A 279,236-nucleotide genomic window follows, 5' to 3' on the forward strand; every position below is an offset into this window, starting at 1 on the left:
AGTTCTAGTTCAGTTCTAGTTCAGTTCTAGTTCAGTTCTAGTTCAGTTCTAGTTCAGTTCTAGTTCAGTTCTAGTTCAGTTCTAGTTCAGTTCTAGTTCAGTTGTAGAACTTTTTTGATCAGCCTATTCGAACTTTTTTATTTTGTGTACAAAAATATAAACAGACAGTGGATGTCTTTAAGAATATATGATTACATGGTTCGTGAGGATAAAAATTTCGAACAAAAAGTATTATTGAATATACTAGTTCCATGAGCATCCGTAAAACGATTAGTAACGAAAAATACCTTCATAAAACCAATTTCAAGGTGACAAAATTAAAAATTTCCTAAAGGATAGAAATATGCAAAAAAAAATTGTTAAAACAAATCCAACACTCTACCCTATACGCATGTCAAAATTCGACAGTTAATAGTTCCATATACAAAGTTAAGAGAAGGAAGTAATTAATTTTCATTAACATTGTAATTCATACATAATTATCAGCTAAATTGAATAAACACAATAAAGAAATTATAACCTTGTTTACACTTTAAAAACAGCTTTTTAGTTAAAAATTTATTGATTTTTTTTACTTTTATTTGAAAGATAGACTAAAGGCACACGCACGCACACATACAAATGAATAGATAGACTTTAGTAAGTAGCAAGATCGTTGCGGTAGTTAAAAATGTAACAGTAACCCAAATAAAGAGAATTTCTTGGACGATCGCTGTAGATGATTTGGAGAAGAAGAAAAAAAGACCGGTATAACAAGAAACAGTTAACTAAAGATTACAACAATATTTAAACATAATGTTTAAGCTAGATGATAATGATGTAGCTAGTTGGTTGCTGGTTGCCCGGTTTATAGTTGCAGCCCACCATACAACAAAAACAATCAATCATTTTCACTACTACTATAAAAATGTTTCACCAACTTAAAGTTTTTATTACCACAAGTATTTATTTATGAATTAAATGTTTGTTTTGAGCTTTAATGTTTAGTTTTAAAGTGTATTTACTTTTTTTCTTTACAATTTCTTTATGTAACAAGCAACTGGTTGGACAAATTAGACCATCAATTCTGAGAAATTGGTTTATTGATTTGGCTTATCTTAAAAAGATATTAAAAATTTAGTTTTGTGTTTAATAAGTTGGAGTTGGAGTTGTAGATATTTGTTATTTTATGATAACAAGAGAATTTCAAGATTTATTTTAAACTAAATTTGGATGTTTAAATGTTGGATAGAATTGATCTTGAAATGTAGTGAAACGTTAGAATATCATTCTGTGAGTCAAATAAGCCAGATCCGTCTTTCCATGTAAAACTTGTAGTCAAACTATAGGCAGCCATTTGCCATTGATCTGTTGCTATTGGCTGATATCGATCCATTTCTCACCTATACATAACTCCTATACAATTTGGCCCGAGATGATAACATAAAATACACTACAATCTCAACAAAATTCGGGTCAACTACGCATATATTTGGCAAAATTCGCCGATCTCCTGAAAATCGATCTACATTTAACCAAAGCCCGCAATGAAATTCCATAAACACAAATCCATCCACCTAATTAAGGAAACTGGGGATTTTTTACGCTTAATGAAAGGCACATGGCTTTTTCTTTTACATGAGCGAAATTGTTGCACCGATTTACGCAAATAGTGGTCGTCATTAAGACAAAATTTGACGACCACTTGTTTCTAAATAATTGCGTCTGAACGTTATCAATATGGAACATTGCGCGTTTATGCCTGATCTTATTTGCTGGCTGTTTTTTCGGCTTCAAACACATTAGTTGCCTTCGGAAGAGGTTCGGTGTGATGATTTGATTAGATTTCAGCATCTCATATTAGATTGCACTCATCAAAAGTAGAGTATTAACTCAGAAGTAATAATTCATGCAACATTTTTTGGCGTTTATACCCAACAAAAAAAGAACTTCCAAAGAAGCAAAAAAGAAATAGAATTTGCTGCATGGAAGTACTGAAAAAGTTATTGTTTTAACCACGTCTTGTCATAGGAGGGATGTACTTTTTATTTAATTCCAAATTCACTACATCTGAAATCATTCTTAGGAAGTAATTTTTATGTTCTTTTTTGGAAGTTATTAATAAGTGAAATTGTAATATGTATTACAGAATAAAAGAAAATGTGTTTAATTCAAAAAAATTTCAGCAAAAAATAATATTCCTCCAATTTTAACAAAATTAGATTCTTTTCGCTTCTATGGAAGTCAATAAACATCACTTCCAAAGAAGGTAAAAAAAATTCACTAAGTGCTACTTTTGAAGTGGTGATGAATGCTATTTTTTGGAGATACTTCGTTTTATGTTTGCTAGGTATCGTTCAAATGTCATTTTGGACATGTAAAATAGGCGTCCAAAGCTCTTGGCTTTAAGGTCCAAGTTTTCTGATTTTGAATGGATCCTACTACTTCTAAGCTTTATATTGATATTGAAAATGCCAATGATTTGCCAAATTTTTGTTGAGTTTTCATATATTTTTGATCTTCCTAAGCGATTTTTATCTTCTGGATTAAAATAACCACTTCTAAACTTCACAAATCTTTGCCCGACCGTTTAAACTGATGGAACAAATTTACCCTAAGCTTCAGTGTGTTTATGGCTCTAGGAAATCTATAATGAACACCCGTAACGTCTTAGGAAATGTTCAAGAACAAGTTCGAATTCTTGATTGAGCCAATTTTGAAAAAAAGAGATATTGCGTTTGTTCCAAAAGGGAAACATTTGATATTTACTTTGGATCCATTATGGAGTATGGTTTCGAAACTAGTGTTCTATTCGATATTTATTGTTCGATATCGAAACTTCATCGAAACTTACAAAAAACTTTCTATGAAAGCTTTAAAGAACAAACACAAATTCTAAGGAACCGCTCAAGAACTAGTTTTTTATTATAGTGTGTTTTTATTTAAAATTTCGAAGATTTTTATGTTCCAGAGAATGTCTAATTCCAAAGTTATTTCTCAAGAATCTATAAGTGCATTGTGTGGACCCATTCTATAAAAAGTTATGAAAATTAATAACATTAGGCCCTTGAAATTTCTAACTACGAAGTTGTAAAATCTATATAATTTCTAAGACCTTTATTTACTTAAACAATTTTTCTTATTATATCAATTACTATACTTTAACAAATATTTACTCTTACAAAAGGTTTAATATTTGCAATTATTTAGTTGTTAAACAAATAGCTTTTATTTTTTCAACTATTGTACCAATTATTTACATTTTACTTTATTTGTTATTATTTCTCTGAATACATATTTTTTTTTCAATTTTGGTTTAACCCAATTGGCATTGGGTTTATAAGTATTAAAAAAAAATAGCAAAAAAAAGTGTTAGGCAGAATAAAATATCTAACTAATTTAATAAATATTGATGCATATAAAAGTAAACTAAATATGTTGTTGCCAGTTGTTGCATGCAACAAACAAAGTACACTACAATCATGGCAATGATGATGCATTTACGTTTAAATGAACTGGAAATTAGTTAAAGTAACAATAAAGTTTGCAATTTTCATTGAGTCAGTAGTTTGTTGTTTTCTTTCCTTCTATTCTTTTCTTTTGTCTGAACTTCTAATGTATGCAAAAGTTAAGAGAAGCGAAACAGAAAAAAAATTAGCTTTCCAAATCGAAGAAAAAGAGAAACATAAGTAAAAAGTGGTAATTTACTTAATACAAAAGTGATTTACGAAAATTGTTCCTATATGGGGACTTAGTCCAATTTTAGCTAAATTTCATTAGTCTCTCAAAATGTATACATCAACAATTTCAAGAACTTCTGCTTCCTTAAATTGAATTTGCAAATAGGTTCTCATATAGAGTCGATGTTAATAGAACGTTTCTCATTAAATCATAGAACGAAGGTCTAGATCGTCTAAGAATCTAATAAGCATCATGTTGGGTCCTTATTAGAACTTTTTGGATGCTGGGTATAAAAGCAAAAATTGAATAAGAAAGGGGGGAAATCATTATTGTATTAGTTCCAGAAATAGGTGACGAACCAAGAAGTTTTAATTTCAACATAGAACTAGTTCTTTATTCGATATTTTTTTAGAAATATCATAATCGGAACTGTATCTAGGGAATCAGTAAAAAACAATCACAACTTATTAAGAAATCCTCAAGAACTTGTCTGCTTCCTTAAATTGAAAGTCACTTTATATGAAATCATAGAACGAGATAGATATTTAAAATTGAATTTGGATCATGTGACCTTTTCTGCTGCTGAATATAAAAACAACAATTCAATAAGAAAGTTGGAAAAGTTTTATTGTGTTAGTTCCACAAATGGGTGTAGAACCAATACATCTCAATATGATATTTTTTAGCTTTAGTACTAACTCTATTGGAATGTTAGAGTCGAGATTGCTAACATAGAACTATTTCTTTATTCGATGTTTTTCTTTAGAATTATTATTATATTTTAATCGGCAGTAGTTCTAGGGAATGAACTAGTTTATTTCTTTCAGAGAAAAAAATATCGAATTAATGATTGAACTAGTTTTGAGAAAGTGAAATTTTATCATTGGCTCTAGTATTTTGCTTCCAAAAACAGGTCTAGATCAGGAGCGAATCCACGGGGGAAAAAAGGGAAATTTCTGAAAAATTTATAAAAATTTGGAAAAAGAAGAAAAAGGATATAAGTATAAACAAACCCCCCTCCCACACAAACTCTGCAGCTGGATCCCCGCCTGGTCTTGATCATATACATTTGATATTCATACCATAGAACGAGTATGAAACTAGTTCTTTAATCGATGTCTCTTTGTCGATATCGAAACACTTAAAACTTAAAAATAGCTTTCTATGGAAGCTTTAAATAACAACCACAAAGAATCGCTTAAGAACTAGTTCCTTATGGAAGTTGTTTTTGTTTGATATTTTAAAAATTAAGCACTATTTTGAGAAGAAGTTAATTTGCTTCATTTATGGATCTACAAATAATATCTTCAGTTTCGATTCTTTCTAGAACAATTTATTCAAGAACAAATTTTGTTTTTTCTTAGTTTGTTTCAAATGACCAAAAATTAAATTTCACTAAATATTTTAATAAAAATTCGTTTTTTCTTAAAAATTCAGTATTTTACTAAAATTCGATATTTTACTAAAATTAATTAATGAAATAAATCGGGTTTTCACAAATAATTTAAATTTTCACAAAAAAATATTATATTTTACCGAAAATAAGATTATTTATTAAAAATTCAATATTAAATTTTTACTAAAAATTCACTTTTTATTTAAAATTTTCTTGTTAGATAAAACTTTTCTTTTTCACTAAAAATTCGCCTTTTCACTAAAATTTTCATTTTTCACTAAAATTTCAAATCTTTCACCTAAAATTCACTTTATGACTAAAAATTTACTTTTTCACTAAAAATTCGACTTTTTACTAAAAATTCACTTTTTCACCAAAAATTCGCTTTTTACTTAAAATTAACTTTTTCACTAAAATTTCACGTTTTCACTAAAATTTCACTTTTTCACTAAAAATTCACTTTTTCACTAAAAATTCAAATTTTTCACTTAAAATTAATTTTTTCACTAAAAAATAGATTTCTAACTAAAAATACACTGAAATTTGACTTTTTATTAAAAATTCGAAAAATTTGCATTTTTAAAAAAAAATTTAATTTTTTATGATTTTTACTAAAAATTTAAATTTTTATTAATGAGTTATTTATAAATATTATTCAGTCTCGAGTTTGATAATCACGCCAGCAAAAATAAAACGAAGTAATTCCATAAAGAGAATATTACACTAAGTAAATTTTTTTACCTTCTATGGAAGTGATGTTTATTGACTTTCAAAGTAGCGTAAATAATCAAATTTTTTTTAAATTAAAATTTTTTTGTACCGAAATTTTTTGAATTTTAATTTGCAGTTAATTGATAAATGCGTATAATCTATTTATTTATGTTAATACTATTTGAGCCAAATTCGATGTATTCTATACAATAATTTCACTTCCTAATAACTTCCAAAAGAAGAACATGAAAATTACTTTCTGAGAATGACTTAAGATGTAGTGAATTTGGAATAAAATAAAAAGAACATCCTTCCTATGACAAGCCTGTGTTAAAAATATTACTTCTTTAGGTCTATTTCAGTATTTCCATGGAGTAAATACTACTTCTTTTTCGCTTCTTTGGAAGTTATTTTTTTGCTAAGACTTAGGGCATTTTTTGTTAAAATCTAAATATTATTCTTGAGTTTGATCCCTATGTATTAGATATTCTATTTAAACATTTCTTTGTCATTATTATTTAAATGCCAGCCAAAACGTTTTCACTATTTAGAGAAATCTTTTAAAAAATGCAAAAAATAAGTATTAAACTATTTGAAATTGGAATTGTTTTCAAAAGCATGACAAACACCTGTCAAAAAGCATAAACTGACTAGAAACAATTAGTTTTCTCTCTAAATTGAAAAATTCCAAAAAAAAATATATTAGACAATTACTAATTCCAACTAACTAACAGAATAACAAATTTTGAGAAATCTCTTCTCAAACTCAATTTTTTTTTCACAAAACCAAAGGTGAAGATTTAAGTTAAAAATTCACGAAAAGTATTTTAGAATATAAAAAATGTCGGTAACGTAAATAACATAAAATAATAAAATAAATACTTTCGTTTTTCAATAAAAACACAAAACTATAACGAAAATTCGATCGATAGAAAGAGTTCAAAACTTCATTTCGAAAACAAAACATGTGCGTTAAGGGACTTAGCATTACCCCGTGCGCTTGATTTAAAGCGATAAGATGTGAATGACAAATGTTTACAATGAGTTTACGGTAAATTTTTAACGAAAAAAAATATAGAAAAGCAAATGTAAAAATAAAAAAGAATTTTTATAAAGTAATACCTTAACCACAATATTGTTGGCATCATCAACATGACTAACAGCAGCAACATATTAACAACTGGCCAACAATAACACCAGCTACACCAACACCAGCAACACTAGCAACAACAATAGTATAAAATAAAAGAAGTCATTAACATGACATTGCCATCATTAACATCATCTTTTTGTTGTTGTTTTTTTTTTAACCAGTGTCACCCATGGATGAAAAACCGCAAATGTTTAGTTTTTTTCTTATTTTTTTTTCCAATTCAAGTACAATAAATAAATAAAATACAAAAAAAAAACATATTTTAAAGAAAGTGAAACCATTCGGAAAACAAATGAGAAATTATGTAAATGAGAACTTTCATTTTTTGTTGTTGTTGCTGGTTGATTGAAAAAATACAACAAAAATTCCATAAAACAAAAAACCAAACACAACATGACAGTTTTGGAATTTCAAATAAGGCAGTTTTTAATGTGATTGTATTAAACATTTTTTTCTTCTTTATCATCATTATAATTTTTTTTTTCATTTTGATAAGCAAGTCCATAAAAATTTATTTACATTTTTATTTTTGTTAAACTTACACAATCTTGTTTTGTTTCTACTAAATTTTATAGTTTTGCAAAATTTTGCAAAATAAAAGAATTGATTTAATTATGACATTTTTTGTTAAAATTAAATTAATCTTCAAAATCAAATTTAATTAAAAATATTTGAAAATTTATTCAATGTGTCAGTTGAAGCTATAACTATTTTACAAATTCTTTAAAAAGTGGAAAGACTTTATGATGTGCTAATGACTAAATTAACAGCAAATTCTTAGTTTTGTTTTAATTTTTAATGTTTAAATTGAATATTAATTAGTGAAGAACAATACAGATTTTAAAATAACAGTTGTTTTCACATCTGATTAGATTTAACTATAACCCAGCAAAAACTAGGTTTGCTAGAATTAAATATTAATTAATGATGTGGAAGAACAATTTAGGTTTTGTAATAACAGTTATTTTCAAATTTGAAAAGATTTAACTATAACCCAGCAAAAACTAGGTAATGACTTATACTTACACAATAACTCTCAACGGACTAACGTCTCGACATAAAACAAAATAACTTGTTAACTACCTATTTGTAATTACTTATATAAGTACTTATTTGGAGGCAAAAGTATCCATTGTCATCACCGTGTTAAAATGCAAATGAAGAAGTAGTGAAGAATTGTTTAATGGCTGTTTTCTTACTACAGTCATGAAGTCGAAATGTTTAACGTGAGTTCCTGGCATGTTGCCCTATCTCACGATGGTCCTTTTCTAACCACTGGGTGAGTAAAATGTAAACAACTCACCACTGCCCCTTTGTGTAACTTACACGCAGATTGCAATTTTTATACATGCACATACCGGTCCATGTACAAGCACAGGGACACACTGTGGTAATTCTGATATTAACAGAGTTTACTCTGAACATATCTGGACAGGGAAGGAAAATTCAATGGTATCATTTATATATGATACCTTTCATCCATTATCAGACTACCCAGCACACTTCCCATTTATCCGCCACATTCATAAGAGAAAAACATACAACACATTCATTATAGGTATACGGGTGGGGTGAGGTCCGCATATCCCACATTCATCCCGTATCATATACCATTAATAACAACTCATTTCCAACGCTTAATCCCACAGTCACTCCCCTGTGGGGTATCTGTTGTTTCGGCAGCAGCACCGAAATTATCCCGAAATATTGACTTTTCCATACAACCGCAACTCACTCTTGCCGCGAATTTGGGTTTTTTACCACAGTGGACCCCGAAGGAACATCAACCAACTGACCAGCAAAGACATAATCCTGCGGGCAACTGCCCACCCATAGTACCAGATTATGAGGTTCTCCGGTTAGACCTCTTCTATCTATGCAAGGTATAAGCCAGGCAGTAGACTGTAAACATCAAATTTATATATCCCGGCCTACTAGAGGTATTGGTAACATCTATCAACCCCCGGATTGCAATACACCAAGATGGGATCTGTCATCAAGGATAATATGCCTGGGAGCGGCAATCCTTTCCTTACTACAGTCAGTAGTTCATAGATATATCTACAGGATAGAATAGCATGTGGACCAGGTCATAGTCTAGTCTTTAGAAAATCAATAGCTTTTTCAAGAGCCAATTCCTAAAATAGTGCATATATTAGTCGACAAGTTCTTAGACTAACCATAGTCTAGTACATAGACTCCATAGATTGTTCAGTCAATAGAGAAAAAGCATTGAAAAGTAACTTAGTACTTAATCCATAAAAAGTACTCTGTTTGAGGAAAGTCGGCAGCAAGAGCAGAAAGTTATAGAATTCTAAAAGAACCTCTGATTGGTTGGATATTTACCTAGCACCCAATAAACAGTTTTTATTGCCAGGAATCCGGAAGATACCAATAAACATCAACGCAATTGTTAATAGAGCAGCGCTGGAGGTTCTGTTCTGGCAATTCCATTATTTCCATAGTACTCACTATACCCAAACTAACCAATGTTTATGGAGTAGCTTTAAGCCCTCTCGTATCCATATAATCTTGATTTCAAAAATCGCTCCACTGCAAGCAAAGGTCCATTATATATGTAGTTTTATAGGAATAATGTGAATTATAATGTGCCGTTCTTCTGAAGGATAAGATCGAAGTTATTCTCTAAACTATATACATATGTATATGTAGATAGTCCCTCATATATTGCTCTAAGTTAACGTCCTTAACATACATTCCTTTTATTAAGTGCCCATTTCAAATGGCTTACGTTATGTAAGCCTTTCCCAGATAATAACAATTCCAGTATGATCCCTAGATATTAAAAATTCTTTAGTAAGAAAATTTCGTAGTTCTTTTACAGTGGCAGGTTGAAGTTTCCAAAAAGTTATCACAGGTTTTAATCCTTTTTTCTCCTCTAGCTTCTAGTTTAGCAAGAAAAATTACTTTTCACTCGAAAATAGAATTTCCATTGCAACTAATAGTTATTACAGATTTTAATAATATTTGTAAATCGTTATGTCTTGATGTGGCCCAGTTATTGAGTAACATCAAAGCATTGCACATAAAGTAATCAATCCCGTCCTAGTATAACAACATAGCCCGATTAAGCAACAACTGCATAAACAATTTTACAAATACCTCTAAACTTTCTTAACAAGTTACGAGTCCTTACAGCGAAACAGATTTAGCATAACTATTTTAAGGAGTTTAATAAATTGAATTTACAAATTCAAGTTTCGCAAGCAGTCTAATCAAAAGCTTTAACAAGTTGTATCACTTGTAACAAGTACAAAATGTTCAATATCATTTTTCATAAAAATTAATGAAAACATGACCCATTTTTTTACATTTAAACTTAAATATTAACTACCATCAGTCAGATTGGTATAAACTGAATCTGTTACAATGTCCGTCCATACCTCTGTCTTTCTGCTAAAAAAGAAGTACGCACTTTCATGTTGATCTTTATATATTCCAAAGACATTACATGAAATTGTTACAGCAAAAACAAACCAGATCAGTTGAGAGTTTAAAAATGTTGTATGAATTTTTGATTTAGTACTAAATATTTTAGTCAATTTCGATTTTAACAACAAATTCAACTTATATAGATGTTCTAATTTTCTTATTTATTTTGGTTAAATTACTACTACCAATAATGAAAAAAAACTGGCACACTTGTTTATTAAACGTGTTAATAAAGGGGGCCAAATAAAGTGTGTTTAACATAAATGTGAAATAAACTCTCAAAAGCACATTGAAAGTAAAATGTCACTAAAACTAACATTACTCTTTTTTATTTAACCAGTTCAAAGAAAAACTGGTTATTAATTTAAAGCAATAACTAAAGCCATGGGAAACAACTAACAAGACCCACATATTTCTTATGATTTCCTACAGGTGTGAGAAATCTTTTCATACCAATGACTTTAACATTCATTCTAACTTTACAACATTTACTGCCCTTTTTCGTACTCACTACTAATTTGTTCTTCTTTTTCTTGGATTCTTTACAGAAAGTCGCAAACTATTTGGTGGTTATCGCATAACACCCAAACATTGTCGAGCCACCAAAACACTGCCCAGTTCAGATCCTAGAGCCAATGGTCCTACGATATGTATGTTTAATCATGAGTGTGCTCAGCGTAATGGTGAGGTAGTTGGGGCCTGTATGGATGGTTTTCTTTTCGGAGCCTGTTGTCAAGTGCCCAATAATCAACAGCCGGAAAATACTCTTATAAATGATGCCCAAAATTCCTACTACCATCAATATCAAAATCAGAAATTACAACAGCAAGAATCGGAAACTAATAAAATTGTTTCGCAGGCCTATGAAACATTTGCGGAGAACTCGGCTCAACAACAATCCTTAGAGAATAGTCAGTCTCAAGATTCTGGTTATGGTGGTGTGTTAAGTAATCTCTATAATGTTGATCGTGTTGATCCACAACCTCAAGATACTTCAGAACAGATTAATACTAGTAGCAGTACGTATGGATCTACAGAAAGTGTTGTTTCTAGTTCGAGTGTAGAATATGATGCTATTACTCAAGCAAGTACTGAGTCACAAACAAATTCACCGCGTGAACCTCCTAAGACCAATACAAGTAAACCGAAGGACTCCGTTAAGGTATCACCAACCGCCCAATCACCACAAAATGATGATTTTGTTTTACAACTTTTGAATACTCCACCACCAAATGAGGATGAAAATATTATAAGTTTTACCACTGAAATACCCACCAGGATTAATAGTGTTCTAAATGAACAAAGTAGTTCTGAATCTAATTCATTTGAGGAGGAGCCAGCAGCTGCTACAACTAAACCTTTAGTTAAAAAACCTGAAAATCAACAACATCAAACACAAACTGCCCAACAGAGCTCAGTTCAACAGCAATCTGTACAGCAGCAGCAACATAGTGAATCGGTTCAAAATCAGCATTCGGACTCCGATATACAACAGGCAGAATCTGTTTTGCATTCCCACCATACAGAAGCTGTACAACATGATCACGATCAACTGTTTGGTGGTGTTACCTTTACTCACAGTGACATTACTCACCCCGGAGCAGATGCTGATCTTATAGAAGATGATTTACAATTTTCTACCGGTTATGGTCCACAACCAGTATTTGTGCCAGCTCCACCAAAACCCATTCAAACATATGATCAAGAAGCTGATAAACACACATCCAATTTATTCGATGCCACTACATCCTCCTCATCCATAACCACACATGTAGATTCCATAGAAACCATTATACAGCAATTGAATAATAACAACAACAACAATCCCGGACCCACCTACAATGTCATCAATCATGATGAACAACAGCAACATCATCAGTCTTCTTCGTATGGTAATGGTCTAGTGACTGCTACTAAGAGACCCGTTTCATATGATGAACAGGATAATACCAAACATACCTCTTTACCTTCTTTATCTTATAATGAAATAGAGCATAATGATAAGCAAACACCTGCTAATCTCTATGATCAAATCTCTTCTTCAACTTCGCTCTCCACATCATCAACGGCTGGTGAATCCACAACCTCGAATACTGGATATGCTGATGAGTTTGTTTTGGAAGATCATACCATGCCTGAAATTAACTACAATGATTATCAAGCTTCCAAGCATCCCACATCCGATTTCAATAAAATGCCCGCCATAGGTATTGCTTATCCAGTAGATATGTCTTACATGGAGGAAGGAGGCAATTTTGAAACTGATGAGTCTTCCTATACCAACAACGATAATAAGCATAAGCAACCGGTACAACAGGTTCAAACTTCTTATGTGGATACTAAGCAACAACAACAACAGCAAAATACTCAAACTTCATACTTAAATACTGTGCAACATAGTAAACCTCAAAAGCAACAACAACAACAGCAAAATGTCCAGAATTCATATTTCAATCAGCAACATCAACAACAACAACAACTAAATATCCAAGCTTCATATTCCTCTCAAAATGATGCTGATAAACTTAATGAACCTCAAACTGTACAAAACTATGTTGCCGAAACTCATCAAAGACCGATAGCTACTTATGCAGGAGTAGTTACCTCTCAAAGCTATAGTCCCGATCCATTACCACATGAAGTAGTCGTGTCTTCTTACACCACCAAAGTAGAGGAAAACGCTGAAGTTTCCACAGAATATAAACCCATTATTACAACTAATCAGATAACCACTACTTCTTATAAAACTACCACTAAACCGGTAAAACACACCGTGAGTTCAACTTCTTACACCAATCGACCAACTCTAGTAACCAAGAGACCAACGAACAAAAAACCCACAAAGGCTAGCAGTCAGCGTCCCACAACTCATTCTCATGCCACCACAAATAGTATTATAACTCAACAACATTTCTCCACTACTCCTTTGGAAACTAAAACACCCTCACCCATTGAACCTTTATACTCTAAGCCTACCGCGTCCTATAATCAGGGCATACAACAAGATTATATTATTAGCTCTGGTTCCACACCCAAACCAATTGTTACTCGTAAACCTACCAAAAAGCAAACATCGAAACCTGCCTCAACTAGTTATATAACAGCACCTACCACTCCTAGACCAGTAGTTACTCCACAATTCCAATACGATCAGGAAGTACCCGTCATACAAGCCGATGATAAATTGGACTCCTTTGTCCACAGTACAGCCGAAAGTTTGGCTTCAGCCACTCCCACACAAGAGACTTTGTCCTATGATCCACCCATATTTGTAAGTGCCGGTTCGCAAGTTCATAGTCAAAGACCTCAATACAACACACACAAGAAACCCACTTTCGTCAAGGTACAACCCACTCAAAGACCAACTACGGTGCTTATAACTGGTAAACCTTCAAGTTTGCAAACTACAGCCACCACTTTTGCCACTGGACAACATACTACTCCTTTGACTGGTTATGGCAGCACTTCCTTTGTTTACAATTCTTTGGTAACCAGAAGACCAGATTTTGCTGATAGCACTGCTGCTGGTGATTATATGGGCATTAGTACGGTTAATTCCAATGATTTCGATGATCCAGGTTACTATGGTTCTGCCGCCCATCCTAAGCCCGCTAATCAAGCTTACCCCGTCGGTACCACAGAAGCTGTTTATCCTGCGCCCACAGACGATAAGCCAGCCTTCCCTGGTTACTATGGCCCTACACCTACTTATCCTGCTTTCCCAGTGCCTGGAGAAAAATTAGACTCTCCCATCGAAGAAGAAATCTTTACGGCTCCTAGCAATGATTTCATTAACTTCCCACCTGTGCGTAACCCAAATCTTAATATGTCGGCCACTTCAAGCGCTGTCACCAGTGATTTAGAACTTTCGACACCAGCATTTGTGGAAGACAGTGTATTGAAAAATAAAATGAATACTTTGGTACACAAGATTGTAGAATCGTTACAAGGAAACTTTGAGGCTTTGGCAGATATGATAGATGATAATAACACCTTGGCTGTACAAACCTATCAGGCGGTTCCCGTAGGCTCTACAGTGGTAACCAAGAAACCCACACGCAAGCCGGTAACTAGAATCACTACAGTTAAACCTAAAGTCACTACCAAGAAGCCCATAACTAGAGTTTCAACTAAGGCTCCGACCAAAAAACCTATTACCACAAGAAAACCTGAAATAACCACCAAACGTCCGGTGGTAAGACGTACCACCACCACCACCCGGAGACCAGCTACCAAGAAACCAACACGTAAACCAAGTACTACCACAAAAGCCCCCTTAGAGGATGAAATTGTCGATGAAGAAGATGAGGAAGATGTTAACCCCAGTGACAATGAAATCGTGGAAGAAGAGGGCTATGGCGCTAGTGCAAGCGGTCGTAAAATACGTAAGTTTTTAATGTGAAATTTATTCAAAAAATAAGAGTGAACAAGATGGTTAGATTGGCATATTGGAAATTTCTTTTCTTCTTAAATCATTCAATTCAAAACTAACACTAAAACAAAACACTTTTAACGCACTGTTTTCCTCACTTCTATCGCTATCACTTCATGTCTGTCATTTTCACTCGATCTACTCCTTTAACTTTGTATAACTTCTACTACTAATAGTACAACTGCTTAGTCATCTAGTAGCCATACTGTAGTTTAAAACTCTCCCTCTCCCCCTCCGAATGTCCTAACTCTAGTCCTCTGTTCTGTTCTTTCCTATCACTTTCCACTTCCTCTTCCTTTACACTTTTAAAATCACATCTTTGTTCTTACTGTACTACTTTCCCTTTCTCCTAACCTAAACATTTCACTCCACATCAACAGAATGCGGTATGAGACCTCACGTCAAGTCGGGACGTATTGTTGGTGGCAAAGGAGCCACATTCGGCGCTTATCCCTGGCAAGTATTAGTACGAGAATCCACCTGGTTGGGTCTATTTACAAAGAACAAATGTGGTGGTGTTCTAATAACAAGTCGTTATGTCATAACAGCTGCTCATTGTCAACCAGGGTAAGTTTAAAGTTTGAACAATTTGGGCACTTGTTTTAACTGCGTTTCTTATTTAGATTTTTGGCTTCTTTGGTTGCGGTTATGGGTGAATTTGATATATCGGGCGATTTGGAAAGTAAACGTGCTGTCACTAAAAATGTTAAACGTGTAATTGTTCATCGTCAATATGACCCAGCTACTTTTGAAAATGATATTGCTTTATTGGAACTCGAAAGCCCGGTTACATTTGATACACATATTGGTAAGACGATCGAAATTTATTAAGATTTTATAATATTAAATTATTTGTTTGTTTTAGTACCCATTTGTATGCCTTCGGATGTTGCTGACTTTACCGGACGCATGGCCACCGTTACTGGTTGGGGTCGTTTGAAATATGGTGGTGGTGTACCATCTGTATTGCAAGAAGTACAGGTATGTTGAAGAAAAGTATGGGGGAGTATATTGCACCAGTCAATAGATCAGTCGATAGACTTGTATAGAGATAACTCTATAGATCAGACTATAGACCAGGTTATAAATCAGTCTACAGACCAGTAAATAGACAATTCTATTGTCTATGGACTGGTCTATTGTCTATGGACTGGTCTAAATCTAAGATATGAATTTATTATCAAAATAAATTTCCTAGTCTATTATCTATAGGCTGGTCCATAAACTAATCTATAGGCTGATCTATAAACTAGTCTATAGATTGATCTAAATACTTGTCTATAGATTGATCTATAAACAAGTCTATACACTAAACTATAGACTAGTCTTGGACTGTCTATAGAATGATCTATAGACTGATCTATACAATGATCTATAGGCTGATCTATAGACTGGCCTATAAACTGGTCTATAGACTAATCTATACACTGATCTATAGACTGGTCTATGAACTGATCTATAGACTAATCTATACACTGATCTATAGACTGGTCTATGAACTGATCTATAGACCGGTCTATGAACTGATCTATAGACTAGTCTATGAACTGATCTATAGACTGATCTATAGACTGGTCTATGAACTGATCTATAGACTGATTTATAGACTGGTCTATAGACTGCTCTATAGACTGGTCTACAGACTGATCTATAGACTGGTCTATAGACTGCTTTATAAACTGGTCTATAGACTAATCTATACACTGATCTATAGACTGATCTATACACTGGTCTATAGACTGGTCTATGAACTGATATATAGACTGGTCTATGAATTGATCTATAGACCGGTCTATGAACTGATCTATAGACTGGTCTATGAACTGATTTATAGACTGGTCCATGAACTGATCTATAGACTGGTCTATGAACTGATCTATAGACTGGTCTATAAACTGATCTATAGACTTGTCTTTGAACTGATCTATGAACTGATCTATGAACTGATCTATGAACTGATCTATGAACTGATCTATGAACTGATTTATGAACTGATCTATAGACTGATCTATAGACTGGTCTATAGACTGATCTATAGACTGGTCTATAGACTGATCTATTGACTGGTCTATAGACTGATCTATAGACTGGTCTATAGACTGATCTATAGACTGGTCTATAGACTGATCTATAAACTGGTCTATAGACTGATCTATAGACTGGTCTATAGACTGATCTAAAAACTGGTCTATAGACTAATCTATACACTGATCTATAGACTGATCTATACACTGGTCTATAGACTGATCTATAAACTGGTCTATAGACTAATCTATACACTGATCTATAGACTGGTCTATAGACTGATCTATACACTGGTCTATAGACTGGTCTATGAACTGATCTATAGACTGGTCTATAGACTGGACCTTTAACTGGTTTATTGGCTGGTATATAGGTTGATTTTAAAAGAGACATTTTGTAACCTAAATTTTATTATATTTACTAATTACTAATTACTTCTTTACATTTTTTAGGTTCCCGTCATCGAAAATAGTGTGTGCCAAGAAATGTTCCATACAGCAGGACATAATAAGAAAATTTTGAATTCCTTCCTGTGCGCTGGCTATGCCAATGGTCAAAAGGATTCATGTGAAGTAAATACCAAATTTCGAAAATGCTCATCTCTTAACAAAAACTAAAATCTTAAAAACTTTTTTTAAATTTTTCTAACAGGGTGACAGTGGTGGTCCTTTAGTTTTGCAGCGTGCCGATGGTCGCTACGAATTAGCCGGTACAGTATCGCATGGTATCAAGTGTGCGGCTCCCTACTTACCCGGTGTCTATATGCGCACTACCTTCTATAAACCCTGGTTAAGAAGTATAACAGGAGTGAAATAATTTAAACAAATCATTAAATCCATCCTCCCCCATAAACCAACTTTCAACGAATGAAATTTATTTATTACAACTACAACCTGCACACAACGAATTAACACACACAAACAAAAAACGAAGAAATATTTAAAAACATAAATAAATATATTAAGGTGTTTGGTTTAGCAAATTAATTAAAAAATATACAAAAAATATTTAAAAAATGGGGCCTCTACTACATAAATATTTCAAACATATTTATGAAATTTAGTTAATTAGTTTTTATAAGTAGTTTAAATATTTCTTGGAAATTTTTTGCTTATAAGCAAATCCATTTATTTATTTTAATTTATTTATTTATTGAATTTAATTTATTTATTAAATTATTAATTTATTTATTATTTATTAAATTATTAATTTATTTATTTATTATATTTTAGTTAATTCTTATTATTGTTTATATTTAGTTAATTTATTAAGCATTTAGTAAAATTATTATTGAACAAAAATTAATTGCCTTTTTAAGGAAAGAAAGAAATAATTAAAGAAAAAACTTACCTGACATTATTTAAAAAAAAATCTGTCAAATATTAACGAATTGATTGTAGTATTTGTTTCTAATTAAGAAATTGTTGCTGCAAAAGAAAATAATAAAACATAAATAAAAACGAATTGTAAATTAAAGAGAATTGTATTTAAATTTTATGGAAAATAATTATTGATCAGTTAATAAAAATCTAAAATACCAATTTCTTAACAAAATAAATTTTCTAGTCTATGATCTGGTTCATAAACTGATCTATAGACAGATTTATAGACTAGTATATAGACTGATCTATAACTTATTTTATAGACTCATCTATAGACTGGTCTTTAGACTAATCTATACTCTAGTCTATAAACTGATATATAGACTGGCCTATAGTACGATATTCAGTATAGACTAGTCTATAGACTGATCAATAGACTGACATTTGAATGACACATAGTCTGGTCTATATAGACTGAGCTATAGACTTATCTGTAGACTGATCTATAGGCTGGACTAAAGACTGTCCTATAGACAGATCTATAGACCGATCTATAGACGGGTCAATAGATTAATCTACAGAGTGGTCTTAAAACTAATCTATGGACTATTCTATAGACTGATATATAGACTAGTCTATGAACGGTTATATAGAATAGTTTAAAGAATGATCTATAGACTGGTATATAGACTGATTTATAGACTGATCTGTAGACTGGTCTATAGACTGATCTACAGACCAGCCTATTTCCTACTCTATGATCTATAGGCTGGTCCATAAACTGATCTTTAGACAGATCACTAGTCTATAGACTGATCTATAACCTATTTTATAGACTGATCATAGACTGTAGACTAATCTTTAGACTGGTCTATAAACTGATCTATAGACTGATTTATAAAGTAATCTATAGACAGATCTGTAGACTGGTCAATAGACTGGTCTATAGACTGATCTATAGTCTGATATATAGACTGTTCTATAGACTGGTCTATAGACTGATCTATAGACTGGTCTATAGACTGATCTATAGACTGGTCTATAGACTGATCTATAGACTGGTCTATAGACTGAGCTATAGACTGGTCTATAGACTGATCTATAGACTGGCCTTTAGACTAATCTATAGACTGGCCTTTAGACTAATCTATACTCTAGTCTTTGATTGATCTACAGACTGGTCTTGGATTGATCTATAGATTGGTCTTTGATTGAACTATAGACTGATTTATAGACTAGTCTATAGACTGGTCTATAGACTAGCCTATAGACTGTTATATTGAGTAGTTTATAGACTGATCTATATACTGATCTATAGACTAATATATAGACTGGTCTATAGACTGATCTACAGACCGGTCTATTCTGATCTATAGGCCGGTATATTCTATAGATTGATCTAGCTTAGAATTATGGTACTGGTTTTGGTTCCCACCTTATCCCAACAAGAATGAATTAAAGAGTTGTCGTCAGCTTAGCTATAACAGGACTGAGGTACAAAGAATAAAGTTGATGAATACCCAAAAGATCATAGTGGATCAATACCATGAAACTGTAAAGTAGACGTTAGATTCTCTTTTATTTTTGTTTTTTATTTAAAACTTAGTTTTTTATTAAAAACTAAATTTTTCATCAAAATTTAAAAAAAAAAAACAAAAAAATTTTACAAAAAAATGCATTTTTCACTAAAAAATTGCACTTTTTACTAAAAATTTACCTGTCAATAAAACAACAATTTTTCAAAACTTTTTGTTTTTAATGTACAAATTAAAAATTTTATTTCTTCACTAAACAAAACAATACAGGTTTTTTCTATTTTGCAAATATAATAATTAATATAAAATATTTAATAAACTCAAAAGTAATTAAAACAAATAGAGAAGAAATTCAAAAGACATATTGATTGTGATAAAGATGGTTTTCGTTTATTTTTTATTGTATGTTTTTGTATACTTTTGGTTAAATGTCAAAAACAGAAATGTAAAATCTAAATGAAAACTTAGTTTATGGCAGTCTTGTATGTTTCCAAACGGTGAAAATTAAAAAAAAAACGAATTAACAAAATAAAAACATTAGAATAAAGGAATAAAAATTCTTGTATTTTTTTGTTTTTGTTGTAAAATGCATAAAGAAAGAAATAAGGATGTTAATATAAAAACTATAATTATATTTAGAAAATGTATACAATATGTATGTTGTTTTTGTGTTTTGTTTGTGGTAGGAAGGTGTATATAATATACAGATTTTTTTTGTTTTTATATTTTACAGGCAAAAAAAAAAATTAAAAATAAAAAACAAAAACTAAAAATATAAATTTGCCACTTAAAAGAAACAAAAAAAAAGAGTCTTAAACGTTAAACTTATACTAAATACATACGTATAATAATAGTAAAGTATATATAGTAAATCTTGTTTTTTGTTACATATTTAATTTGTATTATAAATATTATAAAATTTATGTATATACAACAGGGGGAGGTTTTACACAATCAGGTGTTTGGTTTAATTTCAGTTGGTTTTATTAATTTTTCACATATTTTCTTTTTTTTTTTTGTTTTTTTTTTTATAAAAGAACAATGGTAAGATTCAAAGAAAAATTTTTGGTTCACAGATTTAAAAGCTGTTGTGTATATTTGTTTTGTTTTTTTTATTTAATAATAAATCCAAAAATTGTTCTGATATGATACTTTCCATCATATACTTATAGTTAGCATTTTTATACTTTCAAAATCTTATTTACAATTAGCAACTTATTTTAAGTTTTAATTCAAAAATATTATTTCTAATAATAAATTTAGTTTATTAATAATTAGTTACACCTACAAAATAAGTTAAAACTTATGTTTATAATTTCTTTGTAGGTTTACTTAACTGTTTAATTTTAATGCCTTTTATAATCTTGAAGATTTTTTTTGTTTTTTCTTTTCAATAATAATTTTGTAAAATTTTTACATAAAATCTTAAATTTAGCTGCCTTATTAAATAGTATAGTACACACATACATACATATATTTTTGAATATAAATTAAACATTTAAATTGTTATACATACATACTAAACAAATAAAACAAAAAATCAAAGTAACTTATCAATTCTTATGAAAAAGGAAACATTTTCTTTATACAAGGATTGTTACATTTGTATTGTAACATCAATACATACATGTTAAATCTAATGGAATTAATCAATAATTATTATTTAAAGCTCAACAGAAAGAAGAAAAAAATAAAAACAAATTTCTTAATATGTATACACATACACACAAATATATAAAAATATTCAGTTGTTTGGGTTGGTGCAGGTAAGTAAGTAAGTGAATGAGTGCGAGAGATGAGGGGTAATTAATGTTATGAAGAAAGGAATGCTGATGTTTGCTATTGTTGTAATGATAATTATAATAAGCTAATAGGATGATGATGTATTTGTACGGGAAATGTTGTGGGTGAAATAATCGGTTTTAATGAATTTATGGTCACTAGATTGTTTATTGACAATCAGTTTTTAACTTTATCTTCTACACTTATATTAGATAATGTCTTTTTTATTCTAAGAGCAGTCAAACGTGCCACTGGATTTGGATACCAGCATTCTTTCATCACTTTCGCCATACTGTGTAGTACTTCGGAAGCATGCCAACGATTAGGAATGTTCGGACGCATTTTATCAATGCAGACGACCTGTAAATATTACAACAAAATTTGTTGTTTAAATTTGTTACAAAATATAATTTTAGTTCAGTTCTAGTTCAGTTCTAGTTCAGTTCTAGTTCAGTTCTAGTTCAGTTCTAGTTCAGTTCTAGTTCAGTTCTAGTTCAGTTCTAGTTCAGTTCTAGTTCAGTTCTAGTTCAGTTCTAGTTCAGTTCTAGTTCAGTTCTAGTTCAGTTCTAGTTCAGTTCTAGTTCAGATCTAGTTCAGTTCTAGTTCAGTTCTAGTTCAGTTCTAGTTCAGTTCTAGTTCAGTTCTAGTTCAGTTCTAGTTCAGTTCTAGTTCAGTTCTAGTTCAGTTCTAGTTCAGTTCTAGTTCAGTTCTAGTTCAGTTCTAGTTCAGTTCTAGTTCAGTTCTAGTTCAGTTCTAGTTCAGTTCTAGTTCAGTTCTAGTTCAGTTCTAGTTCAGTTCTAGTTCAGTTCTAGTTCAGTTCTAGTTCAGTTCTAGTTCAGTTCTAGTTCAGTTCTAGTTCAGTTCTAGTTCAGTTCTAGTTCAGTTCTAGTTCAGTTCTAGTTCAGTTCTAGTTCAGTTCTAGTTCAGTTCTAGTTCAGTTCTAGTTTAGTTCTAGTTCAGTTCTAGTTCAGTTCTTGTTCAGTTCTAGTTGAGTTCTTGTTTAGTCTCATACAAACTTTTTAATAAAATTCCCTGCATACCTTTTTCATTTCCTCTATACTAGGATCCGGCTGCACTACATCATAGTATGGCAATTGATATTCATCATATATCATACCCATATTACAGCGTCTCGCTATCTCCCACAAAATCAAACCGAATGCATAAACATCGGCTCTCTTGTAAGCATCGAAATGTTGGGCATTCATAGTTTCATCCAAAACTTCGGGAGCCATATAGCGTTTTGTACCCACCCTATGTGTAGAGGGTATATCTACAGAATCATTTTTCTCCACATGCCTCACGGCTAAACCCAAATCACCAATGGCACAAGTGAGATTGGTTTTAACCAATATATTCTTAGATTTCAAATCACGATGTGCAATTGCAGGTTTACCGCGTGTGCCCACAATATCCATGTGTAGATGAGCCAAACCAGTGGCTATAGATAGAGCCATGCTAAGCATGGTTTTGGTATCAACCGTATGGGAGGTTAAATAATCAAATAGAGAACCATTTTCATGGTAATCGGTAACCAGCCAGAGTTGAGTCCAAGTGCCATTATCTGAAGAGAATGGTATAGAGATTCTTGGTTTTTTCACTTTTTTGAAATAAAGATAAAACGACATACCTTTATTATCGGCTGCTATGAAACCTAAAATATTTTCATGTCTCAACATGACAGTCTGATAAATTTCGGCCTCTCGAAACCAAGAGCACTCTTCACGACTGGAAAATATTTTCACAGCCACATTTTCGCCACGCCAGCGACCGCGCCAGACTTCGCCAAAACGACCTTTGCCTATAACATGACACAATTGTATCTGTCTGGCAATAGAGCGCTGTACGAGTAAAGGCAGACCCGCTAAGAAACAAGAGCACAAGGATAGTAATGAAATTCTTGTTAAATATTGAAACAGATATAGGTATATATCTTGTTTTAGCAAACCTGATCCAGAACCCGATGTTGTCATTTCTATTATATCCTGTAAAGTGTTGCCATTCAGTATGGGATCATATACCGAATCTTCAGGAGCAAATGGTCGAGCTCGACTGCCCTGTTTGCGTTTTTGCCAGTAGCACCATGATAAGAACACCGAAAGACAGGCAGCTAATGTTGCTCCAAATATAATGGCGACCAGCACCCAAGTGTTTATACTCTCCTCCGGTAAATAATCTATATATTTTTGAGTTTATTTTAATAACTTTTTTTCATTTGCTTTGATTCTTTTTTTTAAGGATTTTGATGTTTTTTTTTAAGCCACCACAATACTTTTTTTGAAGCCATAAACACATGCAATAACTTGAACTTTATTAATGAATATTGTGTAAAACAATAAAATGCAAATAAATTATAAGCCAAAAAGAAAACAAAAAGTAATAAATTAACGTGCGCATGTGCAATTGAATGGTTAGTAACAGTGGATTTGGTTAGTTTCCATTTTGGGAAAACATGAATAATTAAATAAAGCCAAAACAAAGTTTATTAAAAAGCCAATATTAAATAAAGTTTAAACAATGAATAAATGCATTTATGTGTGATATATACTCGTTTTAAATATAAAACAAATACTTAAGAAAATAGAATGCAGAACATTAGAATATGTATAGACAACAAAAATATGTATTTATGTACATTTGCGCTCACTCTCACATTATTACGCTACACGCAATCTCATTCATACTTTTCTCATACTACATACAGTACGTTTTAATTTAATTTTTTACCTAATTCTTATTGTATTTCGAGTAGAAAAGCCTGCATTAACCTTATAAATCGACAAAGCAATTCTTTCAAGTTTTTTAAGCTTAAAACCTAATAATTATTAAGAAATTTGGAAATGGAAAGATTTAGAAAACAAATTTTGTATGAAAGTTTGATTTAAAAACCTTTCATAAAATTTGAGACTAATGATACTTAATTGTAACTTTCCGAACTAGTTATAAGTTTTAAATTTTTTGACATTTTTTAACCTATTGTTTCGGAACTAGTAGGAGTTTCATTTAACTAGCAATGTAAGGAGTGAGAAAAAAAAAATTCTTAACATACATATATGTTTATAAAAAAGAAACCACTAAACTTACAGCTTTATTTTTTTTTTTTTTTTTGATTCAAATTATTATTACAATTTACAAAAAAAAATATTTTTATAGTTTTAATCACTAGTGATGAAATTTTGAACCCTTTTCGGAAACCCTTCCATTAACGTTTTTATAGTGCTTTCTGTCACTTTGCTCGAACATGTAGTCCATCTCCGTTTAAAATCTACCACACTTTTGGACACCTTTTTTGTACTCTTCAATTCTCTTTTAACAAGAGCCCAATATCTCTCCACTGGCCTTAGCTCCGGGCAGTTTGGAGGATTTCCCTCTCTTGGTACAAATACCACATTATTGTTCTTGTACCACTCAAGGGCTTGTTTACCATAGTGACAGGATGCCAAGTCAGGCCAAAAATAAGTGGACACATTATGAAGTCTTATGAATGGAAGCAGCCTTTTTTGTAAACATTCCATGATGTAAATTTCGGTATTTATAGAGCCCGTTGTAACAAATGATTGGCTTCTTTTGCCGCAACTGCATATTGCTTGTCATACCAAGAACTTTCTGGGAAATTTTGTCTGCTTTTGGGTCCTAAACTTTTCTTCAACATTTCCTCGAGCATCAGCAACATAAAACTTTTGACCTGGAAGTTGCGAAAAATCTGCCAGAACATACGTTTCGTCATCCATTATGCAGCAAGAATATTTTTTTATAAAACTTGACTTCAATTTCCGTGCTCTGTTTTTGGCCTCTATGTTTTTAAACCTGCATTAGCTTTAACTTTTCGTACCAAATAGTCCGAGCACTGAGCTAACCGAGCTGCTTTCCTACCGGATGTGTTGGGAGCTCTTTTGAAAATGCGTTCTATTTTTTTGGCTTTAGAAACATCATGTGGACCATTCCTTCTATCTGAACCAGGTTTTCTATCAACTGACAAGTTCTCCCGGTACTGTTTAATAACATTGGAAACAGTTTGACGGCAGACCTTTGTATGCTTGGCCAACTTTTTGTAAGACCAAGTTGGGTTTAGTTGAAAATATTTAATAATTTTAGTACGCACTTTTTTCTGGTCACTCATTTTAATCAGATTAACAAAAAAATTAATATAATTGATATTACACATAATAACTGACATGTTTTTCAAAGGTAACTTGATCAAAAAAAAAATCAAATAATACTTTGGTTGAAAAATGTAATGAAAAACGTGTGTTAAGAATTTTTCAATCTCACTCCTTATAACTAGTTTCAAAAAACTAGTTTTTGAAGACTATTAAAAAGTTTTAAAAAACCACAACAATGTTCCAAGGAACGCGTTTCAAATGTAATGGTAACACCACCAGTTCCAAGTTGTTCTTGTAACAGATTGGCTGTGACTGGATGTTCTTCCCTGGAAAAAAAAAACTTTTGGTTGACCGATTGGGAATCGGGTTGTTCCGGAGCGAAGATCAAATTGTCGTGGAAATGCTGAATCTGAAGTGGTTATGTTTGTATTCGCTCTAGAACTAGTTGATTTTAGAACAAGTTTTAAAATTGTCCCTGGAAACAGTTTTTATAATTTCTAACTTAAATTCGAATTAAATTTTCAATCTTCAAACATATCCTAAATTAAAGAAATTTTCAAACTTAAAAATTTTAACTGCCTGTTCCTCTAAATGTGAACGAACATTTCTTTCTCATTTTATATTGAAAACAATAACAATTTTTTCGAATTTATTTGTTGTTTTCAATATAAAATTAGAAAATACTTGTTCGTTCGCTTTTAGAGAAACAGGCCCTAAATAATTTGCCTCAAGGAAAAATTTGAATAAGTTTAAAAAAAAATGTTAATTTCGAAACCGATAAATTTTAAATTATTTGCTTTAAATAAGACTAAAATTAAATTTTTATAAATCCTAATGATTTTGTGACAAATTTAATAGTTTTAAAATTTGTTCGAACATAAGTTCGAAATTTAATATTTTCAAGAATTTCAGCAAAAGTTATATTTTACAACTTATATTTCAATTTCATTGAAAATAATTTAAAATTTATGAATATTTTTAAAAAATTTTCAAATGTTTAAAAGCTCAAATTTGTAAAATTTATAAAATATTACTTTAAATTAAATTTTATACATAATTTACTGAGTTCCCATGATTTAATTTACTGAGTTCCCATGATTTAGTTTAAAAGGTTTACACATAATTTTGATAGCTTTCAAAATTTTACGAACATGAACCGAAATTTTTTAAATATCTTAATGAAATGAATTTTTTTAATTCGAAATTAGTAAAAATGAAATATTTATTTTTATAAAACATTTGTAAAGCTTCAAATCGTTTGAATTATTTCGAAATTTTAAATTTAATTTCAAGTTTCCGAAATTATTTAAAAAAAAAATCATGTGACTTTCGGTACGTTAGTGCTGAATGTTATAGCCCTCTAGAGCAGACGTAGTGAGTTCGATTCCCACTTGAAGCAATAACTAAATAACTTGCGAACTAACTAAGTAACTAAATAAGTAACTAAGTAACTAATTAAGTAACTAACTAAAATACAAACTAACTAACATACTAACCAACTATCTAACCAACCATCTAAATAAATATATATCTTTCTATCTTTCTATCTATCTATCTATCTATCTATCTATCTATCTATCTATCTATCTATCTATCTATCTATCTATCTATCTATCTCTCTATCTATCTATCTATCTATCTATCTATCTATCTATCTATCTATCTATCTATCTATATATCTATCTATTCAAATTTAACTACAAGTTTCCGAAATTATTTTAAAAAACGCATGTGACTTTCGGTATGTTAGAGCTGAGTCTTCTAGCCCGCTAGAGCAGAGGTGGTGAGTTCGATTCCCACTTAAAGTAATAACTAAATAACTAACTAAGTAACTAACTAAGTAACTAAAAACAAATTAACTTACTAACTAAATATCTATCTATCTATCTATCTATCTATCTATCTATCTATCTATCTATCTATCTATCTATCTATCTATCTATCTATCTGTCTATCTATCTAAAAAATTTTTTGAAATTGTCTTAAAATAAAAAAAAAATATAAAATAAAATGTTTAATATAACAATGATTCGAACATATTTTTGAAATTTCTTGAAAGTTCTTTCTGACGTACTTAAACAGATTTTATAACATTCCGGTCTTATTCGGTCTATTTTTAACAAAAGTAATAATTTTTCTGATATTGTTAGCATTGAATTTGAAGTAAAATCCATCTTTTAACCTCGCTAAAAAGAAGGCTTTCGATTTCGTTGAGATTTTTTTATAATTTACAATTTAACTTATATACTACTTATAGTTTATTTAAAACGTACTGCTTTATTTTATATACTTCCATATATACAAATAAACATTATTATTTGAAAGAAATTTCCATATAAATTTAACTCTATAACCATAAATTTCCAAATCTGAATATCTCCATTCAGAGAAAAAAAGACAATAACAAAACTATTATACTTAATTCTTAATAATAATTCCGATATAAATATATATGAAAAAAAAACTTTTCAAAATACATACTTGCATTATTTAATAATATTTCTGTAAATATTTCCCATTCAAATTAACTTTTAACATCTGTGATATGTATTCCATAAACAAACAATGATTACAATTCCATATAAAACATATACGTCGCAAAACATTAAAAATATTCAAGCCAATTTTGGGTGAAAGAAAACCTTTAATAAAAACAATTAACAAATAAACGAAGTTGTACAAAAGGGGGAAGCAGTATAACGATACACTTCCCAGCCCATTCCTTTAAAAAAAATAACATTCATGACAATAAATGATATATATATATATAAAAAAATAAATAAAACAACACACAGTGGTATAGGAAAAAAAAAAAGAGGGAAATAATTCGGTAACTTCTAAACGGTTAATCCGATTTTAATGAAATTTGGTATGCACAAAGAGGAGGTGTTGTCGAGTTTAGGTTTTGAATTTGGACCTTATAGGCCAACCAGGGGCCCGGCGGGGGGTCCTCAAATTAGGACACCTCGGCTATGTTAAATTTTTAAAACGATCCTATTTCTTCATTTGAGTTCCGATTTAAAAAAAATTTCGTATATAGAATCTCCTCATCGAGCACTATAAAAAATGTCGTCATAGCAGTAAATTATCTCTTATAGTTTAGGAGATATTCGCATTTGAAAATTAAAATTTTAAAATTTTTAACCGTCTTACGGTCTTCATACCTAGTTCGCTTGACTCAAGTTCTTACTTTAGTTTTTTGATAATAGCGGGTCCAAATATTCCCGATTTTCGCCTGACTGAGTCCAAAGTTATAGGCATTTTAATTTAAAAAATTAAAAAAAGGCGATTTTTTGCCATTTTTTTGGGAAAAAAGTATCTTTTTCTTTTTAAGTTATCTAAAAAGTTTCTAAGAAGATGTATATAGAATTTATACTTTTTGAAAAGCTGACTTTACATAAAATACGATAAATGAAACAAAACCTAAAAATTTTTGATACCGAGGGGACCAGGTCCATCCAAAAAACCCTATTTTTTATATAAAATTCAATTTTGAGCAAAAATTCTCAAATCGCATAGTCGATATCAAATTATAGTGACCTGTTTTATATGACCCAATATGTTCTTAATCATTTTGTAACGGGTTTCGATAACCCCGCCCCTGGTATGGATATAATAGGCAAAAAACCAAAAAATCCCATTTTTGGGATTTTTAAAACTTTTTTGGGAATTCCGGGATTTCTAATAAGAAAATTCGAACTTTTTATTTAATTTTAGATTTTGAGTAAAAAAATCTACCTAACTGTAAAATTTCATCAAAAAATATTCATAAATAAAATTTTTATTGCAATTTGAAAAATTTGTATCTTCGCAAAAACTGAATAAAAAACATTTTTTAATTTTTTAAAAAAAAGTATTCCGCGAATTTTTTAATTTTCAAAAATTATATACAGTTTTGAAAAATAGACAAAATTACCTTTCCATTGATATATAACATGCCTACCTAATGTTTTTTAAGTGACAAATTAATTAGGGAAAACTCAACATCTTTTAGAGAATTTACCTAGTACTATTATTTTCATCCATACATTTGTTAGGCATGTTTTACTACCTAAATTTTTATGAATTTTTACAGCCACTTTTTACGATTAATCTTTTATTCTTTATCCCTAAAAAAAAATTAACAAGTATTTATTTTATATAAAAATAGTCTTTATTTATTTTTTTTTTATAAATTAATATAATTTGTAAAATAATCGGTATCACAGTAGTCCATATCTAAAAGATAAAGTAAATCTTTAAATTCATGAATATTTTCAAATGCTAACGTTTTGTAGCAAATCCAACGTTTCCTTATAGTAGATAAAACAGGATCAGAAGATAGAATCAGATTATTAAAAATATCTTCATTTTGAGACTGCCTAGAACACTTCCTTAAGCTAAACTGATGAATATGCTTAAAGTCTCTATTCCTCGATTCTTGGGGTTCTTCTGTAAGCTCTCCTAAAGGCAGAATATTATGTTCTATGATGACCTTTCCATGACATAATATCTTGTGAACTGTAGGTGTCATTTCTTTCCAGGGATATAATTCCAAAAGTAATTTAGAAACTTTTGTAGAATACTCCAGAAATCGTATGCGAGCATGTAGGGGGGATATTCCAAATTGTAATGTTTCCTCATTTATTGATCTTTGCTTGGAAATATTCGAAAATTCTGATTTTTTATCACCACATATGTAGCAGTACCAAGTAGATGATGTTCCTGTAATGGCATTTCCAACTTTCCCATCAATCATTGTAAGTTTTAAATCATAGGACATGTTAAACGAATAATTTTCTATTTCGATTGTTATAGGTTTCAAGTTTTTAATTTCTGCTTCAATACGATTTATCAAATCTTGCGTTGTTGTTTTGGATTCTTTTATATACTCAAAGCTTATTGGCCTACAAAAAGCTTTGGATCCTGGAGTCGAATTCTTCCAAATATCATCGAAACTGGTTGATGGAGAATCGCTGTCAGCATACTTTCGAATTCTTAATGGAACTAGCGATGCCATAAATACACTTTTATACTCGGAAGATGATTCACTTGTGTTGATTTGTTTATATTCCGAGAGTGCTGATAATCCATCACATCCCCACTTACAAATGAGTTGAAGATCACAAGAATTTATTTTTTTAGTTGGTCTGAAGAAAAGTCAGAAGCAATCCTTAAAGCAGTATTTTCGAGTAGAGCGCCGAGTCCAATAACAGCCTTCCGATCAGTTATTTCAATAGGAGGTGGTATAATGCTTTTCTTCTTTTCATTTATTTTGTCATATGATGGTAAAACATCCACTCCTTTTTCAGATAGCGCCTTTCTTAACGTTATGTAGTTATCACGACTTAATCCCAGCTGCAACATAAGCGCAATAGCTTCTTCCTCAGTGAACGTTGTATCAGATGATGGTGTGGGTATACTCTTTACAATTCTTTTCAGTCGTCTTGGTGATGCGGTTGGAAGAATATTTGCAATTTTTATGGCATCCAAAGGCTGTTTTTCTTTTCTTAACATTGCTTTAAAAGTGTCCGAAACTTCTTCGTTAGATAAGGTTTCTAGTGAAGTTGATAACCTTTTCCTCTTAGATTTTGAGCTCAAATCCTCATACTGCTTACAGGGAGCACCAACAGTTGATACGCAAATAGCAACTTCTACACATTCATCCAGCCAATCAGAAAATTTCGATCGAAATTTAGCAATGGAATACCGAACACTCTTCAGTTTTATATCAACTGATTTTATAAAATTTTCAATTTTACATATATCAGTTTTATCCACTTTATTTTTATGTGCAGTTTCAATATATTTCAATAAGAAGTTCACTTTATCTTGAAAAGGAGCTGAAGAGTGTTCAAATAAAATGGAGCACAAATCATTTTTTTTTAGTACGATCGCCATGGTTAGAAAATTACAAATAATTACAAACAGATATAAACCTGTCTTATATATTAATTACAGGTACTTAAATTAAATTATTTTTTAAAGGGTTATGATATTCTACCTAATATGTCTAACGTATCCTTATGTAATGAATTTTTCCTCAATAGGTCACTTTAATAAGCTACCTATTAAAGTGACCTATAGGGGTAAAAATCATTACAGTTTAAAAAATAATACCTGAAAATTTTTTAATATATGTAACAAATTTAAGAGTTAACGTTATGGATGAAAATAATAGTGCTAGGTAAATTTTCTAAAAGATGTTGAGTTTTCCCTAATTAATTTGTCACTTAAAAAACATTAGGTAGGCATGTTATATATCAATGGAAAGGTAATTTTGTCTATTTTTCAAAACTGTATATAATTTTTGAAAATTAAAAAATTCGCGGAATACTTTTTTTTTAAAAAATTAAAAATGTTTTTTATTCAGTTTTTGCGAAGATACAAATTTTTCAAATTGCAATAAAAATTTTATTTATGAATATTTTTTGATGAAATTTTACAGTTAGGTAGATTTTTTTACTCAAAATCTAAAATTAAATAAAAAGTTCGAATTTTCTTATTAGAAATCCCGGAATTCCCAAAAAGTTTTAAAAAATCCCAAAAATGGGATTTTTTGGTTTTTTGCCTATTATATCCATACCAGGGGCGGGGTTATCGAAACCCGTTACAAAATGATTAAGAACATATTGGGTCATATAAAACAGGTCACTATAATTTGATATCGACTATGCGATTTGAGAATTTTTGCTCAAAATTGAATTTTCTATAAAAAAATAGGGTTTTTTGGATGGACCTGGTCCCCTCGGTATCAAAAATTTTTAGGTTTTGTTTCATTTATCGTATTTTATGTAAAGTCAGCTTTTCAAAAAGTATAAATTCTATATACATCTTCTTAGAAACTTTTTAGATAACTTAAAAAGAAAAAGATACTTTTTTCCAAAAAAATGGCAAAAAATCGCCTTTTTTTAATTTTTTAAATTAAAATGCCTATAACTTTGGACTCAGTCATGATTTTTACATAATTCTTTCACTGCTTGATATATAAACTTGTTGTTAAGCGAATAACAAAAAGAAATGGCGAAAATCGGGAATATTTGGACCCGCTATTATCAAAAAACTAAAGTAAGGACGGTAAAAATTTTAAAATTTTAATTTTCAAATGCGAATATCTCCTAAACTATAAGAGATAATTTACTGCTACGACGACATTTTTTATAGTGCTCGATGAGAAGATTCTATATACGAAATTTTTTTTAATCGGAACTCAAACGAAGAAATAAGATCGTTTTAAAAATTTAACATAGCCGAGGTGTCCTAATTTGAGGACCCCCCGCCGGGCCCCTAGTTGGCCTATAAGGTCCAAATTCAAAACCTAAACTCGACAACACCTCCTTTTTGTGCATACCAAATTTCATTAAAATCGGATTAACCGTTTAGAAGTTACCGAATTATTTCCCTCTTTTTTTTTCCTATACCACTGTGCAACATAAGACATCTTTAAAACAAACAATTAAAAATAATAAAATATATATAAAATTATATAAAACCTGCCGACACTTTACGTTCCAAAAAAAACTACAAAAATAATTTTGAAAATGAATAATATTCAAGCGTTTTCCATATAAACTTTACCCCGTAGTATTGCCAATGAGTTTTTAAATATAGTAGTGAAACTTATGATAAACAAATTTTTGAGGCGATTTATCTTTTTTTGGTTATAAATTTCTTTCATTAAATAGATGGACAATAAAAAAAAATTGTTTGATATATTTATTTATATATAAAATGTGAATTTGAGATGAGTGCTAACAGCTAAACTTTGAATTCCTTATATCATTGATGTATAATATATTTAACTGATTTGTTTGAATTTAGTTTTTTGATTTTGAATTGAAATTTAAATTTGTAGTAGCATTTATTTAAAAAAAAAAACAGAAGTTTTTTTTTTTTTTTTTTTTTTTGATGTTGTTGTTTGTTAGTCTCACCTGGCAGGTTACCCGCATAATTATCTCTTGTATTACAAAAATCTTCTTGGCAACATTGTACAGAGGATTCTGAGGTACTTTCGTGACACCAGGCAGGATCATCTGGTGGTATGTGGTTTTCTACAGACATGCATCTAATTAAAGTTGCAAATACACATAAATAACGTAATACACATATTTTAAAGTTTCGAGTAAAGAAAAAAAAAAGTTTTTTATGCAAAAAAAAAAAAGATGTAGCCCATTAAAGAAAATATTATTGAAATAGTTAATAAATATTAGAAAAAAAAAATATTTTAACACTAGCGCAATAGTAGATATAATAAAATACCAGAAACCAATTAATGTTATAGCTTAAATTGTTAAATAATTAAGTAAAACATAATTTAAAACATAAGAAATCAGCCCTAGAGAAGAAAAACTATTTTTTATAAAATTAATTAAATTTTTTTTGTAGTTACTAAACGGCAGTTATTGTTAGAGATTTGAATTTCCCAATTGTTTGTATCGTAGCAAAAGTAACATTAGGAAAGTCTTGTTTCTATTACAAGTTCTAAAAAGTATGTTTTATAATCATGTGTTGTTTGGTATTATATTTTTATTTGTCCAAAACTTTAAGTCCTCATTTTGTAAAAAGAAATAAATTTTGTATTACAATTTCTGTTTAAATAAGTTTCATTTTACAAAGTGAGGGCCATTATTCCCCTACCCATCTTATTCCCTTAATTTGATCTTTACTACTACAGAAACATTTTTTAAATTCATAAAATTCCCGAAGTCAATGAAAAATTTCTCTATAAAAGTAAAACAAAATTAAAAAAAATTTCTATCATAAGTTCGAATTTTAGAAAATATGTTAAAATGTTTATATTCTCAAACTACATTGAAAATATTTTGAAATTTATAAAAAAAATTTCAATTATTTGCAAAAATTATCTAGTTCGAAAGTACAAAATTTTAAGAAATTGCTCTCAAATCAAAATAAAATTAAATTTTTATGAATCTTCATGATTTCGAGCTTTAACATTTTTTCGAACATAACTTCGAATCGTCGAAAATTTCTTAAAATGTTTATATTCCCAAACTACATTGAAAATATTTTAAAATTTATGAAAAATTTGAAAATTTTATGAAATTGCTTGATTTGAATCCTCATGATTTGAAGATCATTTTAGCAGGTTTAAAATTTTTTCGAACATAAGTTCAAATTTTCGTAAATGTCTTAAAATGTTTATAATCTCAAACTACATTTAAAATAATTTAAATTTTATGAAAATTTTTCAATTATTTGCAAAATTATCTAGTTCGAATGTATAAATTTTAGAGATATTGCCTTTAAATAAAACTAAAATCAAATTTTTATGAATCCTCATGATTTGGAGATCATTTCAACCGGTTTAAAATTTTTTCGAACATAAGTTCGAATTTTCGAAAATGTCTTAAAATGTTTATAATCTCAAACTACATTTAAAATAATTAAAATTTTATGAAAATTTTTCAATTATTTGCAAAATTATCTAGTTCGAAACGGCAAAAGTTTTAGAAATTGCTCTCAAATTGAAATAAAATCAAATTTTTATGAATCCTCATGATTTGGAGATCATTTTTACAGGTTTAAAATTTTTTCGAACGTAAGTTCGAATTTTCGAAAATGTCTTAAAATGTTTATATTCTAAAACTACATTAAAAATATTTTAAAACGTAAAAAAAAATGTCAAATATTTGCAAAAATATCAAGTTCGAAACGGCAAAAGTTTAAGAAATTGCTCTCAAATTAAAATAAAATCAAATTTTTATGAATCCTTAACATTTGGAGATCATTTTGGCATATTTATATTTTTTTTTCGAATATAAGTTCGAATTTTCGAAAATATGCTTAAAATTTTTCAATTATTTGCAAAATTATCAAGCTCGAAACGGCAAAAGTTTATGAAACTTTTCTCAAATAAATAAGTATGAATCCTCATCATTTGAAGATTATGTTGGCATCTTTAAAAATTTTTCGAATATAAGTTGGAAATTTTATAAATGTCGTAAGGTTTTAAAATTTTAAATTCTGAAGCAACATTGAAAATTTTGAAATTATTTTCATAAATTTTAAATTCGAATCTTAGGCCATCTTAGGTAAGGATATGATTCAAATAAGAAACTAGAAAGTTGATATATGAATGAAAGTAATCAGTGAGAGATCACAAAAGAATGGATTTAAATGTTCATTATGGTCTTTAACCAAAAAAAATTAATCCTAATAAATTACATCTAAATATTTCCTAGTCATTTTTTCCTAAGACCCTGAACTCTAGGACAATTTCTCCAGATCTTTCCATGGCATACAGAAGTTCTTTATACAAAAGTTCTGTATAGTCATGTCCCATTTGCTTACAAAGGACCTAATAGAAGAATGTCGCAGTACAATAAGTACGTTGGTTACCTTTGCATTAAACTTTGGCCATAAGACCTTGGATATTCTATAATATGAAATCGTCGTGGAATTGTAAAGAAGAAAGTCCCATTAAAAGGCCTATCAGCTCCTTGCACTACACTTATCCTGCACAATAAGAACGTTGGTTACCTTTACATTAAACTTTGGCCAAAGGCCTTTGATATTCTACAAAAAGGAATTGAAGTGGAATCTTCATTATTCCAAGCCAATTTTCCCTCACACTAGACTTATAGCTCATACTAAGCCCAATTCCTTCTTGCACCTCGCACGCTCGCATATTCTACAGAAATTCCATTTGCTAATAAAGGCGCTAATAGAGCAATGCCCCATAAAGTTTTGTTTATAAGGGTTGTAAATCCACTCGGAGACCCAAGTGGATCCATTGTTGTTTCCTTTAAGAAGAAACATAAAGAATATAAAAAAACAGAGAGAAAGTTTGTTTTTAGTATTGGAAAGATATTCTACGAGGTCTGACGTCTAAAAAGCGAATCCAATTCCCTGACAAAACATAGAATGCCACTTATACTACACCTAGCTACATCTTACCCTCACACATTGTGTTTTAAAGACCCAATTATCCAAAAATACTTCTATTGCGGATAGTTATCACGCCCACAAGAATGCTAATAGTTTTTCTATACTGGTTTGTATTGAATTTCAGCCATATGGCTTGCTTAAATGAGTTCCTGAACTTATCGGAGTTTAATCTACAGTAGTTTGTGATATGAAGTTTCACCGACCTCACTGTACAATTATTATTATTTTCCAGATTTGGCCCTTGTCTGGCCAATTTGTCTGCAATCTCATTACCTTGTTTATTGCAGTGTCCTGATGCACAATACAACTTAATTGTATACAACCCAGATAGCTGAAGAATAATATCAGAAAATATCATTATAATTTTAAAAATAACGTATCCCCAAGTGGGACTCAAACTGGAGTCTAAAGAATATTTAATTAATAATAAAAATCAAGATGAAAATTCCAACAATATGATTCCTTCAAGCTTTGGTAATAAGGTCCTTGATACCTTACAATACAATTTATGGCTTCATGTCGTAAAGATATATACATAAATTTTAAAATAATCGATTTGGCGTTTTAAAAGTTATATTAAAACTTTCGGACAAATATAAAACTTTACACAAAAACTTCTCATGATTCTTGAAATATAAATAAAAAAAACTATCAGGTTATCGATTACGATTAAACATTAATATTTATACCGTACACCACTTTAGTGGGGAGGGTATATCGGGTTTGTGCTGATGTTTGTAACGCACAATAATATGGGTCCTATACCAACCTTAAAGTATACCAATTGGCTCAGAGTCGATTTAGCTATGTCCGTACGTCCGTCTGTCTGTTTGTCTTTCCATGTAAACCTTGTAATCAAACTTAAAGTCGTAATTTTGAATATAATTCAATGAAATTTGGTACATGATATTGTATTGCCCCAGGTACGAAGCCTACAGGTCGCAAGTTTGGAGATAATTCAATGACATTTGGTACATGATCTTCTAGTGTACCTTAAACGAAGCCTAAGGTCCTTTATTTCACCTAGGCCCCATATAGCTGAACCCGCCAAATAGGGCTTTTAAGTTCATAATTATGTTTAATATACTCGTATCTAGACAAAAAGTTGCAAAAACAAGTTCTATACTAGTTTTGATGACCCTAATGAACTTTAGAATTATAGGGTCTCATTTGACCCCTTAACCCCTTATAAAAGTTCCCATCAAAATTTTACTTAAATATCCACAGTTTTATTAAACAATAAATGGCTTAAGTATATCAGAGGCAAGGTACAATTTAACTATGTGATTAATTATGAAAACAAAATCATATATTATTCGTATACTGGTGTAGGGTCGGCATCGCACGACTATAACCTCTCACTTGTTTTTTTTTTATTTAGAAGATAATTGATTTTATAAAAGCTTTAAAAGTGCTATGGTTTTAAAACAAAAATCTTATATCTAGCTTCTCTGACACAAAATTTGCTGCATAAAATATCTCTTTTAAACAAATTTTATCCAATTCAACTAAAAAATAAAAGTATTTAATTGTGATAAAAAATCATAAAAATTGTTTTAAATCATAAAAATTTATCAAATATTAAAATATGAAACTCACATATCGATAAGAATTGAAAAAGAAAACATTTTTGCGTAATCATAAAACGGAACATTATAAAAAATCAAAAAAAAAAAATATTACAAATAATTTATAGTTAAATAAAGTAAATTTGTTAAAGACCAATTAAAAACAATTTAGGGCGAGTTTTTCTGATAAAGATAATCTTCATTCTTTGGTTAAACCTGGTTTAATATATGTTTCGTGTTTTTCAGTTATCAGTAAAGTTACTTATTATCTTAGTTTAACTGAGTGTAATTGTCCAATTAAACTCAAGTTATAAGTGAGAAAACACAATTAACAAAAACAATAAAAAAAAAGATTTCGGAAGAACAAAAACTTAATATTTTAAGTAAATTGCAATTTTTTTATTTATTTTGTTTTATTTATTATTGTTTTAAATGTTTATTTAATATTTTTGCAAAATTTTTACATTTTACAAAAGTAATGTTTGTAAAAAAACAGCTGTTTATTGTTTATGTTTTTAAGTGAAAAGTTGGCAATACTAACAAAGTTAACTAAGCTTAAATCTAAAACTGAAAACACACAATTATCGGTTAAAGTTTGCCTAAATTTGTTTCGAGTTTAATCTAACAGCAAGTTAAGCCTAGTTTAACTGAGGAGTAAGAAACCCGCCCTTAAAAGAAAAGAAAATTTTAGAAACTATAAACAGTTTTAATAAAATATTCTATTAAAATCTCTTAAATTATGCTAAAAAGAATCATTCATACTTTAACACTGCTAAGGGCGGGTTTCTTACTCCTCAGTTAAACTAGGCTTAACTTCCTGTTAGATTAAACTCGAAACAAATTTAGGCGGACTTTAACCGATGATTGTGTTTTTCAGTTTTAGATTTAAGCTCAGTTAACTTTGTTAGTATTGCCAACTTTTCACTTAAAAACATAAACAATGAACAGCTGTTTTTTGCAAACATTACTTTTGTAAAATGGAAAATTTTGGAAAAATGTTAAATAAACATTTAAAACAATAACAAATAAAACAAAACAAATAAGAAAATTGCAATTTACATAAAATATTAAGTTTTTGTTCTTCCGAAATCATTGTTTTATTGTTTTTGTTAATTGTGTTTTCTTACTTTTAACTTGAGTTTAATTGGTCAATTACACTCAGTTAAACTAAGATAATAAGTAACTTTACTGTTTACTGAAAAACACAAAACATATATTAAACTAGGTTTAACTAAAGAATGAAGATTATCTTTATCTGAAAAACCCGCCCTAAGTGAGTATTAATGTTTGTGATTTATTGATAATTTCTTTGTTTGCATGCATCAGATAGATAATTCATTTTAGCTAATTAAGATAATTTATTAAAACAAAGTAAAATTAAGTAAATATACTACAATATAAAGAGTAATTCGTTTTTTTACCAAAATATTAAATATTTCAAATATTCAAAACTAGAGCAGTGCAAATGTTCAAAAAAAAAGCAAAAATATAATAATAACAAAAAAATGTATATATAAAGTAGATAGTAGTCAAACTGAAGGAATAATGATGGCGCTTTGGATAAGGGGTAGTATATAATAAATAGTAACTAAATATAACAAACATTTCCAAACAAATTAGTCAATTGAGTTAGAAATTAGCAGAGGCTTGTTTGTCAGAAACCAATGTGCAAGTATACAAAAGTGTGTTTAAAAAAAAGTGTAGATGTGTAGATTATAATAATCATAATTATAAGACAGAAAGATTTGTAAACAAATTGTTTGATAATTAGGAAAAACCGAAAAAAATTATTGTATTATAAAAAAATATATATATGAAGCATCAGTAAAACAATGCTGTAGTATTGATAAGAATTTCTTGAAAATAATTATAACAGGATTAATAGGCGTAAATGTTAAACAATAGCATAGCAAAAAAATACCCTTTTAAAAGCTTGTAAAAAAACTCATTTTTGTTTTCTTTTAAATATTTAATAGACAAACGTAATAAAAGTAAATTTTGTAATAAAATTTGGCTCCAAATTTTGTAAAATAGAAAATTTTCAAAATTTTATAAAACACATGGACAGACAGACTCTTTAGTTTTAACTTTTTTTTTAAGTTTTGCTTTTAAACCTGTTATAAATATTTCAATTTTGTTTTCTTTAAAATACAACAAGTAATAAAAAAAAAACAAATTATGTATTTAATAAAAACTAAACTAATTAATGCTTTGTTTTGTTGTCTAATAATAGCAGTAGTAGATTTGATTAAAAAGAATATTGTGTTTGATACTTTGTTAATTTGTTTGAATTGGTTTTTTGTTTGATTGATTGTTTTTTTTTTTTTGTATAACGCAAAATACCTTCGGAAAAACTGAGTTTTAAAAGTTCATTTTTATTGCAGAAGTCCTCATGACAACATTGAACATTATAAATATTCTGTTTTTGTTTGGTCGTCAAACATTCAAGCGGCTCTCGTTGGAGATCGTACTTTTTATCAAGGCACCTAACAAAACAAAATATGGAGCATTCAAGAAATTAAGTGGGTATTTAGGTGAATTGATTAGATAGTTAACAAACATGTTAGAATAAACAAAAAAAAATTATGTATATTTAAAAAAAAAGAACATTTTAAAGCTCTTCTAATGAAGAGGCCTAGAAATATATTATTTATTAAGGTTAGTATTTTGAGGTAAATTAAAAAAAAGGAAAAAAAAACTAAAAAAATATATACAAAATGTTTTGGTTTTTTTTTTAATTATAAAATAACAATTTATCCTTTTTAAATAACATTCAACTTGGTCCATACAAAACGCAAAAGCTGTTGGTTAGTTTTATTGAAATGTTTTTTTATTTTTTGGTTTGGTTGAAACAAACATAATTAATTTTGTTGCTGTTTAGTTTTTTTGCTTTATTATCATCAACATTATATTGTTATTATTGTAACGAACGTACTCAATATGAAAAATTAAATGTTTAAACATTTTTCAGGACATACTTGCATTGTCCCTTTTATTTTAAGGAAAATTAACAAGAGGGAGCAGTGAATAAGAAAATAACAAAAAAAAAATAGTATAAAACAAACTTTAAAGCGGTTGGCTTTTGTATTAGCAGCCCACCTTTTGTTGAATCATTTAGCTGTAGCCCATTATGGGAATCGTAATAACGAATTATTGGTTTTAAATTTAAATTGCATAAATCATAGTTTTTGCAACAAGCATGACCACCATGTTTAGCAGCTGGTCTGGCTGTTGGACCACCATTACGACCGTCGTTGCACCATATAAAACGACCGGGTGGAAAACTTTGTGACATATTTAGACATCTAATTTTGCGATATAAGAAGAAGTTTAAATATTAATTTCAATAACTCTTCAATCATATTGTTTTATTTAGTAGTCGTTCATTCGTAGTTTCATTGGTTGTTTGCAGAAAAAATGTTGTTTGATATAAAGATAATTTTATTTTTAAATAAATTTTTAATAAAAATAAAATAAATACGAATCAAAAAAAAGTATTTAACTGTTGTTTATATATTTATATTGTTATTAAACTCTTATAAAGTTGTAATTGAAGGAAAATTATAAAAACATTAACTTACCTGTAACTAAATATTAATGCTCCTGATGTTTCTTTTTGTACTGAGGTGAAACAGTAGCCATCTGTTTCACATATATAATTGTTGTCTTTACAAATGTCACAATGACATTTTAATGGACCTAAAGGGAACGAGTAAAGTGGAGTTAGTAACAAGTATTTAAGATTTTTTATATAAAAATGCAAAAATCTAAAATGAACAATATCTAATAAGGTTTGTAAGGGTTATAACTTCAATTGGATACTGATTTATTATATTACCTTCAGCAGGATTAAAAGTATACTTAATTAAGAGTAAGTGTAAGATTTATTATATTACCTTCAGCAGGATTAAAAGTATACTTAATTAAGAGTAAGTGTAAGATTTGTAACAAGACTATAAATTCAAATCTCGAATAGAAATATGAAAGGAAATAAACAACTCAATTTAAGCTCTAATCGATAACAAATTTGCAATGAAGGCTTTATAAAGAACTGAGCTGTATAAAATCCTGCCAACATAACCGGAATTTTTTAAATTTTTTATTTATTGTTTGTATTTTTATAGAACGGGTTTTTCAGATAAAGATAATCTACATTCTTTGCTTAAACCTAGTTTAATATATGTTTTGTGTTTTTCAGTAAACAGTAAAGTTACTTATTATCTTAGGGCGGGTTTTACAGATAAAGATAATCTACATTCTTTGTTTAAACCTAATATATGTTTCGTGTTTTTTAGTTATCAGTAAAGTTACTTATTATCTTAGTTTAACTGAGTGTAATTGGCCAATTAAACTCAAGTTATAAGTGAAAAAACTAAATTAACAAAAACGATAAAAGAATGATTTCGGAAGAACAAAAACATAATATTGTAAGTAAATTACAATATTCTGATTTGTTTTGTTTCATTAATTATTGTTTTAAATGTTTATTTAACATTTTTTTTAAAAAATTTTCATTTTACAAAAGTGTTATTTGCAAAAAACAGCTGTTCATTGTTTATGTTTTTGAGTGAAAACTTGGCAATACTAACAAAGTTAACTGTGCTTAAATCTAAAACTGAAAAACACAATCATCGGTTAAAGTCCGCCTTAATTTGTTCGAAGTTTAATCTAACAGCAAGTTAAGCCTAGTTTAACTGATGAGTAAGAAACTCGCCCTAAGTGTAATTGGCCAACTGTTAATTGTTTATGTTTTTAACTGAAAAGTTGGCAATACTAACAAAGTTAACTGATCCTAGATTCATAACTGAAAAACACATTTACCGGTTAAAGTCCGCCTAAATTTGTTCCGAGTTTAATCTAAGAGCAAGTTAAGCCTAGTTTAACTCAGTTGAAAGAATCTCGTCCTTTTGATTTTTGTGAGAGAAAGACAAAGAAATATCAACCATCTTTTTCTCTCACACACAAAATTAAAAGTTTCCCATTGTGAACTAGGTCTTATTGACCAATTAAACCTAAGTTATAAGTGAGTAAATATTATCAACAAAAACAAAAAAATAAAGAATTTGGAAAAGCTAAATATTTTTTGAAAATAGTAAATTTCTGACTTGAATTATAAATATTATTATTGTTGTTAATGTTTATTTTTTTATTTGCAATAAACAGCTGTTCATTGTTTATGTTTTTGAGGGAAAAGTTGGCAATACTAACAAAGTTTATTGATCTTAAATTTATAAGACCTGGTTCACACTAGGAAACTTTTTTGGGAAACTTTTGATTTTTGTGTGTGAGAGAAAAAGAAAGAAATTTTGTGTGTGAGAGAAAAAGATGGTCAACAAAAGTTTCTTAGTGTGAACCAGGTCTAACTGAAAACATAATCATTGGTTAAAGTCCGCCTAAACTAGTTCCAAGTTATCATTTAACAGCAATTTAAGCCTTGTTTAACTGAGTATTAAAAACCTGCCCTAAGGGCGGGTTTCTTACTCCTCAGTTAAACTAGGCTTAACTTGCTGTTAGATTAAACTCGGAACAAATTTAGGCGAACTTTAACCGATGATTGTGTTTTTCAGTTTTAGATTTAAGCTCAGTTAACTTTGTTAGTATTGCCAACTTTTCACTCAAAAACATAAACAAAGAACAGCTGTTTTTTGCAAACAATACTTTTGTAAAATGGAAAATTTTGAAAAAATATAAAATAAACATTTAAAACATAAATAAATAAAACAAAACAAATCAGAAAATTGTAATTTACCTAAAATATTAAGTTTTTGTTCTTCCGAAATCATTGTTAATATTGTTATTAGGTTTTACCAAAGAATGAAGATTATCTTTATCAGAAAAACTCGCCCTAAGTGCCAAAAAACTAAACCTTGTAAAAGAACATTCAGGACGGGTTTCTTACTCCTCAGTTAAACTAGGCTTAACTTGCTGTTAGATTAAACTCGGAACAAATTTAGGCGGACTTTAACCGATAATTGTGTTTTTCAGTTTTAGATTTAAGCTCAGTTAACTTTGTTAGTAATGCCAAGTTTTCACTCAAAAACATAAACAATGAACAGCTGTTTTTTGCAAACAATAATTTAGTAAAATGAAAAATTTTGGTAAAATTTTATATAAACATTTAAAACAATAATAAATAAAACAAAACAATTCAGAAAAATGCAATTTACTTAAAATATTAAGTTTTTGTTCTTCCGAAATCATTGTTTTATTGTTTTTGTTAATTGTGTTTTCTCACTTATAACTTGAGTTTAATTGGCCAATTACACTCAGTTAAACTAAGATAATAAGTAACTTTACTGATAACTGAAAAACACGAAACATATATTAAACCAGGTTTAACCAAAGAATGAAGATTATCTTTATCGATAAAACTCGCCCTCAGTGAAATAAATATAAAAAATTTAACCGACTTACGATCACGAATCTTTGTTTTTGGTTTATTTTGTGTGGTGACTGGTGTAACCTGGGAGACCAGCATCATAGGTAAAGAATCATTTAAAATACCATACGGTTTTGTAGTTGTTGTAGTTGTTGTTGCTGCTGCAGCTATAGAACTATCTCTATTTGTGTGATCATATTCTGATGACATGCTATTATAATTAGCAACAGTTGTATTATCCCGCAATGAAATATTTGTGGTTAATGGTACAGCTGTATTATAATAAAGATATTTTTTTTTGAATTATTAAAAATTTCACTAATTTATTATACTTATCACTTACCCTGTACTAAGTTTACTCCTTTCATACACAGTGTAAGATAAAGTAACACTGACATTTGAAGAATAAACAATGATTTAGCAAAAGTTCGCATATTTTGAAAAATGTAAACATTTTTAATAAACAAATTATTTTTCAATAGAGTATACATATTTTTGGTTTTTAATTTTGTTTAGTTTACTTGCAAATTAATATTTGTAATTTATTTTTAATAATTTATAGTATTAAATTTAAATGTAAACATTGATAAAAGCAGGCATTTTAACATCATCAAAAGGATAATCTTTTAAACATGTTTGGCAGTAATAACCACTAATAGAAAAAGAAACATCGCGCCACAATGCCAAATTTTAAAAATAGTATTTTTTTTATTATAGGTAATTTTTGTTGTTCTTAATGTTGTTTAATAATAAAAATTATTATATTTGTAGGTAACAAAATATCTTTGTCGTAAATGATTGAATGATGATTACGAAGTTGTTATTATTTTTGATATTGTTAGGAGGCAGCCGTAGCAATTGCTCTTGTTTTTGTTGTACCGTTTTTATTGACGATATCTTTGCTGTCGTTGTTGTTGCTGCTGCTGCTTTTGTTGTTCGTTTAATAATAGTAGTTGTTGTAGTTGTGGTAGTAGTTAAGGGTGAAGGGTCGGTTGGATTACATTCAACCATTGTTGTTACTTTATCATTATCATTAATTTTTCCATACACAAATCAATTTAGTTCAGAAAGAACAAAAAAAAGCACACATACACAACACAAACACCTATTTGCATTTCTTGCTACTTTTAAGCATATTTAATTTCTTTGTAAATATTTCTTTTTTTATTTTTATACTTTTTTTATTATTATTATTGTCCATGCTCCACCATTTTTTTAGATTTTAAGTTTTTTTAACTTGTGGTGGGTCCAAAAAAAAAATTTTTCACCGTTTTTTGCAATTTTTTCATCAATTTTATCACGTGATTTTAGGCTTGAAATCCTTTTAAACTCTTGAAATTTTTAGAAATATTTTGAATGCACATATTTAACTATTAGTTTTTGTAAAAATATTCAATTTTTGTATTGTTAATTTATAAGAAAAATACAAAAGTTTTAATACACTATCGCGAAACATTGGAGCAAGAGGTCGTGAAAAAAATCGCCATTTTTTGCTTTTGACGTACTGACAGTGTTGCCAGTTGTTATCTAATTGTACTGTCATATTAGAAATTGACACTTCTACATCACCAACAATAATTATGAAGTTTAATACATAATTATTTACAAAGATAAAAAAATAAAAAATATACATTTTTTCAAGATATTTTCCATATTGCATATACATATATTTATTAACTGAAAAGTTCTGCAACTCCAAAACCAAGAAGACTTAAATTAGAAATCATAGAATTAAAAGTTGCATTAGTGGTGGACATGTTTCAAGAGTTATACGCATCTTATATTAATTCCAATTTTAACTCTTAAATGTTCATGTTATATAACAAACCTAAACAGTTAAAACGAAATCGATTTTGGAATGTCCATGTCTATGTTAAAATCAGTTTTCAGATGACCAAATATCTGCCAGATCCAAATCTTAAAGTATTATATCAAATTCTCCTGTATTTGTTTTAGTTCGGCCCAAATATGGTCACAGCTCCCATGTGAAATCCACATCCGAAAAACTTTACAGAGACAAAATTTTAGCTATTGGTAAAAGGTATGTATTTAAGATTCGCTAAAGTCAAATTTCTTTAAGTTTGACACACTTGTGCCTTGGTTTCATAATTGTTTTTTTGAAATTTCTTAGTCACCCTGTTAAATATCCAAATCATTCTGTTAAAAAGACAACAACTCTGCTACAATTGTTTATGTTTTTTTTATCAGATGTTTTCTTTTTGTTTGTTGAAAAAAATTCATTGTTGTGAATGCGTTTTGTGTTTTTGAGTAATTAAACAAATATAACAAAAACAAATGTTAACAAAAATTACATTATAACTCTGTTCAAAAGTAAAATTCTTGATAATTTTGTGTATATAATTAATTGTATTTTATCAATAAAATGTGATAGACCTTTGAAGGGAGATAACGATTTGACCTGTGTAATTTATCATCTATAAAAAATGAACAGCGACCACCAAATAATAAGCTCAGCCACCACTAATAGTAATAATAATAGTGATGAAGCGTTTTTTATATTTTTTAATGGATCACGAGTTACGGTTGCCTGGCAAAATGAGACGCCACCATTCTCGCCCATACTGCGTTTGTGTTCCATAAGCCCAACAATTTTCTTATTGTTAAATCAAGACAAATATTTGTATGAAGCTAAATTTGACCATGAAAATTTAGTCATACAAATGAAATGCATACAACGTAATGTTATTGATGTACAGTATTGTCGTATCTCGAAAGAAGTGTTTTTAGTGTTGGGGGAGGGATCAGTTGTAAAACAATGTATTATAGATTACATGAAGCCTTTAGAAGATAATCTATGGCTGCCAGTGATATTTGATCCATTGGAACTTTCCGAAGATGGTGTACGCATTAAACGTATTTGCAGTTCTTCGGAGGCCACCATTTTTCTCTCCAATATGGGTGATATTTATGCCCTGGGCAATTGTGGTGTGCATTTTTCTGTGGAGTGTGAGCAGCCTAAACTATTGCGTTTATTTAAAAAGAGTCTGGATATAATAGACATTGCAGCAGGCGAACAATTCTTTATTTTTCTAACAAGGAAACAATGGCTGTTTGAGACAAATCAAACAACAGCTGTACAGAATTATGGTAAGTAAACATGATTTAGAAAGTAAATGTTCATTTTATAAAAGGTCGTTATTTTTAGGCGAATTACCCGATCTTTTACGCTCAGAGCAGTGTAATAAAAACACCTCAAGTTCAATGCATTCCTCTACAATTTCTACCGGCCTTGATTTGGAGACAAGTATACAAAGTCTGCTGCAACAAGGTTACTCTCTTCTGCATACGCAAATCTTTAGTATGGGTTCCAACAATAAGGGTTTACTTGGCACCGGAGATCACATAAAACGAGATTCTTTGTATAATGTGCAAAAACTTAAAGAAGTGGGAGTTTGCAGTTTAGCAACTGGCAAAAATCACACAGTTGTACGTACCATAGACGGACGTCTGTATCATTGGGGTTTTAATGACAAAAAACAACTAACAAATAATGAACAAATCTACGAAATCAGTAGTCCAACAGAGTTAAGTTTTGATTCCTCCGATTTGGATGTGCCGCGTGTACACATTTTGGAGGCCTGCTGTGGTGATTATCGCACAGTTCTCTTGAATACTCAAGGTGAGATCTTTGAAAAGAATAAACAGACTTACAGTCAAGAGAAAGATTTTCTAACGATACAAATGAAAGACATCAGCCAACAATCATATCCTCTACTTTTGGCCAGCCACCAACTGACCCTTTATAATCGCCGTTATTTTAAGCGACAATACCACACTTTGCATCATCATATTCAAAATCAATTGAAACAAATGATGAATTTTCGTAAGAAATTTCTGCAACTCAATCAATTAGTGGAAAAAGTACTAAAAGATCTGCATGAAGTGTGTCATCATTGGGAAAATGTATTGTATATAGTCATAACTATATTGCATTCATTGGAACAGTTCTATCGTGGGGATTATGATCAGTCGACGGAGCTGGTGGTTATTAAGTATTATCGTGAATGTATACAAATTTTTGAGTTGTATACGAAAGCCTACTGTGATACATATTCTATTGATGGTTTCAATGAAGCCTATCAACTGTTTAATCATTCGTATCCGCCCACCACTTCAGCGGGCTACAAAAATCAAGATCTTTTAAAAATGTTTCAACAACCATTTTTGATATTTCCATATGTTATACAATTGTTAGAGCATATCCAGAAACACGAAAACATTTGCAGAGAAGAACTTCTAGCATGGAATGAATTTTCCCGTCGCAATCGCATTGATTTGGAACTAGCAGATAACACGCGCGATTTTTGGCGCTCTAACTTTAAAAATACCAAAGTGTTACAATTTAAAACCAAGGAGAGAAGAGTTATTCTAAGCTCGACTGCAGTACCTATAAAAATTTCACACGTTGGCTTTGGTGCAACCATATTTATATTATTCTCTGATTTCCTATGTCAACATAGTAGTCAGATAACGGCTTTGCCTTTGAATGCCATGTGGCTGAAAAAAGAAGAGACTGGCATACGGATTATAACTCCTGAAAAGAATTTTGTACTGACCTCAAAAAATAAACACGACATAGAATTGTGGTATGATCAACTAGAGATTACCATTAAAACTGTACTTATGCTAAGCGAAAAATCAAAAATTCCCGAAGTTCGTATGATTGACTATAACTTTGCACCGAATCATGCCATCTACGGAGGTGTATATGTTAAGGGAAACTTTTCTAATGGTGTCATGCATGGCAAATGCCGCTTAGAATATCCAAATGGGAAAATGTATTCAGGCGATGTCATTCACGGCGTCATAGAAGGTTACGGTCGAATGTTTATACCGAAAGTTGGCCTTTATAAGGGCAATTTAAAAAATGGTAAATTCTGGGGCCACGGTACATTAATCATCAACGAAAAAGAGTTGTACGAGGGTAATTTTCGTAATGGACTCTTTAATGGTCACGGTCATAAGCAGCACAGTGATTACGTTTATATTGGTGAATTTGTGGACAATCAAAGATGTGGCTATGGTGTACTTGATCGCATTGCGACGGGTGAAAAATATTTAGGCTTATTTGCCGATAACAAACGTATTGGTAATGGTGTTTGTATCTCATCAACGGGCGATTACTTTGAAGGTTCTTTTGCCAATGATGAATTGACGGGACGTTGTATTGCGATATTTCCCAATGGTTTTTATTATGAAGGTGAATCTACTTTAAATGGTCCCAGTGGTTTGGGAAAATACTATATGCCTGTGGGCTACAATAAACAGGATGAAGATGTAAGTTTTTTTTCATAATAAATAAAATAAAAATAATTTTATTACATTACAATTTTAGAATATTGATATGACACTTAATTCCGAAATGATGGGCAATATATTGAGTGGCCAATTGACTGGAACCTGGGAAAATGTACGCATTAATGCTGGAACCATGGAAATCAATCGTAAATTTACAAAATATCCTAGGTGAGCTATTCAAAATCTAAACTAATATTTACTAGATAGTAATGTATTGTATTTTCTTTAGCACCTTTGGTTCAAATATTATTGATAATTCTCGAAAATGGTGTTCTCTGTTCGATGATTTCGAAAATGAACTTTTTGGAGATTTAGCAAATGCCACACCCAACACCAAACCTTTAATATTTGCTCTGTGGAATCGAGTTATCGCTTTCATAAGCAAACAACAAGAATTGGAAAATGAAAAGTTAATACCCCGCGAACTAGATATAACCAATATTTCGACTGCAAATGTTAGTAGTCACAACAACAATAAAAAAGGTTTTCTACCTTTGCACAATATTTCTAAAGATTTCGACAAGTTGAGCTTAAATTCGTCATTGTTAAATTTTGAAAAACCTGAATTAAGTCGCAATCACTCACATTCCGAAGACACACTAAACGGTTTGGATTTCTCTAGTTTTGATCTGCTTAGTACATTCAATAAATTGACAAACCTTAGCTCGGATGATAGCGGCGGTAGTCATACGTATTCGACATTAATGGATGTAATGGAAAATTGTAATAACATAACATTGGATTCATTCAACGATAGTGCTTTAAGTAACAGTGTACCGAACGATGATTGGTAAGTATTTTTATAACCTTCACCTTCGTGAGAAGAATATATATAAGTTTGTCATTCCGTTTGTAATTTCTATAATATAATATTCCGATCCTATAAAGTATATATATTATGGATCTTTATAGATAGCGGAGTCGATTAAGCCATGTCCGTCTGTATGTAGGTTTGTTGAAATTAGTTTTTAGAGAACCGCAGATATCGGCGCGGTCCGAATCTTTAATAATTCTAATAGACATGCTTTCGGGAAGATCGCTGTTTAAAAGCAGCAAAATCGGTCTATATATAACGGAGATATGAGCAAAAATCCGAAACAACCCCTGAAAATTTAATCAAAAATTAAGATTTTTTAATCATGCTCAAAACAAAAATTGCAAAATACAAAAACAAAATACATAAACATACGGTAAATTTTGTTATTGCACTCTTGTTTATAATAACAAGGCAGAGCGAGAGCAGCAGAGCAAGAGTAGCAGAGCGAGAGCAGCACTAGTGTGTTGTTATTGGCTAGAAACATGAAATTAAGTATGTAGAGCCTGGCTTAAGTTAGAAGCAATAAAAGGGAACTTTTTGGTACTTTTTCGTTTTAAAAAAATTGCAAAAAACAAAATACTTAATCATACGGTAAATTTTGTTATTGCACTCTTGTTTATAAAAAACAAGGCAGAGCGAGAGCAGCACTAGTGTGTTATTATAGGCTAGAGACATGAAATTAAGTATGTGGAGTCTGGCTTACGTAGAAGCCATAAAAGGGAACTTTTTGGTACTTTTTCGTTTTAAAAAATGGTACTTTTTGAATTTTCTATAATACTTAACCTTGAAATTAAGTATGTAGAGTCTGAATTAGGTAAGAACCCATAAAAGAGAACTTTTTGTTGCTTTTTCGTTTTTCAAAAGGTACTTTTTGAGTTTTCTATTATAATGAACTTCGAAACATAAAATTGAGTATGTAGTGTCCGGATTAGACGAGAACACATCAAAATCATTCGTCCTACAAAAGGTACTTTTTGAATTTTCTATAATATTGAAACTAGAAACATGAAATTAAGTATGTAGAGTCGGAATTAGGTGAGAACCGGAAAAAGTGAACTTTTTGGTACTTTTTTTCCTTTTAAATGGTACTTTTTGAATTATCTATAATATTGAACCTAGAAATATGAAATTTAGAATTTAGAGTGTGAATTAGGTGAGAACCCATAAAAGGGTTCTTTGGGGTACATTTTCGTCAAAAGGTACTCTTTTTAATGTTCCATAATATTGTAAGTAAGTTATGTAAAAGAAGAATTTTTGGTATTGACTGTTTTTTTTAACACACCGTGATGAAGGCTATATAAGATTCGGCACAGCCGAATATAGAACTCTTACTTGTTTTAAATTCCAACTTATATATTGTTAACCTAAACTTATTTTACAGCATATCCTTACAAACGGAAATGGATTTAATACCACAATTTGGAATGAGTGATTTAAATGATCAGGAATTGATTGCCATTAAAGAGTACCTGCGTGATGCTTTTCGTTATCGTTATCATCCCTTTAAACACTTGAATGAGCGCATTACACACTGCTTCTATCGTTCATATGGTTGTTGGAAAATTAAACCAACTCCCTTATTGGCTCAACAGGCCATGCGTGAATGGGAGTCTATATCTCAAAGAGTTTATAAATTCATACGCCGTCTGTTTCCCGCTTTGCCAGAGGAATACTCTGTAGTGGGAGAAAATCGTGAAGTTGTCTCACACATAACACTTCTCTATCCCATATTATTATCAGAAGGTATATATTCCACACTATTTGTGTTGTATGCCAATAAATACAGTCATAAAGATGAAATTTATCGTCAGAATCTATTGCAAGCGGAAAAACTAAGTGATAATGATTTAATGCAATATTTAGAATTTGATAGGTAAAATGGACTTTTTGGTTCTATATATTAGGACAATAAATTTATATTTTTTTTTTATTCTTTAGTAACATCCTGTTGGTGGTAAATACTGATACGTTTTTAGAAGCCATTAAAATGCTTAAGGAACTTAAAGAAAAATACACACCAATGGCCATGTTGACTGTGATAGAAAATTGCATGGAAAAAATAACTCTAGCATATCAGACTATATCCAGTGGTAAGTGAAATATTTAAATTAGAATTTTTTAACAAAATAATTCTATAAAATCTTCTTTTATTTAAAGCAACTAAAATCAGTTTAAATGCTGATCTCATAATGCCTTTATCATTAATATTATTGCTGCGTGCAGCAATACCACATCTTGGTGCTGAGCTGGCTTTATTAGATGACTTGACCGATTGTAAAAATTTTCAATTTGAAATGAATGGTATTCGTGGTTATTGTTATACCACTTTAAAAGTAATTTATTATTATTACTCATTAAATTTTCTTTAATTAATGGTTTTTTATCCATATTTCTAGGCTTCATATGAACACATTGCTACCAAAACCCTATTCGAAAAGAAGTAGTTAAATATTGTTTGCTCAATTTTTAAGTTTTAGTTAATGATCAAGTGTAAAGTGTGCGGATAGTATGAAAGTATTTCAAGAGTTATGTATATGTAAATCTGTATTTATCTATAAGTAATTATTATTGTAATTTATTATAATAAAAATCTGTATTACAGTTGATGTTGTTATTCCAAAGAAATAGTTTACAAATACATTTTTGATGATAATTTCTTATGGTCAGGGAAACCAAAAATAAGCTTTTAACAAATATGAATGTATAGCCAACCATATGATACCCTACACCAGTCAGTATGTTAAAAATGGGGATAATTATTTGATTTTTAACTTTATTCCGAAATATTTTTACTTATTTTGGCAAAAAAAGAGAGTTTTTACAAGAGGGCTCAAAGGGGATTATGGGAAAATATGGCCATAACCTTATAAATGTTGGTAGGGGAAGTTAAAATTACTTCAAAGTTATTTATGTAGAATTTAAAAGTGTTATTAGTGTTTGTAGGTGAATTTTGACCTGTAAGTAAATTACTGAAAGGAAGTTTGTATGTGGGCTAGGGTCAAATGAAGCCCGATCATTAATTTTGTCGACTTTTGATGACATAATAGAACATTAAACCGATTTATTAGCCCATAGGCCCTATTTTAGGGTACGCTTGTATGGGGGCTAGCCGAAATAATGGACTGATTTTAACCATTTTCAATAGGCTTGGGACAAAAGAAGCTTTTGTGCCAAATTTCATCCAATTATCTTGAAAATTGCGACCTGTACCTTGCGCACAGGGTTTACATGGACAGCTAGTCAGACGGACGGATGGACTGGCATACCTTAAGGGCAGGTTTCTTACTCCTCAGTTAAACTAGGCTTAACTTGCTGTTCGATTAAACACGGAACAAATTTAGGCGGACTTTAACCGATGATTGTGTTTTTCAGTTTTAGATTTAAGCTCAGTTAACTTTGTTAGTATTGCCAACTTTTCACTCAAAAACATAAACAATGAACAGCTGTTTTTCGCAAAAAATACTTTTGTAAAATGGAAAATTTTGGAAAAATGTCAAATAAACAACACAAATCAGAAAATTGCAATTTACTTAAAATATTATGTTTTTGTTCTTCCGAAATCATTGTTTTATTGTTTTTGTTAATTGTGTTTTCTCACTTATAACTTGAGTTTAATTGGCCAATTACACTCAGTTAAACTAAGATAATAAGTAACATTACTGATAACTGAAAAACACAAAACATATTATATTAAACCAGGTTTAACCAAAGAATAAAGATTATCTTTATCAGAAAAACGCCCTAAGCCGATTGGTATACTTTAAGGTGGGTATATGACGAATATTTTTGTATGTTTTGAACATCAGCACAAACCCAATATACCCTCCATGGTAAAGTGGTGTAGGGTATAAAAATGTGTTTCATACTCATTAAATAACTAGTAAAAATAAATAATTTTAAAAATACGTTTACACATCATCCAAATTCTATTCGCTTCGCGCTTTACTTTACTATTAACAAAAATGAATAGCGTTGCCAACTTATACAATCATATGACAAATGCCTGTCAACAACTATAGTTGTTGACAGGCATTTGTCTAAGTGACACACATTTGTTATTGTTTAATTTTTGTTGTGATGACATCAAACTAAGAAAAATTTTATTTATTTTTAAAATTAATTTAATTAAATCCAAGAAAAAAAACCTAAAAAATGTTAGAATTTTGCCAGAAAAAACACATGTTACTTGGTCTGGGCCTGCTGGTTACCACAACAATTGTTGTGTTAATACTGGAATCCCGATTGGCCACCACCGGACCGATGCGTCGCGGAAAATCCCAACAATTTGTTATAGAAAACAATTCAACCTGCTGGAAACGTGAAGAATATACAGTGATACAGGAATGTCATAAATGTTCAGACTTTGATATTGTCAGTCGAAGTTTAGGTGTATGCATACACACTAAATACAAGGAGGTACTGAGATGCAAAAGCGGTGAAATTGTTACCAAAAGTTGTGACCGAGTGGCCTTGATCGATCAAAGACATTTCATACAATTCGAGGTGTGGTGTTTTGTTATTGGCATTATTAGCTATTTAATATCTTATGCTCGAGATCGTGTACTATCGAGAAGGACGCATCAGAAGCTCGAACGACAATTAAATCGTGTAACGTAAATAACGACGCATTACTAAAGACGATATTTAGATTAAATTGTAGTTTTAAAATAAACTTTATTTTAATCAAATTTTGATTTATGTTGTAATTTTAATATTTAGGAATATAGTGGGAGTCTAAATGCAGCTTCAGATTATGAACGAAATATGTAAAACTTATATTTTCTATTCCACTTGCACTTTCTATATCTAATGAAACTTTTGTAACTAAATTGCTAATGAAAACAAGTCCACAATTAAATTATATTTAAATAAACATTTTATTCGATATGAACTATAATAATTAAGAGATTCATTGTTTATATATCCAACACTTTCATTCCAGTATTGCTACTAAACATGATATTGCTTCATAAATAGACATTATTTGTATTTTAAGTAAAACATTCGTTATATTTAATGCAGTCAATAAACAAATGAAATCTCTTAAAGATAATATTTTAATATAAGTATAATTTATAATAAACTTTAGTAATGATAAAAATTAATAATCATAATAATTGGTTAAAAACTACAAACTACTTGGAATAGGTTGTGATTAAATTGGCAAAATTGAATCAAAAAGAATTTTTTTTTTAAAGAACTAAAGGCACTTCTCTATTATTTAATGTTTGTTGTTTTGTTATGATGTTCCTTGATACCATAGTCAAGTAAAACACAAACAATCGCGATTTTCACATTAATCCCTCAAAAAATTTTGTAATTATACTCTAGAATTGTATAATGCAAAAAATGAACACATAAAAATTGACAATATTCTTTTTGATTCGTAATTTTTAACCTATTTTTATTACTTTTTTTGTAAAGGATATGGAATGTTTGGTAGTTTTAGGTTTTCTTGTTGTTAATTAAGTACTCCAGCTTAAGTATTTCTTGCTATGTGTTTATATACAACTTGATATTCATTCGATATAAATTACTTTCGCCAATTGGAAATTAAATCGGGTTCAGAGCTATCCATTGTGTTAGTTGAAGGTGGTAAACTTTTAAATTCACCTACTTTGCTTGCTGTGTTTGTAGTGGTGTTATCTTCATGATCAAGTTCGCTGTCAATTTGACTGGTATTTGCAGAGTTGGTTTTAAGTGATGTATCTGTCATTGGCAGGGGTTTAGCTACACCTATACGTACTACGCCCTTGGCAGCACCTTTTAGAGCCTGTACCGCCTGATCCAACGTAGCATTTTCCAAGTTAATATTATTAACAAATAACAAACGATCTCCTGGTATTAAACGTCCATCCAATTGTGCTACACCGCCCGGCACTAAAGATCGTATAACAATTAAACAGTCATTGGAATCCATGGGATCTTGATAGTCCAAAATGGAAAAGCCCAAACCACGATCACCCTTAATTAGCTCAATTATTTGAGGCTCTGATGACCACATGGCCAAACCTGTGAGAGGTTCTAACGATCTAGATTTAAGTTTAAACGAATCCTCATTAGTTGGCGATGTAGTTGCTAAATTGCCATCCGATTTAGCTTTAACTAAACGATCTGAGGCTGGCACTAGATTTTCAAAATTGTTGCTTAATTTCTGCAGTGTATCGTCAGAGAAGGACATCAATTCAGTTTTGCTGCGACCACAAACCATGCGTACATCCTGTGGTAATTCTTTCAAAATAGCCACAACTTCTAAATGATTCATGCCGAAGAGACGTTGGCCGTTTACTTCCAGTAGTTCATCACCAGCTCTTAATTTTCCATTAACACCCACAGGGCCATCAGCCAATATCGAACGTATATAATGATGAGGCCTAACTTCACGTCCGCCTTCTACATCTACAGTGCCCTCTAGTGATATACCTAAACCACCAACAGGGAATTTTTTAATTTGAGCCACTATAACATCAACATCGGGGCCTACATTTTTCTTCCATTTACGTATGATTTCTTGTTCAACATCGGCTGTAAGTTCAGGATCTGTGTAATACTTTTGGCGTGTAAGGAGTATGTTATTTTTGGCATGCAAGGGTTCCTGCAAAAAAAAAAATAGTATAAGAGTAATCGAACAGGTTTGTTTATTTAGAATATTTCTTTTCCACTTACCATTAAGTCATGTTGTTCGGATTCTGGTGCAGACAAAATATCGGATGTAATAATTTTGGTTGGTTGATCATCGTGCAATGAAATAATATTCTTATCAACTCCAAAAGTAGACAGATTTGTAGTAGTTGTAATTGTGCTACTGGTATTACCCGAAGTCAAAGTAAAGCTCTCCGGTTCAGTGGCAAAAATATTTACTTCATTCGAAGGTAAAGTTTCACGTCCCGATAGGAAAGACAAATCTGTAGTTGCTGTGGAAGAGCGCATTGGAGTTATAGAACTAGAAGGTAAATGTGCTGTTGTACTGCGCGAAGGTGTAGAGGGAACCGATGGAATTTTATCATTGGCTGCTATAGCCTGTTGTAACTGCTCATATTTGGGTCCTCGAAGATAACGCTCTAAGCGTAAATTTACCACCTGACCTGATTGCTTAAGAAGTTCAACTGCTTGATGATTTGAAAAACCTTGCAATGACTGACCATCTACTTCAATAATGCGATCATTGACGCGAATACGTCCATTAAGATCAGCAGCTGAACCAGGAGAAACACTTTTTACAAAAATACCAGACAATTCTTCTTTTTCGCACACATAGCCAGCAATGGTTATACCCAAACCATTGGCATCTTTAGTCAATTCAACCTGCAGCTTTTCGGTTTCTGGCAATTCCAGCAAATCAATAATGGGTTGTTTGCCACGATAAACAAAACGCTCATCTTCCGTTGTCGTCTGGGGAGTGGAAGCATTTGAGCTTTCACCAAATATTTCTGGATAACCAGTGGATATTAAATAACGCTCAAGTTCTGCTCTGTCTACAAGGACACGGGCTGGTACTACAGCACTACCGGGATCTAAGCTAAGTCCAATAGGTGATGGATGTTCAATAGCACGTCCCACTACCAAGCGCACATGGGTACCAGATTGTCTTAGAACAGTAGCCACTTGCTCGGACACCATTTCTTGTAGATTAACATCACCAATTTGTAATATATGATCTCCAGAACGCAAACGACCATCTCTGTCAGCAACTCCACCAGGCAATATTGTTTTAACAATTACACCCGAAGTCCTAGCACCAATAATACCAAATCCCAAGCCAGTGCCGTCATTAACCAATTCAATGGCCTGTATTTGAACATAATCTGTGGGAAATAGTTCCACTCCAGATAAAGAAGGCATTTTGGTATGCTGTACTAACGTAGGATCAACAGCATCGGCTGCTGCTTTGCTGCTACCTGGACTGTTAGGTCCCGAGGCACTGTTCAAAGGCGTAGAAAGACGCTCATCAAACTCATACATAACATCGCCTCCATTAACACTCAAAACCAAGTTACCAGCCATATCAATGTCGAAATCATTGGGCAGCATAGATGGGTGCTGTGTCAATTGAGCATTTAGTTCCGATAACGAATCTTGAACATGTACTATTGTTCTAAACACTGGATCCTGCAGCAGATCCAATATAGTCTTAAGACTATCTCCCGTTTGAGAATGCAACTTTGGGTCGTCAATTTCATCAATGCCCCTTTTGACAGCTTCAATTTGCTGTAAAGCACTAGATATATCGGCACTTAGATGCATCTCGGCTTTTCTTTTTTTTCTTTCGAAATTATTCAGGCGTGACACAAATAATTTTCACTTTTATTAATTGGATTATCGAATACCAAAAAAAACTTTTCTTTCAACGACACCACCCACTTTTTTCTTTTGTTTACCAGAATTCCTCGTCAAAAAATAACATTTACTTGCAATAGTTTTTGTTTGCTTGTTTAGAATTTAACATTTTTCTTTTACTTGCGTTAGGAATATTATCCTGTTTTAGTTTGCTAATGTTATGGAATGTCTAATGTATTTTTTATTGCTAATTAATGACTTTTTTTGCAATGGAATATTTGTGTCAAGTAAATATTTTTAATATACCTGTATTCACCACTGTTGCCAACCCACTTTTTAAAAACATCGCTAAAGTCACTTGAAAAATAACTAATTCTGCAGTTACACGTTCATGTTATTCACATTAAGCACTTAATAAAATTTATTTAAAATCAAATCCCTCAACAATCAAATAAAACTTTTATGCGACATTTGTGTGACCACAAAGTATATAGAGAGACAATTTTGTCATTCAAAAAGGTCTAAAAATATTAAAATAGGTTTGTGAGAAGGTTTCCGTCCTTTATTTCAGTGTAGAATAGGGTTCTATAGTTGAAACGAAAAGTCGACTTTAAATATTTTATAAATAGTCGACTTTTCGACTTTTTCCGACTTTTCGACTATTTGTTGCAATTTTTTGACTTTTTCCGACTTTTTACGACTTTTTTCGACTATTTTCGACATTTTCCGAAGCCAGAAGCGTAAATTTATAATTTTGCCATTTAACATTATATTATTATTATTATTATTATTATTATTATTATTATTATTATTTTTATTATTAATAAAAAAACATTATTTATATTTTTTCTATTTGTTGCAATTTTTTGAGTTTTTTCGACTTCTTTCTATTTTCGAATTTTTTCGAATATTTTCGACTTTTTCCGACTATTTTCGACTTTTTCCGATTTTTCGATTTTTTTCGACTTTTTCCGACTTTTATTGACTTTTTTCGACTCTTTCCGACTTTTCGACTTTTTTCGACTCTTTCCGACTTTTATTTACAAAGTCGACTTTTCGACATTTTTCATAGACGATAGTCGAGTTATCGACTTTTTTGGAACAAAATAGTCGACTTCAACTTTTCGACTTTTTTCGACAAAAAGTCGATTGTTCGATTAGGTTTTATAGAACCCTAGTGTAGAATACGTTATTTATGTTAACAACCGCAAAATTTTAAAATCGCTGGATTTTACTGGAAAATAGCTAATTTGACAACCTGTATTGGAAGAACAAAAATAAATGTTACCAAGTTTTTGTGAAGTGACATGACCGCAGCGTGGCCAGATTAGGGGATTTATTATAGCTTTGGGGAAACGATTTTTTACGGATTTTAGAATGATTTAAGAATCTTTTAAGACACTTCTTAGTATTCCTTGCCTTGAGGTTTATTTCTTTTTTAGGTTTCCACCAGTTTAATTCAGCATAACCTCAAACGAGGAAAGTAAAACGAAAGCATGCGATTACGACTGTCCAAGCATTCTGTGCAAAATAGTTTTTGAAAAAGTTTTTGTAAACGGATAATTTTTTGAGAAAACAAAAGTTTTGTAATTAAAATTAGAACTTGTTTTTTAAGGTTCTTTTTTTAACTTAATATCCGTTCTTGAGAATGATTTTATTTATTTATCAAATTTATTTTACAACATATATTTGAGAAATTTTTTTAACATGAATATTTCCGAATTGGATTACTATTCTGTTTTAAATGTACCGAGAGATGCCAGTAAAGAAGAAATTACTTTGGCATATAGAAAATTGGCAGTTCGTCTCTGTCCATTTCGTGACCTAAAGCATCAAAGAGATTTTGTGCCATTATCACAGGAATCCCAAATTAATCATTTGTCTCCACTGTCTTTAAATCGTCAATGGAATTATATTAATATGGCCTTTGATATTTTAGGTAAATTCAATGGCAGATTTAAGATTGACTTTAAAAAAAACGTCTCCCTTTGCTAGGTAATGATCTATATCGAACAATATATGATCGCTACGGTGACGCTGGTCTATTTCAAGGTATTCTCTTGCCCAATGGTTATTTTCCACCCTACCAATACCACGGCAATCATATGAAGGTTTATCATAGCGTTTTTGCTTCCTATTCTCCATATGCCAATATAATTGATGCCTTAACCACACCACCACCTTTGTGTTCGAATGGGAGCACTGAAGGTATTGGTGTGCGAACCAAAGACAAAGCTGTAGAAAGGCTGGTGGAATTAACTTTGGAAGAGGTGTACAATGGATGTGTAAAAATAATGCAAGTATGGCGTCAGGAATTTGTTGATAAAGAAGAAACACACACGGAGAAAAGAAAAAAGTTATTGAAACTTAACATAGAACCAGGTGTAACTGCCGGTACACGGTATTGCTTTAAAGAAGAAGGTGATCGCTCGCCCACTACCATACCGGCTGATATAATATTTATCGTAACAGACAAGCCTCACAAAACATTTCGAAGAGAGAATTTACACGATCTTGTGTATACCCTGGAAATAGATTTATGTCAAGCTCTTATAGGATTTCAATTCGTTGTTGCTGGCTTAGATAAGCGACAACTAAAAGTATCTATTAATGATGTAGTAAAGCCTGGATATGTTAAAGTTTTGCCTTGTGAGGGTTTGCCTAAATGTAAAAGCACAGATCCAGCATTGGCTTTAAAACCTCAAGAATTTCAAAAAAATGAATTTGGAAATCTTATTATAGAATTTAAAAGTATTTTAAAGTTATTTAGTTTTTTTCAAAAGAAATTATAATTATTATTTTAATTAAAGCTAAATTCCCGGACTATTTAAATAAGGAAATGAAAAAATGTGTTCGAAACTTTTTTACTGAGTTGCAAGATCTACAAAAGAAAGAGATGGAAAAGAAATCCCAGCCAAACTGAGATAAATATTGTGTAAATTTATTGAGTGCAAAAATTAATTGGCATTTAAAGCGGAATTTATTTAATTTCAATGAACTTTGTAGAAAATATATAAATTTAGAGCTGAAATTAAAGAGTTATTGATTAAAATAATTTGTTATTTGCGATTTTGAATACTTCTTAACTTAATATACAGTAAGTAATCCATCAGTTTAAACCGTGTAACATAATACATTTAAATATCGAAGAAGTTATATGTTTTTGTGTGTTTGTTTAACATGACACTTATGTATGTATGTATTTAAGTTACTGTAATAGGGAGGGACCACTATGCTTGTTTTTTTATTATATTAACCAAAAATTAATAATAATAATGTGAATGTTAGTGTTTTTTTGAATTTGTCTAGAGGGAATAATGTGTAAAAATAATAACCATAATTTTTTTTGTCAATTTTCAATTTCATTGAAAATGCAATAGTATTAAAAAAGTAACTGAACTTATTCCGTAATACCCATTAATGTATCGATATACCCGCAAATGAAACCTCTAAGCCCACATCATTCGATTCCATGCGACTTTTTATATGGGCCAAAGTATTCTTATAATGCATTTCAATTTGTTTTGTTTCTTCGCTGGTTTCCAAATTAGGTAGTTCCTCATTGATTTTAGCAATTAGCTAAAAGACATAACAAGAACAAGTTCAATATAGATTTAAATTAAGGAAGTATACAAATAAACTTACCTGATTGAGCATGGCAACTGTTATTAAAGAATTGCCACGTTCAAAATAGAACAAATAATGATTAAGTAGCTCCACGTACAGTTGCACTTGAACACCTATGTCTAAGCACTGTGAAGCAATACGTGCTCCTTTCTTCAAACAATCCAAAGTTTTCTTTTCGTCACGCATTTCTTCGCCATTTTTTCTTTACATGAAAAACAAAATTTAATAGTAAGAAATTGTTAAAAATTATTTTTATTATTGTCACATACTTGCCACTCCAGAAGAGGGCAGCGCACGCCACTACACCTCTACATTGATCGGGTTTTTTGAGCAATTTTGAAGCAGCTAAAGCACAGTTAGTTCTTAATGGATCGGCATTTTCCTCGCCAAAGCAGGACATTTGTTCGAAAGTAGACATTATTAAAGTAATAGCCGCCAATTGGGCTTTAGAATCTGAGATTTCATCTTCGTAGAGGGAAAATGCTTGTGTCATAAACTCATAGGCTACGGTCTCATGATTTGTATAACCAATTTCACCAATGACCAAAGCGCCTTGAAGATACAGTCTTAAAGCTAATTCCGCTAAATCGGCCTTAGCCAAAGCCGATATAGTGCTGTGACAATATTGTATAATCTTTTGACATTTCTTATCCCAATTCTCATCTTCCTCGGCCTTGGCTTTATATTTATATGCCAACTGATAGGCTGAGAACACTAGAGGTGGTAGAACATGTTTAATACGTTGTGCTCCACCAGCGCCCAAGTGTTTGCGTGCTGATTGCAAGATCTTATATTGCATATCGGGATCCTCAGATCTAAGCAGGTGTATAAAACGTGCCACAATACCTTGTTCTTCAGCAAATTCATCGGGATCAACCGATGGTTCCTGTCCATTTTTAGTCACAATAGTTTCATCATCTTTAATTAGAGGAGTTATTATATTTAAAACAGCATCAGCCTGTTCTGCTGTTGGTATTAATGTCTCATATTCCAACACATTCATGAGTAAATATAAAGCCAGTGTTTTACGTGAAGTGTAATCGAATTTCTCCAGTAAAGGACAGAAATTGTTTAATTGTATAACAGTCAAAACATTATTGTAAAAGTCAATGCAAATGCGCAAGAGACGGGACAGCTCCTGATTAACAGATAACAAATGAGAAATACTACAAAAAAAGCGAGAAAGTAACGATAAAACAAATGTGATTGATTGAAGGAAAAATCGTACTTGTTCATTTCGAGACATTCCAAAATCTTGGTCGTTGTGCCTAATACTTTATCCACATAATCAACACGATCTGGATAGACTTTTTGTGCAAGACTTAATAAAGCAACTTGCAATGATATGGTATCTTCCAAAGGCATGTCAGAGCGAGTCTGGGGAAATGAATATAACGGAGATTAAGATAACGTTTATGTAGTAAAGGCAACAACTTACCTGTACAATATTGGCAACTTGCACGCTAAATACTTCAAAGAGTTCTACTTCTGGTGGTATAATAGATTCAATATCAGTTCCATTGTTCTGAAGTTAAAGAGGGAAGATTAACTACATATATATCTACAAATTAAAATATTTATTTTTCATATTACCTTTCCACTTCTTTGATTGTAGGTGGCCAAGCGATCAATTAAACATATTATTATGTTCTTAACATTTACTCCGGTCTGCAGTTGGGCACAAGACTTTAGAAAAGGATCTAAAGTTTGCAAATGAAATTCATCTGGAAATACTTGTATAATACATTCCATCAAGTATTCCTGGGCTATGGCATCACGACAGCTCACCACTTGTTCTAAAATGCCGGGCAATATTAAACGTTGATAGATCTCCAGAGATGCAGATTCCAATTGCGATAAACGTACCAAATTGGTACCAACCAAAATTTTCAATTCTTCACGTTCTTTTTCACGACGAGTCTTTTCACTCGAATGACCCTGATGTTGCATACGTACCCATAATTTATTCATTTCGGCAAAATTGGTCAAAACAAAGTCGATGGCATCATAAACATTGCCCTCATGTTCATTGTCGGCCACTAAAACATCGGGTAAAATATTACGTGTACATTGCAACAGATAATTGCGTAAAAATAAGCCGCGCAAAGGATGTTGTACACCACGACACATTTCCACCAGATCCTTGAGTATACTGCGCTTCAGGGAACGATCATTCTTAATGTACACAATACCGACAGTAATAAGCAAATACAAACGGGGCACTATAGTGTGCGAATACTGAACCAGCTCGTAAAGATCCGTTTCCTTTGAAGCCTTCTCACTCAAGTACAACTCCAAATGACACAATTCATCGGTTATCACCATATCTGCAAGATATTTATATAGAAATTGATCATTTTAAACGTAATTTCATAATGATGATACTTACACAATTCATAGTAGCTTTTCGGTGACAACATGGATGTACGTAATTCACTTAACATGGCGCTGGCACATTTCAATGCATCCAGCATACGTTCCTTGTCCAAAAAATGATTCATTTGAAATGCCTGCTTGCGAGCAGAACTAATGGCTTCGGCCAATAGTTTCTCCTGATCGTCAATGCTATTCGGCATAGTCTGCAAAAAAAAAAAAGAAAACAAAAGTTAATAATTATTATGCAAAATAAATTTGTTAAGCCATACGTATGATAGAATGTTTGTTGATGATGATGTATAATATCAATAACGTTGGTTGATATGTTTGTATATATTATATTAAAAATAATACTAATATTTAGCAAATGTGCTTATGTGTGTTTTTAATGCATATAGTGGCTATTATCGAAAACAGCACTAGTTTGATATGAGTGTACACATAAAAAAGGAAAACAAGTATGAGAGTATATTTTGACATATTCGACCATATGATACCCTACAACAGTTATTGTTAGATTTAAAGATTTGTGCTTAGTATTATTGATTCCTCATATTTTGTTATTTGTATCGAACTTGTTAGATTTGAATTTGAACCGGAGTCTGTTAAGTTTAGAAGAGAAATATGTGATGACATTTTTTATTTGAGCGTTATACTTTTATCTGGACGTAGAGTGACTAAGAGACTAGCTAGCACAAACGCATAATACAATAGTCTTGTAGGGTATAATAAATGCATTGTTATTGTGTGTATGATTGTAAATGATGCCAATGGGTGGTGTATGTTGCCTTACAAGAGTGAAAATAGACATAAGATTGTAGTGTATATTAACCAAAACCGCAATAGTATTAAAGTTGAAAATAAGCCTTAGAAGTTAATAAGTAAAAGAAAGCCTAAAGTTCTAAATAGAAAGAATTACCATTGTACCAACACCACCTGCTACCGGTGAATAATTTGCGGAACTCCAAGGATACATTTTGCCGCTAAGTTAAAAGTATCTTAAGATTTCTTTTTTACTATCAATGTACGGCTAAAAAATGCAGTAAATTCCTTTCCGAAGTGGCTGCAGTGTTCCAATTCGTTTTTTTCTTTGGATGTTAAACAACAAATGTCGGTATGTTGGTTTCGTGCGAGTTTTTCTTTTTTTTCTATTGTATCTTGTGATTGTTTTAATTCCCTTGATTTATTTTAAACTTACCATATTAGGAATGAATTTGTTTTGTAAGATTTATTTAAATATTGCAAGTCAATTCCAATTTATTTTCAATAAAAAATTAAGGCGTTAATTGGGATTTTTTCTATCTTCTTATCGGTTTTACAAATTCTTTTGTGATGCTTCTTCGTTTTGTCAAACTGTTTGTCAAAATGATGACATGTACTATTGAGGGTTTCTATAAATGAAAAAATCTACTATTAGACTTTCTTGAATTTGTGAAAAGTCAACTGTTCGTAACAATTTAAAAAAATATTTTAGATTAGTCGTTCAGCTAGTCAGAAATAAGAATTTTGCATTTTTTCCACCTCGATAACACAAAACTTTCAGAAATTTGTTTAAATTTGATTTATTTTAGTTAATGGTTATCTATAAAGGATAAGAAAATCTGTCATTTTTATTACGTTGGTATTAGGGTTCTATAAATCGACTTTCGAATAATTGAACAATCGACTTTTTGTCGAAAAAAGTCGAAATGTCGAAGTCGAATGTTTTGTTCCAAAAAATTCGATAACTCGACTATCGTCTGTGAAAAAAGTCGAAAAGTCGACTTTGTGAATAAAAGTCGAGAAAAGCCGAAAAGTCTGAAAGTGGAAAAAAGTCAAAAAGTCGGAAAAGGTCGAAAAAAGTTGGAAAAAGTCGAAAAGTCGGAAAAAGTCGAAAATTGTAGAAACAAGTCAAAATTTTTAAAAAAAGTGGAAAAAAAGTCAAAAACTCTAAAATAGTCGGAAAAACTCGAAAAAAGTCAAAAAATAGTCGGAAAAATGTAGAAAAAAGTCGAAAATAGTCAAAAAGTCGAAAAGTCTACTATTTATAAAATACTTATAGTCGAAAAGTCGACTTTTATTTAAATGAAAAAAGTCGAAAAGTTGAATAATCGACTTTTCATAAAATGCAAGAAGTCGAAAAGTCGACTTTTAACTAAATGAAAAAAGTAGAAAAATCGACTTTTCCTTTCAACTATAGAACCCTAATTATAAATAAAATAGAAATCGGTTAGTTTTTGTTGAAATGAGAGTTTCAAGCACAAGAATCTTCGTACCGCAAGAGATACTATTGATATTTCTTTATCTCACCCACAAAATCAGAAATTTTTCTGTGTGTACATCTTAAGTGAGAACTCATTCCACTGTAAATGGGAATTAATTTTTGATATGGCAGCATTAATTTATTGTTTACATTGAGCCGCAAATATGGCAATACTTTATTGTTTACATATAAAAAATAAATAAATAAAAATCTTTTAAATGTTAAAGTTATTTATTATAAAACAATGGATTTAAATACCAAAATTATTGAAGGTGTTAAACAATTTCCCACGTTATATGATGACAAAGGAAATTTGGATGAAAGAAATCAAGCATGGATGCAATTGGCCGATAAATTAAAAATGCACGGTACGATAAGAAAATTGTATACATTAAAAAAGTAAAATACAATTTCCTTTATTTTTTAGAAGTTTATTTAAAAATTCGTTGGCATAGTTTAATGCAAGCATATCAACGTAATATGAATTTTAAATATGCCAATAACATGGATTTCGTACCACGTATTAAGGAGACACATAATAAAGGAGAAAATTGGCCGGAATTCATAATAACAGAAGAAGATTTAAAGGAAGACAGAAGCGTTCAAGAACAAGAAGAATTTGTATTCTTAGAAATAGACGAAGAAGATGCAAAAGTTAAAGAAATGCCAAAAGCAACTGTTAAGGAAAAGACAGTAGAAAATGTAAAACAGTTAGAGGAAGCATCCAATGTTGTGTTAAAAAACAAAAACTTGGAACAAAATGTTTATAAAATCCAAAATATTGAAAAATTGAATGATTTAAAAGCAACACAAAATGTTGAAGTTAAAGAAAACATTGAGGATAAACCAAAGGAGTGTGACAAAAGCACGACCACAACTAGCAAAGTGGAAGAAAAAATGCCAGCAGTTGATGTAAATAAGAAAGAAAATGATCAAGTTATTAAGGAAACTAAAGAAGTGGCCATAGAGAAATCTCACATAAAAAATGAACGCTGTGAAGATGCTATCTTTGGAGAACTTGTATCAGCCACATTAAAGCGTATGGATGAAGAAAAGAAACGAAATATTAAAAAAGAAATAATGAATCTTTTATTTTCCTAAACAAAAACTTTTCAAGAATAAATACGAACATATTTTAATCCAATTTTCGATTTTTATTATTTTTAACATATATAATTTACAAGATTGTTCAGTTAATTGTCTCAAAAGTTCGATTGTTTGAATGTTTGTATGTATATTTAAATAGTGTTATTGTTGTGCATCACTGCAAAAATATGCACAATATTGCATCACTTGGCAGCACTGATTATTGTTTACAAATAAATGGCATAACTGCCATATTTTTTTGTAAAACGACATTTTAGTTTGTGATGCATTTTTGAAGTAATGATGTGCATGATTTTAAAATGGAAAGGTAGTGATCATAAAACATTAATTGTTAGACAACAAATGAAAATTATTTATATTTTTAGTTCCGACGAAGATATTGCATTTAGCACTACACAAGAATTAATAATAAGAACGAGGCTGGAAATGGAACCAGATTTCCAGGAAGGAAGAAAAAATAGAACAATTTTATGGGAAAATGTGCTGTCAAAAATTAAAGAAACCCAACCGGACTTTAAAATGACAAAGGATCAAATAAGCCGAAAATTTTTAAATTTAATGACAACTTATAGACGGATAAAAGATCGTAGTAGTAAGACAGGTCGTAATGCTACTTCCTGGGAATTTTTTAAAATGTTTGATGAAGTTTATGGTAAACGATACTGTGAAAAACCACCACCCTTAAGAAGTTTGCGCAAAATTTATGATCCTTATTATATTAAGGAAACCAAAGAAGTAGCCGTTGAAAAACCTCAGTCACGTATACTACAACCTAGTGAGCGCTGCGAAGATGTCATCTTTGGTGAACTTGTATCAGCCATGTTAAAGCGTATGGATGAGAATAGGAAAAAGCATGCGAAAAAAGAAATAATGAATATTTTGTGCTCATAAGTATTTATTGATATCATAAAAATTTTGATATCAAAAAAATTTTATTATTTTAAAGTTCTTGTTTGTATTTTAAAGTTTTTTTTTAACCGATCTAATTTATAATCAAATCCAAATAATGCAAATTCTAATTATTTATGGAGTTAAATTAAGTTTGTTTATTTTTTTTAATATTTAATTGTTCAATTCACAATCGATGTTGTATCGTTGTATGTCATAAAAAGAAATCATTAATAAGACAAAATAATACAAACTACGATACAACCGCACAACACCAATTGTGAATTGCGCAAATAATTTAAAAATTTTTTATTCTAAAGTATTTAAATAAATCGATTTAAGTTTTTTTTTTATAAAAACCAACTAAATTAAATTTTTCAACAAAAATTCTGTTTTAAATAGATTTTTTCTAAGAAACTGAAACCTAGAATACGGAAATTTTATTTTTTTTATATAAAATTTATTTTTCTTGTTAGTTTATTTGTTCTCTAGACCTTTTGGTTGTTCTCAGAAATGTTGGGTTTGTTCGGCTTGAGGTCTTTTCATTAAATAAATATTAAAAAATTAAAAACTCTTTTTTGTTCTTAGTTTAATTAATATTTATTGTGGTTTCCAATATTTCGACCAACTTCGTTGGTCATCTTCAGGGAAAGTTCTACAAATAATACATAAAGTACAATAACAAATAATAACAAAACAAATATAATATAAACAATAACAAATAATTTCTTTACATTTAATTTTAATGCAGTGTCGTCTGTTGTTTATGTTTTGATCTTCTATGACTGACTGTTTGGATTTTATTCTTTTGTTTATTGTTTCTGTATTTATTTATTGTATGTCGATAAATGTGAGCGCAGTTGTCAGTATCTGTTTTGTAATTTATTCTCTTTTCTGTTGGTGTATTTATAATGTGGAGCATCTCTTGTAAGTAACGTTTTGTGTGATTGTTCTCTCCAGCTAATATTCTCACTTTTTCAAAGTCTGGTTGGTGTCCAGTTATTGTACAGTGGGCAGCGAGGGCTGTTTTTTGATTTAATGGTTTGTCAAGTGTTCTTAAATCTGATTTGTGCGATGATAATCTTGTCCTCAGTTTTGTTTTCGTTGTACCAACATATACCTTTTGGCATATGTTGGTTTCGTCACCATTACATTTAATTCCATACACTAGATTGGATTTATCTAGTTTATCTAATTTGGACTTCATGTTATTAAATAATTTATATGTTGTATTATTCGTCTTCACTTTTTTCTTATAAAAAGTTTTCGGAAAAAAATATCTTTTTTTCTAGAAAATTAGATTTTTTCTAGAAAATTACATTAGATTTTTTATGGAAATTTTTTATAGAAAATTTCACTTATAGGAAGTTTTCGGAAAAAATTATCTTTTTTTGTAGAACTTGTTCGTAATATTTTTTTTAAAATTTCTCTTTTAAGAGAAATTTAGATTTTTCATGGAAAATTTTTCCTTTTTAGAGAATTTTTTTTTTTATAGAAAGTTTTTGAAAATTTTTCTTTTTTTTAGAAGATTATGGAAATTTTCTCTTTTTGGTAGAAAATTTTCCCAAAATTTCTCTTTTTATAGAAAGTTTTTTTAAAATTAATCTTTTTAAAAGAAAATATAACTTTTTATTAAAACTATCGGAAAATATCCTTTTTATAGAATTTTTTTTTTTTAAATTGGACCAGCACTCAGGGGATGACTCCTACTTATGCAAAGCATTGTGTTGGAACTAGGATAATAGGTTGTGGGAAGGAGGATAGACGGAGTAGTGTTTGTGGACATTTGATTTAAATCTTCTTATATCGAAAGTGGCAGGGAGTACCTCTGCAGGAAGTTTATTCCATATACGAACAGTGCGGCTGAAGAATTAATTTTCCCTGTAATGTGCTGTGCGGTCCACTGGCCAATCAAGAACAAATGGGTGTGTTCTTGAAGAAAGACGTGTGTTACGCAAGAATATACAGGTATTGGGAACAAGTTCCCTAATTACAAAAGGAACACATTCCATTGTAGTATCGATAGAACAGTGAAATACATCCCACTTTGTGACGGTGTTCAATAGAGTTGGATACCCTACTGTCACCGATAAGTACCTTCGCCCTCTCTTGCACGCGGTCGAGTAGCTCCAAAATAGACTTCGAAGCTCCGGCCCATACATGAGAGATGTAATCAATTTTCGGTCCGATATAAGTGTTGTAAATAGTAAGAAGATCAGATGGAGTGTAGTATGTCTTAAACCGTTTCAAAAAACCGAGACACTTGAATGCTTCTTTCGAAACTTGAAAAATGTGTTTAGTCCAGCGGACATCGCGCTGAATTTTCATACCCAGAACATTAAGAGGGTGTGATTCCTTAATGTTGTTAACATGACCCCATACAGAGATTTTTATCAAGTCGTGATTAAGCGATTCATTCATATTGAGCCTCATTGTCCCAATCTCTAGAGGGCTTGGCCTATGATTGAATGAATAAGAATGGCAGATACTGCTGTCATCCGCAAAAGAGTAGATAGAATTGGAAGTTTGACATAGATGGTCATTTATAAAGATAAGAAAAAAGGTAGGAGAAAGAACGGAGGTACCCCTGAAATAATCTCTAACTCGTTTTATGAGATCCCTTATATAACAACTCATATAGTGCGATCTCTAAAAATATATAAAATTTTCGGAATTTTCTCTTAAAAAAAATAGAAAAAAATTATATTTTTAATAAAAAAATACAGAAAAAATAATAATCTTACCTTTTTTGCACAAGTTAATTTAAAAAGCATTATTTTAATTTAAATATGTAAATAAATTTTTGTGTATATTTATGACTACAAGTATCCAAAAAATGTTTTTTCTTTTTTGTTTAACGATAATTACATTTATAATAAATATAATAATAATTAATAATAATCATGAAAATACTGGACTCTAATTAAGGAAAAAACATTTTAATCCTACGAAAAATTCATTTAATTGCAATTATTTTATTAATTATACTTAAAAAACATTTGGAAAAAAATAACAATTTGTTTATATGCTTCATTTTGTTGTTGTTGTTTTTTTTGTTTAACTATAATTATATTTAATTCGGATTTATTTTTTGTTTAAATTTTGTTTTCATATTAAAGGTATTACAAATATTTTTTAAGGTTTTAACATTATTATTTAATTTTTATTTTAAATAATTTATTAAGGTGTTAATTAAATATTTAATTTAATTTTTTTTTATTATTATTAAATATGAAATTCCATTGTGCAGCATGTTGTATTTAAATTGTGTTTAATATTTAAATATGTATAAATTTAAAACGACATTTACACGTAAAGTTTTTATTTTTTTTTTATTTAAACACATGAAAGGAATTTTCATGTTTTTTTTTTTAATATATGTAAATATTTATGCTGAAAAATACATGAAAAAATTTTGCATTTTATATTGTTTTGCTTATAAATCCGTTTCATTTATTTTAAAAAAATTATGTAATTATTTCTTTTGTTATATATTTAATAAAATTATCTATATATTTCATATATTTACGTTACGAATTTGTTTTGTATAAAAAAAATAATAAAATAAAAATTTAAAATAAAAAAAAAACACATCTTATCAAACTCTTCATTTATGTTTTAACCGACTTGAACTAAGTATTATAAACTTGTTTTAAAATATAAATATGTTCTTTATATTTACTATCTAATAACTGGACCAACAAAGTACTACTAAGTGTTGGATTTTTCAGTTTATGTTTAAATTTTTTGGTGTTAAACATTTTTTAACTTTTGATCATTAGTGTCAATTTTTTTTATTATTATTAATGTTTCTAATGGTCCCTTCATCTAAGATTTCTTTTTGTTTTTTGCTTTGAAAAAGTAAAAAAAATTTTAACAATAAATAATTAACAAACTGCCAATTCTATATAAAAAAAGCGTTACTGCAATTCAAAATGTAAATATATGTATATTTTAAACATCACTTTTATATACCGTCTTATAACCATCTTATTTTATTATAAAAACTTTAATAACAAACATACAGTGTCTAACATAAGTTTTACAAAAATTTACATATAATCATAATAATTTTGTAGTTTTGAAAGTCGTGTATTTAGTTTACATTTATAAGAATTTCAAAATTGCTTTCAATACCTTTCAGTTAGAAATTGCTTTTAAATATAACAGAAAAACATATTTTTATGATTTGTTTAGAATTTTCAAAACTAATGTTGGAACAAGTATGAATTTATAGTCGGACATTGCCGACCATATGATACCCTACACCAGTCAGTATGTTAAAATTTGATTTTTTTTAAATTAAGCATTTAATTTGTTTTATTGTGGAATATTTTTACTTATTGTTGACAAAAAAGAGAGATTTTCTAAAAGAGGGCTCATAGGGGAGAATGGGTAAATATGGGCCTATCCTTATAAATTTTGGTAGATGAATTTACGTCTACTACAAAGTCATTTATGTAGATTTTAATCGTTTTATAAGAAATTATAAGTAAATTTTGACCTTCAAGTCATTTTCTGAAGGGGAGTCTGTAGGGGGGCTAGGGTCAAATGAGGCCCGATCACAATAAAAATTAGTATCGTCAATTATTGTTCTATAAAACTAAGTTTTGCTGATTTTCGTTGACATTATAAACATTTAACGTATTTATGTGCCTAAAGGCCCAAGAAATAATGGACCGATTTCAACCATTTTTAATAGCGATCGTCCTTGAACCAAAAAAAGAGTATGTGCCAAATTTCATCAAATTATCTTCAAAATTGCGACCTGTAGCGTGCGCACAAGGTTTACATGGACACCCAGACAGACAGACGGACGGACGGACATAGCTAAATCGACTCAGAAAGCGATTCTGAGGCGATTGGTATACTTTAAGGTGGGTCTAGGACCAATATTTTTGGGTGTTACAAACTTCAGCACAAACGTATAATACCCTCCCCACTATAGTGGTGTAGGGTATAAATATCGTAATTTTCTTTTTATACCCTGCTTGCATGAACAGCTGATTTTGATAAATACTCGATAGAAGAAGTAGGAAAGTATAATCGGGCATGGCCGATACCATATAATACCCTACACCATGAGAATATTTTTAAAATTTTTATTTTTTATAAAGAAACTTTTATGTTGATTATTTTATAGGTCAAATATGGGCCGATCCTCGGTAAATTTGGAAAAAGGATATATTTTTAAATAACAGTTAGTTTTGTTGAGTTTCATTGCGATACAAATGGGTACAAGTCAATTTTAGACGTTTAAGACATTTTTTGAAGGGGGGTTTGTATGAGGGCTAGAGTCAAATAAGGGCCGATCCCTACGAAAATTTGTAGTGTCATTTATACTTATACAAAACTTATTTGTGCCAATTTTTAGAGAGATAATAGAATATTTGACGTAATTATGGAATAAAAAGTTCAAATCGGGAGGTACGGTTGTATGGGGGCTATGTGAAATAATGGATCGATTTCAACCATTTTCAATAGGCTTCGTCCCTGTGCCAAAAAACATGCTTGGTCCGAATTTCATCAAATTATGTACCTTGCGCACAAGGTTTACATGGACAGTCAGCCAGCCGGATAGACGGACATGTCTTAATCGACTCAAAAAATGATTCTGAAAACTTTCCCATAATTAGTTTGATTGATTCTACAGAATCAGTTTGATTATTATCCCATAACAGACTTTCGAATCTGACAAATTCCTTATGGGTTATGTAGTTTTTACTAACAGATCTAATATGAACCCAAGCCCTGTTGAGGGTGTGTATCATATGTACACGAAATGGTTTTCATTCTACCCGAAGTATGTACGGCTAGTAACGGAGTAATCTGAAAATTAACGGAACTTATACCTGATCATATACTAATCAAAAGTCTTAAGTGACAATAACTTTCGATAGAAAAACTACACTCAGAGTATTGATATTTCTATATGCAATATGGATGCTATGGATATCAGAATATTAAAGAGAAATGTGGTAGAGAAAGCACTTGATCTAAATAGAAGGGACATAAGTGATAAGCCACACATCTGTTACAATTATAATATGATCTCTAAAAGATTTTGCAATATTTTTAACCAAATCTGAAACTAGAATGAAATTGTACTGGGTAGATGTAGCGTAAGATTCAGAAAGATATGTTAACAGAACATTGTTCAATTAGGACTATTATTAATACTATATGAAACATCTGAAAGTTATGCGATGATATTGAGGAGAAACGATTGAGCAAATTATTTGGTTTTGCCCTAAAACACTAAGTCTTTAACAAAAATTACTATATGATTCAATGACAAACTTTGAAATCATGCAACGCATACAATCTATTAGTCTTCTTTCGATTGGATCTTATTCTTCCTAAATTCGCAAGCCAGACCAAGTCTCTCAGTCTAGCTCTAAACTTTTCTATTCTCATTGTTTTTATACTAAAGCCCTACATATTTATATTCTTTTAGGAAGGAATCACAGAAAAGAGAAGTCAGACATCTGTTACAATTATAAAATAATCTCTGAAAGATTTTGAAATATTTTCAACTAATCCTGGAACAGTGAAAAAGATTGAAAATGTTCGGTTTATATGTTGTGTAAGAAATTCGAACGAATCGTTAACAAAGCATTGTTCAATAAGGACTTTTTTTAGTAAATGGGATAATACTATATGAAACATCAGCAGGTTATGCGATGATATTGAGGAGCAAGAAACGATTGAGCAAATAATTTGCCATTAAAACACTAACTGCCTTACTTGGAGAATATACTTATATACCTTCTTTAGAATGGTACTAAAACTAGTTATTTCTTTAAGCAATTAATGTTCGTTATTGTAAAGATTAAAACCATAGTTTCAGAAACTGAAGAAGTTTTAACAAAATCGATTTAAATTGGAATAATACCAATAGAAATATGTAACAAGTCTGTTACATTTAATTAATATAATTCGTAAATCATAAGCTTCAATAAATGATCTATGCTCATATTTAGGGCCAACTTTCGAACTTTAACTGAGTGTAATTGGCCAATTAAACTCAAGTTATAAGTGAGTAAACACAAAAACATAATATTTTAAGTAAATTGCAATTTTCTGATTTGTTTTGTTTTATTAATTATTGTTTTAAATGTTTATATAACATTTTTCCAAAATTTTCCATTTTACAAAAGTATTAGCAAAAACGAGCTGTTCATTGTTTATGTTTTTGAGTGAAACAAAGTTAACTGAGCTTAAATCTAAACCGGAAAAACACAATCATCGGTTAAAGTCCGCCTAAATTTGTTCGGAGTTTAATCTAACAGCAAGTTAAGCCTAGTTTAACTGAGGAGTAAGAAATCCGCCCTTAATGTTTAAATTCATAAATATTGTATATTTTTTTTTGCACTAGCTGTTAACATTTTTGCATTTCTTGTGCAAGTTTAAATCACTTCCATTTGGGCGCTTAAACTAGCAAACAAAATTAACTAATTGAGTACTCAAAAACAACTTTCGAGGATTAATTTTAATCCCTAAATCTTTACCTACAGATTGGCCCTAAGAAGTTAAACGTAAATTTGTAATAAATTTAAAACTGCACTGTATGTAAGAAAAATGTGGACATTTAAGTTCATTTTTTTTAAAAAACACATTTTATAGAAAGAATTTTAAGTTTTATATAAGTATATTTATATGTACTATATATAAAACAGATTTTACACTATATTTTAAATGAGCAATAATTAAATTTAAAAAATAATAAAAAAAACATAATAATAAAATTTTAAATGCATATTTAATGTGCGATATTTTATTAAATAAAATAGACTTATAAATAAATTATTAATAAATATATTTATAATTTATAGTTATTTAATAGTGTAATTTCTGTTAAATATACAATTAAACATTAAAAAAAAACAATTGTTTCTTAAATTTGTTTTGTGTTATAATTACTTTTTGTTTACAACAATTAAATTGGAATAAATTTATTTTAAATATTGCTTATTTTGAATTTTTTTAAAAATGCACGCGTTTTAGAACTCGTGACTTGTTTTTGACTTATTTTTCTATAAAATTCTTATATTTATTAAATAACAAATATTTTGTAAATATTTGCTTAATTATGTCTTTTATATATAATTTAATATTCAAAAGGAGGAAAAATTGAAGGGGAATTTTAAAAAAATTTTCACATTGACAACATTTAGATAGATTTGAAAATACATTAAAAAAAAGTAATAATACATTCATATGTATGTTAGTTAGTTGTGTTTTCTTTAAATGGAATTTTCTTGTTTTTAACAAACTTTTTTTTTCTTTTCAAACATTTAATTATTATAAAAAAATGTAATGTATATACGAGATTTTTTAATTATACAATATTTTAGCCTATTCATTCTAAAGTGGACCCATTTTCAAAAAAAAAAAAAAAATTATATATATCTAGCTGTTGAAGTTTCTTTTAATAGTGGCAAACCATAATTAATAGTTTAAATTTTACTCTAGTAAAACTTGCTATTAGCTTAACTTAAAGTTAAAATAATTAACTTAAGCCTTTAGACTAAATTATAGACTAGAAACTTTTTTCCTTTGTAAAAATAAAATATTGTAAATAATACTTATTATCTTTGGGTTAAAATGTCCCCTAAAAATAAAGAATAAATAAGTTTATAACGCGCATTTACAAAACATGTAAATTTTCACAGCTTTTTGATTTTGAATCTCGAGCCCAGACACGACCCAATAAACCTTTAACTTTTAGACTGGTAGATGTACGGGAACCACGATATTTACGGGGACTGAAAGTATATTTAATATACAAAAATAAAATCATATTTGGAATATAAATTTTTCAATATGATAACACCTACCTGCTGTGAGCACTGCCGGGTGGTGTATTGACATCTGTTATTATATTATTGGTGGGACCCATAGGTGTATTTGGGTTAGTGCCACCGGTTAAACAAGCTCCACTTAATGGTGAACAAGCTCTTCTCTTGGATTTTCTAATAGAACGTTTTCTAAACATATCCCTAGTTTATTTAAAACAAAAAAAACATAAAATCCTTTAGTATTTTTATTATAATTTTAAACAATTATTTATATAATTACCTAGATTTTTCAGGATTTTCCAATTTTAAACGTATTTGTGATAACAAACCCACCAATAATTCATCTACATTATGATTAATACCCACTGAAGTTTCTATAAATTTACAATCATATGCGGTTGCCATAGCTTTGCCCTCTATAAATAAATATATAATTTTCATTAGTTAAGTATATAGTCATGTAGTAGTTTAGGGATACTAACCTTCTGCACTCACTAAACGACTGCGTGCCAAATCGGCTTTATTTGCCACTAAAATTACCGCCTTTTGGGCAATATTTTGATTTGTCCATAATACTTGTAATATATGTTCGGCCACACTGAAACTACTACGATCGGAGGCAGAATAGATAACACAATAACCATGTGGATCATAACTACTTAGGCAATCATCGGGCTAAGAGGAAAAAAGAGAAAAAAGATTAAAAATGTCTCTTCCAGTTCACTTCTAGTTCAGTTCTAGTTCAGTTCTAGTTCAGTTCTAGTTCAGTTCTAGTTCAGTTCTAGTTCAGTTCTAGTTCAGTTCTAGTTCAGTTTCAATTCAGTTTTAATTCAGTTTTAGTTCAGTTCTAGTTCAGTTCTAGTTCAGTTCTAGTTCAGTTTTAATTCAATTTTAATTCAGTTTTAGTTCAGTTTTAGTTCAGTTCTAGTTATTTCTAGTTTAGTTCTAGTTCGGTTCTAGTTCAGTTTTAGTTCAGTTCCAGTTCAGTTCTAGTTCTGTTTTAATTCAGTTTTAGTTCAGTTCTAGTTCAGTTCTAGTTCAGTTCTAGTTCAGTTCTAGTTCAGTTCTAGTTCAGTTCTAGTTCAGTTCTAGTTCAGTTCTAGTTCAGTTCTAGTTCAGTTCTAGTTCAGTTCTAGTTCAGTTCTAGTTCAGTTCTAGTTCAGTTCTAGTTCAGTTCTAGTTCAGTTCTAGTTCAGTTCTAGTTCAGTTCTAGTTCAGTTCTAGTTCAGTTCTAGTTCAGTTCTAGTTCAGTTCTAGTTCAGTTCTAGTTCAGTTCTAGTTCAGTTCTAGTTCAATTCTAGTTGAGTTCTACTTCTTTTCTAGTTCATTTCTTACTCACCGTCATTTCGGCATATGGATGATCAATAAATATTAATTCCGATTCTTCACCACTCAACAATACTGAAACAGATTTTTCACCCGAGTCATCATCTAAACATTAAAATCCAAAAGAAAACAAAATAAATATAATTAACTTAAATTTGAAATAAGCAAATAATTAACGTAGTAAAAACTTTATCAAGTGGAAAATTTGAAAAAAATCAAATGAGAGAGAACAAAATAAAATAAACTGAGTGAATGTACGTGCAGTAACAAATTTCGAATTAATCGTTTAATAATAAAAATCTCTAAAGGAATATTTTATTATATAAATAAAGAAAATTGTGTTTATTAGTAGTACATATGTATGTGTGTATTTAAATATATAATTTTATATAACATAGTGTATGTATGTATGTGTGTGTGTGTTCAATGGAAAGTTTATATAAATGTGTGCATTTGAATATCTTTTGTCTGTCTGATTGATTAATAGATTGACTGATATATTTATATTTTTATTATGGATTGTATGTATGTACGTATGTTAATGTTTTTCTGTGTACGTTTGTATGTATTTGATTTTTATTATAAACAAAGGATATTATTAAATTTGTTCATATTACTTTTTTTATTTATTCATAAATAACGATGCCAGACATAAATATCACATACATTTTGTTGCTGTTGTTTTGATTTTATTCGTTTTCAAAATTTAACGGTCGAAATAAAACCAAAATATGTACTTTTATTTTAACAACAAAATATTAGAGGGTAATAATAATGATGTTTGTGGTGAGAAGGATGTTAACAAGAAGATGCTGTGAAGAGTGTAAGAGGCAAGTGTAAAATGTATTTTAAGTTGTAGGATTTCAATTAAAACTTTTCGAAATAACAAATTATTTCTTTTTGTCTTTGGTAAGTTTTTATTTATTGCAAAAAAGTAGAGAGGATTTGCTTCCAGGATTTATTTACAACATTCAATTTACAAGAATTCAGCAGAATCCAAAAAAAGTTTAAATACTACTTCTATTGGTATATACTTTCGCCATAGAATTGCACTCTGACCGAAAGTGATATTAATTCGTTCTTCAGAATATGTAAACAAACAACTTGTTTGGAATGTAAGATCAGTTCAATTCTAGTTCAGTTCTAGTTCAGTTCTAGTTCAGTTCTAGTTCAGTTCTAGTTCAGTTCTAGTTCAATTCTAGTTCAGTTCTAGTTCAGTTCTAGTTCAGTTCTAGTTCAGTTCTAGTTCAGTTCTGGTTCAGTTCCAGTTCAGTTCTAGTTCAGATCTAGTTCAGTTCTAGTTCAGTTCTAGTTGAGTTCTTGTTCAGTTCTAGTTCAGTTCTAGTTCAGTTCTAGTTCAGTTCTAGTTCAGTTCTAGTTCAGTTCTAGTTCAGTTCTAGTTCAGTTCTAGTTCTGTTCTAGTTCTGTTCTAGTTCTGTTCTAGTTCAGTTCTAGTTCAGTTCTAGTTCAGTTCTAGTTCAGTTCTAGTTCAGTTCTAGTTCAGTTCTAGTTCAGTTCTAGTTCAGTTCTAGTTCAGTTCTAGTTCAATTCTAGTTCAGTTCTAGTTCAGTTCTAGTTCAGTTCTAGTTCAGTTCTAGTTCAGTTCTAGTTCAGTTCTAGTTCAGTTCTAGTTCAGTTCTAGTTCAGTTCTAGTTCAGTTCTATTTCAGTTCTAGTTCAGTTCTAGCAAAGTTCTAGATCTGAGTATTACAAATTCATGGAATTCTATTTACAAAATAAATTATTCAAAACTTAATTCTTGTTCTGAAGTCACTAAATTTGTGCATTGGAATCACACGGGGACTGTGTTTCTATTACAAATACAAAATAGTAAATATTATAATCATGGGTAATAACTACAATGTATCCCTCTAAGGATTAAACAATTATTACAGATACCTGTTTCACAGTATTGTGCACATTTCTGCTGGCACAACCTTGGTGAAAGTTTATAGGTTTTCTGAGATTGTTTCGGATAATTAACACTTAATTTTGAAATAAATGATGACTTTTTTTGTCCTAAGCAAAAGAAATACATTTTATTAACTCTAATTGTTATAAAATTTTTAAGGTCAAAAGGAAGGTAATTTAAAATTAAAAAAAAAAATTGATTTTAACTGCATGCATTTATAACCTTTAAGAAAAAAAAATCATATAAAATTGAGGGACAGATAGATAATCAGAGAAATGAGAAAAAATACTAAATAAAAGACCTGAATATGGACGTGAATCAAACCAATTAAAAATGTGTCAAGTTCATTGCGTTTTTCCATTTTTTTCGTTCTGAAATAAATGGAAGTGCTTTCCTTTTTTTTGCTTTGGATTTTTCCCTGAATCATTGGCTGGTTGAAACATTGTAATTGTGTTTGGTCGATTGGGTCAAGTCTATTATGAAAATGAAAAAAAAAAAAAATTCGATATAATGTAAATGCCAATGTGTGTGTGTATGTCGGTATGTGACGGCTTGTTGTAAGGGGGTTTGATAAATGAACCAAATATCAAATTATATTCAAAAAAAAAAAAAGTTGAAAGGATTTGTTTTGAAATTGTAAGGTGTGGGTTGCAAGAAGTAGAAAGTATTGAATATTGTATGCGTGTTACAATAAGTATGTTTGTTGTATGTTGGCTTTTATAAGTTCCATAAATGACTGAAATAAATGATCGATAAATGATGGGTTTGTAATGAATATGTGCATTTTAAGCTGGTTTTTTGTATTTGCTATTTATATTCTTATTGTTGTGAATTGACGTATTCTATAGTTTGCAATTATGAAAATATAAAATTAATATATTTATGTATTTACTTTTTTATTTTAGTTGATTTGATTTAATAAGTAACAAAAAGCTATTTTCAATATTATTTAAATACATATATGTATAGTAAATGTGATTTAAAACAGAGCAACAAGAAAGCAAAGTAGAAACTATATAAAACCAAATGAATTTGAATTTTAAAAAAATATTTGAACATTTTAGAATATTTTGTTTGGTTTATAAACTAATGGTTTAATTTGATTATTTATGCAATATTTATTATTTATTTGTGTTTTTTTTTTTGTTTACCGTCAGCGGGTTTTTCGATATGTATACGAATGTTACAATTATTGCCTGCAAGTCCATCGTATTAAATAAATTGTTTGTTTGTATTAAATTGGATTAAAATAGATTGCAGGTTATTATTAAACAATTTTAAAACAAAATTTTATTTTTTGTATTTCATAAGAATTTGTTAAAAATATTTTTACAGTTTAAATGAAATAATAAATTTAATTAAAATAAAACAGAAGATTTTAAATAAAAAAATTTACTAAAAATTTTGGAAAAGTGCAAAGTAAATAGCAAATAAAAATATGGTTTATAATTCCTTTTTAAAACTCTTTTAATTGTTTTAATTTCTGCTAAAAGTAAATATTATGTTTATGACTATTGATTTGATTTTACTTTTCTTTTTAACTATTTGTTTGTTGTTAGTTTTTAAACTAGATTAGTAACGTTTTTAATGGATTCGTATTTATGCCATACAAAGAAAATGTAATTAAAAGATAGATAGAACAAAGTAAAATGAAAAAAAAGTACAAGGATAAATAACTATTATTATTGCGTGCAAAGGACATGTGAGCTCATGGTTGTTTTTTTTTTGTTAACTGCGAAAACTTTCAGTTTTATAAATATACACATTTTTAGATTTAGCCCAATGTTATTGAATATTTAGATTTTAACAGATTGTTATATGAAAGTAGAAATTGAACAAAGTATAAAAATTTTATTAAAAACTTTTTTTCAATTTAATTAAGAATTTTAGTATTTGTTTTGAAATAATGAGTTGTAAATCGGTTGTAAATAGAAACTATTGGAATAACCCAAAGATAAGTGGATACACTAATACATAAATAAACAAACTAGTTCATAGACTATTCCTTGTCGATAAAGTTTATACACGAAACCATAGACTAGTTCATAGACTAGTCAACATATTAGTAAATTGATTTGTCCATAGACCAGCATAGGCCAGTCAATAGAATAGTCAGTCAACAGGAAGAATTTTCGTATTTGTTTTGTAGCAATAAGTTCTAGATCGTTTGGTTAAACCTTGTTTAATATATGTTTCGTGTTTTTCAGTTATCAGTAAAGTTACTTATTATCTTAGTTTAACTTAGTGTAATTGGCCAATTAAACTCAAGTTATAAGTGAGAAAACACAATTAACAAAAACAATAAAACAATGATTTCGGAAGAGCAAAAACTTAATATTTTAAGTAAATTGCAATTTTCTGATTTGTTTTGTTTTATTTATTATTTTTTTTTAATGTTCATTTAACATTTTTCGAAAATTTTACAAATTTTACCAAAGTATTGTTTGCAAAAAACAGCTGTTCATTGTTTATGTTTTTGAGTGAAAAGATGACAATACTAACAAAGTTAACTGAGCTTAAATCTAAACTGGAAAAACACAATCATTGGTTAAATCTAACAGCAAGTTAAGCCAAGTTTAACTGAGGAGTAAGAAACCCGCCCTAACAGTTAAAAAAAAAAACTAGATCAAAATGACGCGTAGTGTGTAACTTGCAGCATGTAAAGCGCGTGTTGTGTACTTTCACCTTTATAGATTAGTCAACTGAATAGTAAATGGATTTGTCCATAGACCAGTAGACCAGAATAGTTAGTCGACAGCATCAAGTACTTCTCCAAAGACTAGTCAATAAACTAGTTAATAGACTAGTCCACATATTAGTCAACAGACTTGCTAATAGACTAGTCTAAAGACTTGCCAATACACTAGTCAACAGAATCACTCATAACCTAATTCAAAGCTTAGTTTATACATTAGCCAATAGACTAATCAACAGATTAGTAAATATATTCGTTTATAGACTGGTATAAAGACTATTAGTCAGTCAATTAGCCAATAAACCATAAGTCCATAGTGCAGTTTATTGACTAGCAAATATATTAGACACTAGACCAGTTAATTAACTTGCCCATATACTAGTTTAAAAACTAGTTAATAGATTAGTCAATAGACATGTCAATAAACTTGTATGCAGTCTAGTCAGTCGACAACTTCGTGTACTAGTCAATTGGCGGTCAACGGAATAGATCCCAGCAAAAATAAAACAAACTACTTCCAAAAGAATAACATTTATCACCACATCAAAAATAGCACTAAGTGAATTTGTTTACCTTCTGTGAAAGTAACGTTTGTTGACTTCAAAAGAAGCGAAAAGAATCCAATATTATTTAAAATTTAAGAAATATTTTTTTAATTAAAACCATTTTATTTTGGAATTAATTAATAAATGCATGTAATTTATTTATGTTAATATTGTTTAAGTCAAAATAGTTGTATTCTATAATACTACAATTTCACTTCCTAATAACTTCAAAAAAAAAAGGCATAAAATTTACTTTCTGAGAATGACTTCAGATGTAGTGAATTTGAAATCAAATAAAAATAACATCCCTCCTATGACAAACCTGTGTTAAAATCATCACTTCTTTGGTTTTTTTAGTACTTCCATTGAGTAAATTCTACTTCTTTTTCGCTTCTATGGATGTTAGTTTTTGCTGGGATTAGTCAAACGACTTCTAAACTATTTTAAAAACTACACCAAAGACTTATCAACCGGCTAACATATGTACTAGTTAATTTTCCATTATATTTTGAAGAAAAACTTAAAAAACAAATAGACATTCTTTGGATTTATTCTTATATCGGGCAACATAATTTTAATAACTTTCTACTAATATTTCAGAATAAAGCTAAAGTTTTACTAAACTATTAAAAAAACAACTTCAACAAAATTTAAAAAGAAACAAAGGAAAGCTTATAATTTGCTTAATTTGAATAGCTCACATATGCTCTTAAATTTTTGAAAAACATTTGAAAACTTTTAAAGATTAATATGAAAAAATGTCACTAAAACACAAACAGCTTAAATTATAATAAAATAATTAAGTTTTGTCTTATTATAAAGAGATTAATTAACGAAAAAAAGTTTAAAAGCTTCTAAGCGTAAATGATTTTAAACAAAAGAAAAATAATCTACTAAAAATAAAAATGGTTTTGGATGAATAAATAAATTTTGAAAGATATTTAAAATTAAAATCTTAACAAAAACTTACCAATACTAGTATCGTAAGCATGTAAATATTCAGAGGTCATAAACTGAGAGACCAAAGAACTTTTTCCCACAGCAGTGCCGCCCAGCATAAGGACTCTAAAATGAAACACAAAAAAAAAAATGAAATAAAAATTTGTTATGGACAAAAAACATAAATGCTTAAGATAATATTTGTTATTTAAAGAAGTACTAATTACCTGTAAGGACCACTGCCCGGATTTGATGTGCTACTTTCACGACTTGAAGCTAAACTGCAAGTAGCTGAGTTTCGAGCAGAGTGGACTTGAGTAGGTTGTAGTTGTGTAGTTAAATGTTCATTGCTATAATTGGAATAAATAAATATTTTCAAACATATGTTTTATATTAAATAAGAATCAGTGAAAAACTAAAGAACTTGAGATTACCTAAGTTTAATTAAAAATGTCTTACCTTGAATTTGAACTTGCCACACTGTTATTTGATTTACTGCGTCTACTTTTTAAGGAATCACCACGATTTATCACGCCCTTGCCGGTTATGGAGAAATGTCTTAATCTATAATACTCTTCTTCCACACCTGTGTTAGGCATAGAGGCCACTCTGTTTTTGTTTTAAGAAAAATTAAATAAAAGTTTTCTATTAACAACTACAAACTATTTTCAACAATAAAACCATTACCTTGATCTTTGCTGTGGTAAACATAATTGATTGGGACGACCTGAAGCTCTGCTACCCGGTGTTTTAACTGACTGTGAACGACTGTGATGTGGGGAACCATAACTGTAGAAAATTATTATTTTAGCTCTATTTTTTAAACTATTTAGCATTTCACTTACCGCATTTCAAAATCTCTTAATTCCTCGAATGTCAAAGTATTTGTTACATCCAATAATTGTCGCATATTTTCATCACGTTTTTGTTGCTGCTGCTGTTGATAATTTTGATGTTGAGTTCCTGCTGTATTGGGTGCTTGATGGAATTGCTGCGAATGACGTTTACGTGCAGATAATGTTATTATATTCTGTGGATCCTTGTCCTGTTCAACACTTATGAAATCATTTTCATTTTTAATTAATAATGTTTCAATGGTATTATCTAAACTAAGGGACGGCTGAAATGGCAAATGGATACAAATCATTTATAAAATGTAATAAAAGAAAAAAAAATTATAGTTTAAGGTTATTTTTAAATTTATATAAGAACCGAGTTCATATAGACTAGACTATACACTAGATTATAGACTAGACTATAGACTAGACTATAGGCTAGACTATAGACTAGATTATAGACTGGACTATAGACTAGACTATAGACTAGACTATATACTAGACTATAGACTAGACTATAGACTAGACTATATACTAGACTATAGACTAGACTATAGACTAGACTATAGACTAGACTATAGACTAGACTATAGACTAGACTATAGACTAGACTATAGACTAGACTATAGACTAGACTATGGGCTAAACTATAGGCTAAACTATAGACTATACTATAGTCTAGACTATAGACTAGACTATAGCTAGTCTATAGACTAGATAGTCTAGACTATAAACTAGACTAGACTATACAACAAATCAATACAATTAACACGTAGTTTCTGAAGCCAAAGTTTCTATGTGTGGACATTAAGGAAAATTAAAAAAAAAATAAGAAACAGTTTTTCAACAAAAGTTTCTTAGTGTAGACCAGGTCTTATAACCAAGATTCTGAAAGTCGACATTGAAGTAATCGACTTTTAAGAGAAAAAGTGTCAGTCGACTATTTTTTAATGGAAGAGTAAACAAAATCATTTTGTAAATAAAATTTGTAATTATATTAAAGGATGTTTCAAAAGACGACAATTTTAAAATTGTAAAAGGTCAGAATTTCGACATTTCACAATTTGTAAAAAAATTGGACTATTTATTTACACTATAGTAAAAGCATTTTCCTTAAAATATAATTCTTATTTTTTGTTAAACATTTTAAATAAGTATTAAAATGTCATAATAATTAATAATTCGACTCATGTACAACATGACATTTAACAGATAATTTAATGCATTATTAAATATGAAAAAATTAAAAAAAAAAATGAATGACAGTTTAAAGTACGTAATTTAAATTACTGTAAAGTATCAAACCATAAAAAACAAATCAAAATTGACTGACAATATTTTGAAACAAAATAGGCTAAATTTTTTTTTAAAGTTATGTCCAAAAATTTTAACTCGTAGTGACATTGAAAGTTTGTTATTATAAACAAAAAAACTTACCCTAATACCCTTTTTTGAAAATCTTCTACAAATCCGTTTATATAAAGGATCCATAATTTTGAATTTAATCCAAATATTTGCGTTATTATAGTTTTCAATACGAAGCACTAAATTTCTCTTTTCAATATTTGTTTATTACACTTTAATGTTTAAGCGTTTTGCCACTTAAATAAATAATAGTTGTTTTGTTTATATATTTATTATTTTGAATTTTGTTAATTACACATATATTGTTTGGTTTTATTGTTTTCAAAGCGCTCAGAGTCCATTAATTTAAAAAAAGTGTTTTTAAATAAAACAAACGTAAAAGAAAATCTTTCTTTTACTAAATAATTTTTTATAAATTTAAATTATAATATTGTTTTCAATTTTTTTTTTAATTTTCAATTTTATATTGTGCACTGAAAGGCGTATCGTAAACAAATAATAAGTGATCTTAACAATACAATGGTTTTTATAAACTAAATCAGACAAGATATGCTCAAGAAGAAGCAGAAGAAGAAAAAGAAAATTGTGTGAAAATTCACACGTAGAGATGAGAAGAGATTTTCTTAGCGGCTTGACAAGACAAGAGACATACACCACAACTCACTCACACTGGAGAGAAAGAAAATTCTGAAAACAAAAAATTAAAAATACAATATTTTTTTCGTGGAAAACATGAGATGTTCACCAAAAATAATCTCTATGTATGAGAAATGTTCTGAAATTATTATGAAGGGGCATTTTGTAGAAACATTTAAAACAAGATCACGTCAATTGTTTATTTGCACCTGTTATTATAATGGGGCACAGCAGGAGGCCGGGGATTTATGAATGTAAATAAAAAGCAAAAAATGTATTTGATCATATAGTGATCGCTTTGAATTTAAGTGTATAGTATTTTGATTTGGGCATTGAACTAAGCGTAATGGAATATCAAAAATGTACTAATTAATGTTTTGATCTTAAAAATCAATGTTGACTTTGACATACAACATTGACTTTGACATACAAATCATAGATATTGAAAGGACTCAATTTTAAACTGAGAATGTATGTATATGGTCGACTTTATGTCACATTAACATTTATATTATATTTTATAATATTTATACAATTTCCAATGTATATAGTGTAATCTAGTCTATAGGCAATAGTACAGTCTATAGTGTAGTCTATTATGTAGTCTATAGTCTAGTCTATAGTCTAGTCTATAGTCTAGTCTATAGTCTAGTCTATAGTCTAGTCTATAGTCTAGTCTATAGTCTAGTCTATAGTCTAGTCTATAGTCTAGTCTATAGTCTAGTCTATAGTCTAGTCTATAGTCTAGTCTATAGTCTAGTCTAGACTATAGTCTAGTCTATAGACTAGTCTACAGTCTAATCTATAGTCTAGTCTATGGTCTAGTCTAGTCTATGGTCTAGTCTAGTCTATAGTCTAGTCTATACTCTAGTCTATAGTCTAGTTTATAATCTATTATATAGGTTAGTATACATTATTTTGATTTGAAATTTCTAAACAATTCGATCATTAAATCTTATATACTTACAGTTATTTAGGAAGTAGGGTACCAACAACTAAAATGATTTGGTTGAAAATTTAATTTTTAAATTTACACATACAAATTAACAAATCTTTATGGTTATCTTCCGGAAAAAGGTAAAATACTGCAGATGACCATTAACGCAACAACAACTGAACAATAAACATTAACATTTTACATTAAAAACAAAAACAATCAAATGCAGAAATAAGTCAAGAGATGAGCAAAATTGACAAGTGAATACAACAACATTCAACCACTGACATTAATTGACAAGCAAATTAAAAGAGGAAATAAACAAACAAATTTGCTGATAAACTCATTAGAATCCCTTTTTATTAAAATGTAAGCAGAAAATATATACATAAATACATATGTATGTATGTAAGATTGGGAGAAATTATTTAATGCATTTTTATATATAAATTTAAATTTTTACTTATAAATTTTATTTTTAAATGTTTGTTTGTTTATTTGATGATGCTTTATAAAATTTTTAATTTTGCCTTAAAATCTAGGAAGGTGGCAGTGACATTTTGCTTTGAATTGTGATGTTATGCCTCTTTTTATTTAAAATTGTTGACTCATGTTTAACATATAAAAAAGCGAATATTATATCATATTTAGGTTTAAAAAAATTATTCATATATTTCGTTGTTTTTGCGATTCTTGGCAATTTTTTTTTAAATTATATACATTATCATGTTTTAAGGTGAAAAAAATCAATACTGATTTTTTAGCATTTTTATTGCCAAGATTTGTAGAAATTTAGATAATAGGCGTATTGCCTTGAAAATATTACATTTATTTATGATTATAAATTAAAGCCATTATTTAAAATTAAACTTTATGTTAAGGGGTTTTTTACATGTTACAATTTTGAATGGGCCTAACTTTTTATAGAGACAAGATTACTGTTTTCCGTTTATTCAGAAAAACAGCAAATATTTAAATAAGTTTGACCCACCGACCTCTTTATCTTTAAAACTAAATTGTCCATGGACGAAGACTATTGAAAATGGTTAACATCGGACCATTATTTCACCTAGCCCTCATACAACTGAACCCGCTGAATAGTTCATAATTATGTTAAATTAAAAAACCAAGTTCTATACTAGACTTGATGATCCTCACGAATTCTATAACTATAGGACCTTATATGACCCTAGCCCCTATGAAAACCCCTATAAAAATTTCACTTAAATGTCCACAATTGTATTCAACAATAAAGGGCTTAAGTATGTATATCTGAGGTAAGGTAGAATTCAACTTAAATGCTTTATTATGACAAATAAATTACATTTTATTTTTGTAAAAGGTGTAGGGTATTATATGGTAGTCCACGCCCGACTATAATTTCTTACTTGTTTTTATATCTAATAATTTAGCTTATTCGGATTCTACATGCGAGGTGACCACCTTTTCGCACCTATCATGCAAAATTTTGTTACGTTATCTGCAAACGTTTTCGAGATACCGAATTATTTGGAAATAACTACTTTCTAAACTACTGTGCAGTGTTTCCCTGTAAATGATGAAATTTATACGGCCGATTTCTTTGCAAATTTCCTCTTGATATAAAATTCCCGTGATAAAGGTTTTATAAATAAACCAAAAATCATTATTATTTATATTTACATTAACATTTCGGGGAAACAAAATTGCACCTCTGAAAACAATAAGTTTATTGTTCTAGTAACCCCTTACTGGGGTCGAATGTAGTGCATTTCCCCACAGCAATATGCGTGAGGCAATCTACCCGCCCACGTATGTAAGTAATTCACAATCAATTAAAGTCATTTTAATTCAAATGTGTTTTTTGTCTGTTTATTGTTGTCTTTTAGGTGTAAATATGAACGGTCTTTAATTGACTCACTTTTGTTAAAAGTTTTAAAAGCCCTTTGTGCTTTTTTGCTTAATAAATAAATAGAGCGAATTAATCTGTTGATGATGCCGGAGATATTTTTTTGTTATATTTAAACATTAATAAATTCTTCCGTATAATGACTTTACAGTTTTCATCGAATTTAAAAGTGTAATTGAAAGTTAAACTTACTTGTTGGACGACAATTGTTGCTCTTGGTTGTGTACAGACAGCGGCTACCTCCATTGGATTGGCTGTTACGTTAATAGGGCCACCTGAATTAATGACAACATTAGCCGCTGCTAAAACATTGCTACTACCTACTACATATTGGCAGTCACCCAAAAAGTCGTGTGCTGTATTTGCTGTTGTGATCGTATCCACTTCCTCGATGGCTGAGGCGGTTTTCGGTTTATTTTTAAATGATTTTTTGCGCGATTGTGTTGATTTTTCCATAAAAAAGTCTACACGTAAATTGGGCAGCGGTGGTGTGGTGCTACGTGAGTTAGTAGGACTACTAGCATTTGATGATATGCTCTCAATATTGTTGTTGCTCATGTAGCTGTTGTTGTTTTTCAAATTCGATATTTGACTGCAGCTGGACAAAGGGCTAGTGGTTTTTGTGGCTAGACTGACAATCGAACCATGTTTTGGTGGCATTTGATCAAATTTCGAGGCAATATCCTCGAATTTATTTAATTCTATTTGCGAGTTGGGCGAATGATGGGCATTGTGGGTGGGAGAGCTGGTTTTTGATTTAGGGCTAAATGCATCCGATTTGGGTATATATTTTTGTGCTAAAGAATCGGAACGTAAGCGTTTAGAATTTTTACGAGATGATGTTTGTGAATGTTGTTGCTGCTGTTCCTTTTGCGAGAGTAAGCTGTATTGCTTATAGAATTCAGTGGTTTTGGGTGAAATTGTAGCCTTCGATCTTTCATAAACCGAGCAGGGTTCTGGTTCATCTGAATCGCTAGTGGTGGTTGAGGAACTGGAATGTTCCTTTAATGCAAAACATTCACGCTGTATGCGTTCATAGTCGATAGCCTCACGATCGAAGGGAAATAGTATGCCGTCTTTATAACGCTCACTGCCACCGGATGAAGAACTGGAGGAATATTTACGTTGACCTGAGCTCTGCGAGGTAGGCGAGAGTTGTTTATTATTGAGTCTGGTCGGTGAAGAGTTGCTACCGAAAAAGTTGCTATCCTTCATTGTGGGCGGAGCTGAATTGACTTTGGACGTTGATGATGAAGGTGAACGTCGACGCTCACGTTTTGGACTAGTTTTGTGTGTTGCAGTGCCTGCCATGGAATAACGATTTCGTTCAGCTGTTTCGTTTCGAGACTTTTTACTGCTATTGAAATGTGTTACGTCAGCGTTAGTAACTCCAGTTGTATTGTTGCTCTTTTGCGAGGGATAGGTGCGTGTTGGTAATCTTTCATTCGAGGAATTACATTTGTCATATGTTAGTCCTTCATCCATATATTTTGACAAACATTGTTGTTGCTGATGCTGCTGCTGTTGTTGCTGTTTTTGATGCTGCTGCTTAATATAGTTTCTCTGTTCGGCTTCATCTTTAAATGTAAAACAAGTACGTGACTTATCACTACAACGTGCGGATTTCGGGGATTGTGGTTTGTCAAATGTAAAGTGCTTACCGCCACTAGTTGGGGCGGGAGCCGTATTAGGCACACGTTCGCGTTCACGCTCTTTGTCACCATAACCAGTACTTATAGGCGAATGTTTTCGGTGTGATGACAATAGCGGTGTAGTCGAAGATGGCTCACCCGTTAAGATGGATAGACAGGACTCTTGACTCTAAATGTTGATGATGATGATGGGAATATAAATACAATAATAACATACACATTAAATCAATCAGTTGTTGTATTAAACGTATAAAATAGGCAAACAAAAAGATAGATCTATTTTGTTAAGTAAACAATACAATTAGAAGAAATTTTTAAAAATACATTCTGAGAACGATAAAGTACTAAGTAAATAAATTAAGGAAATGATATTGCTTTCAGTTATATAAATAAAAAACTTTGTAAGTTAGTAGTATTTGCTTTAAGTTATCTTTTGTTCGTTTTGGATTTTAAAATCTAAAATATATTTTGCAAATAAGAAAGAGATATGAAATGTAAAGGGAAAGAAGCTATGTATGAATCACTGCTATTCAATAAATGTAATATTTATTTCCATCTATCTATCTATCTATCTATCTATCTATCTATCTATCTATCTATCTATCTATCTATCTATCTATCTATCTATCTATCTATCTATCTATCTATCTATCTATCTATCTATCTATCTATCTATCTATCTATCTATCTATCTATCTATCTATCTATCTATCTATCTATCTATCTATCTATCTATCTATCTATCTATCTATCTATCTATCTATCTATCTATTGCATTTAAAATTTCTATATAAAACTTACCTCAGTACTTTCCTGTAAATTCATATCGGGTCGTGAATATGATGAGCAACTGGTCAATTCGATTTCAGTACCTTCTTGTTCGGAATCAACTTGTATGGCGGTTAGTAAAGGCTCTTCCAAGGAACTAAATAATGGCTCACTTTGACCCGAATTATCACCTGAAACACATTCAACTAGGTTTTTAAAGAGAAAACATTTTGTTTCCAATGAATTATTAATAATTTTGCAAAGAAGAAAAACATTTATCAGAGAATAAAGAAATATTTTTAAACAGATTAAAAAGAAATTATATTTTTCAGAATATTTGCCGTTAAATATTAAAATTTATTAAAAAAAATTAACAAAATTCCAAGAAATTCGCAGCTTGTTAGTGAAAGAAAATTACATTTTCAAATTTCATTTTTTTCCAGAAACTTATTAGAATTGCTTACAACAAACAGTTACAGTGTAAAAGAGAGAAAAATAATTAATTATAAAAATTACTATAAAAAAACAATATCTGGCAAATAATTTGTTTAAAAGTTTTCCTTTATTCTCAGAACAAAATTGCATTTAAATAACAATAAATCATGCAATAAAAATTAAATTTTAATATAAACACTTAAAGGATTGTGTACAGTTACAGTTGTAATTACAACTCTATTGTAATATGTATGTACAAAATTAAATTTGAAAAGAAAATTACCTAAATCTAAAGAATCGCAGGTCTCTGATGTATCGGTATGGGTAACATTCGTAATCATAGTCGATGCTGAGTCTGTGGATGTATTAATAATTGTATCGCTCGCCGAAGCAGTGGAAGAACCCATTACAACAACCTTGAGTGATTTAAGAGGAACAAACATAGAGATATAGAAAAAGAACAATTTTTTTTACCTTGTGTGTGAAATATGGACTGACCTTGGGAACACTTTTACTAGTGGATGTATTACCAGCGACGCCTAGGGTACCTTCCACCGAAGAATGATACAGCACTGCCGCTGTACAAATGGCATTTTTCGTTATTTGGGTCATAGACATGGAAGATTTATTCGTATTGGCTTTCGTTTTAGTGCTACGACCACTTTTAAAATACAAACGCCTTAAAGCGGTGGCCGATGAGGAAGAAGAAGTATTTACACCATCGTTGTCGGAACTACTCGAACCACCTGAATACAAATCTCCAATACCATTTGGACGTTCATTTAAAATCTTTGATTTGATTTGTTGAGCCGGTGAGCGGTTAATATGTTGACGAGATGTTGTTGCCGTGCTTGTGGGAGACATTGACGTTGTAGTCGTAAACGTGGATTCGGCCGAGTGGTTAACAGCATCGGCAGTTCGATAGTTACGTGAATTCTTGTGTGTTGTCTGTGGACTGGGAGGTGTTTGACTGCGTAAGGCCAAAGCCATGACTGCTGCGGAACGTGTACTAGTACAATAGGTAGCAGGTAGGGTTTTGGGCGAAGATGTTTTTTTATTTGTAACTATAGTTCTAGATTGTTGTTGTTGTTGTTTTTGTGGTTGGGCATTGGTTAAAGCCTGGAAGTGGGTAGGGGAGGTATTGTCGGAAAGGCCTGCATCTGCAAAATGGAATAGTTTTCATAGAGATCAGAGGCATGCAAAATTAGTGTATTTATATTGTATATTTGTATGTATTTGTTGTATTACAATATCTACAAATGTTTGTATGTATGTATGTATGTTTGCATAAACAATCTAAAACCAACTACTTTAGACATTAGTTCAACTAAGTATGTATGTATATAGGAGATTATGTTTTGTTTATATTTATATTTATTATAGTGGGAAAAATACCTTGTTTATACACACCTTTTCCAGCCTGCCTGGTTGTTGTTGTTGTTGCTGTAGTGGATGATGTCGGTATTTGTGTTATCGGTACCTTGTGGCATTCATCGCCCAAAGCTGTTGTTGATGTAGTTGCAATTTTATCAATCTGAAAATGAAATAAAAAAAAATCATATTCTTACAAAGAATGATAATAATGATAAATAAAATAGATAAGATATGTATAAATATATAAATATTTATAGTGAGTACCTATAAGTAAATGTATATTTGGCTATAACTAGCACCCAAGATGTCGGGGCATTTGTTTTTTTCTTTGTTTGTATATTTTTTTCTCTTTTTATACCCTACACCACTATAGTTGGAAGGGTATTATACGTTTGTGCTGATGTTTGTAACATACAAAAATATTGGTCCAATATCCACCTTTAAGTATACCGATCGATTCAGAATCATTTTTTGAGTCGATTAAGACATGTCCGTCTGTCCGTCCGTCTGTCGGTCCGTCTGTCCGGATGGCTGGCTGGCTGTCCATGTAAACCTTGTGCGCAAGGTACAGGCCGCAATTTTCAAGATAATTTGATGAATTTTGGACCAAGCGTGTTTTTATGGCACAGGGACGAAGCCTATTGAAAATGGTTGAAATCGGTCCATTATTTCACCTAGCCCCCATACAACCGTACCTCCCGATTTGAACTTGTTATGCCATAATTACGTCAAATATTCTATTATCTCTTTAAAAATTGGCACAAATAAGTTTTACATAAGTATAAATGACACTGCAGATTTTCGTAAGGATCGGCCCTTATTTGACCCTAGCCCCCATACAAACCCTTCTTCAAAAAATGTTTCTTTATAAAAAGTAAAAATTTTAAAAATATACTCATGGTGTAGGGTATTATATGGTCGGCCATGCCTGACTATACTTTCCTACTTGTTTTTAATGCACGAGTGAAAACATTTTTATAATGGAAACAAAACTGTGACTTATTGTTTCTTTCAGTTCAGTCGTCAGTCATTTAGTTTTGTGTGTTCCAACAAAACATCAATTAATAATATATAAATTATTAAATTTAAAATAAAAAAGAAAGCAAAAATAATTTCATTATAATGCCATCGTTGCCATCTCTTGAAAAGTCTTTATTAGTTTTCTTTGTTCTTGTTGTCTCAATGCTGTACATATCAGATGGTAAATAAATTCTTAATTAAATTGAAGTGCTATAATTGACAATTAAAGAAGCGTTAGTTAGACATAACAATCAAATTGAGTTTATTTTATAAATATTAAGATGTAAATACATGCAGAATATAAAAAGGGGGAATTAAATAGCTAAATGTTTTCCACAAGAAATTGGTGTTAAATTTTCCATTTAAAGAGGCTTTTTATCGAGACGTATGAGTAATTTAATTTATTAGATTTCTTTTTAAATTTCAACTTGTACAAACATACATTTTAATTACTTAAGTATTGAGTCAAAACTTAAAAGTCGAATTTTATATTCACACCAAATTGACGTTCTTGGAAATTCTTTTAAAACCTTGATTACACACACCAACAAAATTTGAAAAAAGTCGAAATCCAGACCCCTATGCGCTTAATTCCAAACTTCCACTACATAAGATCTTCGAAAAATCGCATTTTTAAAACTGAAGATCCTTATTTTAAGTTCTCACAAAAACGGGAACAAATTTTTAATAAAAAAAGTAAGCAGTTATAGTCGGGCGAGGCCGACAATATAATACCCTACACCATTATACGAATAAAATGTTTCACAATAAATCACATAGTTGAATTGTACCTTCCCTTAGATATATATAAGCCATTTATTGTTTAATAAAACTGTGGATATTTAAGTAAAATTTTGATGGGGGCTTTTTATAGGGAACCTAATAAGGCCCTATAATTATAGAGTTCATGAGGGTCATCAAGGCTAGTATAGAACTTGGTTTTGCAGCTTTTTGTCGAGATACGATACATATAAACTTAGCCATATTTGGTGGGTTCGGTTGTAAGGGGGCCTAGGTGAAATAATGGACCGATGTTAACTATTTTCAATAGGCTTTGTGTTCGGAACCATAAAAGATCATGTGCCAAATTTCATTGAATTATCTCCAAAATTGCGAGCTGTAGTTTGATTAAAAGGTTTACAAGCCCTATTTGGGGATTCACTTGTATGGGGGCTAGGTGAAATAATGGACCGATGTTAACCATTTTCAATAGGCTTCGTCTACGGTACCATAGAAGATTATGTGCCAAATTTCATTGAATTATCTCCAAAAGCGCGACCTGTAGTTTGATTACAACGTTTACAAGCCCTATTCGGGGGTACAGTCGTATGGGGGCCAAGTGAAATAATGAACCGATCTTAACCATTTTCAATAGGCTTCGTCCCTGGGACCATAGAAGATCAAATTTCATTAAATTATCTTCAAAATTGCGACCATTAGTTTGATTACAAGGTTTATATGGACGGATAGACAGACATATCTAAATCGACTCAGAAAATGATTTTGAGCCGCTAAGTACACTTTAAGGTGGGTATAGGACCAATATTATTGTGTGTTACAAACATCAGCACAAATCCAATATACCCTCCTTTTCTAAAGGATTTAGCAGCGCTTAATTCGAATCTTCCACTTCATTAGGTCTTTGAAAGATCGCATCCTTAAAACTGAAACCCTTAATTTTGAGTTCTCACACAAAAGCGGGAACACAATTTTAATAAAAATAAAATTAGTTATGTCGTCTAAAAGTTCATGCTGCATATCTTCAGCATTTTTAAAGATATCTTAACTAAAATCTTCAAACAACTCTAAACTTTATGGCAAAAATTTGATCGAACGATATAAGAGATTTCTCAAAGAAGTATGTGGATATGATGAATACTAAACCTTTATTTTTAAGTCGACAGATTGGATTACATAACAGATTTTTTTTCAGCAAAGACGTCTACGCGCTGTTTTTCAGTTTTTAAGACATGAAATCTCAAAAATTTGATTCGATTAAAAGAAATTCTGATATTCAATGATTCCCAATTCTTTAGCAAATTATATGTCTTTGCTTAAACATTTGTCGGGGTGTATTTGATTAATCGACTTATATGACAATAACTTTTTCTAGAAGGGATTATTTGGAAGATCGCGTCAATAATAGATCAATTCTTATGATATTTGGTGGAGAGGTTCCAGTTTATAATAAACTTGTTTATGTTACATTTCCTCACTAATGAGACCTTATATGGCGGCTAGGGTCTAATGTGGATTAGGTTTTATAAACCTAAGAAGTTCAAACATATAAAAAATATATAATATTATAGAATCGCTCTTTGTATACTGATGTACAGTCATTAGGGCTCTATAACTAGGGCTCGAAAATGTGAGAATTTTTTTATTTGAACCAGTCCTTAGGCGTTGACCCCTACTTATGCGAAGCATTATGTTGGAACTAGGAAAAAAGGTTGTGAGAAGGAGTATAGAGAAAGTAGTGTTTGTGGACATTTGATTTTAATCTTCTTATATCGAAAGTGGCACGGAATACCTCTGTAGGAAGTTTATTCCACATACGAACGGTGCGGATGAAGAATGAATTTTTCCTGTAATGTGTTGTGCGGTCCACTGGCCAATGTACCACAAATGGGTGTGTTCTTGAAGAAAGACGTGTATTACGCATGAATATACGGTTATCGGGAACAAATTCCCTAATTTCAAAGGAACACAATGGAATATAGAATCGATAGAATTGTGCAATACACCCCACGTTGCGACGGTGCTCCAGTGAATCGATAGAGTTGGATATCCTACTGTCACCGATAAGTACCTTCGCCCTCTTCTGTATGTGGTCGAGTAGCTTCAAAATAGACTTCGAAGCTCCGGCCCATACATGAGAGTTGTATTCCATTTTCGATCGGATATAAGTTTGGTAAATGGGAAGAAGATCAGATGGATTGAAGTATGTCTTACAACGTTTCAAAAAACCGAGACACTTGAATTCTTCTTTCGACACTTGAAAAATGTGTTTAGTCCAGTACACATCGCACTGAATTTTCATGCCCAGAACGTCATGAGTTTCTGATTCCTTAATATTTACACCACCCATATATATATATAGATGGAACAACAGCGTTTATGTGTTTAAAAACAACATTTTTTAAAATATTAAGAAATTTTTAAGTGCATGGAGGTCATTAAGTTTCAAATTTCAAAATTTTGTTCTGTTCCACTTTAAAAAAAAAATAAATGACAATGACAACAGGTTAAATATGGCATGTTAAACATTTATCATATGTCATCTTAACGAACATGGACTAAATTGACCATATTAAAGATCTAGCAAAAAGACGGCTACAGTGGGCGTTTTGTCAAAATAAAATAAACTTAAGATAAAACGGGCAAATGGTTGTTATGTATATATATTATTTTAATCTTAATTTAAATGTTTAATTTAAAATGTCACTTAATTAGCAAAAACTTAACAAAAGATGATTCTTTGGAAATACTTGTTAAGGGCTATATTTAACCTTTACAAAAATTTTTATTTCGAAATATTTTTTTAATTATATTTAGGTGAGTTTTAACCTTTAACCACATTGTTTTTAATATACAATTGATAATATTGATTTCTAAAATCTAAAAATTTTCAATTAAAATTCACATTTGCATGTTAGCAAATGAATCATATTGATTTACAATATTTCATTTAAAAATTTTTAATTAGTTGCTTTTATAAATTTATAAAAGTGATTCATTTTGGTTGTAAACTTTTTTTTAGTTAAAAGTTTATTATGATTATTATGTATATATACAATTATATGAAACCATATGACGAAATTTTTATTTAGTTTTATTTTTTTTTTAACATTTAGTTCTTGCACAATGGTATGAAATACGAAATAAGTGGTCAAATTTACATATGGTTATAACTTGGAAAAAACTACGACTCTTAAGCCGTACAATGATTGTTCCCTTAAAACTAGTCACAGAATAAGTTCTGTGTCAGGTACCTTTTCAGCAAAGAAAAAGAACTTCCAAAGAAGTGAAAAAAGGTAGAATTTACAAAATGGAAGTACTGAAATAGATCTGAAGAAGTGATGATTTTAACACAGGCTTGTAATAAAAGGAATCTCCTTTTTATTTGATTTAAAATTCACTACATCTGAAGTCATTACCAGAGAGTACTTATAGAAAACAACTAATTTAACTTAAATAATATTAAAATTGGATTTTTTCACTTCTTTGGAAGTCAAAAAACATCACTACCATAGAAGGTAAAAAAATTCACTTTTTTGTGAAGCACTTTGTTTTATTTTTGCTGGATTATAATGGAATGAAAGAATCCTCTATCGTTAGTTTTTGTTGTATAGTGTTTAAAGCAGTAAAATATACAAAATTAGACAGAAAACAACTAGTATCGATAGTTCTTATGTAGGGTGTAACCGATTAATTACATATGTGATAATTTGTTAAAATTTTTCAATAATTTTTTGGAAGCAAAAAAAAAATCCTTGTGTCAAATATATTACAGTTTCTTAGAATTGTATTCATTATCATTTACACACAAACAATATAAAATTGAACATCATTAATATTTTAAAAATTGTTTTAATTTTCTTAGAAATTTACAAAGTTCTAAAAATCAAAGCATTTCATATTTAAAGGTCAAGTACCTTATTTAACACATTTAACGTATTGACCACAAACAAATCTATTGAGATACATTTAATAATTTTCAAATATTAAAGAATGAGCCAAATATTAATATGACACTGTGGTGTGCTCTTGAAAATCGGCCATCATTTATTTTATGACAATCATAAAACTGTTTTATATTCAAACTTAAAGAAATTTCTAGGAATTTTAAATTCAACTAAATGCTTTACATTGAATCTAACAATTTAATATTAAATCAATTATACTCTTATTAAATATAATTTAATTTGAATTTCTCTAGTACCTGTTTTTGTTTCTGTGAATATTTGACACGTTCATATTTCGTCTGAATTTGTCGTCCATGTAATGTGATGAAAATTCATTGTAAATCTTTTAATAAATATATTAAAATTTATTTTTTTTATATTTAATAGTGACTGTACGCTGCGATATTTTATTTTACCGCCAACCAATAGCACAGCAGCAGCAGCAGCAGTAGCTCGCTTGAAAAGATTAATTTGTTTTGTTTTTGTTGTTCTTCGATTCTATGAAAATCAACAATAAATGGCGTATTGCCAAGGGGATTTTTTTTTTGCACCAATTTCAAATTTATTTTCTTAAGACTTGTTATTTAGTAGGTGAATATATTTTGTCTGTCTTTCAGTCTGTTCCTCTGTCTCCTATAATTTGTATGAATGAAATTGAGTGTTTGTTTTGAAAACAAACAAACGCACGAAAGAAAAGTGAATTTATTAAGTGAAAAAATACACACTATTTTTATACATTTATTGTAATTATTAATAATATTAAATGTACAATAAATACAATCTTAGGGAGTACAGTGTCGGACAAAACAAACTGAACACGAATTGGTAGAAAGTAAATATATAGAAAGATAAATAAATAGATAGATAGATAAATAGATAAATAGATAGATAGATAGATAGATAGATAGATAGATAGATAGATAGATAGATAGATAGATAGATAGATAGATAGATAGATAGATAGATAGATAGATAGATAGATAGGTAGATAGATAGATAGATAGATAGATAGATAGATAGATAGATAGATAGATAGATGAATGTAGGTTAATTAACCTGACAATTTTTTTAGTTTGTTTTCATCGACACTGTAATGGTGCAAGCACTGAATATTTTTATTTGTTATTTTTTAATAAAAATGAATAAAGTAAACAAAACGGAATGTGGAATGATATAGGAGTAATATAACACTATCTGAAGGTTTATTAAATAAATTCCTGTATTTTACTTAAGCACTTATGTCAGGACAGAATGGCAAAGAATGTGTTCTTATTATAAACTGAAATGAAATAAGAAATAAATTTCTCCAAATTGCAGTTTCAATTATTCCAAAAGGAGCAAATTATTTTAAATATCGTCATTTTATGATGTCAAAGAAAGACCAGAGAATTTTTAAGTCTTTTCTTTTTAAAGTTAAAAGAAATTTTTTTCGGAGACCTCTCGCAGAATCCCGAACAGAATCCTTTCGTATTTAAAGTAAAAAAGTATAACTTTTACAGCCAACTTAAATATATACAAATGGGTTAATTGACAGCCCTGCTTTTTTGTTTTATATTCCAATAGTCTTAACACTGCGTGAGCTAAATAAATAATTGCGAGAGAGAACAAAAATGACGTGTATCGCTTTTAAATTAATACAATTAACATCGAAATTTAACACTATTTAATTTGAATTTGTTGTCCAAGTGCCACAATCATTTGCTGAGTTATCTATCGTCTTGTACTAGAGAAATACCTATTCTACTATCCCTTTCCACTTTTAATTGTTTTATTTTTGTTTTACTTTAACTTTATTTATATGTGTGTATGTATTAATGTATTTTAGCATTACGCTGCTATGCTTGCAGCTATACAGCCAATAGTGGAGCTAATGATTCCTGTGTTTACGAACCCAAGAAGACTATAACTTGTTCCAAGAAATATTGTACAATAATACGTCAAGATTTAGTGGTGAGTATATGTTTGTTATATGATAAATTAAGTTGAATGGTCAATATTGGTTTTTATATTGTATCTTTAGCATCCTGTTGGATCAATTGTTTCTTTTTCAAGAAGTTGTGAGGATAAACCATTGGTAAGTACTACGAATATTAATTTTGTTTATTTAATTTTAATATTAGTTAATCGTTTTTATTGTAATCGAGTGATGAAGTTAGTGATTAATAAAGGAAAAGACGGTAAATATCTGAACAGTAATAGGAAATTATAGGATTCCTATTTAGAGAAAATATTCGTTTTCATGAAGAAATCGGGACTCTAATTCTTCTAGAATATAATGGCTTTCTTTGCAAAAGTTATTTTTATTCCAAAACTAGACTTTTTGATTTTGCTCGAAATGATCGACTTGAAAATATTTTTTCTCTAAACATTATAAAGTAGATCCACGCCTGACTTATATAATGGATCCTGATGGAGTGAAAATTAAACTGATGGAGCGAACATTAAACTCATTTGCTGATACTTTTTGAATCTAATTATAAAATTAAATCTAGAAACTTAGAATTAAACAAGCAGCGTTCTGTTTCAATAAAAATCTATTAAATAGACATTCTACTACTTTTTGGATTTCCTAGTGGTACTGATCTTTTAATAAACTTTCTTTTGTTTTAATTTTTAGTATTTGAATGCGGTGAAAACGGATACAACCTATAAAATGTATTTTCGTTCCTGTGTTTCAGACCTTTGCAACGATTCTGATGGCAAACGTTCGGCAACAAATTCTGATCCAAATTTTGGAGCTTCAGAAAATATGGTCATAAAGGGAAGAGATGAAATAAGAAGCAGATAAAACCTCTGATCATTAAATAATGTTAAAAAAATCTAATAATTTTTTATTTCCATTTTTACTTCTTTCGTACTGTATAATCACTGTAATATAAAATATGCGCCTAAAATTATGCAATACCTATTGAATAAATTTCGTTAAATACAATTACAATCAAACCCCTTTATAACGAACTTCGTCGATCAATTATGTATTTTTATATTTATTAAGTTAAAGCCGTGATACACGGTTATCAGATCTTACAACGTTCTCAGATAAATGTTCAGAAAATGTTTAATAATAGTCTAAACTTATAAAATTTTCTTTTGCAACGTTGTCAGAAAAAGCATTACCTAAAATATTGCATGACAAAATATGTAAGTTGACAGTATTATTAGATATTTTCTGCACATTTTACTGCCAACGTTATCAGACCTAACAACCGTCTATACATATGGCATATACACGTCAGATCATATAACATTGGCAGATCTTTCAATGCGTTGACAATGTATTAGAAATTAAGTATTGTAAGCAATTGGTAAATTGTTTGTTGATACCATTGTAAAAAAATCTTACAATTTCATTACCAGACATTTGTCAGACTATAAATTTATCTGTCAACAAAATCTTGTCAGATTGTTGTATGGCAAAGCTAGCCAGATCTTATTTTTGCTGCATTGTGTTCTTTTAATGTACCGTGTTGCCAATAGAAAACATTTATCTGACAATGATTCCATTGCCAGATGCATAAAATTCGCACATCATAAAAATTGTCAGACAATTGTCTGACTGTGAAAGACTGTGTCAGACTATTATCTGTGTCTGACAATTTTCACGATTGTAAGATGTCCGACAATATTATTGTTTTACAATATACTGGCAATGCAGTTTCTGACTACGTTGCAGTTGTTAGAGATTTTCTCAACATTATTCTACGAACGTTGTAAGATCTGACGGTTGTCAGTTTCAATATATTTCCTTATAATTTCAATACAAAATTTTTGAAGTTTATTATAGAAAAAAAAAAGAAAAACCTATGAAATTATACTTGAAGGACTGAAAAAGTATCTAGATTTATTCAAGTATTCATTATAGACGGGTTTGGCTGTAAGAATAGAAAATTGTATTGAATTGATGTAGTGGTTTTTGCAAAAGCTCTTTTTTCCCATCTAATTCGAATTGGCAAACAACAACAACAATAACAACAGCAAATAAGATAAGTTAAAAAATAAATTAACATTTTGTATGCAATAAACATAATGAAAAATAAACCAATAGTACTTTAAAGATAAAACGATAGATAATAACAGCAGCAATAGCAGCAACAACATTTCTTGGAAATTATAACAAAACAAAAGATGTTTCTCTGCACTTAAATTTACATAATTTTCTTATTAAATTTTTTTCATTTCTTTTGAAAAAGCATTAGAATTTATTTTAAAATTTGTCTGAGTGCATTTTTAAAAAAATACTGTTTATTGGAAAATGGAAATCAGCTGTTTATTTGACATTATCTTAAAAAAAAAAACTCTAGAGAAAAATTTATTTTAAATTTGAATCATTGATTACTTTGTCAATTATTTTTTTTTCTTGTAGAATATTTTTCAACAATTCAAATCAGTTGAAAATTTTTTAAGCCAGAAGTCGCATGTAATAAAAATTTAAATTTCTTTTTTATTTTCTTAAACTCCTCCTCAAAAAAAAAAAAAGAACTCCTGCCAAGTTTCTTCTTATTTTCGTGAAAAAAAAACATACTAAGCAGATTAAATTTATTTATAAAATATAACGGATATCAAATTTAAAAATTAAAATATGAACACTGAAAATCAAGATAATAATGCTGTGTCTAAAGAACAAACGGAAGAGAAACAAAAAGCACAAGCAGAACCGCAAAAAGTTATACCTCTTCCGGTGTCCAGTATTAATGCTTTTAATACCGATGATTTTCTAGCGCGTGTCAATATGAATGAGAAAATTAACTATTTGCTGAGGTCACCCACTAAAACACCAAATGGCACTCGTCAACGTTCGGTATTTACCTCAATAACAGCTGTAAGTTTTTGTTAACAGTAAATTAATGAAAACACGAAAAGAGAGCAACACTGTAGAAATGTCATCTTCAAAGGAAAATTTTCTATGTAAAAGTTGTTCCAATCCAAGCAATATTTTCTTGAGAAAATATTTCCCAATCAGATGTGTTGTCCCTTTTTATAGAAAAGTAATCTGAATCAGAACAACTTTTACCAAAGAAAGTTGTCCGAATCAGACCAACCTTTTCTATAGAAAAGTTATCGGAATTATAGAAACTTTTTCTGGAGAAAAAATGTCAGAATCAGAGCAACTAAAAGATATCCGAACCACATTACCTTCGTTCTATAGAAAAGTTATCTGACTTACTTTTTCTATAGAAAAGTTATCTGAATCAGACTTACTTTTTCTATAGAAAAGTTGTCTGAATCAGACTTACTTTTTCTATAGAAAAGTTGTCTGAATCAGACTTACTTTTTCTATAGAAAAGTTGTCTGAATCAGACTTACTTTTTCTATAGAAAAGTTGTCTGAATCAGACTTACTTTTTCTATAGAAAAGTTGTCTGAATCAGACTTACTTTTTCTATAGAAAAGTTGTCTGAATCAGACTTACTTTTTCTATAGAAAAGTTGTCTGAATCAGACTTACTTTTTCTATAGAAAAGTTGTCTGAATCAGACTTACTTTTTCTATAGAAAAGTTGTCTGAATCAGACTTACTTTTTCTATAGAAAAGTTGTCTGAATCAGACTTACTTTTTCTATAGAAAAGTTGTCTGAATCAGACTTACTTTTTCTATAGAAAAGTTGTCTGAATCAGACTTACTTTTTCAATAGAAAAGTTGTCTGAATCGGACTTACTTTTTCAATAGAAAAGTTGTCTGAATCAGACTAACTTTTTCAATAGAAAAGTTGTCTGAATCAGACTTACTTTTTCAATAGAAAAGTTGTCTGAATCAGACTTACTTTTTCAATAGAAAAGTTGTCTGAATCAGACTTACTTTTTCAATAGAAAAGTTGTCTGAATCAGACTTACTTTTTCAATAGAAAAGTTGTCTGAATCAGACTTACTTTTTCAATAGAAAAGTTGTCTGAATCAGACTTACTTTTTCAATAGAAAAGAAGTTGTCTGAATCAGACTTACTTTTTCAATAGAAAAGTTGTCTGAATCAGACTTACTTTTTCAATAGAAAAGTTGTCTGAATCAGACTTACTTTTTCAATAGAAAAGTTGTCTGAATCAGACTTACTTTTTTCAATAGAAAAGTTGTCTGAATCAGACTTACTTTTTCAATAGAAAAGTTGTCTGAATCAGACTTACTTTTTCAATAGAAAAGTTGTCTGAATCAGACTTACTTTTTCAATAGAAAAGTTGTTTGAATCAGACTTACTATTTCAATAGAAAAGTTGTCTGAATCAGACTTACTTTTTTCTATAGAAAAGTTGTCTGAATCAGACTTACTTTTTCTATAGAAAAGTTGTCTGAATCAGACTTACTTTTTCTATAGAAAAGTTGTCTGAATCAGACTTACTTTTTCAATAGAAAAGTTGTCTGAATCGGACTTACTTTTTCAATAGAAAAGTTGTCTGAATCAGACTAACTTTTTCAATAGAAAAGTTGTCTGAATCAGACTTACTTTTTCAATAGAAAAGTTGTCTGAATCAGACTTACTTTTTCAATAGAAAAGTTGTCTGAATCAGACTTACTTTTTCAATAGAAAAGTTGTCTGAATCAGACTTACTTTTTCAATAGAAAAGTTGTCTGAATCAGACTTACTTTTTCAATAGAAAAGTTGTCTGAATCAGACTTACTTTTTCAATAGAAAAGTTGTCTGAATCAGACTTACTTTTTCAATAGAAAAGTTGTCTGAATCAGACTTACTTTTTCAATAGAAAAGTTGTTTGAATCAGACTTACTATTTCAATAGAAAAGTTGTCTGAATCAGACTTACTTTTTCTATAGAAAAGTTGTCTGAATCAGACTAACTTTTTCTATAGAAAAATTGTCTGAATCAGACTTACTTTTTCAATAGAAAAGTTGTCTGAATCAGACTTACTTTTTCAATAGAAAAGTTGTCTGAATCAGACTTACTTTTTCAATAGAAAAGTTGTCTGAATCAGACTTACTTTTTCAATAGAAAAGTTGTCTGAATCAGACTTACTTTTTCAATAGAAAAGTTGTCTGAATCAGACTTACTTTTTCAATAGAAAAGTTGTCTGAATCAGACTTACTTTTTCAATAGAAAAGTTGTTTGAATCAGACTTACTTTTTAAATAGAAAAGTTGTCTGAATCAGACTAACTTTTTCTATAGAAAAGTTGTCTGAATCAGACTAACTTTTTCTATAGAAAAGTTGTCTGAATCAGACTAACTTTTTCTATAGAAAAATTGTCTGAATCAGACTAACTTTTTCTATAGAAAAGTTGTCTGAATTAGACTGACTTTTTCTATAGAAAAGTTGTCTGAATTAGACTTACTTTTTCTATAGAAAAGTTGTCTGAATTAGACTTACTTTTTCTATAGAAAAGTTGTCTGAATTAGACTTACTTTTTCTATAGAAAAGTCTGAATTAGACTTACTTTTTCCAAAGAAAAGTTGTCTGAATCAGACTTACTTTTTCCAAAGAAAAGTTGTCTGAATCAGACTTACTTTTTCCAAAGAAAAGTTGTCTGAATCAGACTTACTTTTTCTAAAGAAAAGTTGTTTGAATCAGACTTACTTTTCCTATAGAAAAGTTGTCTGAATCAGACTTACTTTTTCTATAGAAAAGTTGTCTGAATCAGTTCAACTTTTTCTATGGAAAAGTTGATTTAGAAAATTTGTTGATGATTTGTCGTATTTAAAATGATATTTTCTATCAAAGATTTGTCTAACTTAGAGCAGCCCTCATACACAAACAGAATCCATATCAGATCTGATCTACAGAAAAGTTTTTCTAAACATTAATCATTTTAGCCATCCCGTTTTAATGCGAGTGCAGCTCCATTTGTCTCACAACAACAACGCATTTCTGGATCAAGTGCAATGACACCCAAAGACACAGCAACACCATCCAGCTCAATGCCAACAAGACAAATGCCGATACCAGTGCATATGAGCGCTGCGTCACCTCATCACTACGGTGGTTATGAGTCGCCCATTACCGGTCGTAGTGGTGGTATGACACGCGGTGTTTTTAATACCCGTTATCCAGTGGCACCACCACCTTCCCCCATTTATGGTTTTGAAAATGATATCTGTAGGATGGTAAGTGGAAGTTATGTAAAATTTAACATTAAAACAATTTAAAACTTTACAGTCGACCACCCTATCACCTTCGCCTCATGCTCAACAGTTTCCCCAGCCTATGCCGCCGCCACCTTTTGCTGTTGGTCGTTTGAGTGCCAGTCATCGTGGAGGCGTTGAATATAAGAATCCTACACCACCACCCTGTCCAGGTGCTGGACCAATAGCCATGACTAATGGTACAATACAGTTGCGTTTACGTGATGGCATTCGGTAAATAAAATATTTGTTATTCAGATGAGAAGTAATTTAATGATAAATATTATTTTGTTTTGGAAATCAGCATCGACATGACATTAGATAAAGCTGTAAGAGTTTTGAATCAACGCAGTATGGTGGCCATTGCTTTGTCTCGAAATTGTAGCAATACGGCTTTGATTCATCCCAATGGACGTATTTTACAAAGTGGTTCAAAAGTTGAGATTGTCACATATGATGGCATGAAAACTAATAATTATGTGTAAGTTTTTTGTTAATATGTATTAAAAATTATTTGCGGAAAAAATACAATTTTCATTAAACAGTCGTTATGCCAAGATGTGGTACAAAGGTGTTAGTTTTACTAGTGAGTCGTGTGCTTTGATTTATTTAGTGGATACAGCCGGTACTCGCACCACTACCGATACTTTTACAGATTTAACCAAAGACTATACACTAACTGTATTCTATGAGTAAGTTTCAAAGTTGGAAGAAACAATTTTCATTAAAAATTAATTTCATTATTCTTTAGTGACTCCCGTCATGGTCCTTCATATGTTCAAGATGCTAACGAAGTAATTCAAAATTCTTCTTATACCTGTACCGATGAGGGTACTGAAATATATGACATCAATGGTTTTCGCATTACTCAAGCTGCTGATGGTCTTGTCAAGTAAGAATAATTTTAAAAATTTCTTTCTAAAATGGAAATGTTTTTATGGGAAAATAATGATACATTTTCAGATTAACTCGTATCCATAGCAAATGTCTTATACGTACTAGTCCCGGTAATGGTTCCGCTACTTTGACTACACCTGGTATTCACTGTACCGCCTCGTTGGGCAAAACATCACATTTATTTGTCAGGTAATTTAAGTTCTTTTTAAAACAATCAGAATAACATATCACAGTTGCTCAATCACGATAGAACAACTTTTCCATTGGAAACGTTGTCATGATCAGAGCAAGTTTTTCTATAGAAAAGTTGTCTGAATCTGAGCAAGTTTTTTTATAGAAAAGTTGTCTGAATCAGAGCAAGTTTTTCTATAGAAAAGTTGTCTGAATCAGAGCAAGTTTTTCTATAAAAAAGTTGTCTGAATCAGAGCAAGTTTTTCTATAGAAAAGTTGTCTGAATCAGAGCAAGTTTTTCTATAGAAAAGTTGTCTGAATCAGAGCAAGTTTTTCTATAGAAAAGTTGTCTGAATCAGAGCAAGTTTTTCTATAGAAAAGTTGTCTGAATCAGAGCAAGTTTTTCTATAGAAAAGTTGTCTGAATCAGAGCAAGTCTTTCTATAGAAAAGTTGTCTGAATCAGAGCAAGTCTTTCTATAGAAAAGTTGTCTGAATCAGAGCAAGTCTCTATAGAAAAGTTGTCTGAATCAGAGCAAGTCTTTCTATAGAAAAGTTGTCTGAATCAGAACATGTTTTGCTATAGAAAAATTGTCTGAATTAGAGCAGGTTTTTCTAAAGAATAGTTGTCGGAAGCAGAACAAGTTTTTCTATAGAAAAGTTGTCTGAAGCATAGCAAGTTTTTCTATAGAAGTTGTCTGAAGCAGAGCAAGTTTTTCTATAGAAAAGTTGTCTGAAGCAGAGCAAGTTTTTCTATAGAAAAGTTGTCTAAAGCAGAGCAAGTTTTTCTATAGAAGAGTTGTCTGAAGCAGAGCAAGTTTTTCTATAAAAGAGTTGTCTCAATCAGAGCAAGTTCAGAAAAGCTGATTGATTTGATTGTTGCAACTTTTCTATATAAAAATTGTTGCAATCACGGAACATCTTTCAATAGAAAAGATGTATGAAGTTGTCACAACCAGAGTAACTTTTTCTATAAAAAAGTTGTAGCAATCAGTGTTCTTTTTTGTGGAAAAGTTGTCTGAATTAAATAAACTTTTTCTTAATCAGAGAAACACTCCTTAAGAAATGTTGTTTTAATCAGAGCATTTTTTAATAGAAAAATCGGAGCATCTTTTTCTATAGAAAATTTTTTTATAGAAAATTTGACTTAATTAGATAAATATTTCTATAGAAAAAGTTGATCTGATTGCTTTGATTTATGTATATAACTTTTCCATAAAAAAATTGTCGCAATCAAGGTTACTTTTTCTATAGAAAAGTTGGCTTAATCAATGTAACTTTTTCTATAGAAAAGTTGTCGCAATTAAGGTAACTTGCTTTATAAAAAAGTTGTTGTAGTAATGTTTTAGCAACTTTTAAATTAGTTTATTTAGTATTTTTTTCTTATGTAATATTTTTTAGGCGCAATGAAAAACGTATGCACTTTGATGGTTCCTGTTTCATTGTTCGAAATGCTGGACATTCTGCTGGTTTTAATGAAAATAATTTGCTAATTGTATACTAAATAGATACAAAGAAAATCTATTTATGAAAATCCATCAAATATTGCAAAAAAAAAAGAAAAGAAGTCTGAGGATGCTAAACAAAATTAATTATTGTTCTGATACTAAAAAACTAATTAAATACGAAAAACAGAAAGAAATTAATTCAATTTCTTGTCGTCATAATTTTCAAATGTTTTCCCATAAAAAAAAAACAAAAACAAATTAAGTTTTCGAAAGTGTGTTATCAAAATTACCTGTAATATTAAGTTTTCCATTTAAGCAATTCCCCCGCATAAACTCCCTAAACTATAAAACTAAATACAAAGTAGTGCAAGTAAAAGAATACAATGTTAATGATATAATGAGTTGGAAAAAAGTTCTTAAAGCTGTTGTATTGAAAACGGAGCCAATCACAAAGAAAATATCAAAAAAAGCAAACCTAACCGACCCTTCTACACACCTCAAAACCCAACAAAATTAAACAATCTACAAACTATGAGGGTAGAAAGGCAAAATAGAAATTCCAAAAAAAAAAACAAGTAAACTTAACTTGCATAAAAAAGTGAAGTGAAGGATAACTTGCCCATAAATGGTTTCTGTTCTGTGTTGTTGTTCCATAAGCTTCATGCGTTAGTAGTGTGCAGAGCAAAGTTATCCCGTATAAAAAGAAAGTTTCTGTGCCAGAGTACCAGTATGGCTTGGTAAAAACTAAAATAAAGTTAAAGAATAAAACCAATCATAGGAAATCAAACAATGTCGCCCAACCTTAATGGTACCGCTGATAGTAAAATTCACATAATGTAACCATCCCTTATAGCAGGAGTTTGACATATTTCGTCCTAACGTATCCTTAAATGTTTATGTATTTTTGTTTGTTATTAATGAGTTTTTTTTGTAAATGTCTTAAGATTTTTTTAATAGTAATTTGTTAGAATAGTAATTGTTGTTATCTAGTAAACATCAATTCAATAATTTGTAATTCAAACATTAGCATTATATAGCAATGTTATGTTTGTTAGATTATTTTTGTATTGTCTTTAAATATGTAGTTATTGTAATTACGATATTTTGGCTTTAATGTAACAAAAATTTTTTAAATAAATGAAAAAATTTATTGTATTATGAAATATAGAAAAGTTTCGATTCTATTTTCTAAATCTTTAGATAAATTAAGACTAATACAGGAAACTTTTCAAAGGAAAATTATGATTGAGTCAACTTTTCTATAGAAAAAGTCAGTCTGATTCAGACAATTTTTCTATAGAAAAAGTCAGTCTGATTCAGACAATTTTTCTATAGAAAAAGTCAGTCTGATTCAGACAATTTTTCTATAGAAAAAGTCAGTCTGATTCAGACAATTTTTCTATAGAAAAAGTCAGTCTGATTCAGACAATTTTTCTATAGAAAAAGTCAGTCTGATTCAGACAATTTTTCTATAGAAAAAGTCAGTCTGATTCAGACAATTTTTCTATAGAAAAAGTCAGTCTGATTCAGACAATTTTTCTATAGAAAAAGTCAGTCTGATTCAGACAATTTTTCTATAGAAAAAGTCAGTCTGATTCAGACAATTTTTCTATAGAAAAAGTCAGTCTGATTCAGACAATTTTTCTATAGAAAAAGTCAGTCTGATTCAGACAATTTTTCTATAGAAAAAGTCAGTCTGATTCAGACAATTTTTCTATAGAAAAAGTCAGTCTCATTCAGACAATTTTTCTATAGAAAAAGTAAGTCTGATTCAGACAACTATTCTATAGAAAAAGTAAGTCTGATTCAGACAACTATTCTATAGAAAAAGTAAGTCTGATTCAGACAACTATTCTATAGAAAAAGTAAGTCTGATTCAGACAATTATTCTATAGAAAAAGTAAGTCTGATTAAGACAACTTTTCTATAGAAAAAGTAAGTCTGATTCAGACAACTTTTCTATAGAGAAAAGGATTAGACACCTTTAATCTATTTCTGAACTTTTATATATAAAACCTGTTTCATACAACTTTTCTATAGAAACTGCTTATATAACTTTAACAACTTTATATAGAAAAATTTGCTGTGGTTCAAAAAATTTTCCTGTAAAAATGACTAACAAGCTCACTAATAAAGAAAACAAAATGTCAAAATGGTTAAATTTGATTCATGTTCACGTAGATAAGGTTAAAAAAAAGTAATGAATCATGCATTAAGAACAAACCTCAAACATTTAGTGATTACCGCGTAATACGAATCGATAAAAAAGAAGCTTTACGAAAGTAAAACAAACAATACTTTCGTATGCAATTACAAGTAGTTAACACCAACTCCCACCTTTTGTATAACAAGTTGCTAGTGTGTGCTTTTTCCAGTATTTAGTGGCATTATGGTATCAATTACCACTAATTACATAAAATAATAAAGTAAAATAATTTTCCAAAAAAGATTACTATAATTGTGTTCAACGTCATGTCTTAGAAGAGCGAAAAAAATTAGATAGGATTTTTTTTATGATTTTTTTTAATTATATTTGCTGGTCATGTTTGAAAGAAGTTTTTAAAGTTAAGAACTTTTGTTTTAAAAAAAGTGAGTTATATGAGAAGAGGAAAATTAAAACTGTTCATATTAAGAAAAATAAAGAAACTGCAAAGTAAACAATTAGTAAAAACAAATAAACAATTTTTTTAAAATAAAAAAAGTTTAAATAATGTTTGATTTTGCTTGTTTATTTAGGCGTGTGTGTGTGTGAGTGTGGAGTTAATATCTTTAAGTTTGGGGGAGTGACGGTATCAAACTATTTAGTTTATCTAGCTGGAAGTGAGACTATGACCACCACACTTCACTTAGACTTAAAGTAGACAATTGACTTTGAAGTTTTTAAAGGCATATTGAAAATAAGATTGACTACTTTCTAGATTACTTAGGGATACTTAAGTGGCATTTAATTTTATAACAAAGACTTTGTATGTAACTAATTAATAATAAAGTTTAAGTCTTTTGGACAAAGCTGGACATTTGGGAAACATTAAGGAAAAAGGAAACTTTGATTCTTAGTAAAACTGCCGGATATTTATTTACTTAATTGTGTGTGTGTATGTGAAATGGATGTATTGCGCATTTGACAATTCCTTAAAGGCTTTTTTTTTTGCTTTATTTAAACTTTTTTTTATTATAGCCATCACATGAGGGATTTCAACCATTCATACAAAATGTTTTGTGTTTCAAGGAAAACCTTTTACATTTGTATGTTTTTGTAGTTTATGAGTATAATTTCCTTTTTTTGTTCTACTATTTTAATGGGGCCAGTAAATCTAATTTTAATTAGCACTTTAAACAAACAACTTAATGGTTTCAAATTTGTTTCTAGTTCTCGAATGGAATAGCAATTCCATGGAGTACATTTACTTTATAAAGTGAAATGAATTTTAGAATTTTATGTTAAAATATTTATAAATAAATAACGTCAATAGAAAGTAGTGAATGTACTTGGTTATTATTCGTCTCTGTGTTTTTGCCTAAAGGAAATGTTATTAAATTTTAATAATCAAATATTTTAAAAGGAACGGATGTACTAAGAGATTTGTTTTTTTATATTTTAAGAATAATGATGTTAGAAATACTTAGACAATGTTCCTCATAAATTTTAAAGACAAATATTTTTTTCATGTTAAAATATTTAAATTATTTAATTATGAACAGTTAGAGAGTAGGGTGTTATTTGCATGACTATGGCTTTATATTATGTTTAAAGTGCTTAGTTTGTTTTATTCCATTTACTCCCCAAAATCTATTTAATTATTTTATTTTTGAAAACACGTTTCTTTTCTTAATTCTCTCTTTAATCCTTTTAAATGGTCATGACGTTTTCCTTTTATTCTTTTGTTTCAAAATTTTTATGAAAATACAATTTACAATATTTATTGTTATTTGTTGTAATTTCTGTCACTTGATGAGATTAAACGATAAAAAGTTTTCACACTTAATTATTGATTTTTTTTTCAAATTTATTTTTGTTTTTTTTAAGAATACAAAGAGTTTTGGTAAGGGATCTCATAAAAAAAGTTCTTTGAATACCTTTTCTTATTTAATTTGTATTCTAAAAGAGAAAATAAGATATAAAAGAAAATTATTTACACTAAATCGGCAGGGAATCTTGAAAGTCCTTTAAGATTTAAACTTAAAACACCTCTGGTGTGAAGGGTATTATGGGTTTGTTATAATGTTTGTAATTCTCTATTATATAGAGTTATTATCGTTTAACGTTTTTTTGCTCGTCTATATGTTGATAACAGTTGGTTAAGATATCTTTCAACTGAAACCTCCAATTTGGGGGGGTTTGGTTCGCAGTTCTGAACTAGTTATTTAACTAACCACTAAGGTTGCCTGTAGACACTGACTACCCAGTTGACTAGCAATTTTACCAAGACCTTGTTCGAGGACCTAAGAGAAAGTTAATCATTACTAAATAGATTACAAAGGGACAGTCGTAGAGCTAGTACACAGCGGTCAATGCATGGCAATGAAATGTCTACTCTCTAGTTTACTTGAGAATAAATGAATGTTAAAGTGTTTTACGTGAACTCATGCCGTGTTAATATACTTCATGATGGTCTTTTTCAACCACTGGTTAAGCTTCTTTGCGACTCGATTGTGTATTTTACACGCAGGTGACAATGGAATTTTCGGTCCCGTATACCTGAACCTTGCTTAAGTAATCAAGCTATTTAATCTATTGCCGTAGTAGCCACCGTTTGGAAATGACAGGTGTCATGAGTCAAGTTCAATCTAACCCCGACAAAGGAGAAAGCAATCACCGGTTAGTGCTGATAGGAGGAGAGGACCCAATATCAGGTGAAAATACCCTATAGATGCTATGCGGAATGCCATGTCCCTATAAACATTCTCATCATCTAAACAGTAAATTCCAAACAATCAACCGTGAAGGAAAATCACCGATAAATTAAAGATTATGGTATAACAACTCCACAACGTCTCAACCAGCTCCACAGACATTTTAAACATTACTCCTTCCATCCTTCAAAAACCTTCACAAATATAACTCAACATCAGAGATATAAGCCGAGAAGGCTCAAATCGGCGGCGTCTGGCCGCCGGTAATATTTTGCAAGCCGAGCCGCCGTCGACTTCTAAACGTAACCGCTGATAAAGATTGGGATTGGGAACGTAGTAGCCACTATTTAAAATTCTTATGGCAAATTAAAAAAAAATTGCCACGCAATATTGTGATAATATTTAAATGGTGAAAACTACTATAAATGTCCATATTCTGCAGAAAAAACTTATATAGAGATAGGTTTCTATCTATTATACATTATAAGGTCGATTTATGAAGAAAATGTTAAAAAATTGAGCCGACAATTTAGCCGCCGCCGTTATTTTCTATAAGTCGCCTCCGATAATTTTGCTTTGGCGTGTATCTCTGCACAGAATCCCTCTCGTTCATCAGATACAAGTATCAGCTCAATTCCAAAAAAAAAAAACAAATAAAATTACGTCAATAAAAGGCAATTTCTTGTTAACCACTTTTAAATAGAATGTAACATTTTCTGGGCGATATCGGATACAAAATGGACTAAATTGTTTTAAAATATATAAAAGAAAGTCTGATTAATGTTCATGCCCTGGAACTAATGTTATTTTTATTTTAATCTCTCAAAATGTAAAATACCACAACTTCCTGAAATACATATGTATCTTGTATGTATGTTTGCAGATTAAGGTGGTACGAATAAAAATATTGATTATATATCCAACATGAAATGAACAATCTAAAAGTACGTTAGGACAAACAATATACATTTTAATTTGTGTCCACCCTAATGAACATATTTAAAATATTGAAACATGTAATACTAAACATAAACCCAAATAAAAAAAAATATATATATAATCACCATCGGCATCATCAACTTTGTCATTATTTTTTGTCATTTACAAAATATGTTTGTACATACAAATACATATGAACATATTATAATTAATTCATTGGTTTTAAGTATTTGTTCTCTCATTCATAAAACTTTCTTTCTTTCTCCATCTTTAACATTTAAAAAAGTTTGATCTGTAACTGTTTTTAATGGTTGACACAAATGACATCCACACAAACTTAACTCCCAAACGATGGCACTAGCTCTTTGGTTTGTTTCCCAAGTAATTAGAAGAAATTGCAAACGTTTTGTTGTTGTATCCCATATTCAGAAAAAAAAGACATTAAACGAATTTTGCACTTAATTGGGTATAAAATTAAATTAAAACTTTTTACACACACTTGAGTGCCACCAAAGTACAAAAAAGAAGAAAAATGACACAGTCACACTGTGTTATAAACTCTTAAATGTATATGATACATACCCTAATACATACATATACACATACTTATTAATATATAAAATGAGACGTCACACTTATATATTTATATACACAAATATGATTATATACATATATAAATATTATATACTCATTATTGTTATTTACCAAAAGAAGGATTTTATAACGTTTTAAAAATAAATACAAGTATTTGTATGTATGTATTAAAATGTTGTCATATGTATGTGTTTATACATAAGTAGATCTGTAACACAGTAGTTTCACAGTGGTTCAATGTAACCATTTATAGAATGTATTTTCAAGATTTTCAACTTTGTAGTCGTCTCAAGCGGAGCAACTTCTTCTATAGCAAAGTTGTCTGAATCTGACTGACTTTTTCTATAGAAAAGTTGTCTGAATCAGACTGACTTTTTCAATAGAAAAGTTGTCTGAATCTGACTGACTTATTCTATAGAAAAGTTGTCTGAATCTGACTGACTTTTTCTATAGAAATGTTGTTTGAATCAGATTGACTTTTTCTATCAAAATAACTTTTTGTATAAAAAAGTTGTCTAAATCGAAGCTATTTTTTCTAACGAATGTTGTTTTCATTTTCAATAGAAAAGTTATCTAAATCGGAGCAACATTTTCTATAGACAAGTTGTCTAAATCGGAACCACTTTTTTATAGAAAAGATGTTTGATTCAGATTAACTTTTTCTATAGAAAAGTTTTTTTAAATCAGAGCAACCAACATGTCATCCTGAAACTACAGGGTAATGCCTTGACAAGTTGACAACTATCTTGGTCCAAAAAATATTTACATGTGTGATAAAAATTCAAAATTAAACGTTGTGTTTTTTACCAAGAGTATCTAAATGAGTACATTTAGTATGTATGTGAATTTTTAATGAAATATATAAATTTTAATGAAAATGTGGGGTTATATATAATATTCTAATCTATGTTTATTTATTCAAACGTAACCAAACGACCCACGCTCCGTACACAATAAACATTTATACATTTGGACAAAAGACTTTGGTTGACCGAATTCGTTCTGGGAGTTCAAGAGGCTGATGCTGCTGCTACTTCTGCTGTTGTCAGTTTGATCAAAAGCAATGTTATGTATATTGCTTTTGTCATATTGACATAAAGGATAAACATTTGAACACTTAATTTTAGATTTTAAATAAATATATATGTGTGTATGTTTGTATCAATAACAATTCAATTTTTGTATAACCTTCAATATGTTTTATATACAGGGTTATATCTGAAGAAAAACCTCAACAAATTGTTGTTTAAATTTATCATCATTTGGATTATGTCCAAGTGAGAAAATTTCATAATGAACTGCATAAAATATGTTGTTAAGTAAACGGCCATTTTATTGATATTAAGATATGTCCATGCTATTTTTAAGGTTAGTTTGTGGTTTAGTTTCATTTGTATGTTTTTATACAAGGATTAAAAAAACATAATTTTAATTATAAATATATTATAAAACTATTTTAAAGTATGCTAGTCAATCAGATTGAGGGGTTATGGTATCGATTTCCCTTCTTTTTTACTACAACTTTGTTAAAGTTGATTGTATTAGACTTACTTTTTCTATAGAAAAGTTGTGTGAATCAGACATACTTTTTCTGTAGAAAGGTTGTGTAAATCAGACGTACTTTTTCTATAGAAAAGTTGTCTGAATCAGACTTACTTTTTCTATGGAAAGTTGTCTGAATCAGACTTGCTTTTTCTACAGAAAAGTTTTCTGAATCAAACTGACTTGTTCTATAGAAAATCAGACTTGCTTTTTCTATAGAAAAGTTGTCTGAATAAGACTTGCTTTTTCTATAGAAAAGTTGTCTGAATAAGACTTGCTTTTTCTATAGAAAAGTTGTCTGAATCAGACTTGCTTTTCTATAGAAAAGTTGTCTGAATCAGACTTACTTTTCTATAGAAAAGTTGTCTGAATCAGACTTGCTTTCTATAGAAAAGTTGTCTGAATCAGACTTGCTTTTCTACAGAAAAGTTGTCTGAATCAGACTTGCTTTTCTATAGAAAAGTTGTCTGAATCAGACTTGCTTTTCTATAGAAAAGTTGTCTGAATCAGACTTGCTTTTCTATAGAAAAGTTGTCTGAATCAGACTTGCTTTTCTATAGAAAAGTTGTCTGAATCAGACTTGCTTTTCTATAGAAAAGTTGTCTGAATCAGACTTGCTTTTCTATAGAAAAGTTGTCTGAATCAGACTTGCTTTTCTATAGAAAAGTTGTCTGAATCAGACTTGCTTTTCTATAGAAAAGTTGTCTGAATCAGACTTGCTTTTCTATAGAAAAGTTGTCTGAATCAGACTTGCTTTTCTATAGAAAAGTTGTCTGAATCAGACTTGCTTTTCTATAGAAAAGTTGTCTGAATCAGACTTGCTTTTCTATAGAAAAGTTGTCTGAATCAGACTTGCTTTTCTATAGAAAAGTTGTCTGAATCAGACTTGCTTTTCTATAGAAAAGTTGTCTGAATCAGACTTGCTTTTCTATAGAAAAGTTGTCTGAATCAGACTTACTTTTTCTATAGAAAAGTTGTCTGAATCAGACTTACGTTTTCTATAGAAAAGTTGTCTGAATCAGACTTGCTTTTCTATAGAAAAGTTGTCTGAATCAGACTTGCTTTTCTATAGAAAAGTTGTCTGAATCAGACTTACTTTTTCTATAGAAAAGTTGTCTGAATCAGACTTACGTTTTCTATAGAAAAGTTGTCTGAATCAGACTTACTTTTTCTATAGAAAAGTTGTCTGAATCAGACTTACTTTTTCTATAGAAAAGTTGTCTGAATCAGATTTGCTTTTTCTATAGAAAAGTTGTCTCAATCAGACTTGCTTTTTCTATAGAAAAGTTGTCTCAATCAGACTTGCTTTTTCTATAGAAAAGTTGCCTGAATCAGACTTACTTTTTCTATAGAAAAGTTGTCTGAATCAGACTTACTTTTTCTATAGAAAAGTTGTCTGAATCAGACTTACTTTTTCTATAGAAAAGTTGTCTGAATCAGACTTACTTTTTCTATAGAAAAGTTGTCTGAATCAGACTTACTTTTTCTATAGAAAAGTTGTCTGAATCAGACTTACTTTTTCTATAGAAAAGTTGTCTGAATCAGACTTACTTTTTCTATAGAAAAGTTGTCTGAATCAGACTTACTTTTTCTATAGAAAAGTTGTCTGAATCAGACTTACTTTTTCTATAGAAAAGTTGTCTGAATCAGACTTACTTTTTCTATAGAAAAGTTGTCTGAATCAGACTTACTTTTTCTATAGAAAAGTTGTCTGAATCAGACTTACTTTTTCTATAGAAAAGTTGTCTGAATCAGACTTACTTTTTCTATAGAAAAGTTGTCTGAATCAGACTTACTTTTTCTATAGAAAAGTTGTCTGAATCAGACTTACTTTTTCTATAGAAAAGTTGTCTGAATCAGACTTACTTTTTCTATAGAAAAGTTGTCTGAATCAGACTTACTTTTCCTATAGAAAAGTTGTCTGAATCAGACTTACTTTTTCTATAGAAAAGTTGTCTGAATCAGACTTACTTTTTCTATAGAAAAGTTGTCTGAATCAGACTTACTTTTTCTATAGAAAAGTTGTCTGAATCAGACTTACTTTTTCTATAGAAAAGTTGTCTGAATCAGACTTACTTTTTCTATAGAAAAGTTGTCTGAATCAGACTTACTTTTTCTATAGAAAAGTTGTCTGAATCAGACTTACTTTTTCTATAGAAAAGTTGTCTGAATCAGACTTACTTTTTCTATAGAAAAGTTGTCTGAATCAGACTTACTTTTTCTATAGAAAAGTTGTCTGAATCAGACTTACTTTTTCTATAGAAAAGTTGTCTGAATCAGACTTACTTTTTCTATAGAAAAGTTGTCTGAATCAGACTTACTTTTTCTATAGAAAAGTTGTCTGAATCAGACTTACTTTTTCTATAGAAAAGTTGTCTGAATCAGACTTACTTTTTCTATAGAAAAGTTGTCTGAATCAGACTTACTTTTTCTATAGAAAAGTTGTCTGAATCAGACTTACTTTTTCTATAGAAAAGTTGTCTGAATCAGACTTACTTTTTCTATAGAAAAGTTGTCTGAATCAGACTTACTTTTTCTATAGAAAAGTTGTCTGAATCAGACTTACTTTTTCTATAGAAAAGTTGTCTGAATCAGACTTACTTTTTCTATAGAAAAGTTGTCTGAATCAGACTTACTTTTTCTATAGAAAAGTTGTCTGAATCAGACTTACTGATTCAGACTTACTTTTTCTATAGAAAAGTTGTCTGATTCAGACTTACTTTTTCTATAGAAAAGTTCCTTAAAATTGTTTTAAGAAAATTTTCTGATTCAGATTTATTTTTTTTAAACTATTTTTTTTTTAATTTTGACCTATTGACCTAATTATTGAAACACCCTGTTTTCCTAGACACAATGTTGCAACAAAACTTATTCAATAATTATGTATCGAGTTGTAACAAAAAGGAAAAAAAAAAATATTGCTGATGATGTTTTCAAAAGAGCGTTCGTTTTAAAGTGTATATTGTTTGTATAGAAATACACAAGTTTAGTACAAAATGGTCTTGACAACTTTTGAATGAACTTTAGTTAAGAACAAAACTTAATTTTGACAATGAATTTTCTAACGAGCAAACTTTTTGCAGTTAAGTAAAATAAAGACACTTGTCTCGTTTTCTTATTTGTAGGGCAACATGGGAGGGGGTAAGTTGGAGTGTGAGAGATGAGGTGTGGATGGGTTGTCGTTCACATATTCATGAAATTGTTGTGCAAAGACATTATGAGATTGTTTTGAAAACTATTAAGTCAAAAGCTCTAGAGAATATTGTACTTGTCTTGTCTGGATAATATTTAATACAATAAAATGTTTATGATATGAGCATTAAATAAAATATGTAAGCAGAAAAACAAGCAAATGTCTATGAGTATTACACTATTTACAGTGGTATATTTTCAATTTTAAAAATTTCAAATAAAATTCTTAAATATGTGAAATATTTCAAATAATTTTCCAGAATTAGAAATTTTTAAATATAAAATGCCAATTTTAGAAATATTATTAGAAAATTACAGTTAGAAATGGTGTTTTATAACGCAAGTTCTCTCTTTCTTTTCACTCTCTGTGTGTGTAATTATGTATATAATGTAATGAGTACAGACATATGCACTTATGCATATGCAAAGTAAGGATATACATATATGTGTAAATGGCCACTTTAACGGTAGACACTGCTGTGGTCAAGGGTCAATTACAAGGATTTTTTGTTTTACAAATTCTACAATAAGAAAATCTTTATGTTTTAGATTACAAAAAGATTATTATAGAAATTAAAAAATGTTGACAAGAATTGTTTTGCTTGTCCTTAAAATAACATTTTCGACATTATTTGTTATGTTTGTTTTATTTTTTCCTGTTTGAAATCAGACCACCCATGATGAGATTTTCTATTGGTAATAAGAGGAAAATTTAATTATTGATGTATAAATAGATACTTAAAGTAGGATGTAACCGCATTTTATATTAAAAAATAAACACAATAAGAAAAATAACATAAAAAAACAACAACATCAACATTTCATAAAGTAGAACAAGCAATACCATCATCATTATGAGATATATATATTTTTTTTATATACTGAACCATGTTTACATAGATGGTTGGATATGGATAGATATGTAACAAGATTACAGTTACATATAACAACATACATGAACATATATTGTTTATGTACTCAATATATAATGTATTGCAATATACATACATATATTTATTAATGTACGTGGGAAAACTGAAATGTCCTTTTAATGTTTGTAAAGTTGGCTCTTTAGATCAAAGGACGATTTTATTGAGGTTATTAAAAAGTTCTATTTAAAAGACATTTAAAATGATGTGGCATCAGCAATTGTACATTTTAATGATTGAGTTTAAACTACGTTGTAAATTTGCTACATACAACAACATTTTCAAATGTTATGACCAATTTTGTCAGGGGTAAGAATGCCTGTTTTTAAAAACGATTATATGTCTAATGTCTGTGGATACTATAATACATTTGAATGGACATTAGACATTATGACACTAAAAGTACCGATAGAATACTTTAATAAAAAACTCTTATATGGAGGGACGGTTATAATGAAAGGAGAAATAATGAAACAATTTCATTCGTTTTAGGTTTCGTCAAATGAAGAGTATTTGTCAAATTTTATTTAATTATATTGAAAATTACGACCTGTAGCAAAGTTTACTTTACATGAACATACAAACATACAGAAGGGCGAACATTGTTTAGTCGACTCAGAAACGCTTAATAACCTTCAGCACTCTCGTAATGTAGTTTAAATAAGTACCAGTTTAGAAACGAAAAAATACCAGAAAATATGCTTTTATAGATTTCAATTCAAGCAGTAACCTAAAGTTTAAGTTTAGTCAGGACTCTGCATGTTTAACTTCATGATTATTATAAGAAACTCAAAATATTCGCAGCAACATAGGAACTTTTGTTGATATTCAAGCGTCACTTCTCGTACTAAACTCTTATACTATTACTTCCCTTTTAGTTAGGCAATGATAGACAAGCAGGCTGGCTGGTCTATCTGACATTACATCCCCCGTGGCATGATTCATGACAAATGACCCACATTTTGGTGTATTACAATCCCGGGGTTAAGAGGTGCTACCAGTACCCGTACCTTGACGTACCCTAGGTGATGTTGACGAAACAACTGCAGCAAACTTAGTAGTGTGGTTGGGCGACATATAAGATCCAGGAAATTCTTGGCAGTAATGCTCTGGGATGAGTCTTTAGATAATGAGAATATTTGTAGGGACAACGACATCAAGAAGGTGTTTTCTTCTGATGTTTGGCTCCGCTCCTTCTATCAGCTCTAATCGGTGATTGCGTCTCCTTTTTTGTCGGCTTTAAATTGAGCTTGTCTCATGACACCTGTTATTCCCCAACGGTGCTACGATGGAAAAAGATTAAATAGCTCGAATAAATGATTTGATAGCTCGAAAAAGCACAATGAGTTGGTGGTAAGCCGTAAAGAAGCTTATCCATTGGCTGAAAAAGACCACTTTGAAATAGAACCACACGGTCTGAAATTACCCTTGCGTGGGTCGAGCTTGCCACAACGGGGTATGCTCTTGATATCTCTAACGCCCTTTACGTAGCAATGCCGTTAGGTTTTATCAAGAACAATTTCCCCAGATTCTTTTTTTAAAAGGCTGGAAATAGATTTAATAACATGGACACATACAAGTTATTATAACCCCCTTTAATGAGAAATGCACAAATAGGCAGACAGGCAAGTCCTCTTTGGCTTTCCTTCAATGAATACTATCGCTGTAGCAAAAACAGGAAAAAAACGGTTTTCCATCTTTTCTGTGAAAACCTTGCTTTAGCTAGAAAAGTTCGAGGTTGATGAGATTCCGAATGACTATAGACTGGATCTAATACTTATACTACTACGTCAAAACGGGGTCTCTGCGACTCTACTTGATTGCTTTCGCGTAATATACTACTACGTTAACCAGGTCCTTTTATACAGAGATTTTCATTTATTCTGTTCCCTTCATTCCTTTCATTTTATGCTTTTAGGTTTAATATCATAGAAAACTCTTTAAATACCAATTGATGAACTAAAAACTACCAAATTCTTAAAACATTTTGGTAATAAATTCCCTAAAATTGGTCCATAATACCCTAATTCCATATATGTATAGTGTTACCTTACGAAATACACTTTATACTTTGATGGTGGTGATGATGGTGGTACTTACAGGCCCAAATGCTTTGTATGCTTAAACTTAACGTTTAATAATCGAGAGGTATTTGGAGTATTTTATTATTTATTTTTATATTTCTAAATAATTCAATCATGTTTCTCCAAGTGTTTTAATCTATATATTTTGTTAAAAACAACTTTTTCGCCTGCTATCATAATCGCTTAAGTCTCTGCAAGCTGTGACATTGTAAAAGTATTTTTGTATGTGGTTGTGTGTCTAAATTAATGGAAAACACATGCATAAATATTGATATATGTAAATGTATACGAGCAAATACTTGCATATGTGTTGTATTTTAATAAATAAAATTAAATAAAATAGCAAAAAAAAAAAAGAAATGTTATAATAAATTTATAGATACTCAAATCATGTGAAGTATTTGTAAGAGTTTGTGTGTATTGTATATAGTATGTATATGCATGTAAGCATGTAACAATATAAGTACTTACATTTTGATTGGATCCATTATTGGTGTTGTTGGTTGTGTAGGTAGTGGTGGTGGTAGTAGTCGTTTCACGACAGCTGGCTGCTGAGGGATGAGGTGAGGTAGGTGGAGATGGTTGTGGAATTGAGGGGCCCGTTCTATTGCGTAGACGGGCTAAAGCACTCCTTAGGCCTTCCGTATTTGTGTTGTCGGGCCCCTTTCCAAACAAAATGCATCCACAAAACACTTTGAATGTTTTGGATTGGAGTTTATTAAATATATTTTGACTGTTTTTTTTTTTCTTTTTTTAGGTTTGGTTTTGTTTTGTACGTTTTATTTTTTATTTTTTAATTTTTAGTTTTTTAACTTTTTATTTCACCTAAGCGTCAAGTGTACCAAAGAAACATACTTTAAAATATATACTTTTTTAACAAAAGCAGACAAATTCAATTATATATTTCATAAAAGGATTTCATAGGGAAATTGCTTTTGAAAGCCTAACTTTAACAAAAAAAAAAAAATACACACTTTCATCTTGAAGCAAACAAACTTTGTAGCACACACACACATACACTTGAAATTTTTATTTATTTAGTCTATAGGTTGTAAAAAAACCATTAACTTTGATATTCTATCTTAGCAATAGATTTAGCCTTTTTTGAACACTTCACACCGAGCGAGCAAGTGTGTATGTTAAGTTTAACCTTTTTGGTTGTTGTTGTTGTTTTGCCCCCAAAATGCAACATATGGTAAAAATTTTATCGCTCTAAGAGATTAGGAACATTAGATAGATGGTTGGTTAAACACTTTTATATGATAAATAAATATGTATAAAAAAAGTGTAAAAGGCACAAAATAAATAACAAAATAAGAAGATGGATTTACTTTTTTTATTAACTCTAAATCCAGTTGGTGTTAAATAAAAAAAATATATTTTGATTTTTTTCTGTAGTAATAAAGTTTATAGCAATATTCATACATTCTACATGAAATTGTTATTTAATTTAATAAAATAATTAACATACTTGTATTAGGGATTTATGGTTTTAATTACATATATGTTATGGAAAAACTTTTTTATGTAATTATTATTAATATAATGATGAATAATAAATTTCATTTATATGATGATATGTTATAAACTTGAATATTAATTTATTTTGTTTATTAATTTTCTTTGATGAAAATATGACTTAATGTCATTATTTTTCAATTTATTTGAATATTAAGTTTTTGCTCAAGGGATGTAGACAGCAACATTTGGAAGATTTATACGAACAAAGATAATTAATTTTAATTTGATGTTAAGCTCAAATTGACAGCATTTATTTAAAAATCATTTTAGCAACAAAACCTTTCACATATGTTGTAAGTATAAGTGATATTCAATTCAACATTAATTACATATTACTCATACGTAACTGTAAAACATTTGCTACAGCGAAAATTTTTGTAATTTTCTTAAATTTCCTTTGAATTTAATTATTATAAAATTCTTATTAAAATTTTTACCTTTTTTCCCATAATTCAATTTCTAACACCAATTAATTAATTGTCAGCATAAAGTTTTCCAACTATTAAATAAATTATAATTAATTAGCGACAAGTAAAATAAATACATTGACAAAAATACCATTTAATAGGTCTGTAATTAATCACAATACCTAATATATTGCATTTAGTTAATGTGCCTTTTGAAGGTGAACTAAATAAGACCTAAATTTAATATATTCAAAAAGTTGTATTGTTGCCTGTAATCAAAATCATTTCAAAAACATAATAAATTTAACGTCGCACATAGAAGTCAGAGAACAGTGTTATATTTATTGTAGTAAGTACTTGCAAAATTTTCTATGAATAAAATATGTATTATATGTATACGTACACTTGTATACTATTAACACATAGGTATCTATGTGTTAATATATGCATGTTTGTGTTCGATAAACATGTATGTAAACAAACAGTATTGTTTAAAACTTAAACAACTTTACTGACTATCCTACGAAATGGTTTGTTGATTAGGCTATTAACAAAGTTGTGTGCTGGTCTTTTGATTAGTTTATAAATTAGTCTATGTCTAGTGTACTGACCGATCTATGGGTTACTTTCTCATCCAGTCCGTGGATTACTAGCAACTAATGTATTGACCAGCTTAAGGATTATTCTACTCACTTGTTTATTGACTATTCCATTAACTGTTATAATCATTAATCTATAAACTAGTCTAGGAGCCAAGCTGTGGACTGTTCTACGAACCAGTCTGTGGGCAAGTCTGTTGACTAGTCTAATCAGTATTCTATGGACTGGTCCATTGTCTAGTCTACTGATTAGTCTATAGATTGGTTTATTAACTAGTCTATGGACTGGGCTATTGACAAGTCTGCGTACCGACTAGATTATTGACAAACTTATTGACTACATAGTCTATTGATTAGTCTATAGAATGCTATATCAACTAGTATATGGCTTTGTCTATTGACTAGTCTTCTAATTAGTCAATAGATTGATCTATTAACTAGTCAATTTAGTAGTCTATGGCTTATTGACTAGTCTGTGTACCTACTAGATTATTGACAAGCGTATTGACTAATCTATTGATTAGTCTATTAAATGCTCTATTAACTAGTCTATTGACTTGTCTATTATGTAGTCTATGAACTAGTATATTGACTAGTCTATGGACTAGTATATTGACTAGTCTCTGAACTAGTATATTGACTAGTATATTGACTAGTCTATGGAGTAGTATATTGACTAGTCTGTTGACTTGTCTATGGATTAGTTTGTTGATTAGTCTATAGACTGGTCTATTAACTGGTCTCTTGATTATTTTATAGACTTGTTAATAGACCTGGTATAGTAATGTAAACGGATAAGAATGTGAACAAGTTTATAGACTAGTCTATAGACTATTCTATTAGCTAGTCAAATATTCTACGGACTGGTCTATTGATTAGTCTATTTACTACTAGTCCATGGACCAGACTATTAATCAATTTATCTACTAGTCTATTGAATAGTCTATGGATTTGTGAATTGGCTAGTCTTAAGACATGTATGAGCACTGGCTAGTCGCCATTGACTAGTCTATAGACTTGTCTATGGAATAAGTAGACTATGAAAAATTGTGTTGAGCAGTCTAATCGCTATTTTTTCTGATTAGACTATTAACTAGTCTATGAACTAGTACAATGACAAGTCTATGGATTATACATTAGCTGCACAGGTTTCGAACAATACTGTAAATAATAAATACATGTAGGAATATATGAATATATACATGTTTAAAACGGAAATGACTAAAGGTGTTAGTTTTCAGGCTTTCTTTCCTCGTTCCTTGAATAATGTTTAAAACACACTTTATTTCTTATATATTTTGCAACTACACAACGACAACACTGTGCACTATTATGCTCGTATAAGCATTTTTCGTTGTTGCTGTTGTTAATATTGCTGTTGCTGCTGTTGTTGATAGTATATATTCTTACTGACCTAGTTATATCAATGGAAATTCCAATGCATACAACATATATTCATGCCTACAACAACAATAAACAATAACAATAATAATAACAAATATAAAAACAACAACAACAATAAGAGGCGTATAGAAAATAAGTCAAAAAGAAATTGAGAAAAAAAATCACAATTCACTATTATGAGTGAGCAATGGAAAAAAAACAAACACACACATAATCAAGGCTTTTTCTTTTACTTAGAAATTGTGTGCGAAAATGTGTTTTTTTTGTTAAATATTCTAAACTTAGATCAAAATAGAGGAAAAAACAACAACAACGACTATTACAAAATGATTTACTATTATAAGTGAATGACTAACAAGCGTAAGTAACGGTTTCTTTTTTTTCGTTTTGTAGCCGTGTAACATTTTATTTTTCAACTAGTAAAAAAAATAAAAATCAATAATGAACTCATAAAAAAAATCAAACAATGTACTGGGAGTATGTTTGTATGTAAACAGGGCTGCCAGCTTTAACCGATTAAATTAGAAGCAAGCGAAAGCAATAAATAAATGTTAGAAATAGATAAATCTTGTTTTCCTGTTCTATATACTTGTAATTGTTACTTCACCTCAGGCTAAGCAGTAACATTTAAGTAATGACAATTTGGCGTTTTGTTAAAGAGGATAAAACGTTATTCCTGAAAAGTTGTTAGCGGTTAGAGGTTGATAATAGAAATTTTTCCTTCGATTTAAATGAACATTTCAGGGGAATAGACATTACACTTTTATTGAAAATAAAGGTTTATTATGAATAAATACCACATACAACGATACAACTCTACGACTACGATTGTGAATTGGTCTATTATATAAAAACATGTTTAATTTAATTTTATTGGTTTTTAAAGCTTAAACTTTCTCTTTATTCCCGTTGTAAAGAGAAGCAATCAGTAGGAACTATGGACCTAGGAACTATGGACCAATGTTGCTACTTTCTAACTTTAGTAATTGGCAAGTTATATTAATGGGCCATAGTATTTAATAAGGATCCAGCATTTTATGTGTTCTAATTTTTAGCTTTAACTAGAATATATATGTTTGTATGTATGAACTTTGAAAACTAAATGTTCCTCTAAGAATCTTGGACCCAAATCTGGATACCAACGTATACTCTAAAAAAGTCAAATATGAAAAGTAATAACATCAAAGTTACGATAAAAGCATTAATAACCCAGTACCGGCGGCAAGTGTTGATCTGTTCGTGAAGAGTCATGTGAAGTCGTCATGCTGCAATAGTGAGCAAAAGTCTACTAACGCGGTGAGTATCTTGGCCTCTTTGCGAACATTCAAGTCAGAGTACTTTACGTGAGTATCTGGTCTTTTTCATCCACTGGATGACAAAAACTAAGCAACCACTGCCCCTTTGTTAATCTTAACCTGTTACCATAACGAGAGAGTTATGGTGTCATGAACAAGCTCAATCTTAGAGGGACGTAATTGGTAGTTGAGCATGTTTTAGAGCATGTTTTATAGTAAACTCCAACACACTCAACTAAGTTGAAAAATCGCTGATAAGTTAAAGAAAGGGCAGTGACGACCTTGCACCACGTCCCTTAACCATCCCTCCTTTTTAGACCATAGTCTGACACATCCATCAATTACTCTATTCTCTTTATAAAATCAGAGTAGAAATCAGAAAACTCCACCTGGTATACCCAAACTTTACATTATCAGCATAAATCCAACATTTTATTAGTCCACATTAATGCGCTAATAATTTGTAGTAATTTGTACCGCTCCTAGCATCAAGGAACGATAACAGAAATGTATCTTTAAAAGTATATTTCCCCGTCTATCTGCTCTTCAATCAAGAACCCTCTTACCTCGAATTTGGGTTTAAACCACAGCCCGAAGGAACCTCATCCAACTGATCAGCCATGACATAGTCTGGTAGGCAACTGGCCACCCATAGTACCATATTATGTGGTGCTTTGGTAAGACCGCTTTTTAATAATACTCAGATGATAATAACATACCAAATCCCAAAAAGTATAGAGTACTAAGAGCAGTGAAACGCCATAAGCTCTCAAATAAGCCACCTTGTACTTGTTCTTTCCCACGTACGTTCACACATTTATAAAAAGATACAAAACCAGTTAGAGAACCCTTGTTTTACTCTCTGCCTTTCATTGACTTAGAGCAAATGGTGATGGAGGTAAGGAGGTATAGTATTTAAGGAGAATTAAGTTGAATAAAATGCTTCAGGAAATCATTCATGCCAATTGTGAACAATAATTTCACTGGAGTTTATTCCCTTTTGCACGTTTTATGTATAGGAGAGAAATTAAACTCCCATAGAGTTTGTTATTCAGAATAGGCCTGATTGTGAGTCAATAAAAGAAAAATAATATTCTCTTTTAAGGCCGAAGGTAAAGATGGTCAGATCTATCGAGGAACTGTCAACTTAAAATAAAGCTAAGAATAAAAAAGAAGCTCCTTATACAGTCCCTACTTAAAAGAAGCTTCCTACTTAAAAGTTTCCGTCTTTTAATGTGCATACATATATACTCATAGGTATCTCATATCAGAATTCTTCGAGTAAAGGTTACACTGCAAAGCAAGATATTTTAAAGACGTCGACAAAATCAATCTCAAAGGTAAGGGTATTTCAAAAGAAAGCCCCGAAAAACATATATTGTGAGTCCTTATTGTTTGTGATGTCCTTTTGTCAGTCCCTCTGTATGTATGTTGAAGTAAATATTTTGAATCTTTGGAATCGAAATCTTGAATAATTTCACACATATCTTTATCGTTTATGCATAGCGTTTGGAGGTAAAGGATATACATATGTACACATAAGATGAAAAATAACAAATTTAGAGATTTTACTTCTAAACTACTAGAGATGATTGCTTTTGCTTCTAAAGATTGAACAATTAAACAATGCACAAATACTTTTAGGAGTATGTTGAACAGTTAATATTATAGACGGCTGCTTTTGCTTGAAGATATAATACTCATATACAGCACAGCATTTAAAGGTGAAGGATATACATATAAGAAGAATATTAAAAAAAATTAAAGATGATTGCTTTTGCTTCTAAAGGTTGAGTAATTAATGCTCAAATACACTTAGGAATATGTGAATAATTACAGTTATACACGGCTGCTTTTGCTTTTAAAGCCTGGGCATATAATGCTCAGATACAGCGGAGCGTTTAAAAGTGAAGGATATACATACATATAAGTAGAAAATATAGAATTTAAGCCTTTGCTTCTAAAGCTTGACCAATGAATATTTAATAACACTTAGACATATGTCGAAAAATTTCAGTTACAGATGGCATGCCAATTTTATGACTTATTTAGTGTAATTACAGATTTCCCTTGTCTGCGAGTACTTTTATAAAGAAATTATTTTTATTTATTTAAAAAAATTTCAATAAAATTTAAAGAACGGGAAGTAAATTCAAATTGTCAACACTTTATGCCGCAAGGTGAAGAAAAAAAAATGTTTTTTTTTTCAAAATGTTCATACAATTTATGATAAAAAAACGAGAGATAGATATTTATGAATTATAATTTAATGTTTTTTTAATAGGACTCTAGACGACATGCTACCTCCATGTTGTACATTTTAAATTCCAACCACTTGAGTTTTTACGTCTGTATGTTTGCCTGTATGTTAGTGTACTTTAGGTTAAAACCAGTAATATTATTTAAAGAGATTTAAAAATACATTATAAATTTATATAAACATACATATACATATAAAAAAAAATAAAATAAAGCCTTCTTAACAGTTAAGTAGATGAGATAGAAAGAAGATAATGACGATGATGTTGTTGGTGGTGATGCCGTTGCTTCTGATGGTGGTAGAAGTATTAAGTAAAATTTAACATTTCCGGAAATTGAAAAATAAGACATCCATGTCCCTAGACTATATACAAATATAAATCCATGGTATTAAATAAGCCAAACAGAAAAATAACATAAAGTACCGAAAAAAACAAAAGAAGGAGGGATCATAAAAATAAAATAAAGAACAGAAGTAGTAGTGGTAGTAGCATGTCATAATATTCTTAATAATAGGAACAGACAAATATTTTCGTAAAATAACTATATATGGCCAAATGAAAGCTATGTAAGTGTTACGCATACATAGCGTGTAGTTCTAGCTGTCTATATGTTTTTTGTTTTTGTTATTATTGTTTAAACTACAAACGATTTTAGCAACGAATGAGTGCATCTAAACAATAAAATTCAAAACAATTGTAATAACGGCCATAGAAAAATGTGGCCCTTTCCCTTCTTTTTTCCCACTTCTAATTCTGCTTAGCTACTTATACTACTACTACTATTTTGCTTCCTTCCGTTCTTCCTTTTGTTTAAGGCTTAGTTAAATACACATAATATTTACGTCGTGGTTTTAAGAGAAAGAGAGGAAGCGAGTGTGTGTGTGTATGCCTGTTTACGAGTGTTTGTAAATACATACACATACATGTATGTATGTCTTTATAATTCTGTATATTTTTATGTGTCAAAATATTTTTCTTTTTTAAGCAAGTCTTACTTAATTTTGTATACAATTAAACAATTTATTCAAAGTTATTTAAAATTTATTTTTTTAACACATTTTTAGCTAAAATCTTTTATATTTTTTCTACTTTAATTTTAAAAAATTTTCAGCTATTCTTTTCTATTTAAAAACACTTTTCATTTTCCATTTTTTTTCTATTAAACTTAACATTTACCGTTCGTTATTCTTCGCACAATTTTACCAACCGTTCACGACAAAACCCTGCAACTAACTGAAACTTTGATTAGAATTATGCACGACATGCTCTTATGAAAAATGACACTTGTATTTTGTAACAAAAAAGGATTGACAATACAATAAACAATAATATACCATTGTGTACTCTCTTTTTTGTTTGTGTATCTCTCTGTCTATTCCTTTATTAACATTTTACTAAGAGAACGCGCACATTTGTGGAATATTGCCAGATTGATGTTAAATACGCATCTACAAATGTAAACAATATTATGGGTGTTAACTTTTTTTGTTAAGTTGTAAATCTAATAACGAAATGCCCTAGAGCCTTCCGTTTAGCCAGAAAATGAACTTTTATGTTTTCACCCAAAAATTGAATTTTGGTAGGAAATAGAAGTGATCACAGATTTTAATCCTTTTTGCCCTAGGGCCTTCCGTTTAGCCAGAAAATGGACTTTTATGTTTTCACCAAAAAATTGCATTGTTGTAGGAAATAGAAGTGATCACAGATTTTAATCCTGTTTGCCCTAGGGCCTTCCGTTTAGCCAGAAAATGCACTTTTACGTTTTCACCAAAAAATTGAATTTTGGTAGGAAATAGAAGTGATCACAGATTTTAATCCTTTTTGCCCTAGAGCCTTCCGTTTAGCCAGAAAATAAACTTTTATGTTTTCACCCAAAAATTGAATTTTGGTACGAAATAGAAGTGATCACAAATTTTAATCCTTTTTGCCCTAGGGCCTTCCGTTTAGACAGAAAATGGACTTTTATGTTTTCACCTAAATATTGAATTCTGGTGGAAAATAGAAGTGATCACAGATTTTAATCCTTTTTGCCCTAGAGCCTTCCGTTTAGCCAAAAAATGAAATTTTATGTTTTCACCCAAAAATTGAACTTTGGTAGGAAATAGAACTGATCACAGATTTTAACCCTATTTGCCCTAGGGCCTTCCGTTTAGCCAGAAAATGAAATTTTATGTTTTCACCCAAAAATTGAATTTTGGTACGAAATAGAAGTGATCACAGATTTTAATCCTTTTTGCCCTAGGGCCTTCCGTTTAGCCAGAAAATGAAATTTTATGTTTTCACCCAAAAATTGAACTTTGGTAGGAAATAGAAGTGATCACAGATTTTAATCCTTTTTGCCCTAGAGCCTTCCGTTTAGCCAGAAAATGAACTTTTATGTTTTCACCCAAAAATTTAATTTTGGTACGAAATAGAAGTGATCACAGATTTTAATCCTTTTTGCCCTAGGGCCTTCCGTTTAGACAGAAAATGGACTTTTATGTTTTCACCTAAATATTGAATTCTGGTGGAAAATAGAAGTAATCACAGACTTTAATCCTTTTTGCCCTAGGGCCTTTCATTTAGCCAGAAAATGGACTTTAATGTTTTCACCAAAAAATTGAATTTTGGTAGGAAATAGAAATGATCACAGATTTTAATCCTATTTGCCCTAGGGCCTTCCGTTTAGCCAGAAAATGCACTTTTATGTTTTCATCCAAAAACTGAACTTTGGTAGGAAATAGAAGAGATCACAGATTTTAATCCTTTTCGCCCTAGAGCCTTCCGTTTAGCCAGAAAATGGAATTTTATGTTTTCACCAAAAAATTGCATTTTGGTAGGAAATGGAAGTGATTTTAATCCTTTTTGCCCTAGGGCCTTCCGTTTACCCAGAAAATGGACTTTTATGTTTTCATCAAAAAATTGAATTTTGGTACAAAATTAAAGTGATCACAGATTTTAATCCTTTTTGCCCTAGGGCCTTCCGTTTAGCCAGAAAATGAACTTTTATGTTTTCACTCAAAAATTGAATTTTGGTACGAAATAGAAGTGATCACAGATTTTAATCCTTTTTGCCCTAGAGCCTTCCGTTTAGCCAGAAAATGAACTTTTATGTTTTCACCAAAAAATTGAATCCTTTTTGCCCTAGGGCCTTCTGTTTAGCCAGAAAATGGACTTTTATGTTTCACCCAAAAATTGAATTTTGGTAGGAAATAGAAGTAATCACAGATTTTAATCCTTTTTGCCCTTGGGCTTTCCGTTAAGCCAGAAAATGGACTTTTATGTTTTCACCCAAAAATTGAATTCTGGTGGGAAATAAAAGTGATCACAGATTTTAATCCTTTTTGCCCTAGGGAATTCCGTTTAGCCAGAAAATTAACTTTTATGTTTTCACCCAAAAATTGAATTTTGGTAGGAAATAGAAGTGATCACAGATTTTAATCCTTTTTGCCCTAGGGCCTTCCGTTTAGCCAGAAAATGAAATTTTATGTTTCACCCAAAAATTGAATTTTGGTAGGAAATAGAAGTAATCACAGATTTTAATCCTTTTTGCCCTTGGGCTTTCCGTTAAGCCAGAAAATTAACTTTTATGTTTTCACCCAAAAATTGAATTTTGGTAGGAAATAGAAGTGATCACAGATTTTAATCCTTTTCGCCCTAGGGCCTTCCGTTTAGCCAGAAAATGGACTTTTATGTTTTCACCAAAAAATTGCATTTTGGTAGGAAATAGAAGTGATCACAGATTTAAATCCTTTTTGCCCTAGGGCCTTCCGTTTAGCCAGAAAATGAACTTTTATGTTTTTACCCAAAAATTTAATTCTGGTGGAATTAAAGGTGATCACAGATTTTAATCCTTTTTGCCCTAGGGCATCCCGTTTTGCCTGTGATCACTTTTATTAAACACCAAAAATCGATTTGGATTGTTACGTTTTTAGAAATAAAATAAATAAAATAATTTTTACGGATATGGCAGCATTGTGATTTAATATTATTACTACATCAAGCAGCTCAGGCACAAACCAACTCTTTAGCGGAATTGTTGCCAACAGTAAACAATTGAAAACATATGATCGTAGCTCAACCATATGATCATTAAAAGCATTTTTTAAGAGGAGAAACTTACATATTTTATGTAGTTAGCTCTAAGAGAGACAGTAGATTTCATTTGTTGATCAATGATCATTGTAAAAAGTGACAGTTTTTAAAAATATATATTTTTTTAACTACACAGTTAGTTTTGAGTTTAATTACTGATGTCTTTATGAAGTATGAGTATTATGAGTTGATCTGCAAAGTGTTTGTAACCAAAGTTGTGATCCCACCGAATATTGAAAAATTTGTATATTTATTCGGCATTTAAACTATTCGGTACACGCATGACATACACTTTTACTAAGTGAGTAATATTTGTTTGTTTCTCACATTAATTCGTTTGATTATCGGCAACAAATAGACGACAAAAAAAAAACACCTTTAAACATACACATGTATGTATGTTTGTATTAAAGTTTGTGTATTTTTATTTGATATTTCTACTATAAAAAAAGAAACAACACAAAACCGGCATCTGACAGATAAGATACGCAATTTCATTTCACTTTGTTTATCGCTTCGATATGTTGTTTGTCTAACTAAAAAACAGTCCACAAAATGTTTTCTACCAACTAAATAGGTTCTTTTTGGATTTGATTTGAAAAATAGTAGGTATTTGAAAATTTTTTTGAATGGTCATTTAGTATTTAAGAAGTTGCTACCGTTATAAGACGTTCTAAAAGTGCAGTGGAAAAAGGGTGATTGTTTAATGCATTGAAAAGAAATGTCTACCAATACTAATATAAGAAGACGCGTTTTACCGTCTCCCGATCCCAGAGCAGCGGATCCTCTATTACAACGTACCCAATCAACCGATGAGGTAAGCGAAATTTTCAATTGAACTTTGTATGAGTAGCGAGTAGATATTATTAATAGAATAGAAATGTTAATCTATGGAATATTTAAGCGAGAAATATTTGGAGAAAACATATTGACAGTTTAGAAAACATACACTTACCAACCTAAATTTTTGTGAATAGACACACGAGATAAGATAAGACAATTTAGATAGATTATGAAAAGAGTTTTATTATTTTGATTTATTAAGGTAGCTATGGGAAATTAGTCGGGGTAACAGGTTATTATTTCAATATTTTTTCTGGAAATTTTTTGAAAAAAAATTTAACAGTTTAAAGGTTAACAAAAGAATATATATTTAGAATTGATTCCAAATTTATTAGATTTAAGTCAGGGTCCAAGTCTATTATATATAGTAGCATGTACTGGTTCCAGTTTGCCATTAAATATACAAATTTATGTTCAAAATTTTTAGCTTATAGTTTTTTTTTTGAGGAAACATTCATTCTTTTGAATGGTTCTAGAACCACTACTTTTGTCAGTGATTTTAGTCGAAATGGTCGCACTGGGACCTAGTTTTAATATAAATATAGAAACGGTTCTAGAATTAATTATTTTGCAGATTTTCTGTCATATTACTTAAGAAAAATTGTATTAGTTCCATAACTACTTCCACAACCCATGCTAGTTTTAGTTTGTAAGTGATTCTAATGAAATTAATTCAAACTTATCACTTTTGTAACTGGTTCTATTAAAGCCCTGACATTTTTTCTATAAACTTCTTCTAGAAACAGTTCTTCTATCAATGTGTTTTTGTCATCCCAGAACTAATTCTTTTTTCATCGATTTTTTTTTGAAATTAAGAAAGATTGAAAAATTTTGATATATAGAGTATTTTAGCTTTTTAATCTTTAGAAAACTTTTTGATATCTTGATATTACAGTGGACGTCCACTAGTACGAATTATATAGTGTCAGGCCCTTTCGTAGTTCCGAAAAATTCCTATTATTGAACAACACATTTTGTATGTTTAAATTTAACAAAATATAATAAATATGTATTATTTCAAATTTCTTGTACATAAACAGGCATAAAAGGGACATATTTACGTATACGAATTGTTAATGAATGTATCGTGAGTCCAATGGTTGAAATGAGATAGTAAAGGTTATAAATTTTAATGTTTTTAAAAATATGTGTGCCAAAGACAATTTGCATGTACATATCTGTTCTAAAATGTATAAAACATGTTCAGATTACATAAAACTTTAATTAGAAACTTCAATGGAATATACCACTTTCAAAAACAATTCTATAATTTAAAATTTTCTCTTAAAAACTTGGAATATTTAAAGGATCACATATAGTAATGCTTAATGCCATTGGAATGTGGAGTCATAGTACTTTCAAAATTGACAGTTCATAGATATATAAATAATATTTTACTTATTAGAAAATCCATAATTTAGCATTGATGTTTATTACTTTGTAAAATGATTCCTACGACCTTTTCAATAACAGCGCTTTTGAAGCTTCAATATTGTTCTCATTGGCGATATCATTAAAGTTAATTTCTTCTCTTTGGTCATCGAAATTACAAGAAAATAAATTAATTACACTAAATAATTGTTGATTTGTAAATATACACAAAACATTTGTAATAAATGCAAAAAAACTTCAAAATTACTGAGCTAAAGGTGAATAAAAACTTCATTCATATACAATAATCTCAAATAGGTCTTTTTGCACTCGTTTTAAAACTAGTTAATTTAGAACAAATTCTTAAATGTTTCGAGGATATAAAGAGTTTTTTCATTTATCGAAAGTATTGAAAACTTCGATTCTTATATCTGCCATTATTTTCTTAAAATCTAACTTTAATACAAAACTTTCACCCATGCTAATGTTAAAGATCTGGGGGGGGGGTTACTCCGTATTTCGATTCGAAAGAAAAAGTTTTCGAAACTCAATGTATTTAACATACAAATTCGAAATGTTTTCATTCGAATTGAGTTACAGAGTAACCTCCCAGTTCCCTACAAGACCCATTACAAGTACTTTAGAATCTCAAGTCATTCTAAAGATCGCACTCACATTCTTTTCAAGTTATATATAAAATTAAATCTCTTAACGGATTTCCTGGTTTAAAATTTGTTAAAGAACTTTAAACAGTTGCCATCACACTTTAATATTTAAACATTTTTTTTAACTGATTAACAGCTTAAAATTTTCCTAATCTTGAGTGCATGATCAGTAAAGTCTAATTGCACTTTCGTTTATCACCGATATTTCTTTCAAAAACTGATAAGATTTATTGAACCAAAACATCTAACGATTATATTTCTTTTCATGCGTCTCTAATTGCAGAGTAAAGGTTTTCAACGTTTCTTTGTAAGACACAATAAAATCCAATGGTATTGGGCTCCTGTTTTCCTATCATTCTGGATATTATTATACTATAGCATTGCCATACCGGCATTTCATCGTTTACCCAAACCATTAAACATTAAAGATGAGGCTAAATATCCCGATTCGTTTATAGCTGAACGTGCAGAAATTAATCTACAGAAATTGGTGGATTTGGGTCCACGTGTTGTGGGTAGCAGTGCCAATGAACAGGGAGCCATTAAGTACTTTATGAGTTATGTACAAAAGCTAAAATCGGAAGCTAAAGATCTGTATGATATCGAAGCTGATGTACAAATTGCTTCGGGTAGTTATTGTCACTGGTCAATGGTGAATATGTATCAGAGTATACAGAACTTTTTGATCAAAATTGGTCCTAAAGGTTATAATGGCACTTCGTATTTGCTGGTGAATAGTCATTATGATACTGTACCTTTTGGACCGGGTGCTGGTGATGATGGTGCTATGGTGGCTATTATGTTGGAGACCATAAGAGTTCTATCACAATCGAATAATCCTTTAAAGAATCCAGTGGTGTTTTTATTTAATGGTGCCGAAGAGAATCCTTTACAGGCTTCGCATGCTTTTATTACCCAACATAAATGGGCGAAGAATTGCAAGTAAGTGGTAGAGTTTTAGTTCCAAATTCATATTGTATTTATTTAAGTTTATGTTTTCCTAAAGGGCTTTAATCAATTTGGATTCGGCTGGTAATGGTGGTCGGGAAATTTTGTTCCAATCTGGCCCTAATCATCCCTGGCTTATGAGACATTATCGCCGTGCTGTTGTTCATCCTTATGCCTCTACTGTGGCTGAGGAAATGTTCCAACGTCATTTTATACCTTCTGATACTGATTTTCGTATTTTCCGTGATCATGGCAAAGTTCCTGGTCTCGATATGGCTCATCAATATAACGGTTATGTTTATCATACTCGTTTCGATCGTCCCGAAGTTTTACCCCGTGGTACTTTACAAAATACCGGTGACAATGTTTTAGCTTTGGTGCGTGAACTGGCCAATGCTCCAGAATTGGAAGATAGTTCGGTGAGTTTTTTAAAGCTTTTAAATTTTCTTTATATATTGATTGTGTTTTTTTCTTTAGAAATATGCCGAAGGTCATACCATTTTCTTTGATGTTATGGGTTCGTTCTTGGTTTTCTATTCCGAAACTGAGGGTATTATTTTGAATGTTGTGGTCTCATTGGCTGCCTTGGCCGCTTGTGCTTATTCCTTTAAAATGATGGCCAATAATGTGGGCGTAAAATTGGTAACGGTTTTGAAACGTTCCATGTATACATTTTTGGTGCAAGTTATAGCTGTTTTAGCTGCTGCCACATTATGCTTCTTAATGGGCATATTTATGGACTTGATACATTTGCCCATGTCTTGGTTTTCCAATTCCTGGTTGATTTTGGGTCTTTACTTCTGTCCTCTGTTCTTTGGTTTTGCCATAGTTCCCGCGATTTATTTCCATTACACACAAGATGTAAGTTAAATTACGAAGTGTTTGGGGGAAAAAGGTTTTAATTTATATCTCTTACAGGATCGTTTCCCCATTGGTCATCGTGTACAGCTTTTGCTACATTGTCATTGCATTTTCTTGGCCCTGTTGACTCTGGTATTAACGATTTGCAAAATCCGTTCGGCCTTTATGTTTATGATTACTTTGTTGTTCTATACCTTGGGATTGATTGTTAATTTGGCCACCAAACTGCATAATAAAGGTAAGTTTTGAATTATGATTTGTTGTTATAATTTCATCTTAAATATATTTCCTCTTATAGCAACTCCTTGGTTGATTCCTCACATCATTTTTGGTATACCTCCCTTCTTATTCTATGCCTATGTTTGTCATGGTTTCTTTGTTACCTTTATACCCATGACTGGTCGCTTTGGCGCTGGTGTTAATCCCGATTTGATTATTTGTGCCTTCACTGTTGGTGTGGGCGTTTTAACTGGAGGTTTCATGGTGGGTTCACTTCTTTTTTTTAACATGTTCATAAAGTTTTATATTAATTCTTTCTTTTAGATTCCAGCTCTTAACATGTTCCATAGATCAAAGACTATAATCTGTTCTTTGTTGGCTATAACTTTGGTTTGTTTGATTGTGGCTGCTACTCCATTGGGATTCCCCTATAGACCCGAAACTAATGTACAAAGATTCTCTATTATTCATGCTCGTCGTACTTTCCGTGATATGAATAATGAAGTTCGTCGTGTGGAAACCGGTTATTTCATATTGCCTCAAGATAGACGCATATATACCGTTAAAAGTAAGGACTATATGTCAAAATAAAAAAAAACGCCATAGAATTCTCTTTGTTCCATCATATTTTAAAATATTTTAACGATTATTCTTCTCTTCACTGTTTATAGATCATGTTACCAATATGACTTTGGCCCAGTCCATTGTGGAAGATTGTGAGAATGAAATGTATTGTGGTTTACCCTTGTACAATCATAGATGGGTTAAAGCTAGGTGGGTTTATATTTACTAATAAGTAAACTATTTCTCCAACATTCATTATATCATAAATTTTTTTCCTTTAATAGAGCTTCTAGCGTCTGGATTCCTGCGCCCAGTCCTACATTCGATTTAATACCCTCGGTAAAGGTATTGGCAAAAAATCAAATTAGTAAAACCAAATTACGCTATGACATGGAATTAACAGGTCCCGATCATATGGGCCTATTTTTGAGACCGGTAGGTGATGGTAAAATAACAAATTGGTCATTCCATTGGACACCTTTGCGTATGGGCTGGCAACCACCATACTTTATATATTTCTCTTATGGTGTTAACGGAGATCCCTTGAAATTCTGGCTAGAGATTGAGGTAAGTTTTGAAAATCATCATTTTTAGGTTTATAGATGTTTTTGGAAGTATTTGTTTCTTATTTTAGCGTAAATCTGGCGACTGGAGTACTCCTGCTTTTGAAATTGGTCTTACTGGTCATTGGAATCATGACGAAAGTAAACAAACTGCTGATTTTAAGAAATTCTTAGCCAGTTTCCCTGAATATGTGGATCCTATAGCTTGGCCTGCTTCCTATGATACCTGGTATTATTAGGTTATCGGAAGTGGGTTTTACTTAATCCTGAGAGAAATATTTTTCATTTATTATAGATAAAAATTTAATAAATAAAGTTTTTGTATTTGCACAATGTGCCTTTAATAACAATAATAATATTAGAATTGAATTTTTAATATAATAGATAAAGATCAGGAATTAAACAAGATGTAAACTTGACATTCTGTTGTCTTAGAGATAGGAAACTATTTAAGTCTGTTTCTGAACATCTTTTATATCTGTTTCTGAACATCTTTTATATCTTCTGATTCTAAATCTTGAATAATCTATATATCCGTTTAAATGTTTCATGAAATCATGTTCAAGAACTCCTCAGACATATTCAGATCCAAAATCTTTAATAGTTCCATCAAAAAGGCTTTGAAGAAGATTTCTATTTAAAATCAGCAAAATCGGTCCATACATAATGAAAAATATGAGCAAAATTCCAGAAAAAACTAAAGATTATTCAGAATATTGAACATATTTAAAATGTTACTATCTGTCGATATACATACATAGGCAAATGACGGGGGAAATTTTGAAAAAATATATATATTTTTATATATTTAAAATCTTGATTTCTACATTTATTATCTACATTTCCGAAGTGCACGTTTATTGCAATTTTCTTGACTTTTAAACTATAAAAAAAAAAAAAATAGTTTCAGTCCAACATAATGAAACATATGTACCTATTAGTGTCCTAATTAATCCCCGTAAACAACAAACATATTTTTATAACAATCATTAACATTTTAGATTATAACAATACATATGTATGTACATACCCTACTATTGGGTTAATCTTTTGTTCATTTTTAATCAAATAACCTTTTTTTATTGTTATAAATGTATTAAATATAAACTTCGTTATTTTAATAAGTTTAATCATATTTCTGATACTGTATGGTTAACTGATAAGATCATATTCGTAATGTTTTGTATTCTTGTCGAGGGTTTAATTATACTTTTAACGTTTTTTGTTAAATTAGTAGCAAACATATAGAACTTCAGAACAGAAGTTCTAAATAGAAAACATATTAAAAATGACCAGTAAATCGTTTGAATTAAATCCGAATCCCGCTCAAATAAAAAAACATAAAAAATTTCCATGGTATTGTGCTCCGATATTTTGTGTGGCCTGGTATTTACTCTTCTATGTGGCTGCCATACCGAGTTTTTATTCTTATCCCAAAACAATTTTAATACGCGATGAATCTCGCCACCCCGATGAGTTTGTGGGTGAAAGAGCACAAATCCAGCTGTTGGGTTTATCGTCGATTGGTGTTAAACTTACCGGTACTGTGGAAAATGAAGTACATGCTGTTAATTTTTTACTTAAAGAAATTGAGAAAATTAAAGCTGCTTCCCGTAAAGATCTTTACGATATAGAGGTTGATGTACAACACTCTTCGGGCTCATTTATGCTGTGGGGTATGGCTACCAGTTATCATAATGTCTCAAATGTTATTGTTAAGATATCAGCGAAAAATTCTCCAAGTGATTCATATTTATTGGTTAATTCACATTTTGATTCGGAAGTTGGTTCACCGGCGGCAGCCGATGCTGGCGTTATGATTGTGGTAATGTTAGAAACTTTAAGGGTTATATCGATTTCGGAAAAGGAACTTAAAAATCCTGTGGTTTTTCTCTTAAATGGTGCTGAAGAGAGTAATTTGTTAGCAGCTCATGGTTTTATAACACAACATAAATGGGCGCCATATTGCAAGTAAGTAAAACATACTACATATTTGTGAAATTTGTGTTAGATAGAAAATATATGTCAATCGTGGGAAGAGATTAATTTGATTAGACTTTAATAATCATCAATATGTTGATATCCATATGTCTTTAACGATAAAAACTTTTCGGTGTTAAAATTAACCGAATCGGAAGATTAGATTTTAAATAAAATTTGCAAACGTAAAAAGCTGTTTTAGTTTTTGAATAAAATGATATTAATGCAAAAATCACAAATTTAATGCAATAACTCAAATTTTAGAATTAAAAAAAAAAAACTAGTGCAAACCGAATATTTTTTAATAGCATCCATGGTTCGAGTGATTTCGCCATTACTTATAGAACATGTCAAATAAAAATCATTGGATCTTGAATGAGTGTAAACAGAACCACAATGCATCATTGGATCCAATGATTTCGCCATTACTTAAATGAGGGCGGGTTTCTTACTACTCAGTTAAACTAGGCTTAACTTGCTGTTAGATTAAACTCCGAACAAATTTAGGCGGACTTTAACCGATGATTGTGTTTTTTAGTTTTTGATTTAAGCTCAGTTAACTTTGTTAGTATTGCCAAGTTTTCACTCAAAAACATAAGCAATGAACAGCTGTTTTTTGCAAACAATACTTTTGTAAAAATTTTGGAGAAATGTTAAATAAACATTTAAAACAATAATAAATAAAACAAAACAAATCAGAAAATTGCAATTTATTTAAAATATTAAGTTTTTGTTCTTCCGAAATCATTGTTTTATTGTTTTTGTTAATTGTGTTTTCTAACTTATAACTTGAGTTTAATTGGCCACATACACTCAGTTAAACTAAGATAATAAGTAACTTTACTGATAACTGAAAAACACGAAACATATATTAAACTAGGTTTAAACAAAAAATGTAGATTAAATTTATCTGTAAAACCCGCCCTAACTCGTCAAACAAAAATCTTGTTTTTTTTTCATATTCCAGGACTTGTTAGAACGAATCTTAACATAATGGAACTGGCAGTGTGTTTATTATTAAAATTTTTTATCTTTTTAGAGCTTTAATCAATTTGGATTCCACTGGAGGTGGCGGTAGAGAAGTACTTTTTCAAACTGGTCCCAACCATCCCTGGTTAGTAAAGGTATGTATTTAAATTAAAAATTTCTTAGAAAAACTTACCAAAAACAAATTTATATGTATGTTACATTCATTTGATTAACAATTTAAGTTATTGAAAATGTCTTCTCTTATATTTAAACAAATTATCCCGGAAAATTTTATTTCCTGCTTTTTATATTAAAAAAACACTTTCCAACACTTTTTTCTGCATTCACAAATAAAAACAATTGTTTTTGCATCAATAAGGCAAACACAACAATAACAACAATTAAAAATACTTGTTAATGAACAACAACAAAGAATAGCTAACAAATTTTACATGAAAAAATCTTTATTTCTTTTGCAATTTATTTTTGTTTTTTTTGACATTTATAAACAAAAACAATTGTTTTACTTCACTAGAGCTCAACAAAACAATAACAACAACACAAAAAATACTTGGAAAAACACAATAACAATACTATGGCCAGCAAAGTTTTCAGCATAAAAAAACACAAATTACTTTTGCAATTTATTTGAGATTTTTACAGATATTTTTTAATATAACACATTAATTTTATTAATTTAGCATTTATTAATAGGTTTATAATGTTTTTGTTTAAATTAAAACACTTTTTCTATTGTTAATTTATTAATTTTGACAAACAACCACGCTATGCACGCACGAAAAGTAGTAACCGGCTAATAACTAATAAACGAAAACAAATAATAAACAAAACAACAGAGAGAGAGTGACAGATTAGAGTACCGTTACTATTTAGCAAACTAGCAATAGGAAGTGTTGCCAGATGTGGTTATTTTAGACAAATAGGAATATCAATCGTTTTATATGGAAAATTTATAATATTAACGAAAATAACTAGGTTAAACGTGATTTTAATGGAATTAAATACATGTTTAATTAGTAATTGAACTAAAAATAGTTTGTTTTAGGAAATTTTTATATTTTAACTTAGATTTTTAATAATATTTTTTTTATATTTTTCTAGTATTATCAAAATGCTGCCAAACATCCTTATGCCACCACCATAGCAGAGGAATTATTTCAAAATAATTTTGTGCCCTCGGATACGGATTTTCGCATCTTTAGAGATTATGGTGGAGTGCCCGGTCTAGATATGGCTCATGCTTATAATGGTTATATATATCACACCAAATATGATAATTTTCAAAATCTACAAAGAGGCACTTATCAAACAACTGGAGACAATGTTTTAGCTCTAACCTGGGCTCTAGCCAATGCTGAGGAGTTAAGAAATCCTGAGCAACATGCTGAGGGTCATGCTGTGTATTATGATTTTTTGGGTTGGTTTTTGATTAGCTATACCGAACCTACTGGTATTGCTATAAACAGTGTAGTTTGCTGTTGTGCCTTAATATTTATGGGCATTTCGGTATACTTAATGGCCAGAGTGGAGAAAAAAGTTGGTGATGGTGATTGTAAATCGGTTTTTGTAAAATTTCTGCAAATATTTTGTGTACAAGTTGTAACATGTTTTGTTGCCATTGGTTTGACTTTACTCATTGCGGTGATAATGGATGCTTTGGGTTTAACACAAACCTGGTATTCGGAGGAATGGTTAATATTTGGTCTATACTTTTGTCCTATGTTCTTTGCTATGACAATAATACCAGGTATTTTTATACAATGGTCTAAGGAAACGGTAAGTCGTAATTAAAATTGATAAATTATTATTTCCTTTAATAAAACATTAACTATTTTTTCAGTCCCCTTTGGGTATTAATGATACTATAACCTGTTTTATGCATGCTCACTGCATTTTATTGGTTATTATTTGTATAATTATGACTAGTATGGGCATTAGATCTTCATTCTTCCCTATGATAGCTATATTTTTCTATACCAGTTCGGTTTTGTTAAATATGTTAATATCCAGATTTACCACTAGTAAGTTATTAACATTTTACATTATTTATTTTGTTTAATCATGTTTCAATATTTTTAGAATGCTATTATATAGCCTTGCATTTGGTGTGTCAAGTTATGCCTTTTTGGTTTTATACCTATTTGGCCTTTGTATTTCTGAACACCTTTATACCCATGCAGGGTCGTGATGGTCCTGAAAATAAACCCGAAATTTTAATCTCCTTATTTGTGGCGATATTCACCATACATTTTGCTGGTTTTATAGTAAGTTTTATTTAACTTTTTTTTACAAAATTTGAGTTGAATTCAAAACTTTCTTTTCAGCTGCCAATTTTACATAAATTCCATAAATCAAAATCTTTAATTTCTATATTTGGTGTTTTAACTATAATATTTATTATTATTGCTGCCACACCCGCCGGATTTCCCTATAAGAAAGATGTGGCTCCTCAAAGATTTTATGTTTTGGTTGGTTATATATATTTTAACATTTTTAGATTTAATTTAAAAAAATTTTAAATATTTTAGCATACCGAACGTGTTATTCACGACTATGATGGTAGGGTGATTAAAAATGATACGGGCTTTTATATTCAACCGGTAGATACTAGACCAAATAGTTTAGACGATACTACTTTCCAAAATGCCTTACCCAGCTCTTGGATAAAAGCTGAGTGTGAGCAGGAAGTATTTTGTGGTTTGCCATTGTACAGTTCTAGATGGATGGATTGGAAGTGAGTATAAAGGATCTAGTTCCTTAGATTTATTATTAACAGGTCTATCACAGAATTCTATTTGGAATAGAAATGGAATTATATTGAGTATTTGTATTTCTTAGGGCGGGTTTTTCTGATAAAGATAATCTTCATTCTTTGGTTTAACCTGTGCCTCGTTTCTGTAACTCTCGCATCGAGAAACTTCTCGATGCGAGAGTTACAGATGCTCGATGCTAAAAACAGCTGTTCATTGTTTATGTTTTTGACTGAAAAGTTGGCAATGCTAACTGATCTTAAATCCATAACTGAAAAACAGAATCATCGGTTAAAGTTCGCCTAAATTTGCTCCGAGTTTAATTTAATAGCAATTTAAACCTAGTTTAACTGAGTAGTAAGAAACCTGCCTTAATCAGAACTTTGGGGAATGAGAAGCCCATAGTTGTTTTAACACGAAACAACAAGACTCTAGTTACTAGTTAAGTATATGTACTAGTAACTAGATTTGGCCATAGACTAGTTACTGAACAAATTCAGAGAGTATTCAATAGATTAAGGATAAGTCAATTGGCTTGTCAGAAAACTGCAGATTAATCCATTAAACTAGTTAATTGCTAAACCGAAAAGTAGTTAAGAGCCCTTATATCGAAAAACTGATGTGTTAGGGAAATTCTGAGATTGGATTTAGTGAATCTTCATACTTTGGTTTAAAAATTTGTTGGCCTGGGTAATATTGAATAAAATTTCCTTAATTTTCCCTACTTTTCAGAAATTCAACAATGTGGATACCAGCTGCACGTCCCAATCTAGTCATTCCCACCGAACTGAAACTTACAGGCAAAGTCTATAAGCCAAACAATAAAATACGTTATGATTTTAGCTTAAAAGCTGCCGATAGAATTGTCATCTATGTGGATCCTTTGGCCAGTGTTAATGTAACAAATTGGTCATTTGATAGAACACCTTTAAATGAGAACTATAAAACACCCTATTTTATCTATCATGTTTATTCTATGGATGATACGCCCCTAAAGTTTTGGCTTGAAATAGAGGTTAGTTAAGAGTTTTAACAAAAAAGCTTAATAAACTTAAACAATTTTTTATGATGTATTTTTAGCATTCGTCTACACAAGTAGAAGGTCCCTATTTACGTTTGGCTGTGGGTGCTCATTTTCTTTATCATACTCACACTTATACTAAAGAATATCGAGAGTTTCTGGAAACATTTCCAGAATGGACATATCCCACTAATTGGGCGGCCTCCTATGAAAGTTGGCAATTTTAATAATGATGAAACTATTATAATTTATTTTAATTTAAAATAAAAAAAATTTATTATATTTTAATTTAAAATGTTGTTTTTTTTAATCAATTCGTTGTGTAGGTTTTTTTTAGGTAAATTATATTAAAAACTAATTAAATGAGCTTTCTTAAGGACTACATACATAAATACGTTCATATACATACATATTTTTTTGTTTTTCTTTTTTTATTACAATTAAAAGGTGTAAAGGACAATGTTGCTGTAAGAGTAAATCTCTGTTTTGTTTTTCGTTCGTTCATTGTTCTAAACACTTTGTTCATTTTCAGTGGCAACAGATAAATCACTAAATAAATATATAACTAAAGCTAAGTGGGAGTTGTTTTACTTTAAACTTAACTTATTTAAGTTTATAATCTCCAACTTTCGAAAGAACTCGTCCAAGAGCTTACATAAGCCCAGGCGGGGAAAGAGGCTAAGAATGATCTAAAATCTTGAGTATTATAGATTTCATCATGAATCTTATGGCCTATAATGGCAATATCGAATGTGGCACCCGACCAGTCGGCACTTTCACGCTGTGAATATAAAAAATACACACACACACACATTACATTAAATTGTTCTTTTTTTTAAATTTCGGAAACATACCTCAAATTCTAAATTAAATCTCAAGGGAGTGGGATCTAAAGCATAAGAGAAATAAACAAAATAAGGTGGCTCAAATTTCTCATCTATAGGAATTTTGGTAAATGACCAGTCCACCAATCTGGTATCTTTTAAAGGTTCTATAAACATGCTCATATGATCGGGTCCCGAGATTTCCAAGGTAAATAAAACATTTCTTGAGGTAGTCTGCCTCTTCGATATTATTTGCATTCTAGGCCAACCACCTGGAGCGGGAGCTGGGGCCGGTATAAAGAAACTTTGTTCTCTGTAAAAGATACATTGCTCTTAAGTAAGTGTTTAGATAATACATCAATGGTTTACTTACTTCCAACCCAACCATCTGCTACTGTAAATAGGATAGCCACACATTAATTCGGTATCACAATCGGCTTTGCCAGATTTTTCGAGATTTTGATTTTTAAACATGAAATCTATAGTATGTGGTCGACGATCAACGGGTACAACATAATAGCCAGAATCATTACGACGTACTGTCATGGCTGGATCTCCCTCATGGAAAGTGCGTGTAGTGTGCTAAAAGTAGGTACTTTACAATGTAGCTTCAAAATATAAGCATTTTCGTTTAAATACTTACCACTGCATAAAATCTTTGTGGAGCATCTTTTTCGGCATAGGGAAAACCAACCGGAGTAGCCGCCAAAATAATGAATATCAGGCAAATTGCAGCGAATAGAGAAATAATAGTTTTTGATTTGCGGAACAGGCACAGCAAGGGAACCTATATTAAGAAAAAACAACAACAAATCAAACTAGCATCTAAACATTGAACTCAAAACTTTTTAAAACTTACCAAGAAGGGTGCAAATAACAAACAAATTAACATAGTAAAACCACCAATTAATAGTTCAGGATTCGAATTGGCACCATCACGACCCTGCATGGGTATGAAAATCACATAGAAAGCATAACAGAAATAGGTATACAAAAGGAATGGAAAGATCTGGCAAATACAATGAGGTATAAGCCAAAGGAAATCTATAAACAGAGAAAACCCACAAGTTATTTTACTATAAAAACAAATAACAATTTTAAAACACTTACTTTTCTTATGGAAACAAGTAGCAATATTCAAGATCACTGATAACGTATAGAAGCCAATGCTCAACGTTATCAAAAACGCTGAACGTATACCGAATGAGATCATGATCACGGCTATTATGGTCAATATTAAACAATGGGCATGCATCAGCAGTTGCAAAGCATAGGCCAAGGGCAAGCCATGTTCTTTGGTGTAACCCAAATAAATGGCTGGCAAAATGCCCAAAATAAAGAATATGGGACAAAAATATAAACCGAAAACAATCCATGTTTGTTTAAACCATGTCATCGATAAGCCAATAGCATCCAAAAACCAAGCTATGAATATGCTAACCAAAATGGTAAGCACTACGGCCGATAGCTGGATAGCAAATAGTATGCCAAATTTAGTAAATATACGACGTCTAAACATGCCCGTGTGATGAGCCATATTCCATATATAGGCCAATAAAGTAATAATAAACAAAACACACAATACAATATTGATAATAAGACCAGTCTGCTCGGAATAGTAAACAATAAACCAGCCCAGTACATCATAGAAAACCATATGACCCTCTGCATGTTTCTGTTTTGTAATAAAACAAAATAAAAACGGAACATTAAAACTTTTTTGTTTCATCAATTTAATAATTCCAATACTTACTGCAGGATCCTCTAACTCAGGAGCATTTGCCAAAGCTTTCACCAAAGCCAAAACATTATCACCAGTCGATTGATAGGTTTTTCTAGGTATAGCATTAAAACGATCATATTTTGTGTGATAGACAAAACCATTGTATGTATGTGCCATATCTAAGCCGGGTATATTGCCGAAATCACGGAAAATTCTATAATCTGTTTCGGAGGGTACAAAACCATTTTGAAATAATTCTTCACCTATAGTTGAGGCATAAGGGTGTACAATATTGGCGCCATAATACTGATAGAATAAATAAGGGGAAATTTATTAAATTGAAAATTTTACTTTATAAGTAATGTTTAGTTACCTTCATAAGCCAAGGATGATCGGGACCAGATTGAAATAGAATTTCCCGACCACCAGAGCCAGCTGAATCTAAATTAATAACAGCTCTGGCAAATAAACAATATTGAATTATGTTAGAAGCAGTTTATAAACTTTTATGAAAAGCCTATAGTCTAGTCTATAGTCTTGTCTATAATCTAGTCTATAGTTTAGTCTATACTATAGTCCATAGTCTAGTCTTTACTATAGTCCATAGTCTAGTCTTTACTATAGTCCATAGTCTAGTCTATACTATAGTCCATAGTCTAGTCTATAGTCCAGTCTATAGTCTAGTCTATAGTCTAGTCTATAGTCTAGTCTATAGTCTAGTCTATAGTCTAGTCTATAGTCTAGTCTATAGTCTAGTCTATAGTCTAGTCTATAGTCTAGTCTATAGTCTAGTCTATAGTCTAGTCTATAGTCTAGTCTATAGTCTAGTCTATAGTCTAGTCTATAGTCTAGTCTATAGTCTAGTCTATAGTCTAGTCTATAGACAAATCTATAGTCTAGTCTATAGTCTAGTCTATAGACTAGTCTATAGTCTAGTCTATAGACTAGTCTATAGTCTAGTCTATAGACAAATCTATAGTCTAGTCTATAGTCTAGTCTGTCTCTAGTCTTTATCTAACCTAATCTATAGGCTATAGTTAATTTTATAGTCCAGTCTATATTGTAGTCTATAATCTACTCTATAGTCTAATCTAGTCTAGTATATAATCTATTCTATAGTCTTGTCTATATATTCTAGTCTATAATCTATTCTATAGACTAATCAATAGTCTAGTCTATAGTCTATTCTGTAGTCTTGTCTACAGTTTAGCATAAAGTCTAGTCTATAGTCTAGTCCATAGTCTTTTTCTCTTTATAATTTCGTGTCAGTCTAATGTAAATTTAATGCATTTAATGCAATGAGTACAAATACAAAATAATTTAACACAAAAACATAAATAAACAATGTACACAACAGCATAAATATGTATGCATATGTATATGTATGTAGGTTGCATATCTTAGTTGTTTCCCAAGTCATTCATCCAAACCATAAACATTGATATTCCGTCACTCATTCACTCACTCACGGAAATGGTTCTTTATAGAGGAGTAATATATTTTTCTGGTTGTTGTGGTGACTGTTGCCTTGTGGAAAAGACATAAAAAATACAATGAACTGATTATGCATGTTGTTTGTTGTTGTTGTTATTATATTTTGATATTAGCCAGAGGGAAAATTAAATGTTTTCTTTTTTTTTTTGTTATTAAGTTTTTTGTTGTGCTCTTTGTTGTGTTAGGTCTTCGTTTTTTGATTCAATATCGTTGACAAAATTGAAATGAATTTAATTCATTTAATTATATGATTTTATATTTTTTATATAAGAGCTATAGAAGCAAAAGTAGTAAACTCTATTTCTTGTTTTTTAACTCCTATGGAGAGTGAATGAATTTCTTATTCAATATTTTAAGATATTCAAATTTTTATTATTTGAAAAGCTAAGTGAAGTGGAGATTGCTGCTTCTGCTTCTATACCTTTTGTTTATTTATGTTTGTATGGAATTTAGACAATTTCAACATGAAAGTGGAATGTATAAAATGATGGCGTTAAATTTTCATTTCATCTCTTTATTCTTTTGTTTTGTTCTTTTTTTTATATCTCAGTTGTTTTTTGTTGTGGTGTTTGAATCATAAAATTGTATAAAAGATATGATTTTAAATTTATTTATTTATGAATAATGATGGTCTTTAGTTGAGTATGTTTTGTGGTTGTCTTTAATATTAACGTTTTGACTTTTCTTCTTTTGATTCTTTTTTTGTTAGCTTTGTATTATTAACGGATCCAATATTTACCATATTGATTTATTTCTATTGTCATGTTGGTTTTCTTTTCTTTTTTTGTTTGTTGTGATTAATAATAGAGAAATACTTTCCATTTCATTTGATGACGAAAGAGTGGTCATCTATTGTGATATTTATGTGTATGTTCTAAGTTGTTTGAACGTGACAATGAATGTTTTATGGCAATGAACAGAATGCAAACTACAAGCGAAAAACTACTAATAAGATAAATAGATAGATAGATATATAGATAGATAGATAGATAGATAGATAGATAGATAGATAGATAGATAGATAGATAGATAGATAGTCTATAGTCTAGTCTATAGTCTAGTCTATAGTCTAGTCTATAGTCTAGTCTATAGTCTAGTCTATAGTCTAGTCTATAGTCTAGTCTATAGTCTAGTCTATAGTCTAGTCTATAGTCTAGTCTATAGTCTAGTCTATAGTCTAGTCTATAGTCTATAGTCTATAGTCTAGTCTATAGTCTAGTCTATAGTCTAGTCTATAGTCTAGTCTATAGTCTAGTCTATAGTCTAGTCTATAGTCTAGTCTATAGTCTAGTCTATAGTCTAGTCTATAGTCTAGTCTATAGTCTAGTCTATAGTCTAGTCTATAGTCTAGTCTATAGTCTAGTCTATAGTCTATAGTCTAGTCTATAGTCTAGTCTATAGTCTAGTCTATAGTCTAGTCTATAGTCTAGTCTATAGTCTAGTCTATAGTCTAGTCTATAGTCTAGTCTATAGTCTAGTCTATAGTCTAGTCTATAGTCTAGTCTATAGTCTAGTCTACATTGTCTAGTCTATAGTCTAGTCTATAGTCTAGTCTATAGTCTAGTCTATAGTCTAGTCTATAGTCTAGTCTATAGTCTAGTCTATAGTCTAGTCTATAGTCTAGTCTATAGTCTAGTCTATAGTCTAGTCTTGTCTATAATCTAGTATATAGTCTAGTCTAGTGTATAGTCTTGTCCATAGTCTAGTCTATAATTTATATACTTTAGTTTGAAATCACAACAAACTTACTTAACATTTTGCGCCCAATCATGTTGTGTAATAAAGGCATGGGAACCCTGCAAAGGATTCTCTTCGGCTCCATTGAACAGAAAAACAACAGGATGCATTAATTCAGTCTCATATTTGGTAATAGCTCTTATAGTTTCCAACATAATAACAATCATCATACCAGCATCACCAGCACCCGAACTACCGGGAACCGTATCATAATGACTATTAATCAGTAAAGCAAAGTGCTGTTCGACTTCTTTGGTGTAATCTTTACCACAACATTTTGAATGCTCTGATAACAATTGACCATTTTCCAGAGAACATAATTGCCCGAAGCTATTTGAACGTCCTCCTCAATATCGAACAAATCCAAACGAGCTTCATTGCGTATTTGAGATATTTCTCCTAGTAAAAAGGCCACCACTGACTGTTCATTGGCGGGACTACCCACAACTTTGGGACCGATTTTCGTTAGTCTAAGTAAAGTATTTTCCGCACGTTCTCCTATAAAACGTCCTGGGTTATTTGGCTCTTCGGCTATTAGAAGGCTATCGGGCATATAGTGAAAACTGGGTATGACAGTCAGATAGAAGAGCAGAAACCAAAATGCTATAAACACCGGTGCCCAATACCAACCAAATTTACTGCGGTTGTATATAATTTTCATATTCTCATACTTGGATTTCATCATTGGAAGAAAGTGACGAGTTTAGCTGTAAATAGAATAAGAAATTAATGCAATTAATTTTAATTTCAAAAGAAATGTTAAGGGGGGATTATAATTCTTAATTTAGTTTATAAACAAAGTTCTTTTTGTATAAAACCGCTGCAAAGTTATTAGCAATAAAATTATTAATATAATTGTATAGTTAATTAATTTAGTGTTTGATAAGAAGCCAATTTTATGATGAGGTATCTAAAAATATAGCCACACCTACCTCTCTGTATTGACACCCTCGAAGTGTTTGCTATGGGTCGTCAAGTGTTTATTGGGGTATTTTTTTATACCCCACGAGGTTAGAAACAACTTAAATCTTTTAGTAAGTAAAAATTCAGAAATGGGACCTTTTTTAATGTTTAACGATTTTAAAGATTATTTTTTGTTTGGTGCAATAGAGTCTTTTTTTTGATTGCAATGTTTGATTGATTTGATTAAAATTCGACTTTAGTCTTATATTAATTGCGATTAAATAATTTAATCTAATTGAAGTCATAAACATAGTATATTGCGATTATATGGTTATGAATAACAAATTACTTTTATTAGGAAAATTGGAAATAAATATAAAGTTTTTGAAATTTAACAAAAACATTTTTCAAAGTAATAAATTCTTTTTAATAAAATTTGAATAATTTTAAAGATAAGTCTTTGGAAAGTTTTTTTTTCAAAATTGAAAAGTTTATAATGACCTTTTACATTAAAGGTCTTTTTCTTAATAATTTATCAAAAATTTATTTTATAAACTTTTTATAAATGTTTCTAAAAAAATAAGACCCTTAAAATAGGTTGTAAATAAAAACAAAGTCAATTTATTTCCTTCGAATACTCTTTTCAGGGACATCGAAGTCATTAAACGATTTGTTGAAAAAAGAAACATTCTAAAGGGGATTTACGATTTTTAACTGTCAAATAGTTATGTGATGGCCTTTGGTAGACTTTTGTTTGGATTTTTATTTATTATTTAACAAAATACTTTAGCAATCGATTAAGATTAGATTTGAAAAAAATTTCTCTTGAACCAGACAATATATATAAAAAAATAAATAAAATATCATTATGATTAATCTTTGTTCATATTAATCTAATTTGAGATTAATTGTGCAACCAGGGGACTAACTGCCACTTTTTTTTTTATAAGAATTTAACTCTAGATAAGATTTGCAGTGAAATTTTTAATCGAATGTTAGATTTAACAATTTTGAAATGTGTGTTAGTTTACCAATTTGTCTGGAGAAATAAACGTGCATTATTTATAACTATTAACTATTTAAAATAAACGTTTTTTAATAAAAAATATTAACATGTTATAAAGTAAAAAATAACACATTTGTATAAATCAATTTATAAACAGGATATTGAAGCACTTAATTAGTAATATAATTCTAAAGAAAATATCAGAAATGAAATTATCTGAGTTAAACAATACTTGAGACATATTTAAGAGGTCCAATCGTACATTGAGCTTATTCAAACTAGTTATACCGATAAAGGTTTGTTTTGGCGAATCTAATCATAAATTAAATTTTTAATTCATATTAAATATACAAATTATAAAATAAACAAAAAAAAAATAATAAATAATAATAATAATAATAAAAATTAAAAAAGCTTATATTCTAAAAGTCAAGTTTCGAGAGTATCAGTTCTCTAACAGATAGACTGTTTATCTGTATATCTATATATCTATATATATATATATCTATCTATCTATCTATCTATCTATCTATCTATCTATCTATCTATCTATCTATCTATCTATCTATCTATCTATCTATCTATCTATCTATCTATCTATCTATCTATCTATCTATCTATGTATCTATCTATCTATCTATCTATCTATCTATCTATCTATCTATCTATCTATCTATCTATCTATCTATCTATCTATCTATCTATCTATCTATCTATGTATCTATCTATCTATCTATCTATCTATCTATCTATCTATCTATCTATCTATCTATATATCTATCTATCTATCTATCTATCTATCTATCTATCTATCTATCTATCTATCTATCTATTTATCTGTCTATCAATCTATCTATCTATCTATCTATCTATCTATCTATCTATCTATCTATCTATCTATCTATCTATCTATCTATCTATCTATCTATCTATCTATCTATCTATCTATCTATCTATCTATCTATCTATCTATCTATCTATCTATCTATCTATCTATCTATCTATCTATCTATCTATCTATCTATCTATTTATTCTATCTATCTATCTATCTATCTATCTATCTATCTATCTATCTATCTATCTATCTATCTATCTATCTATCTATCTATCTATCTATCTATCTATCTATCTATCTATCTATCTATCTATCTATCTATCTATATATCTATCTATTTATCTGTCTATCTATCTATCTATCTATCTATCTATCTATCTATCTATCTATCTATCTATCTATCTATCTATCTATCTATCTATCTATCTATCTATCTATCTATCTATCTATCTATATATCTATCTATCTATTTATCTTATTAGTAGTTTTTCGCTTGTAGTCTATCTATCTATCTATCTATCTATCTATCTATCTATCTATCTATCTATCTATCTATCTATCTATCTATCTATCTATCTATCTATCTATCTATCTATTTATCTGTCTATCAATCTATCTATCTATCTATCTATCTATCTATCTATCTATCTATCTATCTATCTATCTATCTATCTATCTATCTATCTATCTATCTATCTATCTATCTATCTATCTATCTATTTATCTATCTATCTATCTATCTATCTATCTATCTATCTATCTATCTATCTATCTATCTATCTATCTATCTTTTTATCTATCTATCTATCTATCTATCTATCTATCTATCTATCTATCTATCTATCTATCTATCTATCTATCTATCTATCTATCTATCTATCTATCTATCTATCTATCTATCTGTCTATCTATCTATCTATCTATCTATCTATCTATCTATCTATCTATCTATCTATCTATCTATCTATCTATCTATCTATCTATCTATCTGTCTATCTATCTATCTATCTATCTATCTATCTATCTATCTATCTATCTATCTATCTATCTATCTATCTATCTATCTATCTATCTATCTATCTATCTATCTATCTATATATCTATCTATCTATTTATCTTATTAGTAGTTTTTCGCTTGTAGTTTGCATTCTGTTCATTGCCATAAAACATTCATTGTCACGTTCAAACAACTTAGAACATACACATAAATATCACAATAGATGACCACTCTTTCGTCATCAAATGAAATGGAAAGTATTTCTCTATTATTAATCACAACAAACAAAAAAAGAAAAGAAAACCAACATGACAATAGAAATAAATCAATATGGTAAATATTGGATCCGTTAATAATACAAAGCTAACAAAAAAAGAATCAAAAGAAGAAAAGTCAAAACGTTAATATTAAAGACAACCACAAAACATACTCAACTAAAGACCATCATTATTCATAAATAAATAAATTTAAAATCATATCTTTTATACAATTTTATGATTCAAACACCACAACAAAAAACAACTGAGATATAAAAAAAAGAACAAAACAAAAGAATAAAGAGATGAAATGAAAATTTAACGCCATCATTTTATACATTCCACTTTCATGTTGAAATTGTCTAAATTCCATACAAACATAAATAAACAAAAGGTATAGAAGCAGAAGCAGCAATCTCCACTTCACTTAGCTTTTCAAATAATAAAAATTTGAATATCTTAAAATATTGAATAAGAAATTCATTCACTCTCCATAGGAGTTAAAAAACAAGAAATAGAGTTTACTACTTTTGCTTCTATAGCTCTTATATAAAAAATATAAATCATATAATTAAATGAATTAAATTCATTTCAATTTTGTCAACGATATTGAATCAAAAAACGAAGACCTAACACAACAAAGAGCACAACAAAAAACTTAATAACAAAAAAAAAAAGAAAACATTTAATTTTCCCTCTGGCTAATATCAAAATATAATAACAACAACAACAAACAACATGCATAATCAGTTCATTGTATTTTTTATGTCTTTCCACAAGGCAACAGTCACCACAACAACCAGAAAAATATATTACTCCTCTATAAAGAACCATTTCCGTGAGTGAGTGAATGAGTGACGGAATATCAATGTTTATGGTTTGGATGAATGACTTGGGAAACAACTAAGATATGCAACCTACATACATATACATATGCATACATATTTATGCTGTTGTGTACATTGTTTATTTATGTTTTTGTGTTAAATTATTTTGTATTTGTACTCATTGCATTAAATGCATTAAATTTACATTAGACTGACACGAAATTATAAAGAGAAAAAGACTATGGACTAGACTATAGACTAGACTTTATGCTAAACTGTAGACAAGACTACAGAATAGACTATAGACTAGACTATTGATTAGTCTATAGAATAGATTATAGACTAGAATATATAGACAAGACTATAGAATAGATTATATACTAGACTAGATTAGACTATAGAGTAGATTATAGACTACAATATAGACTGGACTATAAAATTAACTATAGCCTATAGATTAGGTTAGATAAAGACTAGAGACAGACTAGACTATAGACTAGACTATAGATTTGTCTATAGACTAGACTATAGACTAGTCTATAGACTAGACTATAGACTAGTCTATAGACTAGACTATAGACTAGACTATAGATTTGTCTATAGACTAGACTATAGACTAGACTATAGACTAGACTATAGACTAGACTATAGACTAGACTATAGACTAGACTATAGACTAGACTATAGACTAGACTATAGACTAGACTATAGACTAGACTATAGACTAGACTATAGACTAGACTATAGACTAGACTATAGACTAGACTATAGACTAGACTATAGACTAGACTATAGACTAGACTATAGACTAGACTATAGACTAGACTATAGACTAGACTATAGACTAGACTATAGACTGGACTATAGACTAGACTATAGACTGGACTATAGACTAGACTATAGACTAGACTATAGACTAGACTATAGACTAGACTATAGACTAGATTATAGACTAGACTATAGACTAGACTATACACTAGACTATACACTAGACTATAGACTAGACTATAGACTAGACTATAGACTAGACTATAGACTAGACTATAGACTAGACTATAGACTAGACTATAGACTAGACTATAGACTAGACTATAGACTAGACTATAGACTAGACTATAGACTAGACTATAGACTAGACTATAGACTAGACTATAGACTAGACTATAGACTAGACTATAGACTAGACTATAGACTAGACTATAGACTAGACTATAGACTAGACTATAGACTAGACTATAGACTAGACTATAGACTAGACTATAGACTAGACTATAGACTAGACTATAGACTAGACTATAGACTAGACTAGACTATAGACTAGACTATAGACTAGACTATAGACTAGACTATAGACTAGACTATAGACTAGACTATAGACTAGACTATAGACTAGACTATAGACTAGACTATAGACTAGACTATAGACTAGACTATAGACTAGACTATAGACTAGACTATAGACTAGACTATAGACTAGACTATAGACTAGACTATAGACTAGACTATAGACTAGACTATAGACTAGACTATAGACTAGACTATAGACTAGACTATAGACTAGACTATAGACTAGACTATAGACTAGACTATAGACTAGACTATAGACTAGACTATAGACTAGACTATAGACTAGACTATAGACTAGACTATAGACTAGACTATAGACTAGACTATAGACTAGACTATAGACTAGACTATAGACTAGACTATAGACTAGACTATAGACTAGACTATAGACTAGACTATAGACTAGACTATAGACTAGACTATAGACTAGACTATAGACTAGACTATAGACTAGACTATAGACTAAGACTATAGACTAGACTATAGACTAGACTATAGACTAGACTATAGACTAGACTATAGACTAGACTATAGACTAGACTATAGACTAGACTATAGACTAGACTATAGACTAGACTATAGACTAGACTATAGACTAGACTATAGACTAGACTATAGACTAGACTATAGACTAGACCATAGACTAGACTATAGACTATAGACTAGACTATAGACTAGACTATAGACTAGACTATAGACTAGACTATAGACTAGACTATAGACTAGACTATAGACTAGACTATAGACTAGACTATAGACTAGACTATAGACTAGACTATAGACTAGACTATAGACTAGACTATAGACTAGACTATAGACTAGACTATAGACTAGACTATAGACTTGACTATAGGCTAGGCGATAGACTTGACTTTAGGCTAGGCGATAGACTTGACTTTAGGCTAGGCGATAGACTTGACTTTAGGCTAGGCGATAGACTAGACTATAGACTAGACTATAGACTTAACTATAGGCTAGGCGATAGACTAGACTACACAACGTAGATTTATAAAATTCTTAGCGTTGACTTTGTTTCCGAACCCTAATGATTTCAGCTTCATAGAAATTGTCTTCATTTAATATTCTAGTTGCATTCTATAATAATATTCACTTAATTTTCATTTGAAGATATTATAGGAAACAAATATAAAAAGAATTAAACAAAAAAAAATACAGATTATTAATTGTACACTTAAAAAAAAGTAATATATTAACGCAAATAGCATGTTTTAAACATTAAAAATAAAATCAAAGTAAACTTTAAGTCTCATTCTAATGAGTATTACTTTAAGATCATTAATATTTATGTCCATTTTCAAAATAATTGAACAAACACTGCTAGACAAACAAATTAGATAAATTAGTTCATTTCTAATTATAATGGTCTAGAGACAAAAAGTGAAATTTAATTGTTTTTTAAACAAATATTTACTCTCTATTTTAAACAAATTTTTTTAAAACAATAATTTAGTTTCTATTACTTTTCACTAAATATTTTTTTAAGTGTAGTTATGAATAAATAAACAATTAATGATAAAACAAATTGCATATTTTTCATGCGGGTGACAACTTCTTTCAGCCGATATCTTATTATGTATATTAATAGCTCTTTTTTATTATATTTATAAGAGAATTTTAAGAAAAGAGAAAGAGTAAAAAATACTAGTTTCGTCTTATACACAGAAGAAAGCGGAGGAGTTGAAAATATAAGTGGGCAGTGAAGTGTGTTGTGTGTGACTTTTTAACCTGCAACAAAAGTGAGATTGTGAAACCATTAAAGTGTGTCAATTTTATAAACATTTTCCTTGATTTTCAGAAAAATAAGACAAAAAAAAACATTGATGATTATAAATACATGAGTTTATTTTATAGTTCACCTTCCAATTTAAAAATTTATCAGTTATAAATATTTGTTGTATATATGTGATCATTATAATTGACAAGATTAATTAATAAATGAGTGTTTATTATGAGTGTTCTCTGATCAGTGACAGTGATCGCATAAATATGCAATGAGTTTAATGAATATTTTTGTTTGTTTTTCTGGGAGGGTGGTAGTGTTGTTGCTGTTATTAAATATTATTTTTAAATTTTTTTATGAAAAAAAGAAATTGTTGAATAATTGAGATCAGTATTCATTAAGTGTAGTTATGCTAGAAAAATATTTAAACATATTTAAATTAAATCACAAAAACAGAGTCGTATTTTTTTAGGGAGTTTGTAAAGGGTTGCATTTTACTGCAAACATATGTTGTAAAATGAGAATATTTGAGTTTTTTAGTTATGAAAATATGTTTTCAAATTTTCATAATTCTACCCATAGTGTTTTAGTAAACACATTAAAAAAGTCTTTAAAAATTTTCTAAATATTTTTTTAAATTGTGTTTTTATTGCATTTATTGGAATAAAAGCATAAATAAGAATTTTATTATTACTGATCTGAACTGATCGATAAATGTTACACAAATATTTCCTACGCTTTTCAAATTGTATCGAATGGTTTCTTGTATATTTTGACAAAACTGTCCGACATTTTGCCCATAAAAATAAGGCAAAAAGAAAAAAACACACACAAACAAAAAAAAAATAACAATAATTTAGCTCACAAATGTTTAAACAAATTGAAAATAGCACATGTGTGTTGTTTTATGTACAAACTCATATACAAATGTATATTTTTGTCAAAATAAAGTATTTTTAAATAAAAAGCAATAATAATTTTTTGCATTTAAAAAAAAGTATTAAAAGAAAAACCCCTTGCATGACATTTTCTTCTTTAAAAAGTCACTCATAATTACAGACATATTAAACATTTTTCTTTTTTTTATAAAATAGAAAATAAGCTAAAAGTAAAAATAAAAATTAACATCACTTTAAGCGACTAGAGAGGGAGACTAAACTAAAATTAATACATGAAAATTAAATTGCAACACATTTTATAAAAAAAAACAAAAGTATTTTTAGTACAACTTGGGATAAGAGTTGTGCTAAAAAAGCAAAAACTATTTGTGCGATCAATAGGCTGGTGCAACAAAATATTAGCCATAAACCTTCATGTTTTTGTTTCTCATTCTTTAAACAGTTTTTCTCTAAGATTTTTAAAATCTGCTCGTTCATTTACTGCAAAACTCAAACAAGTTGTTGTGGACTTTGCACTTCCCCAATCTCGGGGAACATTAATTATCTTTTGAAGACGTAGAATTAAAGGAATTAAAAACTTTTGGTAAATTAAACTGAGGATCGGATCAGCTTTCTTCGATTCTCTTACATTTTTTTTACAAAATTAGTTTTTTTTACTCTAGGAACTACTTTACCATGTTTTAGTTTCTCACTGTTCAAAAATCTTCTCTCAAAAGAAGATCTCGTCCATTTATTGCTAAACTAAAACAAGTTTTATTCGATTTTGTACTGGCCCAATATTGGTTGAAAAATAAGTCAAGCAAATTTGTTTGGATACACGATTTAAATTTTCTTTTCTTTGAAGACGTAGAATAAAAGAAATTAAACAGGGGATCGGATCAGCCTAATCCTAAACAGCCCTAGGAGCCACTACACCATGTACTTTTTTCTCATGGTTTAAATAATTTTTCTCTCAGAGTTGTAAAATCTTCTGGTGCATTTATTGTAAAACTTAAACAAGTTTAAGACGACTTTGTAGATCTCCAATATCGGTTGAAAAATAAGTCAAAGAAATTTACTTTTCTTTTGATGTCATGGATAAGAAAGTTTTGAAAACTTTCAGTAAATTAAACTAAGGATTGGATCAGCTTTCTCCAACTATCCTCAATTCTTTACAAATCAAGTTCTTACAGCCCTAGGAACTAGTCTAAACATTTACTATTATATTACCTTATATCTATCTTAATATACTTCTAGCTATAGATGACATGAAAAACAATTTTTTAAACTTTCAATATAATTAATTTCTGAAAGATCAAAAGGTGAAGCTGTGTAGTACATAAATGTAGCAAAAATTGTTTACTAAAGTATATTGCACTAGCATCATAAACTTAAGTAATTTAGGATTTAAAATGTAAAATTTTATTTAAATTCTTGATAATCGTTTCAATTGGATATTTCTTGAACTGCAGTGGATGATTTTATAATAAATAAAAATTCAAAGAAATTATTGAACAAATATACATAATATATTTTCAAACCACAATTTCTTTATTATAAATGAAGGGGCTTTATACCGTGATATGATTCGAGAATAAATATGTAAAAAGCTTAAAAACAAGGGATCTATTTTCTATGAACTTTGGGATACAATTTACTTATTTAAAGGATTCGTGCAAAATCATATTTCAATATTAATATGAGCATTTGGGGTTTTAGGAAGAGGCTCTTGCGTCTGTTATGAACCGATCTCTTCAGATTTAAAAAAAAGTTATGTTGTAGTTTTTCACCACGAATCGTTTTTTGTCGAGTTTTATCTTAATAAGTTTATAAGGACGATTGTCGAAGAAGAAGAATTTGAAAAAGGCTTGAATATGGATTGGTCGCTATAGAAATTCTAGAAGTTATGAATTTTTTAAAACCTGTTATTTTAAAAGAATCTTAGCCGATATAGATGACGTTTTTGTAGAGTGATTTTGGTTTATATTAAACTTCATTAAGTAGAATTTCATCGCTATATTACTGAAAGTAGTTTTTTGAATAGGACTTATCATTAGGGCTATGGTTAAATATGTCGTAAGGTTCAGCATCCTTTATGGTATAAATACAGGTTACATATCAAAATTGTTGCTTTATATAAAAAATGTTCATTGTTTAAACTGTATTTCGGGAATCAGTTGTTGAAATCAGGTCCCGATATTGCTTATTTTCAATACCAAACAAATCTTAACAGTAGAACTTTCCAACTCAATCACTTTTAGACTCTACCGTGCTTAGATAGACGACAGGCCATGTCTCGAAGGCTCTAGATTGTTATAAGGTCCCAAAATATTTGTGAGCCAATGGCCAATGTTTTGTTATAACAAACGAAATAGTTTCATTCCGAAAAAATCTTTATCACCGATTGGAACTAACATTGAAACATTCGTAGTTATTTTAGATTTAAGTTAATTTCACTTCAATCGGTTCGGGGTCGAATTAGCGGATATCTGATCGAGTAAAACTAATCGTAATTTTCCTTTGTCAGATGATGACATACGGTATCGAAGAAGAAATTTAGTTCGATATGAGAGCTTATTTGATCATGTACTAGGTACACCGATAGGTTAGGTTGATAGAGTCCGAAGAAATACATGTCTTAAGGACCCATAATATTTGTGAGTTAGCCATTTTTTTTAGTATAACAAACTAAATAGTTTCATTCCGAAAAAGTTTTCATTTCTATTCATTGATTGGAACAAACAATAATATTTGGTTTAGAAAATTCTTTAATATTGAAATATAAAATGCGAATTATTTACTTCCATTAAATTACGTACAAATTGGTACAAAGAAAAACCTATTTTCGAGAGAATTATAATTCAGAAAGTAGATAAAAAGCGGGATATCGATGAGGCTATTAAACAGAAGTTTTCGAATAGTCCGATAAAAATGTTTTAGATTTTATAAATTCCAGATTTGCGAACCTCTTACTGTACACATACTTTTCGTTTAGACTGTTTTAATTGAATTGCATTACAACAGATGTTTTGAACCGCAAACAAAGAGCGTTCAAAGGTTATTAAAAAAAAAACAGCATAAAAACTTATACGAGAATTTTGCACTTTAATCAAAGCAAATCATAATTATGCAAATTTAATAGTTTAATTTAAATAAAATACTAACGTTTCTTTTTTTGAAATTCAAATACTGGTTCTTTTAGCTGCAAACGAGACTAATTGGTCGTTTGTTATAATTTTCCTTTTTTTGAATTTTTTTTTCTTAAATTTTAAATTATTACAAAAATAATTTATTTCTTTTAGATTTTCTTGCATTAAGAAAACATGACTAATTTTCCGACACCGACACAACAAGCTGAGGCAAAAACAGCAATTAAATGTTTGGCACAAACACACACACACACTTTCGGTACAAATAATACACCGACACCGAAATAAATATGAGACCAGAAATTGACCGCAAAAAATTCGTCAAACGAAACACTAAAATCTTGTTTTTTTTAAATATTTTTTCAAAACTTTTTTTTCTTTTTGAATATTTTATTTTGAAAATTTATGATTATAAAAATAAACAGCGGTAAATACTAACAATTTGCTGTAAATAACGCGCTACGTTAAGATCACGATCTTGCCGGTTTGATGTTTAAAATACTTCTGCTTTTGCTGCTGCTGCTAGTGCTAATGATGTGAGATGTGTTGTTGATGGCTTATGTGCAACCAACAATCGTTGAGATACTTTCTCAACATATAATAAATACACTCTTTTTGTTTATATTTCTTTTGTTAGTTTCTTTTTTAAACATACATTTCTTTAAATGTTTATAATTTACAGAGAATATTAAAAAAAAAAAACAAATTCTCTTAAATTTGAGTTTTTTAAATAGAAATGCACTTAAGAGTTTCCTTGTAATATTAATGCCGATCCTGTTTTTTTTACTTTCGTTTTAATTTAAATAAATATATTTTGAAAACAAAACTTCGAGTTGTATGTTATTGATTAAATTGCCGACCGCCACCGTTGTGGTTTAAATTTGCTACTGAACTTTTTGCTACTGAAGTAGTAGCATTTTATAAACTTTTTTTAAATTGTTTTTGTTATACTTTTATCATTTAATTGCTTTTAATATTATTATTTTTTTATTTATTTACAACTCAACAATACTTAATACTGATTCGAAATGTTCGCTCGCTTCGTTTTGTTTCGTTCATTCACTTCACTTTTATTTGTGGCGGCTTTTTGTCCCCTCACGATCATAAATAAATTTTGCTGCTAATCTACACCCCCCAAAAAAGTGTGTGTGTGTGTGTTTTTATTCGGCTAATAAAATTCGGCTTTTACGAGTGTGGAACGTATTTTGGTATTAAAGATATTTTTATGTTTTTTAAGTACATATGTATTGGTGATAAAAACAATTACACTAAATGACAAAATTTTAATGAAATTTAAAATTTTTAATTAAAATTCCATATTTTTGTAAAAAATTTGAAATTTTTTGAAAATTCCAAAAATTTGTTTTTAAATTTATATAAAATTTCGAATTTTTAGTTTAAAAAATTCAAATTTTTTGTGAAAATCGGCAGATTGATATTATGTCGCTGATTGATATTATGTTCATAAAACTGGAAAATTTCAGTGATACGTAAAACTTTTAGCTAAATATAAAATTTGTTATTCCGAATAACGATTTTTTAATAGATTTTTTTAGTGAAATCTCTAACATGAACAAAGTTTTCTCTGAACATACCTGGACAAGAAAAATTCAATGTTATCACTTGTATAAGATACCTTTCATTCATTATCATTCAACCCAACATACTTCTAATTCATCCGACACACTAACTCTAGGTGTAGGGGCTAACAAGACCCGTATAGCCCTACATTCATTCTGCATCATTCTCATTTAACACCAACACATTTCTAACGCTAAGTCCCACAGTCACTCCCCTGTAGCGTAACAGTTGTCATTCGGCAACAGCACCGAACTTATCCCGTAATAAAGACTTCACAGTGCATCAGTCTTTTAACTACAACTCATTAAAAACACAGCTACTAAGTTAAGGTGGGTTAAGGTTCCTTAACCCACTGATAAGCCAGGACAAGTCCTACGGGCAATTGGCCACCCGTACTACCACATTATGTTGTTTTCTGGGTTTGACCCTATGTCAAATCATTCCAAGAAATATCCGAGGAGTGAATTGACATCATTAACTTATAGCCCCTATAGACTAGAGGTACTGGTAGCACCTCTTTACCCTAGAATTACAATACACCAAGATGTGAGCCTTTAATTCAGAAAACATGCCCCGGGGGGATAATTTTAATGAAAAATGACATGCGTAAGGTTGTAGTATTGTCGAGTTTAAGATTTTAATTAGGACCTCATGGGTCTAACGTAGAGATGGCCAGAGGTCATGTAGGACACAAAAATTTTGATTTTTTTTAAACTTTTGTAAAATAAGAGAAATAAGGTTAACCTCAAAACTCTAACTTTTAATCACGAATAGTCCAGGAATACCGGACATCCTTAAATAGAATGGCTTGACATTCTAACATCGTACTCGTATGGGTACGAGGACACGCAATTACGGGTTCGCAGTTGCTCGACTCGGACATAAACCATTACTCTAAAAGAGTATGCAAAAGACTCTCTCTCAGAGAAGATAGACTAATAGCCAACTTGTATAAGAAAAGAATAAGATAAGAAGCACACCAACCATTTCTTAGATATAGACGATCCCAACTCAGCAAAACTAAAGCTGTCATCACAGGGCACTATAAAATTGGTAACCACACAATAAGACTAGGCTTACAGCGACTATTGTAGAAGCTGTCGAGTTGAAGAAGTGGAATCAATGTCACTGTCCTGCATTAGGAGTCATCCGACTGCGATATCTAGAATGATCGATTTCTTGATGACACCTCAGAGATACCATGAATTAGAATAGATGTTTAAGTTATCTATCCTTTATCAGACATTGCTATTGGTTTGATGTAACAAACTCGAGTCCAAGACTCCCTCTTCTAAGGTTTTCATATCTATCTGTCTCTGTCTTTAATGTCTCTCTACTGTTGTCTCTTAAAACAACTTTCAATTTCCTTTTCTTTTCTTCTTTCCTTTAATCACAAACGGACCAAACGGGCCCAAGTATGCATCTATTGCAGCCTAAACAACCAAAACCCTAATTTATGTTTTATATCAAAATACTACTTGTCACTACAATATTTTACTTTTTCTATAATATTTCCGATAAAAATGTATAAATTATTACATCAAAAGAATGTAAATAAGACTTCATTAGTAATTGTATTTTTCATAAAGTTTAATAAACATAATTAAATGGTAATAATATTAATAAACGATTAGATAAACATTTAATAATAAATAATTTCTTATAACGATAATCACTTCTTATAGAACTTAAGTATGACATATTCATATTCTATAAAAAGACCGAGTGACTGACTGAGTGATTGAATGTCTAATAATGTCATGTCCAAAAAAAAACGAAGAAAACTAATCGAATACATAATTAGTAGGTAAATAAATAATCGATTAAGAGATTAAAATAAAGTGTTAAATACGATTAAAGCACGTTCTTTGTAACAAACGTGCATGTTTTTAAATAGGAATAGTATTATGTATATGTTGCCATTTAAAAGTGTGTGATACACTGAAAGAAAAACACTTGAGGAATAATACAAAAGTAGTTTAGAGAAGATAACAAAATGTTTGAATATTTAGCAGGTGTTTTTTTTTGTGCGATTAAATAAGAAATTAGATTAATTTAAATTGAATTTAACAAAAATACTTAACCTTTGACGAATCAAACTTAAAGTATTTTTTCAAAGAATTAATGAAAAATTCAAAGTGTTTTTTTATAAACAATATTTTTAATATTTCTATTAAAGTCCAACACATGTTGGCTTTTGATTTATAATAAATTATAACTCAATATTTGTCTTACTATTTGATTTATCATATTTCACCTAAAAGTAGCTATAAAAATATTAAAATTTCTTTGAAATGTCTAGCAGATTACACATTTTTAAAAACATTATCATTTGTTGCAATTTAGTTTTTAAAGTTGTTGTTGTTTTTTTAACTTCTATTTAATGATTTTCTAATTTCTAACTAATGATAACGATTACTCACTCAGCGCCCTATCGCATACTTCTATTTTGTTTCAAGAATTGGGGGTTTAGCAAAAGTTATCGTTATCATTAAATCTAAGAGAAATACATAGTACCTACTTGTATGTATTTTATTTGAATATTATTTAGTATTATGTAGTCTGGAGATAGCGTTATAGATGTCATTTAGATCAATTTTACGATTATAGAAATTGATTATGATTAGTTATATTTTTGATTTTTAATTAAGTAATAAATTCTTGAAATACTTTTATAATGTATTTTAAGAATTTATTACTTAATTAATGTCAATCATAGAGAATGACCTAGAGTAGAAACTCAACTGTCATCTATGAATTATTAGATTGTTTAATGAATATACAGATTTTATAAATCTGTGGACTAGTGTAGGGACTAAATTTCGTATAGTGTATGTGACTTTGTTTTAGGAATAGCCTTTGGGCTAGTTTCATGACTGTGATTTTTAACTTAAACTGTATTCTAAGCACAGGAAAGCGTAATAAAAATACTCCGAAATTCTCTACAAAAGTAAGACTATTTCTACGTTCCCACGACAATTGGATCTCCACTTTGGAACGACCCGATTCTCAATCGGTCAAAGATTGTCAACTCGGAATTTTTTCCCCAGGGAAGAGCATCCAGTTACAGCCAACCTGTTACAACAACAAAATTAAGAATAAAGATCCAAGGTATCATCTCTATATGAACCTCAAAAGATACTCAAAATCTATGGTAATGAAGAAGATATTTCATAAGGGCACTTTACACTAAGACACTTTACGTACGTAAGGTCTAATGAAAAAGTTAAATAGAATTCCATCCGTATAACAAAAAAAGAGAATGAAAGTCGTGTGATTTATATTTTTTTAGTTTACACGATTGGTATAAAATAATAACAAAGTAAGATGGAAACAGCTGTTTCACATTTTTGAATGTGTTTACATAAAAATACAACCCTGATCTAATGCGACTTGCTTGATTTTTAAATCATTTCAAAAAAATAACACCCCATCCATATTTTCTTTCAATGAGTGATGGTTTCATTACATTTTGTATTTAGACGATCCTATCCGTACTCTTCTTTACAAAATTTTGACAGATGTGCTTAGTGGACATAAGGTATTATCAAAAGGATCCTGTCTATGTTTCCCTCAGAAAAGGCTCCAATGTAAATGATAGGAAGAATTCTTACAAAAGTACAAATATGTTATCGCTTTTCAATCTTCTGAAATAGCAAAGAGTTTAGATTGTTACAGAACTCAAAAAGAATCTAGGGTTCTATAACGGAATAAGTGAGCTAGAGTGATCTTTGATTGATAAATCCAGAAAAGTATGAGGGAAATTTTTACATCACATGTGGCGATGTGTTTAGATATTAATATTAATATTAATATTGAAACATTCCATTGTTACTCAGGTCCACCAGTGTTTCAACAAGAACAGATCTTCAGAATTTAGGGACCTACTAATGCTGAACATCTTATAAACCATTTTAGGATATTCTGCAATCCACAATTCTCTCCAATACGAAGATTCAATAGCTTTTAATAAAGTGATCTAGTGTGTAGTATGTATTTAGTTATTCCGATTCTGGAACCAGAAAAAGTATGACAGACAAGCCTTCTGTTAACAAAATTTACAAATATTGAAACATTTCATTGTCACTGTGGTTGCACAGTGTTTCAAGAAGAACAGGCCTTTGGAGACTTAATAGTGCTGAACATCTAATAAGCCTTTCAGGATATTGTGTAATCTACAACTACCAACAATAAGAAGAGCACTGTAATTTTTGATTCTGTAACGAAGAAAGGTATGAAGGACATTTCTCTATGTCTTCTGTTTCATGTCGCGAAACCTCTATCACGCCACCGCATAAATTTCTCAAAATTTAACTATTTCGAGAAATTTGATTAACACTCAGAGTCCTTGTAAAAGTACGATTCTATTTGCGCTAGACTTGTCGAAAGTCTTTCAGGATATTCTTAGTGGTTCGTAGAGTTAAGTAATAATTTTCAGAGGACGTTTCCCACGCCTCGTATAATTGTATCTCTCTATCTTCCAAGCACATCTATGAAACCGACTTCTTTCTATTCAAAGGGTCGTAACGTTGGTAATGAAGTACATATGTGTGAAAAATACACAGATTCTGCACTGTACAAAGTCTACAGTTATCTTTCGCAAGATCGTTAACACCCTCTGCACTGTAACCAATGTTAACGACGTAGTGAATAAGCCTTGTCAACAGAAATCATGCACGAAAACGGATAAAGAATTGATTTAGATCATGCAGCAATGCAGGATCTATTGGATCGAAGATCAGTGCAAGATCCAACTGATCAAAGCTTATTTATCGAAACTTTGAAATTTAGCGCATTAGTGAAGGTTGCAAAATATACATATGTAATAATGTTGATAGTGATCACTGAGTTCCATTTCGATACTTTTTTAGATTTCTACTATTTTAGTTACATTTCCAAACTTTTATAACTTCATCACTTGAGTCACAGAAACAGTGATACATTTCGAATTTTATACCTTAATTGTACATGTTCTCTTTGTGTCGATCAATGATTTATTCTTAATGTTTCGCTTGAATGCAAATTTATGGTAAATTTCATAAACATTTATGATAAAAAATAATTATTTTAAAAATAAAATCGATGTTTTAAATATTTTTTCTAGATAAAAGCTTTTCTAAAAACTTTCATAGGTAAAAAAACTCATTTTTAAATAAATAATTCAAAGTTCACATTAAACAAATAGTAATAGATTTTTTCGCACATTTATGTTATTTCTAAAAATCATCTTGTTTTTTATGATTAAAACATGACAAAGTAATAATAGTACATTGCTCTAGGTCGGCTAAAAGCCAACTAACTGACTAACAAATATCAGTAACTCACTCACGTTTTTTTCACAGAATCATAAAATATTAGGCCAATACTTTTTGTTAATATTACTTTTTTCTTTTGACAGATAACCTAACCAATAAGATTTTAGTTTAACATAACTATATATGTAGTAAGTATTATATCTTTAGCAACAAATCAACGTATGTTAAACATCAAACATGAAAAAGTTTATCAATACCTTATTGATAACTACAAGCTCATTACAATCAATCGAGTGAGTTCGCGCTTGAGTGTGTTCGCGTCCCGCCACCCCCAATCATCCATTCATATAACACTAATAATAGTTAGAATAAACTTATTTTTACGCCAATATTGTTTAGACGCACACACTCACTAACTAGTATTCAATTGCGTTTAATTGCTTTTATCATTTACGATATCGTAGCTTTTCGATAACATGAACCTTTACATTTACATATAAAAAATTAAAAATTTCAACTTTTTCCATATTTGAGAGAAATAAATTCTGTGAAAAGCGTCATTTGGATATGAAACTCGTGGCCTTAAAGACGTTTTGTTTTTTTTTTTTTTTTTGGGGAATTTAAGTGAAAATTCAAATTAAACGTTTAGAAAAATAGTGTAATTAAGAAAATATATACGAAAAATAAAAAATCCTTAAAGGATTTAAAACTCTAGACTAAACTAAACGTTTTGTCTGGGTGGAGTTAAAAAAGTCGGTAGCGGATTTTATGCAATTTTTTCACGCGTTATATTCCGATTTAAAGGATAATTATAGTGATTTGTGACAGCAATAATGGGTGTATGTATTAAAGAATTAATGAAAGTGAAAATAAATGGAAAAAATTCATTAAAAAACAACAAAGATTTACAAATTTATAAAAATTTAAAAATTTTAAAATTTACAAACTTTTTGGAAAATAATTTTATATTATTTATATAAAATTGAAAAAAAAAAAAAAAAAAAAATACCTTAAAGAACAACCTTGTGGTTTATTTGTTAAAACTATTAATATAGATTTAAATTAAATCAAAGCTTTTTTAAATAAAATATTTTTGACAAATACTAAACATTTAGGCATATCACAAAATTTTCTAACACATTGTAACACTAAATTTTAACATTAAACTAAAAAAATTATACAAATTGTTTAAAAACTATTATTTGCAATATGATTTCCTAAGGAAATAAACTAAAGCTAAAGTTGTTAAATCTTACAATGTTGTCAGAGAAGTGTTTAGAAAATGTCTAACAACTTACAATTTTTGTCTTGCAACATGGTCCGAAATACTTTTTCTGACAACGTTTCCAAAATATGTTCATACGATTGTTAGATATTTTTTGAACATTTTTCTGCCAACATTGTAAGATTTGACAACTGTGTGTCAGTCACAGCTTTAACGAATCGTTTGTAATTTCGCAAACAGTAAAAGATTATAAAACTTCAAAAAATTTGAATGTCTTTCTGTAATATTTTTTTTAATCTATTAAATGTTTATTTTAAACAGACTATTATTAGTCAATTTCGAAAACAATGGAAAGACAATATTAACAAAGTCATTTTGGAATTGTATCAGACCATTAATTAATTTGCAAAAAAAAAAAATAATAATTAAATTTTATTAATCATTTTTTTTTACAATGCGCAATTTACAATGAAATTTAATTAATTATAATGATTATCTATTAATTTTAAAACAAATATTTTCTCGTCAATAATAAACCGCTTGATTTGGACCTTGTATGTAAGATCAATATCCCTTCCTCGATTTAAACGTTAATACTGTTAAACGAACTATACATAATTTCAATCTCTATTTATACGATTCCATTTGGAAGTTAACAGGACCAGCAAAATAATTATAAGAAGTTTCTAAAAATGTAAAATTCTATTTTTTCGTTATTTGGAACATACAATTTCTATCCGTTCACGTTTTTAAAGATAAGCAAAAGTGATATTTGAAAAATAGAAATGATATAAGTATCTATTTTCCTAAAAAATAGCCGAAATTTCCTAATGTAATATTTACGTGTTTCACCTCAAGATCTTTAAAATCCTGTCAATGCGGGTCATATTGTTAGTTACATGTACTCAAATCGACTATATCATGAAAAGGTTAATAGATTTTTTGTGAATAACCCCACTAAAGGGCTGATCGTTATGTAAGGTAAAGTAGATTGGAGGTGATATTCTTAATTGAAGAATTTGGGATAATAATCTTTAACTTAGTGATGATTATGACACACCTTAAGCTGAAATATTAACGATCGATAGTGCGGAATGTCAGAATTATTGCCGATCGTCAGACTACTATTAAATCATTGACTAGTCTGTTTCACCACTTCAAAACTAGTTAATGAATGTCGGACGTCTTTAAAAAATAACATATTCAAGAATTTATATAAACTTCTTATTAAGGGCACCTGTAGTCATCCTTTAGATTAAGGGCACCTTTGGCAATATCATTGATGATAGGGCAACATCACATGTTATAAAAGAGCTCTGGATTGACGCATACATGAGCATACTTGCACGATCACTAGGTCCCTAAAATGAATGCTATCATTCATTTCCCCACATCAAAACTCATCCATGATTGTCGAACGTCTGTAAAAACGATAAGGTATTTAGCTTAAAATGAATGCAAATAGATCATCCTAACTGTTAAATCTTTAAAGATCTGTTATCATGCATTTTCCCACATCAAAACTAGTCCATGGATATCGGACGGTTTTAAAAATAATATATCGTTTAAATATATAAAATTTGTATAGATTAAGTCCAACTTTACCAATAGCATTGCCTAAGAAAGAGCTCAGGAGTTATGGTTACATGAGCATATTTGTACGATCACTTTGACCTAGAATGAATGCTAATAGATCAACCTAACAATTAGATCTTTAAAGAACACAGGCACTGAGTTAATCCGAATGGCGTCCGCCATTACTGGTCATTGTAGATTAGGTAACCATCCAGAAAAAAATTTCTAATAAGGTTAGGGAGGAAACTAAAAAACCATTTTTTATGCAACTTTGAAAACTACAAGACTCCATGCACTAAGGGCGTGTTTTTCTGATAAAGATAATCTTCTTTGGTTAAACCTGGTTTAATATAGGCTTTGTGTTTTTCAGTAAAGTTACCTATTATTTTAGTTTAACTGAGTGTTATTGGTTAATTAAACCTAAGTTATAAGTGAGAAAACACAATCAACAAAACAATTCGGAAGAAGAAAAACTTAATATTTTAAGTAAATAGTAATTTTCAGATTTCGTTTATTAATATTATTATTATTGTTTAAAATGTTTATTTATATTTTTCTAAAATTTTACATTTTACAAAAATGATATTTGCAAAAAACAGCTGTTTATTGTTTATACTTTTGACTAAACTAACTAAGTTAACTGATCCTAGATCCATAGCTGAAAAACACAATAATCGATGAAAGTACGCTGAAATTTGTCGCAAGTTTAAGCTAACAGCAAGTTAAGTCTACTTTAACTAAATAGTAAGAAATTCGCCCTAAAATATCTTCTTACAGACGATCTAAATATAGCAGAATTATAAAAACAAAATAAAACTACATTTTGGTAAACATTATTAAGTATTTTCCCGAATTACACGTTTTTGATAATTTTATAACAGAATATAAAACCACTGCTTCCTTATAAAAAAAGATCAAACGATTTTTTTTAAATTTACTTTTTTATAACAAAATAAAATTTCTGCTATTTATTATTGTACCACCATATAATAAACAAATTATGATAAAGCATTTTGCGGGACTTTTTATTTTTGTAATAAAATTTCTTTAGACTCTTTCACTATACCGATGTCATGGTTATAGTGAGTTTACTGGACACTAATTAGTTAGTGTGATTTCATAAAAACATAAAATATCTATTATAACTAATCAGTTATAGGTTAACTAAAAGGAGTCAATTGTTTTTACTTTTGTTTAACCTTGAGAGCTCACTACTCTTTTTTATCTACATTTTGTTTATATTCTTGCTATTTCTTAGGAAATTATGGAAGCTAAAGTTTTTATGTATATTTTAAAATATTTCTTATGGTTAATTGCTTTATAATGCCCTATTAAACGTAAAATAAAGTAAAAATAATCATGAATTTAAAAAATTATAAAAAGAAATAGAAAACAAAAAAAAAAACGATTAGATGTGGGTTGGTTAGATATAGTAATTTCCAAGTTTTGCTGTGTAATGAACAATTTCCTTCTGCTGGTCTTATCAATTTAAATGAAATTGTAATAAAACAAATTTTAGATATAAATCCGTGGGGGTATAAATTGGTAAAAAAAACATTTTAACCAATTTAGATATAACTACCAGGGGGTATAAGATAAATATTATTTTCATATTATTTAAAGGATCATAAAAATTTTGCAAACAACAAAAGATAAAAAAAGCGGTAAATTTTTATTGGAAAACAATTCGATTTTATAAACAAAAATTTCAAAATAATTGAAATTATAGTAAGTTCTGTTATAAATACTATGGGTCTTATTATTTAAATAAAACTGTTGATATAGAAAAAGATATCGATAAAGCGATATCTTTAACTGATATGTGCTGAAAATAGAACAACTTGAAATCGATCGATTATGATCATTACCTGCCATGAAAAATTTTATTAGTTCCACGACTAATTTTAGAACGCCTGATTGTTATTCAAAATGTTTAGCTTAGAACCTGGTTTTGTAGAAACGTTATTGAGTCTTCGCTCACTCTATGGAATGCTACTAGGGGTAGTTTTTTTTATCAATGATTTTTGTTCGAATTTAAGAATAGTTATAGAGAAACTTTAGTACAATTTTGGAATTAGTTCGTTGAAACGATTTTTGTTTAAAGTTTCGGAAAGAGTTGCAGAATTCACTTTTTACAACAGATGGTAAAACTGAAGCGAGCATTTGTGGCCATAACTTTCATAACGTAATCACCATCATCTCCCTTAATCTACGCTATTTTTAAAAGTTTTTGATGGTCAAGGAACACTCCAGCTTTAGGTTATGTATCAAGGGCATCTGCTTCAAAAGTTGTTCAATTGGGTCTATTTAAGTTGGTCCCGTTGTTTTACCCCAGTATTCGCATGAGTGTGTTCTAATATCACAACTTAACCTACCGGTTTCGTTTATGAAGCATAGGATATTCTTCAGACCTATACAGAAAGCTCCTCTCTGCTTGACAAAAAGTTCCATGCTTTCAGTCAACGCAGGGTAATACCAAAGTATATGCAATATTATCTCAACATCTTTCTCATTATGACAACTTTTGTAGTAGTCATTATATAAAAGGCCTAGTCTCCTCGTTAGTGCCTAGGATACAGTGTCCTATAACTACTGATACAATCGTTCTTATCTGCTCTCTTCGAAAGACTATGAGCAGTATTGTTACGAGAGCATTATGTAGAGGCTAAATAGACCTCGAGATCTGACAAGTGGTTTCACTAAACCACCTGATTGGAATTTCCCATACAGTTCAAAAAACAGTTTCTTACAGTTTGTGAGAGAGATACCAGTAAAGGCGTCGGCTTGTCGGATGAGGAAGTAATCCTCATACAACACCGCATCATTTATGGCTAATTCATAAGCTATACAGTTATTCTGACGTTTTTCGTTACCCATATTAGCGTTATCCTAGAATGTTACGCTATCCCATTTAGAGATAACCGTCATTCTTTGTTGAACTTAGATGGCTTTAATGTCGTATGAAGTTAGGTCAGTCAATATCTGAAAATGAACTTTCACCCATTTTGAAGACCCTGAATATTTCTACGATACTCAATAAGAATATGCTAGGAAATGATTCGACTCATGAATCCTTGCCTTATCATTTCCACTGGGAAAATGTAACAGGGCTTAGACAAAGTGATCTTTGAATACTATCAATTCATCCTGTGAAATACTATAACAAATCAATGTGGTTTCGTGATTAAACTTAATCTGTTACGGTGAACCAGCGGTCTGTTTAAAATAACTAAAATATAAACGGAAAATATGATCCCGAAAGTTGCTGTCGATCAATAAAAGTGACCTTAGAATACTAACTGAATTACTTGCTGAAAACGGCTGTTTCAGATACTACCAATCCCTACCGGGAAATATTATAACGAATCTTTGCTGTTTCTGTGGCATTCAAGAAGATCTAAAAGGAACTGTGTTTTCAGATAGCTTCAAGTAATTATGGGAAATATTATGAAGAATCTGAGGCTTTTAGGAAGAAACCCCCGAACATTGTCCATTACTGGGGCGTTGCAGAGTAGGATATTCAACAATGCCGGTGTAGTAATAATGTAAAACTAGAGTCAAAGAACTATTTCCTTAAAAATCCCGAAAGTTTTAAGTTTTGCTGTTTAAGAATTTGAATTAATTAATCATTCCTCTAAATCTTAGGTATTAAGTAAGAGATTTATAAACCCATTATTTATGCATTTTAATTTCGAGATATTACCTTCAATATTTCTTCCACATTTAATTTAAAAGATAAGGCAAGGAAATAAAAACCTGAAATACTACTGTTTCCTATATGCAAAAAAAACTGTCTCGAAAATTTATTATAGAAATCATAAAAGTTTTCTAGACATCTATGTTTGTTCTACTTTTAAAGAACTTTGACCGTAATTTGCACAAAATACGCATTTTATAAGTCTATTTTTTCAACAGTTACTAATTGGTTACTAAATTAAAATCAATAGTTTTAAAAAAAGTACTCAAGTAAAGTAATTTTTATACTATAATTAAACCAACAATTTCTTTTAATCAATGACATTTTGCTTTCAATATCTAGTCATAAAATTTCACCACTAATTGCAACTAATTATCAAATTTTTAATAATAAATATGTGAAAATGAAGCCCATAAAAAATGGCACATAAAAAACTTAAGCAATAGCTTTCATTATTTAAAAAAAATGCAATAAAATAACAACTAAAAGCGTGCAAACTTTTTACAATTATAAAAACAAAATAATGATCATAAATTTTATATGAATTTTACTTACCTACCCATAAATTCCATTTCCTTTCAGTTCAAATCAAAATATCATATAGATGTTGACTTTGAAGTGCCGAAAAAGATCAATTGGTATTATGCCCCCATATTTGGAGCATTTTGGTTTATACTTTATCTCTCGGTGGTGGTCTCACAAATCGATCATTTACCCACTGCTTTAAATCGCAAGGATGAGGAAAAGCATACGGATAGATTTATAGCTGAACGTGCTGAATTGGTGTTGATAGGTTTAGCGCGTATCGGTCCCAAAGTGGTGGGCAGTGTGGCCAATGAAGTCACAGCAGTGGAGTTTTTATTAAATGAAATTGCCAAAATACAACAACAGGCTAGTGATTATTTTGAATTTGAAGTTGATGTACAGGAAGCCACTGGCAACTATATGCATTGGTCCATGGTCAATATGTATCAGTCTATACAAAATGTGGTGGTTAAAATGAGTGCCAAAAATTCGACTAGTAATCATTATCTATTGATTAACAGTCATTATGATAGTGTACCTGGTAGTTCGGGTGCTGGTGATGATGGTTCTATGGTGGCTGTTATGTTGGAAGTTATGAGGGTTCTTGCAAAGTCTCAGGGCCCTTTAAAACATCCTATAGTGTTTTTGTTTAATGGTGCGGAAGAAAATCCTTTACAGGCCTCTCATGCTTTTATAACACAACATAAATGGGCCGATAATTGCAAGTAGGTGTTTATAAAGTATTTATAAATAGTTTAAAATATATAGCTAATGATTTTCTTTAAAGAGCTTTGGTGAATTTGGATGCTGCTGGCAATGGTGGCCGTGAAATTTTGTTTCAATCTGGTCCTGAAAATCCCTGGTTAATGAGATATTATCGTAATGTTCCCCATCCTTTTGCTACAACATTGGGCGAGGAAATGTTTCAGGCTGGTTTTATACCTTCCGATACCGACTTTCGTATATTCCGTGATTTTGGCTCTGTTCCTGGTAAATAGTTATTTTTTTAATTATTTGTATAGATTTTGTGAAAATATTTGTTTGGTTTGATCAGATGATCAAATTTAAAAAATTTTTTTGAAGACCTATGATATTTTCGGGAACCATATCTTGGATCATCTATTAGACATGGTTTAAAAAATTACTGAATGGTTATTAATATTGAGATCTAAATCTTGGACAATAGACCTTTCATTTGATATAAATACATAGTTTCTGAGATATATTCAAAATGTTTGTTTTATGGGATTGTTTTGAAAACAGTTCTACGAAGTCCCCAGATATCTTCAAGAACCAAATTTTGTTTTATTATTAATATATCTAGACCGATATGTTCTATAGATAGGCAATATATATCAAAAGACGGAAATTTCATTGACCTCTGTTTTAATAGAAATTGTATATAGATTATGAACTATTCTTATACAAACTTTTGTTGTTTTTAGGTCTCGATATGGCTTACATGTTTAATGGTTATGTATATCATACCGAATACGATCGTGTTAACATTGTGCCCAAAGAATCTTTGCAAAATACTGGTGATAACGTTTTAGTTCTAGCCAAGGGCATAGCAAATGCCCCAGAAATGGATGATCCTGAAAATCCGGTAAGTAGCAAACACATAAAGAACTTTTAAATAGACCTTTTAAACGAGAAAATATCTTTAAATACATTTCCTAAAGGACAATACCGAAGGACATGTTGTATTCTACGATTTCATGGGTTGGTTCATAGTATTTTATACCGAAAGCACGGGTGTTATTATCAATGTGGTAGTGTGTGTCATAGCAGTGGCTGCTATAGGCGTTTCCCTATTCTTTATGTCCGCCAGATCGGGTCTGTCATGGCTGGCTGTTTTAAAACGTTATGCTATTGCCTTTGCCATACAAATGGTTTCATTGTGTTTGGCAGCAGGTTTAACTGCTTTAATAGCTTTCTTTCTGGATGGTGTAGGACGTTCTATGACTTGGTATTCGGAATATTGGTTGCTAATTGGTTTATTCTATTGTCCCATGTTCTTCGGTATGGCCATATTGCCAGCATGCTATTTGGAAAAGACTAAAAGGGTAATTTTAGGAAAATTATAAAAAAAACAAAAAAACTTACTTTCTTTCGTCTCATTCTTTAGGATACCCTCAGTTTGGGTTTTCGCATCCAGTTGTTTATGCACTCCCATTGTTTGTTTTTGATTATCCTAACTATAGTTCTCACCAGTATGGGCATACGCTCCTCGTTTATGTGCATGATGGCGGTTCTATTCGATATTGCTGCTTTAATTATTAATTTAATTACTAAATGGCATCGTAAAGCCTATTGGTTTGCTATAGCTGCTATGATTTGCCAGATCTTACCTTTCCTTTACTATACGTCGATAGCTTATGCTTTATATATAACCTTCATACCCATGACTGGTCGCCAGGGTTCTGAGTCTATTCCCGATTTGTTTATGGCTGGTATAGCGGTGTTCATGACTGTGCAATTTGCCGGTGTTATCGTAAGTATTGTTCAGTTAAATCACGAAAGCTAACTTTTAGCTCTAAGCTTAAGACCGAAATTAAATGGTCGCTGTTGCGATAAAAAATTTCGGTTTCAGGATTACAAGCCACAGAAATTGAATAATTTAATTTTAACTTTGAAATTTTCCTAAACATTACAGATGCCTCTCTTTTTGTTCTTCCGTAAGACTCGCACAATCATTTGCACATTCCTGCTGATAACAATAGTGACCATAATTATTGCTGTTACACCAGCCGGCTTTCCCTATAAACCAAAAACTGCTGCCCAAAGATTTCAATTACTGGTAAGTACTTACTCAGTAATTTCAATCTTATCTTTCTTATTTTACAAAATTCTTTTGTATTCAAAATCCAGCATGCTTCACGTACTCTGCATGATGCCAATGGCAATGTGAGACTTAATCAAGCGGGAGTATATGTTTATCCTCAAGATCGTCGTATAGATAGTGTAGATGGTAAATAATTAAAACTTACAACTTTGTTAATTCTACAAATCATGTTATTAAATCTTAAACTTTTAGAGTACATTAAGGATATCGGTGAAAAACATAAAGTAAGCGAATATTGTGAAGCGGACATGTTTTGCGGTATGCCCCTATACAATCACAGATGGCATAAAGCTAGGTAAAGTTGAAATATTAATACCCCTCAACTAGAAGTTATTATTTTATATATATATTTTTTTTACTTTAACAGAGAAAACAGTTTCTGGATACCTATCGATGAATTTCCCATACTACCGGGCTCTAAACCCCAACTGACCTTAAAATCTCTCACTGATTCAGACACGCCCAGCCAAAAACGTTTTGAGTTTGAATTACAAGGACCAGATCATATGACCATTTTTATAGATGTAAAAGATGAAGCAAATATAATCAATTGGTCCTTTAATGAAACCATGATTAAAGAAAAATGGCAACCACCTTATTTTATTTACTTTTCCTATGGCAAAGACAGTCGAGCCTTAGTCTTTACAATAGATGTAGAGGTAAATTACATAGATAATATTAAGCTCTACAAGCTATGATTAATACTTATTTTTATTTCTTTCCATTTTAGAAATCATCTGAAAACTTTAATACTCCTACTTTAGAAATAGGCATTGGTGGCCATTGGATACATCACGATACTCAGCGTACGGAAAAATATCAAAAACTTATTGATGGTTTTCCAGAACATACCACTATTAGCGATTGGGTAGCCTCCTACGAAAGTTGGTTGTTCTAAATGTTTCTGAGACGTAAAACCTACTCGAAAATTTTATCATAATTTTTATTTATAAGTTTTCTTATTAATTGTATATAAACGATTTTAAATAAAATTTAAGAAAAATTTAATTAGCAATTAGTTTTAAGTGATATTGTAATGAACATTTTTAATGTTAATAGAGAATAAATTATTTTAAATAACTTTTCAACTAAAGGTTTTGTTATTGTAAATTTATTTAAGAAATCATTTGGTTTAAAGTCTGGACTACAAATTTGAACCCGAGAAATATAGTAGGAACTTAGACTAGACTATAGACTAGACTATAAACTAGACTATAGACTAGCCTAAAGACTAGACTATAGACTAGACTACAGACTAGACTACAGACTAGACTATAGACTAGCCTAAAGACTAGACTATAGACTAGACTATAGACTAGACTATAGACTAAACTATAGACTAGACTATAGACTAGACTATAGACTAGACTATAGACTAGACTATAGACTAGACTATAGACTAGATTATAGACTAGACTTCAGACTAGCCTATAGACTAGACTAGACTATAGACTAGACTTTAGACTAGACTAGACTATAGACTAGACTAGACTTTAGACTAGACTATAGACTAGTCTACAGAAGAGACTGTAGACTAGACTACAGACTAGACTATAGACTAGACTATAGACTAGACTATAGACTAGACTATAGACTAGACTATAGACTAGACTATAGACTAGACTATAGACTAGACTATAGACTAGACTATAGACTAGACTTTAGACTAGACTATAGACTAGACTACAGAATAGACTATAGACTAGACTACAGACTAGACTATAGACTAGACTATAGACTAGACTATAGACTAGACAGACTATAGACTAGTCTATAGATTAGACTATAGACTAGACTATAAACTAGACTATAGTTTAGACCATTACATTTAAATCGTTCCATTTTCAAAACTACAAGTTAGCCCATCCCTTTGGGTATGAAAACCAAACAAAAAAAAAAAAACAATTAAAATACCTCAATTAATTTCCCTAAATCCTATTAAACTTTCAATTAAAATAACAATAACATTTAACAAAAAATATTCCATATTCCATTTAAAAACCAAGTGTCGTGTGTCACTCTCTGTAAACTAATCACCTAATAAGCAATAATTTCCTCTGAGACCTCTTGAGCAGTTATTTTAAAATGACATTTAATATCGAAAATATCACACCTTAACACTAACACAAACATGTATTTAAGTCGTTGTGGAAAAAAATAAAAATGTAAAAAATCTCAACTTCAACATCGAATCACTGGGAAGGCAAACAGTAATAATCGTTCATACTGAGTACCCATGGTGCGAATAGTACAATTGAAAATCCCCTCATCATACAAGTGTTTTTCGTAATAGCAATTTTTATTATTATTTGATTATGATTGTATGTATGTAGTATTTAGTTGTATGTATGCAAAATCCGTTCTGGTTGACTACGCTACAAATACCAGCAACATTTACACATGACACTAAATACAAGTATTGCAGATGTTTTAAAGAATTAAAAGGTTAAATAACGAGAACGTTTTTTTCCTATGTTAATTTAATATCGTAATGAACATCGAGTATCTTGTTCGTTTCAAAACTTTTGATATGAATTATATTCACAATATTAATAATTATAATTTACCCTGCAATATACTTCTAAATCTTATGTCTTAAGACTATAAACTAGACTATAGACTAGATTCGAGAATAGACTAAAGAAGAGACGATAAACCAGACAACAGACTAGGCTAAAGACAAGACAATGAACTAAACAATAGACTAGACTATAAGGTCTTTTCCATATAAGGTCTTGTTCAGAGATTCACCTAAGCGTCCTTGTACTAAATCACACAGTCTTCCGATCCAAGACTATAAACTAGACTAATCAATATCCCCAGTGTCCTGGAGATATTGAATAGGTGATGTTGCAGTTTACCTCAACACGTATTCGATGAAACCCAGCTGTCTATCTATCTATCTATCTATCTATCTATCTATCTATCTATCTATCTATCTATCTATCTATCTATCTATCTATCTATCTATCTATCTGACTATCTATCTGACTATCTATCTGACTATCTATCTATCTATCTATCTATCTATCTATCTATCTATCTATCTATCTATCTATCTAACTCTTTAGCTAAAATTAAAATAAAGATTTCGTTCTTTTAAATCTTTTAAAATCTGCTTCAACATACTACATGCATACGATGTAGAAATATGAATTAAAAGGCGAGCACTTTTTTCTTGTTTATTTTGAGTAAATTAATTTGTTTCAAAATATCTATACTATTTGGTTATTTTATAGTTAGTCTCTCACTATCTTCGAGCGATTTGTTTAGTCTCTATATTTTGTTTTCTAGTAAATGCAGAAATACACACGCTGATTACGCATTTGAGATTTCACAAAAAAGAAACACAAAGAGCCGGTTAGACATATTTTTGGGAACCTCTATGATAAGAATTGATGCTGGCAAGAATTAGTTTTAAATTACGACTGTGAAGACTAGACGTAAAATTTTAAGAAGGAAAAAAACAAACGAATGTGCTACAATTTTGATAAATTAAACGCTAAAGGAAATAACAATCAACGTAATCTTTTTTTGAATAAATAATAAATCAAGGTATGTTTGCAGTAATAAGATATATAAGACAAAGTTTGTGATTTTTTTTAACAAAATAACTTATGCAATAAAAACAGTTAATTTACATAATACTCGTAGTATTAGCTAAAAATTATTGTAACATATTAATTTTTTAAATAAATATATGTATTAGAAATATGTAAATTCGTATTTATAGCAACAACCAATTTTGTTTACATATTAGTTGTGATGCTCAAACATTTGTGTTTGATCGATAATGACAAGATCACTTGTCAGAAATTCAAAATGTTTAAGTTAAATTTTTTGTTGCGTTTTTATACAAATTTAAGTAATTTTTTTAACTTAAATTAGTATGTGAAGTTAATGATGTTGTTGTATTAATAGTTTTTTATTGTGATCGGAATTTCACGCTAATTTCGAATTTCTCGCCGATGTCTTTAGGACCCTACAAAACTGATTTGGATTACATACTTATGCATTGCAATATAGTGTTTTCCTGATAAAGAGTAGGAGGTTGTGGCCAATTTATGAAAAATTCTCATGAACTATGACATATTTTGGATCTTATAAAACTTTTATATGTCGCATTTCATCGCTACAGTTACAGTTTTCTTTTGCCAGTTATATAAGAACTAGGATCCAAAATGGCACTACTAACTTATGCGAAATTTTGATCACTACCCAGGAGTTCGAGGGGACAGTCCCGAACTGACCACTTAACCTACCACTTGTGGTGGCCCCTAGCCACCTGACTACCCAGGTGACCAACCATTTTCACATGGGCTTGTCCTACAAGGAAGTCAATCGTCACTCTACATCCTACAAAGATGCAGTAAAAGGACGATTGCCTCCGCTTTCGCTTACAAATGGGGCACTAAAGTGACGACTGTCTTTATTCACGTTTACAAAGAGTTTATTTGTGACAAAAGACCAAAAACATACGAATTGGAGTCAGCCAGGTGTTAAGATTTTAGTGTCTACTCTCTAGAATACTATGGAACATTAATGTGACGATTGACCAGAAAGATATAAATTTGAGTCAACAAGATGGTGGCATATCAGTAGAAAGTAATAATCATTTCTCCAAAAGATGGGTTAAATAAATACTTTCGGAAATACAACAAAAAAACTACTTTTAAGAGTATAATCTCTTGGTTACTTGAGGACAGTAAAGAGACGACTGTCTCCGCTCCCGCTTACAAAGAGGACACTAAAGTGACGACTGTCTTCATTCTCGTTTACAAAGGGTATATTCGTGACGAATGACCCAAAACATACGTATTACGATCATCCAGGTGGTTAACTATTAGTGGAAATTACTGTCTTTTTCGTATGTATTGACTCTTTGTCGAACTGCTGGGATATTGTTGAATAATCCATATTTACATGGGGTCTAAGTGAAATCATGGATCAATATTTCAATACGAAAAAATATTGTAAATGAATAAAACAGCTTTAGGGAAAAAAATCCGCACTCATAGCCTCCGACGTTTGATCTAGAAAATACGACCAATATTAAGTAAATTGTCTGACTCATAATAAAAAATTTGTTATTTGAAAAAATCGCTTTAGTTCTCATTGTGTTTTTGGCAAATGAACTATTAAAAAAGACACAGCAATTTGACTAGTTATGTTCAATAAACCTATACCAACCAATATTTAGGCTATAAAATTATTTTATAGATACAATGTACATATGTATGTTTATAACCCTTATGGATAAAACATTAAACAAATCAAATTTTGATAACAATCTAAAGTTACAAAGATTTTCTTTGAAACAAAATTTGATTTAGTCGGCCGCGGTAAGAGTTACGGCAAAGAACAGATTTTTTGTTAAATAGAAATATGGCGGAAAAAGCGGAAATTGTTAGTGATTTAAAAACTTAAGGATTAAAAGGGAATTTTTATTTAAAAAAAATATATATATTTTTTTCTAGTTATCAGATAAATTAAAACTTGCTGAAATTGTGCCAGAGCAAGCAGAAGAAGAAAATATGGCCTTGGCTAAGGACAAAAGCCGTAGAGTAGGCTGGTATTATGCTCCTGCTTTTCTACTCTTTTGGTTTGTTTTATTCTTTGCCATCGTACTGCCAGTATTCTATCATTTACCCAAAGGTCTAACAGTGGATAATGAACATCAACATCAGGGCAAATTTATAGCAGAAAGAGCTGAACGTATTTTATTTGATTTTGATATGATTGGACCCAAAGTAACGGGTAGTTTTGCCAATGAAAATCGTACAGTACAGCTATTACATGATGAGGTGGAAAAAATACGCAGTGTTATGCATAATGATTTATATGAAATGGAAGTGGATGTACAGGTGGTATCTGGAGCTTATATGCATTGGTCCATGATAAACATGTATAGGTCTTTGCAAAATTTTGTAGTGAAATTGAGTTGTAAAAATTCAACTTCAAATAATTATCTTTTGATAAATAGTCACTTCGATTCGAAACCAGGAAGTCCAGGTAAGTGGAATTTTTTAGGATTTGCATTTGAGTGAAGTTATTAATTATCCCTATTCTGCATTTCGATTACGTTTACGCATTCAGTTACGCCACGACTGAAAAAGGTATTCCAACTAAAAACTGAATCGTAAGAAAAAGAAGAAGTAATTCCATTTTGTTTCAATGCTTTACGAACGAGTGTATGACCACACTAGGAAACTTTTGTTAAGAAACTTTTTCTTAATTCTCTTTTCAAGTTTCCTTAATGTTCACACATAGATTTGTTGTGGTACCGCGAGAGAGATGAATGATATTTTTCCTTTTTTCTCTTACACAAAATCAAAAGTTTCCCAAAAAAAAGTTTCCTAGTGTGGACCGGCACTATTCTGCGTTACGATCGTACCTACGTTTTTGTAAGTTGTTGTTTATGTGGCGAAGAGTCTTATCGAAATGCAGAATACAAAAGTTGCCAAACGGAGAAAATTTCGATTCGAATTGAAATGCAGAATAGGGGCCAATATTTCAAGGACAATGTAAATTAACATCGAGTCAATGTACAAGTTCGTTAAGTTAAAAAATTAATTTGAACGTGTACATTGATTTAATGTAAATTTACATTGACTCAATGTTTACCCTAAGTAGAATCTTAATCAAGAAGACATATTTTGAATGTGTACATTGATTTAATGTAAATTTTCATTGACTCAATGTTAAACTTCTTAATCAAGAAGACATATTTTCATAGATCCAAGTTAGAAACAGTTATTTGAAACATAATTACTTTGATTAAAGGTTAACGTTACATTGATTCAATGTTCAATGTACATTGTCTTAACGTAAAATCTAAAATATTTTATTATTTTTGATTGAATATTAACGTTACATTGGTTCAATGTACATTGTTTTAACGTAAACTCTAAAATATTTCATTATTTTAGGTTCTGGTGATGATGGTGCTATGGTTGTGGTTATGCTAGAGATTTTACGTGTTATAGCCACTAATCGGGAAACTTTTCAACATCCCATTGTATTTCTATTCAATGGTGCTGAAGAAAATCCTTTACAAGCCTCTCATGGTTTTATAACACAACATAAATGGGCCAAAAATTGCAGGTAAATGGAAAATTTAAGCTCTCCCTTTCCAAAAACATAAATTTTATGTCTTTTTTTTAAGAGCCTTAATCAATTTAGATTCAGCGGGCAGTGGTCATAGAGAAATTCTATTTCAATCTGGTCCCAATCATCCCTGGCTAATGAAGGTTAGTTACTATTTTTTTTATTTTTTGTTTGAACTTTGTTCGTAAAATCTGTTATAGTTTTATCTTGAACCCCAAGATTTTTTTCAATATTAATTGGCTCATTTCCTATTGGTCAGATAACTAGTTGTTAAATTGTTTTTCTTTTTTTCTTTGTGTTATTCAAGTGCCCATTTAATTATGTATTAATTGATTTTTAATTATTATGAGTATAAATTATTAAAGTCCTCCACTTATCGTGTGTAGGTTGTTAAAAACAACAACAACAACATAACATTGTCATAAAATAATCAAATAAAGTTGAAAGTATTCGAAACCGTGTCCAGATATTACCGAAAAAAAACACGATAAACGCATAATTGCTGTTGAGTATTTATGAATATTTCAAAAAAGAATTTATCTATATTTTAAGGTTATTAAAAGATAAGATTAGAACGATATGCATCTATGTTATCTACAGCTATTTTGGTTTTAACAATTTAACTTAAGCTTATTTTTGTTTTGATTTATAAATACAAATATTTTTTTGTTGTTTTAAATGAACTCTTTTATGGGAAAAAGCAAACAAGCCCATTTTTTCTGACAACTAAATCCGGTAGTAATTGCGTTTCTTTTTGTTTCGCTTTTATAGTACTACAACAAACATGCTGTTAAACCCTATGCCACCTCGGTGGGTGAAGAACTATTTGAGGCCAAAGTTATACCCTCCGATACTGATTTTAGAATATTTCGAGATTTTGGTCATGTGCCTGGTAAGTAGTCAATTGTTTTAGTATTTCAAATAGAAATTTAATAAATTGAGAATACTTTAAAATTTTTAATTTGTTCTTTATTTTTTTTTACAAGGTTTGGATTTTGCTCATTTCTATAATGGTTATGTTTATCATACGAAATTCGATAAATATGATGTTATACCTCGGGGAACTTTACAAAATACTGGCAACAATATTTTAAGTCTTGCCAAAGCTTTGGCTAATGCTCCCGAAATGGAAGATACTAAGGTAATTAAATCATTTTTATACCAGAATATTTGACAAGTCTATGGACTATTCTTTTGACTAGTCAAAGGAATATTATATTGACTAGGTTTGTGGACTAAGGGTTACTTACTAGTCTATCGATTATTGACTATGTTTATGGTTGTTGGATTATCCTATTAACTAGTCTATGGTCTAGTCTATTAATCAGTCTATGGACTAGCATTTTGACTAGTCTATCGACTAATATATGGACTAATCTATATACTAATCTATTGACAGATCTATTGACTAGTCTATTAATTAGTCTTTTGTCTAGTCTATGGCCTATTCTATTGACTAGTCTTTTGATTAGTAGTCTATTATTTGGTCTACGAACTACTGTATTGATTATACTACTGACTATTCCATTGACTAGTCTACTGATTAGTCTATTCATTAGTCGATTGATTAGTCTATTGATTATGTGGTTATGCTAGAGATTTGATTATGTGGTTATGCTAGAGATTTGATTAGTCTATTGATTAGTCTATTGATAAGTCTATTGATTAGTCTATTGACCAGTCTTTTGACTATTCTATTGTATTTCTACTACTGATTATTCTACTGACTATTCTATTGATTATTCTACAGACTAATCTATTGATTAGTTAATTGACTAGTTTATATACATGTCTTTTAACTAGTCTATGGTCTAGACTAGTTGACTAGTCTACTGACAATTTCCTTTGCTACTTTATTACCTAGCCTATGGACTTGTCTATTAACTAGTATACGAACTAGTATATTGACTGGTCAATGGGCTAATCTTTGGAATAGTCTATGAACTGGTCTAATGGCAAGTTTAAGGACTTGAGACTAATCTTTTAAAAAGTCTACCTACTAGTCTACGAGTAGGTTCCTTTACTACTATATTGGTTAACCTATGGATTAGTCTACTGACTAATCGATGGACTTGTCTTTTGGTAAGTTTTTGGACTATTATTTTTACTAATTCATGTACTAGTCTATTGATTTATATATGACTATTATTGTCAAACCTTTGACTAGATCAGACTATAGACGTGGTTATAAATCAGTCTACAGAAAATAAAATAGACCAGTTACTAAACCATTCTATTGCCTATGGACTGTTCTAAAGACTTGTTCCATTGACTGGTCTGAAGATTGATAACAAAAATCTAAAATGTGAATTTCCTAACAAAAGAAATGTCCTAGTATATGATCTATAGGCTGGTCCATAAACTGATCTAAAGGCTAATCTATAGACGAGTCTATAGACTAATACTAGTCTATAGACTGTTCTATAAACTGATCTATATACTGGTCCATAGACTGGTCTATAGACTGATCTATATACTGATCTATAGACTGATCTATATACTGGTCTATAGACTTATCTATATACTGATCTATAGACTGATCTATATACAGGTCTATAGACTGATCTATATACTGATCTATAGACTGATCTATATACTGGTCTATAGACTGATCTATATACTGGACTGTGGACTGATCTATATACTGGCCTATAGATCAGTGAACTAATTTATCAACTAGACTTTTGTCTTATTATTAAACTCTAAATTACATAAATCCTTTCTCCTTTTTCCAGCAACATGCCGAAGGACATTCCGTATTTTATGATTTCCTGGGTCTATTCTTTGTCTACTATACCGAGACTCAGGGTAAAATTATAAATACTTGTATTTCTGTAATAGTTTTGATAGCCGTGGGTGTGTCTCTATGGTTTATGGCTGCTATTTCTTACATATCCATTGGCAAGTTATTAAGAACTTATGCTTTAATATTGGTTTTACATATAGTGGGCCTAGGGTTGGCTATGGGTTTACCCCTTTTAATGGCGGTAATGTTTGATAGTGGAGATCGTTCTATGACTTGGTTTACCAGTAAATGGCTGGTATTTGGTTTATATGTTTGTCCTGCTTTGGTTGGTTTGGCTTTACCAAGTTTATTGTATTTAAGTTTTTCCAGAAATGTAAGTTTTTCTTTTTGTTTTTTTAAGTTTTAAGGATTTTTATTAATTTGTTTCTTTGTTTTAGGATAAATTGCGTAAAAATTTTAAAATTCAATTAATCCAGCATGCTCATGCCTTGTTAATGTCAGTTATATGTATAGTGGCGACTTTTATGGGTTTACGCAGCTCTTATATGTTTATGATTCCTTTGTTTTTCTATGGTTTAACTTTAATTTTGAATCTCATTACAACTTTACATAGACGTGGTAAGTGGATTTTCAAAATTTAGTTTTTCTAACCTTTTTTATTAATATTTTTTTCTTTCATATTTTCAGGCAACTTTTGGTGTATTTTAATAATTTTAGGTCAAATTTTACCTTTTCTTTATGCTGCCTATATTTTCTTGATTTTAAATAGCACTTTAATGCCTATGATGGGTCGTTCTGGTTCCGGTTATAATCCAGATTTATTAATTAGTGCCATCTGCGGTATGGGCACAATACTGTGCATGGGTTTTGTGGTTTGTATTAAGATAATTTCTTAATTTTATTTTATTTTGATAAAATGAATTGAAATGTTTATTCTTTAGATGCCTATGTGGAATATGTTCCGTCGTTCTAAAGTTTTACTTTTATGTGTTTTGTTGATAACATTTATTTTTGCCATGATTGCTATATCGCCCATCGGTTTCCCCTACAGACCCAAAACAAATGTTGGAAGAGTGAATTTTATGGTAAGTTTCAAACTTGGCCAGTACATAGACTAGGTTATAGAGACTAGTCTAAAACAAAGACTAGTTAATGGACTAGTCAATAGTTTAGTTCATGGATTACACAATAGTCCATAGAACTCTACATAAACTAGGTAATTGACTACTCAATGGACAAGTTCGTAAACTTGTCTATAGGATAGTTCACAGAATAGTCTATAGACTTAGTCAATAGTCTTGTCAATAGGCTGGTTAATAGAATTGTTCATAGACAAGTCATTTTCTTTCAATTTCAGAACGTACGTCGTGTATTTTACGAATATGACGGTTCGGTAAGCCGCAATGAGTCCGGCTACTACTTTGATTTCCAAGACAGACGCATGCATCATCCCATCGAAGAAACAATAGATCTTAGTGACATGGAATCTGTAGCAGAAGATTGTGAAGACTATATGATGTGTGGTTTTCCACTATTCAATCATCGCATGGTTAAGGCACGCAATACAGGAAGATGGTTACCAACCAAAGAACCAGCTGAATTACCGGCTACTCCCACACTTAAATTATTAAATAAAACTTTTAATGCCGCTAATAATACTGCTAGGTTTGAGTTCGAATTAAGTGGACCACCCCACATGAGCATATTTGTATTGCCCGTAGAAGGTGTGACAATTGTAGATTGGTCTTTTCTTAAAGAATTATTAGACGATTATCAAGCACCTTATCATATATATCTAACCTATGGTAAATTACACACACCATTAAAATTCTATTTTGATTTAAAGGTAAGTAATCAATAGCAATAAAAACTTAAACAAAAAAAAACCTCTATAAAATTTGTTATTTCTACTTGCAGTTAAACAATAAACCATTAGATAAACCTTTATTCGAATTGGGTATATCCGGCCATTATGTTAGCTTTGAATATCCACGCGGTAAACATGCTCAAGAATTTATTAAACAATTTCCCGATTATATATTCGTTATGGAATGGCCCAGTTCTTATGAACGTTATGTATATTAGTTTTAAGAAAACCAAAAAAAAAACTTGCCTTTAATTTTATATTAAATTTAATACTTAAATTTATTTTACGATTTTATGTTTAAATTTTTTATAAGCAAACAAAAACTTTACGCTAATAAAATGTTTATTTTAAGATTTTTTTTAATTAAAATTTTCTTTAAATACTACCACTCATAAGTTTTTGTATAGAACGATCGAATTTTCTGCAAAAGAAAAGTTTGGTTTTATTTTTTTTAATTGTGTATTTAAAAAAAATTCTTTAAAGGACTCACTTGGAGTTGAGCGGTTCACCGGGTAAGTAAAATGGATTACAAACAGCATCAGTGTAAAGCATATGAAGATTACGAAACATCTGTGTGAATTTTTGTTGTAAATTAAAAAAAAATTAATTACAATCATGAAATTCATGTTCAATACTGATGAGTTTATGAAATGATGTAAATGAGTTTTATAGAAAAAATGTTTAAAAAAAGGAAAATTTTAATAATAAAAAGGAAGGCCAATATCTGTGAATATTTTAGTAAAATTTTGATGTAGGCTTTTTATACAGGATAGGGTCAAATGAGGCCCTATAATTAAAATCTTCATGAGGGTCATCAAGGCCAAATACGATTATATTAAACATAATTATGAACTCAAAAGACCTATTTGGCGGGTTCAGTTGTATGGGACCAAGGTGAAATAATGGACCGATCAATAGGCTTCGTCCCTGGGACAATAGAAAATCATGTACCAAATTTCATTGAATTATCTTCAAAATTGCGACCTGTAGTTTGATTAAAGGATTTACAAGCCCTATTCGGGGTTACAGTTGTATGGGGGCCAGGTGAAATAATGGACTGATCTTAAGCATTTTCAATAGGCTTCGTCCCTGGGACAATATAAAATCGTATAACAAATTTCATAGAATTATCTTCAAAATTGCGACCTGTAGTTTGATTAAAAGGTTTACATGGACGGAAGGACAGACGGACTTTAAGGTGGGTATAGGAACAATATTATTGTGCACTAAAGTGGTGTAGGGTATAAAAAGGATTTTTGTTTGTTAAAGAGCTAAATTTTCAGTGTCAAATTGGAAATTTTAAATAAATTCAAATTTTTAACAAGAAAATCTAAAGTGAAAAATTATAATTTTCTTTAATTATATAAATTTTATAAAAAAAATTAATTTTTAGCAAAAAATTGTCCAAAATCTAATTTTTGCAAAATTTATAAATTTTTTACAAAAGTATAATTTTAAATGACATTAGACCTGTAGAGGATTTCTTGCGATCTATTAAAAGTTTAGTTTAAACTGATTTTCAGTTTTTCTTTATTTACTTTCAGCTAATTAGGAATGTCTTTTTATAGCCTTTCCGGTGGAAAAACATTTGAACATGTTTAAATAAAAATTCGATAAAGACCTTAATACAGATACAAATATATTTGGATTGCATGATTTAGTCCTATCTAGGATGCACTTATCTCATCATGGTCGTATCTATACTAGAATTTCAATGTACTATTTTCTTTTTTTAATCACTTCTATTTCTGAATAAAACCTACAAAACTGAGGGATACTTGAACAGTAAAGTAAATTATTTGTTCCAGCACTAGTTACATACTTTATACGGACAGATTCAATTAACCATAATGTAAATGTAAAAATTTAATGACTAAAACCGAAAAACTGCCAATAACTTTAATACACTTACCGCTCTAACTTCATTTTCTCTTAAGGCGATATTTCCCGAATCTATAACCAGTATAAATTTAATTTTACTATTTGTCACATAACCATAACTGAAAATAGACAACAAAAAATGAATTCCCGGCAGATTAACAAAACTGAGACAACATAGTAACTCCATCAACTTACATTTTGTGTGTCTCCGTCGAATATAATTGTCCCAAATAAACTTCCTTACTTTCCGGTGTGCCCTTAGCAACCGGTTGACATTTCTCTTCAATAACATCGAGAGCAGCATGTACACGATACTGCAACTCCAATTCCTTGTCCATATCCGTGGTGGACAAGTAAAGAGGGGCGTTCTTGAAAATACAATTTAGCTTTTAAAATATAAATAAAATAAGTTTAAATTGTTAAATTAACTTACATCCTTGCCAATTATTGAAATGCAAACAGCCATAATTGTTTTTTTAATAAAATTATATATTTTCAATGATTTTACCAAAGAAAGTTATATTTTTTACGATTTTATTTATATGCTTCTTCTTATTCTTCGTTTGTTTACATTTGACTAAAAAAGTGTTGCCAATAGAAAAAACATAAAACAGTTGCATTGTGTAATTTAACGGTTTTTTGTTTATTTTTGTTTCAAACTTATGGAATTAAACAAAACAGACATTGTAATTCAGCTCTGGGTGGAGGAAGACCATTCTGCATCGTTGCCATTATCGCTTAAGGGTAATCAGGCCGCCCTTTTTGCTCTGCCTTCGAGAGTTTTACGTTTCGAATCCTATTGGTCAATGTGCTACTTCAGATAATTACAGTTACAGTTTTTTCTTGAGGTGCATGTTGACCATATGCAATGGTGTTAACTTAACCTAAGTTCAAAGTAAATTAATAATAATTTATTTTGCCTAATATTTTATTTTTTATTATGGTGGAGAACCAAAGAAAACTAAAATTTGTATTTAGGTCTGTCGTTCTGGAAAAATTAGAGTTGGCGTGGTAAATCTTCGACTCGGAGTAGCTACGCAAATTTAAAATACAAACAATAAACAAAACAGAGAATATATGATAACATCTTGAATAAGAGACTTTAATGGAAAAATATCCCTGGACTTAGTATCCTGCTAATATATCACCCACATACAAGAACAACTGTTAGATTAACAAAAGTACAATTCCTCAACGTCCTTTAGTGCTCTAGTTATGTGATAAGAATAATGGTTAAAGTATACCATTGACATTTAAGTCCTTTAAGCGATAGCCATTCTGAAACTAGGCTACAGCTCGAAATCGAAATGTGTAAGAGAACTTTTATTTTACTATGAACAAAGCTCACTAAAGCTAAAAGCCTATAACTGGTCTAGGAAAGTTACTTAAGTACAGCACAATTCCAGCGATGAGTGAGAAAAATTAGTAGAATATCCAATTTTAGCGAAAAACCAATAAATTTTATATTAGCTTGTCATTGAATGGATGTTGGACTTTTTAAAAATGTTTAATATTAATAGCCAGTAAAAAATAATTGATGTCATACTTTACAAACGACATCTTAATCACATCTAAAAATGCAAAAACATATTTTCACTCTTATAAACAAAACATTTCCTTACAAATGAAAACCCAGTTAAAAGTGAGGAAAGAGATGTAGTCACTACAAATAACATATTAGAAGTTCACCAAACTTTGGTGAAAAACCAATGAAATTAACATAAGGATGTCATTGAACGAATTCGGTTTATTTTTGACATCCAAATATCGGATTTTTACTGCATCTATGAATAAGATTAGATGTAGTTCATAGTTGTCAAAAATGAACAACTTCCCTCCAATGACATGATAATGTAAAATTCATAGGTTTTTCACCAAAATTAGAAGTACTTCAAGTATGTTATTTGTGGTGAAAATTCTACTTCCTTTCCTCGCTTTTTTTGCTGGGTACTAGCGATTGTAACAAAGTTTGCAATGAATTGATTTTGTTTGGCAATCTTCAGCACTGTTACACATATTTTATAGGCCAGACACTATCGTTTTGTAAATGTTAATGAAAATTTCATTACAAATTACATTTTTTTGCTTGAAGAATTTGCTTTTTTAAATCTACACTGGTTCTCCAAGTTTCCAGTTATTATTAAATAATTTGATCTATAATAAAAGAGATTCACTGCAAATTATAATTATTTAGCATTGTTTTGATGCATTTTAAAATATTTGAAACACAAGTTTTTAGAACTTATTATTAGAAATTTATTGTTAAACAATTGAAAATTTTTTAACACTTCCTTTGTTGGCTTCGTAAATATCGTATTTCCACCAAGAAAACCTGGAAAACAAGAAAAATACTGTGAATGCAATTGTCAATATTATACAAAAACATTTCTCTATACTTTAGAGTACCAGCTTCCAATAGAAAGAAATTAAACTAATTGCAGTAGATTTTGATATCACCTTAGGCAGCTGCATCCAAACGCTTTTGGCGTTCCAACAATCTTCTCTCACGTTCGAACTCCTTCATACGCAATACATAGTCCTCATACTCACAGGTCATGTATTCATGTTTCTCATGATGACATTTGTACAACCAGGGGAATACATCAGAACGGCAGGCACGATATTTCAATAATTTATCGGCACAATAGTCACGATCGGCTAATGGCAGTTTGGCAGATACCATTTCTTCTTTGGTCGCTTTCATGACACGTTCTTTGCGATTTGGTGCACCCAAGAGAGGATCGAATGTGGGTACACAGTCGGGTCCTGGCATGGTGTCAGGATGAGTTGCACGCATATATGCATTACCCATTTTGTTGTTGCTGTCGAAAATTTGCCTTAATTAAGAAATTTTTACAAAAAAATTTAATTTAACGAAGGCAAATTACGTAAATTTGCAGCTAAATGTTTGATGGTACACAAATGTCACAATTTGACAGTTATAGTAAACATATGTTTTTGTTAAATTGTCAAAAATTGTAATAGATTATATGAAATGGTGAATTGGCATTCACGGTGAGATGATAACATATATTTGTTATTATTTGTTTTAATAAATATTTATGTTTTAAATAATAACTTAATGAAATAATACCAAAAATAACTAATTAAAAATAATAAATAAATTAATTAATAAAAAACTTACTTAAAAAATCTACCTACAGTATATATTTTTTTAAAACAAAATTGAAATAATATAAAATTTTCAATTCTATATAATTAATGTTACATTCTTCACAGATCAAATGATAGTTATAAAAATGTTATTTATAATTGCTTCTGATAAATATATTAATATGTTTAATATCATTATTTAAAATCATTATCTTTTAAATGATTTAGTAAACACTTGTCTTAAGATTACTCATTTTAAACAAAATTCATTTCTTATTATGTTGAATTCATTCAATCAATTTAAATAGGAAATATGAAAACAAAATTTTTTATTTAATCTATTCCAAACAGAATAGTGGATAAACTTTTATTCACTCAATTAATAATATTCACTCAATTAAGACAAAATATTTATAATTCAGAATCAATATGGAAATGGTTGAAAAATATTTAACTTAAATCAATTATAAGTAAAATAATTAGATAATTAATTTTTTGAAAGCTTTGATTACAAATTCAGTTAAATATTTGTACAAACTTAACACTGCATTACCATCTATCAGGCACTTTTAGTAACCTGCCTTATCGGTAGTAGTTGATTTTTTAGTACTTTATGTTTATATTTGTTTTGATACGTCGTACAACTACTGTTTACATTAAGCTGTCATTAATTATTTCTCCTACAGAGATGGGAAAGTTTATAGATATTCTTTTTTATTTTAATTATAAATATATTTATATTAATAATTAATTTACCTGAATTTTAAACAAAATATACAAATATTTAAATATTAAACAATAAAATTTTGCAAATTAATACTTAAGTAGAAAATCTTTTTAAACATTTATGTTGATAACTTATAACAATTAATATATTCCAGCTCTGACCCCTATGATGTCAACATTAGTCAGTCATTAATCTGTAAAAGGAAATAGTAGAGAGAGTGTTTGCAAGTGTTTACATTGTTTTTATATATTTTCTCTGCCGTTTTCTTGTTATTCCTACAATTTTTATTATTATTTAACAATTTCATTTTTTGATTTCTTAAACATATCAAAGAAAATAAAAAGTTTACCATGAAATCGTAAAAGAAACAAATGGAAAATGCGTAATAAAAAAATTTTAATGAAAAATTATGGCGACGCCTCCTCATTAATGATTAATTTTGCAAAAAGTGAAAAAAACGAAAAAAGAAATAGAATTATAATTTGGTTATTGGATACGTCATATTAAAACAAAATGCTGGTTAATAGACAAACAAGTATATAATATACAAATTAGACCAATCATACAATAAAACAAAACGATGTGAAAAAAATTTATTAAAATCATCATCATGAATATAATAAAAATGTATACCATATTTAAAGAGAGAACTAAAAAATTTAACCAAATTTCTTTCTAAGCAGACTTAAAAAACAACAAAATACAGAAACTTGTTTTTTCCAACAATTTTTATTCCCATACGGAATGTATGTTTGTGTGCGAGTAATGTATAGACGATGTTACAGTTAAATTAAAGTGGTTGGTTTTTTATTTAAGTGAAAGAAGTGAATGTATAAAAAAAAACAAAGTATAAAGTGAAGTGGATTAAGTTCAAATTTCGTGAAAAAATTATTATACCAATTATACTATAAAAAAAAAAAACAAATAAAAAAGTCATAACAAAAGAGTAACAAACTAACAATATAATACATAAGACAAAGAAAACCAAGAAAGACCAACTAGGAAGTAACTAACTAAATCATTTTTGTTGTTGTCTTTTTTTTTTAATTTTCAATTGTTTATGTTTTTGGTTTCTCATGTGTGGTGTTTCTCAGTACAATACACCAACAACATAAACCTCATCAACATCTTCGTCATAATTTGAACCGTCAACCAACCTTAACGTAATCAACAAAAGGAATAACAAAAAAAATTAAATAATAACAACAAGAAAAATATCACCAGCAAGATGTCATCATCGATTAAAGTTGCTGTCAGGGTTCGTCCCTTTAATGCAAGGTAAATAAAAACAAAAATGACACATACATACATATGTATGTAAATAAAATCAATTTCATATATTAATGAATGTACGGGAATTTGAATGTTTATTCAATAGGATTATGAAATCAATATAAAGATTTCTTTCAAGATAATCTGTATTCGAAATAATCTATTATATGTATTAAATAAAAACAACATAATATAATCGTAAAAAAATAAAAATAAAAATTTTATACTATAGAAATCAAACAAAGTACTTATAAATAGCTTATTTTTTTAAAACTGTCATAACTCAATATTATTAAACTGAGTGATTATGAACTATCGCATTTTTTATTGAGCAAAATTAAAAAGAAATTCAGCTTTAGTACTATTCATCAGAGTTTATTAAAAACAAGTTAGACCTGGTTCACACTAGGAAACTTATGTTGAGAAACTTTTGATTTTGTGTGTAAGAGAAAAAGATGGTTGATATTTCTTTCTCTTTCTCTCACACATAAGAATCAAAAGTTTCCCAAAAAAGTTTCCTAGTGTGAACCAGGTCTTAGAAGTTATAGTCGGGCGAGGCCGACCATATAATACCCTACACCTCTATACGTAGCATATAAGTTGAATTGTACCTTGCCTCTGATATATTTAAGTAATTTATTGCTGAATAAAATTGTGGACATTTAAGTTCAATTTTGAAGACCCCTTCATAGCGACTGGGGTCAAATGAGGCCCTATATTATAAAGTTCATGAGGGTCATCAAGGATAGTATAGAACTTGATTTTGCAGCTTTTTGTCGAGATACGAGTATATTAAACATAATTATAAGCTTAAAAGACCTATTTGGCTGGTTCAGTTGTATGGGGGCTAAGTGAAAAAATGAACCGATGTTAACCATTTTCAACAGGCTTCGTCTACGGTACCACAAAAGATCATGTGCCAAATTTTATTGAATTATTTCCAAAATTGCGACCTGTAGTTAAAAACAAGGTTTACAAGTCCTGTTGTAGGGTTAAGTTGTATGGGGGCTAGGTAAAATAGTGGACGAATTTTAAATATTTTCAATAGACTTCGTCCCTGGGATAATAGAAGATCATGTACCAAATTTCATTGAATTATCTTCAAAATTGCGACCTGTAGTTTAATTACAAGGTTTACATGGACGGACGGACAGACGGACATAGCTAAATCAACTCAGAAAATGATGCTGAGGCGATTGGTATACTTTTAGGTGGGTATAGGACCAATATTATTGTGCCTTACAAACATCAGCACAAACCTAATATACCCTCGACACTATGGTGTAGGGTTAAACACATATACTACATATGTATGTAATTCAGCAGGTTCAGTTTTCTTAAAGAAAATCAATTTTTCCTGCTTATATTGCTAAATAGCTTAATAATTTTCAAATATAATATGACAGAAGAACATTTAGTGGCATGTTATGATATATAGATGCCTCTGTTTGCTATTTAGCTAAATAAATGTTATTTTATGTCTGTGAAAACAATTTCCTTCTTATATAATTAGAAAATTGATTTATTGGAGTTTTGGCATTGTAAAAAGTCTGTTTGTGTAAAAATTATTGAGCTTTAAAATGATAAAAATATTTAGTTTTAGCAATAAAATATTAGCAATTAAGAGGTGTCATAAATAACTATTATATTATATTTGAATAATAATTATTATCATATGTGCAATAAAAATAGTAGAGTAATTGTTTTGTTAAACAAATTTTCTTACAAACAATCTGATGTTTTTTGAAATCGCGAAATTGATATTATAATTTTAATACGTTTATTAATAACAAAATAAGTTATTTTCACTTTTTTTTAAGTAGAACATATTTTTTTTTTATTATAAAATGCATTAATTTCATTTAATCCTACTTTTCATAAGTGTGGCGGCATAATTTGATAAGTGGTTTAATTAGGGTGGTTGGTAACCGTAACAACACAAACGGTCATAAGGCATTGATAATGAAATTTCGAAAAGTGTTGCCATAGTTTAAAGAATAAAAGCTACAAATTCATATAAAGTTTATAATGAAAAAAATTTACTGTTACATTCAGTTTAGTTCTAGCTCAGTTCTAGTTTAGTTCTAGTTCAGTTCTAGTTCAGTTCTAGTTCAGTTCTAGTTCAGTTCTAGTTCAGTTCTAGTTCAGTTCTAGTTCAGTTCTAGTTCAGTTCTAGTTCAGTTCTAGTTCAGTTCTAGTTCAGTTCTAGTTCAGTTCTAGTTCAGTTCTAGTGCAGTTCTAGTTTAGTTCCAGTTCAGTCTAGTTCAGTATAGTTCAGTTCTAGTTCAGTTCTATTTCAGTTCTAGTTCAGTTCTAGTTCAATGAGTTTAATTATAGTTTTTTATGAAATTATAGTAAATTTATGAAAAAATTTTCAAAATTATTCTAAAAAATGAATTAAAACACCAATTTTCTTATTACAGAGAAGTGGATATGGATGCTCAGTGTATTGTGGAAATGGAAAGTAAAAAAACTCGTCTACTCAAGCCAAAAGTACAATCAATGCGTGATACACAGTTTCATGATTTTACATTCGATTACTCCTATTGGTCATTTGACAAAGAAGACAAACACTTTGCCACACAACAACAAGTCTACAGTGACTTAGGTACAGATGTTATTGATTGTGCCTTTGAAGGTCAGTAAAAAAAGAAACTTATTATTTAAATTTAAAAAAAATGCAATAAATCTCATATTATTGCCTATTTAGGTTACAATGCTTGCGTGTTTGCTTACGGACAAACAGGCTCCGGTAAAACATTTACTATGATGGGCACCAGTGATAACCCTGGCCTTATACCACGCATTTGTTCGGAACTTTTTGCTCGCATGCGTGTTGGCCAGGAGTCGGGTACTAGTTATAAAACACATGCCAGTTATTTGGAAATCTATAATGAACGTGTTAAAGATTTACTGGGTCCTCAGTCGAGTGGTCATGGTCTGAGAGTTAGAGAACATCGTACTTTGGGTCCATATGTAGAGAATTTATCACAACATTCTGTAGCTGATTTCGAGGAAATTCAAGAGTGTATAGCTCGTGGTAATGTACAACGTACAACGGCTAGTACAAATATGAATGATACCAGTAGCAGAAGTCATGCCATATTTACAATAACATTTGTACAAGCGGGCTTTATGAACGATATGCCCAGTGAGACAGTTTCGAAAATACATTTAGTGGATTTGGCAGGAAGCGAACGAGCCAATGCTACGGGCGCCACTGGGCAACGTTTAAAAGAGGGAGCCCATATTAACAAATCATTGGTTACTTTGGGCAGTGTTATTTCGGCCTTGGCCGAACAAAGCAATTCCACGGCCTTAAATACCACGGGTGGCAATTCAAAACGTGTTTTATATATACCCTATCGTGATTCCATTCTCACGTGGTTGTTAAAAGACAGTTTGGGAGGCAATAGTAAAACTATAATGATTGCTGCACTTTCGCCGGCCGATTGTAATTACAGTGAAACCTTAAGTACTTTACGTTATGCCAATCGTGCTAAGAATATCATAAATAAACCCACAATCAATGAAGATCCTAATGTTAAACTCATACGTGAATTGCGTGATGAAATCAATAAACTAAAATCTATGTTAAATGGAGATGTGGTAAGTATTCACTTTAAGTATGTGTTAGTAAGGAATAGTATTGAATTGTTTTTGTATATCTACACAGCATGCCCTGCAGCCATCTCTTAAAATGTTGGAAGATTTACAAAAGAAAGAGGCTCAAGAAAAACATCTTACCGAAGAATGGACTGAAAAATGGAAAGAAGCTCAATCTATTCTGCAAGAACAAAAAAGTTTGGGTTTACGTAAATCCGGTGTGGGTGTTGTCTTGGACTCTGAAATGCCTCATCTTATTGGTATACACAATGACATTACTACCGGTGTTACTTTATATAGTTTAAAAGAGGGTGAAACTTCCATTGGTACCGAGGAATCAGAAATACCACCTGATATTGAATTAAGTGGTGATGGCATACGTCCACAACATTGCAGTATTGTACTCAAAGATGGTATATGTACTTTACATCCCAAACCTTTGGCACAATGTTGGCTTAATGCCAATCTTATCGATGAACCTACAAATATATCGCAGGGTGATATTATACTTTTGGGACGCACGAATATATTCCGTTTCAATAATCCTACCGAGGCAGCTAGACTACGTAAAGAATATAGTCGTTCCCAATTGGATATGTCTAGATTATCGTTAATTACTTCATCACGAGAAAATCTTTTAACATCTAGTTTTTGTTTGGACGATGAATCATCTTCTATGAGTAGTAGTTTGATTTCATCACCCTTTAAACGTAACGATAAACAATACTATCCCACTAAACCCATGTCACGTGATGATCCTGAGTTACAAGATGAAAATCGCAAAATTTTAGAGACCATAGAAAATGCTCTTAAACAATTAAATATTGTAAGTGAAGGAATACACTTTCGATGAAAGGATTTAGTTTAAATATTTTGTTTTTTTTTGTTTAGGAACGTGTTCAAATGCATGACCAGTACAAGATTAAAGTACAAAATTTAACAGAAGAACTTAAACGTTTAGAAAAAGAAGAGAAAAATAGTTTAGAACTGTTGCGCTGTCGCGAAGAAGAACTTATGGCCAGAAAAGATATGTTACTTTGGGAGAAAAATAATGAAAAAGTACAGGTAAGATAAAATAATGATTCTGGTCTGGAATTAGGAGTCTGTTTTATATACAAACTCTACTTTTTATTGTTAAATGTTTTTTGTTATAGTTTAGCTTTTTATTCGTTTTGTTTTTTTTAATATGTTCTCGTCTTTTTGTGTCGTTTTAGACTGATATTGTGTGTAGACAGATCTCAGCTTTGCAAACCCAGCTCGACTCAAAAAAACGTGATTTTTCTGAGTATGTTGCCAAAGAGCTGCAAGAATTGCAAGATTGTGGCAAATTAGATGAGGTTTGTGTTGAATAAAATAGCTATTAATGTAAATGTTTTAACCATCACACATATAAATGGTCCTTCGGTCATTTTGGAAATTAAACCATTTTTAAATTAAAATTTTCGATTAGAAGGACCATTTGTGTTTTGTATCATTTGTATCTTGTTTTCACAATAACTTAAATTATTTCTTTATTTAGATTGACATTAAAGTGGATCCTTCCGTTCCCTTGACCGACGATTTATTATTACTCGCAGCCGATTCATTGGACTTATTTGCTTCACAGTTTATTAAAGACACAGTTAAAAGAAATGTAAGTTTTGAAAATTTAAAGTTAATTTTCTGATTAAACTTATATTTACATTTGCAGAACGAAGACATACATCGTTTAGATGAACAGGTGGCTGAAAAGGAACGTATCTTAAAGGCTAGCACAACAAAAATCGCACAAGTCGATGAAAATCTCTTGCAAATCGAAGAACAATTGGAAATGTTACGTTTGCAACGACTACAAAAGGAAGCTGATCATGATAATGATTTACAAATGAAAAAAGAAAAGTGAGTGAAGACAGTCATTTCAAATAGTTAAGATTCTAGATTCTACATTTTGTATCAAAAACTCGAAAAATGCTTAAAATGTTTTTCATATATTGTTTTTTTAGCTTCAAACTTAACCTCAACAAGAAATCCACAACCGACATGAATGTCCAAACCGAAAATGATATATCATCGAGAACAGATACTTATGAAACTACCTGTGATACTTTTCATACAGCTCAAACGAATTGCTCCAATCTCAGTTCACCGACAATCGCTGAAGACGAAATAACACCACTGAGTAGTTGTACTCTGTCGTCGGGTGAAATTGACGATGATGACGATGATGATGATGTTAACGACGATGATGACGATACAATTTCCGATGGTATACGAAAATCAAAATCATCACCTTCCTCTTCGATGGCCACAAATACCGATACCCAGTCGAGTTCAAAAAGTGGTAGCATAAGAAAAAATCTTAATGTTCCCAATGCTGTGATGAGTGACAGTGGCGTATGTTTGGATGCGGTGGTAAAATCTTCCAATCTTAATCATATACACGACTTGACAACCTCTACAAATATGCCCCTAGATAATGATAATCCCCTACATCATGCCACATGCAATTCAGATGATGAGACAGCATCATGTTCATCTTGTGAAATTAGCGCTAATTCTGATAGCGTCCAAACACACTGTCCCATGCACAGTTTACGACGTAAAATTGCTGCACAAAAAGCTTTAATTATGAAAAATCTCGAAATGAATGTAAATAAAACAATGTTGGATGAACAAATAGCCGAATTGCAAGAATTACAAAAACGTTATATTAAAATTGAAAAGCATATGCTAGAAACGGGACAACATACAGTGGATGAACATCAGTTGTGTTGTCAAACGAATAGAGAAGAACTAGAATATGACAATGAAGAGGGAGTGGAATCAGCTTCACGCTATAGAGATATAACATCATCCATGGAAAGTTCTAGTTATATGTCAAATATGACACGTTCTTGGCCATCGGTTAGAGATTTCTGTAAGTTATAAGTTGTTTTGAAAATGTGAAGATATTTTGTTTAAATTTTGTTTTTTATTGTTTTAGCGGAAACTGAACATGTTATTACCATACCTACCTTTGTGATACGAGGAGCTGGTAAACAGACACATTATGAATATGAAATACGTATAATTTTACCCGATGGTAAATTGAATATATTGCGTCGTTATAGCCGCTTTAGAGAGTTACATATGAGTATGAAGAATACCTATGGAGCCAAGGTATTAATGTTTATGATAATAGTGAGAGTTTGTTTGTTTTAAAAAAAATGTTTTTATATTCCTCTTTAGATTGCCGCTTTACCCTTTCCACGACGTGAACTATTCTCCTCAAATAGTGAAACTGTAGCTAAGCATCGCAGGCGTTTGCTTGAATTATATTTACGCAGATTATTTGTAGTCTGTTCGCGTATACCACAGAGTCCCATATATGAAGGAGCCGGTGGCCCTGGCCTTACCAGAGCCTCTTTGGCTCAATTTTCGCCTTTCTTCAAAAAGGGCCTTTTCGAGAACGGCAGGCACGGGACGGGATAATAGTTACCCTACTGCTAAATTATCTCCTACCTACAGTGTGTCTTTTAATCTATTTTTATTATTTATTAAGTTATATGTCACAATCATGATGATAAATGTTGATAATTGTTAAACAACTTTACCTTAAAGGCGTTCAACAGGAGTTTTCCCCAAAATCAAAATGTGAGTATTTATTATTATTATTTTTTTAATTAAGTTTAGTGTGTACAATAAATAATAATGAAATTAGCAGAGTTGCTTTATGGTTTCTTTAAACTTTTATTTTTCTAGCTAAAAACAATAAAAAGAATTGTGTTTGTATTTTGACAGAATGTTTTTTGGTTAATTTATTTCATATTGTTATTTCTTATCAAAATCTTCCATATTATAAGGAAGTTATCATCTATCTATTATTTAATTTTTATTTATGCTTTATTTATAACTTTTATGTTTGATAAACTATTTACTTATTTATTTGCAAATTGTATAATGTTTTCTTTTATGAAATACAAATTATGTTTTATAAAAAAAAGATATACGAGTACAATTTATCTACAGATTTAGTTTTGCCTCTTTCCTACATATTAATTATTGTTAGATTTAATTGAAAAACAATTAAAAACTGTTGACCAGTTTAATACTCAAAATATAAACAAATTTTGTTAACATTTATCGTTTATACTTTTGTCATAACATGTTTTTCTTATGTTTTTTCCCCTTAAAAAGTTTATTTCTGTTGAATTGCTTAAGTTTTCTCTTGTTTAAGTTTCCAGTTTAATAATGTTAAAAAAACATTTAAAATAATTAAAGCATAATAACGTAAAACTTCCAACATTTATATGGTTTTCAATAAACTTAACAATTTCTTGCTAAATTTTCAATAGATTTCATAATCTTTGTTTAAAACTTTGTTGTTTTGTAATTAAATTAAATTTTTTTTGATTTACTTTAGAAATAACTTGAAATTTTTTAATGTTTTTATAATTTTTTATTTTAAATTCAATTAATTATAATATTCATCAACATTCCACATATCGTTTGAAAAAAAATCATGTGCAATTTTAGTATAAATTGAGAAAAATTTTAAATAATAGTTTTTGAGAACTTTTTTCGAATTATAAAAAGATCTCTAAAGACAATAAGTAAAAATTAAATAAATTGTTTTTTTTTTTAAATGTTATATTAATTTACTAATTTCTAACTTTTAACAGTTTTATTAAGTATGTATTCTTAGCTAAATATGTTAATTAAGAACTTAATTTCTATAAAGGGTATTCACTTATCTAAGCAAAACGTTTAAATTAAATACAGTAACTAGAAAACTTACCAGCAAAAAATATTTGATGTCATACTTTACAAACTACATCTTAATTACAAAGTGAATTTCATATTATTAACTTTTATGAACCAAATATTTCCTTACAAAAGGAGACCCAGTAAAAAGTCAGAAAAAAGATGTAGAAAAGTCATTACAAATAACATATTTGAAGTACATTAAAGTTTTGTGAAAAACCAATGAAATGTACATAGAGTGTGTTTTATGTTTGACATCCAAATATCGGTTTTTTACCGCTTCTAAAACTGAGATTAAATGTAGTTTAGAGTTGCCAAAAATGAACAACATCCCTCCGATGATACGCTAATGTAAAATTCATAGATTTTTTACTCAAATTTGAAGCACTTTGGGTTACTAGTTGTGATACGTTCCCACGAGTCATATTCAGCCAAAGATTGTCAACCCAGCGACAGCTGTATCAACCGAAAGTTTTTTCCCCAGGAAAGAACTATCGGCTAGGGTTTTATAGTTAAAACGAAAAGTCGACTTTTTGCATTTAGTTAAACGTCGACTTTTTGATTTTTATGCAAAGTTGATTTTTCATAGACGATAGTCGAGTTATCGACTTTTTTGGAACAAAATAGTCAACTTCGACTTTTCGACTTTTTTCGACAAAAAGTCGATTGTTCAATTATTCGAAAGTCGATTTATAGAACCCTACTATCGGCCACAGTCGAACAACAAAAACAACTAGTTGTGATGAAAATACGTATTACATCTTTTTCCACACATTCGTCTATTAGGAATTGATTTCTAATCATTCAAAGATTGTCAATACTGTGAGAGAAAGAAGCCAAGAAAGAACTTTCAACAATAGAAGAACTGTTAGCAGTATACAGTTGGAACACCATTTTAGGCTTGGGCAATGATTTGACACTTTTCCACTGATTTATGTAAAACTTTTGTTACAACAACAACCCTATACAAACAAGAAGGCGTATCATAAGGACTATTGACATAATGTCCATGGACATTATGACACAACAAAAAGTATTTAAAGTCCATTGACATTATAAAAATTTTAAAAGAGTCACAATGTCTAAGATTAATTTCTTACGGGATAGAAGTATCTCTTTCCTAAATTATAAACAAATTATCAAATTAATTTATACTTTTAGAGTCCTTTTGACATTACGATACTTTTAAAAATGAGGTACATATGTCCTAACGTCGATGGACATTATGACACGCCACCCGCCATCAAAAACAAAGTACTTCCAATAGAATTGCATTAATCGCAATTCAAAAGAGCAGTTAAGGGCTTATTGTTTAAAATAAATCATAAAAAGTTTTTCAAAAGTAATGATTAGGAATCATAAAAAGAAGAACATTACTTCTTATATTTCACTTCATTTTGGGCTTCTAAGTATGTTCTTTTTAACGAAAGTTCTCATCTAATGTTATTTAAAGTCAAAATTTAAGCCTTTCTTTCTTAAATAAACATAAAACTACATTTACTCTTAACATAACCTAAAAATGGCTTCTGTTAAAACTAATTTATAGAAATCATAATAAGAACAATTCTCATATAACATCATCGTGTTAAATTCATGGCTTTTGCTGCTGTTTTTAACTGTTACTTACAGCACCCTCATTACCGATCTATTTTGCTTCTTGTGTTTTATTACTGTGAATATCCTTATTATAGAAAAAAATCATTATCAGAATAACATTTTAATATAGAAATTTTAGTAAATTAATAAACTAAAATCCTTAATTGAAAACATATATAAACAGATATTGAAAATAACGGGTCCATTTTTATTAATTTTCTTGTTTTTTATACATTTCTTTAATGCTAACGAAATTTGTTAAATTTCCATATTTTTCACCATATTTCCGGTTTAATTTTGAACATACAGTTATTTTCCTAGATATAATCTATATCAAATGAAAGGTTTTTCTTATTAGCTATGTTTTACTTATACGGGATTCGTAATATATTCAAAATTCTACAAAAATTATGGATTCTGTTCGAAATTATTTTCGTTAGTTATAAAGCGATTTTGATAATAGAAATTTTTTTTGGAATTATGCTTATATTTTAACCCCCTTATTCACAAACAAAATTTTTAATTTATAAAAGGTTTATAAAACAAAAATTCCATACAAAATCTATTTTATAAACGTTTAATAAAATAAAAATTTTGTTTATGAATAAAGGGCTAAATATTAATGCTCTCGAAAACATAACTGATAGAATTACTAAAGATTTTGAATCCGAAGCTATCTAGGATCATTAGAAATTTGATATAAACAAATGCAATTTCTTTCTAAGACAAACGTCTAATCGACTTCGATACCTACATGCAGATTACAAATGTAATGATAAACTTATATGTATATAACTTGTTCAAGGAAAGAGAAGATTATAAATAGAAGCTTTCACTGTTAAGGACAAAATAGACTTCACAAGCGGCTTGAGAAATTTACTAGTATTTTACGTTTGTGCAAACCTGTTGTGTTTGTGTGATCACAAATTTTGATTTTTACACAAACCTATTTTTGTCAATCCGTTTGTTTTGTTTATATTTTTAAAGTTTTTTACAAAATTTACATTTTGAAGAGAATTTACATCAGTATCTTTCTAAGTCCCCAAAAACGTGAAAAATCGGTGATTGTACGAACATTATTTGTGTAGTGTGTGTTGGAATGGAAAAAAAGTATGTTTGTCAAGCCGATTGTTTAGTCTATTTGGCGCTTAATTGTAATCCTAAATTGATTTTAAGTGACAGCAATTTTTTTAATAAAAATACCAGTTAATATATCTTATAAGTGGACCAGTTTGTTTTCGGATTCTGCCTAACAATGAAATGATTGATACTTTACGATTGTGAAAATTTTAAGACATTAAAAATCATATAAAACCACTAATAACCTCTATAGAAAAATCCCATACACATATACATATATAACTAAATCAAATTTACATATATAAATCTTAACTAAATAAACTATTACATATATACTAAACTAACGATGTTAGATTAATGCAACTCTCTATGTATTCCAAATAGATTTAAATTAAATCTAACAGAAAGTAACAGAAATTACTAATATAATTTATTAAGGTAGAAAAAAAGAACAGTTTAATAAAACCTTAGGTAAAACTTATAAATAAATTAATTTAATATGTTAAAAAATAAACTCGTAACATTTCAAAAAAACATTTGACAATAGTAAAACACTTTTTATTTTATTATTCTAACATTGTACTACTAATATATTATTTAATAATTAGTTTTTATTAATTATTTACTATTTTAATTTAATTGTAAATAGCAACTATAGACCACTGAGCAAATAGGTAGGAAGAAAGTTTAGCAGTAGATGAAACTTTATATTAGATTAGTGTTTTTTTATTTTGTTTTCCCTAAACTTAAGTAATTTAAATTTTTTATAAATATAGTTAGTTTATTGTTAATTTTATATATAAAACAATTTATTTTTTATATACATAATTAACAAATATGTTAAAAATTAGTAAAAATAGTTTAATTATATAAAAATTAAACAAGTAAACAAGTAGTATAGGAGTAATTATTAAATGTGATACACAAAAATTACAATCCATTAAAACTAAACGAAAGCCAGTAAAAAAAATTAATTAAACAAAATGTTATTGTAATATACAACTTAAATACTAATTAAAAAAAGAAAATATAAACTTTACCAGGAAATTTGCTTGTTTTCCAGCTAATAAACAATAATAGCTTAAAGATAATAAATAAATTAAATATAATTTTATAATTTTTAATTTAAAACAAGTATTACTTTTATTATTATAAAAAAAATTGGTTTCAAAGGGTTTAGTTTATATACTATGATAATATGTTAATGATTAGCTTATAACTTAAATATTTAAAAGGAATTGGTTCATATATATATATTTTTTTTTAAATTTAAGCTTTAAACTAAATTAAGTACAATTTTGCCACTACCATTTTATATATATTTTTACTTAATAATAAAAAAAACTACAACAAACTCAAACAAAATTTTGTTACAAATTTCTATCTATAACTTGAAACATATTTACTGTGCAATATATAATGAAATTACTAAATTTATCACTTAAAAGGAATAATAACAAAATTTAAACTGTAAAATTAACTTGTAACAAAAACAATAATTTTTTTTATAATAAAATTCTCCCTATCTGTACACATTGTTGTATAATAAAAAGTGTAAGAGTTTATATGTCCTTAATAATATTTAAGTTAAAAAAAATTAATAAACTTAAACAAATTCTATTTAATTTTAAGTTGTTTTTACAAATAAATTAAAAAAAAAACAAAACGAAAATAAAACGTTTAATTTTTTTGATAAAAATAAACTAAATTATATGTGTTTGATTTTTAATTAGTTAAAAATTAAGTTTTATTATAAATAATTAATACAATGAATGTGCTGATGTTACTAATCTAAAGTACTGGAATACTGTTTTTAACACTTTTCGACTTTTTTCGATTATTTTCGACTTTTTTTCTATTTTAGACTTTTCGACAACAACAGACTTTTTGACTATTTTCGACTTTTCGACCTTTTCAAACTTGTCGACTTTTTTTCTATTTTAGACTTTTCGACAACAACAGACTTTTTGACTATTTTCGACTTTTCGACCATTTCAGACTTGTCGACTTTTTCTGACTTTTTTCGATTTTCAACAATTTTCGAACGTTTAACTATTTTTGACTTTTCGACTATTTTAGACTTTTCGACAATAACTGACTTATTGAGTATTTTCGACTTTTTCTAAATTTTTTCCGTTTTTCAACAATTTTCGACCGTTTGACTATTTTTGACTTTTCGACTTTTTCCGACTTTGACTATTTTTGATTTTTTCCGACTTTTCGACTATTTCTGTCTTTTCGACTATTTCCGACTATTTTTGATTTTTCTGACTTTTTAACTTTTTTCGTCTTTTATTTCCAAAACCGACTTTTCGACTTTTTTCACAGACGATAATCAAGTTATCGACTTTTTTGGAACAAAATAGTCGAATTCGACTTTTTTCGACAAAAAGTCGATTGTTCGATTATCCGAAAGTCGATTTATAGAATCCTATCTTAAATCGATCGGTATGATTCAGAATCAATGACACTGCAGATTTTTGTAATGATCGGCTCTTATTTGACGCTAGTCCCCATACAAACCCCCCTTCAAAAATGTCTTTAACGTCTAAGATCGAGTTGTAACCATTTGTATCGCAATGAAACTCAACAAAACTAACTGTTATTTAAAAATATATCCTTTTCCTAAATTTATGAGGATTGTCCCATTGAAAATTTAGTTTTTTATCAATAGATTGCTTAAATATTAAGGTAAAATACTTGTTTACCATATTTTCGGATATATATTGAACTTTTGTTTTCCTAGACAAAGTCTAAATCAACTAAAAGGTACTTGGGACTCTACATATACAAATGTACATGCAATAGCATCCTACATATTTAAACAACTCTTAGAAAATAGGATTGTTTTGCTAAAATCTCCGTTATCTATGGTCCAATTTTGCTGATTTTGAATAGAAAACTTCTCGAAAACACATCTGATAGAATTATTAAAGATTTGGAATAATGGTCTATATAACAAGCTTATGAATCGGATCAAATGATATCGTTTTCAATTTCCAGGTAGCCGGAATGCTCCACTTTGGGCAACTCTGCCGCCGTCCGGGTTAACTTTAAAAGTTCCAAGAGAAAAACTTAAACAAGAAAACACTTCCTCTCTTAACATGTGAAATTTTATTAAAACTGTTGCAAACGTTACTCATTTATTTCCTATAATTGGCTTTAGCTTCTTTGTGCTTAACAGAGGTGCTCTTCTTTAACACCTTAAAGCTGCTTTACTGATAGGATTTACTGAGTCCAAGGTTAAAATTTGAATTCCAAAACTCCTCTACCACATTGGTGGGCAATTTTATATTCATTTGATAAGCTAAATTAGACATAGTAGTTAATTTTGTTAAAATATTTATATATTTTCCAAAAAAAGAAAAACTCATAATTTAACATTGTTTACATTTTGCTATTTGACACCTGTTGCCATAACACAGTGCTGCCATACTTACAGCTTAGAAAAAGGAATCGTAAAATAGCTCCAAAATTAAAAAAAACGTCTTTACTTTTGTTCTGTTTCATTTTTTATTGTTTTATTACAATTTGCAACATTTGTGTGGTTTTATTTTAAATCGTTTTACAATAAATGTTAGATTTTTTTATATGCAAGAATGAAATAATAATAAACTTAAACTGCATTGTTAATATTTTCTTTTCTTTTTTTTCTTGTTTAATGTTTAACATTTAAAATATAAAATCTGTGGTTATTAATAACAAATTTAACAATGTTTTTTTAAGTTTAATTTTTGTTTTTAATATTAACCGTTTATATGTATATAATCAAATTAAATTTTGCAGAAAATTAATATGAATATTATTGATGAATAAATAAGATTTGGTACACTTAGACCACAACAGTAGAACCTCATTAATAAATATAAAACTTAATTAAAATAAGAAATTAAAACAAAAAATTAAAATAAAAGAAATTACACAAATAACTTTGTGTTAATTTTTTTAAATAAAAATAAATGAAATTAAAACACATTTGGGATTTAGCTTTGACTAGTTAAAAATAAAAGAACAAAATAACTAAAAAAACATAAAATTATTAAAAAATAGGTGCAAAAAAATAAAAATTAGCGAACAAAAATTGGTGCCTTATATCAAACTTGGTATACAAATTCTGGGTGCAACAAACTATTGTTAATTAATGTACTATTGCGTTTTTTTCAATTAATTTTAATTATTTTTTTTGTTGATTTAAACAATAAATAAATTAATATTAAAATTATGATTAATAAGTGTTTAACAACATTGGTATAATATCTCAAATTTTTAACAACAATTTATAGTTTTTTTGTGTTTGTTTTCTTTTGTGTTTTTTTCAACTGCTATCAAATTTCGAGTTAATATTCAGCTAAATTTACGCTATTATACTCTTGAAGAGTGTGGCTTATTCAAACTCTTTCAACATAGTTGCCGGGAAATGTGCCAAAACAACCGGTACGCTGAGAGGTACCAACATACCAGCCATCATCACATTTTTCCAAAACATGCACTATATCGCCCTCTTGCAGTTCCAATTCATCGGAATTTTGTGGACGGTATTTGTATAAAGCACGGTATCTAGAATACAGATTAGAATCATAAGTCAGGTTTAAAAATTTTTTGAAATTTGAATTTTTTTTAAATTATCTAGTAATAAAGAAAGTCCAATTTAAAATACTTACACCAAAGGTTCTGAACTAGTATCAACATGTAATATATCAGTTTTGTGGGCATTACGTGTTTCTCTTAATATGGCATTTGGTGGCTGATTACCATTGCGGGTCAGTGTATTAAATTCATTATTAATATTTGTGCGCAAAGCATCTAACGAGGGACGTGCCGTTTGTGGAACTGTTGTAGTTCTTGCCGCTATATCTTCAGCACCAATATCAGTAAGTACCTGTTTTGTTAATAATAGAAATTATTAATTTAAAATGAAATTTATTTCAAAACTATATTCTGTAATTACCTCTACATATGAGACAGGGAATATGCCTTTACGATTGGCAATTCTACCCTCAAACCAATTGTCATCGACTCGACGGGTTAGCGACACTAATTCACCTTTATTTAGTGATAGTTCTACACCAGATTGGGCCTGAAAGTTATATTTGGCTCTAGCTTGACCTTCGGAGGGTTTACGATAAACAGGGGCTTGAGATTGTACAGGATATACAGTTTCCTTGTTGATTATCTGAAAATATAAATTGGATTATGTATAAAAAATTATTTTTTAATTAAATTATTGTATTTTTTTATATTAATTTAGTTAATTAAAAATTTTAATGAATTTCCTTAAAAAAACGCTTCAAATCTTTATTCCCTTTATATGGCATCTCATTTTTGCTAACATTTCTTATTTCCTTCCGTTAACCCTTTTATTTTTAATGTTTGAGTGGCAACACTTTCGTTTTGTTGTCAAACATTGTTGATAGATGTCAGTATTTAGGCGCTTAAATTGCAATAAATTTGTGTTCTATTAGTTTTCTCTATAAAATTGTGAAATTTTCATTAAATAATAAGAAAAATCTTACAAAAAGTGTTTAAATTATTAGTTTATAAAATAAATATTACTAATTCAATGTTATATAAGCTGAATGTAAAGAAATACAAGTAAAAATTGCTTTAAAAGTTCAATGTGGAATGTTGTGCCAACATTTATTGCAAGTGCAGTGGAAAAATGTTAATTTGTTAAATATTTATTATAAATAAAGCAATTTTAAGTTGTTTTTAATGAGAAATGGAAAAATGAAATAAATGAAGGTTCCAAATGCAAAAAAAATTATTGAAAATCTCAAAAGAAAATAAGAGAAGGTGCTACGTTTGTAGGTTCATATGTATGTTTGTTTTAATGTATGTATGCAAGTGTGTATTTTTCTTCTTCTTATCGAGTGCATAAATGATAGAAAGTGAAAAAAGAAGAAGGAAAAAAGTATGTAAATAAATCAAAATCTTATTAGAAAAATGTAAAGTGTTAATTTCTTTATTTATAAAATAAAAAAAAAAATTTGACGATTAATTATGATAAATTGATTTGAGAAAGTAAAAGAAAAGAGAAGCTTGAAAAAATTATAAAAATATCAGAAAAAAAGAAAATTTGTCAAGATATAATTAATTTTGTTTAGTTAATAAATAAAACTATTATTATTATTATTATTTGCAATAATAAAGTGATAAATTGTCAACTAAAAGAGAAATAAAAAATTTTATCTAGGTCATGGAGAAACAATTTCTAAGCGGATTAAATTAAAAAGTGGAATTGAAAGGTAAGTGTCATTCTTCTTCTTATACATATTTCTATAATTTAATAAATATTAACAATTACAAATATAATTGATATTTTCCACAAATCTTCCCTATTGATACGGTTTGTTTTGTTTGGTAATATAAAAAGGTTAAAGCAATCCAGGTTTTCACCAAGACCCGGAAATAGACTTCGCATAATTATTAATATTTAGATTATATAGAAATCGTCCTAACATTGTTTACAAGTTTTATATAGTAAAATATGACAGACATTGGCTCATATTTGACAGTAGGTCCCTTAAATGAATTGCTTTTAGAAAATGTCTTAAACAATTATAGTCGACTTAAAATATAAGTTTAACGATGAACATCTTTAAGAAACACAATCCAAATGGCCCAAATTCCGTGGTTTAATTGACCCTACTTTCCATATAAATCTTATAACAGAAAAATAGTCAGTAGTTACTTAAAAATTATGGTATTAAGACAAAATTCTTTAAAAAGGATTGTTCGAAGAAATTTATTATTTTTACAAATTGTTTATGATTCGGTATGTAATTGACTTTAGCCCCGTTAAAGGCCCGATAGCGAATATTCACCCTGGTTTTCACATAACATGATGTTACAATTCACTTTGATCTTTATAGATCTTTGCAAACCCTTCACTTTTTTTCCACTTACCTCTACATAATTAGCTGGGAATAAACCGATCATGGCATTATGTTCGCCCTCATACCAATTCTTATCAATGGCACGTTTTATATAAATAATATCGCCCTTTTTAAAGCTCAGTTCTCTGTAAAGAAATTTCATTATTAATCCTTAAAAAAAAACATAGATCATCATTAGTTACTCACTTGGAATTCTGTGCTTGGAAATTATATAAAGCCCTAGCAATGGACTTTATTTGATTAGCTGCTTTTGGCGCCAAATCCGCTGGGAAATCATCATAACGATTTAGAGGTATGGGCGATTTTTGTGATGGTGTAAAATTATCCGTATGACGACGTGAATTCATATCTTGTAATTCTTGTAGATATTTACGACGTCTCTCCTCTTGATATAATTTTTGCATTTGTTCCGCCTGACGTATGGCTAACTCTTCTTCCGACAAGGGATATTTGAATTCTTGACGTACGGGTGTTTTGAAATGTATATTTACGTCCGATTCATAATAACGATTGGGAGAAACTATTCGAGAGGAGAGAGAGAGAGGGAAAGAGAGTGAGATATGTAAAATGATAAGATTATTAATAACAAGAATAAAAAAATATTTTTACAAATAACTTGAAAATGAATCATTTATGGGTCTAACATTTTGTTTTGTTGTCTTTGTTGGGTTATATCGTTTACATTTGTTGCTAATGTGTTGTAGATATGTTGTTTTACTACTTAAATATTTATTCAATAACTCCCAGAAACATTCTTAAGTTATGACATTTGAAGTTTGTCTCTCATTATATGTGTTGGTATCTTTAGGTTTAATAAATAGTTAAATATTGTATAGTTAATGCTATATTGCTTATTTAAACTTAATCTTATCGTTGCTTTTAATGTGTAGAATTGTATATTGAATATATGTTTCATACATAAGACTTTTGAGTTAAACATTCAGCCGATATTTTCATTATACCCTACACCACTATAGTGGGAGGGGGTATTATACGTTTATGCTGATGTTTGTAACGATACAAAAATATTGGCCAATACCCATCTTAAAGTATACAGATCAGTTCAAAATCATTTTTTGAGACTTTGTTCAGAATCATTTTTTGAGACGAAGCCTATTGAAAATGGTTGAAATCGATCCATTATTTCACCTAACACCCATACAACCGTACCTCCCGATTTGGACTTTTTATGACATAATTGCGTCAAATAAACTATTATCTCTCTAAAAATTGGCCCAAAAAAAAAAAAATTATATAAGTATAAATGACACTGCAGATTTTGGTAATGATCGGCCCTTATTTGACCTTAGACCCCATACAAACCCCCCCTTCAGAAAATGTCTTAAACGTTTAAAATTGACTTGTAACCATTTTATCTAGCTGTTATTTAAAACTCTAGCTGTTATTTAAAACTCTATCCTTTTCTTAAATTTACCGAGGATCGGCCCATGTTTGACCTATACTTTTATATAAAGCCTGACTTAGTAAATTTTATTTTTTATCAATAAATTCCTTAAATATTTTGGAATTAAGGTAAAATTTAACATAAAAGTCTTATTATTGAAAAATAAAAATTTTAAAAATATACTCATGGAGTAGAGTCTTATATATTCGGCCATGCCCAACTATACTTTCCTACTTGTTTTTAGTTACATTCTGATTAAACATATATGTGTTAAAATGGACCATTTTGACCCTTCTATTCCTTATAAGGGCTAATAATTCTCAGTGCAGTAATTAAACTGAATCAAAATTTTGCAAATATCTGAAAGCTCTATATACGATTCAATAAATCCTATATATTGTAGATTATGTTTCTATATTGTAGAATGCTTCCCTACTTCTCCTGTATCTTAATTTATAATACAGTTTAAAATTATTTTTAATCTTTGTCTTTCCTTTTAATTTTATTGCAATTAAAATCTTTTTTTTTTCTTTTTTTTCTATATATAATTTCTTCTTTAGCTTTAAAGTTTAAACACAATTTATACACACAAACCTCTAAAAACTACTTGACTCATTCAGTCAGTCAGTGAGACTGTCAGACTGTCAGTCATTCACTACCACAGAAAATGATCATTATTTAGTGTCTGCACTAATCTGTTCACTTAATTAGCCAATTGGAGTAAATAAACTTTAAAGTGAAAACAAAATAATAAAAAAAATAAACTGAAACTAAACTAAAGTTAAAGTTACTTTCTATTGTATTCGTTGCAATATTTAAACTAAAAATAACAACAAAAACAAACGAGTGCATATAAAATCTGCCAAGACAACACTTAAGATTTACTAATAAATAAAGTAACTTTGGCTGTTTCGCTCGCAGCTGATGACTCTTTTGGAAATTATAAATCGTTTAATTTTATATTTCTTTTTTTTTATAATGACGAGCTTCCGATAACAGTTTATTAACATTGAATAAATTATTGTATAAATTATTTGCTGATATTCATACGTATACATTCATATATAATTTATTCACATAAAATGCTCTGACCAGCCCAGCAGCAGCTAGCTTTTGATGAATGTCTGTCTGTCGGTCGGTCGTTCGAACTGAGTCTTTGTTCGATTGTTTTGTAAAGATCGGTGTGTCTTTCGGTTTGTTTGTATAAATATTTTTTCGGTGTTGATTAAAGTCACAACTTTATTTGATTCGATAGGCTTGTATACAAATATTTGTATTAATTAAAATCGATACAATATATAAATAAAAAAATCAAATTGTAGTAAATTATTAATGAATTGTAGGTATGATCGTCGGGCGTTTGTTTTTAAGCAAATTGTGGCCATAACAATGATCATTTATAATAATATTTTATTGAATTGATTGAAGACAAGTTAATTTAACGAGTCAGTTTTTTACAAAGGCTTAATCTAAAATAATTCTCTATAGAGTGCGATTTTGTTTTATAGATTCGTTTCAAAAAGAAAATCAATTAATTTAAAACATTTACCATAATTAGGCATGGAAAAAGAATAGTTTCAAGATCAAGTTATAATTTCATAATTAAAAGGAAATAATTAAGAAAATTCTATAATCACAAATAGATGAAGATTAATTTTGTTTAAAAGTATATCCATACTTTAATATAATAATATGCTTTAATATATCATAAAAATAAAACGAATAACTTCCAAAAGAATAACATTTATCACCACTTCAAAAGTAGCATTAAGTGAATTTGTTTACCTTCTGTGGAAGTGGTGTTTATTGACTTCTAAAGAAGGGAAAAGAATTCAATTTTGTTTAAAATTAAAGGTATATTTTTTGTACTGAATTTTTTAACTAAATCAATATTATTTTGGAATTGATTGATAAATGCATGTAATTTATTTATTTATGTTAGTATTATTTAAGTCAAATAAGTAGTATTCTATAATGCAACAATTTCACATCCTAATAACTTACAAAAAAATAACATCAAAATTACTTCCTAGGAATGACTTTAGATGTTGAGAATTTGGAATCAAATAAAAAAGAATATCTCTACTATGACAAGCCTGTGTTAAAAGCATCACTTATTAAGGTTTTTTCAGTACTTCATGGAGTAAATTCTACTTCTTTTTCGCTTCTTTGGAAGTTTTTTTTGGGAATAAGTTGAGCACTTTATTGTAACACTATTTCAAGATTTACCAATGTATGTCTATTCGTATATAAGACAGTAATAGAGATTATAATGTGATCAATAAGTTCATGAAAAATACTGAGAGAATTTAGTATTATTGTACTTTTTGACATCGGAAAGTATTTCCACCACATAATTAGTACTTTTTCTATGTTACAAACTATTGCTAAATAAATTGGCCACTAACTAGTCAGTATGTAAGTCCCTTAATGGTTCATAGACATCTTGACAGACTTCTATATAGAGTTGTTTTTAGACTATTCAATAAACTATTTTAAATAAACTATTTTAAAGTATAGTCTCTAAATAGTTAATAAACTATTCAACAGACCAGCCCATAGACTAAACTATTCAATAGACTAGTTTAGAATATTTATGGAGTAGTCCATAGACTGGACTACTCCATAGAATAGTTAATATACCAGTCCATTGATTAGACTAGTTCATGGACTATAGACTAGACAATAGTCTAGTCTATAGACTTATCATAGAATAATCAATAGATTCGTTCATAGAATAGTCAATAGACAAGTTTATAGAATAGTCCATAGACCAGTTCATAGACTACACAATATACTAGTCCTCAGACTTGTCAATGTATCAGTCAATAGACTAGTTCATGGAATATTTAATATACTAGACTAGTCTATAGAATAGTTCACATAATTGTCAATAGACTAGTCCATAGAATAGTCAATAGAATAGTCCATAGAATAGTCAATATACTAGTCTATAAAATGGAATATTTAATATACTAGACTAGTCTATAGAATAGTTCACATAATTGTCAATAGACTAGTCCATAGAATAGTCAATAAACTAGTCCATAGAATAGTCAATAGACTAGTCTATAAAATAGTCAATATACTAGTCCATAAAATTGTCAACAGACTAGACAATAGACTATTCTATAGACTATAGACTAGTCCAAAGATTTGTCAATGGAGTAGTTCAAAGAAATGTCAATAGACTATTCCATGGAATAGTTAATAGACTAGTCAATAGACTTGTTCATAGACTAGTTCATAGACTAAACAATAGACTATTCTAATGACTTTTCAATATACCGGTCAATAGACTAGTCCAAAGAATAGTCAATAGACTTGATCTTAGACTAAGCAATAAACTAATTCATAGACTAGTCCATAGAATAGTCTGTACTCTGGGCTATAGTTTTGTCCAAGGTTTAGTCAACAGACTAGTCAATAGACTAGTAAATACAATAGCCCAATGGTTATATTCTAGTCAACTGATCATAGAAATTTTATTAGTTAAAAGAAAAGTAAATAGGCTGGTCCATACAATAATCAATACTGTCAATAGAATAAACTAGTCCATATACTAGTCAAAAGACTAGGTCATAGACTAGCTATAGATCGATACTTCCTTGAAGAGAGTAGTACATAGTTTAGGACATAGACTAGTTTATAGATCAGTCTATATACTAGTCAACAGATTACTCCATAGAAAAGACAATAGTCTAATTCATACCCTACTTCATAGGACATAGACTGATCAATAGGTCCAAGAAATAGGGCAAAATATCTTGTTGAATAATACTTTAATTTCTTACATATTCATTTTAAAAACTTTACTCTACTTTTTCAAACTTTAAAAGATACAAATTTCAAGTTCAAGTTTACTTTCTTGTTTATTCCAAGATATCATTTACATTCTATTTCCTGACTAAAACTAAAGCTATTTGAGACAAGTTTAATATATTTCTACAATTTACATTTAAACCCACCCGTCTACTTTGGATTTTCCCTACTTTTTTTTTCTTTATTTTGAGCAAGTGTTACTTTTTTTTCATCTTATTTTTTTTTATTCGCATGATTAAACAGAAGAACTACTTTAAATACTCGTTTCTTAAGAAATCCAACTGACTGTTCACTGGCTTAGTACAGTAAGGCTATGCAAAATGGGATTTAAGAAAAAAATATGAAGAAGAAACAAAAAATATTCAAATCTAAAAATGTATTTTCCAAGCTGGTGTTGTATGCATGTTGCTGTTTGATTTACTGTACTTGTAACTACAACTTTAACCCATCCCTGACATAAATAGCATGCATGATTGGCTAAATTTCAAAATTCTAGTTCATGGCTAATAATTTTTATTTATTTATTTTTGTACTCGCATTTTTGGTGCGTTTTCTTTATGATTTTATTATTTTTTTTTTGAATTCACGTTTTAAACAAATTTCATTTTGTTACGACTAAATATTAGAGTTAGTTTCACTTTCACTGTCAGGTTACAAGTCATTTCTTTATGTTTTTTTTTTACTTTTTGTTTATTATTTTTTCATGTCTGTAATAACAAATCTTCACTTAAAGTATGTTTTCTTTTCATATATGTTTTCTGTTGTAAATATTGTGTAAACTACTTATGTAGTTATCATTAGTACTAAGTACGAGTCGACAAGGTTTATTTGATTTATTGTTTAGGTCTATTATTATGTGTTTTTAATTTTTATTTATTTTGTTTTGTAAAATGTATAAGTAAATATTTTTGTGGCATTTATTTTTACGTACTATTTAACTTCTCTATTTAACACAAAATGTATTTTTTTTGTAAATTGATAAAGTAACTATTTTTATTTATTTATTAGATAACAAGTATTTATTTATTAATATTTATTTTTCTGCACGCTATATTCTCATGTATGATGACAAAAACCTTTAATTTTACACGTTCGTTTTGCGCGGAAATTTTCTCTAAACTGACACTTCTTTTGTAAACGCCGTAATGTTGAAGTTTTCTGTTTAACAGATCAATCTAAACTAAACGATCTGGTAGAAAATATCTTGACTTTACACTGGCATATGATTGTTGTTTATTCATGAAATTTTCTGTGAGTTTTAGCTTGTGTTTTTTTTATTAAAATATCAATTAGATGTACATGGGTACTCTCTTTTTCTCTCTGGTGTAACTACCAGTTATAATCAGGGTTCGGATATAGAGACGTTTAAATTAGAAAATATGAAAAATGTTCAACGGAATACGAAATGTTCGTTGATGGTATAGAAATGCTTCGAAATCATACTATAGGTTGGGACTAAGCTTGCCTCTAATAGGTTAGTTACTTAGTTCAAAAGAGGGATGTATATACATTAAATATGAAGAAATGCACGTAGGTCTATATCGAGCCTGTTGTACGCTCCTCTTAAACAGTGCTTCAGGTGAGAATCGAACCACCTCCTAAGGTCTAAAAGGCTAGAACATTACTGAAGGCCTCCAGTAGGTAAGAAGTTAGTTTGTTGGCCAATGAAATTGGTAGAGAAGAGCTTAACAAGCGTAGAATTTCTTCGGATTTAATGTAATTAAGTACTAAAATATATGTAGTTACACTTACTCATTCAAAATATAACACAATCCAACATATTCATATTAGATTTTCGAGATATATGAAAATTATATTCGAGATTTTGTGTCAGAGTAAAGTTAAAGTTATATCAATTTAAACTCATTATATAATTTTTCCTCTTAGAGATCTCTTAACCTAAAGTTGAAATATAGTTCTTCGCTATAATTGTGATATTTTCGCCATAAATGCAAAAAAAAAAAAAATGCCAAAATCGCAAAATCAAGATTTATTGCATTATTTTCGCACTCTGTTTCCGATCTAAAAGATAAACAAACAAAACCAGCAGAAGACTCAGAGAGAAGCTTTCACAAAAGAAAACTATAAACACGAATCCAATAAATACGGAGAGTACGAAAAGAAAACGAAAAGATACAAGTTTGTAATAAATAAATCTTAACAGTGATGTCAATATTTCTTTAGTTTAAAAAGTTTCTTTGCAACTTAACACAATTTTATATAAATATAAAAATGAGCTGTCATATACATATGTACTTAAATCAATAATTTCTGATCGAAATAAAATTTAAAGCGTAAATGTAACAAATAGAATTAAAAAAGATCATGCATAAACTTTTGAATGTTTTTCAAATAAAGTTCTCAATTCTTTGGCGATCTATAGAGATCTTGAGAAAAGCTGATATATCAAAATTTAGATATTAATCATTCCTTTAATCACTCCTACTTGATTCGTATTGAAATGCCTTTCGAAATCAGTTTGGCAAATTTAAATTTTAATTCAACGATCGGTCACTAAACCTAGGTACGATCGTAATACCTAACACACTATCATTGAAACGAAATGGAATTACAGAATTGTGAATGAGCTGATTAGATTGTTTGGATCGATATTTTGAACACATGACATTAAGATTTGAGTAAGATTCGATAGGACCTACACTGATGGTAGAAAAATTGTTGCGACTAGAGTAAATTTTCTTCGATAAGCTTGTCCTACTGTATTCATTGGTTTTCAGGCGAGAGACATGCAAAAAATTAATCTTGAGACATCGACAGTTAATATATATCCGTAGCTAGTTTTACAGGCGTGATAAGGTTAAAATGAATCTGATCTACAAACACAGCACTACACTGATAGTCGAAAAACTGTTACGACTAGAGGGGATTTCTGTCGATAAGCTTGTTGTAGTGTTTTCAGGCGTTGAAATATCTAATAGTCTTACAAGCGTGATGATAAGGTCGAAATGAAGCCCTTAACAAAGTCTAACTTTTTGAGGCTCCAAGACTAGAGGGAATCCAAGATAAAGAAATACATAGATGAACGATTGCGCAATTAACGGATAGTCTTCGGAGTTCGTAAAAATATAAATATCTTTTTACGAACTCCTAAATAGCTAAATATCAAAATATGGTTGAATTTCACTAAAATGTACTTCTTGACCTTCTTGGTTCTTGTTACAAAGTCGTTAAGAATTATCATATTTACTGGACATTATATTGTTGACGCTTTTCAGATCAAGTGAATTTGATCACGAAAAAGCTTTCGCAGAAGTAGTTTAGATCACATCATTTTCTTTCGCGAAAAAGTACCTAGACTCTCTTTGTCCTTGTTAGATATTCATTAAGGGTCTGTTCCTCTAAATGCGAACGAATAAGTATTTTCTAGTTTTATATTGAAAACAAAAAATAAATTTGAAAAATTGTTACTGTTTTCAATATAAAATGAGAAAGAAATGTTCTCATTTTAATGAACAGGTAGTAAGAATTATCACATTTACTAGGCATTATATTGCTGATCGTAGGAGATCAGGACTCACATAAAAGCTGTTGTTAAAATAGTTTAGACAAATAAGAAACGTTACAACACATTTATTGAGACAGTCCCGCTTTACAAGAGCGCTAAGCTTTTGCTATTACTTGGACTGCCTTGAGTATATGTTATTAACGAATCTAATTGAATTTGTTTAAAGTGCCGAATGGCCTCTCTGAGACCATATGAGTAATAAGAAAAAAAACTAGGGAGGAATTTTAAGGTAATGACAGTTGGACATAATGCTAAATCTTACATTAATCGGTTCACTTGAAAGAGATAATTTCTTTTCTTTTTCTTTCACACTGCTCTTGGGGAGAAACCAGTGGCCTTTTACAGTTTATAAACAAAATTTTTAGGAAATTTAAGGTTTTGTTTTACTTTAGAACTGTGGGCCCTTTACATCTGACAAGTTTAAAATTATTAAAATACAACCATAACCGTTATTAGATGTGTGTCAAATCAAATCAACTTTAAAATCTTTTCACTTTTAATTAAAACTTTTTTTCAAATTAATTAAATTAACAATCCAAGCATTCATATGTCACACAATCTACTGAAATTATCTTATTTTCTTTTGATGTATAGCCTGCCACCCGTATAAACACTACTTTGTAAACCAATTTTATCAATCTCTAACTCACGCTTTCGTTCTCTCTGAAATAATTACTGTTTGTTTGTGTGTGTATATTTAACTAAATCAAATAAAATCTATAGTATATAGTAAATAATTAGCTAAATAAATGAAATTTTTTTCTAATTAATACGTGTACAACATACATGCATTTCTAGTTTGTTTCATCATTACTAATGGAAGCGCTGTCTTAATGGCATTTTGATTTGCCAAATAGGCTTGCCTTTCGCTGGGCTGTGGTGTATAGGGAAGATTACGCTGACCTGTTCTAATATCCACATCATACGTTGTATATTCTGGCACCAAAGCCGATGAACTACGTGATTTGTGTGGATCTCTATAGACCCAGAGTAATTTACCACAGTTGGTTATGTCACAATAAGCACTGTAGTTTTTATTGAATTCTAGTGAACGTGCGGGATGATGCAGATACTCGGGTCCCTTTTGAGTATAATTGGTATTAGTGTTGCCCAATCTTTGGGGAATACCATTAGTTGTAAGGGGTATAAGAGTTTCATCATTGACCTCTGTTTGTTGGTAAAGAGGTGTGTGTTTGTTTTGATACATTTTTTTTTCTTTTTGAAAATTTTTTAACAATATTTTTTTTTAATTATTTCTTTTTTTCTTTAGAATTTAATTAAGTTAGAATAATTTAACGTTGCGCTTTGTTTATTTTACAAGTTTGTTATTATTATGACTAAAGGTAACATAGTAACGCTTTCGTATGTTTACCTTGTTTAGCGCGACAACCATTTGAAGACGCCTTGCGCAGTTTAGTATGGCAAAAATACAGGTCAATGCTTGATTGACTCATTGATTAAGAACTACATATATTGATTTCAAGAGGTTTTGCTAAAGAAAACAACTAGCAATAACTAAGGCCTACCTACTTCTTGACCACGTTATCACTTACAAGTATTTAAAACAACTGTAACGAAAACATGTTATACAACATGAATGAGGTTTCCCGCTATTGAACTGTGTCACTTTGCATAAACAATTGCATACATGAGATCTTTCAAAACCAACTGTTGTTGGCCATTGAACTATATTTTATGAGTTCTTTGCAAGTTCTTTTGTTTAAATTATTTAATTAACAATGGACTCACCTGCTCCCTGTTCGAGTAACTCACCCTTGGGGGGTGGTGGAAGTTGTGGGGTCGGAAAATCATAATCTGTTTTATGCCAAAACAATTTTGAAATTTTTACCAATTGTGTGTTTTGAGTGTATATATATAAAAAAAGAATAAAAATTATGCATAAGTTTCTATAGCAATTGACAAATCTTAAATGCTAAATACTAAAGCTTTGGTCTAGTCGAGCAAACCATGAGTTCCCGAATGCCCTTCCCAACGTTAATATGTTTCGTTCAGATTGTTAGGATGATCAACTACTTAGTTAAGGAAACTTAAAGTAAAAAAGTATTAAATGAAAATGGTTAATTTAAGAAAAATAAACCTTGAAAAGTTACTGCATGTCCTCGCTTTGGAGTCAAGGGTGACCATTGTAATCTGGGTAATTGTTTTTTAGTTTCTGCTCCTTCGGGTACATAACGTGCTTTAGGTGTATGTATTTTAGGATCGAATTTTTGATTGGCGAATATATCTTTGTTTTGTTTATGATGAATACATTTGGTGGATTTAACCCTGGGGGTCGAATGACCACAGGAGTTTAGTTTCTTGGGTTTATGCTGATTATCAGCCATGACAATGCGATTGTGAGTTGGACTGGGATATCTGTGAGCGATCCAGTTGGCTGTTAAATATTGTGGTATATAATCCTTAAGGTCTCTTATATCCGGTGAAGATTGTGATAATTGACTTTGTATATCATTGACCTTTTGAGTTTCATAACGTAATTTTAAACGTTCCACAATACCACTACTGCTACTCAGACTTCTAGTAGGACTCTGAGATCTTTCCAGCTTAGTTGGCATATTTCCCAAAGTGGCAGTTTTACTGATTCTATCTATGTGTGGCATAAGCCGATTGGTTCTTGGTGTAGGCGATAACATTAAACGTTTACGTGCCCTTCGGGGTTCTGTCTCCTCTTTGATGGGTTTTAGTAATTTATTTTGTATTTCGAATTTATGAGTTATCCAGGAGACATCCGCATTGTTTAAGGCGTCTTTTGACTCTGATTTGTTGGTATTCATTTCAGGGTCGCTGCGCACCTTTCTCAGCTTACTTAGACCAAAAAAATGATTGGATTTCGTGTTTTCGTAACCCAAACTCTCGAATTTATCGCGTATTTTTTGTACTTCTCCCGTATTTACACGTTGCAAATAGGAAGAGCATTGTGATTGCGGCGATGTGCTGCGTGAACGGCAATATGTCTCCATAAATTCCATACTACTATACGGTGAATAGTCCTCGGAATGTTGATAAATTTCACTCATATCATCATGACTTTCATCTGGTGGTCTTTGTTGGGGCGAGAGCATGTGAAAATTTACACGAGAAGTGTTCTTTTCACCAAAAATGCCACTTAAATCCGTTAGGGAATTGCTCAATTCCTTATGTTGACTATAGCCTCTATACTGTTTTAAACGCATCTTTTCCTCTATTAATTTCATTACCTCATCCTCATCGGGTGAAGAATCCTCACGAGCACGATATATGGTTTTGGAGGGTGTTTCATATTTACGTTCTTCGAAATACTTAATTTTCTCTGAAATATCTTTGGCATTTTTGGTGGTTTGTGTGGTTTCAGTTTGATAAATTTCACTTGATGCTTCGTAATCCATTTTGGGGGCTGGCGGAATTTCAGGTGGTTCCTGACATTCTTCATTTCGTTCTTTTTGTTGTTCTTCACTTTTTTGTTCGGCCACAGCGTTATCGTGTTTTTTCAAGTTAATACTGGTTAAGGCATTTTTCTTTTTTAGTATTGAACCCAATAATTCGTCTCTAGTTATGGACGACTTACAACGTACTCTTAAAGCCTGTGAGGACGATGGCATAGTATTGTGCTCTACTGTAACCACAAATTTTTCATCATTTACTGTCGGCTGATTTTGATCGTATGAATATATTTCATTTATTTGCTGATTAATTTTTTGTATTTGATCATTTGGCAATGTACTAACTAATTGTTCACTGAAATGTGTCTCCCTAGTGGGAGAGGTAGAACTTTCCTTTAATCCCTCATTTTGAAATTTCTCTTCCAAACTTTGTGCCAAATCGGCTACAGTATTACGTCTCCAATATTTCATGTTGCAGCAGGGTTTATTTCTCTGATCGATATAGTCTTGTAAAAAATTAATACTTTCAAAATTTTCTCTTAGATCTTCTACAGACTTTTCGCGGGAATTCAAACCCAAATCATATTCTTTGCGCCACTTAACATCGTTGACATCTTTGGGCAAGAAAAGGAATTTTTGGGCTTGTTGTTCCTGTTTTAGTTTGCCCACCAAATAATTTAATTCCTTTTCAGCTCTTTCATGTAAACGTACCTGACGCCATTCCTCATAATCCAAGAGATCACTTTCTTTTCGTATGGGTTTAAAATTAGTTTTGGAAGTACATTTCTCTAATTGCCCTACACGTTCTAGAGTGCTATAGAAACGATTAAGTTCTGCAAAACGTTCAGAATTGTGTAAATAACGGCAAGTAGGACTATGGCGATCATTGGATGCTAAAGAAGTGGCACTATGAGCTAATTCATCGCATAAATAGAGACCACGCTGAGAACGATCTTCAGCACTGGATAAGCTACTAGCCCTAATGACTTTATTAGTTTGATTGGAACGGCAACTATCAATTTTACGTCTTGAAGGCGAGCGTACATTACGATTTAAATAGGGTGGCACCCGAACTTCTCTTGTGGGAGAAAATTCCTTTTCTTCTTTATTAACACTAGCTTCGGAGGCTTCAATATAACCAGAATCTCCTGTTAAAGTTTGATTACTTTCTACCGACTGCAAACGATTGCGATTGGGACTTAGACTTCTGGACTTATGACCTGTTAAGTTGGCAGAATAGCTTTGCATTGGTCTTTTAGGTGTTGCATAAGGCAATGAAGCCGATTGCTGCATATTAAAATCATTCCAAAAATCAGTTTTATCGCGCACCGTCGAAATGCAAGTATCGTAAGATTCCTCAAACGTTAGATTATGATTTATATCTTGTGATTTGTCACGTGGTTCCATGGCAGTGGCATCATATTTACGCTGACATACATAAGACATTTCTTGTATAGTTTCTTGGGCTTTGGATGGCTTTTTAACGGTGGTCGCTTTTTTGGATTTGGTTTTATCTTTTGTTAATTTTTTGCATATTTTGTTAGATGATTGTGACTTTGTAGGCGCCTTAACTGTAATAGTTTTTGGCGGTGCTATTGGAGGAGACTGACCTAAAGAAAATGTAGAATTACTGGCAGCCAAACTGACATTTGAATTGGCTTTGGCTAAGTATTTGCTAGATTGTGACTTAAGCATTTTTCGTTTTTTATCCATGTTGGAATCTTCCATAGGAGTGCGTATCCATTCGGTATAACCATAATGGCTAACTTCTGGTAAATAGTTAATATGGGCATCATGTAAATGAGCTTGACTACGACAACCGCTACAAAAACGAGGCACGGAATGACTACGAGACTGAACGGCACATGCCGCTAGAGTACGTACAGCTTTCTTAACATCCTGTGGAGATTTCAAAGCCGGATCTCGTAAAATATTTGTGCTAGCCTCAAAAGTATAACGAGATAAAGGCAAAGAGTTTTCCAATCTTTTCTTCTCCTCAGCAAAAGTACGTTCTTTGGATATAGATCTGCCAAAAGCCACGGGACTACGACTGGTATGGCGTGATGATACTAATTGCGTAGTTTTTCTTACAGGACTGATAGCACGAACATGGGTTTGTTTTCTTAAAACTGTAATTTTATCTTCTGCATGTTGAGGTAAAAGCGATGATACAGCCCCAGCTGATTTTGAACGACACAATGGTGCTTTACGTGAAGTTTTGCGTATGGTTATTGTACCATACTTGTTGGGTGCCCCTAAGGTGGGACTTTCTGGACGTTTAAAACATTTCTCATGCCTGGAAGAAGAACTACTTGGTATGGGAATACCTTTCGAAGGTTTTTTCACCATTGTTTTGGTATATAATGATTTACGATTTGGTGGTGTTGGTGGAGCAGACTTTTCCTTCTTCGATTCCACCGCTATAAATGAAGGTAGGGCTTTTGGAATTTCAGGAAACATGTTTAATTTTCTTGATGTGGTAAAGAAAAAAAATGTACTTGTTATCAGTACTATTTCATAGAGATTTCTGTGCATTTTCATAATTATTTTGCTGGTGGTTAAAATGAAATAGCTCAACGTTGGTGATTTACATATTTGTGTTGTTTAAGATAAGTGGTCATTTTTGTTTAACAAACATTAACATTACGACAATTATTGCTCTTCCAACTTAGGTGACGAAGTGTGTTTTTTAATTTTCCATTTACTTTTATAATATTGTTGGTTTTGTTTTTGTTTAAATACTTCTACAAGTTTACTTACCTTGCAAAAGCATTAAAGGGTTTTAGTCTGTTATTTTTACTTAATTATAGATCAACGATGGGTTAGTAAGTGATGTTTTTAAAGCTACAGTTTTACTAAATACAACTACATAACTCTCTTTCTCCACTATAATGTGAAAAAAACTATAGTAAACAGTCCTGGCTAGAGACTATAAAAAATAAACTACTGATTACACTATTGTCTTGAATGTAGATTATGGTTAGTCTGTAGTCTAGTCTATAGTCTAGTCTGTAGTCTAGTCTATAGTCTAGTCTATAGTTTAGTCTATATAAACTGGACCCTAGACTAGACTATAATCGAGACTATGGAGTGACGATAGTCTAGACTTTAGAAAGAATTTAGTTGCTTCTAAAACTGACTAGACTACACTGTATTCTCAACTATAGACTAGACAATATTCTCGACTATAGATTAGACTTTATTCTCGACTTTATCTTTTGGATTTAGTTGCGTCTATAAACTGGACTATAGACTAGACTATATTCTCGACTATAGACTAGACAATATTCTCGACAATAGACTAGACTATATTCTCGACTATAGTCTCGATTATAGACTAGGTAGACTACAGGTAGACTATAGTCTCAACTATAGATAGATTATAGTCTCGACTATATGTACACTATAGACTCGACTATAGTCTACTTCAGTCTCGACTATAGATAGACTATAGTCCCGACTATAGATAGACTATAGTCCCGACTATAGATAGACTATAGTTTTGCCTATGGACTAGATTATAATCTTGACTATCGACTGGAAAATAGTCTCAAAAACAGACAGGACTATTAGATATAGTTGCAACTATAAAGACTACAGTGTCGACTATTGACTAGACTGTAGATTGAACTTTAGTCTTGACTGGATTGTAGTCTCGATTATAGGATATAGTTTCAATTATAAACTCGACTATAGATTAGACTTTAGTCCCGATTATAGAGTAGACTTTTGTCTCAACTATGGAATACAATAGTCTCGACTATGGACTAGGCTATAGTCTCGCCATTGGATTAGAATATTGTCTCGACTATAGTGGCACTAAAAGATATAGTTGCCACTATAAAGTGGACTAGACAATAGTTGAGACTATAGACAGGACTTTAGTCTTGATACGACTGTAGTCTCGTTTATATACTGGACTATAGGATATAGTTGCGACTATAAACTGGACTGTAGATTTGCCTATATTCTTGACTATAGACTAGACTATAGTCTTGACTTTAGACTAAACTATAGTGTCTACTATGGACTAGACTATAGGCTCGACTATGGACTACACTATAGTCACGAATATAGACTAGACTTTAGACTCGACTGTGGACTACACTATAGACTAGACTATAGTCTCAACTATAGACTAGACTATAGCCTCAACTGTAGACTAGACTATAGTCTCCACTAAAGACTAGACTATATACTCAACTAAAGAATCGAAAATACAATCGACTAAGGGAGAAAATATAGTCTCGACTATCGACTGGACTAGTCTAGTGATTAGACTATAGTCGAGATTATGGACTGGACTTTTGTCTTGAGTTGACTTTAGTCTTGACTTGACTTAAGTCTTGACTGAACTATAGTCTTGACTATTATCTTGCATCTGGTATACAATCGAGACTAAAGACTAGATTATATTCTCGCACATACTATTGTCTCGACTTCAGACCCGGAAACTTGTCCTTACTATAGTCTCGACTATGAATAAAGTATTCAAAATTTTTTCGAACGAATATTCCAAAATTTTCAGAAATATTTTTGGTTTATGTTAAAGATTAATTGACATAAGATTTTACAAAACTTTACAGATTTTAAAGAAACTAAAGTGCTACTGTTAAAATTAGCAACAGTTGAAATTACTATTAAAATATCAATTGATTTCTACATAACGAAATTTCTAAAATACATGATAAATTTTTTACAGTGTAATTAATGTGTAATTGTTGAATTGTTTTAGTGTTGTGTTAGTGTAAATCCAAAAATCCCCAAATGAAAATAATAATAATTAAAAAAAATTAAAAAAATTAAAAAAATTCTACTAACCTTTCGACTTTTCGGGAGCTGGTTTGCGGAAGCCAAATAGTGGAGGTTCTCCACCGGCTTGTACGTTTTTGTACGCTTGCTTCTGTTCAACGGGACTCAATGGACTACTTTGGGGAAGTTCTTTTTTGCGGAAGACAAGATTTGAGTCACTGGTATAACCAGATTCTTTGGCCAATGCTCTAGAAAAATAAAATAACAAATTGTTTAAATTAATGCTAATGTTATTAAAGTAAAATAACAAAAATTATTCTAAATACCTTGATAGATTTCCTTCAGTGTAATGAGAAGAAAGCTTGGTCTGATCCAGTTGCTAAATATATTTAAAAAGTAATAACATTATTAGTTTAAGGTTTTTTACAATAATTATAAAATATTATAAGATAAAATGATATTAATTGATAAACTGATATTAAAGTTATAGGAAAACCGAAGACTTACTCGTAAAGCATCGTAATTATTCGATATTTTTATATAAAATTTACGAATATCGGAATGTTCCTTTAGCCACTTATGTTTGTAAGCAAGTTTTAAGTAAAAACAAATTAAACTAAATGTTTATAAATAGTTGACCTAAATTTCGATTTAACTCATATAGTTTTTAGGTAGTATTTTTTTAAAAAAGGGGATATTTCAAGTCTTAAGTACTTTATTGTATGAAATTATACATTTGCTTGTCAATTTTCTATAGAAAATTAAGTTTTATTAATAAATTTTTAGCAATCTCTAGAAAATAATTTTCTATAAAAATTTAACAATAACTATAAACTAAATAGTAAAAGAATTTAAACAAAAAGAAATTAGCAAAAATTGCATACCACATTAAAGATGTCCATTATTTCGTCCCACCACTAGAAAAGGCGAATAAAATTGTTGATGTTTTTTTGTAATTAAATAAAATGTTTTTGTTTTTGTTTTTTAAGAAAAAAATTAATTAAACCTTAACTGAACACATGTACAAAAAATAGACTTAAACTACATACAAATTACAAGAAACCTTAAAGAAGAAAATTAAATTTCAATGAATTTTATGAACAGAGAAAGAGAGAGAGAGTCAGAGACAGAGAAATGGGGTAAATGAATATGAATTTCTTTAAAATGGCTTTAATGGACTTATGAATGTAAGCGATTATAGAGCGTAGGAGAGTAGATGAACTTTTAAGCTGTATGGTTCTTAACAAGAAGCCGCCTTAAGGATGAGCAAGGAAAATTTTCGAACAAACACTAACAATGGGAAAACGAAATCAGTTGAATGTTTATGCATAAAAGATTTGGGAATTTGAGTTGAATTTCATAGAGTAGAACAATTTTTGCACACACTGTAAAACTTGTATTACTTGTATTAGAGCTTAATAAGTATACTTGTTTATAGACAAGTTTTGAGTATAACTAAGACTACTTTTGTACTAGGATATAGAAACTAGAAACTTGCGACTAGAGACTAGACTAATATCTTTAATAGATGTTTTAGTATTATATTAGACTTTAGTGTAGATAAAATCTTGAATATTGTCTTGACTATAGACTAGAGCAATGTCTTCACTTATTAAAACGATTTTATACTTGACTATAATCTAGACTGTAGACGAGACAATAGTGCAAACTGTAGACTAGACTCTAGCACGGAAGATTATACTAAAGTCCAGACTACAGATAAGACTATTGACTTGACTATAGTCTCGATTTTAAACTACACAATAGTCTTGAATATAGATTAGACTATAATTACGACTAGACTATAGTCCAGACTATAGGCCAGACTGTATATTCGACTATAGTTTCTACTTTAGTCTTAACTAGTCCAGACTATACACTGGACTATAGTACAGATTGTAGACTTGACTACAGACTAGAGTAAAGTCCGGACTTTAGAATAGACAAAAGAAGAGGATATAGTATCGGCTAACGATTACCATATCACATAGACTTTAGACTAGAGTTTTGACCTCATTAGTGACTAGAAGATTTTTACGACTATGAATGATAATATATTCACGATTATATGTTTTGACATATAGTCGTGAATATAGACTAGACTAAAGTTTAGAATATAGACTAAACTATAGACGTGATTAGATGCTAGACTATTTTCGCGATTAAATAGACAAGAGTATAGCTTCAATTGAAGTCTTGACTATAGTATCGAAGCTTTAGTCCAGTGTATGTCTAGACTCTAGACTCCAGTTTAAACTATATTCTTGTGAATATAATCAAGAAATAGGTCTAGTTTTTAATCAAAACTATGTACCAAACTGTAGACTTTATTATAGCTTAGACTATAGTATTGACTGAAGACTAGACTGTAGTCGCAACAATATAATATACTTCTTACTCGATATTCGACCAGACTATAGTCCATACTAAAGACAAGACAATAGTGGAAACTTTAGACTAGACTATCGTACAGAAGATTAAATTAAAGACCAGATTATAGAACGGACTATTGAATTAAAATAAGGCTATAGTCTTGAATATAGATTAGGTAATAATCTGGACTTGGATGTAGGCCAGACTGAAGGCCAGACTATAGTACAGACTGTAAACTAAACTACAGTACAGACTGTAGGCTAGACTAAAGTTCGGACTATAGATCTACAGACCAGATCATAGAATGGACTATTGAGTTAAAACAAGGCTATAGTATTGAATATAGACTAGACAATAATCTCGACTAGAATGTAGTCCTGACAGTCTATTGTACAGACTGTAAACTAAACTACATCATAGACTGCAGACTAGACTAAAGTCCGGACGGTAGATCGGACTAAAGATCTATAGACCAGAGTATAGAACTTTCTATTGAATTAAAACAAGGTTATAGTCTTGACTATAGACTACAAAATAATCTTGACTAGGATATAGTCCAGACTAAAGACCAGACTATAGTAAAGACTGTAAACTAAACTGCAGTATAGACTGTAGACTACACTAAAGCCCGGATTATAGTCCGATCTATAGTTAGATCTGACTAACTATACACTAAAGACTAGGACATATTCTATCGACTAACGACTACCCTTTAATCTCCACTGGAGACCGGAATATAATATCCATTATAAATATACTACACTAAATATAGTTTCTGCTGTAGAACATCGACTTTTTTTCTGGACTATACTATCAACTTAAGACCAGTAGGCCAGATTGTAATCTCGAATAGTTTCAAATTAAAACTAGGCTACAGTCTTGACTAGAGTCTTGGCCATAGACCATAATAACAGTCTAAATTGTTAAATAGTTAAACATTCTGCACAAGAACTATTCTATAAAACAACTCTTAAATTTAAAGTATTTTTTGATTTAACAATTTTCAACGATTTCAGCCAATTTCAGGGAAGTTGAGAAAATAACAAGAGAAAAAGCATGCAAACATTAATGATCGATGAAGAAAAATGCAATGGCTTAGTTGATCATGAAACTACTAACTAACCTAAACAGAGTAAATAAAACTACTCACTTCTTTCTTTTCCTTTTCGGAAACTGAAGAATGACCGGTAACGTAATCTTCTATACGACCGGGTTGATTTTTATATGAATTTTGACCCGATTTAACAGGATTGGGTAAAGTACCATAAAGTCTAAAAAAAAATAAAAGAAAAATTAAATAAAATCTTTCAAATTTTCAAAATAAAAAAAAACTTACGTGTCGTTGCTTTTGCGCACGTTTAAGGCCGATGAAACCGATTGTAAACGATTTGGATTTACCGCACGATATTTAATAGTCGAATAATCGGAATCGTAATTTGGTTCGGGTTCTGATTGATAACCATTCGGTTTGCTATATTGAGTGCGACCTTTTTTTAAGGAAAATGAGAAAAATTTAGAAAAAAATAATTAATTAAGTTTCATTCTTTAAGTTTCAATAAAGAATGTTTTAGACAATGAGCAAATGCAGCAGGCAGACGAAAAAAAGGGCAGGCAGTTATCGTCGTGTGGGTTAAAAGTGGTTATTTTAGGGTTAAAGTGTATTTTGTAAAATTTAAGTGCTTTTAGTAAGTTTTAGCATGAAAACTACAGTTTTGCTATTTATTTTAAGATTAAGTGCTTTGTTAAATGTTTTAGCATATTTTAGCATATACTAATGATTAATTTGTTAATTGAGGCAATTAATTATTAGTGTTTGTTGTTACTAACTACATTTTCTCTATAAAGCTTTAAATTTATACGAGTTTTTTCTTTGGTTTTAATGTGAAGCATTATTAAGTAAATATTAAATCAAGCGTAACATCAGCAGATTTCAGATATGAGTATATATATTTATATAGATACAACTAATTACAATTTTTTTTTATATGTATGTAAATATATTATTATATGTTTAATGTTTTAATTTTTATGGTTTTTAATAAACAAGCCAAGTTCAATTCTAATCACACATTTATAAATATGTACAATTTATATTAGATCATTCATATAAGATTCACCTCTTGGTTGTTTGTAGCGGATCACACAATCATCTGTGTATTTTGTTTTTTATCGCATATTTTTGGAAATAATCACAAATTCGAATTATTATAATTATTTTATATATATTTTTTTAATAGGTTTTTATTTTTTGAAGAACAATTGTAACAGATGTGCATTTTGAAAAATAAAGCATTCGAACACAGCCATGAAATGCGCATAAACCAAAACGGAAAAAAATATAGATTTAGTTGTAGAGATTTGAATTTTAATTTATATATAAAGTGGTTTGCTTTTTTATTAAACACTTAGAAACAAAATGTTCTAAGTTTTCGTTTTGTCTCTAAGTGTGCTTGATTTTAAATCCATGTTTAATAATAATGACTAACTAGGTATTAATTATTTGTTAAACTCAATGCAAATCACTTACTGAATTTGTAGACTCGACTATAAATATCACTACAGGACAGACTTAATGTTATGATCAGGATATAATCTTTGCATTTGATTAGTTTTAAGTAGAAACAAGTCGGACAGTAATTTCGATTAAAGGCTAGACTGTAATCGACTTAAGACTATACATTATTCTGAACTATACAGAGAAAAAAGAAATATACACACTTGGTAACAATTTGACACCAAAGCGTTTATAAACATCCATTGCCAAAAATATATGCATATGTAAGACAACACTCGTTGTCGAAATTTATATTTTATACACATCGCCTGTCTAAATGCTAACATTTAGTGATAGTGATAAGCTCACTATTGACAACGTATTGATTGTCAATAGTTGTCAATTTGGTACCAGGCGTGTACATTTCTTTTTTACCCTTGTGTAGAGACTAGTCATTATTCTCGAATAGAAATATCTATAATCTACAGTCTATAATCTACAGTCTCGATTGTAGATTATAGATAAGACTAACATACTATAAAAACGGCTATAGACTGGACTAAGGTTCCGACAGGATACCAGACATTAGTCTTGACTAGAAAATATATTAAGTCTCGACTGTAGACTACAAACTATAGACTATACTATCGACTATAGATTGGACATTCGATTAGACGTTAGACTGAACGATAGACTTCACTTTAGTTTCGACTATAGCTTGTTATAGATCAGAATACTTGACTAAGAACTATATTATTGTCTAATCAATAGATTATACTGTATCTCAGGTAATACACTACAACGTCGAATATTTATTTGACTAAACATAAGGCTGGACTATAGACTAGACTAGAAAACGACTGTATTCTCGATTATTGATTAGACTGTGAAATATTGATTATATTTCCGACTGGTCTCCACTAGAAACTATACTTAAGTCTTGTCTATAGATAGAAGACTGTAGGTGAGGCTATAGGCCATGAGACAACTAGACAATAATCTTGACTGCTTTAGTCTAGTTATAGTCACTACGGTACAGGCTAAACTATAACCTCCACAATATACTTGATAAAAGTCTCTACTTGAAACTGGACTATAATTACGACTTATCCGGACTGAAAACGAGACATTTAACTCACTAGAGACTATACTTTGTTCTCTCCTAGAAACTGACTATAGATTAAACCTCAGGCTAGTCTATAGACTATAAACTGGACTATAGTTTCGACTAGACATCAGTCTTGATTTACGACTGAAACTAATCTATAGAGTATATCCTAGACTACAGACTGGTCTGACTAATTTCTCTCCTAGAGACCAGAATTTAGTCATAAGTAAAAACTAATCTATAGTTTTTACTATAGTCTTGAATTTATTCTCTACTAAAGACTAGAACATACGCTATAGTCTTGACTATAGACTTGACTAGAGAATATAAAACAGTTCAGATTATAGTTAGACCATTTTCAACGAAGTAATCAGGTATTTATGTTTGACCAAAAGTCAAGGGAAATCATTAGGGTCCTGACATTTTTAGGTTTTATCATACAATTATCTAATTTTTGTGAATCACACTGTGTATTTTAAATAAATCTTCACTTTTGTGCTTTTGGAAATAAAAAAGGAAGATTTATAATTAGAAAGATATGTATTCCTATAACAATATTAGATGTAATGCCAATAAAGGAAAATTTAACGATTACAAAAATGGGAAAATAAATAAAATTTCAAATCTCTCTCTCGTTCTCACTCTCAATATAATCATGAGCATAAAACTAAAAAAAATATATTTTTTTAACGTTTTGGTTTAGTATTGGATTAAGCTTTAGTTATCATACCGCCATGTTTCTGCTTGTGGATGGTTTGATATAAACGTTTATACCATTCATGCTGATGTGGTTCCTTAACTTCCTGCTCGACATACGTGTTCGTAACACAAAAACAAATCAAATAGATAGAGAGAAGAAGAAGTAGAAAGAAAATTAAACATAAAACTGGCAAAATTTCAAAAACAATGTTGTTTTTTTTTGTATTTGTTTTCAATTATTACCGATCTCAAAATGATGGGCATGCCGTCATTGGTTATAGGACCAATGCCATCATATTGTCTCCTGCCTAATTGTGCCATTTTTCTAGGACGTTCGTTTTCCGTTTCCGGTTCACTCATATATTCGTGTTTAACGTTATAAACTGTAATAGGCTTAATACATTAGTACTTAATTGTGACTTTTTGGTGGGGGGGGAACAAAAGTCTTGATCTTTTTTTGTGGTTTTATAACTATTCAGTAGATACATACATGCAAAAACACAGTTTACAAGAAGGGATTTTAAGGATAATTTTAATTTTTAATTAAGGGGGAATTTTTTTAAAAAATATACCTACTTATATTTGTTTTGATAACCTAATACTTTTTTTTTGTTTTTTTTTTCAAAAACAGTGAGAGTGATCTTGTTGCAATATCAATACCCTCCCCTTTTTAACTTTTTAACATATACTTACTGACTTCATTGGGTTTACATAAGGGACGACCCTTATCAGTTAGACGTTTTATTTGAGGTCGACTATATAAATCCGAGGCAGAAGCTGATCGTTCGAATGCTGAGAACCCAAAAAACAAAACAATAAATATAAATTTTTAGCACGAAGTTTTGAGAGAATCTAAGACTTGATTGCAAACAAAAAATAAATATTACTTTTAATTTTTTCCGAAATACTGGATTTAGGCAAACCCGTAGTTATAGAATTTGTAGAGCCCAGAGGCAATGAAGTGTTGGTTGTATCTGTATTTGTTGCACTTAAATTTGTACAACTCTGGGGTAGTTTTGAGACGTTTTGATCATTCGTTGAATCCCAGGGTGGCAGTGCGGGTTCAGCTGAAGTTGATAAGACGTATTTGCGCGGTAAAGTGGGAGACTCAAAGTGCACCGGTCGAAATTCTTTGCGATTCGATTGTGGCGAAGTCTGAGGCGTCCAGACCGGCTGTAGCGGTGGTGGCGGAGGTGTTGGTGGTGTAGACTTATTAAATTCACTCAAATTGGAACAAGATGATGTAGGTGTTTGATTTTTGGGCGACCATATGCCTATTAGTTAAAATAGTATGAAGTGATAGAATTTTCAAAAATAAAATTAAACACATAAAAACGAAAACATATCGGACTTATAAAACAACATAAATCAATTGACATAAAACGTTGATTTTTCTCGGATTTTCTCAAATGAAAATTATGAATAAACAAAACAAACAAGTAACCAAACTACTATGAAAACTATAATCGACCTTCTTGGCGTCTTTCCTACTAAACCAAAATGAACATACAACAAAACAAAAACGCCACCTTTCTTTACTTATTTTTTTTTTTTTTTTGTTTTCTCTAAATCATAATTAAACATGAATAAAGGAAAAAAGTGGCAGAAATAATATTCTAACAAAAAAAATTTAAATACTGGCTAAGAAAAAGTCACAGTTGGCATCTGTTCAAGAAAAGCGAACTAAACGCAAACAAAAAATATAAACAAGAAAAAAAATAACCATCTATTCGAAATCATGCTGATCGTGACGATGATCTAGGCGATGACTCATTCCTTTCAGATCTTCTATATGTTGTTGTGTGTTTCGTTTTAGTAAAAAAGAAGATTTTACGAAAATTATAAAGAACATTTATAGTATAGAGGGCGCCGCACGGTGGGGAAATCCTTAGTAAAATTTTTATTATAAATATATATATTTATTACTTTAGATTATTTGTAAAAAAAAATTATTTAAATCTATTTATTTGTAACATTAGTTGGTATTTTGGACGAAAATTTTTGTGCATTTATTAAGAAAAAGTGTTGAAAGTTATATTAGCGAAAATAAAAAGTGGGCGTGATTTTATATTTCAATTTTGTACATTTATAGATTAACTACATTTCGACACGGTTGTTAATAATGTGTAAAATATTTTATAATTATTGATTTACGTTTATTCTAATAAATTGTACAGTGGTTTTAAATATTTATATTTGATGACAAATGTTTTCTTCTCTTTCAACTGCTGTTAATATAGATTTTTCATGATAAATTTTTCTAATAGAGTGAAGGCTGTGTGGCATTTTTTTTCGATTATTTTTATTTTATTTTTGGTCTATAGTCTAGTCCATACTCTAGTCTAAAGTCTAGTCTATAGTCTAGTCCATACTCTAGTCTATAGTCTAGTCTATAGTCTAGTCTAAAGTCTAGTCTATAGTCTAGTCTAAAGTCTAGTCTAGTCTAAAGTCTAGTCTAAAGTCTAGTCTAGTCTATAGTCTAGTCTAAAGTCTAGTCTAAAGTCTAGTCTATAGTCTAGTCTATAGTCTAGTCTATAGTCTAGTCTATTGTCTAGTCTATAGTCTAGTCTATTGTCTAGTCTATAGTCTAGTCTATAGTCTAGTCTATAGTCTAGTCTATAGTCTAGTCTATAGTCTAGTCTATAGTCTAGTCTATAGTCTAGTCTATAGTCTAGTCTTGACTATAATCTGGTGTATAGTCTAGTCTATAGTCTAGTCTATAGTCTAGTCTATAGTCTAGACTATAGTCTAGTCTATAGTCTAATCTTGACTATAATCTGGTCTATAGTTTAAACTATAGTCTAGTCTATACACTATATTTAGTCTATACACTACATTAGGATGTAGTCGATAATGTACGTTCTTGGCTGTAGTCTAGTTTATAGTCTGGACCATAGTCTGGTTTATAGTCTAGTCTATAGTTTAAATTGTATCTGATTTAAGGTTTAAACTGTTAAAAGACTGGTCTATAGTCTAGTTTATAGTCTGGACGATAGTTTAGTTTATTGTGCAGACTGTTGTCGAGTCTGTAATCAAGTCTACGGCCTTGACTTTAGTCTAGATTATAACCTAGTCTATGTTGTGAACTATTGTCCACATTCTGGATTCTAGATTATAGACAATCTGAACTTTGTATTTATAATTGACAAAAAATCTTCAAATATTTATCAACACTAATAATTCTTACGCTTTTAATATTTCTTCAAAACCCACTGTGAAAATTATTCAAAAAAATATAACGTAAATCTCACTTTAAAACGTTTAACTTTATATCACAAAATGTACTAAAAGTATTAAAAGTTGTAAAAAAAGTATTTACACTTTATTCACTCAATTTGTTTATTATATTTTTATTTTTAGTTTAAGTTCAATTAAAACGGATTTAAAAATAACCCGTTTTTAATTTGTTTTTGATTACTGTGACATTTTTTTTATACCGGAATAATTAAGAGAGCGTAATATATTTGCAAAATTTATGCAGCAACTTTGAAATAATCGTTCTTTCTGTGTTGTTTTTTATTTTAATTTTAAAATGAAATAACAATCAATTTTTAAATTTAATGGAAATTTAAAAAGAAAAAAATAATAAATTCACTTTTAAAAACACACGGCACTAGTACGTTTAATAATAGTGAGTGGTGAACTCAACACAAAAAATAAAAGTCATATAAAACTGCACTGACGTCAGTGTTGGTTTAAAATTATTTTTAAATCATTTTGTTTTTTCATATAACAAACATAAACAAAATTGATGTTTAAGAGAGTGATAGACAAGGATTTTTATCTTGTTTGTTATTAACATTCAAATGATTTAAATATTTGTTTAATTAACTGAGCTCACTTTTATCATATGAAGAAATCCTTTAATGAAGTGATTAATTAAGTTCGATTTAAACGGTTTTATGATATTATATTTGATTGGCTTAAGTTATCCCGTAATAGAGTTGCTGACTCCGTAAACGTCAAGTAACAACTAAATTTTGTGTCATGTCACAAACACTTTACGCATGGTAGCTGCTGCTGCTGCTGTGATACTGCTGTTGAGTGTCACTGCTTCAGCTAATGCTGCCAATGACTGAATAAATGACTGACTTGCCTGCTACTGCCCCCTAAACTAATGGCCCAATAATAACAATAACAATATTTAACAACAATAACTATAAACTTAAACAAAATCAACTTTAAACAAAAATGAAAAACCAAAACAACAACGACCATAGACAACACAGTTTTTTGTTGTTGTTATTATTATGTTGTGTTTGTTTTGATTATTGTTTTCGAAACGGGCTTGTTCTCCACCAATTTTGTTAACACTGTCTTTGACTAATACTATCCCCCGTAACCTGCCGTTCATATAAACGTTCATACAAAATAGCGCGTAGCACACACCCAACTACCGATATTAGTTGTTCTTATTCTGACTATAACCATTTGACTACTCTCTAATCTTCATTCTTTAAAACATGCACATTAAACAATATATTTTGTTATTAGAATAAAAAAACATTCACAACTTTAAATATTTTTATGCTGTAGTTTTATTCTAATTTAGAATGGAATTTAAAAAAAAAAAAAAAAACACAAAAAAGAGAAGAACAAGATATATGTTAGCTTAGTCAGCATTTGATCGAACGCAGTTTTTTTTTCTGGTTTTAATTTGATTTCATTTCGATTTAATTCGATTTGTATTGTTTGAGTTGATTGTTTGTGCCAGCAAATGATGACTGATGTTTGTCTCACCCTGTTTTGATGCGACACAATGCAACCCAAATTGTATAATTATATCAGTTTCCGGTCTAAACCGAAATATGTTTGTTACTATTCGTTAAAATTTTCTTCATATACTAGATAGTACATACACTCGGGGAAAATGTTTAAAACGAACAAACAATATGTAATTAATTGAAAATATATATTTTAATGAGTTAATAAAACTATTATTTTATTTTTAAGGAATTTCATGCTGAATTTGTTCTGAATCGCAAATATTGTCTATATTCTGGACTATCGGCTACAGTGTGCAATAGAGCATCGAAATGTCTCTACTATAGTCCGTACAATAGTTTAATCTATAATCTCGACAATATTTTACTTTAGATTATAGTCTGGTCTATAGTTTAGTTTATAATATAGACCATAGTCTAGTCTGTAGTCTGGACTTTAATCTAGTCTATGTATGTACTATAGTCCAGATAATAGAACTATAGTCTGCTATTTAATCTATATTCTGGATTACATTTTTAGTCTGCACTATAGTCTTGTTTTTAGTATGTACTGTAGTCTAATATATAGTCTAGACTCAAGTCTGGGATACAGTCTAGTCTGGTCTGTAGTCTCATTTATAGTATATCGTGTAGTCTATAGTCTGGTCTACAGTGTATGCTAAATTTTGGACTACAGTGTAGTCTATAGTCTAGACTACAGTCAAGTCTATAGTCAATAGTCATGGATATTATTTGAACTATAGTCTGTTATTTAGTCTAATCATTAGTATTGACTAAAGTTTGGTATATAGTCTAGTCTTTAGTCTAGTCTGTAGTCTGGTCTACAGAATCGTGTATCGCGTAATCTATAGTCTGGACTACAGTCTAGGTTATAGTACGGAGTACAGTCTAGGACTATAGTATAATCTAAAGTTAGCCGGCACTGTAGTGTAGTCTATGGGCTTATCTAATGTATAGTCTTGACTAATGTCTGGTATATAGTTTAGTCTATAGCCTGGTCTCTAGTTTAGGTTAGTATATGGTATATTATGTAGTCTGGTCGGGACTACATATACAAGACTAAATTCTGTACTATAGTTATGTATAAAATAATCTGTCTATATTCTGGACTATATGATGTGCACTATAGTCTGAAGTATAGTCTTGTCTATAGTCTAGTATATAGCTTGACCACAATTTGGACTGTAGTCCTATCTATGGTTTGTTATATAGTATAGTCTATCCGCACTATAGTCCTGTATACAGTCCGGTCTATAGTCTAGTCTATGGTCTGCACTATAGTCATGACTGGACTATAGTCGATTCTAAAGTCTGGTCTATAGTTTAGTCTATAATCTGGTCTATAGTGTAAACTAATGTCTCTTCTTTAGTCTGGTGAAAAGTCTAGTATATAGTCGGGCCTATAATCTAGACTATAGCCTAGTATTAAGGCTATGGTCTAGTCTATGATATAAACTATAGCATAATCTTTATTTCAGTATATATATTTGAAAATCTATCTAAAACTCTTACTAATTGCCAATATTTGAGTGTAAAACGCTATATTCTGTCAATCTATCGAAATGTATAACAATCATTTTGAAAGCAAATCAATCGTGAAATTGTTCGCTTCAGAATTTCACTCGTTTGCAAATGAGTGTGTGAACGTGTGTGCTTGTTTTTTTAATTTTCATTTAGTTTTGAAAATTGTATTCATTGATTCTTGTTATATGTGTTTTTTTTTTGCCAGTGAAACTATTTCATCCACATGGTTCATCACTTAAGGTGTGGACAAGGTGTGTTCTTCACTCTATGAACAACTCACCGATTGAAAGAAAAGGTTCATTTCAATCACAGTGGACTTAATAGTTTTTTGTTTTCGTTTTGTTATTTTTTTGTATGCTGCTGTCTGGACGCTTTTTAACTTTCGTTCTTTACATTCAAATCTATTCAAATTTGTTTGTTAGAACTTAATTTGTTTTTGTTTTTATTCTTTACAAAATCTATTTTCTTTTAAATATTAATAGAATTTTATTTAGTTCGTTTGTTTGTATTTTAGTTATTAATAGATTTTCCATATTACTAAATACAAACAAATACACTAGAGGAGATTGGGAACTGGTAGTTGTGAATGGTCATAAGGAGTGTACAACGTGTTGTATGCGCAATATACAGTAGGCGGTTGTAGAGTGTGTAAAATGTATTAATTTTAGTTTTCAAAGGTTAATATTTTAATGATTTTTTATTTTTTCTCCCAATTCTCGTTATTAAAGTGTTGCCTGTTGATGTATTAACTATTATGCAAATTGTATTATATGTTGTTAACTGACCTAACTAAGCCTACAATTCTAGTTTTTTAAACAGTGTTTACTTTGACGTTTTAGTATAAAGTAGTTTTCAGTCTTGCATATCGAGTTGGTTGTGACTACAGGAATAAAAGGAATAAATCTAACGATAAAAATCAGATCATTAATAAGATTCATATCCGATTTACATATGTTTCTGCGTACTTTATGGTTCCAAAATGAACTGCATTGTTGGTTTTGGTGTTTTCTGTGAAGAAACTGGAGTAAGTAAATCTCACCGCCTACCCAACAACTCTAGTGCCTTTCAGACTGAAATATTTGCGATATTGTCAGCCTGTAAGGTACTACATGACTTCAATATTCGAGGCAACATATGTATTTTTGTCGATAGTCAAGCGATACTTCTCTTAATAAACTCTTATTCTACCACTTTTTTGTTATTTAAACAATGCAAGAAGGATCTGTAAAGGACTAATAATGAACACCGCAGAAGAGATTGCTAGAAGGGGATCTGCTCTTGATATTTCCAATGTGTTTCCAGTAGAAACCTCTTAAGGTTTTATCAAGAGTAGTATCCTCAAATTCTATTTTAAAAAAGCTAAAAGTAGTTGAAATAAAGCAAGATATTGTGGCCCTTCTTCAATGAAAAACGTACAACACTCCTTATAAACTGAAATAGACAGGATATACGAGATTGATAGCAGTAATAACAGAGGCAGGGAAAAGGAAGAAACTCTCTACCATCTTTACTGTGAATGACCTTCTCTGGTCCGTACTCTAGTCTATAGCCTAGTGTATTGTACAGTCTAGTCTAAAGTGTAGCTTATAGTCTAAACCTTAGTCAATTATATAGCCTATTCTATTGTCTACTCTTTAGTCTTGTATAAAGTCTAGTCTATGATATAGTCCATAGTCTAGTCTGTAGTTCAGTATTTAGTTTAGTCTATAGTAAAGTAAAGTAAAGGCTATAGCATAGTCTATAGTATAGTCTATAATCTAGTTTATAGACTAGACTATAATAAAGTCTATAGTCTAATCTAAATTCTATAGACTAGTCTATTGTCTGTCTGCATTTTAATGTATGTTTAGCCTGTAGCCAAATCTAGTCTATAGCATAGTCTAGTCTGTAGCCTGGTCTATAGTATAGTGTAGTCTATATTCTAGTCTATAGTGTAGTCTGTAGTTAAGTCTACAGTCTAATCTATAGTCTAGTCTATAGTCTAGTCTATAGTCTAGTCTATAGTCTAGTCTATAGTCTAGTCTATAGTCTAGTCTATAGTCTAGTCTATAGTCTAGTCTATAGTCTAGTCTATAGTCTAGTCTATAGTCTAGTCTATAGTCTAGTCTATAGTCTAGTCTATAGTCTAGTCTATAGTCTAGTCTATAGTCTAGTCTATAGTCTAGTCTATAGTCTAGTCTACAATCTAGTCTATAATCTAGTCTATAGTATAGTCTACAGACTAGTATATAGTCTATTGTATAGTTAGCTATATATGCAGGAATATAGTCGGTTCTATAGTCTAAATTACATTTTGAACTATAGCTCAATATACAATCTAGTCTATAGCCTGAACTATGGTATAGTCTATATTGTGGACTATAGTTTAATGTTCTCTTAATAGAATATATATGTAGATGAGTAAGTAATCATCTTTAAAAAAACTGTATTATATTTTATTAACCTTGACAATTCCGGTAATTTAATTAAAATGTTGCTAAACTAATAAATAAGAAATTAACAAACTTTTAATCTTGTTTTGCATATAATTCTAATAATAATCTTTAAAATTAAAAAAAAATGTTTCATACCAAAAAACAACCTGTTTATAAAAATACTCTTTTTTAGTATTTTTAATTAAACATATATTTAGCAAGTTTTTGTTTTTGTATACAACAGCTAATAAATTTTCCAACTAAACATTACGCTATATAATTTGAAAGCTCATAAAATTTATAAACTTTTTTTTCTTTTCACAAAATTTGACATAAACATTTTTTTTTTATATCAGACTGATCTAATCACTCATTTTTTTAGCGAACATTATTAGATGTAGATGAGAGTTTGTAGTAGATATACAATATGAATTAAACAAAAAATTTAGATATATATTATATTTTATTCATAACAAACACACATACATATAAAGTGTAGAGTGATGGACTAAGGGACAGACAAACTGTTTATATGTATAGAAATTTATTGAATTTATAACAAATACTATTTTTTGCTGATGATGTTTTTTTTGACGATTTAAATATTTGGTTGTTTCATGGAGTCCATAGAGAAAATATACATACAACAACGAAAATAACAAATGAATTAAAATACAATAAATATTAAACAAATAAATAGATTTTGAAAAAAACACACACATTCGAACAAATTAATTTTGGAATGAAATGCTAGAAAAGGAAAAGAACAAAAAACTTTTAGAAATAAAAACTAAAAATAGAGAACAACATTTTTAAGTTTTTTTTTTTTTTTTTTGTTAAAAAAAAACTTTACAATAAACAGAAGTTGTTTTACTGGAAAGTAGAAATAATTTTCAAAAGAAACACTTAAAGAAATTGCTACTTATGATTTAGAAATTCGTTAAGAAATGTCATATGGAAACACAGCAACATAAAAAAAGAAGTTTGAGTAACTCTGCTAAACTATTTAAACCAAAACCGAATGTAAACCACTACAATGAATACTATTAATAAATAAGATATTAATGGAAAAAATGACATTATCAACAATTGTTTTATGTTTGATGACATTTAGAATGGAACATAGAAATTGTATAGAAATTTACCTGTTCCTGTAGGAGCCTTGGCCTTAAATTTCGGTGCAAACATATTGGTTGATGGAGCCTTTTCTGTAAAATTTTTCATACAAATATGTTTTTGTTGTTGTTGTATTTCAAAATAATTCTTTCTCACAATAATTAATTTATTAAATAAAACACTTATTTAAGGTTTTCAAAAAGAAAAAAACTTGTTTTTTTTTAAGAAAAATTAAATATTATTTAATAATGTCAATCATAATTAATATTTTCATTATTTTTTTTTTTTTTGTTTTTTTTTCAATTTTTTCTAACTAACCCTGTCCCATATTTTCGCAGACTAGAAAAACACACTGAAAGAAACTGAACAAAAAAAAAACAGAAGAACAAGGAACCTGCAAAACACTCTGTACGCTTTTACGTCCGACACTCAACTTGTTGCTTATAAGTTTTTTTTTGTTTTTTCTTTTGAAAATTTCAAAACGAAAACTAAAAAAATATTCAAATAAAATTGTTTTTCACCACCATAGCCACCAGCTTATCATCGTCATCTCGAACAGCCTCATCATACAACTGAGTAAAATAGTCAAATATTTAAATTTTATGCTCATTGTTTAATTTTTCTTAAAAAAGAGAAAAAAAATTTAATGTAAACAAAAGAAATGTTATTTTTGGTCATACTATATAATCTTGTGTTTTCATTTCATTCTGACCGATCTAGTAGAACAACAATTTCCGCAGCAACAAAAAAAGAGAGCAAATTTAAAAGTCTGCCCAAATGTTTGAAAAAAGAAAATAATATTTAACAAAAAATACACCCACTATTAATCTCTTAATGAACACATGTGTTGTAGCCAACAAAAATAATAAAGGGATTTTCGAAAGAAAGTGTTATTTTCAAAAGTTTTCCTTAGATATATATATGTACATATGTATGCACTAGATCAATATATCAAGCATTAGACCATAAAAATTACAAAACCTTTTTCGAATAAAGAACAAGGAAAATAAAATGATTTCGATCAATTTATGAATCAATAATTTTGTTATTATCGAAAGAAGTAAATTGATTTTCTGAAGGGAGTAGTGCCCGATATTGACCGATCCTCACAAAGTTTGTTCCAAAGATTTAGGTTCTTAAAAAACTTGTTAATATTAAATTTCATCGTTGTACTCGTATTTTAAAGCTTGTAATGAGCGGTAAAGTCATTTTCTAAATGGGGGCATTGATATGAGGGGTCAAATATAGACCGATTCTTACAAAAGTTGGTGGAAAGATTTTGGCTCATACTAAACTTGTTTATATCGAATTTTATCGCAGTATTCTCTTTTCTGACACAATATTAAGCGTAAAAGTAATTTTCTGTAAGGATTTGGGGGTGGTGGGGGAGTTGTGCCCAATGTGTGAGTCAATTATGGATCAATCCCCACAAAAGATAATATGGAGATTTTAGCTCATACAAAACTTGTTTTTATCGAACTTCATTGCTGTACTCTCATTCTGAACGTTAAATACATTTCCTAAAGGGAACCTTATATATAGTATAGGTCAATTATGAACTGATCTACATTAAATTTGGATTATAGGGTCAATTATAAACTGATCCTCATAAAATTTGTTTAAACAAATTTACGTTCGCATAAGATTTATTTTTGTAGAATTTTATGGTAATACTGGAATTTTTGAGTTTTCCGAGGAGCCACTTGTATGGGGGCTATGTAAAAACGTGGATTGAATTTGTCAATTTTCAATACCAAAAAATGCTTTAAAAATAATATTCATGCAAAATTTCACAGTTATTTTAACAGACTGACGAGTGGATATGGCTAAATTGTCTCAGAACATAATAAGGACCCGCCTAAGACCCAGAATTTTATGGGTCTTAGGCGAATATTTCCATGTGTTACAAACGGAATAACAGACACAATAGAAATTAACATGTAACGAAAATTTTAAAGTGAATTTCTGGAACTTTTTATGAACTTGGTTCTTTATAAATCGCTTCTTTTATTAATTACTCCGATTTACTCATATATATCTTAATATCAGCATTAAAGTGATTTTTGAATTAGGACACTTTATAGGGGCTTGAGTCAATTATGTACTAAGTTGCACAAATTTCGAATATTATCTTAATTTTTTAAAATGTTCATTAATTGAATGACAATGATTTTCAGAATAGTCGTTCAACTTTTTATAAAAAAAATCGATTTTTCCAAATTCAAAATTCCATTAAAAATTTACTACAAATTCGAAAAAATCAGAAATTTCAATAAAACTTGGATTTTTCACAAAAAATTTCGATTTTTCTCTAAAATTTCGATTTTTTGCTAAAAATTCTATTTTTCACTAAAAATATAACAATTCAATTTTTCACTAACAATTAAATTTTTCACTAAAAATTCAATTTTTCACTAAAAATTCAATTTTTCACTAAAAATTCAATTTTTCACTAAAAAATTCAATTTTTCACTAAAAATTCAATTTTTCACTAAAAATTCAATTTTTCAATAAAAATTAAATTTTTTACTTTAAAACAAAATTTTCAATAATATTTAAATTTTTCACATAAAATTTAAATTTCCACTAAAAATCCAACTTTTTACAAATTTATCCAAAAGTTTTTTTTTAAAAAAAGAATTTTATTTTGGAATATTTTATAGATTTAGTGTGGGGAATTGGATCAGTTACGGATTTAACTCTACAGGATTTGTTAAAACGAATGATTTAAAAAAGACAAAGTTAAGTTAATTGTTATGTTTCGAAAACATTCACCTAAAATAACACATCTTCCGTAAAAGACCCTTTAGAAAATAGTTTGAGTAAAAACACAAGGACACATTTATGTTGTAATGATAATTTTACCTTTCCAAATTTTTTAATTAATATAGAAATTTACAGGTGTAATAATTAAAATAACAAAAAAGTGTCCCTGATAATAGATATTAAGTGACAATAGAATGAGATGAAACAGATTCCTATGATTTAAATATTAATTTAAAACTACAATCTATTTAAGTTTACAACAGTTTGAAAAGTTTTTAAATGTTTAAATTTTCATTCTGGCAATTATCAATCATTGCAACAATGTTGCTAAACATTTTTGTTGATAAAGTATGCTTGCGCCCGCCAATAATTTATATTCAAATTGATGAGAGCTCACTCATTCGTTGATATTTCAACGAGTATTAAATGATGAAAACCATTTTTGAGCGATTGAGTGATAAACAATGAGATGTATAATCAAAATGTTAAAGATATATCCGTCTAATTACTCAAACGTGTGAAAAAAGGCGCGCTATAAAATCAACACTCCGCAAAACTGCATATAATACGAATCTCTTTAAAAGAAAATATTTTCTGAGATGCTATGATGGTTTTTTTTGGAGAATTATTGTTTATTTCTGTATTTTATAAATATATATTAAATGCTTAAATTCGTTTATATTTAGTAAATATGCTAAATTATTAATTGTCTATATTTTAAAGCATATTTTAAGGCTAGTGTGTAAACACAATTGAGGTCAATTTATATTGCAGTCTATAATTCAGACAGTAGTTGAAAAAAATGTAGTCCAAACTGTAGTCGATACTTTAGTCCAGACATAAGCCAAGACTATTGTTCCGATATTAGTCTATACTATAGTAAAAACTCCATACGTTAGTAGAAACTATAGCCCAGATATTTGTATCGACTATATAGTCTGTACTATAATATAAACTATTATTTCGACAATAGTCTAGACTTTAGACTTTCTGAACTATAGTCTGAACCATTGTCTAAACTATAGTCTGGGCTATTGCCTCGTCTATAGTCTGGATTTTTGTCTCGACTATAGTCTAGTCCATTGTCTTGACTATAGTCTAGTCTATTGTTTCGACAATAGCCTAGACTATAGTATATCGAGTTGCATATATATGGACTATTGTTTACACTTTAGTCTCGATTATAGTCTAGTCTACAGTGTGGACTATTGATTAGTTATTGTCTCGACTATAGTCTTGGTTATTGTTTTGACAACAGCGTAGACTATTGTCTCGGATATAGTCGGGGCTATTGCTTCGACTACAGTTTGGACTATAGTTCGGAATATAATTAGGACTATAGTTTATTGTCTTGACAGTAGTCTGAAATATAGTCCGGACTATTGTCTCGACTATAGTCCGGGTTATTACCTCGACAATAGTCTGGAATATAGTCTAGGCTATTGTCTCGACTTCAGTCCCGACTGTCCACACATAAGCCAAGACAATAGTCCAGATATTAGTCTATGCTAAAATAAAAACTCCACATATTACTCTAGACTGTATAGCTTTGACTATAGTTTAGATTTACATATATGTGGACTATTGTCTCTACTATTGTCTCGACTATTGTCTCTACTATGTCTCGACTATTGCCTCGACTATAGTCTGGATTACTTATCTGAACTCCCATATAGTCCATACTTTAGGACTATATGGGAGTTCAAACTATAGTCGAGATTATAGGTCAGACTACAGTACAGGGAAGGCTAGACTAAACTATAGATTAGACCATAATCGAGCCTGTAGAATAAGTATAGCCAAGGTCAGCCGAGAGTCTTTGGGGGGAAGGGGAACTTTTGTGTTTTCACTTATTTTCTTTTTTCCCTACCCCGTGGATCCGCGCCTGGCCAAGGCTATACTTATCCTGGAAAATTAGATTATGTTGTAACAATTAAAGTTTAAGTTGAATTTTACGCAAAAATATCAAATCATATTGATAAAATTAACAATTTTGTTTAGATCGAAATATAACTTTGTAATATTTTTTGGAGATCACTCTCACTTAAAGCAAATTCTTACAGTTCTAAAACATATAGAGGATAGAAAAATACAGATATTTTTTTTTAAAGGATTAAAAACAAAAGGAAAAATAATTTCGAATTTTCTTTTGCAAAATCACCACATGCACTACAACCAAATTCTTTTAATGCCAGGGGAAGAAAGGATTAATCAGATAGACACTACTTGGATTATTTATTTGTAAAATAATGGGGTTTAGTGTCAAATTTCTCACCCACCATCTTGAAATAAAAATCCTTTAGCCAACTTAAGATCTTTATCGATTTCCTGCAATAGATCGCTCTCAGACCAGCTGCGACGATTCGTTGCTGCAGCAAATCGTGTTTGTTTATTATTAGTTCTCCGTTGTAAACGATCAGTCGAGTAAGGATCTCGAGGACGTTGGGGTATTTGATAGGCTCTGGACTTATGGTAATGTAATTTGTTATCTATATTTGGGAAAACCAAATGAAAGTTGAAAAGAAATTAACATTAAAAATACATTTTTAATGTTTATATTTTAAAAATTTTTAAAAGACAAACACACATTAACCATTTCCAATTAGAGAGCCAGTTATTTTAAATTTTTTATAATTTTTTTTATTTCATTTCAATTTCATTTATAATTTTTGTATTGGAAATGGTGTTATTTAATTACAGACATGTATTTTTATGTGTCAAAATTTTTAAAATGTTTTGTATTTGTATCGTATTTTTCGTATACTCTCTGCCATCGATTGTCATTGCCAAATTGTTTGTTTATTGTTGTTTGGTATATTTTTAATTTAAAAATAATGCATTCCATTGTTTAATAAACATATTTATATTTGTAACGGTTTATATTTAACCCACTAAATGTCATTATATATATTTTTATCTATTTATAGAGTAATAAAGTTGAAATATAAAATCGTAAAAGATCACTTCTTTATTTAACTAAATTGATATTTAAAAATTGTACGTAATTAAAGGGTTAATTGCATTTATAGTATTATTTTTTCCTTTTTATTTAATCTTGTAGTTTATTTTGCTTGTGTCTTTTTTTATGGACCATCTGTTTAGTATAACAAACAAACAAATACTTGAGTGCCATTTAATGAAAATTTCCCTATATTATCATTTAATGAATCTCCGCCACAACACCAAATCCAAGTGTAGTCTTATGTCATAACCCACTTTTTGAAATTAAACAGAATTATTCTTAATATAACACGCACAAACATTACATTAATAAATAAGATAAAATCGCAAGGGCTATTATTTGATAAACAACGACGTAAAAATACCCTAAAGTTTGCAAATAATTTGACTAAAATTTTAATTGAATAAAAAATGTTAGGTCAACTCATATAATTCGAAGGTTCAACTAACTTTGTAGATCACAATCACAATATTATTTCAAAATCCAAATATCTGCTTTGTTGTGTCGAAGAATAAAATTTTCCCATTTTCAATAACAAAAACGTCCGATTGCTAAAGAATATTTTGTAAAGTTTTTACTCCTTAAGATCCTCAGTATTTAGCATCTCTTCGTAATTTTCCTGTTTTTAAATTTCTTTAGTCTAGGAACTGTCTAGTCCTTTCATACATAAGCCAATACTATAGCCCAGAAATTAGTCTATACTATAATAAAAACCCCACACATTAGTCTAAGCTCAGATTGTTGTATTGACTATAGTCTGGACTATATTTTATGTACGGACTATAGTTTGAACTCTTGTCTCGACTAAACTTTGAAAATAGCCTCGACTATTGTTTCGACTAGTCTATAGTCTAGTCTATAGTCTAGTCTATAGTCTAGTCTATAGTCTAGTCTATAGTCTAGTCTATAGTCTAGTCTATAGTCTAGTCTATAGTCTAGTCTATAGTCTAGTCTATAGTCTAGTCTATAGTCTAGTCTATAGTCTAGTCTATAGTCTAGTCTATAGTCTAGTCTATAGTCTAGTCTATAGTCTAGTCTATAGTCTAGTCTATAGTCTAGTCTATAGTCTAGTATATAGTCTCTATAGTCTATTCTATAAACTAGTCTTTAACTTAAGTCTTTCAATATTTTTTTGCCATTTACCCGAACTCTTAGGAGCAAAATCTAACATATTTTTTAGGTCGATCTTTTGATCATCTAGTTCACATCAAATGATTGACATATTCAATAAAAGTTATTGTACCAAAAGCAACAAACATTTCTTAGAATTTAAACGTCAAAGATGCAATCTTAATTAATCAATGATAGCCGTCGTCTTTGATTTTCTTTCTCACATCTGTTAAAAATTTTTAAATTGTCGGCTGTGATTCTAGTTCCGAGTAAAATTTAGTCTACATTTAATAACATACATGTGTATGTACTAATTGTACAAACAATTATTTAGTTAATATTGCAAAAAATAAAAGTAAATACATACAATATTTTGTATGTAAATATGGGTACAACAAAAAAGAGAGAATTAAGGGAGAGAAATTGAGAGAGCGTAAGTGCATAATTTACTTAAACTAAACTCAGTTATGCATTTAATTGTACAGTGTGTTATCAAAATGTCATCATCATCATGCAAAAGCTTTATATTTTTTGTAACAAAAACAATTATAATTAACAAAATAGCAACAAAAAAAAAAGGTAAATAAAAACGTTCAACAATTTGTTTTGGTTTTTAAGTTAGAACAAACTACAGTTTTTATTTAATAATCTATAAATAAGGTTTTGAAAAAAATTTTATAAAGAGAACAACAATGTTTCGACTGAATGATCAAACTAACATTGATTGCACATATACATAAATAAATTAAATAATTAAATGTTTTTTTTTTGTTTAATAAAATTTTGAAAAGGGTTTGTTGTTAATATTTAATTTAAATTTAAACTAATTTTCTTTTTTTTAGATATTTTTTTTTTAAGTTTTGGTAACAATTCACAGTTCACAAATTTAACAAAATACACTAGATAAATAATAAAATATATAAAATAATTTTCTTTTTTTTTTTTTTCTTGCAAAAAAATGTTGTTAAATTGATTTAATAAATTTTTAATTAAATTTAAAAATTTTCAAAAATGGTTAAAAAAAAGAGAGCAACAAATAATAGGTAAAGTGTTAATTTTTAGTATTAATTGTATTTAGTTGTTAAGTTTTTGTTGTTGTTGTTTTATTAAAAAAAAATCCTGTCATGGTATTGGTATTATCAAATTGGTGTTTTTGTTTTCTGGATTTTTGATAAAATGTTTAATTGTTAAAAGGAATCGATTAATAATTCTTGTGCTCTGGTTTTAAAAGTTGTTGCCTGTGTTATGAAAGTTACGCCAATAGTTATTAAATTCCTCAAATATTCGGCTACGAAAAGGTGATTTCCCAAACATCTCATCGAATGAACCCGGAAATTGTGTAAAATATTCTGAAGAACTTGGGAAACCCGTAGAGAAATTTGAAAATGGTTCAAAATTGTTTGAATTTGATGTGGAGACATCATAGCCATGATCACCATTAATATGATTGTTTACATCATCATCGTAGTTATCGTTATCGTTTCTATAATCATCGTTATCGTTCTCTAAAATTGGCAGCACAAAAATCCCGGTAGCGTTGTAATAGATAGAGAGAGAGAGAAACAAAAAAGTAATATTCTAAATAGGATAAAGTGCATACATATACACATACACACGCACGCACACACAAGGACATGTCATGGATGTGATAATACAAAAATTAAAAATATATATACATACACCAGGATTTCGGGAGGTAGTAAGTAGTAAGTATATAGTAGTGGGATATATATATATATAGATAATAATAATGGTGATTAGAAAACAGAAAAATATAAATACTTTCCAAGACATTGTATGGAGGATAAAGAGAGCTAATAAACATGTTAAAGTACACAAACACCATTACGACAAGGACGTATGAGTATAATGAAAGGAGCACCATGTACAAAAAATAACCAAAATGAAAAAAGTTGTGAAATGTGTTTAAGGTTGGAGGAGATAAATATAAATAAATAGACTGGGGGGAGGGCTTTTTGTGTGTTATTATAATGTGTGTTCTAGGTGAATCTTCGCCAAGTCGCCCAAGCGGACAACCCTAATACCACAGCTGTACCCAAGACGCTACCAACACCAGTTAAAAGATATGAATCTGAGTCTGATTGTGATTTTTGTGTAGTTGTTTCTTTGTCATTGTTATTAATAGTGGCTTTGGTGTTACAACATGAGCTTGCTGAAGCTGAAGCTTTTTGGGATGTCACTGTTTTGTCAAAGGACTCACCGTGTCCGCCGTTTTCTGGTAACATGGGTGCGCGCAACGTTTTCACTGTCTTAACCACCGATGACTTTTTGAAAGCCTTGCTTACGGAATTATCGGTGGTCTCTTCGGAACGTTCTTCTTCTTGATGTTCTTCGCGATGACCACCTTCGATTTCCTCTTTCTGATGATTGGAGAATTTAGCAAATTCACGTAAATGACGTGGCAAACGTCGCAAGCTGGCCTCCTTTTCACCTTCGATAATTTTAACGGGCGGTATATCTTCCGCCTCACTGAGCTGGGCTTGCGTTGTTGGTTGGGATTCTGCACCCGATTCCCAGTCACTATCGGCTGGCATAGCCAATTTATGACGTCTCTCCTTAACGCGACTTAAGAATTCCTCCTCCATATTAGCCTTGTGTTTTGAGTAAGCCTCGTCTTCGTGTATCTTCGATATTTTAATTATATTTTGCAATCTACGCTTTTCACGTTCCGCCACCTTGTTCAACCATTCCTCCGCCATTTGTTGCCTAAATACCTCATCTTCAGTAAGAGTTGGTAACTTTTGTGTCGATCTGTAGAGATCACGTAAAGGTCTTGTGATGGGTGATGTTGGTGTTTGAGCCATCTGCATTGCTTGAGCTTTCTGCGCCTCCTCCATTAAACGTCTGCGTTCATTTTGTAGACGTTCAAATTCTGTGCGTAGTTCCTCTTCTTTATTAGCAATATACTTCAATTGTTGTTCGTGTATTTCGCGTGGCAAAGAAGCACGTCTCTGACGCATATCTTCCTCTCTTACATGACAACCGTCTAAGGGGAAGAAACCCGAAGTCTGAGGTGCAGGTGAGACACCCCGTCTTGTTGTAGTGCTAATATATTTGGGATTAGGATCCCGTTCAATCATTGAATAACAACTGCCAAACTTAGGTCTATTGTTTTCAGGAGCTCTATTCAACATGGGGGCATGATGTCTCCTCACATTGTAGGCATTAAAGTGATCATAAGAGTGTTGATTGTTGAATGATAAATCATTGGTGGAAGCCGACAAACGTGGTGCTCGAATACCTCCTGGACGTCGTTGATAACAGATTTCTACTTCCTTGGCAAAAGGACGTGCAATATTTTCCGATGAACCCAAATCGCTAGCATATTTTGACCAATCATCTTCAGCTCTTTGGAACTGTGTTTGATTACTGTAAGTGCGCTGTCTATGATGCGCATCGTCACCGAGATTAAACATCGATTCTGCTCGACGGAAACGAGCATCGTCGACATATGAAGGGTTGGAACTTTCTATTTGTATTGGTATTTGATACGTTTTTGGAGGTTCTGGTACCGGTGGAGCCTCATCGTAGGTATCTGATGGTTTGTTAGCTGCTGTTGTGTTACCATTACCATTCTCTATATGTATAGGTATTTGATATGTACGACCTGCTTGATAATCCACTGTATCGGTGGCTGATTCCTGAGGTCTGGAAAATCTTAAGGAACGAGATTTCATAGATCTTTCGATTTCCTGTTCCAATTCTTTAAGGTGTTCATGTCGGGACTTATTAAATTCTTCTATTTGTTGTTTTTGTCTCATGTGTACTCGATTTAAATCAAACATGGAGGCTGATCTCTCACGTTGTTCCCTTTCGGCTTTGCTGGTCTCCAGTTCTCTGTGCAATTGTTTGGAAAGGTCATCAAATTCTTTGAATAACTTTTCATGGTCGTGGCTGAGTGTGGTTATTTTTTTGTGTTCGGTTGTTGTTGTAGTTGACGAAATCATTTCACCATTATTATCCCCGTTCGAGGTTACTTTCGCTGTCGTTGCTGCTGCTGTTGGCAAGTTAAGTGTTGGTAGCGTGGAGGCAGCATCGGCAGCTGCTTTGGCACGTTGCCTAAATTCTTCGTAAGTATCTTGTATTCCCCTCTTTAGTGCGGTATTCTCTGGTTCTTGTTTTTTTGTAAGATCTTTTTCATCCATCTTCGCACTCTTGTTCTCGTCATTAGCAATATTTTGAGAAGTTTCTGCTATAGTGGTTCTTATTGTTGTTTCGCTTTGTGTTGCCGTTTGTTGTTTTCTTTCAATATCTGACGAATGCTTGTTTAAATTTAAAGCTGACATAATTTCTTGGTCATTTTTGTGTGGTGCTGCTGGTGAATTATGTTTAATGTCTTGTTCTTTACCTGTAGACAAGAAACTATTACTGTCCTGAGACATGGCTGTTTTCAAAGGAAAACTGCTGATTGCATCGGAGGGTTTATCACCAGAGGTTTTAGTTTCATGTTTTGAGGTGGAGAAATCTTGCACTACTTTACCATTTTCAATGCGTTTTTGTGTCTCATAGCTGTGAGTTTCCACGCTGGAATATCTTTTGGGTTGTGTATTCATGATTTGGCTGCAGAAGGGTTCAGTATTCGAAGATTCAATGTTTGAGAAGCGTTTGTGTTCGTGATCAAAGATGTTTGATGAACCCATTGTGGGGAACATCTGGCCCAATGTTGTTTCAACACTTTGCATGTTTCCAGATCCTTTGTGTTCGGAAAGTTGTGGGAATTGATGCGAATTTGTCGATGTGCCGTTGTTTAATGTTGATGTTGCTGATGGTACCTGTTCTTTGACTGGAGCACTGCCACTGTTTGTTGTTTGCCTTGAGTTATTTTCATACGATGATGATGATGATACGGAGTGTATTTGTTTATTAGCATTTGATTCGCCAGTATCTTGTATAATCGATAGCAAGCGATGTTTATTCTCTTCTCCATTGTTTTCTCCATTCGATGCTGTTGGCATTTGCTCATTATTATGGGTCAAGTTGACGTCATCGTTGGGTGTCTGTGTATGGGTTACTGTGGTTGTAGAGACCGTTCGTTTAGAGAGATTTTGTGCTTTAGATGCTGTTTCACTTGACTTGACCGGCACGGGTGGTGGTGGTATCTGTGGGGGAGGTGGCGTTATACTTTTACGTAATTTCTTCATCATTGCTGCAGTTTGTAACAGCTGTTGCTCGGCCAATTTTTCTCTTTCCAAGGTCTGCAACTGTTCCTTGGTGTATTCATGATAACCTCGACGTTCTACAAACTTTTGATGGGCATCGAGCAAATCATCTGGTTTTTGTTCTGGTTTCTGTTGTATATAGGAACGTTGGGAGGGTGAGAGACACACTAATACCTGGGGATCATTGCTTGTAGGTACTCCAAGCCAAGATTGATCTTGTTGTTGTTGAGGGGGTTCCGGTCTTTTGGGAGCAGTTTCTCCCACCTTTAGGGATAATTGCAAATCATCAATGTGTGGCAGTTCGGGTAGAGGATAAGGCATATTGTTTTCGGTTTCAACCGCTTTAACGGCACGAGCTTCTCCAATATTTTGCGCAACAGTAGCTAGTTCTTCTAGAACTGCATCACCATATGGAAAGGAGGCTAATGTTTCGGCACACAGTAATCTTAATTTTTTAGGATCGACCGAAGAACTAGAACTATCATCTGATTGCTCGCACTGTTGGTTCGTATCGGTTTTGAGATCTGAAATTGAGGATGTTTGAACTGAATCACTGCTTTGTTCAGGAGCCACGTTAATAGCAGTACACTGACTAAAGTTGGTACTGTCTGAACAATGTGAATCCATGGATTCTTGCCGTATTACAGAGGAAGTGAGTAGACTTAAAGCGCTATTCAAGCCTTTGGGAAGGTCATGCTGTGATTGTGTGTGGGAATTGTGGTAGTCGACATGTTTTTGAAGCAAAGGCAAAGAAGCAGAGTTTGAGAAGGAGGTAGAAGGATTGAAAGCAGAATTAGAGGTATTATCACATTCATCACGAGTTTGTTCTGGTTCGTGTTCTTGAGAAAGAGGAGGTATGGGAGGTGGTGGCGGAGAACCTCTAGGCGGAGGTGGAGGAATAGGAGTAAATGTGTTACTATTATTATAGCTTAATTTCACATAACCGTTTGTAGCACTATTTTCATTGTTATTACCGTTTAATTTTACCGTATTGTTGTCATTAACGTTATTATTGTTATTATTAATTATTAAATCGCGAACCGTATTCATATTTACGTCTTGTGAAAAAACCCGAGATGTTTTCGCGTTATTACCCGCACATAAACTACTACTACTATTAGTATTAAACGATTCTTCACAACTATTTTCTGGCGTTCTACTGGCGACCGTTGTTGATGTTGTTGTGACAGGCAATTTTTGAGTGTTTGAGAGATTTGTATGAATTTTTTTCGTTGAAGACGACGAAGATGATGTTGATGTTGTTGCTATTGTTGTGTTTGTGTTTTGTGAAGCCACTTCATTAATGGAAGAGAGCACCGATGAAATTTGCTCTTCTATTTGGGCAAAAACAAGTTGCTCATTTGCAGGTGATGATGATGATGATAATAATATTGAATCTAATTTGGAATTTATATTTGAATTTGTTTTTGTTTCAGCTAATGATCTTGTTTTAGTGGTGGTGTTGGTGGCGATGGAAGTATTGGTGGCTGTTGCAGACGCAGTGTAAGGTGTTTGAGGAGTATTTTTGTTTATAAGTTTACTGTTATTTATTGTTTGATTATTATTGTTTTGATTTGCGCAAAATTCCGGCAACTGTTGTTTTGGTATTTTGGCAGTGAATGCTGATGGTGCTGCTGATGATGTCAGTGACTCAAAGCAGATGTTTTCTGTCACTGGTTTATTTATAATATCTCGTAAATCTGTATCCAAATCAAAATCAGGCGTAGATGTATGCACATTTTCAAACAAATCCATATCATGTAAATCGGACATACTGCTGGAGGCGGAATTTGAAATGAAAACAACCTCAGCCGCTTCGGCCTCCGGTGACATACAACTACTCACTGTTGTACAGCTTTCATCAGCATCGGGAGCATCTTGTAGACGAGCTGCCACAGCAACAGCTATAGGTTCTTCTCTGATAACCTTGGATTTTCTTTGATTAGTAGACTGTTGTTGTTGTTTGTGGGATTTGGAAAAGTCCAAAGAACTTTTGGGATATTTAGCGTTTAGTTTCTGAACTTTACCTTCTGAGGGACAGTTAGTAGCACTTTCATTTGAAGCTGATCTGGATAGGGGATTTTCAGAATTATCGCTTAACTCACTATTCTCTTCGGAAATGCTGTCCAAGAAACGAGGATTTAGCATTTGCGGCAAAAAGTGATTCTCCAAGGCTATGCGTTTCTGTTTTCTAGATTGTTTTTGCGAGCTACTGGCTGAAGATGAGGACGAAGAGGAAGTTACTTCTGTTATAGAATCGGCCACTTTTTGAATATCATCACTATATTCCACGGAAGATTCTGCCTCACTAATGACTGGTGACCTTAATTCTTCCAAATCACTTAAACTTTCATCACTGATCTCCACAATTCTAACATCCGATGTGTTGGTTTTCGCTACACTGGATAAGGGTTCTTTCATGGTGGGTGAGGTTATTTGAGGTTCATTATCTTTATCCTCCAGATGTACTTGATGTACAATAACTTTAGCTTGTTGTTGATGTTGATGTTGTTGTTTTTGCTGCTGTTGTGTGTTGTGATCTTCCTCATCCGATGTGCTTACTTTATGTACTATAACCTTAACCTCATGTTGCTGGGATGCTGATTCATTTGAAGATGAGTTTGTGTTGTTGTTGGTGACCTCTTCAGTTTTGTCTACTTTGTGTACTATAACTTTGACTTCATGCTGTTGAGAATGTTGTGCATTTGCGGCTGTATTGTTACTATCTGTTTTATCAGTCGTTTCAGAGTCTTCCTCTGCTGTGATCACTTTGTGCACAATTACTTTAACTTGTTGTTGTTCTTGTTGCGTTTGTTGAGAGATATTATCTGTTTGTTTTGTTGTTGGTTTACTACTATCTGCTGTGTTATTATCTTGGTCAAGTTCTTTTGAACTGATTTCATTTTCCTTGACTACATCTGGTTCGGTTAAGATTTTATGTATAATAACTTTAAAAGGCTCATTTTCTGACTTTTCTGTGGCCGGTGTAGCGCTCTGCTCTTCTTTAGAAGATTCATTAGATTTTATAGCGTTCGTAGTTGTCAGCTCTTTATTTGTGTTAACACTATTAGAATCTTCACAAACTATTCTATGTACAATAACCTTACCTAGGGCACACGTACTAGGTGAGATTGGTGAAACATCTGTTGTTGCAGTTTGAATGTTGCTTTCCTCACTGGAAATATCCCTTTGAGGGTCGATCATTTTCGATTTTTCATTGCCCATAATGTCATTTGTTTTAACACCGTGATTATTTTTACTTTTATTATCGCACTGTGATGGTTCATTCAAAACTGTGTCATTCGTTTCTGTCGTCTTTACGTTTGCCTCGGACTCTTGCTCTGTTGCAGTGGTGACGTCGGGTGTCGTTTGTTTTAATGATTGCACATTTTCACATACATCAAACTGATTAGATTTTTTAGTGGTGGATGTGTCAACAATTTCTGCGACATTATTCTCCGAGGAAACTGCACTGATGTTGGTCACTTCGCTGACAGTGAGAGGAGATGCAGATGATGTTGTTGTTGGTGTTGTTGTTGAGTTTTCGGGGCTGTGGGTAGTGTTGATAGTTGTGGGTGTTGTTGTTGTTGCAGTTGTTGGCTCTTTAGACTCTTTTTTACAATTTTCTTCTTTTTGTTTTTGTTGCTGCTGTTGTTGTTGCTGCTGCTGTTTATTACGTTGTTTATTTTTGTTACGATTACGATTTTTATTGCGGTAGTTGGGCATCTCTATTTTTTAAAAAACACTTCGACGAGTTGTTACTCCTCGGTTTCTCTTTTCTTGTTTGTTTAATTGCTTTTGTTTTGCTAATGATTTGTTTATGTTATTGTTGTTGTTTTTTTGCACGTTTACCTGTAATTTAGTGAATAGTTGCTCTAATCGAAGGTGGTTTTGGGCGGTTTAGTTTGTACGATAGTTTTTCAAATTTCTGCAAAAACTTTATTAACTTTATTTTTTTTTAATTTAATTTAAAAAATCTATTTGATTGCATAAGTTTTATAGAATTTAGTATTAAAAAAACACACAATTACGCAAAAAGGATGAAGAAAAATGTTTTAGTGATGATATTGGTGGTGGTGGTGTTGGTGATAGTAGTAGTTGTGGTGTTGGTGATGATGATGCCATGTACTAAAATGTTTGCTCAATTATCAACAATAACAGTTTGCTTTTCAATATCTATATACTCTATATGTATTTCTTTTATTATATTTTTCTAATTTTCTTAATGTCTTTTTTGTACTAATTTTTCTTTTTCAATAGAAAATTTTTATAGTGGGCAACAGACAGCTCTTTAGTTTTTCGTTCGTTCGTACCATTCGACTTTAAGCGACTGAAAACACTCACGTACTAATGCTCACAGAACCAGAGGCGAACACCGGCATATAAAAAAATATATTTTAGGTACATATACAACAAAAAAAAAATAAATAATATCAAGAAAATCTGAACAGAAACATTTTATTAGAAAAAATTAAACGCGCGACCACGAATGTGACACGGATTTAAACAAACAGCTACAACAACAACAAAAACTACAATGAATAAAATAAAATCATCATCATCATCAACTCAATAAAACAACAAAATCTCTTTAGAAAATTTTGAAAAATCTTTCTTTATCATTATCATTGTTGCTGTTGTTGTTCATATTGTTGTTGCTGGCTTCTCATTAATGTTTTCGCCTGGCTATACTTCTGATCTGTTCAGTTTAGTTAAGTCTTTCAATTATTTTGTTGCTGTTGTTGATCTTTTTTGTTATTCATAAAAAAGCACGGGGTAACAACAACAACACAACAAACTAATTTTCATAAAGAAAATATTTCATAATTTAAAATGAAAACACAACAACAAAATAATAATAAATAATTTTCTTAAAAATAGGAAGCTTTAAAAATACAACAACAAAAAAACGTTTGCTCTACTAAAAACAAACAAAAAGATTTCCCACATTTCGATTTGCCACCATTCAATCGTAAATATTTTTTAAAAAGTTTTAAAATTTTTCAAAAAAACATATTGGAATTTGCCAAATGATATTTTGTAGTGTTGATCATATAGTAGCAACTAAAATGGCGTGCGCGTGTCAGTGTTTGTTTAAAAGAGAAAGAGAGAGAGGGAAAACAAAATAAATTGACGATTTTGATCTTTTATGAATGCATCCTCAGATTTTGTGTCTGAATGTATATATGTTGTCTTTCCAAAATTAGTGCATTAATACCTTTTATATATTCCCATAGAATTGAGCTCATTGCCTAAAATTATTTAAAATTTATTAAATCATACAACAAACAAGAAATTAATTTTAAAATTAACCCAATAAACAATTATCTCTTACGGCAAAAAATGACAACAATTTCCTGTGGAATGTTTAATGATTTTTAAGTTTTTCTTAATGAGAATTTCTAAATGAAATAAAATGGCTGTTTTCAAACACTTAAACAACATTGACTGAATGTCAAATAAAAATGTTTGTCTAAAAAATCAATCAATCTTTTAGCTTTAGAAAACTAAAAAAAACATAATTCAAAATTTACGTCATTTTATGATTTTGTCAAATTTTTCCATTGAAATCGTTTTTTCTTTAGAGATTTATGATTGTCAAATATTTTCAAACATTTTGCTTAAAGAAGTGAAATCATATAAAGAAATATCTAAGAGAACAAATGCGTATTTGCAAGATCTAGATTAGATTTTAAATCGAAATATATCCATACTTGGTTTTGCAACTTTTTGTCGAGATACGAGTATGTGAAACAGAATTATGAACATAAAAGTTCTATTTGGCGGGTTCAGTTGTATGGAGACTAGGCGAAATAATGGACCGATCTTAACCATTTGCAATAAACTTTGTCCCTGGGACAATAGAATATCATGTGCCAAATTTCATTAAATGATCTTCAAAATTGCAACCTGTATCGAATACAATAACACGCAAAACAGTTATTGATCTTCCTACTGAAAGAAATATAATTACAGAATTAATATATAAACAATCATATTTTGAACTTCTGTATGATCTATTTATGATTGCTATACATATTGTTATTGTTTTTTCATATAATCAGTTTTCAATCATATATCAGGATCATCTTCGAATCATTATTTAAGCGCGCAATATATTTATAATTTTTCGGTCATCAAAAGGAGTCAAAAAAGACTCATTTTACTGATTAATCATACAACAATCTTTCAAATGCTAACTGGCAATATACTCTAAGTCTAATGATATCGAATATTTGGTATAATATTGAGATAATCTTCTAATATCAATAAGACATGCGTTTTTAGGAATTCAGTGGTATCATTCTAAGCTAGAGGATGGAGAATCGAATCGTGCGATCGAACTTCTTCATAAAAATCGCATATTGCTAAATGATAATTAAGTTGTAACATCGGAAAACCTCAAGAGATTGTTGGGTTGCAAGCAAAATATATTTACATGATCTCTCCATATTGCATTCATTAATTGAATATCTGATTGTCTATCCGAAATCGCTGATTGCTAAATGGAAATTTAGTTGTAACATCAGATAACATTTACACCAAAAGTTTGTTGGATTGCAAGAAAAATATATTTGCAAGATCTCTCCCAATTTGTAATTTAAGCAAATCTATGGAAATATAATCCATATAACCTATTTTGTGCGATCAAAATTCTCAATCCAAAATCACAAATTGCTAAAATGGAAAGTTTGTACAATTGCAAGAAAGGTTTGTAAAGATCTCTCTAAATTGTAGCCACATTTTGAATGTCTCATAAGTTAGAAATGATCTGGCAAATAAAACCAAAGAATTACGTAAGTTTTACTTGGACAATCTAAAGCGGGAAATTCTAGTAAAATCGATCTTAAACTTATTGATATAAGTTTTATCCTATAAACAATACCCACTGGTATGAAAAAGAGTAAATAATACTATGTAGACATTAGATCACGCACATTATAACAGAATTGTGAGAAGTGTGCTATAAAAGAAAGCCCATCTGTAGACGTTCCCTTTAATCTAAGTCCTTTAAATATAAGATACTTTTCGACATAATACATAAGACTTATAAATTAAAATAGTGTATATAGCGATTAGTAATCTTTACTTAATATATAGAGACATGTCAAAAATCTCCTTTAAATAACAATAAATAGGGGGGGGCAGTGTAGGAGGTATAGTGCTACGCTAAAACTTCTGATCGTTTCTGCATTCCATCATTTATCCTTATCCATTAAACTGAATGTTGACCCACAAACTTTCACATTCTAGACACCCGTAAAGTTTTGGAGAGTTATGAGAGCTGCTGTAAATGAACAGCTGTTCTTGTAAATGTCATACTTAACTCTAGTCTGTTGTCATAATTGACCGCCACATCATCAGAATATATGCTTATCTGATTAGCGAAACCTTAAATAATATGTATAAGGTGCTCTCTGTAGAAACGACTAGAACTTATTTACACATATATGCAAATCACAATCCCTAAATGTTTGCTGGGTATATAGCCTTAATTAAACGAATTATAATAGAGGTATGTGCTAAAATGCTAAAATGTGCTAAAATGCAGTAAAATGATCGTATAAAATTAAAAAGAAATTATAGCTATATATCATTAAAAGTCAAAAAAGGTCAAATTACAAAGAATTGTGTGCAATTTAAAATAAGTAAGAGTGTAATATTAAGCTATATCGAATATCATACACCCTCAACACTTGATATACTCGATCTTTAAAGATATTAATGTAGATTGTTCAATATCCTTCCCTATAGGAAAATCTATATTCTAAAAACTATGAAATTCAAATCATGAATCGTTCTGTTTGTTATGTATCCTCCAGTAGGTTCTAGTCTGGTAGACCGGTGGTGGTGGGTTCGATTCCCACCTGAGGCACTGGTTTAGGAGCGCACAACAGGCCCGATAGAGCCATATATGTATTTCTTCGGTTTTGATGTATATATGTAAATCCTCCTTTCAAACTAACTATTTAACTATGTTTCCAAAAATTTTTCAATTTGAAAACCGAGAAAACTTCCGAAAAAAGATATCTACTTTTCAACACAAAAGAAAAAAAAAAAAAAAGGGAAATAGAAATATACACGTTTGGTACCAAATTGACACGAAAGTGTTTATAATTTTTCAATAACATTCATTGTCAAAGTATATACAAACGTACGAAGACGCTATGCAACATTTTGTTGTCAATAGTAGGCTTACCACGTTTGTTAACATTTAAACAATAGATGTGTTTAAAATTTAGCTATCGACAACAAATTGTTGCACTATTGACAATGTTGTTGTGTCAACATTACATAGTGTTGTCGTACGTTTAATGTTATTGAAAATTGTGTTGTCAATTTGATACCAGTCGTTGATATATCTTTTTCCCTCGGTGTAGGAATGGAACAATGTAATTTTTTCAGATACATTTAATCCGTTTTATTCAATATTCTAGAAACTATTGTACGAATGTTGGGCAGACAGACAAAATGTGTACATATATAATGAAAAAATATGTTTAAAGATGTTACATACAGAATAATAAAACCAATAGTAACCTTATAATTTTAGTGTAGAGTATAAACATATGCAATGTTATTGTTTGGCAAGGAAAAGTGAACTGTTGCAAATGGATTTGGATGGGTTTTTTTTATATTTTAATTCATTGTAGATGTAGTTCATGTTTTTAATTGCACAGACAATACCAACAACAAGTCTCCCATTTAATGTAGGGGTCAGTCAATTAATCTCAAGTATTACCCTTGGATAAAACAAAATTTATGCAATACATACGTATTATGGTCGGTATATATGTATGTTACGTATACGCAATGAAGCAATTGAGAAATGAACAGTGGTTTGTAAGGAAATTTCTCAAGATAAAAAAATCAAAATGTTGTAGAAAATAGAATAATAAAAATAAGATGTTTTTTACATTTATAGGAAACGTAAACAGTTTTCTTCTAATAAAAAGTTCTTTTAAACCACTGTGCTATAACCATAGAAACGCTTAAGAACTTTTATAAATTAAAACGTTGAAATGTATGTTTTTTTTTCCTAAAAGGAAATGATTAGTGGGGCATCTGTTTTTGACAAAGTGAGAGAGTCAATCGGCATTTACAGACACAATTTGTTTTTGTTTTAAAGCAGTGGCTCTTGAACAACATTTAACACTATTAAAACCATTGGGGGTTTAGTGGTAACATTAACATTATTTAAATTTTTTTTAATTTCACTGAAACATCAAAATGACCTCATTAAATTTTAATAAATAACACAAGTAAATTCAATTGTTTTGTTACACAAACACACACTTATATTATAATTAATATAAATATTTGTTTAATTTTTTTTCTCTGCAAAATTGTTTATAATTTTCCTAAACCTAATTGTTTATGCTTATTTTAGTATTTTGGCACTATTAAACACATTCATATCATCTTGTTGTTATAATTATACTTCTTTTTAGAAAACTATAACAAAAAATATTCTTTTAAATTATTTACGTGGTTTTTTTATAAACATAAACATTTTAATTTATTTATTTAAAATTATACACATACTTAACAACTAAATGTTTTGTGAGAGTGCAAGAACAATTTTTCGTAAAAACATTTTATTTCTTCTTTTTTTAGTTTTTAAATTTATGTATTTACCGCACAACGATCGCGTCTGTACTAGAAGGGCTTTAGTTTGCCGTTTTGCAAACCTAAAAAATGATGTGCACAATAAAACACATTGTGTATTCTAAATATATACAACAACAACAACAGCAAATACAATTACTAAATTTATAATAATAAAAAAAAAAACAATTACAAAAAGAAAAGCAGCAACATAATGTATGAATGAGTACAAATGACGATCTTACGTCATCAGCTGGTGCACAATATTCTTTTTGTTGTTGCTTGTTTGTTTTTACGAAAGCGTTTAGAAATTCATGGGCTTGTCTATAGGAAATCATTTATATTAAAAAAATGGCTAATGTATAGTGGTTGGGAAACCAGCAGGATGAATTTGATCAAACCAATGTAATAACTCTTAAAGTTTTTCTGCTTCAAAATTTTCCGGGAACTAAAACAGAACTAGAACAGAACTAAAACAGAACTAGACAGAACTAGAACAGAACTAGAACAGAACTAGAACAGAACTAGAACAGAACTAGAACAGAACTAGAACAGAACTAGAACAGAACTAGAACAGAACTAGAACAGAACTAGAACAGAACTAGAACAGAACTAGAACAGAACTAGAACAGAACTAGAACAGAACTAGAACAGAACTAGAACAGAACTAGAACAGAACTAGAACAGAACTAGAACAGAACTAGAACAGAACTAGAACAGAACTAGAACAGAACTAGAACAGAACTAGAACAGAACTAGAACAGAACTAGAAAAGAACTAAAACAGAACTAGAACAGAACTAGAACAGACTTAGAACTGAACTAAAACTGTATGAAAACTCTGTATTCAAGCCGGGTTGTTACGAGAGTTCTATAGTTGAAACGAAGAGTCGACTTTTCGACTTTTTTTATTTAGTTAAAAGTCGACTTTTCGACTTTTTGCATTTTATGAAAATCGACTTTTAGACTTTTCGACTATAAGTATTTTATAAATAGTGGAATTTTCGACTTTTTTCGACTTCTTCCGACTTTTCGATTTTTTCGACTTTTTGAACAGAACTAGAACAGAACTAGAACTAGAACAGAACTAGAACAGAACTAAAACAGAACTAGAACAGAACTAGAACAGAACTAGAACAGAACTAGAACAGAACTAGAACAGAACGAGAACAGAACTAGAACAGAACTAGAACAGAACTAGAACAGAACTAGAACAGAACTAGAACAGAACTAGAACAGAACTAGAACAGAACTAGAACAGAACTAGAACAGAACTAGAACAGAACTAGAACAGAACTAGAACAGAACTAGAACAGAACTAGAACAGAACTAGAACAGAACTAGAACAGAACTAGAACAGAACTAGAACAGAACTAGAACAGAACTAGAACAGAACTAGAACAGAACTAGAACAGAACTAGAACAGAACTAGAACTGAACTAGAACTGAACTAATACTGAACTAAAACTGTATGAAAACTCTGTATTCAAGCCGGGTTGTTACGAGAGTTCTATAGTTGAAACGAAAAATCGACTTTTCGACTTTTTTCATTTAGTTAAAAATCGACTTTTCGACTTTTTGCATTTTATGAAAATCGACTTTTAGACTTTTCGACTATAAGTATTTTATAAATAGTGGATTTTTCGATTTTTTTAGACTTTTCGATTTTTTCGACTTTTTGACTATTTTCGACTTCTTTCGACTTTTTTCCGACTATTTTTTGACCTTTTTCGAGATTTTCTGACTATTTTAGAGTTTTTAGACTTTTTCCGACTTTTTTCGACTTTTCGATTTTTTCGACTTTTATTAACAAAGTCGACTTTTCGACTTTTTCACAGACGTTAGTCGACTTCGACTTTTTTCGACAAAAAGTCGATTGTTCGATTATTCGAAAGTCGATATATACTTAGAACCCTAGCTGTTACTATGACTGACAAACTAATTCAAATAAACTGTGTTTCTAATCAAAATATTTAAATAATTGCCACTTAAAAGTGACAGTATTTGCATTTAAGCGTTTTTTTTTTCTAAAACGTACTTAAGATAATTTAAAACAATAGCAGATGATGAATCATTTAAAACATTTTCAAACGATGTTAGATGAACAATAAGAAAGAAAAAACAATTCCTTAATAAAACGTTTTGCGCATTTAAATGTGAACTACATGTATTTTAAATATGGCTAAAATATTTATGAAGCTTGACAAAATTCTTAAAATAGAAATTAATTTTTAATATGAAAACAAAATAAACAAAGCTTTTTAAACCGGTATTATTTTGAGATAAGACACCTGCATTTAAAAATTTAATATTCTTTTTAATTTGCGGTTACGAAATGTTAAAAAAGTATTTCTTTGAAATTATATATTTTTATATAATTTAAATTAAAATTTTTCACATAAAATTTCATTTGTTTTTAGTAAAAACTGAATGTCATGTATTGAATTGTTTGTTTTGAATAGATCTGTTCAATTAACCCTGTCTTGACATGGGAAATTGATTGTGATGAATGTTTGTATTTTTTTTTTTATGAACATGGGAACAACAAACAAGTTAATGAAGATGTAATAGATAAATTACTTAAACTGTTCCAGATGTATATATTTAAGTAAATTGTGCAAATGTTTACATTGCAATTGCATGTACAGAGATAACAATTTGTAAAATCCTATTAATCTTCTTGAATGATAATGATGTCATAAAATTTTTAAAAACACATATATTTTTTAATAACTATTTCTCTTAATAGTGCCAAAAGAACCAAGCATTTACAATATCTGAGATGATTAAAATGCATTTTTATTTTTACAATTTCATTCATAAAATAAACTCCACTATACAGATATACTAATATGACAGATACCTTAGATGACCCACATTCAAAAACGGCTGTAGCAAATAATTCACTTCCAGCTTATCCATGACGATTTATTTTTAGGAAATACACACTAATTTCAAACAATTTATACTAAAACAAATTTAGCTGACGTACAACATTTTCTACACGACAAGAAAGTTCTCTTGAAATTATAATCTTTTCCATTGATCTTGAACTTTTTTCGTTTAAATTTGATATTATAGTTTTCTTGTTGTTGAGATGTCACATTCAACAAATGATAGAAAACGATAGACAAGAAGATAAACATATTGAAATTATCTTTTATAGTCTATATCAGGCATGGGAAATTGGAATATTAAAATAGTTTTAACTGAACTGGAACAGAACTAGAACAGAACTAGAACTGAACTAGAACTGAACTAGAACTGAACTAGAAATGAACTAGAACTGAACTAGAACTGAACTAGAACTGAACTAGAACTGAAC

The 279,236-nt window shown here is 30.1% G+C and overlaps 22 protein-coding genes and 1 long non-coding RNA gene across 60 annotated transcripts in view; 13 read left to right on the top strand and 10 right to left on the bottom strand.

Annotated features, from left to right (window-relative positions):
- LOC111691248 (serine protease filzig) overlaps positions 1-17,812 on the top strand; it is a 29,717-nt gene extending 11,905 nt beyond the window's left edge. Inside the window, exons 2-7 of one of the 2 annotated variants that reach the window (XM_046954240.1) lie at positions 10,922-14,758; positions 15,186-15,372; positions 15,429-15,613; positions 15,671-15,786; positions 17,283-17,402; positions 17,482-17,812. In XM_046954240.1, coding sequence (XP_046810196.1) covers positions 10,922-14,758; positions 15,186-15,372; positions 15,429-15,613; positions 15,671-15,786; positions 17,283-17,402; positions 17,482-17,646 — 4,610 coding nt within the window. In that variant the 3' untranslated portion in view covers positions 17,647-17,812. Of the gene's footprint in view, positions 1-10,921; positions 14,759-14,981; positions 15,373-15,428; positions 15,614-15,670; positions 15,787-17,282; positions 17,403-17,481 lie in introns of those variants that run through there. The other variant, XM_046954241.1, reaches the window with a different exon arrangement.
- A 2,486-nt stretch (positions 17,813-20,298) lies between these two features.
- Positions 20,299-45,928, bottom strand: LOC111691242 (TGF-beta receptor type-1). 3 transcript variants are annotated; one of them, XM_046954242.1, is made up of 8 exons: positions 44,750-45,928; positions 44,442-44,678; positions 41,609-41,726; positions 41,127-41,332; positions 23,418-23,645; positions 23,100-23,333; positions 22,510-23,033; positions 20,299-21,829 (listed from the first exon to the last, which is right to left on the bottom strand). In XM_046954242.1, the coding sequence occupies exons 1-8, from the start codon at positions 44,895-44,897 to the stop codon at positions 21,647-21,649; spliced, it is 1,878 nt and encodes a 625-aa protein (XP_046810198.1). In that variant the 5' UTR covers positions 44,898-45,928; the 3' UTR covers positions 20,299-21,646. The 3 variants fall into 3 exon arrangements, with proteins under 3 accessions (XP_046810198.1, XP_023309668.2, XP_023309667.2); XM_023453900.2 differs by lacking the exon at positions 41,127-41,332 and adding an exon at positions 33,483-33,616 and having other exon boundaries at positions 44,750-45,927; XM_023453899.2 differs by lacking the exon at positions 41,127-41,332 and adding an exon at positions 40,371-40,513 and having other exon boundaries at positions 44,750-45,926.
- Positions 45,929-46,636: 708 nt separating this feature from the next.
- Positions 46,637-53,163, top strand: LOC111691241 (alsin homolog). The gene is made up of 8 exons (XM_023453898.2): positions 46,637-47,514; positions 47,573-49,704; positions 49,763-49,893; positions 49,955-50,515; positions 51,924-52,415; positions 52,481-52,632; positions 52,700-52,875; positions 52,939-53,163. The coding sequence occupies exons 1-8, from the start codon at positions 46,851-46,853 to the stop codon at positions 52,984-52,986; spliced, it is 4,356 nt and encodes a 1,451-aa protein (XP_023309666.2). The 5' UTR covers positions 46,637-46,850; the 3' UTR covers positions 52,987-53,163.
- A 1,407-nt stretch (positions 53,164-54,570) lies between these two features.
- LOC111691256 (protein JTB) lies at positions 54,571-55,590 on the top strand. The gene has a single exon (XM_023453916.2). The coding sequence runs from the start codon at positions 54,695-54,697 to the stop codon at positions 55,157-55,159; it is 465 nt and encodes a 154-aa protein (XP_023309684.1). The 5' UTR covers positions 54,571-54,694; the 3' UTR covers positions 55,160-55,590.
- LOC111691255 (patj homolog) lies at positions 55,401-59,151 on the bottom strand. The gene is made up of 2 exons (XM_023453915.2): positions 57,209-59,151; positions 55,401-57,137 (listed from the first exon to the last, which is right to left on the bottom strand). The coding sequence occupies exons 1-2, from the start codon at positions 58,784-58,786 to the stop codon at positions 56,076-56,078; spliced, it is 2,640 nt and encodes an 879-aa protein (XP_023309683.2). The 5' UTR covers positions 58,787-59,151; the 3' UTR covers positions 55,401-56,075.
- A 1,164-nt stretch (positions 59,152-60,315) lies between these two features.
- LOC111691264 (dnaJ homolog subfamily B member 13) lies at positions 60,316-61,871 on the top strand. The gene is made up of 3 exons (XM_023453927.2): positions 60,316-60,758; positions 60,815-61,570; positions 61,630-61,871. The coding sequence occupies exons 1-3, from the start codon at positions 60,527-60,529 to the stop codon at positions 61,740-61,742; spliced, it is 1,101 nt and encodes a 366-aa protein (XP_023309695.2). The 5' UTR covers positions 60,316-60,526; the 3' UTR covers positions 61,743-61,871.
- Positions 61,834-66,177, bottom strand: LOC111691244 (vacuolar protein sorting-associated protein 35). Of its 2 annotated transcripts, none has more exons than XM_023453902.2 (8): positions 66,021-66,177; positions 64,836-65,025; positions 64,040-64,773; positions 63,885-63,971; positions 63,675-63,823; positions 62,716-63,612; positions 62,465-62,648; positions 61,834-62,398 (listed from the first exon to the last, which is right to left on the bottom strand). In XM_023453902.2, exons 1-8 carry the CDS (start codon positions 66,021-66,023, stop codon positions 62,237-62,239), a joined length of 2,406 nt encoding a protein of 801 aa, XP_023309670.2. In that variant the 5' UTR covers positions 66,024-66,177; the 3' UTR covers positions 61,834-62,236. The 2 variants fall into 2 exon arrangements, with proteins under 2 accessions (XP_023309670.2, XP_046809942.1); XM_046953986.1 differs by lacking the exon at positions 66,021-66,177 and adding an exon at positions 65,742-65,931.
- On the top strand, positions 65,794-69,486 carry LOC111691263. Of its 2 annotated transcripts, none has more exons than XM_046953987.1 (2): positions 65,794-65,936; positions 68,537-69,486. In XM_046953987.1, exons 1-2 carry the CDS (start codon positions 65,917-65,919, stop codon positions 69,060-69,062), a joined length of 546 nt encoding a protein of 181 aa, XP_046809943.1. In that variant the 5' UTR covers positions 65,794-65,916; the 3' UTR covers positions 69,063-69,486. The 2 variants fall into 2 exon arrangements, with proteins under 2 accessions (XP_046809943.1, XP_023309694.2); XM_023453926.2 differs by lacking the exon at positions 65,794-65,936 and adding an exon at positions 68,335-68,478.
- On the top strand, positions 67,222-68,208 carry LOC111691262. The gene is made up of 2 exons (XM_023453925.2): positions 67,222-67,432; positions 67,492-68,208. The coding sequence occupies exons 1-2, from the start codon at positions 67,309-67,311 to the stop codon at positions 68,163-68,165; spliced, it is 798 nt and encodes a 265-aa protein (XP_023309693.2). The 5' UTR covers positions 67,222-67,308; the 3' UTR covers positions 68,166-68,208.
- Positions 69,487-69,623: 137 nt separating the features above from the next.
- On the bottom strand, positions 69,624-70,297 carry LOC124420577. The gene is made up of 2 exons (XR_006941278.1): positions 69,794-70,297; positions 69,624-69,714 (listed from the first exon to the last, which is right to left on the bottom strand). It is a non-coding gene; the product is annotated as an uncharacterized LOC124420577 (long non-coding RNA).
- Positions 70,298-77,470: 7,173 nt separating this feature from the next.
- LOC111691238 lies at positions 77,471-87,781 on the bottom strand. 2 transcript variants are annotated; one of them, XM_046953802.1, is made up of 12 exons: positions 87,550-87,781; positions 86,122-86,396; positions 85,964-86,065; positions 85,736-85,885; positions 85,504-85,626; positions 85,308-85,402; positions 82,249-82,293; positions 79,200-79,291; positions 78,343-78,535; positions 78,141-78,276; positions 77,900-78,061; positions 77,471-77,827 (listed from the first exon to the last, which is right to left on the bottom strand). In XM_046953802.1, the coding sequence occupies exons 1-12, from the start codon at positions 87,601-87,603 to the stop codon at positions 77,710-77,712; spliced, it is 1,545 nt and encodes a 514-aa protein (XP_046809758.1). In that variant the 5' UTR covers positions 87,604-87,781; the 3' UTR covers positions 77,471-77,709. The 2 variants fall into 2 exon arrangements, with proteins under 2 accessions (XP_046809758.1, XP_023309662.1); XM_023453894.2 differs by lacking the exon at positions 82,249-82,293.
- Positions 87,782-87,977: 196 nt separating this feature from the next.
- LOC124420552 (putative uncharacterized protein DDB_G0277255) lies at positions 87,978-126,504 on the bottom strand. Its single transcript, XM_046953801.1, has 7 exons — positions 126,048-126,504; positions 95,189-95,327; positions 94,292-94,953; positions 94,077-94,209; positions 93,392-93,564; positions 91,131-92,759; positions 87,978-88,164 (listed from the first exon to the last, which is right to left on the bottom strand). Exons 3-7 carry the CDS (start codon positions 94,781-94,783, stop codon positions 88,138-88,140), a joined length of 2,454 nt encoding a protein of 817 aa, XP_046809757.1. The 5' UTR covers positions 94,784-94,953; positions 95,189-95,327; positions 126,048-126,504; the 3' UTR covers positions 87,978-88,137.
- Positions 96,177-103,810, top strand: LOC111691240. Its single transcript, XM_023453897.2, has 4 exons — positions 96,177-96,368; positions 102,698-102,822; positions 102,893-102,946; positions 103,490-103,810. The coding sequence occupies exons 1-4, from the start codon at positions 96,290-96,292 to the stop codon at positions 103,658-103,660; spliced, it is 429 nt and encodes a 142-aa protein (XP_023309665.1). The 5' UTR covers positions 96,177-96,289; the 3' UTR covers positions 103,661-103,810.
- Positions 105,274-112,605, top strand: LOC111691239. Its single transcript, XM_023453896.2, has 8 exons — positions 105,274-105,691; positions 108,620-108,910; positions 108,963-109,162; positions 109,233-109,409; positions 109,474-109,620; positions 109,680-109,820; positions 109,892-110,014; positions 111,396-112,605. The coding sequence occupies exons 1-8, from the start codon at positions 105,452-105,454 to the stop codon at positions 111,496-111,498; spliced, it is 1,422 nt and encodes a 473-aa protein (XP_023309664.2). The 5' UTR covers positions 105,274-105,451; the 3' UTR covers positions 111,499-112,605.
- A 10,957-nt stretch (positions 126,505-137,461) lies between the features above and the next one.
- On the top strand, positions 137,462-143,524 carry LOC111691243 (endoplasmic reticulum metallopeptidase 1). Of its 2 annotated transcripts, XM_046955052.1 has the most exons (11): positions 137,462-137,742; positions 137,806-137,954; positions 140,300-140,958; positions 141,023-141,383; positions 141,442-141,825; positions 141,883-142,063; positions 142,124-142,308; positions 142,369-142,612; positions 142,716-142,818; positions 142,893-143,175; positions 143,243-143,524. In XM_046955052.1, exons 2-11 carry the CDS (start codon positions 137,859-137,861, stop codon positions 143,408-143,410), a joined length of 2,664 nt encoding a protein of 887 aa, XP_046811008.1. In that variant the 5' UTR covers positions 137,462-137,742; positions 137,806-137,858; the 3' UTR covers positions 143,411-143,524. The 2 variants fall into 2 exon arrangements, with proteins under 2 accessions (XP_046811008.1, XP_023309669.2); XM_023453901.2 differs by having other exon boundaries at positions 137,463-137,954.
- An 862-nt stretch (positions 143,525-144,386) lies between these two features.
- Positions 144,387-150,254, top strand: LOC111691260 (endoplasmic reticulum metallopeptidase 1). Its single transcript, XM_023453923.2, has 9 exons — positions 144,387-145,142; positions 146,191-146,275; positions 147,243-147,917; positions 147,982-148,162; positions 148,221-148,405; positions 148,466-148,609; positions 148,670-148,875; positions 149,624-149,906; positions 149,972-150,254. Exons 1-9 carry the CDS (start codon positions 144,460-144,462, stop codon positions 150,137-150,139), a joined length of 2,610 nt encoding a protein of 869 aa, XP_023309691.2. The 5' UTR covers positions 144,387-144,459; the 3' UTR covers positions 150,140-150,254.
- Positions 150,255-150,324: 70 nt separating this feature from the next.
- Positions 150,325-168,522, bottom strand: LOC111691253 (endoplasmic reticulum metallopeptidase 1). Its single transcript, XM_023453911.2, is given in 11 exon segments — positions 150,325-150,693; positions 150,767-151,049; positions 151,110-151,318; positions 151,380-151,523; positions 151,596-151,780; positions 151,847-152,411; positions 152,490-152,765; positions 152,833-152,917; positions 155,703-155,925; positions 155,928-156,397; positions 167,648-168,522. Coding segments are annotated over 10 exon segments (2,586 nt in total). The 5' UTR covers positions 156,376-156,397; positions 167,648-168,522; the 3' UTR covers positions 150,325-150,525.
- A 6,582-nt stretch (positions 168,523-175,104) lies between these two features.
- Positions 175,105-185,391, top strand: LOC111691257 (endoplasmic reticulum metallopeptidase 1). The gene is made up of 11 exons (XM_023453917.2): positions 175,105-175,306; positions 181,547-182,214; positions 182,277-182,479; positions 182,935-183,095; positions 183,172-183,555; positions 183,618-183,983; positions 184,146-184,289; positions 184,361-184,460; positions 184,527-184,629; positions 184,702-184,993; positions 185,065-185,391. Exons 1-11 carry the CDS (start codon positions 175,301-175,303, stop codon positions 185,230-185,232), a joined length of 2,595 nt encoding a protein of 864 aa, XP_023309685.2. The 5' UTR covers positions 175,105-175,300; the 3' UTR covers positions 185,233-185,391.
- A 2,249-nt stretch (positions 185,392-187,640) lies between these two features.
- Positions 187,641-196,404, top strand: LOC111691258 (endoplasmic reticulum metallopeptidase 1-like). Its single transcript, XM_023453919.2, has 12 exons — positions 187,641-187,889; positions 189,812-190,346; positions 191,264-191,438; positions 191,500-191,584; positions 192,213-192,333; positions 192,428-192,582; positions 194,177-194,560; positions 194,625-194,805; positions 194,875-195,059; positions 195,129-195,272; positions 195,545-196,033; positions 196,105-196,404. The coding sequence occupies exons 2-12, from the start codon at positions 189,869-189,871 to the stop codon at positions 196,270-196,272; spliced, it is 2,565 nt and encodes an 854-aa protein (XP_023309687.2). The 5' UTR covers positions 187,641-187,889; positions 189,812-189,868; the 3' UTR covers positions 196,273-196,404.
- Positions 196,312-198,528, bottom strand: LOC111691265 (trafficking protein particle complex subunit 2-like protein). Its single transcript, XM_023453928.2, has 5 exons — positions 198,369-198,528; positions 198,131-198,303; positions 197,967-198,054; positions 196,545-196,624; positions 196,312-196,475 (listed from the first exon to the last, which is right to left on the bottom strand). Exons 1-5 carry the CDS (start codon positions 198,399-198,401, stop codon positions 196,430-196,432), a joined length of 420 nt encoding a protein of 139 aa, XP_023309696.1. The 5' UTR covers positions 198,402-198,528; the 3' UTR covers positions 196,312-196,429.
- Positions 198,529-200,109: 1,581 nt separating this feature from the next.
- LOC111691261 (NADH dehydrogenase [ubiquinone] 1 beta subcomplex subunit 7) lies at positions 200,110-200,866 on the bottom strand. The gene is made up of 2 exons (XM_023453924.2): positions 200,332-200,866; positions 200,110-200,267 (listed from the first exon to the last, which is right to left on the bottom strand). Exon 1 carries the CDS (start codon positions 200,745-200,747, stop codon positions 200,394-200,396), a length of 354 nt encoding a protein of 117 aa, XP_023309692.1. The 5' UTR covers positions 200,748-200,866; the 3' UTR covers positions 200,110-200,267; positions 200,332-200,393.
- A 1,100-nt stretch (positions 200,867-201,966) lies between these two features.
- On the top strand, positions 201,967-210,926 carry LOC111674487 (kinesin-like protein Klp98A). Of its 2 annotated transcripts, XM_023435093.2 has the most exons (11): positions 201,968-203,054; positions 205,472-205,686; positions 205,759-206,657; positions 206,725-207,480; positions 207,546-207,719; positions 207,869-207,991; positions 208,174-208,287; positions 208,345-208,532; positions 208,637-209,550; positions 209,617-209,792; positions 209,862-210,924. In XM_023435093.2, exons 1-11 carry the CDS (start codon positions 203,005-203,007, stop codon positions 210,102-210,104), a joined length of 3,852 nt encoding a protein of 1,283 aa, XP_023290861.2. In that variant the 5' UTR covers positions 201,968-203,004; the 3' UTR covers positions 210,105-210,924. The 2 variants fall into 2 exon arrangements, with proteins under 2 accessions (XP_023290862.2, XP_023290861.2); XM_023435094.2 differs by lacking the exon at positions 207,869-207,991 and having other exon boundaries at positions 201,967-203,054; positions 209,862-210,926.
- A 7,270-nt stretch (positions 210,927-218,196) lies between these two features.
- The window catches only part of LOC111691266 (sorbin and SH3 domain-containing protein 1), a 76,884-nt gene continuing 15,844 nt past the window's right edge, over positions 218,197-279,236 (bottom strand). For 2 of the 30 annotated variants that reach the window (XM_046954524.1, XM_046954527.1), the window contains 18 exons: positions 259,331-259,540; positions 254,315-254,377; positions 245,395-245,781; positions 245,201-245,299; positions 244,751-244,890; positions 244,539-244,611; positions 242,324-242,356; positions 241,543-241,693; positions 241,357-241,477; positions 238,718-238,750; positions 238,160-238,212; positions 237,903-238,081; positions 231,451-231,516; positions 221,135-221,468; positions 220,959-221,073; positions 219,001-219,225; positions 218,714-218,931; positions 218,197-218,609 (listed from right to left, as the gene is read on the bottom strand). In XM_046954524.1, the coding sequence (XP_046810480.1) occupies positions 218,441-218,609; positions 218,714-218,931; positions 219,001-219,225; positions 220,959-221,073; positions 221,135-221,468; positions 231,451-231,516; positions 237,903-238,081; positions 238,160-238,212; positions 238,718-238,750; positions 241,357-241,477; positions 241,543-241,693; positions 242,324-242,356; positions 244,539-244,611; positions 244,751-244,890; positions 245,201-245,299; positions 245,395-245,781; positions 254,315-254,377; positions 259,331-259,540 (2,669 nt within the window). In that variant the 3' untranslated portion in view covers positions 218,197-218,440. The other 28 variants (XM_046954509.1, XM_046954513.1, XM_046954519.1 and 25 more) reach the window with 28 other exon arrangements.

This window comes from Lucilia cuprina, chromosome 6, assembly GCF_022045245.1.
Source record: "Lucilia cuprina isolate Lc7/37 chromosome 6, ASM2204524v1, whole genome shotgun sequence".
NCBI lineage: Eukaryota > Metazoa > Arthropoda > Insecta > Diptera > Calliphoridae > Lucilia > Lucilia cuprina.

What these genes read in the sequence shown, in the direction of transcription:
- LOC111691261 (XM_023453924.2), bottom strand. Translation starts at nt 200,747, where the DNA reads ATGGGTAATGCATATATGCGTGCAACTCATCCTGACACCATGCCAGGA.
- LOC111691264 (XM_023453927.2), top strand. Translation starts at nt 60,527, where the DNA reads ATGAATATTTCCGAATTGGATTACTATTCTGTTTTAAATGTACCGAGA. An exon ending in TATGGCCTTTGATATTTTAG is followed by an intron (nt 60,759 to 60,814) that starts GTAAATTCAATG and finishes TCCCTTTGCTAG; the next exon opens with GTAATGATCTATATCGAACA. An exon ending in TCTTATTATAGAATTTAAAA is followed by an intron (nt 61,571 to 61,629) that starts GTATTTTAAAGT and finishes TTTTAATTAAAG; the next exon opens with CTAAATTCCCGGACTATTTA.
- LOC111691238 (XM_046953802.1), bottom strand. Translation starts at nt 87,603, where the DNA reads ATGGATCCTTTATATAAACGGATTTGTAGAAGATTTTCAAAAAAGGGT. An exon ending in CCGGGCAGTGGTCCTTACAG is followed by an intron (nt 85,403 to 85,503) that starts GTAATTAGTACT and finishes GTTTCATTTTAG; the next exon opens with AGTCCTTATGCTGGGCGGCA. An exon ending in TATCGAAAAACCCGCTGACG is followed by an intron (nt 79,292 to 82,248) that starts GTAAACAAAAAA and finishes TTTAATGTTTAG; the next exon opens with ATGATGACTCGGGTGAAAAA.
- LOC111691258 (XM_023453919.2), top strand. Translation starts at nt 189,869, where the DNA reads ATGGCCTTGGCTAAGGACAAAAGCCGTAGAGTAGGCTGGTATTATGCT. An exon ending in AAATGGGCCAAAAATTGCAG is followed by an intron (nt 191,439 to 191,499) that starts GTAAATGGAAAA and finishes CTTTTTTTTAAG; the next exon opens with AGCCTTAATCAATTTAGATT. An exon ending in ATCATCCCTGGCTAATGAAG is followed by an intron (nt 191,585 to 192,212) that starts GTTAGTTACTAT and finishes TCGCTTTTATAG; the next exon opens with TACTACAACAAACATGCTGT.
- LOC124420552 (XM_046953801.1), bottom strand. Translation starts at nt 94,783, where the DNA reads ATGGCTTTGGCCTTACGCAGTCAAACACCTCCCAGTCCACAGACAACA. An exon ending in ATTTACAGGAAAGTACTGAG is followed by an intron (nt 92,760 to 93,391) that starts GTAAGTTTTATA and finishes ATCAACATTTAG; the next exon opens with AGTCAAGAGTCCTGTCTATC. An exon ending in CAACAATTGTCGTCCAACAA is followed by an intron (nt 88,165 to 91,130) that starts GTAAGTTTAACT and finishes TTTTGTTTTCAG; the next exon opens with AATTTTCTTTCTCTCCAGTG.
- LOC111691241 (XM_023453898.2), top strand. Translation starts at nt 46,851, where the DNA reads ATGAACAGCGACCACCAAATAATAAGCTCAGCCACCACTAATAGTAAT. An exon ending in ATATCAGACTATATCCAGTG is followed by an intron (nt 52,633 to 52,699) that starts GTAAGTGAAATA and finishes TTTTATTTAAAG; the next exon opens with CAACTAAAATCAGTTTAAAT. An exon ending in ATTGTTATACCACTTTAAAA is followed by an intron (nt 52,876 to 52,938) that starts GTAATTTATTAT and finishes CCATATTTCTAG; the next exon opens with GCTTCATATGAACACATTGC.
- LOC111691255 (XM_023453915.2), bottom strand. Translation starts at nt 58,786, where the DNA reads ATGCATCTAAGTGCCGATATATCTAGTGCTTTACAGCAAATTGAAGCT. An exon ending in CCGAACAACATGACTTAATG is followed by an intron (nt 57,138 to 57,208) that starts GTAAGTGGAAAA and finishes TTTTTTTTGCAG; the next exon opens with GAACCCTTGCATGCCAAAAA.
- LOC111691263 (XM_046953987.1), top strand. Translation starts at nt 65,917, where the DNA reads ATGTTAAACAACAAATGTCG. An exon ending in ATGTTAAACAACAAATGTCG is followed by an intron (nt 65,937 to 68,536) that starts GTATGTTGGTTT and finishes TTATATTTTTAG; the next exon opens with TTCCGACGAAGATATTGCAT.
- LOC111691260 (XM_023453923.2), top strand. Translation starts at nt 144,460, where the DNA reads ATGACCAGTAAATCGTTTGAATTAAATCCGAATCCCGCTCAAATAAAA. An exon ending in CTCAAAGATTTTATGTTTTG is followed by an intron (nt 148,610 to 148,669) that starts GTTGGTTATATA and finishes TAAATATTTTAG; the next exon opens with CATACCGAACGTGTTATTCA. An exon ending in AGTTTTGGCTTGAAATAGAG is followed by an intron (nt 149,907 to 149,971) that starts GTTAGTTAAGAG and finishes ATGTATTTTTAG; the next exon opens with CATTCGTCTACACAAGTAGA.
- LOC111691242 (XM_046954242.1), bottom strand. Translation starts at nt 44,897, where the DNA reads ATGTATACTCTATTGAAAAATAATTTGTTTATTAAAAATGTTTACATT. An exon ending in GCATTAATATTTAGTTACAG is followed by an intron (nt 41,333 to 41,608) that starts GTAAGTTAATGT and finishes TCGCAAAATTAG; the next exon opens with ATGTCTAAATATGTCACAAA. An exon ending in AACATCGGGTTCTGGATCAG is followed by an intron (nt 23,334 to 23,417) that starts GTTTGCTAAAAC and finishes CTTGTTTCTTAG; the next exon opens with CGGGTCTGCCTTTACTCGTA.
- LOC111691265 (XM_023453928.2), bottom strand. Translation starts at nt 198,401, where the DNA reads ATGGCTGTTTGCATTTCAATAATTGGCAAGGAT. An exon ending in TTTCAATAATTGGCAAGGAT is followed by an intron (nt 198,304 to 198,368) that starts GTAAGTTAATTT and finishes TGTATTTTCAAG; the next exon opens with AACGCCCCTCTTTACTTGTC. An exon ending in TCGACGGAGACACACAAAAT is followed by an intron (nt 198,055 to 198,130) that starts GTAAGTTGATGG and finishes GTCTATTTTCAG; the next exon opens with TTATGGTTATGTGACAAATA.
- LOC111691244 (XM_046953986.1), bottom strand. Translation starts at nt 65,798, where the DNA reads ATGTATCCTTGGAGTTCCGCAAATTATTCACCGGTAGCAGGTGGTGTT. An exon ending in CAGGTGGTGTTGGTACAATG is followed by an intron (nt 65,026 to 65,741) that starts GTAATTCTTTCT and finishes TTTTTTTTGCAG; the next exon opens with ACTATGCCGAATAGCATTGA. An exon ending in CAGTTGCCATGCTCAATCAG is followed by an intron (nt 62,399 to 62,464) that starts GTAAGTTTATTT and finishes TATGTCTTTTAG; the next exon opens with CTAATTGCTAAAATCAATGA.
- LOC111691243 (XM_046955052.1), top strand. Translation starts at nt 137,859, where the DNA reads ATGTCTACCAATACTAATATAAGAAGACGCGTTTTACCGTCTCCCGAT. An exon ending in GTACCCAATCAACCGATGAG is followed by an intron (nt 137,955 to 140,299) that starts GTAAGCGAAATT and finishes CTCTAATTGCAG; the next exon opens with AGTAAAGGTTTTCAACGTTT. An exon ending in AATTCTGGCTAGAGATTGAG is followed by an intron (nt 143,176 to 143,242) that starts GTAAGTTTTGAA and finishes TTCTTATTTTAG; the next exon opens with CGTAAATCTGGCGACTGGAG.
- LOC111674487 (XM_023435093.2), top strand. Translation starts at nt 203,005, where the DNA reads ATGTCATCATCGATTAAAGTTGCTGTCAGGGTTCGTCCCTTTAATGCA. An exon ending in CTATGTTAAATGGAGATGTG is followed by an intron (nt 206,658 to 206,724) that starts GTAAGTATTCAC and finishes ATATCTACACAG; the next exon opens with CATGCCCTGCAGCCATCTCT. An exon ending in AAGACACAGTTAAAAGAAAT is followed by an intron (nt 208,288 to 208,344) that starts GTAAGTTTTGAA and finishes TTACATTTGCAG; the next exon opens with AACGAAGACATACATCGTTT.
- LOC111691239 (XM_023453896.2), top strand. Translation starts at nt 105,452, where the DNA reads ATGAACACTGAAAATCAAGATAATAATGCTGTGTCTAAAGAACAAACG. An exon ending in ACACTAACTGTATTCTATGA is followed by an intron (nt 109,621 to 109,679) that starts GTAAGTTTCAAA and finishes ATTATTCTTTAG; the next exon opens with TGACTCCCGTCATGGTCCTT. An exon ending in ACATCACATTTATTTGTCAG is followed by an intron (nt 110,015 to 111,395) that starts GTAATTTAAGTT and finishes AATATTTTTTAG; the next exon opens with GCGCAATGAAAAACGTATGC.
- LOC111691262 (XM_023453925.2), top strand. Translation starts at nt 67,309, where the DNA reads ATGGATTTAAATACCAAAATTATTGAAGGTGTTAAACAATTTCCCACG. An exon ending in CGATAAATTAAAAATGCACG is followed by an intron (nt 67,433 to 67,491) that starts GTACGATAAGAA and finishes TTTATTTTTTAG; the next exon opens with AAGTTTATTTAAAAATTCGT.
- LOC111691257 (XM_023453917.2), top strand. An exon ending in AAATGGGCCGATAATTGCAA is followed by an intron (nt 182,215 to 182,276) that starts GTAGGTGTTTAT and finishes TTTTCTTTAAAG; the next exon opens with AGCTTTGGTGAATTTGGATG. An exon ending in CCCAAAGATTTCAATTACTG is followed by an intron (nt 184,290 to 184,360) that starts GTAAGTACTTAC and finishes TTCAAAATCCAG; the next exon opens with CATGCTTCACGTACTCTGCA.
- LOC111691240 (XM_023453897.2), top strand. Translation starts at nt 96,290, where the DNA reads ATGCCATCGTTGCCATCTCTTGAAAAGTCTTTATTAGTTTTCTTTGTT. An exon ending in AATGCTGTACATATCAGATG is followed by an intron (nt 96,369 to 102,697) that starts GTAAATAAATTC and finishes AATGTATTTTAG; the next exon opens with CATTACGCTGCTATGCTTGC. An exon ending in GTTGTGAGGATAAACCATTG is followed by an intron (nt 102,947 to 103,489) that starts GTAAGTACTACG and finishes TTTAATTTTTAG; the next exon opens with TATTTGAATGCGGTGAAAAC.
- LOC111691256 (XM_023453916.2), top strand. Translation starts at nt 54,695, where the DNA reads ATGTTAGAATTTTGCCAGAAAAAACACATGTTACTTGGTCTGGGCCTG.